The 268629-nt window shown below is 45.7% G+C and overlaps 2 protein-coding genes and 1 pseudogene across 6 annotated transcripts; 1 reads left to right on the top strand and 2 right to left on the bottom strand.

The window, feature by feature from the left end:
* Positions 1-35250: 35250 nt before the first annotated feature.
* RREB1 (ras responsive element binding protein 1) lies at positions 35251-174881 on the bottom strand. Of its 4 annotated transcripts, none has more exons than XM_079776840.1 (13): positions 174649-174881; positions 111295-111412; positions 107721-107842; positions 106898-107110; positions 101707-101796; positions 100563-100726; positions 79817-79961; positions 79235-79371; positions 61114-61303; positions 56785-59683; positions 43559-43723; positions 37749-38570; positions 35251-36464 (listed from the first exon to the last, which is right to left on the bottom strand). In XM_079776840.1, exons 4-13 carry the CDS (start codon positions 107066-107068, stop codon positions 35968-35970), a joined length of 5280 nt encoding a protein of 1759 aa, XP_079632966.1. In that variant the 5' UTR covers positions 107069-107110; positions 107721-107842; positions 111295-111412; positions 174649-174881; the 3' UTR covers positions 35251-35967. The 4 variants fall into 4 exon arrangements, with proteins under 4 accessions (XP_079632966.1, XP_079632965.1, XP_079632968.1 ...); XM_079776839.1 differs by lacking the exon at positions 174649-174881 and adding an exon at positions 173990-174353; XM_079776842.1 differs by lacking the exons at positions 43559-43723; positions 174649-174881 and adding an exon at positions 173990-174353.
* Positions 167406-177557, top strand: LOC307102747 (uncharacterized protein; the record flags this gene model as incomplete). The annotated part of the gene is made up of 5 exons (XM_079776416.1): positions 167406-167475; positions 169394-169507; positions 169617-169806; positions 173681-174049; positions 175661-177557. The coding sequence occupies 5 exons, from the start codon at positions 167406-167408 to the stop codon at positions 176241-176243; spliced, it is 1326 nt and encodes a 441-aa protein (XP_079632542.1). The 3' UTR covers positions 176244-177557.
* An 8181-nt stretch (positions 177558-185738) lies between these two features.
* Positions 185739-186541, bottom strand: LOC307102746 (small ribosomal subunit protein uS5-like; annotated as a pseudogene). The gene has a single exon. The product of its transcript is annotated as a small ribosomal subunit protein uS5-like (transcript).
* Positions 186542-268629: the final 82088 nt, after the last annotated feature.

Below are 268629 nucleotides of genomic sequence, written 5' to 3'. Positions count from 1 at the left end.
AGTCCTGGGTTCAGTTCTGTTCAAGGGCATGTACCTCGGTTGCAGGCTCCTCCCCGGCTGGGTCCTCCTTGGGGCTTGTGCACGAGGAAGCCAATTAATGTGTTTCTCTCACATTGATATTTCTCTCTGTCTTTCCCTCTCCCACTCTCTCCAAAAATCAATGGGAAAATATCCTCGGATGAGGATTAAAAAACAACAACAACAAAAATACTTCCTAATACACTTGAAATAATTAACCACAGTTTGGGAGAGCATCATTTATAGTTGTAAAATTAATAAATCTGTTCTGATTTTATTAAATAACTAGAGGCCCGGTGCACGAATTCGTGCACAGGTGGGGTCTGGCCAGCCTGTCCCGATGGGGGTCCATTGGGCTGGGCCAGTAGGGGGGAAGGGGCCTCAGGTGGTTGGCCGGCTGGCCCCGCCCCCTGATCGGGACCCAGATCAGGCTGGTTGGCTGCCGCAGTGTGCGTCATAACCACCAGTTCTGGTTGTTCCACCATTCTGGTCACTGGGCTTTTATATATAGAGATATCCTACTTTGAATTAGATCTCCAGCTTAGTGAGGAGCAAGATGCAGTGCTAAGGTATGGGTACCGTTTAGCTGCCTTTTTTAAGACAGAAAGGAGCTCATTTATTAAACATCAGCCATGCACTGTTTTCTGTTGGGACTTTCATTCATCTCATAAACCTTCACAACAATTCACTGAAGCAAGCTGATAACTGTTCTCATTTTACAGGTGGAAAAACCAAAATCTGAGTTTGAGTAGCTTGCTCGAGGTTACACATTGAATATGGATTCAGAGCTGTCTTATTCTAAAACACACGTTCTTTCCCCTGTACTGTTTCAGAAGGAAATTTTATAAAACCAAGCATTTGGGCAGCTTACAAATGCTTGGTTTTCCAGAGTCCAGCAATAAGTTCAAATAACCCCAGTGTGAAATATACTATATATACACACTTGCTATACTGTACAGTAGTGCACAAGTGCCATTCAACTCCAGAACACAAACCCCAGAGTCTTCTGAGCTGTTATCAATTGATTTGTTAATGTTTGGTATGTACATATAATTTTTTTGAATTTGATACTGCATTTTTATATGATAATTTAGTTATCCACATATGCCCTACTTAATCTCTGACAATGACATCTCTTTAAATGTCCCCTTGATTTAAAGAAATGGCCTTTAAAAACATTTTCATCAAAATAGATTTTCTAATTTGATTGTATTTTCAAGTTGTAAAGGGTTGAAAGATACATCCTCATGTTAGAGATGAGAGGGAAGTAAGTATCTATTTGTTGGGTTATACAACCAGCTAATTATAGAACTGGGATTACAGGTTCAGGTCATATATCACAACCAAAGATGATTTGACTAGGGCTTTTCTTATTCTCCTCTTCCTTATGTAGATTTCTGTGTGGTACCCATGACAACCTATCATCTTGTTGACATGTCTATCCTGCTGGGCTGTGAGCTTATATCTTGTTTGCTTTTTATTCCCAGGTTCTAGGTCATGATTTTCAGGTGGAAACCTATCATAAGGTGTTCAAAGAAATAAGAAAATGTGGGCCAAATTTTCACAAGTTATATTTCCATGGCATTGTGTAGAGGAATATTCCTGGTGATAATCCAGTCTCATTGGTAGTTCTGTGATGTTGCATAGAGAGGTGATGTGGTATGCCAGCTTGGGGATTAGGATGTAGTCAGCCCTAGCCTCTAAACACCAGTGACCTTCAGAAGGCAGCTCATCTCTAGAGTTTTGATGTGTGCTTGTAAAATTGAGAGACAAATAAAGTGTCCGTTCCAAATTTACTCTGTTACCTACAGTGTTAAGTGATTCTTCCTTAAATCTAGTTTACTCAGAAAAAAAAAAAATGAACTAAGGTATAGAATGGACTCATGTCAGTCTTCCTGGGCTCAAAGTCCCAGCTCCCTCCTCTTAGTTGGAGGCGAATAACCTCTGGGCTTCAGTTTTGGTGCTTAGCACATTGTCCATTGCAAAGGAAGCCATGTGAGTGACGGCTGCTGCTGTTATGGGCGCCGGGTTGTCACAGCATTCTGTGAAGCATGGGAAGGGAAGGAAGTGCATATGGTACTTTTTGGACTTGGATGTGGAGTGATAGTTAAATTCTATTGTGTAGAAAAATTACAGTAAACATTCTTTTTTAAACTACAGAGTAAAAGTCTTAAGATGGCCGAAACTGGTTTGGCTCAATGGATAGAGCGTCGGTCTGCGGACTGAAAGGTCCCAGGTTCGATTCCGGTCAAGGGCATGTACATTGGCTGCGGGCACATCCCTGGTAGGGGGTGTGCAGGAGGCAGCTGGTTGATGATTCTCTCTCATCGATGTTTCTAGCTCTCTCTCCCTCTCCCTTCCTCTCTGTAAAAAATCAATAAAAATATATATTAAAAAAAAAAAGTCTTAAGATGAACATGAAACGTAGGTAGTTCTGTGGATTTAATAATGAACCAGAGTAATAAGACTGCCAAGGGGAGTTCTTGTAATAAATCTGTTAGAATCCATACATCTAATTGAGAATTACCTTTTTCAGACACTTGGAGAGGCTACGTGTTTCCCAGTATTTCCATTTTTTGAACTTAGAATTTCTTTCGGATTTATACTCTAAGCCGCTTAATAAACAAAAAAGACTTACATATTGTTTTTCAGAATCTGTTTGTGTGGTCTCCCATCCTAATCACATTATCATAATAGGTGCTCCAGCTCTAAAGGCATTTTAGAAAGCAGTGTGAGAAATATTTTAAACAGGAATAGTGTTTGGATTGAGCTGATGTGTATCAGGCCTCTGCTCTACTCTTCCAAATGCATTCTCATTCAGTCCTCACAACTACCCTAGGTAACTCCTTATCCATGATGAAACAGCCTCCAGGAGACCAGAGGTACCCACACTGTAGGTTTGGTGCATTGCCTTCTCCACCTTAGTTTGAAAAAGGTATATGTACACTTCGTTTGGGAGCACATTCACATTAACGCACAAAATATACTTCCCTGTGTTCTGGTTGCATCATTTGGAATTTGCTTGATTATTTTCTCTGAGATAGACATCTATCTGGCACTGCTCAAAGTCAAGCTACATTTATAAATACTCTTCAACAGTGGCTCTCTTGAAAGGATCTGTTGCTATCACCCTCCGCACAAGATTTAAACCAGTGGTCCTCAGTGCATGTGAGACTAGGACTGCTCTGCCCTTGAACTCCCCTGGGTTTATTAGAGTCGTATGTATTATAAGGTCTTGCATTTAATATTTCATACTGTTCATAATTGTTAACTTTTCATGGCTAAAAGTACTATTTTGTATTTGTAAATTTGTCCGTAAAAGCTGATGGCACTGTCCACTAAAGGGGAAAGTAAATCTAGACCAGCTATAGACTGCTGGTCCTGAAGCTGTCTTCGAGAACAGTGGCGGCAGGATCACTCCGCGTGGTGGTATGAGATTGGTTTCACTTGTCTTTGACCTTAGTTGAACCCACCTGGATAACACTTACCTGGTTTACACCAAAGCCCCTGCCTAGAATTACTCTCATTTCAGAAACCACTACAGTGGCTTTTCACATGTGGCGACAGGGCTGGTTTTAAGGAGATACCCTGTACATGTGGGGTCTTGGTCATGTCTGCACAGTGAAGACATTGCGAACTACTGTCTACACAAGCATTCACCACTCTCACTGACTCTTACTGTCACCAGGTCCTATCTTCCAGGTTCTTAAGAGACTTGACCTTCAGTTGTGCACCTCCTTGCCTATCATCCTCTCATCTCTGGCTGCTTTCCTGCTGTGTCCACCTTTACAGAAACCTTCATGTCTTGAATCTTTTGCATGATTCTCTTGCCCCTGTTTTTCTGTTTTGTTTCCCTCTTTGTAAAAATATATCCTAAGCAATTGGTTTCCTTTTCCTCTCCAGGCTTTCAATCTTTTAAATTTCCTTCAATTTAGCTCATGTCCCCCCTCCCCCCCCCCCAAAAAAAAAAAACCAAAAACATTCTCTTGGAATCTCATGGCTCCCTACTGGCCAGTCTTCTTTAGTCTCAGTTCTCCAGCCTCAACTTGTGCACATAACCCAGGGACCACCACCCTCCAAATTCCCCTTAGCTTCTATGACCTGCTCTTACGAAACTCCTCTCTTTTCTGACTAACCCAACTCAGGCTTCCTCCCGCTCTGTACTAGCCTTGGCAGAGTTCTCATGGTGGTCATCATGTCTTCATCTGTTAACTGTGTATTTCCTCAATCCTAATGTTTGAGATCTAAAGTACTGTCTTAGTACCATTCTGTCTGCGATTCGTTTTCACTTAAATTTTCTATTGTAACCCCAAACCATCAAATCACAGATGCTTATTTCCCTCCATAAACCTCCCCAGTCTAACTTCTTGCATTCTTCAGTAACATGGCTCCTATTTATCCCATATTGAATCTTAAAGAGCCCCAAGTATGATGACTTACCTGTAAGTATTTAATAAATGTTTTCTAATTATTAGCTCTGCTATGAATTAGATTTCAGTTCTTGCCACTTCAAAATCTAACAATTTAAGAACTTAAAAACCCCCAAAATCATTCGGTATAGGCAAAATACCTCTGGTTCAAAATTTATCTTTTTACATAAAAATTTTCCCAAAATCTTGGGTTTGCTGTTTTAATTCTAAGGCTTGAACACTTGAAATGTGATTTCTAACTGTGTGTGTGTGTGTGTGTGTGTGTGGTTTCAGAGAGGGAGAGGGAGAGGAAGCGAGAGATAGAAACATCAATGATGAGAGAATCATTGATTGGCTGCCTCCTGCATGCCCCCGACTGGGGATCGAGCCCACAACCTGGCCATGTGTCCTGATCAGGAATCGAACCGTGATCTCCCGGTTCATAGGTTAATGCTCAACCACTGAGCCACGCCAGCAGGGCATGATCTCTAGCTGTGTGTTTTAATCCAGTTGCTTATGACAGAACTTGCTCCTGCAGTGTGAGGTGTAGCTGTTGACTGTCTGAGAATGTTATCTGGCTATCTTTTAGGACTTTGTGAAAGGAGGGCTGTGAGTCCATAAAAATCTTGTGCAGCTTTGAGAAGTATCCCTGCTCTAGAAGTATCTGGGAATCACAGCCTTTCCTGTTTGGTAAACTCATCACTGACCTGCCATTTAAAACTGGTCTGCTGTCCTGTCAAATGCATCTTTCTTACATATCCCTTAACGAAGGGTAGTCTTCAAAGTACTTGGGTGCAATACAAAATGTTTTCTAAGTGTCAAGACAGGTTACTGCTAGGTCTTTTTTTTTTCCCTGCTGCTTAAAGATGAGAAGCACAAAGGAAATCTAAAATATTAAGCAAAAAGTAAAACAGAAACTAAAAGATAATTTGGGTATTCAACTTCCTAATAGTAAACTAATTTTCCCATGGAATTTGTAAAAAGCTTCACATATTCTCTGCATGTAAAATTTGGTTATTAAGTAACAGTCTTGTTTTAGAATAATGATACTTTAGGATGAGTTTGCATTGTTTTTTGGCTGGCAGCTAGTGGACATCAGATGATGCTCATTAGACACCCCCCATCCCCGTACTGAGAGTTTGGGTTCCCAGTAAATGTGGAAACTGCATACTCTGACCATTTAGACATTTGTAAGTGAGTAGAGATGGGCCTTGGACTTAATTTTCTCATCTGTGTGTCAGTGAGTCAGTAGTGCCTAGACTTTCCTTCTTTTCAAGGTTTTATTGAAAGTGGTAGAACTGAACTGGAAAAGTAACTGGATTAGGGGCTGTGCCAGCTGGAGAGTTGTCTCTAACTGTGTAATGTTAGAGACCAGCATTGAAATATCTTCTCTACATGCTTAAAATGCTCAGTATTAAGTAAATTTGAGATTTGCCCAAGATCTGAAAGGACATATACAAAATGCTAAAGCAGAACCCAAGATGGCGGCATAGGTAAACACACCTAAACTGAGGCCATGCACAACAATTTCAAAACTACAACTAAAAGACAAAACGTCTATCACCCAGAGCCACGGGAGGGCTGGCTGAGTGGAAGTTCTACAACTAGACGGAAAGAGAGGGGAGCAATCTGCACAAACGCTGAGGTACAGGGGTGCACGTGCGATACGGGCTAGCGGCGGATCCTGGCTGGCGGTGGGCGTTGCTTTCTTCAACCCAAAGGGGAGACGCGCGAGACCCAAACTCCTATGGGGAGAAGCTGGACTGTCTGCCATCGGGTCGGAAAGTGAGGGTGGCTTGCTTGCAGAGCTGCGCGGAGGAATAATTGTTGGCTGCGCTGGGGCGCGATACGCGGGGACGTGGTCGGAGGCACGGGACGGCTGGCTACCAGCCATTGCTGTTTGCCACGCCCTAGCCTGGTGACGCCCTGAGACTCCGCCCCACACAACCTACAAATTCACCCAAGCTCCAAGCAGCGGCTTTTGCATATGAATGGCCTTCACTATCGCTGCTAACTTGCAAACCGGTTCAGACAGCTCCATAATCTACAAATCCCAAGCAGGGAGGAGAGGACTGTGGTTCTCGCTGTAGCTCCTGCACGGTGACCTCAGACAGTAGCTGACCTGCACCCCATTGGAGATCCAGAAGCCAGTGTACCTAGGGGTGAGACACAGATTTCAACTCCTCACATCCATAAGTGACACATTCAAGAGGCAGACTCAGTGAGCACCAAAGCCCCACTAAAACAAGTCCTGCACCATGAGCGTGTCTCCAGCGCAGCAGTTCTTCCATTATAAACACAGCGGGTCCCCACAGCCAATTGGCCTGGAGAACAATTCCTCCCAGGGTACCAACAGCAATCAAGGCTTAACTACACCAAGACTGCACAGACCGTCCACCTCGGGTGATTGGGGAGGCTGAGCTACTGGCCCCTGTGGGTCACCTACCACACAAAGCCGCTCCATCAACACAGGGAAGCAGCCAAAACGCGGAGACACAGAGGCATGTCATGAAAGGGGGCAATGGAGGAAAGCAAACTACGGGACGACATGGAGTTCAGGACCACATTTATAAGGTTAGTCAAGAATCTTCTAAAAACTGCTGAGAAACTTGATGAGAACTTCAAGGACCTTAATGAGGATGCCAAAAAAATGGAAAAGGACCAGTCAGAAATGAAGCATACACTGTCTGAAATAAAGAATATATAGAAACTCAACTGTAGATCAACGTACCCCAAGAATCAAACCAAAGATCTGAAATATGAGGAAACAAAAAAACACCCAACCAGAAAAACAAAAAGAAAAAAGGATCCAAAAATATGAAGATAATGTACGGAGCCTCTGGGACAACTTTAAGCATACCAACATCCGAATTTTTGGGGTGCCAGAAGAAGAGAAAGAGCAAAATATTGAAAACCTATTAGAAGAAATAATGACAGAAAACTTTCTCCACCTGGTGAAAGAAATAGACCTACAAGTTCAGGAAGAGCACAGAACCCCAAAAAAGAGGAATCCAAAGAGGACCACACCAAGACACATCATAATTAAAATGCCAAGAGCAAAAGACAACGAGAGAATCTTGAAAGCAGCAAGAGAAAAACAGTTAGTTAACTACAAGGGAGTACCCATACGAATGTCAGCTGATTTCTCAACAGAAACTATGTAGGCCAGAAGGGAGTGGCAAGAAATATTCAAAGTGATGAACAGCAAGAACCTACAACCAAGATTGCTCTACCCAGCAGAGTTATCATTCAGACTGGAAGGTCAGATAAAGAGCTTCACAGACAAGAAAAAGCTAAAGGAGTTCACCACCACCAAACCAGGATTACATGAAATGCTGAAGGGTATTCTTTAAGAAGAGGAAGAAGAAGAAAAAGGTAAAGATAAAAATTATGAACAACAAAAAGACATCAAATACATACCTATCAACAAATGAATCTAAAAATCAAGTGAATAAAAAGTCTGAAGAATAGAATGGACTGGTGAATATAATGGAATCAGGGACATAGAAAGGGAGTAGACTGACAATTCTCAGGGGGAAGGGAGTCTGAGGGGTGTGGGAAGAGATTAGACAAAAGTCTTACACCTATGGATGAAGATAGTAGTGGGTGGTAAGGGCACGGGGTGGGGTGGGGAATCGGGTGGAGGGGAGCTATGGGGGAAAAAAAGGAACACCTGTAATAATCTGAACAATAAAGATTTATTTTTAAAATGCTAAAGCAGTTTTTGTAGCAAGGTGGTGTATTGTTTTCCATTTCAAAATGTTTGTAATGTACGTATATTTTATAACAGAAGAAATAAATATAAATGTTAAATTTGCCTGAGCCTTTTATGGTGATAATCACAGGGCTGTGGGCAACTTTTCTGTAGCCCCAAAAGAAAATGAGCCCTTTTTAAAACTTGAGTGTATAGCCACTTTACATATTCAAAGAAAATCAAGGTAGAGTATTACTGGAAAATGCTTGAAATTATTTCTCCTTTAAAGGAGCCCAAGCTTCCCATCTGTTACTTTTTAAAATTAGTAAGCCACCTGTAGCCACTGCTGGCTGGGAACCCTCCCCGGCCTCCTGTTCACTGGGTGAACATGGACTCTGCCATCACCTGTAGGTCCTCCGAATCTGGTTCTTACCTGCCTCTGGCCCTCTGCTTCCCTCTGGCCTGGCCATGTCAGTAAGTCCCTCAGCCCCCACACCATCCCTTGCCCATTCATTAGCCTTCCCTGACCTGCTTCCCTCATTGAAGGCAAGCACCTGCATCACAACACTCTTGTCTATTGTCCTTAAACCCTTACCACTGCCTGAAACTTCCTTATCCTTTCCTTACCTGTCACACTCTGGAAATGTAAGCTTCATAACAGCAAGAATTCAGTCTTCTTTGTCACCAGATCACTAAGTCTAAAAATAATACATGGCACATTTTAGATGGCTAATCAATATGAATTATTTAATTATCACAAACATACAGTGAAGTGGATACACAGACCCATTTTGCAGATGAGGAAGTTAAATACCCACGTTAAATAACTAAAAGTCACTCTAATAAGTGGCAAATTTGAGGTTGGAACACAGGCCCATCTTTCCAGAGCCTTCATGTGATACTAATGCTGCCTCATCGTATGGAAGGCCTGGGGTGAATTGCCATCTCTGCCGTAGGCACAACCTTCTAGGCCCATGCAGGGGCTGCACCTTGGGAATGAGCGGCTGCAATGGCCCCTTGGCTATACATTGCAGCTCCACCAGGAAGTGCTTACCAGAACGAAATAGGAACCCACCTAGGAGGTGGTCTGGAGCTGCTGTGAGTGTGGTGCATGTGCATCCCTTAGGTGAGTTCTAGAAAAGGGACACAATAGGGAAATCACAGCCAGAGCTTCAAAATGAAAAGTTCCTGAAGTTGTAAGCTTAAACATTTTTCTCTTAAATTCATAATGACAAGCTTAGTGAATGATACCAAGTTGAAATAACTAAGCTCATTTTTTATAATTTTACTCCTCTAATATTACTCCTCTGCAAGAATTCTCCAAGTGATACTAAGGCATTTTAAAAGCATAACCATTACTCCCAAGCTCCCCTGATACCTGTCAGCATGGATGTGTTTTGGTGCCCCCTGCTGCTCATGAGTGGTACAGCAGTGAACAAACCATTCCCAGGGCTGCTGGTTGGCATTGCCAGAAAGGTGCCAAAGGGTTGGGAAGATAAGTCTGTTAGGAATTGTTCACTTCTAAAGCAAACGACCTACTCCAATCAGCCTATGCATGCTGTACTTCACCCAGACCCCAAAAGTACACATCAAATTAAAGTGAAAAATACTGCTTTTGCTAAGACTTCAAGAAATTATCTGGGCTTTTAAGTTATTTGAATGATCATGTCAGTAAAAAGGTGAATGCTGGAAAACGCCCCCCTGGGGTCACCTTAGAGCTGGCTGACCACACTCAGTGTGTTCTCTGGATTCATCTTGTCTCTTGGGAGAAGTGTGGTATTGGAGGACACCGAGCCACCGCCCCTCTGCTCCGCCTCCATCATGTCCATATATATACAATACATGTGTTTATTTTGGATGAACTGAGCAAATATTTTCATTGGACATCAATATAGTAAGATGGTTAACTGCAGTTGGAATTAGAACTTGTTTGAATCAAGACCTTGGGAATGAGCTGCTGCAATGGCCCCTTGGCTATACATTGCAGCTCCACCAGGAAGTGCTTACCAGAACGAAACAGGAACTTACTGGCAAGATAATCTCAGACAAGTTACTAACTGGTCTCAGCCTGTTTCTCCATCTGTAAAATGGGGACAATAGTAATTAGAGTTATTACTAATACTCAGTGAATATTTATAAAGCCCTCACTATATGTCAAGTGTTTTGTTGAATTTTTAAAACCATCACATGAAAAAACCTGAACAAAAAACAAACAAAAAAACCTGATTTTAATGCCTAGCCCAGAATAACCTAATTTTCTCTTTGAGGAATGTTTCTTTTCCTCACTACATAAACAATATTTACTTGACAGCCAACTGAAAACCATCAACCTTTTTTTTTCTAGAACTGTGAAATTATTTTTAAAAGGTGTGTTCCTCTTTCCCCCCCCCCCCCCTGTACTTAATGGAGCCTCATAGGATATTAGAGTTGGAAAGAATCTTAACAATCATCCATCCAGCTACTTGGCCAGTGCAGGGCTCCTTAGGGACACCTACACCAACTAGGTGGCCCATCCCATTATTGGATAGCTTAACTGTCAGTTCTTTCTTGAACCCAAATAAACTTCCTTGTGATAATTGGTCACATAAAACCTTACATATATTTTATTGAATTAGTAGAGGCCCGGTGCACAAATTCATGCACTTGGGGGGGGGGGAGGGTCCCTCAGCCCGGCCTGTGCCCTCTCGCAGTCTGGGAGCCCTTGGGGGATGTCTGACTGATGGCTTAGGACCGCTCCCCAGCAGTTGGACATCCTTAGCACTGCCCGTGAGCCTGGTTTCTGGCTGAGCGGTGCTCCCCCTGTGGGAGCGCACTGACCACCAGGGGGCAGCTCCTGTGTTGAGCATCTGCTCCCTTGTGGTCAGTGCGCATTATAGCGACTGGTCTTTCTGCCATTCAGTTGACTTGCATATTAGCCTTTTATTATCCTATGTAATAAAAGCCTAATATGCTAAGTGTCTGGTTGTCCATTCAACCAATCAAAGCGGAATATGCTAATGATATGCTAAGGACACTCAACCGCTTGCTATGACATGCACTGACCACTAGGGTGCAGACAGTTGACTTGTTGACCAGTCGCTATGACGTGCACTGACCACCAGGGGGCAGACGATCCGACAGGTAGGTTAGCTTGCTGCTGGGGTCTGGCTGATCGGGACAGAGCGAGACGGGCCGGACACACCCTGAAGCCCTCCCACAGTCCCTCCCCAGCTGGCCAACCTCCTGTGTCCCTCCCCAGCCCTGATTGTGCACCGGTGGGGTCCCTTGGCCTGGCCTGTGCCCTCTCACAATCTGGGACCCCTCGGGGGATGTCAGAGAGCTGGTTTCGGCGCGATGGCGGAACGACTGGTCGCTATGATGTGCACTGACCACCAGGGGGCAGACACTCAATGCAGGATCTGCCCCTTGGTGGTCAGTGTGCTCCCACAGGGGGAGCGCTGCTCAGCCAGAAGCCGGGCTCATGGCTGGCGAGCACAGCGCTGGTGGCAGGAGCCTTTCCTGCCTCCGCAGCAGTTGGACATCCCCCAAGGGCTCCCAGACTGTGAGAGGGCGCAGGCTGGGCTGAGGGACACCGTCCCCCCCCCCCCCCCCCCCCAGGGCACAGATTTCATGCTCCGGGCCTCTAATATAGGATATAAATTAAAGGGTCCGAAATGATTACTTGAGATACAGGATTAGAATAATTATCATTAGTTCTCTCCCTCCAAAATGCATTACTTCAACAATTCTTGATCTGAGGTAGCCACCCAAAAGGTGAGGGAGAGGTGTGGAGGTAAGGGGACAGGAGGATGTGTGTTTGAAGTGCAGAGTTCAGGGCACCATCCCCTGATCTGACTTTAGCCCTGAGCTGTGCCTGTGATCCACATTTTAATAAGCACCACTGGTTCTTACAAAACTCTACTGCAAAACTCCCCAGGAGCCTGAAGGCACTGCCTGGCTGCAATGTGAGCTGGTTGACCTGCCTACCCCGAAGAACCAGCTGCATGGCAGGGCCGCACGTGCACCCCGGTGGGTGCTGGTGAGCCGGGACGGGGACCGGGTAGTCTTTCCTTGTACAGGGCGGGGCTGCTTTCCTTGCCCCTTCCTGTTGTTTCCTACCCTCTTGCTGGATGCCTGAGAGGCCAACTGAAATTGTGATGCTGGTGGCGGCTGTTGATCCATTGGAGCACATGTTCTGATCTGGGACTCGTCGCATTTGTCCTCGTGCTCTGTTATTTCATTCTCAGGGCAACTAGCCCTAGTTGAGATAAGTTCTGGTGTCGCCGTGTTGGGGAACTTGAAGCACAAACAATAAACCACCTGCTTGTGCTCACCCAGCCAGTAAGAAATAGTAAGACCCCAGAATGTGGACACAGGCAGCAGCCTCCAGGGTCCCTCCCGTCCAGCGCTCGGCCACGGCTCCTGGACCTCTCCTGGGAGATCAGACGCATCCAGCCCAACACCCAGTGTCACCAAGGCCCCTCTAATACACATGGGAACTGGGCGGCTCCCTCCCCTGAATTGCTGTCTCTCAGTGTCCACTGGGTGCAGCCACTTGCAGGGGAAAAGCCTTGTTTACAGGTTCTCCTCCATCCTACCTCTCAGCAGTCTCAAGTCTCCTCTCCCGTCCCTGCTGCCGCCCTGCTGGGCCTCATCCTGAAGCCCTCGCTCAGTCCTACACGTAAAGGGAGCACTTGGCGAATGCAGCAGCCCGGGGTGGTGGAGCTGGCCCCACGTGCGTGGGAGCTGGGACCCAGGCTCCTGTGCCGGCAAGCGCTGCTGTGACCTCCTTCCCGGGGCCCTGGCCTGCTCCTGGGCTCTTTCTCCGCCTCCAGCCTTTCAGCAGTTCCACAGCCTGCAGGACGCAGACCAGACCCCTGCTGTTTGCCTCCCCGAACCTCGAACCTGACCTCACTAGGCCTGCTTCGGACCTGTGTCCCAGCTGCACGGCGTGTTCCCCGGGCGCCCCCACTGCTGCCCCTCCCGCCCTTGCACAGCCCTCCCTCCCTGCGTGGATCATGTGGACACCTGCCCCCTCCTGCTGGTCGAGCATCCCGTTTGGGGGTCACCTTTAATTTTGATACAACTTTAAACTTACTCAAAAGTTGCAAAATAGTACAAAGATATTCCCTACACCCCTCACCTTCACCCAGATCATTGTTAACATTTGCCACATATATACACACACATTTTTTCTGATCTATTTGCAAGTGAATTGCAGACAATAGGCCCTTTGCCCCTGAATATACCAGAGTTGATCTCTTAAGAACAGTCTCTGGCACAACCAAATTACAGTTATCAAGATCAGCAAATTCAGTGCAATGTTTAATCTGCAGGCCACACCCCTCACAGCTACTTTCTCCTGGTGCGGGGGCCAGGCCTGGCCCACGTGCTGTATGTAAGTGCAAACATGTCTCCTTAGCCCCTTTAATCGGAGGCGTTGCCTCAGTCGGGACACCAGCGTTTTCCAGTACAGGCTGTTGCTTTGCAGAGTGTTGCCAGCTAGAGCTTGTGTGCTGTTTCCTAGTGATTAGATTCACAGTCTGTCTCTCCGGCGGGAACGGCGTGGCAGTGATTCAAACTCTTCTCAGTGCAGCGAGTGGAGAGGCACCTGATGCTGCTGACCGTCCCTTTATCACAGTGGTTCTCCACCTTCCTAATGCCGCGGCCCTTTCATACAGCTCCTCATGCTGTGGGGACCCCCAACATAAAATTATTTTCGTTGCTACTTCATAACTGTCATTTTGCTACTGTTAATGAATCGTAATGTAAATATCTGTGCTTTCCGATGGACTTAGGCTCTACAGCAGCGGTTCTCAACCTGTGGGTCGCCCAAGGCTCTCTGAGGCCCCAAGGCTCTTTGAGGTCACGACCCACAGGTTGAGAACCGCTAGCAGGGTCGCCTAAGACCATCGGAAAACACAGATATTTACATTATGATTCATTAACAGTAGCAAAATTACAGTTATGAAGTAGCAACGAAAATAATTTTATGGTTGGGGGTCACCACAACATGAGGAACTGTATTAAAGGGTCGCGGCATTAGGAAGGTTGAGAACCACTGTTTTATTGTGATGTTGATATTGGGAAAGGAGGGGTCTTGTTGAGTTTTTCAACCTCAGTTTTCTTGTCACCTCTTTGAAGGAAGCTTTCTAAGGACCCCCAGCCCCCACCCCAGGCACCACAATTAGGAGTCTGTTCCCATAATGCCTTGGGCTTAGTAGCTGTTCACAAGGACTCGATTGAATTCTGGTGATAGGTTGTGTGTCTTCCCCACTGGGCTGCGAGTCCCATGAGAGCATGGACACACCGTGACAGCTTCATAAATATTTGTTGAATGAATGAAAGAATGAGTGAGATATTTGAGAGCTGACTCAGTTACAAAGCAAACCCTCCAAATCTGTCCAGATGAGTCTTTGTCCTTAGTGTTTCCTGCTCCGTTCACGGAGCACGGCTAAGTTTTTGGATTTCTTTATATGCCAGATTCTCCGTGAATGCACGGCAGTCTGACTAAAACCCAATAGAGAGGCGCAGTAGTTATCCTTCCTTTTGGGAACCACAGAATAGACTAAGTTAGAAACTTGAAACCCCGAATCCTGGAATTTTCATTTGTTTCTTCAGGGAAGGAAGGGGGGAGTGAGGGGGGATTCTCTGGGTCTTTCATGGTGAGAAATGCCGGGCCTCGTAGGAGCAGCATGCGGTGTTTTCCATAGTACCCAGCCGGGCGCCTCTGAATGCAGTCACTGAATGGCTGTCCAGCCACACCGCCACCCGGCAGGGGAGTGAATCAGGGTTGTCCTGAGGCTGCTGGGAGCTCACTCTCTCCCTTTGTTGTTTCAGACGCAGGAGGAGGGAGACGCACTGACGTTGACATCAGACCCTCCTGCAGCTCTGCCATCTCCTGGTCTCCAGGTGCCTGGCTGCACTCCCCCGAGGCTGCCACAGGAAAATCCCGTGATGCGTGGTTCCTGGAGACTGGCCGTCCTTCTGCGCTGATTTGCTCCTGGTGAAACAGGACAGCACCTGGGTTCTCAGCTGGCTCCTGCTGGACGTCCTCGCCGGCAGTGGCTGTGAGGCAGGGCTGTGGCTTGTGAATGACAGCTGTTGTGCACTGTTTCCGGCGGAGAGTTCTTAGTCAAGCAGGCCTCCTTGGCCAGCCAGTAGGATGGGGATGGGGATCCCCACCCAAGAGGACTGGCTGAACCCTGCGGCCCCAGCTGTAGGCACATTCAGTTGAGCTTGCTGTGACCCCATCACAGATGGTGACTGAGGTTGGGAGACAGTGACTCGGGGTGAGGTGACTCGGGAGCCCCTGTGACACGGTGGTTGCAACATATCCTTAGTAGTTTCCAGTTTCATCTTAAGGAAGTGGTCCGGCTGAGCTGTGTGGGGAGGGGCCTCAAAGAGCCTCGGGCAACTGCAGCGATCCAGGGGGCCTCTGTAGGAGGTGCTCAGTGCCAAGACGAAAGCTTCCTGTGACTACCCGCCATTACCCTGATCAGTGAGTGGGGTCCTTCCGCCCTTGGCCATCAGGCCTGGTTCCCGCAGGTGGGAGCTTGTAACGGGCTCCCAGGGCTTTTTGATTCTGACATGCATTGAGTTGCGTTGCATTGCATTACATTGAATTGGACTGAAATAAACAGAATTGAAAGGCCTACAAACAAGTCTGAATCTCTTGCGGAGTGCCTGCCCCTGAGGAATCACAGACAGGCCCTGTCTTCACTCTAGCTGGGCCTGTAACTGTAATACTGTGGAGAGAGCAGGGAGGGGCCAGGAGGACATCGGGGACCAGAAAGGAGCAGGAGCGAAGGCACGCTGTGTGAGGAGTAGAGGAGAGCCGGCCTGAGGCAGCTGGTGACCGCCCGGCTGACAGAGGATGCAGACAGACGCGCACATGTATTCCGTGGAGAGCGCATGGCTCACGAGTGGCCAGCGAACCACGTGAAGCAGAATCAACACGAGCGGAATCTTGGGGGACAGCCCCTGGAATCTGCATCTCAGAAAGCTCCACAGTGGATTTCAGGTTGGAGACTCACGGTCGGGGTGGGGACGAGCCTCTGCTGGGTGGAAGGGAGGCACTCAATGACGTTAAGGTGGGCGCACCATGGGCTCCTGTGTCAGGTGACTAGTTGTCACACTTGAGTGCACCTCAGAATCCCCCTCACACACCCTGCCGGGCCCCTCCTGAGATTCCGAGTCAGTCGGTCTGGGAGGGACCTGGGGATTTGCTTGGCTGGTAGGTGCCCAGGTGGGTGATGCTGATGCTGCCCGATGGGACGCAGTGATTCAGAGAGGACTGATCTGAGCGAGAACTCCAGGAACCCAGCCAGACTGAGGAAGCCCCACGGCTCATCTGCGGCTCTCGGAGTCAAGGCAGAGTCCTTGGAGCACTTCGGTGTGACCAGATGCATTTCCAACCTCTGACCGAGGTGTGGCCCTGGGCGTGTGACTGGCCACTGATCTGAAGGTGGGCAGGCCTGGGCCGAGCTGTCCAGAGGTTATGCTGTCTCCTGAGCAGCACCTGCAGAGGCCAATCGCTCCGAGGCCACCTGCATGCATTTCTAGGGCTCCATGCATCCCTGCCCAGAAATGGTTTTGGTTCCCCAAGGTCACACGTGAATCCCCAGATGCCTTTGGACGGCATCACCGTGGGGCCTGTAGGTCTGGAAGCATTTATTCATCAGCAGTCTACACAGAAGTGAAACCAGGCTCCACTTGAAATGACAAGCCTGTTCTTGCTGCCATCCCATTCCCACCAGCAAGGAGCTCAGCACTGCACTCAGGCCCAAACGCACAGCCGAACCAGTTCCCAAACCCCAGCCTGCGGGTCTGTCTCCGGGGACAGCTCATGGTATCAGTTCTGTATCAGTCACGGTCCTATCAAGAGAGAGGAAACCACTAATTAATTTGAACAGAGAAAGCTTGATGCAGCTATAACGGGGTTAGAATAATGAGGTATTGGCTAGAAATCGGAGACCTCCAAACAACAGGAATAACAGCTATACCAAGCCTCTCCCTAGGGCTGAGGGGCACTCAAGGAAGCCCCACCTGTGGGTGAAATCTGCTCATTGGAGAGAGCACGCTGCAGTCACTGAATGGCCGACAAGCTGCTGGTGGTGCCACGCTGGGGAGGTGTCTTCCTGGAGGGAGGACTGGATGCTGCGGACCACCACCGTGCACTGCAGGAGCCTGGTGCTGTAGGAACCTGCCTGCCCCACTCCTCCCCCCTTCTCCGCCCCTCCCCTCCTGCAAGAGCCCTCCCCTCCTGCAATGTCTCCCCACTGCCCTCTGCTGACAGAGTTTAGCATTGTGCCAGCCAGCAAAGGACAAATATTTGAAGGGCCAGGGCAGGTCCACTTTCTCAGAGCAGCCCACAACTGGAAGGGGCCTTAAGAACTTCTCTGTCAAATCCCTCACATTATGGATGCCAGATGATTCAGGCCACAGGGCCTGGGAGGGTGGGAGCGGGGGAGAGACAGCCAGCTAGCAGCCAGCTAGCTCCCCTTCTCCCTGCCCCACCCTGTCTCCACAGGGCTTTGGCCATGTAAATGGGCAAATAGACGTTAACACCCACCTTACAGCCAGGCACCCCGAGTCCAAAACCTCACCCCAAAGAGGACTCGAGTCACAGGTTGTCTAGTTATAGGCCAGGGGAACAGGCAGACTTTCAAACAAAAACTCACTTTCTCGTTTTTCTCATTATGTAAAGATATTTCTAATGAATGTGAGGAAAAGGTGGTGTGAGCATGCAGCCCTCTCTGCCTGCCGAGCTTGGCACTGCAGGCCCAGCAGGCTCGTTGGGAACTGGGACATGCGCTCCCCTCTTGTGAGTATGAGGGTAACCTTTGACAGCAAGGCCAGTAACGACCCCCAGCACCTGTCGAGTGCTTCCTGTGTCCCCGACCCTCCGCTCCGTGCCTTACCAGCCGGAGCTCCGAGGCTCCACTTTCTTCTCTAACCCTACAGTAGCCTGCTTGTCAGCTATCAAGTGCACCCTACACACCAAACCAGGGCCATCTGCTGGGGCTGCCATAACAAAGCCACCGACGAGCAGGTTGAACAGCAGGCATGTATTTCTCTCAGTTCCAGAGGCCGGAGGTCCTGGCCCAGGTGCCGGCAGGGATGGCTTCTTCGAGGCCCTCTTCTTCAGCACAGCTGCCCTCTCCCTGTCCTCACACGGCCTCCCCTCTGCAGGCACATCCTGGCGTCTGTGTGTCCACACTCCCTCTTCTTAGAAGGACACCAGTCAGGCTGGTTAGGGCCACCCTGATGGTCTCATTTCAACCAAATCACTTCTCTGAAGGCCCTGCCTCCAGTACAGCCACATTCTGATATACGAGGGGTTGGATTTTGGAGGCATTTGATGGGTCGATAGGTAGACTATGAACGCTTTTCTCTACGTCAGAAGTGAAATTAAGGCTTGTCCTGTCCCAGCAGCATCTGATGCTTAAAAGGGCTGCGCTGCCCCCAAAGGTCCCTAGATACGGAAGACTGCCATCTCCTAAGGGCTCCAGGAGGCCTGGGGATGGTCCTTTGAGGGGGCTTCTACTTATTTGAAGTCTGTATGCACCTTACATTGTGGAAATGGGCATTTTATACCCATTTTGGAGACAGATACAAGGTCCAGAGGAGCAGAATTGCACACCGAGTGTGGGGCTGGGATTTGAACCCAGGTCCTGTTTGGCTCCAAACCCCAGAAGCGTTGCACTGTGTCACCCTCCAGGATACCTGTCAGTGGGCAGGTTCCAGCCTTCTGCACAACAGACAGCCAGGGGCGGGGGGTGGGGGTGTAAAACTCTCATTGTGGTCCTAGCCGGTGGTCAGTTAGTTGGAGTGTCGTCCCAGTCAAGCCCCAGTAGAGGGCATGGAGTCAGCCAATTGATCTCTTTCTCTCTCTCTCTCTCCCCCTCCCTCCCTCCTTCCCTTTCTTCTCTCTAAAAAAATAAATAAAGCCCCACTGATGTTGCTCAATGGTTGAGTGTTGACCTGTGAACCAGGAGGTCATGGTTTGATTCCCAGTTAGTGCACATGCCCAGGTTTCAGGATCGATCCCCAGTAGGGGGTGTGCAGGAGGCAGCCAATCAACGATTCTGTCTCACCATTGATGTTTCTATCTCTCCCTTTCCCTTCCTCTCTTTGAAATAAATAAAAACATATTTTAAAGGAAAATAAAAACATATCCTTGGGTGAGGATTAAAAACAACTCTCAGCATGTAGTTGAACTTCAGAGACTCTGAAGAAATTGCCCTGAGTGGAGCCGTCAGGTGGCATCAAACAGTCCCCTGGAGAGTCTAAGAGGCAGCGAAGGCAGAGAACAGCACGGTCCATGAGCGGCACCTGGGAGGTCAAGGTGGCAGCGTGCTGGCCGTGAGTGAGTGGGAGTCACGAACTGAAAACTTGCCTATCAGCTGGGCTTGTGCATAAACACCAGTCCTGCCACTGGCCTGCGTTAGGGACGAGCGAAAACCTGGCTTCCACCCGCTGCCCAGACCATACAGCCCCTCACGGACCACAGCTCAGGGCTTTGTTTCCATCTATGAAAGTAACTACTATTGAGTAATTACATGTGCGGGCACCGGGCTACGTTTTGGAGGGGACACAGAAAAGAATGATTGTCCTCGCCTTGCCCTTCAGTCTAGCTGAGGAGGCCCACCCCAGCCAAGAGAGAGAGAGAGAGAGAGAGAGAGAGAGAGAGAGAGAGAGAGAGAGAGAGAGAGACCCCAGTGTATGGCAAGAACCAAGTGAAGATCTTTCAGAGCCAGAGTAGTCAGGGCAGGCCTCCAGGACGGGGGGCTGCAGGCACAGAATCAGATTTGGGAAAACCTGGGGGCACGGTCACCGGAGGGAGGTCCATCAGGACGGGCTTGCGCCAGGCGTGGGAAGTGGAGCGGAGAGGCCACTCTCCAAGCCCTGGCGCCATGGGAGATGTGTGTGCCAGCCTCCCTTCGTCACGTCCCACCCACAGGCCACAGCCACACGCTCGCCCACGGTGACAGGGGCGCTGGGAAGGAAAACTGTTTGCTCTCAGGAGGCAGGTGACCACGAGCCCTGTCTGAGCCCCCACGGGCCTGCCACGCGCTCTCACCACGCTGAGTGGGAAGTCCTTTACCTTAACTGCTGCTGCTGCTGCTGCTGTGCAGGCAGGAGGAGGGGTGCCCCCGGGGCCCGGCAGGGCTGCTTCCAATGCTGCCCTCTCCCTGAGGGCAGGGCTGGGGCACACAAGTCACTCTCACACCTGCCCTGGCCCCTGACCCATGTGGAGCACCTGGCCCCTGCCTCCAGCAAGGCCTGCCATTGCTGAAAACACGTGGAGCCCCTGCCATAGGCCTGCCATTGGTGAAAACACGTGGAGCCCCTGCCATTGCTGAAAACACGTGGAGCCCCTGCCATAGGCCTGCCATTGCTGAAAACACGTGGAGCCCCTGCCATTGCTGAAGACACGTGGAGCACCTGCCATTGGTGAAAAGAAGAGCTGCCCTTGGACCTTCTTCGCTCGGCTGCTTCAGCCTGGAAGCCTCCACTCCCCAGGCAGCTGGCTTGCTCACCCTGAGCCCCCCTTTCCTGGAAACATGCAAACACTGGGGGTTGGCCGTTCCTGGCACGCACCCCTGCCCCTGCCCATAGCTGATTGATCTCTGGCCCCGCCCTGACCCCAGCCAGGCCAATCAGATGCGCCTGCCTGGGCATTCAAAAGGTGGCAGGGAGACCCAGTGTCCCTGAGGTGCCCTGCAGAGCCCCTGAGGTGCCTTGCGGAGAGGAGGACCTGCACACCACCCACCGGAGCCAGCCAGAGTCTGCTGCTGCTTCCCATTCAAAGGAGCTCACCAACTCCCGGCCCTTCCCTCCCCCTTCCTGTCCTGCCAGCTCCTCTCTCCTGCCAGACCCCTCAGCCCCTCCCTGCGCTCCCAGCCCTGGCCTGTCCTGGAACGTGGGCCTTCCTGCCTCCGCCTTGCTCCTCACAGGTAATCGGGGGCTGCGGGGAAACAAGGGAGCCCTCACCTGAACCCGCCCATCTGTCAGGGGCCCGAGTGCTCTCTCCTGGGCCCCCTGACAGAGGAGTCTGGTGCCCGGTCTTTAGAGCCAGGTCATCCCCTCCTCTGCTTGCTGCCCGGGACCTTGCTCAGCTTCCACTGTTGCCTTATCAGTGATGCCCTCCCCACTGGGGAGAGGGACTTTTCCTTACTTCCTCCCCCAAACCGTGCTCTTCCTCTTGATCCTTAAGTCTCCTCAGGTCCCTGCAATCCCCTCTGGGGACAACCTTACCTCGCTCCTTCCCGTCTCTGCCAAACTCATCTTTACCTCTTCACCTCCACCCCCTCTGGGTCCCAGGGGCTCCCATCAGGCTCTGCCTCCACTCCCCTCCTTACCTGCGGGGGCACCCAGTCACCAAGCCCAAGGGCCTGTCTTCATCCTCAGGCCCTGGTGGGCGCAGGCACCCTGCCCTCCCTTTTCAGGCACTACTGTTACTCTTCTCACAGCTTCTCCGAGCTTTTCATCCTCCTCTCCTCTCACTCTCTCTTCCCCAGGGTGTTGTGTCTCTTTCTGGTCTCTCCCCACTCCCTCCCACCCCACACCCACTTCCCCATTTATGATCTCTTTCTCTCCCACAGCTTCAGCTCCCACGTGACGCAAATCCGGCCCTAGCTCCCACCCGTCTCCTCTTGGTGGCCACTCCAGATGCCCTGTTGGGGGGCTTTCCATTCAGGTAGTTCAGGGACACCTGACCCACCCACTGCCCCAGGAATGGCATGTGACCCAGAGATGGGCATTGGCTAGAGTGCATCAATCCTGGTGTTGTTAGACTCGCAGCTGGTTTGTTAAACTGTTGAATGTGAGGGTGAGCCACTGGGGCCCCTTTGCTGCCATGCCGGGGACCCTCCTTGAGGTCAAAAGCAATAGAGAGCGAGCAGGAGAGAAGGCTCAAGACGATCCCAGCACCATCCTCGAATGTCTGCACCTGCTGAGCGACGTGGGCGCCCCCAGTCCCATTTGTGCACAGCTGGCCTGGCTGCACCCCGCCACTCGCCACCAGAGGCCTCCTGCGGGCCCAACCAAGACGACCCAGAGCTCCATGACCTGGCGGCAGCTCCTCGCTGGCTTTCCTGGCTTCATTCACGGCCCAGGCACCTACCCCTCTGACCCATCACTTCTGCCTCTCCAGCCCTCTGCTCTGTAGCCCAGACTATGTTAACACTCTTCACTGGCCTTCCTGCCTCCACCCTGCCCTCCCCTGCTGCTTGGATGTTTCTAGATTGAAGCTCTGACTTGCTACCTGATATGCTCCATGACCTTCAGTGACCCCACTCGCCACCACAATCTGGCTCCCGCATTCACAGCTCTCCTGGCTCCCTGGTTCACTTGCTCGGGCATTTCCCCTGACCACATGTGGGTCAGCCAGTGTCCCCACCACCCTTCAGCATTGGCCCACCCACGGGCAGGCTCCCCCTGCATCTCCCTATCCCCCACCCGTATCCCCCCAAGCCTCCCTGGCCCTGGTGCCCCCTGCCCCCAGCCCCCTGCCCAGGCTGTGGAAACTGAGTCCCCAGCCAGGAGCGTCCTCTGGCCTCCGAGCTCCTGCACTTCGACCACCGTCGTCCAGCTGCCAGGCCCCTGCCTCATGGGTATTTGCTGGATGAACAAGGGATGGATGCACCTGATCACGCTGCCCCTGGCCCCAGCCCCCTCCTTTCCCTCCTCCTTCCAGGTGATTCCAACTTGGCAGAGAGCGCTTGCCATCCGCCGGGCCAGGGTCCCACCCGCCTTCAGAGATCATGGGAAAGCCAGTCGGCAGACACTTTTCTTGCTCCTTTCCCCCCAGTTAAACATAAAGCTTGCTCCCGTGTTCTCCCGCCTCCCTGCACACGCAGTGCTGGGACGCCGGGGCAGAGGTTTGGGGGGTGGGGGGAGGGTTAGGGCAGTGAAACCACTCGGTGTGAGCTGTCCACGCCCACAGGAGGCCACCTCCTGAGTGAGCCCCGAGGCAGCTGTGGGGTCTGGGAGACCAGGGGTCTGGGGCTTCATCCTTGTGACAAACGTCCCCTCTGGTCGGGTGTTGATAACATGGGGCCTGGCAGGTGTGGCAGGGCGGGTAGGGGGAGCTCTGTATCTTCTGCTCACTTACACTGTGAACCTAAAACTGTTCGAAAAGGTTAATCTTATAAAAAAAGAGACAATACACAACAGGAAAAATTGGCACCATGAAATTCAGTTTCAGTAAGAAATTACTGGCGAGAAACCAAGGTGGCAGCATAGGTAAACACCTGAACTGCTGCCTCGCACAACCACTTCAAAACTACAACTAAAAGACAAAACAGACATCATCCGGAACCACAGGAAGGCTGGCTGAGTGGAAATTCTACAACTAGAAGGAAGGAGAAAAGCACATGGAGACTCAGAGGAGCTGCGGAAGTAAAGTGCGGAGGTACGGAGGCGCACGTGTGTGGAGAGGGCTGGCAACTGAGTACACGGTTGTCTATTTCAATCCACAGGGAGACACAAGCTCCTGACTGCTCTGAACTCCAGTTCCAGGCGAGACTCTGGGGACCCAGACTCATACAGGGAGAAACTGGACTGTCTGGCATCAGGCAGAACTCGAGGGCGGCTTTCTCTCAGAGGTGCTTGCAGCGATTACTGCGGGACACTGAGACCCGGGGCCTCTTAGGGCAGGGCTGAGGATCAGCCATAGCTGTTTGCTTCGCCCTGTTGATTCCCTGAGAACCCACCCCACCCAAGCTGTGTGTAGCGGCCTTCACATATGAATGGCCTGACCCTTTGAAATCTAAAATTACCTAACAAACTGCAGCTGGGTCAGAGAGAACCAGAACATCCAAAAGAAGGCTCAAGGCCCACAGCAGCTTGCATTGCTTCACAGCTGGGCCTCATCTGGGCACCTCCAAACCCCAAACAAAGAAGAGGAATCTGCTGATCTCTCCATAGCTCCTGCTGGGTGGCCTCATGCAGAGGCTAAATTAGCACCTCCTTGGAGATCCAAGAGCCAGTGTACCCAGGGGTCAGAGTGGGACCATCCAGATTACAACTCCTCAGATCCATAAGGGACACACTCAGGGGGCAGACTCAGTGAGCACCAAAGCCCTAGTGAAGCAAGTCCTGTCTCATAAGGGTGTCTCCAGCACAGAAGTTTTCCCAGCGTAGACACAACTGATCCTCACAGCCAATTGGCCTGGAGGTCAATTCCTCCCAGTGATACCAACAACAATCAAGGCTTAACTACAACAAGATTGTGCACACAGCCCACAAAAGGGTGCACCAAGAGTGTCCACCTCAGGTAACTGGGGAGGCTGAGCCACTGGGCCCTATAGGACACCTAGCACACAAAGCCACTCTATCAACACAGGGAAGCAGCCAAAATGCGGAGACAAAGAAACAGGTCACAAATGACAGAAATGGAGGAAAGCAAACTACTGGATATAGAGTTCAAAACCACGGTTATAAGGTTTTTCAACAATGTTCTAGAAAAGGCCGATAAATTTAGTGAGACCCTCGAGGATATGAAAAAGGATCAACTAGGAATTAAGCATACACTGACTGAAATAAAGAATAATATACAGAGATCCAACAGTAGACTAGAGGATTGCAAGAATCAAGTCAAAGATTTGAAATACAAAGAAGCAAAAAATACCCAACCAGAAAAGCAAAAAGCAAAAAGAATCCAAAAATATGAAGATAGCGTAAGGGACCTCTGGGACAACTTCAAGTGTACCAACATCCGAATTATGGTGGTGCCAGAAGAAGAGAGAGAGCAAGATATTGAAAACCTATTTGAAGAAATAATGACAGAAAACTTCCCCCACCTGGTGAAAGAAATAGACTTACAAGTCCAGGAAGCGCACAGAACCCCAAACAAAAGGAATCCAAAGAGGACCACACCAAGACACATCATAATTAAAATTCCAAGAGCAAAAGACAAAGAGAGAATATTAAAAGCAGCAAGAGAAAAACAGTTAGTTACCTACAAGGGAATACCCATATGATTGTCAGCTGATTTCTCAACAGAAACTATGCAGGCCAGACGGGAGTGGCAAGAAATATTCAAAGTGATGAATAGCAAGAACCTACAACCAAGATTACTTTACCCAGCAAAGCTATCATTCAGAATTGAAGGTCAGATAAAGAGCTTCACAGATCAGAGAAAGCTAAAGGAGTTCATTACCACCAAACCAGTTTTATATGAAATGCTGAAAGATATTCTTTAAGAAGAGGAGGAAGAAGAAAAAGGTAAAGATAAAAATTATGAACAACAAATACATATCTATCAACAAGTGAATCTAAAAATCAAGTGAATAAAAAATCTGATGAACAAAATAAACTGGTGAATATAATAGAATCAGGGGCATAGAAAGGGAGTAGACTGACAATTCTCGGGGGAAAAGGGGTGTGGGGGGTGCGGGAAGAGACTGGACAAAAATTGTACACCTATTGATGAGGACGGTGGGGGCGGGGGTAAGGGCAGAGGGTGGGGTGGGAACCGGGTGGAGGGGAGCTATGGGGGGAAAAAAGAGAAACAACTGTAATAATCTGAACAATAAATATTTATTAAAAAATAAAAATAAAAATAAAAAGTTATCATCATAACCCCCCTCCCCCCGCAAATAAAGAAATAAATTACTAAGTGTTTTCCTCTTTTTGCTTTTACTACCCACGTCCTTGCTGGCCTTTGCAGTCACTCCCTCCCTTCACAGCAAGGGCCCCTCTGTGCCTCGCCTTCCCCTTGGGTCGCCTGCCTCCCACCCCCACATCGCAGAGCCGGCCCGCCTTCCTCTGCAGATCCAAACCCTTGAGAGCCAGGACTTACCTCCCCAGGGAGGCGGGGCAGTGCCCGGCTGTTGGGCCCTGGTGGCCTGCAGGTGCCCGGCTGGTGGAAGGGCATCATGGGGAGCAGGCGCAGGCCAGAGCGCCAGTCTGCGCCCTCACCAAGCGCTCAGGGCAGGGCTTGGCAGGGGCCCAGGGGTGAGGATGGGCAGAAGGCACACCCAACGTTACCGCCAGCGTGGCTGAGCCTCACTAGTTCTGATCATGAAACTAGGTACCATTTTCAGAAAAGCAGCAAATACCACCGTGTGCTGACTCACGGACAGCAGTAAGCTCTGGGCTTGAGGGAAGTGGGGGTACAGCAGCCCCAGATACAGCGGCCTGGCCTGAGGCGTGAGGGAATGCTGGGCACTGGGATGTCTGGCCTGAGGCATGAGGAGGTGCTGGGCATTGGGGCGCCTGGCCTGAGGCGTGAGGGGGTGCTGGGCATTGGGGCGCCAGGCCTGAGGAGTGAGGGGGTGCTGGGCACTGGGATGTCTGGCCTGAGGCGTGAGGGGGTGCTGGGCACTGGGATGTCTGGCCTGAGGCGTGAGGGGGTGCTGGGCACTGGGGCACCTGGCCTGAGGCGTGAGGGGGTGCTGGGCACTGGGATGTCTGGCCTGAAGCGTGAGGGGGTGCTGGGCACTGGGGCACCTGGCCTGAGGCGTGAGGGGGTGCTGGGCACTGGAATGTCTGGCCTGAGGCGTGAGGGGGTGCTGGGCACTGGGGCACCTGGCCTGAGGCGTGAGGGGGTGCTGGGCACTGGGATGTCTGGCCTGAAGCGTGAGGGGGTGCTGGGCACTGGGGCACCTGGCCTGAGGCGTGAGGGGGTGCTGGGCACTGGAATGTCTGGCCTGAGGCGTGAGGGGGTGCTGGGCACTGGGGCACCTGGCCTGAGGCGTGAGGGGGTGCTGGGCACTGGGATGTCTGGCCTGAGGCGTGAGGGGGTGCTGGGCATTGGGGCGCCAGGCCTGAGGAGTGAGGGGGTGCTGGGCACTGGGATGTCTGGCCTGAGGCGTGAGGGGGTGCTGGGCATTGGGGCGCCTGGCCTGAGGCATGAGGGGGTGCTGGGCACTGGGGCGCCTGGCCTGAAGCGTGAGGGGGTGCTGGGCACTGGGGCGGGGTGATGGAGACAATCCTGGGTTCTGGACCTCGGCGGTGGGGCCTCAGGAGGAGAACGGAGCCATGTCGCTCCCTGTGCCAGGTCACAGGGCCCTGTGCTGGGATCTCGTGCTCTGAGGAGCCGTCTTGGAATCCTTCATGATTTTACCTTTGAGCTGGTTTTGTGGGTGACGCTGAGCAGCGCAGTGGAGTGCGCTGGGGCTTGGAGCCTTGGCTCCACAGTGGGAGCCGTTTTTAAGGTGCAGCCTTGAGGGACGGAGGTGCTGTTGGGACCATCTGTGACCGAACCCCAAGGCCTCTCGGTAAGATTCTGGCGGGTGGGTACGGAGATCCACGCCTCCTGTGGCACCAAGACCAGCCTCAGGCGTGAGTCCCCTGCCTGTGAGGCCTGCCCTGCCCGCCTGCAGGGCCTGCCCGTCTGTGGCCGCTCCTGACCCTCTGCGAACAGGGGTGACAAGCACTCCAGCCTGGCCCTGGCCGGGGGCCCAGTTGGTTGGAGCGTCGTCCGTCCGTACACCTCAAGGTTGCGGATTCGATCCCAGTGGGGGCGCATACGCTAGGCAACCTACCGATGGTTCTCTCCAAACAAATCCTGGGGTGAGGGTTATAAAAAAATAAGAAATAAGGAACCGCACCTCGTTTTCTGTGGCGGCCCTTTCGGGGGACAACACACATCACAGATACCCCACACCCTCCACGCTTGGGTTTAGAGATTTCCAGGGGGGCAATTTCATCCTAACAAGGCCACTCATTAGCTGGCAGACCTGGGGAATCATTTCCACTCTCCTCTCTGCTACGAGGTGATAAGGATATTTTCCTTCCCAGCTTACTGGCTGTGGGTGAATCCAAAACCTACAACCACAGGAAAACACTCTGCCATGTGCAAAGTGCTGTAAAAACACGCCTGGGAATGAGGAAGGAAAGAAGCTGGGCTTGATTAACACAGTAATGTTCAATGAATAAAAATGGTGCCTGAGCCCTGGCCGGTGGCTCAGTGGTTAGAGCATTGGCCGCCCACGGAGGGGCTGCAGGTTCGATTCCTGGTCAAGGTCACATACCTGGGTTGCAGGTTCAATCAACGGTCCCAGTCAGAGGCAGGCAGGAGGCAACCAATCGACCTCCCTCCCTCCCTCCCTCCCTCCCTCCCACTCTCTGTGAAAATTAATAGAAAAATTATACTTAGGTGAGGATTAACAAAAACAAAGAGTAGCAGGAGAGGGAAAAAAAAAGATGTTATAAAAATAGTATCTGAGAAGCAAGATGATGACTTCAATATTTTTCTTTAGAGTTTCTGCAGCTCCCAAATTCTCTAAACCAAGCAGGCGTCCCTTTATGTGAACGCTGGCCCCGGCCCCGGCCCAGGCCCGGGCCCCCGGCCTGCACTGACCCTGGGCAGCCAGCCGCCAGGTGCATCGCCGCATTTGGCTGTGGCTTCCTTCCCCCAGGAGTGAGCTGGGGACGGAGTGCCCGCTGGTTTCTTATTTAGGACACGGGCTCCGGCAGCCTAGAATAGGAGGGGACTGTGTTGTTGTTGTTAAAGAGTAACCTTCAATTTTGAGTTTAAAATAAACCCTTGTCCTCCGGAGTTCCTGGGGGAGCTGAGGATGGAAAGGGAGGGGCCCAGCTGGCTGTCAGCAGCACAGTGTGTCCTCCTCACGCCCGGTCCCCTCCAGGGGCCTTCGGAGTGAGGGCGGGGCGGACACACGGAGGTTCCAGCGCCGCAGGCAGAGGCTGAAGCCGGGCTGGGGCCGTGGCCACCAGAGGGCTCAGCCCCACACGCTCCAAAGCCTCTCTGGCCGCACACTCCTCCTCCGGAGTTGGTTTCTCTCCCTTAAACGAGAACCTACAGCTGTCTCTGCCGTGGCTGCCCGGCCCTCCCCCGAGGAACCGGCTGCGGGCTCCGCATCAGACTCCTCCCCGTTCCCCGCGGGCACTGACCCCAGCGCCAGCCACCGACCCGCAGCGCGGGCTCCGCACGTCGGGGCTGAGCCCCATCCAGGCCCGCCCAGCGGACAGGCCCCGGCAGAGAGGAGCTGAGACCGGCTTCGGGGTGCTGCCTAGTGTGAGGGAGCAGAGAGGGCACGGCGCCCCACACCCCCCACACCCCCAGCCCGGGGCGGGGTGTCTGCTAAAGGCCGAGCCACGCGGAGTCCTGGGCCCTGGAGGCCGGTGGCGGGGAGCGGGCGGCGAGGGAACCAGAGGCAAAGGAGGCCGCGCTCCCCGGGGCCCTCCTCGCTTGCAGGGAGGCTTTTGTGGCGTTGGGCGAGGTTGGGACCCCCGCGTCCCCAGCCCTGGGTGGGCAGTGAGTGGGTGGGAGGCTCCAGAAGTCTCTCTTGGGCCCATTCATCTCCCTCAGCCCAACTGGCAAAGGCCGGGCGGGCCGAGGGCGAGAAGCCCGTGTGCGCTGAAGGCCCGCTGACCTGGGACCCTGGGCACTGCCCTGGTGCCGCAGCGGGTCAGGACCCAGGACCCTCCCTGCAGAACGCCCCTCCCCTGCTCCTTTCCCCCACCCCCCATCTAGGCGTCCAGGGGGGGCGGAGGGGCCCTCCTCAGGCTGCTGAGCATCTGTGGGATGATGGCCCACTGGCCTCCCCGGCAGCAGGCGCTGCGCTCTCATGAGGCCCACGGAACCCAGTCTGAGCGAGGCCGCATCTCACGTGCTCACGGGGCATCGGGTGCTGCCAGGCCCTTCCGTGTGTTCACTCTGGTCCGCAGGGCAATCCGGAGGCAGGCACTGTGGGGACCCCCTTCTTAGGGATGGGGCACGGAGGCCCCTGCTCAGGCCTAAGAGGCAGAGCTGGGGTTTGCACACAGCCAGCTTGCTCTGAGACTGCTCCTGCCCGGTCTCCTCCGGCTGATGTTGGGGACCCTCCACTGCTCCCCGGCCAAGTCCCCTTCCCAGCCCCACACATCAGGCTCTCAGTGTGGGCGTCACATTCTCTGTCTCTCGAACATTGTTGATGTTCTTTCCACTTGGGGAAGTTCCCAGAGGACTCGGATGCGTAGTGACAGAAAGCAGAAAGGCGGGGGCCGGGGGCCGGGGGCCGGGGGCCAGGGAATGGGAGGTGTTTAATGGAGACAGTTCAGTTTGATTAGATGAGAAGTTCTGTGGATGGACGCGGGTGACGGCTGTACACCAGCGTGGACTGTGCCCTTGAGAAGGCTAAGCGTACATTTTGTGTTATGTATTTTACCACACACACAACTTGTGCTGTTCTAATGAGATCAGCGGCGAGAGGTAAGTACTTACTCGACGCTACGTATTTCTGGGGGGAGAGGGGACAGTGATAAAAGGCCTGCTTGGACCTAAATCCTCAAGGCACAGAGGGACTGATGGTTGCCTCGTGGGGCAGGCGCACTGACCTGGGAGTCAAGCAAGTCAAGGTCAAGTCCAGCCCCGCGTTCTGCTGGCCTTGGCTCCTCCTGCAGGGAAATCAGAGAACCTGTGAGAGAGTGATCGCACCGCCGGGCGACGCCACGCTCGTCGCCGTCATCGTGGACTGGTCTCTGCCTGGGACACGGCGATCAGGAAGGAGGGCAGGGCCACTCAGATGAATGGCCACTCAGCCCGGCAGAGCCCGTCTTGCTCCGGCAGAGCCACCAGGCTGAGCCACGCTTAGGCTTCCCGCCCCTCAGGAAGCGGACAAGGCCACCCTCCCCCCCCCCCACTGCCTCTGGTCCCGCCCACGGGTCCCCAGGGAGTGGCCTGCCAGCGGGGGGGGGGGGGGTGGTGGGGGGGGCGCAGCCTCTGCGGGTGTGTGGCCCTCAGAGGACAGGGGCCTGTCAGGATGAGGAGCAGGTGCCTGGCCTGGGGCAGGCCCAGCGACCACACTGGGGAGGAGGTGGCTGTTCTTTGGGACCCAGCACAGAGAGATCCCCGTGGCCCTGGTCCCCGGGAGGTCAGCGGCTCCTGTGGGAGTGCGGATGGAGGGGGGATGGATGGAGGTGGGTGGACAGAAAGGTCCAAGATTTCTTTTCTTTTCCTTGGCAACATATCTGCTACCAAGGTTATTTTTCAGGAAGGAAGCCCCCGCTTCCGGTGTGGCTCAGTCGCTTCGGCGTGGTCTTGAGCACCAAAAGGTCCCCGGTTTGATTCCGGAACAGGGCACATGCCTGGGTGGCAGGCTCGAGCCTCAGTAGGGGCGTGCAGGAGGCAGCCAATTGATGTTTCTCACATCTCTCTCCCTCTCCCTTCCTCTCTCTTTAAAATCAATAAAAACATATTTTTCAAAAAGTTAATTCCAAACATCTAGAAGTCACAGCCAACCTCTGAGCCTGTGTTCTGGGTGGACTCTCAAAGCTTTGACGTCTCTGTAGCTCTGATCTGTCATACACTCCTGTTGGTGCTCCTTGAAGATATACCCTAAACTCAACTTCTTCTCAGCACTGTCACATCGCTCGGCTCCAAGCCACCGCCATCTCTTGCCTGCATGACTGTGGCTGCCTCTTGGTGGTCTCCCTGCATCCGCCCTTGTCCCCACCACCGCACTGTTAACACACAGTGTGTCCCTCTGCACCCTCATCCCTTATGGCCCCCCTGCTCACCCACTCCAGTCATGTGGCTTCTGCAGGGCTGGACATGTTCCCAGGGTCTTTCTCTCGGGGGTTCTCCCCGACATCCGGGTGGGTGATTTTTTTTATTTTATGTTTTTATTGAATTCAGAGAGAAAGGAAGAGGGAGAGAGAGAAACATCAATGATGAGAGAGAATCATTAATTGGTTGCCTTCTACATGCCCCCTACTGGGGATCAAGCCTGCAACCCAGCCATGTGTCTTGACTGGGAATCAAACTGTGACCTCCTGGTCCATAGGTCAACCCTCAACCACTGAGCCACACCGGCTGGGCAGGTGGGTGACTTTCTTATTGTTTTCACCTGGCCTCACTGGTCAACCTGTCCCATCCCTTCAGGCCCTGGCCCCTCAGGGCCTATTTCTCCCCTTGAACTTGCACTAACTCTGTACCTTCCCAGTCTAGTATGTTTACTGTCTCCCACTATTAAAACCCAACTTCCACAGGAAAGAAATGCTTTGTTCCTTGCTGTATTTTCCGTGCCTAGGGGAGCGGGGATAGAGATAGAGGAGGGGAGCGGGGAGGGAGGAGGGGAGCGGGGAGGGAGGAGGGGAGCGGGGAGGGAGGAGGGGAGCGGGGAGGGAGGAGGGGAGCGGGGAGGGAGGAGGGGAGTGGGGAGGGAGGAGCGGGGAGGGAGGAGGGGAGCTGGGAGGGAGGAGCGGGGAGGGAGGAGGGGAGCTGGGAGGGAGGAGTGGGTTTTGGAGCAGAGGGCAGCCATTCTGGAGGCCCCAGTGGGCTCACACCCAGGAGTGGGAGAGGCACCTGACCGGTATCAGATCTCTTCCTGACGGGAGACTCCTGCTAAGCCCCATCTATCACTCCTGTGTGCCTTCTCCCAGTGCGTGTTGGGTAGGTGGGTGGAGAGCGTTCCTCTCAGCTCGGCACTCTGCGTCGTTTGTCACACTCCCTCCCCTTCACTGCTCACATGGACGGGGACCGGCCAAGCTCCGTGAGGAAGATGATCCATCCACAGTGGGGCTGGAAACGGTGCCCATGGGTGGCCAGCAGCACCCACCCCAAAGGAGTGGAGAGGCAGGAGGCTGCTTCTGTTACAGCCACCCCAGACCTGGTGGTTTCACTTAGAACGAGTCGGGAGCCCTCACTGGCGTCCAGCCGTCTCCTGTGTGTGGCTGTGTGTGGCTGTGTGTGGCGGGGCAGCAGGCCCTGCAGCTCTCATCCTGCTGTGACCTGGTCCTTAGGGCCCTGGCGTGGCCAGTGCATGGAAACATCCTCTACAATTAGCTTCCCTTGAGCTCAGCTTCCTCCAGAGTTGCTGCTGGAGAACAGCTCCCGGCTGAGAACATCCAGGACTCTACCTACTTGCTGCTTTAAAGACAGACCTTCGGACCTGCTTCCTCAAGGCCTGGGATCACCGCCACCCAGCCCCTCCCTTGAATGACAGGGGCTCTCCCCCACCCGGGGCAACTCCATCTCCCCTGTAACTGGCAAGAGAAGGAAAAGGCACAGCGCACGTCTCAGGAGTTGCTGCCCAGAAAACCAAGTCCCCAGCTTTAGCTGCTGCTAAGCCCCTGGGCAGCCCCTGGCCTGTGAGGGGCCTCATGCACTGGGGATTGAGTCTCAGCCAGCGGCAGCTCCTCCAGGCCGCCCCACAACTGAGCTCAAGGGCCACCGGGTACCGGGAAGCAGGACAAACTGACAGGGTTACAGCAAATCACAGGACAACTGTGTGGCAAGCAATCTGTCATTTTTAAAATATAACATTTATTGCTTAGATGGTTTGATACAGCTTTTCTTCTCATTTTGAATTTGGAAGTATTATACAACTGAATACAAAGAGGAACAAAAGTACCAAAACTAATCTTGTGATTCTGTTCATGTGGCATAAACCAGTTTTGTACATAACATGTAGCAGCAGTTTTTAAGTTCCCTTTAGAAAAATATGAACTCTACATTTATTATTGTTTCCTGTGTAATGCATGGGCTGAAATCACTAGGATCACTTCCTTCTTGAAGAAAAGAGAGGAGAGGAAGAGGCGAACAGAGGGTGAAGGTACGACGAATCATCCGACTGCCACAGAGCTTCCCCGGCCGCTGGGAAAATCAGCCCTTTGGGGTTTTGTTGTTTTCCACAGCCAGAGTTTCATGTAGTGATTGACTCTCAGCATTGTGTCCACAAATCAAAGAGAAAAACAAGAGAAAAACTTGCACCTCAAAAAACTTTTCAGAAGATCCATATATATATATTTTTTTGTAAAAGCCCTGAGAGGAGAAAGAGAATCAAACAAAATGAATAGGAACAAATTAGCTGGACATGCAAACTAAGCTATGATTCACCCAGAGTTTCAACAAATCACAAATTTCACAGTTTAATATTGGGGGAGGGGCAGAACAACAAACAAATAATCCATTTCTCAACCTCACTAATAAAACATGGCAAGGCCATACGGACTACAGGGCGCAGAGGAGGCTAAATAAAGCTTTGCATCGATTGTGATTCCTGCGCGCTGCGGCAGGCTGTGTCACAGCCTCTCCACGTGCTGGGAGTTTTAGTGTGGAGAGTTGCAAAGGAAAAGAAAACACTAGAAACCCCAAATAATAATATCAATGAAAATAACAACAACAATCATCATAAAAAATGAAGGGATGCATGAACTGGTTTTAACTAAGCAGGTCTGCAGTGAAATGGGACCATCGGCTCTGATGGGTATTCATCTAGAGCAAATGAAACCTTGTTCTGAAACTGGTTCATACATCCCTAATACAGTTAAAAATTATATATACCTCAACTTTTTTCCTTTCACATGCAAAGATACCACTTTTTGTTATTTCAAGAACACACATCTTCCTTTGAAGTCTGGATGGTTGGGTTTTGGCCGCCAGAAACTGGTGAGGAAGGGGTCTGGGTGCGTCTGCACACTTACTGAGTGTGGAGGAGGGTCCTGGGGGGGGGGGGGCCCTCCGGGGTAAGGCGGGGATGTGAGGGTGGAGCAGCGCAGGAGGCCCAGCGCTAGGCCTCGGGTGTCCTGGGGTCCCAGTGGCAGACAGGATGCCGAGACAGGCTCAGCTACAGTAGGAAGTGTATTGCCTGCTTAGGATGCTCACCAAAAAAAAAAAAAAAAAAAGAATCCTGCCTTTTTGCACCCAGGGGTTCAGGTTATTTCAGAAACTGGAAACAAGGCTATCTTCAAGCACCAATCCCAAATCGCAGGAAGGTAAATATAAATCAATTTCTCCTCTTCGATCTTGCATGTGCAGTTTTATTACCAGTAGTAGTATTTCCTCGCCTTGCAAATGACAGTAGCACACGCGGGTAGGCCTGGGCTGGGCGTGGCAGACCGGTGAGTGGGTCCTCACCGCCTGCTTTCTCAGGAGCCGGGTGCACACACCCTCTCCCCCGAGCTGCTCCTCGGCCGGCCGCGTGCGGAGGCCCTGCGGGAGCTGCAGTCCGGAAGAAAGGCTTGTCTGAGTACAGTAGAGAGCTCCCACCCGAGGGTGGCAGGAAAGCTGCGGGCAGACGCTTACACGAGGACCTGGGGCACCCAGGTCTCCAGGACAAATATTGCCCATTTGTTTCTGCTTACTGCAGAGACCAGCAAACTGAGGAACTAAAAATAATAATAATAATAATATTAATAATATATATACCGAAAGGGGGAAATCAGATACAGGACACCTGTGTATGTTCTCCATAGATTAAGTTGACACGGTAACTCTTCTAAGAACAAATGTCTTGGAACTTGAACAGGAACTAGTATGTCTAATGCTGAAAGAGCAAAACACATATGAGGTCGAAGCTAGAATCTGTCCTGGTTTTGGCTTGAACCAAACTGGAAACCTCCATCCACCACATCCTCAATATCGAGGACCAAATTACAGCTCCACCACATAGCAGATTTAAAAAAAAAAAAAAGAAAAAGGTCTCTATGAGAAATGAGCATCTCATCCATATTTCCTCTGGTAATTTACATGAAAATTCACATCATTTTCTTCCAGTTATTGGCTACGGGTATCCAAGGGCATGTTTTTCTTCTGTTTCCAGCTCACAGAACAAATGTTACGATCAGATTCGCAAGAACAAGCTCACACACACCAACACAGAAGTGATGTTAATGCTTAAATGAAAAGGTCCTCTCCAAGAATTCATTAAAATATCTGCTTTGTTTCTAAAGTCATTTTGGGACAACACAACCCCCAGGACGACACTGGAGGACCGGTAAGTAGTAAGGCACTCGAACCGTCCGTGCTGGTCTCCCGCACGGGCGCGTGGGGAGGCTGTGGGCCCCGAGAGGCGGCCCTTCCTCCTCGCCTCTCCCCACAGCTGACAGGCACTGAGGACACCTCAGGAAACACAGACGCAGGACGCGGTCTGCGGGCCGTCGGCGGTGTGCCGGGCACAGGAGGAGCCGTCACTCCACTCCCAGCAGTGGCGAGGCAGCGTCGGCGGCCAGGACGGGGTGGGCGGGCCTCTGGCCGTTCAGCTCCAGCAGGTCTTGCACGAGGGCCACCGGGCTCTCCGGGTCAGGGTCGCCCTGAGGCGCCTGCTCCGGGGGGGCGGCCTTGGGGGCACTCCTGCCGGCCTCAGCCTGCCCGGCGCCGGCCGTCCGGCCCGCTGCCCTGTCCTCCCGGCGGCCGGCGTCCTTGGCCTGGCTCTCCTTCCGGCTCCGGGTGACGGCCACGTGGTTGCTGGCCAGCACAGCCGCGTCGGCCTCATTCTCCGAGACAGCGTTGTTGCCGCTGTGGGTGGACTCGCTCTCGCTGTCCTCCTCCCCCCGCTCGTCCTTGTCACTGTCCTTCCCGTGGTGTTTGGTGTGCCTGGCCTTCTGGTGGACACGCTGGTGGCGAACCAGGCTGTGTTTCAAGGTGAAGGTTCGCTCACAGGTCTGACATTTGTACGGCCTTTCTCCTGGAGCAATGAGGGAAAGAAACGGTCTGTTAATGGTAAGGCCACCGGGAACCACCGCTCAGCTCCACACTAAAGCAGCCCCGAGGGAAAGATGAGGGGTGGGGTGGCAGGGCCAGGACACCCTCCTTTACAGGGAAACCCTCTTATTTGTCTGAATTGGCAAAATGGGGAAGCAGGAATGCCAGGTGCCACCCTGGGATTCCTCCCCGTGTCACCTCTCAGCCCAGGTTTCCACACACTGACACTGATCCGGGAACCAGAGCCCCCTGAGGACAGCAGTGGCATCCTCCCACAGGGACAGGCACGTTTCTGAGGCTCTACCGACAGGGGCGCCTCCCAAGCCAAAGGCACAAGACACTCCACGTTCTGATACGCAGCAGCTGGGGCTTCTCTCAGGCTCACAAGCCGGCTGTGAGCAGCTGAGACCACCACCTGCCAGGAGCCCAAGAATATCTCTCTGTTGGAGGACCAGCCCGGAGCCTCCGAAGCCCCCAGGCCAGGGCAGAATGGCTGCGTGAGACGGGGCAGTGTGTGGGGAGCAGAGGTGTGCACCCCACCAGCCGGGAGGGAGGAGGAAAGCCGAAACCAAGACCAGGGCCTGGGTTGGGTGTGTTTGGGGGGAGGGGGTGGCGATATGCTTGCACTTTGGGCTGCAGGAGTGTATCCAGGTCTCCTTTCTACTAAACAACAGCCCTGCTGTGGGGTTTGCAGCCTCAACCGTGCAGCCGGTGAGTCCCAGGAGTAAGGACCTGTGCAGGGCAGACCCGGACGGCCATGCAGCAGCCAAGACAGACAGGAAAAGCCCCCACGGTGCCAACTTCCCACCTGAAGGTTAATAATGAGACAAACCCAGGTGCCTCCAAACAGAGCACCTGTCCCTACTGCCTGTCCCCAGGCCACACCCCGCAGTCCCCTTCCAGGCTCAGGACTTGATGAGACTACGGGCCCCAGAGCCCAGCACGCATATTCTCCTAGATACTTATCTGAGAGAGGACAGACATCACCCCCATTCTAGAGACAGGAAGACTGAGGCTCAGAGGGACTGATCAAGGACAGCACTGCTGAGGGACCACTCCACTGCCCCCCTGCAGGAGCCCAGGCGTTTAGGGCGCTAGAGAACAGCTTGTTAAACTCCTGGTTTACGGGCTCACAGGGCCCGAGCAGGCCTGGTTAGTCCTCTGCCTGTTTGTGCTTCGGGGGCGGGCTCCCTCCTGCCTGGGCAGCCTCCTTCGCAGGCCTGGGCCCGGGGCATCCCTGAAGAAGCCGGGCGGGGCCTGCCCTTACCCGTGTGGGACCGCATGTGCCGGGTCAGGTCCTGCAGGGACCAGAACCTCTTGTTGCACACGGTGCAGACCTTCTTCCTCTTGTCCGCCTTGCTGCACGCACTTCGGGAGGCGTCTGTCTTTGGCTTCTTGTCATCGTCACTCTTCTCTGAGGACTTCTTCTCGGCCGTGCCCTCCCCGTCGGAGGTGCCCTCGGCCTCCTCGCTCTGCTTCTCTGCCGAGCCTTCGGACACGGCCTCCCCCTCGGCCGGGGGCTCGGGCTTCTCCTCTGGCTCCAGAGCGGGGGCAGTGGGCACGGGCACGGGCCCCTCAGCAGCCCCCCTCTCGCCCTGGCCCTCCTGAGGGAGCGGGCTCTCCTCCCTGGGCACCTCGCGGCCATGCGCCTTCCTGTGGCGGCTCAGGGTCCCAAGGAACTTGAAGCTCTTGCCACAGATGTCGCAGGTGTGCTTCTGGTCCTGCTGGGCCGAGCCCCCGCTGGCCACAGCCCCAGAGTCGCCCTCGGCCAGCTTGAAGCCCATCAGCTTGCTGGCAAGGTTGAGGTCCAGGCTCTTGTTGCTGACCGTGTCTTCCTCGGGGCCATCTTCTTCATCCTCCTCCCTCTCCTTCACATCACGATTCTCCTCGGGCTCCGGGCTGTCCTCGGCTGCCTGCTCCTCCTCATCCATGGACTCGGCTGCTCCCCGAGTCGGCTCCTCCACGGGAACCTCTCCTCTGCTCTGGCTGGGCTCAGGGCCCCCCTCTGACCACGGCTGCTCTTTCTCCCGAGAGGTGAGGTCCAGCACGTCGCCTCCTGCAGCTGACGTCTCCGCGTCTGACTGGCTGTCTGTGGGAGCAAGCACAGGAGCGTGGATTGAAAGCAAACGCCACCACACCTGCCCCTGCCAAGGGCTCCTTCGTGAATCTCAGCTGGGCCCGCCCTGAATCATCACCCCCTACCTCCATCCCCGAGGGCCCAAAAGAATCTGGGGTTAATGTATAAAAGGCAGAAAGAGCCTCCACATACACACAGGCCAGGCCACAGGGCTGGCTGTGCCTCGGAAGCCCTCCCCGCTCCTGCACTCACCACAGGCAGCACCCGGTGCCCTCCCCTGCCACACACAGCGATGCTCAGGCCCCAGGAGGTGTGAGCGACGGAGGGCAGCACAGACAGAAGGAACGGAGAGGAGAGGTGTGCATTCCAGAGTCACAGCGCTAGGGAGGCTGAAGAAGCTGAGCTGTAAAAGCTACTTTTGAGCGCAGAGATCATATAAACATGCAACATACATGGGACTACCCCAAACATGGTGTCTGATGACAAAATGGCCCCAAGCACGTCCTATGCACTATGGCCCACACTGTCACCTGATGGACCAGGTGCAGTTCTAAGGCAAAGGAGACACAGGCACACCCGTGGGCCTCCCTGGCTGCTGTCAGGCCCCCATGGAGGGAGAGGAAGCACTTCCTGTCCACTGTCCACAGCAAAATCAGGTGTGGACTGTCCATCAGTTTGTAAGGCCTTCTCGAGGGATGGCACGGGTAATACTAACGACGCCACACGGGTGGTCGCCTTTATCAGAAGCACCGTCTCCCTTCGGGTTACACAAGGGCCTGATGACCTTTAACTGTGTCTATGACAGTGAAGCTGTCCGCTGAGACCTACTATTGAGTGTCACCCAATGGCCAACTTATTAGGCCAACGACACTCGCTTCAGAGCACGTACGTTAGAGGTGCCCTGCCCAGCAGAGCCGACGACGGCACGTGAGCCAGCACGCACGCCTCCCGGGCTCTCCTTGACGTGACCACACGTACAACCACGTCCACCCACACCCGGCACTCGGTCACCGGCCTCATCATCTGCCACTGAGGGGGTCCTGGGGGGGTGCAGGGCTGGCACCGCCCCTCCATGGCCACACCTGCCTGGGCTTTCAGCTGACCACCACCGTCTGCTCAACGCTCCAACTTACGCCCTTTCACTGGTTTCATTCTGCCTGTATCTTTTGGCGGCCACTGTCCGAGTATCTCCAAAGGGTTCAGAGGAACACAAATCATTATGCTGTGACTAAAATTTCTGACGATTTTTGAAAATTATTCACAAGTTTAAAGAGGAATCCTGAGCTACACACCCCAACGTTGAGGCTATTTCTAAGGATAAGACAGATGCTCATATTCTTGAGTCATTCCAATAGGGAGCATCTATTTAATCGATTTTGGTATAAACGCTACAATAAAAAAAATGCTAAGTGCTCAGTTTCATATTTGCTGGCTTACTACTGTAGTAGTTCCATTTTTAAAAAGAGGCTTAAATTCTGGCTACTTCCTACTTGCCCCAGTACATTCAAGGTTTTCTTAATTATTAATATTTTTCACCAAAGAACATGGGTTATTTTAAAATTTAACTCGAGAATATATTAAGATGAACGTGGAAAAAAATCATAATGAATTCTGAAACCAAACCCAAGTAAATATACTAAGGTCAGGTCATTCTCACCCCTGGGCCTTTCCTTAGTGTGAATAATGGAGTGTTCAGCCGTAGCCAGTTTGGCTCAGTGGATAGAGCATCGGCCTGTGGACCGAAGGGTCCCAGGTTCGATTCCAGTCAAGGGCACAATGCCTGGGTTGCAGGCTCAATCCCCAATGGGGGGGGAGGCAGCAGATCAATGATTCTCTCTCAACATTGATGTTTTTATCTCTCTCACCCTTCCTCTCTGAAACCAATAAAAACACATTAAAAAAAAAAATGGAGTGTTCACCCTAAATTCAATGAAAGGCCAACTCACTTCCTCTGGTGAACAAAGGAGGCTTGGCTGTGCTCTAGCAAACGTCCACTAGGGGGAGATTTTCGCAGAACAGCCCGGGCCCTTCAAGTTCCAAGCAACCCCAACTGATTTTTATGAGTGATTCTTGGGAACAATAGAACCTCTTCTCATCATTTCATGAATATCCGGCTCATAATAGCAGGTCCTATTTTGATCCCTGCCCTCCTCAGCCACCCACACTTCTAAATACAGGTAGCTGAAGACTTTTTTATAAGCGATGCTACCTCCCTTACAGACGTAGTTCTCTGTCCTCATCAGTCCCTCATTTGTGATGCTAAATCTAAAAAAACTGCTATGGGAAAGTGGAGATTTTTCATGCCAGCTCAACAATGAAACATCTACTGCCTCCTAGATGTTCCAAGTTACTCAGCCAAAGTGAAAAAGGACCAATCTACACACCTCATCTGAGTGGGCAGGGGCGAGGCTGTTCAAGCTGCTGCCTGTACTACGGGCTGCACCTACGAAGGCCATGCTGTGCTGTATGTCGTCCAACGGGCACCTGGGCTTCCAGCTGGGCAGGGCGGCCACCATTAAGAAAGCGTTTGAAAACTTGCACATTAAGCCGATTTGGAAAGTCGTGTGTAGGTGCCCACAAACAGAAGGCCCCTACAGGTATCGCCTGAGGAAAAAAATGTAAGTATTCCTCAAGGGCAAAGTGGGCCAGGGTACCTCTGCCCACAGAAAAAAAAATGAGTGGAGAGTTTGTTGAACTCTTGAATGAGCAATTTGCCCCTTTAAGCAGAACTGCCCCCACACAGCATTTCAGCATTCCTTTGGGGAAAACCTAGGTGTAGTTTCGTGAAAAACCTTATGTGATGGAAAAAGTCAGACCCTCATTATAAAACATGTTCAGGGATTTTAAGAAAATGCAACCCAGGCATATAAACCTAGAAAACCCCTCAAGAACTTCCCTGGCCATTTCCTGCCTTTGTTTTTTATGGTCTTCCTCTAAGGCCCTACTTGCAACTTCACGGGAGGGAGTGCCCGAAGGAAACCTTCACCCCTCCATTATGCTCACCTGGTTTTAAAAATTCTCCCTGAAGCCAGGGAACTCCACCTCCCCAACCTCTCCCCTTCCCTTCTTAAATCTCAGTCCTCTTTCTGAGCATGGGCTGGGACCACAATTAAACCAACCATATATTTTCTCTTTGCTGGTTTCACATTACAACTTGCAGTGAATTCTTTTTCCAGAGGCTTTTTCCTTTAAAGAAAACCTACAGGGCGGAGATGAGGAAGGACTTTGACAGAACTCGGTTAAACAAAACTCTTAACTGCAAATTTAAAAACTAAACCCACCACAATGTGAAACCTGGTGCTGAACGGAAGCTAAGACATACACTCCAATTAGCGCGGTGTCTGCACCTCAGACGGCAGCCGGAGTCCCAGGCTGGTTCCTCAGTGCGATCAGGAAGGGGAGCTCATGTGCAGATATCTGCCAGCCATTCTTACCCTTTATGACCTGTCTGCAAACTCTGAAACCCAGGGCACCCCTCCACCACCTCGGTTACCCACTTCTCTCCCTCCTTTGGCACCACCGTGGGCAGAAGCACAGAGCTGCTTCTAAGCCAGGCTGCCCCCAGGCCCCTCAGCACGCACTGCTAAGCAGTAAGAGTGATCCTCACAGCAAACTTGAGTTCTGACAGCGTCGCTGTGGCTTCCTGGGGGTCGCAGGTCATCCACCTCCTTTTGCCCAAGGGGATCCAAGGCATGGCAGGATTCCGTGGGAGTCCACATCGTTATTCAAAGATCTTGGCAAATTATGTGGGAATGGAAGCTGGCCGACATTTTTATACACTTTGCAGGGGCTGATTTTAAGAAGAGGGCCTGACAGTTTAAGGGCTTGTTTCACTAGGGACTGGTGGGAGGTGTGGGGAAAAGGCAGAGGGTTCCGGGTCAAATCCTCTTCCTGGATAAGCTACCCATCCAGATGCGCCCCTCCCTCAGTAACTGAGACAAGGATGAGGGGGCCTGGGATTAAAGGCGACCCCTCTAGTCAAACTGACAGGGGGGAGGGACTCCCGGACACCACAGCGCCCCATCCCACCCAAGTCTGAGAGAGAGAAGCACGGGACACAATTACAACTCTAGAAAAATAAATACATTTTGAGGGAATGTCATCTGCTTCAAGCAGTGGAGGAACCTCAAGCTTCCAAAACTTGCAGAACTGAATCCATACCTGTGAGACTGTTATCAACCAATGGCCAGCTAGCTGTGTCTCAGTGACCTGCAGCAGCCAATTTTTTTAGTTTTTGGGGATGAGGGGTGCTAAACCCCAGTATTTGGAGATGAAAAATGTACTGAATAGAGGACACGAGTAAATGCAGAAGCTGTCAAGGGGGAAAGGGTGGCAGGAGAGCACCGGGCAGTGTTAATTGCTCTGTTGGGGGCTGGAGGAAGGAAGCGCGTATCAGCACAAGAGAATCCCCGGATCCAGGTCAAGCAGAGATGTGATTAAGGAAAGGACATGCAGAGTGCTTTTTCAAACAAGACAAAGTTTTGTTTTACTGGGAAGAGAGTTAATGAAAAGAAAAACACCCCACCCTCCCTGCCAAGGGCTGGGCATCCCTAGTTTCTGCAATACCCTGACATCTGTGTAGCCCATCCCTGCTCTGGAGAATTTGGCAGCAGAGGCTGGGGCTGGAGAAGACAACACCCCAAGCCTTTAAAGTTTCACATCCCTTTTAGATGTGTTGCTACCAAGAGCTAAAACTACACATCCTTCCTCATATCCCACATCCAGCAGGGCCCACAGCCTGAACAAGGGGGTCTGCTGGGAGGGGCTGGGGGTGACAGGTCTTCCCTGCTAGCTCAGCAAGGCCTTCAGGGGCACTGCCCTTGTCTCCCAGGTCGCGACCCTGCTGCATGCTCTGCAGGGCCCGCCTTTCTGACTGGAGTCCTACAGGGAAGAGGGAAAGGCTGCCGCATGCTCCAAGGGCCGAAGTTTCTAGGAAGTTAACGGGGCTAAGCAATGGGCTCTCCTCTGTCCCTCTCCTCTCCGTCACCTGGAAGCACTACCTGTGCTATCATGGGGTCCAACATCACTCTCTTTTGCCTGGGGAATAAGCCCGTTTCTTCTCAGGGAACAGTTGGTAACTCCATGTTTGCGCAACTGGTGGCGTTCACAGTTAGATTTGGTAGAAAAGAAGGCATCGCATTTTTGACAAGGGAAGGGTTTCTGACCTGAAGCAGGAAAAAAAATAGATATTTATCTGGCTTTCTACTGCAATGAAAAAGAAAAGTTGCTTTTGATTCATTCTTCTGGGATTATTGGCATTTGTTTCCCCCTCCTCCACCCGATTCTTTAAAGAAAATAAATAAAACACATTAAAAAAATATACTGAACACAAACAAGTCAAATGATCATCTTCCCTTAGTCTGAGTGGGATGGAATGACTTCAAAATACTAAAAGTTAACAATGAGACCAAGACACATATGTTTAAAGTTAAACAACAATATTACAATTAAAATCTTAAATAATAACAACAAAAAGTGAGTGAAGGGATTTTAGAGCACAGCAAGAAAAAACTGTAGTTTGTCACAAGACACAGCTTTTAATAATTTCTAGCATTGCAAGTACTACCAATGCTGGGAAATCAGAGGGGACGCCCAGGCCCTCCTGCAGGAATCTGGAACCCCTAGTATCTTTGGAGGGGTCTCCTCTTCCTGACCCACGTGGGCCTGGCCCCCCACAGAGGAGGGAGGAGGGCGTTCTGACTTTGCAGGTCTCCTCCTGGCCGACTTGATGAGCCATCCTGCAGTGACCTCTGCCCAAGGTCACTGTGTCCCTAGTCAGAGGAGGTCTGCTCACATAAGAAAGGTTCTTTGTTCCTGCGAGTAGTAAATAAGTGACTAACGTATCCCGAGTCCGCGCTAGAAGATCATGTGCTCCACTCAACAGCCCCTTCCCACCAACTCCCCCACGGGGTCACCTGCTGAGAGGAGCATGCCCATTTTAATCCCCAGGAATCAGCTGCTATGGTTTGCCTATATTTTCTTAAATAAATAAATAAATAAATAAATAAATAAATAATATATATATATATTTTGTTTGTTTGTTTGCCGGTCCTCTCCTTTCATTTGGATCCCTTTTGTAAACATGATGCTTTAAAATGCAAGCCAGGCCCCTCTGCAACTTGTCCCTTGTTTGCATGAATGAAAGGGGAAAAACAAGAACCAGAGCAGAAAGTGTGGACAGAAAGAAGGAAGAAAGGAGGAGGGTGAGAAGGGAAAGATTAGGTGACCTCAGGAGAGAGAAGATGGAGTCAATCATTGACTGTATCACTGGATTCTTCTGTTTTCCCCAATCTCCAGATTCTAAGGTCCTAGTTTCTGAGTTTACAGGGTAAAAGGTTTGTGTACTAACAAACAGGACTTCAGAGCTACAGCTCAGTATGCCTGTCTTGTAACCTTGGGAATGACACAATCAGACACACATGCTAAGAAATGATAGCCAGTGTGGCTCAGAGGTTGAGCATCGATCTATGAACCTGGAGGTCACGGTTTGATTCCCTGTGGGGGCACATGCCTGGGTTGTGGGCTCAATCCCCAGTAGGGGCCGTGCAGGAGGCAGCTGATCAATGATTCTCTTTCATCATTGATGTCTCTCTCTCTCCCTTCCTCTCTGAAATCAAGAAAAATATATTTTAAAAATATGACAGAAAAAATAAAAGATATGGAAGCAACCTAGACATCTATCAGTAGATGAATGGATAAAGAAAATGTGGTATATATAGTGTATATATACAGTGGAATATTATTCAGCAATAGAAAAGAATGAAATCTTGGTATCTGTGACAACACAGATGGACCTAGAGGGAATTTAAAATAAAACAAATGCATAAACAAAACAGAAACAGACCCACAGAAACAGAGAAAAAGCTGATAGTTGCCAAAGGGAAGGAGGGTGAGAGGATGGGAATAAAAAATAATCATAAAATACTAAAAAAAACCCCCAAAAGGCATGATACTAAATGCAATGCATGAATCCAGACTAGATTACAGACTGGGAAAAAGTAGCTCAAAAGGACACTTTTGGGTTAACTAATGACATGTGATTATGACTGTGGATTAGGTAAAGAAACAAAAAGAAGTAGCAGGAAAGTCAACCTGCACAGTTCCATTGAAACACCAATCATGGGCCCTTCAGTCTCCACTGACACAGCTGTGCACGGAGGCCTGGATTAGTGCAGGGACCAGCCCAGGCACTCCCTGCGGTGCACACAGCACAGGCCTGCCCCCCGGGCCTTGCAGAGCAAGAAAGGACCAGCATCATCAGCTCCCATCCCACAACTCCGGGGTGCTATTCATGCAGATCTCAGATCAGGGGTGTATGACTCAGCACCATGGGAATCACTGCCCCACCAAGTTCAAGCATCAGCACTAATCAAAGAAAGGGGCACTCATTCCCTCCTGAGCTGAAAGACCCTTTCAGCAATGGTCCAAATCACCATGGAGCTTTTTAAAAATACAGATGCCTGCACAGATGATGTATTATAGAATTGTACCCCTGAAACCTATGTAATTTTATTAACCAATGACACCCCAATAAACTCAGTAAAAATAAATTAATTTTAAAAAAGGAAAAAAGAATAGAGATGCCTAGAACAACCAAAGACTAGGGAATGTGAAACCTGGGAGGTGGGATCCGAGACCCAGGAACCCGGCACACACACTCGTAGGCGCTCCACAGGGGCCCACAGCCTCAGCAGAGCCCTCCAACTACCCTACACTTTACCTTCACAGAGCCCAGTAGGTGTTTCTGCTAAAATTAGAAAAATGACCTAAAAAAAAAAAATCACACTTTTGAGTAAAGACTAGTTTTAAAAGTATTTTAATGTTAATTGCATACCCTCCCATTATTCCTGCTTTTCACTAAAAAGTGAAAACAATATTTAATAATTATTTGGATTCTGTTTTAAGTATGAAAAATATACTTTTCCTTTAACATTTTATTATCAGAAGTGAGGCCAGAAGACAGGGAGAGAACTGGGCCGAGAGCAGACAAGTCAGAGCTCTATTAACTATGTTACGATTGTTACTTTCAAATACAACAATTGGTTTCTTGCTTCTACCTAATTCCATGCTTTACTCTGTAATATTCAAGTGGGTAAGTGTCTCACTTTTAAGCTGGTTTGGACAGCCAGGCTGATGTCCCATGATGGCCCTTTATATTAATGCTAAATTCAGAGAACAAAATAATGACACCAAAGTGACTGTATCACATTATGAGGATTCCCAAAGGACACTAACGGGAGCCTTTAAAGTTCACATTTCACTGCCAGTCTTACATTTTAAATAGCAGTGTGCTTTCCGACTGCATGGACAGAGGAAAACACGAGCCCTCCAGCATTTATATTGTACAGGTTTCAAACTTGTTCACTGGTAATCTATATGGAAAGCATCAAATGGGTTTATTTACTTGGTAAATGCCACCAGTAAGTGCTTTAGGAGGGTGTTTTAAAATGCACCTGTAACCACAGGAGTTACCTATGCGCCCAAGACTTGACATGACCCTCCACCCCAACGTGATAAAAACCATCGCCAGCCAGTTTCCACTCTCACAGAACAGTCCAAACAAGAGGAGAGAAATTTTATACTAAACCATACTATCTGACAGGCACCGGAGCATAGAACAGAAGAATAAACACTGAGAATAAGGTTCATGACGCGATCTCACACCACACACTTCTCTCCACCACCTCTCCAGCCCTCAGGGAAGGCCTCTTTCTGTATTTGCAGAGGTGTGCACAGGGCTGGCTCAGTTAAATGGCCAAAGCTGCCACTTAAGGAAGTTATAAGGAACCAAACACACCTGGTGTCGGAAGTGATTTACACACCGAGGTTTGCACATCTACTGATGTTAAATGCAATGCCTGTGGCCCATGAGCATCAGGTAGGAGAGGCAAGTGGGGAGGGCCCTAGGCTGGTAAAGAAAAGGGGTAAGACCAATCAGGAGGAAGTGAGGGAGCCAGGGATCCCTGCATGCGGGAAATGGAGGGCAGCTGAAACCCTCAGGCCCCAGCCCCTCCCGCTCTGAGGAGGAAGGCGAGGACCGGGTGGGAGTGGACTGGAGGTGTTTTTCTGGCACTCGCTCCTCCACCTGTGGCCTAAAAGCACACAAAATGCTCACAAGGGGAAAAAGGAAGGAACTGTGCCCCAAAGAGGCAACACTATTCGGACAGAGAAAGGCAAGGAGCGAGGAAATGTCCCTGATCAGCAGGACCCTGTGGGCTGGGAGAGGAGCAGGAGGAGATTCAGCTGTGCGTGGAGAGCACACAGAGGACACGAAATCTGACAGCTAACACCAGCTTCCTCCTGAGACACAATTCCTAGGGGCGAAACCAGGTGCCCCTCGCCCACAGCAACAGAGAACCCCGAGCTCATCCCTGAACACCTGGTCTACTCAACGCTTGCCCGTTAGGGGGCCGGGGTGGACTGGAAACATGTCTACGAGACGACAGACAGACATGATGGTAATTCCATGCATTTGCCCAGTGGTCAGGAGAAGGCTGACTCTCCCAAGACACACAGTGGCCTAAATGCAACCTGAAATGGGATACTGCTCGAAGCTGCTGGCTGAAATGCAGCTTGATTTTAATGTTCCAATAAAAAACCCCACAAAAACCTCTTTCCGGTATGACACTTGTTCACGGGATCATCCCAGAGCCCATGTTTAATTTCTCTTATGTGTGAGCCTTAGTCTCATTTCAAAGTTTCTGAGGGAGACCTCACAGAAAGCTGGGAGCAGGGGACAGGCAGCTCGGATTCTTCAGCAGCCGGGTCGCCTTCCAGAACACTGCTGGCCCGCGGGAGGGGCGGATCTGTGCAGCTCCATCCCTCACTTGATGGGTGGGGAGTGTTCAGTACCAGGCACAGCCAAGTGCTCTATGAAAGGACTTACAAGGGGAATGCCGAGACTGTCGCTTGAAGTTGAGGCAGTGCAACAGCAAAGAAGCTAACAGCCCAATGGGCGCCGACCTCTGTGTGTGTGTGTGCGTGCGGCTAACACCATTCTGTGGTCATTAAGTGTCTGATATATACCTAATAGTATTCTGGTCCACACCTGTGTCTAACCTTTCCTCAAACATCTTCCCAATCTCCTGCACTGGGACATGTGAGGATACAGGGAGGGAGGCGGCATGACCTATACAAGTTCAGATAGAGGACCAGCGGACACACCACCCTGACCATGGGGCAGCTGCAGGGATCTGACCCTAGCCCTGAATTCTAGCTCTCTTGCTCACTGTTCATTACTCATATGACCATAAGCAAGTAACCCTTTCTAAACCTCCATTTCCTTATGGCAAAATGTGGGCAACATCACCCTCAGGGGACAGTGATGAAGACTAGCTCTCAAAGTTTGCTCGATCAGCCCTGAATGCTCCCATCAGGGGTCAAGGCCTGCGACCTGGCCCACTATAGGAACACAGTCTATAGGATGTCGGGAAAGGGGCGGAAACAAACACTGCCACAGGGCACAGGAACTGTGAAGGAAGAAGTGGCAGAACGTGCTTATATTTACACCCACCCCACACCACCCTGTCTTCAACAAGCCTCCCATTCTCTTTGCTCGGCTTCAGACGCTGCCAAATTTTAAACCAACTAGAAAATTTTGATATTCCAAAGCCAGGCAGTCGAAATGACTGGATTCACAAATGGAATGGTAACTTGTTTTTAAAAAATTCTTTATTGATTAAAATATTACATATAGTATTACATATGTCTCCCTTTCCCCCCTCATTGACATCTCCTGGCCACTCCCAACTCCCAACACAGTCCCTCACGCCCTAGTGTCTGTGTCCATTGGCTATGCTTACATGCATGCATACAAGTCCTTTGGTTGATCTTTTACATGTACCCCCTCCCCTCCCCTGCCATCCCTCTGAAGTTTGACGGTCTGTTTGATGTTTCTCTGTCTCTGGCTCTATTTTTGTTCATCAGTTTATGTTGTTCATTATATTCCACAAATGAGTGAGATCAGGGGATATTTATCTTTCTCTGACTGGCTTATTTCGCTTAGCATAATGCTCTACATGTCCATCTATACTGTTGCGAATGGTATGAGTTCTTTCTTTTTTACAGCAGCATAGTATTCCATTGTGTAGATGTACCACAGTTTTTTAATCCACTCATCTGCTGATGGGCATTTAGGCTGTTTCCAAATCTTAGCTATGGTAAATTGTGCTGCTATGAACACAGGGGTGCATATGTCCTTTCTGATTAGTGTTTCTGGTTTCTTGGGATATAGTCCTAGAAGTGGGATTACTGGGTCAAGTGGGAGTTCCATTTTTAATTTTTTGAGGAAACTCCATACTGTTTTCCATGGTGGCTGCACCAGTCTGCATTCCTTTTTCTCCACATCCTCGCCAGCACTTGTTGTTTGTCGACTTGTCGATGACAGCCATTCTGACAGGTGTGAGATGGTACCTCATTGTTGTTTTGATTTGCATCTCTCGGATGATTAGTGACTTTGAGCATGTTTTCTTAAGTCTCTTGGCCTTCTGTATGTCCACTTTCGAAAAGTGTCTAAGTCCTTTGTTCATTTTTTGATTGGATTGTTTATCTTCCTTTTGTTAAGATGTATGAGTTCCCTATAAATTTTGGAGATTAGGCCCTTATTGGATATAACATTGGCAAATATGTTCTCCCATGCAGTGGGCTTTCTTCTTGTTTTGTTGATGGTTTCTTTTGCTGTGCAGAAGCTTTTTATTTTGATATAGTCCCATTCGTTTATTTTCTCCTTAGTTTCCATTGCCCTAAGAGTTGTATTAATTGCTATGACATAAGTCTGCTATTTTGCTGTCTATGGATTCTTCTAAGATTTTTATGGTTTCCCATCTTACGTTTAAGTCCTTTACCCATTTTGAGTTTATTTTTGTATAAGATGTAAGTTGGTGGTCTAGTTCAATTTTTTTGCACGTATCTGTTAATTTTCCCAACACCATTTATTGCAGAGACTGTCTTGACTCCATTGTATGGTCTTGCCTCTTTAGTCAAATATTAATTGAGCATAATGGCTTGGGTCGATTTTTGGGTTCTCTGTTCTGTTCCATTGGTCTATATGTCTGTTCTTGTGCCAGTACCAGGCAGTTTTGAGAACAGTGGCTTTGTAATATAGCTTGGTATCTGATATTGTGATCCCTCTAACTTAGTTGTTCTTCCTCAAGATTGCTGTAGGTATTCAGGGTCTTTTTTTATTCCATATTAATTTTTGGAGAGTTTGTTCGTTTGTTCTAGGTCTGTGAAATATGCCATTGTTATTTTAATAGGGATTGCATTCAATCCATAGGTTGCTTTGGGTAGTATGGACATTTTAATGATGTTGATTCTACCAATCCATAAACACGGTATATTCTTCCATTTCGTTATGTCTTCCTCTATCTCTTTTTTCAACATCCTGTAGTTTTCCAAGTATAGGTCTTTTACCTCCTCATTTAAGTTTATTCCTAGGCATCTTAATTTTTTTGGTGCGATAGTAAAAGGCATTGGTTTTTTGTTTGTTTGTTTCTCTTTCTGTGAGCACATTGATGTGTAAAAAAGGTTAAGATTTCTGGATGTTAATTTTGTATCCTGCTACATTGCTGAATTCATTTATTAAGTCTAGTAGTTTTTTGATGGGGTCTTCAGGGTTTTCTATGTACAATATCATGTCATCTGTGAATAATGACAGTTTCATCTCTTCTTTTCCAATTTGAATGCATTTTATTTCTTCTTGTCTGATCACTATGGCTAGCAATTCTAGTACTATGTCAAACAGGAGTGGTGAGAGCAGGCATCCCTGTCTTGTTCCTGTTCTTAGGGAAAATGGTTTTAGTTTTTGCCCACTGAGTATGATGTTGGCTGTAGGTTTATCATATAAGGCTTTTATTATATTGAGATATGATCCCTCTATTCCCACTTTGCTGAGAGTTTTTATCAGGAAAGGGTGTTGGATTTTGTCAAATGCTTTTTCTACATCAATTTGTATGATTATGTGATTTTTATCTCTCAATTTGTTTATGTGATGTATCACGTTTATTAACTTGCTGATATTGTACCATCCTTGCATCCCTGGAATAAATCCCACTTGGTCATGGTGTATGATCTTTCTAATGTAATGCTAGATCTGATTTGCTAAGATTTTGTTGAGGATTTTAGCATCTATGTTCATCAGAGATATTGTCTTGTATTCTCTTTCTTTGTAGTGTCCTTATCTGGTTTTGGTATTAGGGCAGTGGTCGGCAAACCATGGCTAGCGAGCCACATGTGGCTCTTTGGCCCCTTGAGTGTTCTAACGCCACTTCTTCAAAATAGACTCGCCCAGGCCGAAAACCGACTTCTGTGCATGGGCCACGAAGTTTCAATTACACTGTACGTGCGCACCCGCATGTGGTATTTTGTGGAAGAGCCACACTCAAGGGGCCAAAGAGCTGCATGTGGCTCGTGAGCCACGGTTTGCCGACCACTGTATTAGGGTAATGCTGGCTTCATAGAGCTTGAAAGTGTTCCTTCCTCTTGAATTTTTTGGAATAGTCTGAGGAGGATAGGTTTTAGTTCTTTGAATGTTTGGTAAAACTCCCCTGTGAAGCTGTCTGGTCCAGGGCTTTTGTTTGCTGGACGTTTTTTGATTACTGCTTCAATTTCCTCCATAGTTATCAGCCGATTCAGATTTTTTGATTCATCCTAATTGAGTTTTGGAAGGTTGTATTTTTCTAGGAATATGCCCATTTCTTCTAGGTTGACCAGTTTGTTAGAGTTGCTCATAGTGTTTTTTTTTTTTTGTGTGTGTGTGTGTTTTTTTTTACAATCCTTTGTATTTCTGTGGAGTCTGTTGTTATTTCACCTCTTTCGTTTCTGATTTTTGTTTATTTGGCTCCTCTCTCTTTGCTTCTTGGTGAGCCTGGCTAGAGGTTCATTAAGCTTGTTTATCCTTTCAATGAACCAGCTCTTGGTTTCATTTATCTTTTGTATTTTTATTTTTTTGGGTCTCTATGTCATTTATTTCTGCTGTGATCTTTATTATTTCCTTCCTTCTGCTCACTCTGGGCTTTTCTTGTTGCTTTCTTTCTAATTCTTTAAGTTATAGAGTTAGATAATTTGTTACCAGTTTTTCTTGTGTGTTTTCTTGAAGTAGGCATGTAATGCTATGAACTTCCCTCTCAGGACTGCCTGCAATGTGTCCCATAGATTTGGGATTGTTGTGTTTTCATTGTCATTTGTTTCCAGAATGTTTTTTTTTAAATTTATTTTTTGACCTCTTGGTAACCCAATCATTGTTTAATAACATGCTATTTAGCCTCCAAGTGTTTGAATTTTTGTGATTGTTTTTATTGTAGTTGATTACTAATATTATGCCACTGTGATCTGAGAAGACGCTTTATATGATTTCGATCTTCTTGAATTTGAAGAGACTTTGCCTGTTTCCCAATATTTGGTCTATCTTTGAAAAAGTCCCATGTGCACTTGAGAAGAATGTATATTCTGTAGCTTTGGGGTAAATGTTCTGAAGATGTTGATTAAGTCCATCTGATCTAGTGAGTTGTTTAGTATTGCTGTTTCTTTGCTGATTTTTTGTCTAGAGGATTTATCCAGTGATGTCAATGGGGTATTAAAGTCCCCCACTATGACTGTATTGCTGTTGATCTCTTCCTTGATATCTTCCAGGATTTTTTTTTATGTATTTGGGTGCTCCTGCATTGGGTGCATATATGTTTACCAGGGTTATATCCTCTTGTTGTATTGATCCCTTTAGTATTATGAAACGGCCTTCCTTATCTCTTGTTCTGGCCTCTCTTTGAGGTTTATTTTGTCAGATATAAGTATTGCTACCCCAGCTTTATTTTTCTTCATTTTAATTTGCTTGAAAAATATTTTTCCATCCCTTCACTTTCAGTCTGTGTGAGTCCCTTGTTCTGAGGCGGGTCTCTTGGAGACAGCATATATATATATATATATGTATATATATATGTATATATATATATATATATATATATATATATATATATATATATATGTATATGTATATATATATATATATATACACACACACACACACACACACACATATATGGGTCATGTTTTCTTATCCATTCAGCCACTTGATGTCTTTTGATTGGAGCATTTAGTCCATTTTTGTTTAAGGTTATTATTGATAGGTACTTGTTTGTAGCCATTTTTATTCTTTATTTATGCCTGTGTTTCTTCTTCTCTTTCTATTTCTTCTTTTTACAACAGTCCCTTTAGCATTTCTTGCATTGCTGGCTTGGTAGTGATAAACTCCTTTAGCCTTTTTTTTCTGTCTGCGAAGTTCCTGATTTCCCCTTCAATTTTGAATGATAGCCTTGCTGGATATAGTATTCTTGGATTCAGTCCCTTGCTTTGTATCACCTGTATACTTCATTCCATTCCCTTCTGGCCTGATGTGTTTCTGTTGAGAAATCATTTGATAATCTAATGGAAGATCCTTTGTAGGTAACACTCTGTCTCTATCTCTTGCAGCTTTTAATCAGTTAACTGCTGTATGTCCAAAATGGCAACCATCCCCACACACCACGATATTTTGAATTTAGTTGAAAAAACCAATTTGCAATGAGTATTATAAAAATAAATACTCACAATTTGGGTGTTCTTGAATATGTTCAGCTGAAAATTCTCACAAAAAATTATTTTAAAGTTGGTCAGAGCTGCCACTAAGGGAAAAAAAAAATTTTTTTTAATAGATGCACATGGCATGTGGGGAAGGTCTGCCGCTTGCATCTACAGACGCTTATGGCATACAATGGGTTAAGATTCTCTGTCATTAATGTTTGCCTTTGTAATTATGATGTGGTGTGGGTCTTTTTTTTGGTTCATCTTGTTGGGGAACTCTCTGTGCTTGTGTGACTTTTTTCTTCCCCAAATCAGGCAAGTTTTCTGTCATTATTTCTTCAAATAGGTTCTCTAATCTTTTCTCTTCTTCTTGTCCTTCTGGCACCCCTATCATACGTACGTTACTTGATTTCACTTTGTCTCAGAGCTCTCTTAGGCTCTCCTCCTGCTTTCTAATTTTTTTCTCTAATTGCTGTTCAGATTATGTGTGTTTCTCTGCCCTATCTTCTAAGTCACTAATTTGGTCTTCCAATTCTTCTAGTCTACTGTTGAAACCTTCCATAGTGATTCTTATTGTAGCTATATCATTCTTGATTTCCTCTTGATTCTTACATAAGTTGTTGATTTTTCTCATTCATCCGGTTTATGAACTGTATGACCATTACGCTGAATTCTTTACCTGGCATACTGCATGCCTCCATTTCATTTAGTTACTCTTTCTGGGGGTTGATTATTCCATTTCTTTCCTTTGGAGGTTGTTACTTTGTCTTCCAATTTTTGCTATCACCAAAGTGTCCAGGTGCAGAGTTGCATGGGGGTTGTGGAGGAAGCAGAGGGCTTGGCGGGAGGGTCGTGTACCCCGAGAGTCATGGGATAGCTCAGGCACCGACATGTGGGGCCCGGAGCCAAGGTGGCGGGCCACTGGGGAGGTAAGCACACTCCAGAACTCACAGGAGCCTGTGTCCAGGGAGGCTGGAGTCCCGGTGGTAGCGGAGGCTCCCTGTCTAAGAGAGCCTGTTGGGCCAGTCCTGCAGGATCTAACTGTCCCTCACTCACACCCACAAACACCATACACATCCACACACTCCCCTTTCGCTCCCTCACTCACTGCCATCCTGATGGCCGCTATCTTGACTCCACAAATGGGAACATTTATCAGACATCTTTAAAGACATGGGCACAACTCTTGAAAGGAGTTCCCGGCCACACTAGTCCTATCGGGGAGACTGATGGCTCGCTAGGAAGAGAATGGCCAGGAAGAAAGGCCTCACCCAAGGACAATGGCATGGGCTCCATCCACTGAGCACTGGACTCCCAGCTGGAGGAAGGAGCTGAGAGGCTGACGGGAGGGCAGGGAGGCAGGGTAAGAGCCACACTGTTCCTCAGAGCCAGACCATCTGCTTTCTAAAAAGCAGGAACAGAAATTCCCCTCCAGACTCCACAGGGGACCATAAAGGGCAGCAATAGAAACAGTGTGGGGTAACCTTCTCTTTAAGATGCACCTCCTTTTCTGAACTTTCCCCTTCATCAGAACCGTTACTTTACTTTGTCAGGCTTACATGACTTCAAATGGAAAGAAAATGACGGTCTGAAATGCAGCATATACTTTACAAACCTAGAAATTCTGCTTCTGGCAATGAGTCACCCGAGGACAGGCATGCCTGACGTGCCAGCATATGATTCCACCACACCGGAGAGAGGTGCCACATCTAGGTGGTCACCAGCCTCAGAGACCCGCAGCCTGCGCTCCCCACCATCCCCTCTCACACTCTCTTTGACCTCCCCTTTGTAGAAACAGCCTTCCTCTGTGGGCTTCTGCAGAGCTTCAAGTGATGATCAGCTCTGAACGAAGTGTTTCCACCTGGCACAGAGCATGGCTCACACCTAGTCCCACCACCTCCCTCATCACACCGCCACCACCTTAAGCCTCGTAACTACCCAGGGTTGTCAGACTTAGCAACTAAAAATACAGATCACCCAGTCAAATTTGAATTTCAGATAAAAACAAAGTAAATTTTTAGTTTATGCCAAATACTTCATGAAAAACATACCAAAAAATTGTTATTTATTTAAAATTCAAATTTAACTGGTATCCTATATTTTATATGGCAATCCTATACTGTCTAATTCTTTATTCAGTTTTAGGTACTACCTATTAATATTTAGGTTATGAAAATATTATCTAAAGGTTGAGCATCTCACCCAATTTATCCTCAGTTCAATAACATAAGTCTTGTGTGAATATTTAGTAAATTATAATTAAGAAAACAGTTGCATGGTCATTAACTTAAAACAAAGCTCCATTTCTCCCTCACTGCCTCCTGTGGGTAACCAAGAGTTTAATCCTGCTACCTTATCCAGAAGGGACTGGAGGGATGGCAGTAAGTAAATGATTTATCTAGGACCATTTTTTACCTAAAAACACCTTACTTTTAACACCCTCCCTTCACCAGCAGCCCTCAGAGGGATCAGACAATAGGAAAAGGTCATTCTGGTTACCTGAGCACATGGCCTCAGTAGGCCAACCCCCTGCTTCTGAGACAGGAGGAAGGGAACCTAGGAATGGGGCCATAGGAACAGGACTCCACGCTTTCAACTCCACCCTCTTTCTCCCCCTGGCCGGTGGCCAGTCTCCCCGCTGGACGTAGTACCAGTGTGTGTGAGGCCCTCTTACCAGTGTGTGTGAGCATGTGCCTCTGGAGGGAGCTGGCCCAAGGGAAGACACGAGGGCAGTGGGGACAGTTGATCTTCTGCAGGCAGTTGGCATAAGAGTTCCGCTTTGTCCTCAGCAGCTTGTCTTCTGGGGGGCTGCCCTGCTCTTCATCACTGGGCCCGTTGTGGTCAGCAGGGGTGCCGGCCAACTCGTCCTGAGTGTCGTCCTCTGCTGTCTGCAGAAATGGACTGAACTTGTTGGTGTCCGTGGTAGCCAGCATCTTCTCAATGCTGGCAAATTCCCCGCTGGAATCCAGGTCTACCCCACCATTGCTGGCCCGGGGCCGACTCCTCAGCCCCTTTTTCCGGCCCCTCTTCTTTGAAAAGCCAGCTGGCCCCTGCCCAGTGGGTGAAGCCGCCTCTGGACTGTTGGCAGCAGGGGGTGGGTCGCTGGATTCTTTGGGGCTGGTGGTCTCAGTGGGGGCAGTGGTGCCTCCTAAGCTGTCTGAAGCTGTGGTGTTACTGCTGGTGCCTGTGGGCCCTGGGTCAGTCACCTTGGCTTTGAGCAAGGTGGGGGCTGAGGACACAGATGAGATGATCTGGGCAATGGAGGCCAGTGGGGGCAGCTCTTCTGTCATAGGGGGCTTTGGCAAGAGCAGGGGGGGCTTGGGGCGTAGAGGCCTCAACAAGGCTGGGCTGCTTATCAGGGTGGAGCTGCCCAAGAGAGGGGAGCTGTTGATGAGGGCTGATGAGTAAATGGGGACAGCGACCTGAACGGAGCCCTGCAGGGGCTGAGCATGGGCTTCCAGAGTAGTGGCTGTGGAGGCTGCTGCTGAAAGGGCCAAGGGTTTCTCCAGGATCCCACTGGACCCCAAGGTCACTGGCAGAGTAGGGCACGGTGGTGGACAGGGAGAGAGTTGCTCCCCGCTCCCTGGTTCCTGCTCAGGCATCTTGGCTTCACTGGGAGCAGCTGAATCCTTGTCTCCTCTCCTGAAGTTCTTGGGGATGGATAGGTCAATGGGCTCCATAGAGCAGTCATAGGGGGCCGAGGAAGAGGGGCTCAGGAACAAGGCTGCGTTTTCCTGCTTCACGTGGACCAGGGCCAGGCCCTTCTGGGAGAAGTCCAGAGGCTCATTGAAGTCCACTGAGAAGTTGCTGGCCGGCTCCAACTTGACAGAGATGGGAGGTGGAGGCTGGGTGGGGCCCGCGTGAAGATAGCCATTCTGGGCCTCCAGAAAGGTGGCAAGGGGTTTGCGCTCACCAAAGGCTCCGCTGCCCTCCTCCGCCCTCCCTGAGGCCTCAGCCACGGGGGCCTCCTTGGGGCCCAGGCCGTCTGCCGCCAGGACGTAGCTCTCGATATCGTGCTCCGGCACATGCAGGTGCTGCTTAAGGATGTGGTGGACGCAGTTGCGCTTGGCTGAGAAGGTGGCGCTGCACTCCTTGCACTCAAAGGGCTTGTGGCTCTTGGGGCAGCCGCCCAAGCCGCGGCCACAGTGCGTGCGCATGTGGATGCGCAGAGCGCGGTAGTGCTTCAGGTCTTCTCCGCACAGCCGGCACACTGTGTCTGGGGAGCAGAAGGCGTCCACCATCTCGGCCGCGCTGCTGGTCACATACTCGATGTTCTTCTCGATGTCCTTGCGGGTGGCCTTGAGATGCTTCTTGCGCAGGTGCCGCTCGCAGTTGGCCTTGACGGTGAAGGGGTAGTGGCAGATCTTGCAGATATAGGGCCGCTCGCCGCTGTGCGTGCGCAGGTGGCGGATGAGTGCGGCCTTGTCGGCCGCGATGTAGTCGCAGATGTTGCACTGGTATGGAGAGATACCCAGGTGGGAGCGCACGTGAGCACGCAACACCCCGGAGAAGGCGAACACCTGGTTGCAGAAGCGACAGGGATAGAGCACCTTACGCATGGCTGGAGATTTCTTGCTGCCGGGGCCCGTCATGATGGCCTTGAGGTCCCCCTCTGTTATCTCCTGCTTGATCTTGGCCTCCATGCTCAGGGGCAGCAGGGCCTCGATGATGCTGTCCTGCTCCAATTGCGTCTTCATCTCAGCCTGACCCGGCAGCTCTAGCCGTGGCTGCTGCAGGAAGAGCTGCATGGCCGCGTGTGGCTGGGCCCCGGACTTGGACTGCAGCAGGTTTGTGCTGGAGGCCACCTCCACCGAGCCTTTGAGGAGCTTCAGGGCCGGCGGGGGCAGGCTGGGACTGATGCAGCCAGGGGAGGCCTGCTGGGCATTGAGGAGAGGGGGGGGTGTTGAGGTGGCTACCACCGTCCGCGGTGTGACCAGGGGCTTTGGCTTCAGAGGGGGCATGTGTTTGAAAATCGCCTGCAGAGGGGTGACAGGGGCCTTGGAGAGAGGCGGAAGACTGATTTGAGGGGGCGCTGAGGCTGCCATCTTCAGGATCTGCTGGATGTCAGCCAGCTCAATGGCTGACTCCCCGGAGATGGGCTTGACCACAATACTACTATCAGGCTGAATGATGAAGCCCTTTTGGAAAGGCTGCAGGGACAGGTGCTTCATGCTCTCCTTGTTAGCCGGGAGGACTGTGAGAGAACCGCCCAGGGAAGAAGCTTCAAAAGGAGACAGCCTCAGCACATTGGTGCAGCCAGGTTCCTGAGGTAGCTGACACTTGAGTGCCTGGAACTGTATTGCTTGGTTGTCATCCGGCGGGGGCTCCTCAGCTGGGACAGGCTTGACGTCTTTGGTGTGCTGCAGGCCCAGCAAGGCCAGGAAGACCTTCTGGTCCATGGCGTCATCAGGTAGGGTCTTGGCTTGCAACCTTTCCCGTCCCTGGTCCACAGCGACATGGGTCTGCTTGTGCAGGGCGAGCGAGGAGAGCATGGGGAATGCCTTGTCGCAGATGTCACAGACGAAACGGTGCTGCTCGCTGATGCACCTTCGCAGGTTTGTTTCACACCAGGCCTGCAAAGCAAGGAATCAAGAGGAGGATTTAAAAATCATCACTAAACTGAGATGCAGAAAGTACCTGTTGTACAACTGCTGCAGTATCCAGCTTTCTCCATAACGTATAGGAGCTGACCTTTCCTTGCTCACTAACTGCTGGAGTGAATAAGGAAATCCACAAGCATCTTAGGTATCATGTTTCCTGGATGAATGACATCAATCCCAGGTACCTCAGCAGCAAAGCAAGTTAAGTGATAATACCACAGTGGTAGGATTTTCTTTTTAAAAAAATGGGTGTCTTGCAAAACTAACTGATGGTGGAGAACCCCTGTGTTGTCAGGAGAGAGGGAGCACCATCTGGGGTTACATGATATACACATATGGGTGTCTACATATGGAATTGAGCTTGAGGCTTATGCACTGGAAGAATTTCACTGCTGCTATCTTCTATCTCAATTTTTAAATTTGAAAAAAAGTAGTTTCAAAGTAGTTTATAAGCAGAGAACAAATATGGCTCAGGTTAATAACAACCCAAAACATCTATATAATATATAAAAGGCTAATATGCTAAGTGTCCCTCCACCCTTCCGACCGGTTGCTATGATGCACACTGACCACCAGGGGGCAGAGCTCAATGCAGGAGCTGCTGAGCTGCAGTTGACTTGGCAGTGGCGATTCTCGGGTGATGTACCCCAAAACCAGAGAGGAGGGAGCCCGATTCCTGTGGGCCTGCACGATTCCACCTTCGGCTGTGGGTTATGTTGTTGCTGGGGCACTGTCGGCCTCAAATCTGGTTTACCGCACACTTGCGTTTGCATTCCACACCCTGTACAACACCAACTTTGCAGAGTTCCCTCTTGGACTCCAGGACCCCTCGGGGGATGTCGGAGAGCCAGTTTTGGCTCGATCCCCACAGGCCAGGCTGAGGGACCCCACCTGCCGGAGGGACCCCGCTCACTCTGCAGATGCCGGGAAGGGACCGCGGGAGGTTGGTTCCAGGGCGTGTCTGGCCCTTCTCGCCCAGTTCCGTCCCGCCAGCCACCTTCTAATTAATTTCCTTTCAATGTGCATGAACCTGTGCACCGGGTCACTAGTTTTAAATAAAAAACGACAATGCTGGAAATATTTAGCTGTAAGGCTAAAACTACAATTGATGTAATTAAAAATACAAATTTAATTTTGATAGGAAGAATGGGCAAAAGCCCTGATGAGCTAGACTCAGATGTAAGTGACTATGAGAAAAAAAAAAATGAAAGGCCCCCTACATCTCTCAACACAACAACCCAAAAAAGACTAAAAAGGACAAAACAGAAGTTCAAGAGGAAAGGTGTTAAAAAAACAAAACCCAACAGACCTCATTTGAAGAAAAGGAAACCTCTGGGTGAAGAATTTAAGTCCAGCCCTGTGGACCAGGAGGAGACGGCTGCTGGTTCTGCCCATCAGCATACCTGAGAAATCCGAGGAAACTTCCTACAGGAGAAGTCGGTGAATCCCAAGTCATGGAAGCCAGCAGGAATGGAAGGGTTGTTCTGGATGAAAGGCCTTCCCGTTGCATCTCTGGGAAGCTGTTTATGGACAAGCGCATTGTGGCGTAGCAATCCTCGATGTGTCCGAAAGGTGACACAGCAAATGTCACATCTGGGAAGAAAGTGACAGAATGTAAGAAGACAGCGAAGTCAGAATTTCCACCTGTCCATTAGTGTTATTGTATTTTCTTGTCCTTTGATCTATAAGTAAATGAAAATAAAATGATAAAACAAATTATTATAATAATGAAAACAGGAATGATATAACATATAGAAGCCAGTCTGCTCACGGTTAGCAACAAAAATCCCTTCCTTAAAAAGAAACTATATCCTAACAACTTCTGCGTTTCCCATCTTTGCAGACAGCACAAGTGTGTGTGCACACTGTCGCAGGCCTATTTGTTCTGTCACACAGAGTGATCCTTTCAAAGTTTCCTCATGCCCTCTGCTCAATGTATTCTAGTCATAAAACATTTTGAAAGTCAAAAAGCACAAATTTACACAGCATCTTGGGCAATCACATCAGCATCCCTGGTATCTGATCAAGATAAAATGATAAACTCTTCAACTGAAGTAGCAGCATGTGACAGTGGTTATGAGTTATGTGTTAAATTCTGATATTATTGCCATTCATTATCTGAAGAACAACCACAGTTCCCACCTACAAGCCCACACGAAGGGCAGTGGCACGACCCTGGCAGGCGGACAGTCACCACAGACGAAAACACTAAGGCTGAGGGCACACGCCTCGTAAGAAGCAAACACAAACCGGGAGGGTCCCACCAGGAGGCTGTCCCCCTTTTCTAGGAGCCCCCACAAATGCTTCACTTTAGAGATGTCTTCCTCTTTCGCCTTAACTGTCCTGGGACGCATGGATGCACCAGAAATACCGTTTTTAAATACTTTTCTCCACTTTCACACTAGTGCTGTCCTGTAGGTCTTTGCGGAGAACCACCATCTTAAAATCTATACAATCATTAGGATGTTGTCAACATCCCCTACCCAGTGATTTTCAACCTTTTCCTCCCATGGCACACATTACTAATTACTACAATTCTGCGGCACAGCAAAAGTATATTTTCCTGATCTGACGAAAAGTAAAGGTCTGATTTTGATTCATTCACACCGGACGGCTATTGTTGTGTTGGCTGTTGTCCTTTTTTTATTTGACAATCTAAGAAAAAAGAGGTCAGTGCCCCTGACTAGTCAGTATTGTATGTTTTTTTTGTTTTTGTTTTTAATATATTTTATTGATTTTTTTACAGAGAGGAAGGGAGAGGGATAGAGAGCCAGAAACATCGATGAGAGAGAAACATCGATCAGCTGCCTCCTGCACACCCCCCACTGGGGATGTGCCCGCAACCAAGGCACACGCCCCTGACCGGAATCGAACCTGGGACCCCTCAGTCTGCAGGCCGATGCTCTATCCACTGAGCCAAACCGGTTACGGCCAGTATTGTATGTTTTAAAAATTCTTGAGGCACACAGTTTGAAAAATCCCTGGCCTAAGCCATCACTAGAGCTACACATGGTTATTTACATGTAATTAATTAAAATTTCCTCAGTCACATTTCCTGGGCACCTTCCTATGATCACAGTACCGTGTGCCAAGCATCATTCCAGTACTTACACATGTAAGCACATTTGCCCCTCACAAAACCTCTACGGCAGTGCCTATTATTGTTCCACAGAGAAATAAAGCCCTTAGACTGTAAAAAAAAAGGACAATAGCCAACACAATAGCCACCCAGTATGAAAGAATCAAAATTATACTTTATTTTTTGTCAGACTGGCAAAAATTATATTTTTTGGTGTGCCACATAATTTTAGTAATTAGTTTATGTGTGCCATGAGAGAAAAAAGGGTTGAAAATTGCTGTTTTAGATGATGATAATGTCTTGTTTATATTACCTAGAAGTCCTTTTCCTTTACAGATATATGATGAAATATTTATAAACTAGAGGCCCGGTGCATGAAATTCGTTCACGGGGGGTGGGTGGTGGGGAACATCCCTCAGCCGGGCCTGCCAACGATGCCAGCGTCCCGCACCCCGGCCTCTGGCCAGAGGCCCCCTCCCTCCCACCGTGCAGCCGGGGCGTGGGACGCTGGGCTCGCGTCGCCCCCAGAGGCCCCTCCCTCCCTCCGCGCGGCTGGGGCATGGGACACCGGGCTCGTGTCGCCGGGGCGATGCTGCCAGCATCCCGCCCCAGCCGCTATGGGCACCGCCATATTTGTGATGGAGTGATGGCTAATTTGCATATTACCCCTTTATTAGGATTATTAGATAGGATGAAATGTTTTGCCCGGGATTTGTTTTGAAATTATCTGGGGCAGGGAAGAGATGACACACAATTGCCTGTGGGTAGATCATTCCTGAAACTTGAGTGATGAGTGGGGGTCATTAGAGTAGTCTCTCTACATCTGCATGCATTTGAAATGTTCCTTAATACATCTCATTACAAATGGCTAATGAGAGTGGGCTGACTTTTTGCCTCTTTTTTCCAAGGGTCAACAATGTCCAAACCACTATTTGCAGTAGGTTGTGTGTGTGTGTGTGTGTGTGTGTGTGTGTGTGTGTGTGGCGGGGGTTCAATCTACAGAAACTCCAGAAGAAAAGCCTATGCGCTGAGTCTCATGTGGTGCGGGTAATGCAAAGGAGCCCACTTCTCCAGGAAGGCACTGGACAATCAGAGGGGCCAGGGGCACACAGCGAGGTGCAGAGCCCAGGGCTCAGGAAAGCCCTACGTTGTGGGATTTACAGGCTGGCAGAATAAACCACCCAGGATGGGCTGGGTGGTCAAGCCTATGGCCCATCTAGTTTGGTACTTTATGAACTAGAGATAGTTCACATTTTCTCTCTCCCTTCCCCTCTGTCCTATCTGGGGCATAAGCAGGTAAGGTTTGGGGAACTGTGAGAGATGGGCGCTGGTCCATGCCTTTCCTGGAAAGTGAGACTAAGAGAAGTAAGAAAGATTGGAGCAAGCTGTAGCCCAGTGGGCCCTACAGGCATCTTCCACTTGAAGTCTACACTACCTCGGAACTTCCCGAATTCTAATTAGCACTACCTACATACATTTTGGGAAGTGTTTTAAATTCATTTTTTTCTAGTACCAGGAACTGTTCTGGATGCTGGATCACTATATAGTTGAGTAAACCATAAGCCCTGAGGACTAAGAAGGTGGCTGGCTGGGGTCAAAAAAAGGAAAGAAAAAAGGAAAGAAAGAGCAGCCATTACTGCACAGGGATCTCTCCACAAACTGCACTTAGCAGAGAAAGAAAAGGGAAGTAAGAAAGGGAAGAAAGAAAGGAAGAAAGGAATGGAAGGAAGAAAGGAAGGAAGGGAGGGAGGAAGGGAGGGAGGGAGGGCTGGTAAAAATTCCTATTACTGCACAGGAATCTCTCCACAAACTGCACTTAGCAGAGAAGCCTCCTCAGTGAACTACCTGCCTCTGCACTGAACTGCCCTCTGAGCCAGCCCTTATAAGGGTTTCCTGGAATCCTATTTCAACCAATAGGACTGAAGCATTCCCCAGCCAATCAGAGCTACACAGCTCTGACCAATCAGGGACCAGAGGTGGGGACTTCTGTCTATATAAGCCAGCTCCCCTGTGGATCTGGGAGCACACTTTCCCACTTTCCACCAAAGACTGGTTTCCCCTGGCTGGAGCTGAAGCACTGTAGATTTCTCAGACCCAGCACTGACCAGTGGAAGGGGGGCAGGGCAGAGCGGACCATCACAGAGTGGACCATTACATAGCGGAGCTGCCTAGCTGAAGAGGGGCCTGGCCTCAGGGCCGCCTGGCTCCCAGGCAGCTTCACAGGGAGCTGTTCCACAACAGTGCTATTTTCATAGCCATGTTTTACTACCTTTGAGCTATTTGCACTAAATAAAGTTTCCTTCTTTACCACACCCAAAACTGGGGAATCCTGTTGGAGTTTGAATTGGCACCAATAACGATTGGTTGACAAAATACATTCAGTTGATCCTCATTATTTGTGGATTCTGTATTTGTGAATTTGCCTATTCATTAAAATTTACTTGTAAACCCCAAATTAGTACTTGCAGCACTTTCTGGGTCATTCATGGATGTGCACAGCGCTGTGAAAAACTTGAGTTGTCCTAGGCACGCATTCCCAGCTGAGGTCTAAAAAGGAGACACTCTGCCTTCTTGTTCAGCTGTCATACTGTAAACAAGTGTCTTTTTTGCAGTCTATTTAGTGCCACAATCTACCTATAGTGCTTTTTGTTGGTGGTTCTGTGTATAAAATGGCCCCCAAGCATAGTGCTGAAGTGCTGTCTAGTGTTCCTAAGTGCAAGAGACTGCGATGTGCCTTATGGAGAAAATACCCGTTTTAGATAAGCTTTCATCAGAGATGAATTGCAGTGCTGTTGGCTGTGAGTTCCATGTTAATGAGTCAATAGTATTTAATAAATAAGGTATTTAAATAGAAACACACATAAAATGAGGTTATATATTCAGTTGATGAAATGTTGCAACCATTTCATCCAGGAGCAATGTTTCAGTATTAATTCTGTGTTCATGGTGCCTTTATCTATATATATATAAGCCTAAATGACCATTACGATGGAACGACTGGTCGCTATGATGCGCACTGACCACCAGGGGGCAGACACTCAACACAGGAGCTGTGCCCAGCCTTCAGGCCCCGATCACCGATGGGGCCTGCCTGCCAACCTTCTGGTCCCTCCCCCCAGCCAGCAGGCTCCGATCCCCTGGGCTGGGATGGGGAACCAGGGTGGGTGGTGGTGGACGCAGCTCCTTTCCCAGGTGGGGCTGAGGGCCGGCTCCCTCCTCGGGGCTGGCGGCCAACCTCCTGGGTCCCTCCCCCCATTCCACAGGCCCCTATCGGCCCACTGCCCGCCCGCCATGGTGGCGGTTGGCCCTTGCCTCCGGCCAGCAGGCCCCAATCGCCTGATCGGTGTCTGCCGCCAACCTCCCTGTCCCTCCCCATGGCTGGCAGGTCCCAATTGCCCGATCGGGGCTGGACCCAAGGCTGGGGAACCGGGGGTGGGTGGCAGCGGACGTGGGCAGTGAGGGAAGGAGGAGGAGGGGAGGCAGGGAGGTGGGGAACCGTGTGGTGGTGGTGAGAGAAGGAGGAGGCAGGAAACCTGATTGGCCCTAATCGCCGGCCAGGCCTAGGGATCCCACTCATGCATGAATTGCATACACCGGGCCTCTAGTAGAAAATAACTATAGTGAAGAATAAGAACTGACTGTACACTCATTCACCCATCCTATGTGTGAGTCCGTGTTGCTGTCATTGCATAAATCATTATCATAACATCTTTGATTTCCAGTTTAGATTTTTTAAGGGAGAGCAAGAACCTACATTTTTACAAACCAAACTAAACCAGAATCCCATATTTTTATGATTATTCCTATATTTATAGGTGCCTTGCCCACCCTAAATATGACAGCAATTTTTTGCAAAACAGTCCAATATGGCCAATAACCAAGTCTGCCCAACTTAACCTTTTGCACTCGGATGTCGAGTGTGACTCGACACGGTTAGCATTAGAATAAAGGAATAGAGAAAAAAGCAAGCGAGTGCAAAGGGTTAAGACTATTCTTTTTTTTTTTTTCCCCCTCATCCTAGGAGATGTTTTTATTGATTCTAGAAAGAGAGGAAGGGAGAGAGAGAAACATCAATGTGAGAGAGAAATACCGATTGGTTGCCTCCTGTACATGCCCCAACTGGGAATCAAAACCTTTTAGTGTACAGGACTATGCTCTAACCAACTGAGCCACCCAGCCAGGGCTAGACTATTCTTTTTTAAAAAACAATATCTCACTGGTTCATATAAAATTTCATGAAATTATAGCAAATAATTACAAGTATTGCTGAAACAAACAGGTTGGGAAGAAATAATACTGACTCTTGGTAGCATACAAGTCAACTGTGAAAGGTGAGTATGTGGACCTGAGAGTTGGACTGCAAACTCTGTGAACCATACAACATCTTATAATTAAGACATTTAAAGATTATATATCTGATTTCAGAGGAAGGGAGAGGGAGAGAGATAGAAACATCAATGATGAGAGAGAATCATTGATCGGCTGCCTTCTGCACGCCCCCCACTGGGGATGGAGCCCACAACCCAGTCATGTGCCCTTGACTGGAACCGAACCTGGGACCCTTAAGTCTGCAGGCCAATGCTCTATCCACTGAGCCAAACCGGCTAGGGCTAATTAAGACATTTTTGAGCATGCATCTCATATCTACTTATTGTTTAACTGAGAAATATGTACGATGTGTATTTACATATACGTATATTTGCATGCATATGTCAGGTACATTATAAAATGTAAAAACAGAAAAATTTAAAGGGTGAGATAAAAAAGTTCTATTTTTTTTCTTGTACCTTAAGAGATCTTTCTGAACACCATCCATGTTTGAGACTACTACACCAGCGCACACCTACTGGCCATGAATATTCAATGTAAGAGGCAACATAAGCAGGTTTCATAAAAAAACCATGGAAAGCCCAGCTGGCATGGCTCAGTAGATGAGTGTTGACCTATGAACCAAGAGGTCATGATTTGATTCCAGGTTGGGGCACATACCCGGGCTGTGGGATCAATCCTCAGTGGGGAGTGTGCAGGAGGCAGCCGATCAACGACTCTCTCTCATCATTGATTTTCTATCCCTCTCTCCCTCTCCCTTCCTCTCTGAAATCAATAAAAATGTATCAAAACAGAAAAAAGCAATGGAGAATCTCTCTTAATAGGGCAATCAGAATTTGCTGCACTTCTATTATAGCAATTAATGACACTCTCTATTCTCTCATCCTATATAATGAATAATATGCAAATCGACTGAACGGCAGAACTACCAGTCGCTATGACGTGCACTGACTAGGAGCTGCCCCCTGATGGTCAGTGTGCTCCCACGGGGGAGCGCCGATCAGCCAGAAGCCGGGCTCACGGCTGGCGAGCACAGCGGCGGTGGGCGGTGGCGGGAGCCTCTTCTGCCTCCACAGCAGTGTTAAGGATGTCCGACTGCCGGCTTACGCCCGCTCCCTGCGTCAGTTGGACATCCCCGGAGGGCTCCTGGACTGCGAGAGGGTGCAGGCCGGGCTGAGGGACCCCCTCAGCCCCTCCCGCCGAGTGCACGAATTTTGTGCATCGGGCCTCTAGTTCAGTTTATAATCCCTCCTGTTTCTGACTTCTAGGACAGAGGTTCACACGTGGTAGGTGCTCAATGAACACATGGCAGAATAAGCCAGTGCCAACCACAGCTCTGTGTCCTCTGTGGAGGCAGCTGTGGAACAGTGGGGGATGGGCCTAGGGCCAGAGGCACTGGGCAGGGACGTTCAGATTGTGTGGCCTTGTAGACTTTACTTCATCTGCGTTTTAGCTGCCTATGTAAAATTTCCTAAACATGCCTGAGATACGAATCCCCTCAGGACCTTCTTAAGAATCCAAATAAGGAGAGCATAGGCCTAGGAATCTGTATGTGAACAAGCACACAAGGTGCCTCATAGTTAGACAACTTTGAAAAGCAAATTATAGTGAGAATTAAGTGAGAGGATCTTGAACCTGTAAGATCACTCTATAAGCCACAGGCCTGTGAGAGCTCTTTCCCCTTCCTTCTCGAAGCTTGTTTATTTTCTCCTGTGTATGGCGGGGATCTTGAGAGTTACGGTGAATAACAGGTAATAAAATCCTTCAAAAACCACAAGGCAGTATTACAAAATTAACCATTATTTTGTATTGCTAGGAACATAAAATATACATATCAGGAACAGCTCATTTCCTGGCAATCAGAGCAAAGAGAAAATTCAGGAAAAATGGAGTTTTTATCTCAAAAGGGTGTGTTCTCTCTTGAGAACTTCATAATATTCTCTGCTACTTCTGTTTCATTTTGAGACTCCTGGGGAGAGGCATGTGTTCTTCGTGGTCAGCCTCTGTCCTACCTACAATACCTGCTTCCTCACCACGCCCCGCCCCCAGGAGCCAAAGCTCTTGAAGAGGAGCCTGTACACACTCAGCCTTCTCACAACATCGAAGTAAGGCCCCAGATCTACAGGTTCACACCTCTGTTTCCATGGGATTTCAACCAAGGGGCTCTGGTTTCACTTCTGAAAAGATATAGAATGTCATCTCACAAACAAGCTGCTTGAAAGTGGCAGAGAAAAAAAATCTGCTTTGAAACCAGAAGTACTTCGAGAGGCTGGTTAAAGGAAGAAAAAAACAGCCACAGAGAAACACTGCCACCCCTCACACTCGGCACCTGTTGACAGACCTAAATAAAACCACTGTGGAAACCCATCACCCAGGACATTTGGATCGGCCTTTGTTAGCCAGAGACACCCATTCAACCAGCCCTCCCAGGAAGAATGCCCTGCAACTTTGTTTCTAAGCAGCTCTTCAAGGACAATGAAGGTCATTGTAAACTGGTAAGCGATGCTGATGTTGCTGGATGCAGAGCAGGCACAGGCATGATTCCTGGGATGTTTGCTAACCTCACTTGGGCTTGTCAGTCTTCATTAAGGCCACAGCCCTTGGTCAAGTGGTCCCCCCAACTCTCCCCTTACCCCTAGTTTAGGGGATCTCTCAACTGTGCCAGGGACTTGTGAACAGTGCGACTGCAAAGTATGTCCATGGAGCAGAACTGGACTTTGAGTCCTAGGAGAGGGGAGCGCTGTAGGACGACTCCATTTGCAAGTGATTTTGACGACGTGCCAGAGGGAAGCTTTACAAACCCAAGAGGCTGCTTCTGATTTTCTGGTAACAGAGATGGCCCTAGGTAGGCAACTGAGGGTAACTTTTCCACAATGGAAACTATGCTCTCAGTAGGACAAATGAATTTGGGAGAAAGTATATCTAGTTGTAGGATTTAAACAAGCTAACAGAACTCTATCAACTTTTCTAAAAACAAACCTGCTTCCTTTCTTTTTAAATCTCACACAGCAATAGGTACTCTAAGGAAAACAAAAATCCATCAGTGGAAAAACCACAAAGGACAATTTAAGTAAAGGTGAGATTGGATTCCAAGTGTCACACAGGGATGAAAGCTGACGTGGGTAGTCAGCCTGTCCTCAACTTATATTATAAAAGGAGGATCACCTGTATGTGAACACCCCTCATTCTACGCACAGAAACAGTGTTTGTGTACCCTAAGGCACCTCACCAAAGCCTTTTCACCCAGGAAACACCTGAACTCTAGCACATGTTAGCAAATGCTTCTACAAGAGAGTAAGAAACTTAATTTAGAATACTGGAGTGGATTTTAGCATCCCCCATTCCTCGAGGGGGATCCTCTGACCCGGGCAGGGATCTAGCAGCTCAGTTAGGGGTGTGTGGAAAGAAGGAGCTATAGTGTCAGGGGCATGCAGAGTTGAGCTCTCTTGAACAACAGAGGGGAAAAGCAGCTGCTTGCAACTTCTCCTCTCTCCCTTAGCACCACTTGTAATGTCAGTGAAGGGCATGGGTAGGTAGGTGTGAAGCACATATAGGAGAGGGCTGAGGTGGGGGCGGGGGGGGGGGGGTTCGCCAGGACAGGAAAGTGCCCCAGGGAAGCATGTGGGGGTGAGGGGGAAGGTGAGCCCACTTTCTACTGTGGCCCCTGGTATGGCAGGATTGGGGGCTGCCAATGCTGGCAGCTGGAGGGAGGCACCATGATCCCAGAGAGCCTTCAACTCATACTTTAGCCCTTCTTGTCCCTTCTCTTTTGGAAATCAAACAAAACAAGCAAAATCCCAAAGCACACCGGCTCTGACCTTGGCATTGGCCAGGCTAGAAAGAGCACACTGTTAACATGGTAAAGAAGTCTGACTCCCACAAGAACAGTGCACTGGCAGGGTCCTGAAGCCACGAAGACACCTGGACTGCCAGCCAGGGCCCAGGCCCCGCCCCCGGCTGCCACAGGCAGAGGACAGCACAGCAAGGGAAAGGCTGCAACAGCCAGCGCTGCAGGCCGCGGAAGCACTCGCCTCGGTTAGCTGAGCTTTGTCCTGGCCATTCTCAAAGGACTTTATGGCAAATCAATGACATTCTTGCTCATAGCCAGGTCCCCAACTAGTCTTAAAAAGAAAAAAGTTAAAATTTTAAACTCATTGAATTGAGAGCTGGCATGCACCACAGCTTGCTTAATGAGGCAGGGCACTATGGTATCTGTTCTTTTTCTTTTCTTTTCTTCTAAGAACACAGCACACAGGCAATAGGGTGAAGACCTGGAGGTGGGGAGATGGGGGGGGGGGGGCGGGAAAGGGGGGGAAATGGGAGGTTTCTGTAATACTATCAACAATAAAAATATATTTAAAAATAAGAACACTGCATAATTCTGGGCAATGGGATTTACAGAAATAAAGAATTAAGGCTATTTATTTATTTATTTATTTTTTAAATAAACCTTGTGGCTAAACAATTTTGGGATTAGCTCCTCCCTGGGGAGAAATGCAGTGTGACGGATGTGGTGTCATGGTCTGGCATTCTGTGTAAGGAGTATGGGTACAAGAAGCCCTGAGTAGAGCCAGCAGTGCTGACAGGCACTTATCAGGAAAGGTATCACCAGTAAAGGTATCAACACTGATAACCACTAATAAGCTTCTTTTTTTTGTTTGTTTATGTGGTTGTTTTTTTTTAATATGACAGGGATATTAGAAGTATGATAGCAAGGAACTATTTTTTAAAAATATGTTCTTAGTGATTTTTTTTTTAAGAGAGAGTGTAAGGGAGATAGAGAAACATCCATCAGTTGCCTCTTGTATGCACCCTGACTGGGAATCAAACCCACAAACTTTTGGTGTGCAGGGACGATGCTCCAAGCAACTGAGCCACCAGCCAGGGCCCACTAACAAGCTTCTAAACAACCTTCCCAAAACATTCAAAATGGGCAGGAAGCTTGTATACACATCAATGATTAAGAGTCAGGCCTGAAGGCAAACTTATCAGCAATGGGATTTACAGAAATGAAAAATAAGGCTAAAACAAAATAAACCTTGTAGCTAAACAATTTTAGGATTAGCTCCTCCCAGTGCTTGCTACGATAATATTTTATTCATCCAGTGACTTTAACTCTCCAGAACAAGATGAAAATCCTGGAGTTAACAAAAAAGCTTTAGAGTAGCCCAAAGCAATAAACCACGGGCACTCGACTTTCAAATCATTCTGCCATTGTGTCAGGTAAGGGACAGATGGGTGAACCCATCATCAAGAAAGAGTACAAAAATTTTTTTCCCTATACTAAACGTATTTGCAGAGAAATGCTTTGGTAAATTTCAAATATCAGGGTATTTCTTTAGCATCTCAGGTTTCTCCAGCAATCTAAGGAAAATGATGTGCGGTTCTATTATTTAAAGGTATCAAGTCCCTTCAAGCTTTTAGGCTCTCAGCACAGGTGTATTACAAAATTTCATTGGTAGGACTCAAACCCAATTTAAATAGCCACTCAATTTTCCCAATATTTACAAAAGCAAAATTAAATAAAAGAGGCTCTTCATAACAATAAATAAGGGACAACCCGCTTTCATGTTCTCTGTCAAGTAAGCAGTACCTGGGAGAAGTTCCGAAATTTCACTCCTTAATGTCATTGGAATGGGGTACCCAAAACGTGTCACAAGACCATAACTGTAAATATTGCAAGGTTTAAAATACCAGAAAGGACATATTCTAAATATAGTACTAGAGGTAAATGTTCATCCAGCATTTGTTACAATATAATGGAATGTGGATCGTCCCCTTCCCCCTCACAACAGTCCTGAAATTCATTTTGCAGATGGAAAAACTGAGTCTCAACTCGCTGGAGGCTACAGAGCTGCCGGGCAGCTAGGATGGAGCCAACGGCTTAATTCCTTCCTACCACTCCGTTACGCTGTCAGTTCCGAAGACAGTTATTTGCAGGTGCCCAGCTCCTTCTACAGCCCATGCCACTGGACAGCGGCCCCACTGGGAGCCTTTCTTAGCACTAACGCTCCCAAGCAGCCAGCAGGCCCAGGCCCTGACATCAGAACCTGTAAAATACCTAGCGAAGAAGGCTGCTGCTCACCCGGGCCAATTTCCCAAAATACTGGATTTCTTGCTCATTACAGTGTTTTAATCGAGAGACTGACATTCTTTTTTAAAGGGATTTCATGCTTCATTTTTCCTGCTCTGTCTCGGGAGGCAAGAAGGCTAAGTGCAAACAACCTCTCCTCGGAGTCCTGCCCGGCTCAGACATTCCTCTCCCCTTGGGCCCACTCCCCGCTCGTTCTGTCCCAGCTGAGAACTGACATCCAACAGCTGCACTAATCTCTCTCGGTTGCTGGGAGCAACAGTGCAGGCCCTGTGACAGGGCCCTGGCCAGCAGTGGGCGGCAGCCTGCCCTCCCTACGCCCAGGAATCCTCCAGGCTGCACACCGCGTCCCGACACCCTGCTTAGACTGTTCAACCAAACCAGTGTGGCACGAAGCCCAGGCAGATCTAGGGTGGGGTGAGCCCAGAAGCCGGTGGCTATCCCTGCCCGGCACAGCCCAAGTCATAGAGGAGATCCTTGGGCAGGGTGGAGAGGGGCAGTACTGACAAAGGTGCCTCTAGCTGCTAAGCCCGCTGGGAAGGAGGAGGGGAGAAGGGAAGTGTCCTCCCCTCCAACCTTGCCACCAGCATCATTTTAAATCTGCTTCCAACGGGCCGAGCCTCAGACCCCTGAGACTCAAATACAAAATGCTGACCAATATTTTGTTATTCCCCTTCCCTGATTTTAGAATAGCATTTAGTAAGTGTGGGACCAACGCCATTGATGCGTCTGAGGGTCTTCCTGCAGGCCATGGGTTTGTGTGTGGGGTGCAGCAAAGGGAGTCTTTGGAACACTTGAGAATCCCCAGGAAAGAAGGTTCTGGCACCTCTCCACTGCCAAGACGAGGAGGCCCCAGCCCGTCCACACCTACAGCAGCTCTCCCCTCCCCACCCACGCCCTGCCTGTTAGAGCCCCTTGGGCTCCCGTGGACTAATCCCTGACAGGGATTTGAGGGCACTGCCTTCAAGTTTGAAATCACCTCACAGACAACCAAGAACCATACCCACTCAGTGGAGGAGGGCCTCCAGCAGAGGGTCGCGGGGAGCACTACCACATCCGATGCGAAATGCCCAGGGAAGCTTTACCCAGTGGGATCGGCTCCCGCTGCTTGAACAACAGGCACCATGCTCCTCAGGCCCTCAATCTGTCCCTTTTGCTTTTTTTACTGCTCATTTACTTGCTTTCAGACTAGCCCTTGAGGGGTCCTGTCTCCAACGTCACTATTTTTTTCTCATATCTAGCCAATCACCTGACATATAATAAGCACTCGATCATTTGCTAAAATGATTGAAAAATTATTTATTACCTGATTTCTTTCAATCAAGAAGCCATTAAGCCCTAGCCGGTTTGGCTCAGTGGATAGAGTGTCAGCCTGCAGACTAAAGGGTCCCAGGTTCGATTCCAGTCAGGGGCACATGCCAGGTTGTGGGCTCGACCCCTCCCCCCCAGTAGGGGACGTGCAGGAGGCAGCTGATCAATGATTCTCTCTCATTGATGTCTCTCTCTCCCCCCCCCCACTCTTCCTCTCTGAAATCAATTAAAAAAAAAAAGAAGCCATGTAAGATTGTACAATAACTTTTGCCAGATTGTGCCCCCAGCTGCAGCCGCAACACCATGGTGACCACCCAGCTGTCACTGGTCTGGGCCCAACCCAGTCAGCCAGACATAAGTCATTCAGACACAAGACCAGGGGCCAACAAAGCAAAGCCGCTGCCGTGGTGCCATCCCTGCTATTGGTGGGCTTGTCCTACGCCTGCACCTACGAGGTGGCTGCTGAGCCCTTGAAACACGCCTGCTTAAACTGCGATGGGCTGTGATCATACCACACACCGTGGATTGCAAAGACTTGGTACATAAATAAGAAACTAAGACATATCGCTGACAATTTTTATATTGTACTTATGTTGACATTATATTTTAGACATCCTAATATATAATCCCAATATATAAAAAACCAGGGGCCGTCACAACCAAAACAACCGGATGGACGACCAAACGATTAAACAAGAGGCTGCATGGGGCAACCAGGTTGGCAGGGGGGTTAGTGAGGGACGACCAAATGACTGAACAGCAGGCTGCGTGGGGAGACCAGGCCGGCAGGGGGGTTAGTGAGGGATGACCAAACGACTGAACAGCAGGCTGCATGGGGCGACCAGGCTGGCGGGAGGGGGGGCAACTGGGGGCGACCAGGCTGGCGGGGAGGGCAGTTGGGGGTGACCAGGCCAGCAGGGGGGGGGCAGTTAGGAGTGACCAAGGCGGCAGGGGGCAGCAGTTGGGGGTGACCAGGCCAGCAGGGGGGGGCAGTTAGGAGTGACCAAGGCGGCAGGGGGCAGCAGTTGGGGGTGACCAGGCCAGCGGGGGGGGCAGTTAGGAGTGACCAAGGCGGCAGGGGGCAGCAGTTGGGGGTGACCAGGCCAGCAGGGGGGGGGCAGTTAGGAGTGACCAAGGCGGCAGGGGGCAGCAGTTGGGGGTGACCAGGCCGGCAGGGGAGCAGTAAGGGATGACCAGGCTGGCAGGGGGTGGCTGTTGGGGGTGACCAGGCCAGTAGTGGGGGGCAGTTAGGGAAGATCAGGCAGGCAGGCAGGCAGGTGAGCAGTTAGGAGCCAGTGGTCCCAGATTGTAGTTGGGATGTCTGACTGCCGATTTAGGCCCGATCGCAGGGAGGGGTCCTGAATTGGAGAGGGTGCAGGCTGAGCTGAGGGGACCCCCCCGCCCTGCGTGCATGAATTTCATGCACCGGCCTCTAGTATTGGTATTATTAACAAAGCATGATCAATTTCACCTGTTTCTTTTTATTTATTTATTTTTAAACGTGTCTACTAGAAATTTTAAAATGATATCCATGGCTCTCTTCCTACCTGTGGGCAAGGACCTGCACTTCCCTCCCAGCTAACTTTATTCATGGAAGTGTACGGCCTGTTACTCTGTTCTATTCTTATAACCAAGCAAGAAATTCAACACCCCGAAACATCCTCACACAGGGATGTCCTTTTTGCATCTACCTGCTCACTGAACACTCTTGCCCATCGCCTCTGATTCCAAATGCCAGGTCTCCATAAGCTCTGTGCTCCTCCCTGTCTGGGGAGCCCCATGGAGGGCCGGTTTACTGCTAGTCACAGGGCCCAGGCAATAACCAGCTAGAGCTAGAATCACTACAAGCAGCCTCATGTCTTCCTGTCCTTCGACACCGGCACTTCGTTAACTCGAAACACAGGGCAATGGAAGACAACGGCCTCAGCGTTTATATGAGTTTAGATTTCAACATTTTTTATTAAGAAACAACAAGCATCTTTCCAGTTTTGGGGGTGGGGGTAAGGGCAGGAGAGAGGAGAAGCCAACAGCTGTTTTGAGTTAGAAACCTTCTGTCTAAACCGGTAGCATCTACCCCACTGTGGTTCTGCTGCCTTTGGTGTTTGCAAATGGAGTTGGTGCCTATTTTAGCTCTGGGTTAACAAGCAGTTTCTCCCACCAGCTACTGTCACAGTTCACTGCCTGGCGGGGCCCTGCTGGCTCCTGCCTGCCCCCATGGTCTCCTTGATAGCAGGCTATTATGTGGAAAGGCAGAGCAGTGAGGAGAAAAGGGAAATTAACTATGTTCTGTAATCAGCTCCTTTTGGTTTCCAGACACAAACCCCACCCCAACTAGCAACAGCCACTAGACAGGGCATGGCCTGCTTGTCCCACAAATGGAAGCAAGGCGAGCCCGTCTTACGGCCACTGCTGGGCACGGTGGGTGCAGCATCCAGGGGCTCCGGTGGGAGGGAGGGCTGCCAGGAGGGGCTGAGTCCCTGCCAGACTACACAACTTCTCCAGTCAACCCCTCACCAAACAAAGGGTGTTACTCCCGAGTAGGGAATGAAAACAGGCAGGACTTGAGGTTCAACATCACAGCCCATCGGTGGCCCTGGTGGCTTTGGTGTCACAGTGAGTGAATTACCACTGAATCGTGCAGAACAGAACCACTGGGTCCAGTGCATTTCCCATCTCCAGCCTCTCTGAGCAGCAAGCCCAGCCTGCCCTGGAGAAGGTGCTTGTCTAGGAGGCTCCGTCAGGAGAACCCATACCCAGGTGCAGGCCGGCATATAAGAAGGGGACACCTGGTCGTTCTCTATCACTGCTACACACTGTGCTGTGCGGGCTCCAGCCACCCACAATCTCTACTGAGACGTTTGTTATGTTCCCCGCAGGGCAGAATTATCCAGAAGGGGGCAAGTGGGTGGTTCCTATGATATCTAAACACAGAATGAAGCATGAAGTGAAACAAAACATGTAGGAACCGGAGACTAGCAGTGTGTTTACCTTGCAGGGACAGGATTTGGGGGTCCCCCGGCTATTCCTACCCCTGCTCACGACTCGCCATGTGACTTCAGGTAACTTCACCTCTGTTTGCTCAGGTCCTCAGTCTGGAGAGCTATTTCAATAGTCACCACCCACCACAAGCCCACATCCTGGGAATGCTGTGGATGTTAATAAAACCGCGAAGTCAAGTTCCTGAATCCCTCAGAACTACAGGGCCTGTAAAAGAGTCAAATGCCGTTTCTTGGTAGACAAAGAACAACTGTTAAGAGACAGGTTTCAGCTTCACAGAACCGAGGCCTGAAAGGGCCCGCAGGGGTCGGCTGGTCTCTCCGTCAAGGTTCAGATGCAGCTGGTCAAGTCCCCTGTGAGCAGACAGGAGTGGGACCCAGGGGCTGGCCACTCCACGCATCACGCAACTTCTCGAAATGGGGGAGTTATGGAGGGACATTCTATAGCACTTCAATTGCTCAGCAGTTTAAACTTGTCATAAATCCTTTTTCCCCCTAATGAAAAAATGTCAAGCTAATGTGATTAAGGACAATGATCTCTGACACAGCTTTACGTTACCGTACAATTAATTAGACTTTTCCCTCAACACAAAGTCTGGCTTGTTCAGACCCCTCACTCCTCAGTCACAACCAAACATGTATCTCAGGAAGGCAATGTGGTCCACACACAGATGTCCAGATTTCCACAGCCCCCACTCTCCTGAAACCTGAAGCCGCAGCTCTGCATGCGGACGCCTGCCCTGGGTGACCCTGGCAGACACGCAACTTTCCAGCCGCACACGGCACCAGAGGCTCCCCATGGCACCGAGGTGACCCCAATGCTTACAAACGTTAAAAGTGGCAGCTGCGTAGGAAAAGGTTCCAAGCCTATCTGCTCACTAGGAACACAGGGCTTTCCACCGGATGGAAAGTTCTCAGGGAAGGTTGGGAAAGAAAGCTGAGTGGCCCGCCCCCCATGACCCCAAATCCTGCTGGAAGTCGTATTAGCATGTGCACTTTCTGCGAGGGAGGGTGGGGAGACCTAACCTTGAGGCTGACCAGCAGAACTATCCCCCATCACTGTTTCTCTGGGACGGGCTTCATTTAGGTCAAATGAAGTTGAACTTGGTCTCACACCACAATGCATTCTCCATGCTCTGTGCTACCAGTCAGTCCAGTCCAGCCTACCTGCACCTACGGCACCTGCTCTGCTTTCGTGTCCTCACTGCACACTCCTGCACAGCTAACATCATCTGGGTTGCAACACCTTCTGTGAGGACAGTGGGTCTGCTGCCCAAAAGCCTGTGAGGAGACGCGTGTGCACGGGCCTCCCCGGAGTGAAGGACGCAGGGAACCTCAATGAGCACGGCCTGTGGCCACGGCCCCTTCTCTCTAACACCTTCAGCCAGACTTCACACACCATCCTTTTGTAACGTATTGTTTTATTGATTTTAGAGAGGAATTGAGAGGGAGAGAAACACCAATGATGAAAGAGAATCACGTGCCTCCTGCACGTCCCCCACTGGGGATCGAGCCCGCAATCTGGGCATATGCCCTGACCAGGAATTGAACCATGACCTCCTGGTTCAGAGGTCGGTGTTCAATCACTGAGCCACACCGGCTGGGCTCACACACCATACTAGCATCCTCATACTCAGGTGAAATAATTTCAGCCCAGTATGCAGTAATAGGGATGGGAAAGAGCTCTGAGTGCAGGCATACTCCACCCTTCCTCCTACCTTAGTGGGTTATCTGAGTGGGTCTCCATGTGGCTCTCCAGTCCATACTTGCAAACAAACTCCTTGAAGCACACTGGGCAGTGGAACACTTCATCTGCCTTCTTCTCCAAGTCACCTGACTGCCCATCTTCCACCATCTGAGGGGAGAGGAAAAAGAAATCATGAAGGAGGCTGGCTTCTGAGGCACAGCCAACACTCAGTCCAGAGGCCATCGAAAAGCCAAGGGGGCCACCTCCTGGGTATTTAGGGTGCACCTGACCAGTCCTTCACTCATGCAACAAACACACACTCACCCAATATAACACCCACCCACCCACCCATCTACCCTCAACCCACTCATCCATTCGACATGTGTTTACAGAGCACCTAGCGCCTGCCAGGCACGGGGAGTAAAGGTCCCCAACACCGAGGCAGCTCCCATTGTAGCTGGGAAAACAAGCAGAGGCAGCACACACGCCCCCTTCTGTAGGCACCTCACAGTGTGGGGAGCACAGGCCAGCCCCCACTGCGAAAACACAGAACAGGTGTGTTTCTACCAGGAGTCCCATGGTTAGGCACATCAGGGCTGGGGGAAGAGAGGACCTTTTTAGCAGGCGCTGGGTCTTCTTTCTCCGACTCGGCATCATGACTCAGTTTCCTTTTGGAGGACAGCCGCCTACGCTTCAGTGGGGATGGCGGGGCTGCAGCGGCGGCACTGTTCGGGTCCTTCTCATGAATCTTCATATGTCTGCAAAGCGCGCCCACACACACACACACACAATGTGATTTAGCAAAAAAAAAAAAAAAAAAAAAAAAAAAAAAAAAAAAAAGCATTGGTTTATTTCTTTTAAATGTTTTATATTTTATATTTAGACAGTGGTAAATGTTCTTATGAGATATGACATATAATTGATAGAGTAACTTCTCTCTTTTTAAAATCTATAACCTCCTTGAACCCTCTTAAATCTCTTGCAACTGCTATCCAAAAATGTCACTTAACACCTTGCTGTCTGTTGGGAGACATTCATGAACCTCACTGGCACCAATGAGATGAAAACAAAGTATCTGATGGCCTGTTCTTATTTAGGCAAAATGGACTATTTCAGGACACATAATTCTACAGAATACAGAAATCCAAGAGCCCTGGCCCGTTTGGCTCAGTGAATAAGAATGTCGGCCTGCAAACCAAAGGGTTCTGGGTTTGAGTCCGGTCAAGGGCACGTACCTAGGTTGCAGGCTCCTCCCTGACGCAGGCTCTGGTCAGGGCATGTGCAGGAGACAACCAATTGATGTGTTTCTCTCACACTGATGTTTCTCTGTCTTTCCCTCTCTCTTCCACTCTTTAAAATTCAATGGAAAAATATCCTCAGGTGAGGATTTAAAAAAAAAGAAAAAATTCCCAGATAACACAAGTTCACAAACCAAGTAATCACTCTATATTGACCCTCAGGACCCACCCCCCATCTACCAGTACTGCATTTTCTCTCTTCTGCTTTCTGAAGGATGTTAGGGGTCAAATTTGGGAAGTGCTGATGAAACAAGTATCTGGGATGCTTATTAAAACCCAAAAGCCTTTCCATGTTGTTCATGGTATTGCATGGATTAATAGCTCATGGGACTAGTTGGGACAATAAAATGAGTAAGTTACATGTTGCAACCCTAACATCTATGAGACTAGAACTATACATATAAGTATTACATATTCATAATATATATACATATTACAATACAGAGTTTATGGGTTCCAAAAAGAGAGTTTTATGGATAGCTGATATAAAGTGACCTAACTTTATCAAGTTCTACAACAAACATCCTAAGAACAAGGTATCAAGACCAAGAGGGAAAGAATGACATTATAAAAAAAAGACAGTCACTTTCAATGTCCTTGCACTGTGACATAAAAGGCTTTGTCTTCCTAATGACAATCACCACCACCATCACCGTCTCTGATGGGTTCAACTGTGCCTGACGTCAGAATGCAGCCACAGCTTTTTATAAATAACTCCTCTATAGGATTACTGCACTGGAGACGTTCATAGGAATGGGAAGAACAGCAGAGTTTCCATAAATGATCCTATCACACTTGTGAAAAGAAGTTCAGTTCACTTTTGGGGGCGCCTTCTTCAGGGGAAACGGGCTGAGGATGCAAAGACGAAGAAGTTCTCGAACCACAAGCAGCACAACACAGGCCTCGGGCCACCGACTCAGTGACACCGCCAAGACAATCCTTTCAGCATCTGCTCTGCGACGCCCGCGAGTCCTTTCTGAGCATGTGGAGGGTAAGATGCGGACTTCCCTTGTCTGGTTCTACAGACAGCTTCTAGAAGACGGAGGGGCCCCCACGTTAGCCCCTGCCCAGAGAGCACCAGCCCAACCAGCTGCCGCAGCTTAGACGTGGCCTAACCTTCAAGGAAATGCGCCTCAAGGAAGGGGGTTCAGGCCAAGCCTCTGTCCTTAGGGGAATCGGTGTGGTGGAGCAGGAAGACTCAGCGGCAGAGAATGGAAAAGAATCCCAACCATAACGCCCACTTAGTGTATCAGGAAAGGGTGCTTGGTATTAGTCCTTGGTCACTAAGCCTTGGGAAAGTTCATGAAAACAAACAGCCTTCCTCTAGTACTCGCTCTGTTCTAGTGACTTAAGGAGACCACCACCTAGTATCAGTGTTTGGAGGGAAAAAAGAGGCCAACAAGCTTCTTTCCACATTTACTGGATGGTGCATTCCAACTTTAGAAATGTAAAAAGAATTTTTTCATAGCATCTAAGCATTGAGGAAGTATGATAACACTAAGGGAGGCGAATTAGTACCAAACCCACCCTTTTCAATAAGTAACTCGAAATTAACTTAAAAAAATGAATACCCTTTAAACAGTCAACAGGTTACCTCTGCAGATGAACATGAGGCCATAACCCATGAGAAAACGAAATCAGACTGGCAACTGTCAGCAGTTCACTGGGTGCCCCTCTCTATCAAGTGATACTAGCACGTCTAGTTCTTAGGATTTACGACAATTGTTTCCACAGAGAGAGGAAGAGGATGGATGAGAGCGAGTACTCAGTGAGGATGTGGTGGGAATGTTACACAGAATATTACTGTCATTTTGCAGATGCGTCTGTTGAGGTGTGGAGAGGCTGAAACACCCGGGGCCTCAGCGAGGACGGAACGGTCCTTGGTGTGTCGACACCACAGTCCATGCTTTTCCTTCAAGTCATCTCCAAAGGCCAGGCCTTTGGGTCTGGGTTCTGGATCACAGGCTGCAATCTTAGGGCTTGAACCTGAACCTGCGCATTTCCATTTTGAGCGACTATTGCCCAAGGCCTAGCAGCTGATAGCAAACGCTAACAAAATTACAACAGGGAGTGAATGCTCCGAGGTCAGGCAAGAACATTCCCCACCTCCAGTCCTGCCTCTGTCTTATTCTGAAAAACTAGGACTGCCCTGAACTGCATCCCTGTCAAAGGCAGGGAGAGGAGACAGTCTTGAGAGGTTGGTAGGAAGTATGAGGCTGCTGAACACACCAACCCACAACAATTTTCCCACTGTGCCCAGCTGGAGCCCTAGGTTCAAAGCTCAAGCAGTACTCCATTGTAGGGTTAAATCTCTGGGTGATGGCCAAGACACAGTGTGTCCCCAATCCGTCCTTTCAGCTACATGGTAATCAGCAGCTGCAGGTTCATTTAAGAACTTAACTCAGGCAATAGCTGAGCTGCCAGGGTTGGGAGCTCCAACCATTTCTGGAGTTGGTTGAGATCTGTGGTTAATGATATCCTTCTCTGGCCTCGGATAGCAAGAGTGGCTGCACTGGCTGTCCATTTCTTCCCGAACCCTCATCGCAAGCCCGGCGAGTCGTCATGATGAGCCAGTCATGGCTTCTTTCCCGCAGAACATGGCCAAAACAGAGAGGAGGGCTGGTGCAGACGAGATAATTCTATTTCTCTTCTTTAAAAGGTTTGGGTATATTTTTCCCTTATGTCTTATTTAGGGGGCTAATTCATCTAATTTCCATGTACCCTAAGAACCAATAAATTGCAGTGAACCTCAGAACTGGAAGGGAGCTGAGATGCTGTCCAGCTTCCCACTCAGCACACAAAGTCCTCGCTACCACTGTTCAGATATAAGCACACCATCACTCAGTTCTGTGACGACTCACAGCACAAGGACTTCTCCATTTTCAAGTGCTAATTGCTAGCCATCTTCCCCAAGCTAAGTCAAAAATTCTGTCCTTCTTTGTCTATCTGTCCTCAGGGGCAACACAGAATCAGTCTACATTCAGAATGACGACTGCCTTTCTTAAAATTAAACAACTCCAGCTCCTTCAGCCAGTTCCCCAAGCCCAGCTCTCATCTGTCGAATGATACCAATCACTACTAACCTTGGAATACTCTCCAGTTTGTGAACATCCTTCACAAAATGTTGGGTCGGAAGTGAGTACCAATGTGGATGTGGTCCAAGAGTGAAAGCCACAGGGATGGGACCACCACCTCCAGAGGCTGTGTAAATAGAGCTGGGGTTTCCTTGTGTGTGTTTAACAGCAACGCCACAACTTTAGTTCCTAAGAGCCGTCTCCTCCATTCTGCACCTGAACAGTTAACATCTTTTCACACTTTCCAGATTGGCCAGGATGAGAAATATGCAATGTTCAGGTGGTGATGTATACTTCTTCTCTGCACTAGTCCCTGGTGGCACATAGTAGGTGGTCAATAAATACCTGCCAAAATGGCTGAATGGCTGAATAAAGGAATGAATAAGTATTTGTTGAATCATTGAATGGAGGGCAGGATGAAGTAAATATACAGAAAATCTGTTACACCTGCAATATCACTACAACGTATGTCCTCAGTTTCCGAGATACCTTATAAGCTTCCTTCCTTTAACAGGATTTAATGTTCGCAAACTCGATAGGGGACTGTACAGTACACAAGAGCCTTTAATAAAAAACAGCCCATTGTGAACACTGAGGACACATGCTAATGTTTTCTCTACTAGAATTAACCTGTATTCATGCATTAAAGACTATACCTACATTTACAGTAAAGAGAAGTTAATGCAAACTCAAGGTAAGCATCTGCTTTTTGCATAAAATTCTAGAATTTTCTTTTGGAGGTATGCCACTTCAGTAGTAGAAATCCTGCCACACCTGATCTGAGGAATGAATTTTATCAGAGCTCTTTCAAGAGTCAAGTGACGTTTTCGTTTTCTCCTGTTCAAAACACCCAGGGGCTTTTGGAGTAACCACCAAACAAATGCTGCAGATGTTTCCTAAACTAGGAAAACAGTCTAAATTGGAGTCTTTTTAGCACTGATAAGAGCCTACTTTGAATTTTGATATGGATGCTGATTTTCAACTCAAAGTTTTCCTCCCATAATCATTTATTTTCTAAAATGTGAAAAGATCCATGGTAGTTAGGGTGTGCTGTCCAGAAGGGTAAGGAATATATCAGAGCTAAACCAGATACAACTAGTACAAGAGCTGAACGCCAACCCAGTAACTCAAAGGAGACAGACCCTCCTTCCTCCCGGAACTTCCTGGTTTCCAGTTCCAAATACGGGAACTTTCTGCTGACCTTTCTTAGGTATGCAAATCTGTAGATTTGGAACCAGAGGTAAACTCTTAACCTTTCAAGCACTGGCTTGCTCTGAGAAGCCAGCAGGAATTGGGATAGATGAAAAAAAGCAAATTTGAGTGGGAAGACAGTGTAGGAGGCAGAGCAACCACGTGATGGCACTGAAGTCTTAGGCAGTCTGGGAGCTGCAAGACCTGCACAGGCCGCGTCCTGGCTCTACCACCTGGAAACCATGGAGACTCCCCACGTTACTTAGGTGACCTCAGCTTCAGTTTTCACATCTGTGAAGTGTACAGGAGAATACTACCAGCCTCCTAGGGCACTAGTTTTCAAGCTGTGGTCCTCTGATCAGCAACATCAGCGTCACCCGGGAGCCTGTCACAAATGCATGTTCTCAGGCCTGGCCCCAGCACCCTGGGTGTCCACACACCCTCCAGGTGATATTCATACCAGGTCACGTGTGAGAGTCACTAGATGACAGGGAAATTCTAACCCTTCATACGGTTCGAGGATCTGGTTAACTTTTTGACTCAGATACTGACATTTTTTGGATATAAGCATTAAACCTCTCCCTGGCTCACCAGCAGTCCTTGCACAAGTTTATTGTATACAAACTGTACCCAGTACCGCTCGGGGTCGCCAAACTCCAGTCAACAGGTTTAAAACGGGTTTTTACAGCCTGATCACAGACACATCTCCACTCGACCGCGCGTGCTCGCTCTGCTTTCCCAGCAAAGCCTTGTGCCAACCAGAGAGAATGCATGAGATTCAGAAGCACCACAGCTCTACAACCTACATGTGGGCCAAAGAAAAGAAAGTCTGCAGAAAGATTAGTGTATGTTTCTATAACAAGTCTAGAGGGAGAGTTTAGGTGGGGAGCTGTGAGAGACACTTGTAATGTTCACAGAGTCCTGTGCCACCAAACGAGGGGATGGGGAGTGAAGATGGAGGTGAATGGGGTGGGAGGGGGAGGGGTAGAGGATGGCAAGGCATCAGTCAAGCCATCCCCAGTGTGGCCCCACCTGTGAGCGCAAAGGCACCTTCTAGTAATGTGGGTGTTGTTCAGGCTCAGTCATGCTTATCCGAAGGCAGGTCACACCAGCTGTACCTGGGTGCGGAGGAAGGTTGGACAATGGTGTAAGCAGCCTTGCTGACCCAGGAGACAGCACTCTCCGAAAGATCTGGAAGTCAGCCTAGCGTGAAGTGCAAACCGCAGGGAGGCGTTCCTGCTGTCTGCAGGCTGGCTGTGGAAATGCTCCCAAGGCTCTCGGGATGTGCTTCCTGAAATGCCGGATGCTGCCCTCACCCCAACGTGAGCCAGTGGACTCCACATGCTCTATCCGACACTGGCAATGCGACCGCACAGGCGAGGGCGACGGGAAGGACTGCATCTTAGCGCTAATACTCAAGTTTACTCCTGCTGCCTTTGCCTCTGCTCAGGGGCAAAGGATGAGGAAGGGAGGTGTCTAACGACCACGTCCCACTTGCTGCCTTGTTGACTGCAGCCCGACACCATGAATCGAAACTCCATAAAAAGTTAAGGAATCTTAATTCAAAATAGGGGTGCGCTGGGGGTTCAGTTTCACCATCTCCACCGCTCCTCAGCCAGAGCTCTCCAACCCCGATGCAAGACTGCATTTTTGGCTGGACCCCCAGGCCTGCTCTCTTGTCCCATCAGCTCGTCTCCTTTGTCACGATGGAGATGGTAATTCCTACTCCATCTTGGTCTCACCTAAGACCTTGGAACAAACACTTCCTTGCTGATTGAAAGAGCTGAGAGGATGATGCCTGAAGAGTATTTTTCCCTCAGTGTACCCAATCTTCCAAGCCATCCTTCAGGAAGGAGAAAGGCAACCTTTTGGCTACGGATTCCTTTCCCCAGTTCCAAGCGGACACTGGGAGCTGCTGACCACAGATCAGAACTGAGGAACAATGCCTTCCAGTTACTGTCTGCTGAGGAAACAGAGGGCCCTTCGCCGCTCATCCGGAAGCTCCGTCCCTCTCCTGACTTTCAAACACAGCGCAGGAGAGCCTGGCAGGTGGCCCGTATCAATAAATATCAACCTTTAAAAAAAATCTCAATTCTAGACCCTGTTCCTAATTATCATGCTTTAGAATCAGTACACCCTATACCCTCATGTACTATTTTTCCTAGTTTTGCTAAAATTTTCTTTTGTTATAACACGCTTCTGACACTATTTGGCTCCCTGGATACCTTTTAATAATACCCACAAAAATACACAGCATATATTGCCATATAAAACCACAAATTCTTAAAAAAACAAAAGACCTCAGAGGTAGGATGAGTTGACTGACCTCTATCACACCCAAAGAGAACCCTCCCATCCATGCAGAGATGACATGGCCTTGCCTGGCCTTCCCTGTGCTAATCCTGAGGAGTACGTAGAAAGTTGCCACTTTCCTTTAGGTATTTCTGGGCAGCTTCCCCAGACTACACTCCTTCCCCAGGCTATGCTACCTCCATTTCTTCCACCTTCCCATACAGCTGGGGTCCCAATTCCACACTCAGAGCTGGCCCTGCAGCAGGACTCGGGACCCGTGGTCTCAGTGAGAAAGCCATCATCCCTAAGGGAAGCCACCACCATCCCCACGGCTGGAGCGTGCTTCTGTGGCAAACAGCTAAGGAACGACAGTTAGGCCAACCCCCAAACCTCAGCCTCATGGCAGAATGGAAATGCTGAAGTCACTGAGACCTGTTCTCACTCCAGCCCTGAGGGACTCAGCTTTGACTTTAAGATGGCAGAAGCTAGTTCTTCACATCCTCTTTCTTCTTGCAGAGGAGGAAGAGATGATTATCGCCACAATAAGGTGGTGCCAAGTCACTGTTTGCTGCTGCTCAGCCGCTTTCAGAAGAGGAACAAGTAGTGCTTAGGATGGTCCTTCTCGATGGCCTGCCGCCGCCCGGGGAATGGGAGGTGTGGGCGCCGCAGGGAGGAGTGAGGGGAAAAGGAGTCACCACCACTATGGGGACGCCATGTCATATTATGAGGGGCCGAGAGAAAGAGCAGAGAAGGAACGGGATACCACCATCAATTCATCTCTGAGAGAGAAATCATGAAAATGAACCCAAAGAGAAATGCCACCTGTGAGCACCAGCCAGCGACAGAGCCCCTGGGTAATGGTAGCAGTGCAGTCACCTTCTACCTAATACGGGATTAAGGAGGCACACACTGGTCTCTGCTGGCCACAGGTGACACATCACCAGGTGATGTGCTGCAGGGAGAGCAGCACACAGTTCCAGCACCGGGAGCCCGGGGGAGAAGGAGCCAGAAAGAAGGGGCCAAGGTTCGCTTCCGATCTTAGCTGAACCCCGTAACATTGCAGACCTCAGTGCACCCACCTGTAACACTAGAACAATCCTTTTGAAGAATTAAGTGCTGACACCACATATCAATGAACCCCATTTAAGGAAATACAAAATCTCTCTCCACTGAAAGCCAACAAGCTCTCCATCAACCCAGCGTCTTGGAGGATGCCAGAGGCGACAGACCCATGGGTGCAATGCACATGCCCAAGAGGAGGCTGAGTAGGACCCAACATGCTGCACATGTATCCTAACATTTCTGTGCTGCTGGTTTACTTTTTAGTAGAGGGTGGGGGCAGATTTTGTTGCTAATCACCTTCCTTAACAAATCAGAAAAACGTTGACAGTGAGTGGGCACGTTTAGATGCTTGCTAGCACCAGCTTGTTCAGCCAAACAGGTTGGGCAGGTTGAATATTTAAACAAAGGCGGAAAAATGCAAGGCATAAAGCAGGACGTGCTGTGGTGGGACTGCAGCCAGCACCTGCAGGTTTAAGTCTGCGATCTGACGCAGGTGACCAGGCTCGCCCTCCTCCTCCTCCTCCTCCTCCTCCTCACTTTAATACTATTGTATTATAACACTAGACGGGACACACTCAGGATCTGTTCAAAGTTGTCAGGACAGCAGAGAGGGCATGGTGGGAGAGGAGAACAGGGCACTTCAGAGCAGCGGCCAGCTCTCCACTCCTCCTCCTATCCCCAGCAAACACATACCTTCCCTTCTGTGACCTAATTTCTAGCTCTCACAAATGCCAGGCTGTTCAAGTGTGGGCAAGCAAAGGTGCTCCAGACTGCGATGCCATTCATCGTCTTACTTGGTGCAACTGAACTTTTGAAATATTTCAACAAGATATGTCAAAACCACCATACTGCCTGCATGCAAGAGAACGTTTTTTCTGCATCTGCTTAATCTCCAAAACAAATGAACAGACAATCACCGCCTCTGCCAAACAGAAGAGAACCTAAATTATAAATGTCAGCATCCATCCAGCCGAGTGATAATCAGCTATTTAATTATGAAGCAGGTCGTAAATTCGAGAATCAGTTTTAGTATGAAAAAGGCTTCCCTGGTGTCCCGAGCTTGGGAAGTTTTATGAGAGAGCTCTCTGGCATAACTGCCCTCCAGAAAAAATGCAGAATCAAAAGTGAGCACATTTTTGAAATATCCTTTTTAAAAAATACCCAAATTGTTTTGACTGTTAAGGAATACTGAAAAAGAAAAAAAACAAAAAAAGTAGAAGGGAAATGTTTTAGAGAATGTCAGCAAATACAATAAGAGTCTGCACAGGAGACTGTCAACTGAAATGCGTCAACTGACAGCTTTGCTACTTTCTTATGCTTTTTATCTTATTTGAATAAGACAATTCTGTGGCAAATCTCTCTGACCAGTCCTTATTTTTAAGTTGATGTATAATGGACAGACATTATATTAGTTTCAGGTGTGCAAGGTCACAATTCCCTATTTCTGCTGACCTGTTCTTTTTCTCAGGGAATAGCTCACCTGTTGGCATACATGCTAATCCACATGAGAAATGTAAAAACACCTCAGAACAAGAAATCCCTCCAAAAGGCATTCGAATTGTACAGATTTGCACACTTTGGTAAAAGAAATTTAGGCATAAGGCACACAGCTACTTTACAAAACACCGACCCAGACTGTTGGGTTCTTAGAACACAGCCTACGGACCTCCAGGTTGAAGGGTACACAGAGTCTACTTTCTTGGTTTTGTAAATACATTGGCTTACCAGCATGCAGAAGGCACTGATGGGTTAAGTTTTCCTAAGGGAGACGGGAAAGGAAGGGAATTATGATTTGTTGAACATCTTATGTGAACCAGAGGCTTGGATATGTATCATAGCATTTAATTCTCACAACAACAAACTCCGTGAGCAAATGTTACCCTGCCGAAGATGAAGAAAGGAGGCTGCCTTCGCCACCCCTGGAGCATCATGATAGGCCCTCCCCCGAGAGGAAGGGAGCGCTCTGAGGACACACAGAGAGGCCACCTCTTTTTAAACCACTATTGAAGTTAAAACCAGAGCAAACAGGTTTCAATTCCAGTCAATGAGATGTAAAGAAAGGCTAACAACATTTAAAAATAATCAAACAGCCTAGAGTTATTTTTTCTAGATAAAAAGAAAAAAGTTTCAACACTTATTAAAGAAATGTTTTTTAAACTATACCTAAATGGTGTCTATTTCAGTACACAGAGCACTAAATGTACAGGAACTGCCTGGATGCCCAGCACACTACCAAGTACTTACTGAGCACCCACCTTGTGAGGGTGGGTCGTGTGTCCAGGCCAGTTGGCAGGGTTGGGCTGTGCCTGTAGCACTAACACCTCCTGTGCACAGCCCTCAACCATCTTTGCAGAGAGCTACCCATGTGGTCACAGAGCCCTGGTCACTGCCAGTGGATGACATGTGCCAAGGCCTCTGAGCAGTCTCAAAGGATATTTTCTCCCAGTTGTAGGTAACTGAAGTGTTATTATATAATCACTTTCCCTTTTTAAACAGGTATTTCAAAGGAAGCAAATGTTCATATTGTCCTGGGTTGGGTGACACACAGATTTTTATCCTGAAAACAATTCCTTCCCATGTGAACTAGCACGACACCTTCCTTCCCTCACCGGAGTTTGTCAGGGGAGCAGGCACCTGGTGACTAAGACCTGTTTCAGGATGGAACTAGCTGACTCGGAGTGGTCACCTCCACTCCTGAGAAGCAGGCGAGCACTAAAGCTAGATACAGCGTGTCTTTAGAAATTCGATATTACCACGACACAAGTTCCCAGGGCCTTCCTCCTGCTGGGCTCTGAGGGTAAAGGAGCCACTATCCCCTTCCAAGACACTGTCCTGCCTCTGCTCCCCTGTCCTTTAATGCTGGCCACCTGTTCAAATACCCAAGTTGGGCTGTGCGTGCCAAGGCTGGCTCCGCCTACGCATTGGAGAGTGGCGCTAAATCCAGAGCCTTCGTGGTCTCATTTGTCACAAGCAGGTCGCATTTCTGTGCAGCGAATGTTTCTTCCAGCACCACAGGGACACACAAGCCCCTGCTCCTAGAGACTGTCCACTACCCAGCGGCATCCTCAGGCCTGTGCTCCTGCACTCAGCAACAGACAAAGCCACGGCCGCTGCAGAGAGAGCCCGGGGCAAACAACCAGAGGAAGTTCCAGCGATTTTCCTCCCTCATCTTCACCCTCCTAGTGCCACAGCAGAAATGAGAGCACATTCCTGCTCCCCAGAGAATACATGGAGGAGTGAGTTAGGAAAGTTTGCTCCTGCCAGGGACTTTAGCGTGTTCTTACCGTAGCACATACTCCATAGCTTAAGTCTACAGTTTGTAAAACAAGGAGCAAAGTGGGAGTTAATTTCCTATTTTCCCAAGGCAATTACAGTTTGCAAAAGCAAACAAATAAAAAACACCCATTTCAGAGTAGGATTTCTTCCAAATGAGGTCTGTTTCAATCTTCTCTTTTCAAGTATCATTACTTCTTCAAAGCTCTGCAGCCCAGCACTTTCCGGAAACTTCTGCAAATCATAAAGCTCCATGCCATTTTTCCTACATCCAGCTCTCCCAAGGGCGTGCCCTGGCTCAGTTTCCCAAGTTTGTTTTGGAAGACAAGCACCACTCAATCCAAGTTTTCAACGTGGGAGCAACTGATAAAGAGTTCTGGGAAGTTAAAAGCTGGAGCTGCAGTGATGTTTCCGTGATACATATTTTGTACTTGATGGCAACCTGTTATTCTGATCAGGAACTAAGCTGTGGTTAGAAAGGTTTGGGATAAAGAATTTTCAAACCTCAAAAACACAAAAATCTGCAGACAGGGAAGTGGCAACTTGAAATACTGGACCAGATATGGTCATAAATTGAGATGGTCTCTTCCCCAACCTTCTTCAAAATGAGCTCAAATTTGCATCGACTCTAGTCTCCCTAGTTAGTAAATATACATTTACCTTTAAAATACCATTTAAATTTATTTACTACAATTAAATTTTAAGTTATGGGCTTTATCAGAGCTTACAATGCAACTGTCAACACGATTAACATAACTTAATATGCTACCTGATTCTGTGAAGTTTATTTTCTTTTACTAACAATTCTGTTGGGATGATTATGTGCTGATGGCCCTCTCATAAAACTAAGATAAAGAAAAAAAAGAAAAAAAAAACTAAGATAAAGGAAACTCTACAAAAAGATTGACTCGTGCCCTGGCCAGGTAGTTTAGTCAGAGCACCATCCTGATATGCCAAGGTTGTGGGTTTGATGCCCAGTCAGGGCACATATAAGAATCAACCAATGAATGCATAAATTTTAACAACAAGTCAACCAACCTTCCTTCCTTCCTTCCTTCCTTCCTTCCTTCCTTCCTTCCTTCCTTCCTTCCTTCCTTCCTTCCTTCCTCCCTCCCTCCCTCCCTCCCTCCCTCCCTCCCTCCCTCCCTCCCTCTTTTTTCTTTCTTTCTCTCTCTCTCTCTTCTCCCTTCCTTCCGCTCTAAAATCAATTAATTTAAGAAAAAGATAAAAAAAGACTGACCGTATAAACAAAGATAACTAACATATCCTCATAAAATGACTGGTGCTTAAAATAAATAAAGTGAGTTGTTCTATCAAGTGGGTGATTACAACGAGTACATCAATATTAGTTAAAAATAACCTGAAACTGAAAAGGATGGAGGTCTTGGGGTCCTCATTATACATGCTGTAAGATGCAGAGTGAGCTTCCCGAGTGTTGCAACAACACAGGTCTGGGTGGAGCCCAGACCTGTCTCCCACAGCAGCTGCTCACAGTAAACACCAGCAGGCAAGGCCGACCTGGAGGAATGTGCGCACGCGGAGATACGTGTCACATGTGCATGTGCAGATGACCTTCAGAATGGGGGAGGGATGAACAGGAGGCTGGGGCAGGTAAACTACATGCTCCTAAACCAGCCTTATGGAACTGAGCCTCAGAGAAATGCATCTTCAAATCCATACACAGGGAATGCTGTCAGAGCCGGGGCCCCGCACAATCCTCGGCACTCAGAGCAAGGGAAGCGCAGCTGGAGGTCCCTAGCCCCACAGACCAGCATGGGCTCCGGAGCCCCGCAGGCAGCTCTGGCTCTACTCAGTCCTGCTGTCCTCAGACCTCAGGCAGTAGAACCAACAGAAGGAACATGACAACAAGAACTCTGGTCTTCAGCACAAAACTCATAGTCCACTGACTTCCTTCCATGCTTTCAAAATCAAGCCAGGATGCAGCTAATCAGTTTGGGTTTTCACGCCTGTTTCATTCCTGCACACACGTCCCGGGACAGCTGTGGCCCCTGATTAATGTAACACAGGTATGTGCTTAGGAGAGATCTCAGCTCACCATTCGAGTTTAGGATTCTGGAACAGATCCACCGGGACAAATAAATCTAACTCTACTCTCTCTGGCACATTTTTGTAACTGTTTTCACATTTTCATAATTTTTTTTCCCCAAAAGTACAGTTTCACCAACAAATGAAAATGATAATGATTATGATTGATTACCAAAAACCAAATATTCTCTTAACCCATTATTTGCAATTTTCTGCAGAGAACATAAAATAAATGTTGTGTGATAAGCTCAAATATGCTAAATAAGTGTTGTTATTGAAATTACAGACTTCATATAGCAAGAAGCAAAACAAAGACAAACCCACCTCTGTTTATTCTCTGGCATTCCATGAATGCTTACTGGTGTATTTTCCCTCAGTGGCACAAACAACATTAGTGGCCATTTATTATAAGTACTATTTAACAAACGTCATCCTAAGTGCTCTGCATGGGTTAGTTCATGAATCCCCACAATGTTCCCAGGTTAGGACAGATATCACTGCCTTCTACAAATGAAGTAACCGAGACACAGAGAGGGTCCAACAACTCGTCCAGGGTCACACAGCTAAGAGTGGCACACCACCCACAGATTATCACAAGGTGCCTTCAATGCCAACAATACAAACTCAGAACCACCCCCCCATCGGAGACATTTCCATAGTACACTGTAGGCCTTCAGAATGCTTTCACAAACATTACGACATTTTTCAGCGCAAGTTCTAAATGAGGTTTTACTATGGCATTTTGTTAAAGTATGGAAAAATTAAGCAATTGCTACAAAGTTCTGCAGAATTAAGACTAGCACTTGGTCCCTAATAATTAGTCCTCTCCTCCAAACCAAGAAGATGCACAATAAGTAAAATCAGCACAAAACCCCAAATTACACAAACATACATCCCTAGGGCCTTCTTTAAAAAATATTTATAATCAGTTATTTACCAACAACTCCAATATATGCTATTCATAAATGAGAAATGTATATTAAGATAATATCAAGGGCTGTGCTATAAAAAATTCAAAATCATTTTTAAGTCTATCCATGTACAAGTATACCTAAACAACCCAACACACAAAAACTTATGGGATGCAACTAAAGCAATGTTTAAAGGAAAATTTATAGCTGTAAATGCCTATGTTAAAAAAAAACACCTTATCTTCTCTACCTTAAAGCACTGGGAAAAGAGCAAACTAAACCTGAAACAAGCAGAGAGAGAAAATAATGTTTACAGCAAAAAATTAATAAAATAGAACACAGAAAAGGAAGAGTAAAATCAGTGAAACCAAAAGTTATTTCTTTGAAAAGACCAATAAGATTGACAAGTGTTGAGCTAGACTAAGGAAAAAAAAAAAATAGAAAAGACTCAAATTATCCTATATGATAAAATCCTAACATGCTTAAGTGTCCAGTCATCCAGTGACCAGTCGACTGTTCAACCAATTGAAGTGTAATATACTAATGATATGCTAAGGCTGCTCAACCACTCGCTATGACGTGCACTGACCACTAGGGGGGAAGACAGTCGACTGGTCGACCAGTCGCTATGATGTGCACTGACCACTAGGGGGCAGATAGTTGACCAGTCACTATGATGTGCACTGACCACAGGGGGCAGATGCTCCTACCAGTCCGGCTGATTGGGACTGAGCGAGATGGGCCAGACATGCCCTGGAGCCCTCCCAAGGTCCCTCCCCGGCCTGATCATTCACCGGTGGAGTCCCTCGGCCTGGCCCGCACCCTCTCGCAATTTGGGACCCCTCAGGGGATGTTGGAGAGCCAGTTTTGGCCCAATCCCGCAGGCCACTCCCCTCGGGAGGGCGCCAGACTCAGGGCTCACGGTTGGTGAGTGCTGCTGCAGCAGCACAAGCCTCTCCCGATCGGGACTGACTGGGCATGAGCCCATGGCAGGCGCAGTGGGGCCAGCATGAGTGAGAGCAGCAGGTAGGAACTGACCCGATCCCCACAGGCCACCCAGAGGAGCCCCACCCATGCACAAATTCGTGCACCAGGACTCTAGTTAAAATCATAAATGAAAGAAGATACAATACCACTCATTTCACAGAATAAAAAGCATTATGGGGCCGAAACTGGTTTGGCTCAGTGGATAGAGCGTCGGCCTGCGGACGGAGGGGTCCCAGGTTCGATTCCGGTCAAGGGCATGTACCTTGGTTGCGGGCACATCCCCAGTGGGGGATGTGCAGGAGGCAGCTAATCGATGTTTCTCTCTCATCGATGTTTCTAACTCTCTATCTCTCTCCCTTCCTCTCTGTAAAAAAATTAATAAAATATATTTTTTTAAAAAAAGCATTATGGGGGGATACTATGAACAACTGTATGCCAACCAATTAGATAACTTATAGAAAAGACATAAACTACTGAAACTGACTCAAGAAAAAATAGAAAATGTGAACAGACCTATCACAAGAGATTGAATTAGTAATTTAAAAACTGCTCAGAAAGAAAAGCGCATGTGACTTCATTGGCGAATTCCACCAAGTATTTTAAAACTTAATACCAACTCTTCAGAAAGTCTTAAAAAAACCCACAACAGAATAGGAGGAAATATATCCTGACTCACTTTATGAGGCTTGTATTAATTACCCTGATACAAAAACCAGATAAGGGCATCATAAGAAAAGAATGCTATAGACCAGTATCTCTCATGAATACCGGCAAAAAGTATTAGCAAATCAAATCCATCAATATATGAAAATAATTATACATTGTGACCAAGTGGGATTTATCCCAGGAATAAAGTTAGTTTAACATCAAAACCTGACCATCTCAGTAAGATGCAGAAAATGCATTTGACAAAATCCAACACCCTTTCATGATAAAAACACTCAGCAAACCATGAAAAGAAAGGAACCTCTCACTGATTAAAGGGCATTTATGAAAAACCCACAACTACCATCATATTTAATGGGAAAAGACTGAATACTTTCTCCCTAAGATCAGCAATAAGACAATGATGTCCATTCTCTCCACCTATATTTAACCTTGTGCTGGAGGATCTAATGAGGGCTAGCAGGCAAGACAAATAAATAAAAGGCATCCAGATTAGTTTCAAAGGAAGAAGTAAAACTATCTCTATTTGCAGATGACATGAACTTGTATACAGAAAACCCAAGGAATTCACTAAGTAACTATTAGAGTGAATCAGCACAATTGTAGGAAATGAGATCAATATAAAGTTTGAACTGTATTTTTATACACTAGCAACGCACAATCAAAAAATGAAATTAGTCCAGCAGGTGGGGCTCAGTGGTTGAGTGTCGACCCATGAACCAAGAGGTCACTGGTTCAATTCCCAGTCAGGGCACAGGCCCGGATTTGCTCAATCCCCAGAGGGGTGCAAGCAGGAGGCAGCCAATTGATGTTTCCCTTGCATCGATGTTTCTAACTCTCTATCCCTTTCCCTTCCTCTCTCTAAAAAAAAAATCAATAAAAAACATATTTAAAAAATGAAATTAAAAAACAATTCCACTTACAATGCCCCCAAAAAGAATAAAGCTTAGGAATAAATTTAACAAAATATAAAAACTTGCCTCTGAAAAATAGTTGAAAGAAATCCAGTAATATCTATGTAAATGAAAGATATTCCATGATTAAAAATTTAATATGATGGCAATGCCCACAAATTGATCCACACATTTTGCAATCCCTGTAATTATTTCAGCTGCCTTTTTTGAAAACAAACACCTGACAAGCTAGTCCTAAAATTCATATAGAAATGCAAGCAACTCAGAATAGCCAAAACAATCCTGAAAAAGATCTAAGTTAGAGGATCCATACCTCTCGATTTCAAAACTTACCAAAAAGCAACAGTAATTAATATCATGTTAGCCTCAAGGAAGACATAGAGATCAAGGGAACAGAACTTCGAGTACAGAACTAAATCCTTATTATTAATCCCAAATAGATCATAGATGTAAGTGTAAGAATTAAAATTATGTAACTCACACCTATTCCATTTCACACCTATTAAGATAGCTGTAATGAAAAAGACAGAGACAGATAGTAACAAGTGTTAACAAAGATACGGAAAAATTGGAACCCTCATCTACTGCTGGTGGGAATATAAAATGATGCTACAGCTGCTTTAGGAAACAGTGGGATAGTTCCTCAAAATGTTAAACATGGAGTTACCACATGACTCAGTAATTCCACTCCTAAGTATCTACCCAGGAGAAATAAACACATGCATCCACACGAAAAACTGTTCAATAATGTTCATAGCAGCATTATTCTTAATAGCCAAAAAATGGAAATGACTCAATTGCCCACCAACTGAAGAGGTAAGTAAAATGTGGTACCCACACAATGGGCTATCATCTGACAACAAAAAAGAATGAAGTACTGACACATGCTACATACAACATACAGCAATCTTGAAAACAGTATGCTAAGTGAAAGAAGCCAGTCACAGAAGACCATAAGTATATAATTCCATTTATATAAACTGTCCAGAATATGAAAATCCAAAGACAGAAAGTAGATTAGTGTTTTCCTAGGGCTGGAGGGTGGGAAGTAATGAGAAATGATTGCTTATAGGTATGGGTTTCTTTTGGGGGTGATGAAAATATCCTAAAATTGATTATAGTGATGTCTGCATGAATTCTGTGAATATACTAAACCCATTGAATTGCATACTTTAGGTGGGTAAAATGTAATGAATAGTACAAAAATTATATATCATAAAGATGTAAACAAATAAATAGAAATTGTTTAGTCCAGTGCCAAACGCATAGTGCACTATAACTTTAGTTATAATTATTTACAAAATGCATTGTCAGAGACATCACTGCAAAAGGCAGTAAGTATGCCTTTCTATAGGTGTATTTAACATGTGTCATATTCAATCACAGTTACTGTCTCAAAATAGAAATTTTTTAAATCAGGCGTGATTGGGCCTACGACCAGAGATGGCTCATGGAGTATCATAAGCAGTAAGTAGCCAGGGCTAAAACAGCCAGGAGGACGGAATGCACCCCATTGCCCACTGCCAAATTAGAGCTGGGGAGTCCCCCTGAGCAGGAGATTCAGAAGGAGAAAGCAGGGGAACTGCCCCAGAAGGGGACAGGCAACAACACCTCTAGGCCCAGATTTTAAGGGGGCGAAGGTATGAGGGAGACCTTTTTGGGAGGTCTGAGGTAGGTAGGAGCTGCAGGCAAAACAAAACTAAATGGTAAAAAGAAGGCAAAGTCATACCAAACAGGCTGATATGGAGACAAAAAAGCAAAAAGCTAAAAGGTAATATATATTTTAAAATAGCAACAGTATTCACTTCCTTCTTTAATACCCAAAACTCCTACGAGAAGAGGAGGAGCAAAGAGAGAAAACTAAACTTTGTATAGGGGGGAAAAAAGTAAAACACTTTATAAAAATTCTTTAAAATACTGATACCTTTCAGAGAGTCATACTATATTCTAACTTGTAGTGCAGACTGAGAAATTCCTAGGCTTTAAATTATTGCAGTGTTACTTAGAAATGCAAAAACAGACATGTGCTGCACTCATTTCCTAGTCCTCATGATACTACAATGACATGGATGATGTTAAAACCCTTGTGTTAAAGAGGAGGTAACTGAGGTACATAGGTTAAGTAACTTGCTCAAGAATGGCTCAAATGGCAGAGCTGAAATTTGAAATCAGGTGCCTAATTTCAAAATCCAGAAATTTACCATTATGCTTGTATGTCCCAAGTATACCATCAGTGGTTCATGAAATGATTTTAGGTGGAATTAACAGGACCATCTCATATTAGTATTTATATATAATAAAACATCAATTTCAAAACAATTATACAAAGCTTTCTTTTGAAATAAATGTGAAAAACAAGATGTTGATCAACTTTTAAAAAGAAAGCAGTATGCCCTGGCTGGTTTGGCTCAATGTAGAGAGGGTTGGTCTTCAGACTGAAGGGTCCTGAGTTCAATTCCGGTGAAGGGCACGTACCTCAGTTGAAGGCTCCATCCCTGGCCCTGGTCGGGGCACATGTGGGAGGCAACAAAGTGATGTGTACCTCTCACCTCGATGATGTTTCTCTCTCCCCCTCTCCCTCCCACTCTCTAAAAATCAATGGAAAAAATATCCTCGGGTGAGGCTTAACCCCCCACCCCACCCCCAAAAAAGAAAGCCTAGAAGAGAATACAGAAAAATGAAAATAGCCTGATTTTCTGAGACAGTAAAATTTTGAGTCCCTTTAAAAAATCTTCCTAGAATTCTAATGTTCCTAAAACGTTTGTGCTAAAACAAAAACATTTAAAAAGTCTGTTCTGCCCTAGCTGGTGCTGCTCAGTGGTTAGAGCATGTGCCCCAGGTTCAATCTCTGGCCTCAGCCTGGGTGCTTTGGGGAGGCAACCCATCATGTGTCTCTCTCACATCAAGGTTTCTCTCTCTCCCTCTGTCTCTGTCTCTCTCCACCCCCTCCCTCTTACCTTCCTTTTCACTCTCTAAAACTCAATGGAAAAAATATTCTCGGGTGAGGATTAACAACAAGAAGTCTATTCTAATCCTTCAAAACACACGTAATAATTCTATAAAGTATATTTCCCATTGGCTCATACCACAGAATTTTAATATGCCCACCACTGAGCTCCCTCCCATTTCTGAGTGAGCCTCTCTCCCCGTCAAAAGCAAATTCCTGACATTTATCAGATTTTCTATTTCTTCTTTTATCCTCTCTTACCCTAAAGCTCCAGGACCAGGCAACTTAACTATTTATTCAAAGGTCCCAGAAATTTTTCGTAAGAAAAACACCTGCAGGGAACCTACGATGCATATGCAACTAGTTTTAAAAAGGCAAAGGTTACTGTGCTATCCCTTGAGGGTTCCTCTGTATCTGATAAGCTGCCCACCTCTGGCACCCGAACAAAGAAACTGCAACTGGCAAAGGGGAAGGACTCTGTGTTTCACCCTAAGCCCCAAAGGGCCAAAGACCTAGCCCAGGTACTTCTGTTTCCCACGATGAGACACCACTAATGCTCCGGAGATGGTGTGCACAAGCAAAAGCCATCTCTAGCTTTTCCATACAGTGAACAGGATTCAGAACTCTTAATGTTTTCAGGCAAGTCCTCTCTCTGATGATGGCCGAGAGGCCCCCAGGCCACGGCGGCCCTCACCCACCTGTGCATGTTCCCATTGGTGGTAAAAGACTGGCCACACACGGTGCACTTGTAAGGCCTCTCGCCAGAGTGCACCAGCATGTGGCGGTCCAGGGAGCTGGCCGAGCTCAGAGACTTCCCGCAGATGCTGCACGAATGGTCTGCCCCTCCGGTGTCCGTGTTGTGCTGTAGAAAGCAATCACCACAGTGGTCACTTCAGATGGGCCAAGACTCAGTAACGCAAATTCAGAGCTTTATAATAAAACCAGTAAAGCTTCTCAGCTATTTTTTTCTGTTACATTTTAAATATCTTCCTGAATGTCAAGACTGATCAGCAACACAGGCAAATAAATATTCTGTATGATCTTCTATTTCCATGTTTTGATTCTGAAAAATACTTCTGCAAGGCTCAGAGAGAGGCGGAATCTTTGAAGGTCTTTCCTGGAGACACATTGGATGAAGTGGCCACTATATTAACACGAACAGGAAGACCGTCAGCTCTACAGCAAACAGGTGAACTGTGGTCCTCACATGGTCAGTGTCCACTTTTCAAGTCTAATGGCTCAGTCTTGTGCCAGGGAAGAATTGAAATCTGCACAGCTGAGAGAGGTCTGGCCTCTGAAACGTGTTAAGAAGGAACATTTCCATCCAAACCCAAATTAGTAAATGATGTTATTATTTAGTACCACGCTCTAATTTTAATAATGTCACTAGAGTCATCAGTACTTTGTCATGACCCAGTTATAGCAGGTGAGGGAGAAGGAAAACTCTCATAATAAAGAGGAAAAACCAGATGAGACCCCAAATCAAGTCGATGCCCTGCTGCATGACATGAGGCTGGAACAATATAAAAAGCAGGGTGTACACCTACAATTTCCTGTTCTGTAAGGGGTATGGTTCATGCTGACGAGCCACATACCATGCAGTCTTCTGCTACATGTGGTCAGTGAACTCAGTATTGGCTAAATTCTGAAAAGGAATTCTGTGTTGACCTGGGACTTTGTCACAATAACAAACACAAAAATTATTTCATAACTACCTTGCAAAATAACTGAAATATTAAATCGAAATTAAACTCAGTCACAATTCATACACTGATACCAAATCACCTGGTCCTCTCTTAATCAAGAATGATTTAAAACATAAATATGAAAGCAGCAGCAAACCTGACGAATGTGCATAGTTAACTGGTGCTGTGTAGTGCAAATCTTCTCACACAGGGGGCAGTTGTAGGAAGACTTCTCTTCTTTCATTTCCTGAAAAGATATAATAAAAGGGAGAATCAATTGCACCTCACAGTAAACTGGTGCCTCTTCTGTCTGCCATGAGCACCTGTGTCTCGTGAGCCGTAGCAATGAGACAGCTAAGAGGATGGGCTCTGGAGCCTGTCTGGTATGCGCTTGGACAAGTCACCGTCCTGCTGGCCCTCAGTTTCCTCATTTGTAAAAGGGGAAAGTAACAGCATCTACCACATCACATCGCGATGAGTATTAATTCAGCTGACACACATAAAATACTGGACTAGTGCCTGGCACAGGGTAAGTGCTCAATAAATATTAGTATTCTTATTAGACATATACCATTTAATTAATCACCAGTGATGGCGAAAAATTAAGCATTAAGTCTCGGCAGAGCTAGAAAAGGAATACATTTCTCCCCAAGTCTGACCAAGGCTCCAGCCACCTTTTTCCACCTGTTCTCGGGGCTCCCAAGGACTCATGAGATGTAATGAAGTTCTCATGACAAAAACCCACCTCCTAATGGTGGAAGGCCTCCGGGCCCAGCTGTGTGCCCGACAGGCACCAACTTGGCCCTTTTACTCCCTGCTAGCACCTGCTTGACACCGCTCATAAATAGTAAATAAGAATAAGAATGCTGTGATAAGCGACTAAAAATCCAAAATGAGGACTCCCACAGAGGCGACAAAAGAACAAGCTCACTACTTGGAGAAGCGGCTCATTTATGTTCCCTCAAAACACACCAGACAGGACAAGCTTCCTTGAAGCAATATATTTTACCTTTTTAAGGAAAATGACAAGCTCCTTCACTACCTACACATCTCCTTTCAAAATAATTCCTGGTGCTTTGTCAGGGACGTGCCTATCACAACCTTCTCAACACACAATCCCTGAGCACCTCAGGTCTGTCCTCATGCCCAAAACGAACGGGATCAAGGCCTGGATGCCACTCTCAGGAATGTGGAATTGAGATGCTTAGAGACTAAGATCATGGATTTCCAAAGATCAGCAGAACCGCCTGGGAGCTTTCTGAGATTTCTAGATCAGACTCACAACAGACTGAGTCAGAATCACTGGGGTAATGGGAGCTGAACCCCAGGAATCTGTTTCACAGGCTCCCAGGAGATGTTGGTTATATGCCCAGGTGTGGGATTGACTAAGTTACTAAGTTCGGTGATCAGCAGCACTTGAATTGAAAGTGCATGTAGGTTGGGGCCAGACCCAGCAGCATGGCGAGCCCCAGCCATGACGTGCAGCTGGGAAGACGTCCGTGCGAATGGAGTGGGAGACCAAGCAGCCTGTGAAAGAGGGGAGGGCTGGACCCGCGGGCATTTTCAATAGATCTCTTTTTCCTTGTGCTCATTTGAATGAGTTTCTGTTCCTCGCAAATAACACCAATTATTGAACACTTACTATGTGCTAAACTCTGTACATATAAAAATATCAGTTTTTTTTACAACCACTAAAAAAAAATAGCCACTATTATGGACCCCATTTCTGGATGAGGAAACTGGGGTACAGAGGCAAGTAACCTGCCCCAAATCAATGAACTATTACATAGATCCAGAATTAAAACTCAGGCCAGCTGCTCGACAGCCCATGCCTTAAACCACTGCTATAGAAGTCTGACACCGCCCCCCCCCCCCCCAAAAAAAAAAGATGAGCTCCAAGGCACAGAAAAGAAACACCATTGAGGCTGGCTTATGAGAGATGATGAAAATACAAGTCACCCTAAAGACTATAAAAACAAATGCACCATAAACCAGATGGGGTGGAGTGCATGCATGATGTCTACTGCATAGCTGCCTATAGTGGTTCTCTCTCTCTCTCTTCAAAGACTAGCAGGCCTCGTTTTAAGCAACACAGTAGTCCCCCCTTATCTGCAGTTTCGCTTTTCATGGTTTTAGGTACCCATGGTCAACCACGGTCCAAAAATATTAAACGGCAAATTTCCAAAACAGACCATCCATGTGTTTAATTTCCTGCGGTTCTGAGTGGTATGATGAAATCTCATGCCACCCTGCCCTCCGCTGAGACGTGCATCATCCCTTTGTCCAGCATCCCCTTGCTGCATACACTGTCACTCACTGGCTGTCCTGGGTATCCGATTGACTGTTGAGGTATTATAGTGCTTGTGTTCAAGTAGCCCTTATTTTACTTAGTGATGGCCCCACAGTGCAAGAGTAGTGATGCTGGCAATCGAATGTGCCAAAGAGAAGCCAAAAGTGCTTCCTTACGTGAAAAGGTTTGTATGTATAGGGAAAGGCATCGTATATATGGGGTTCAGTACCATCTACAGTTTCAGGCATGCACTGGGAGTCTTGGAAAGCAGCCCCTGTGGATAAGTCACCTTTTCCTAGTCTGTGGCACTGGGTCTGAGACCTAGGTATGTTATATATTTTTCACTCTCAAATTTAAAAAAAAAAATTACAGCTATCAATTCTAAGGAAGTTGATTAACCCAGAGATAGTAAAAAGCCTGCCAGTGTCACTGAGTCCAGAGACTTGCACTCCTCACAGGAGTGTGTCTGGGGTGGGTGGGGTGTCCTACCTTCTCAGCCCAGTGCTACTGCACTCAGAATGGAGCTGGCCAAGAACCACCAAACGGAAAAAGCAAAAACAAAAGTAGCAATAACAAAATACGAGCACTCGCAATCATAATGAGAAATGCCTCACAGCAAGGCCAAAATTCAGTCTTGGGTCTTTTTGATGAATTATTAGATTAGCAATAAAATATATTAAACATTTTTTAGAGGAAGATTCATCAGTAGGATGTAAATACATGTTAAATAGCCAAGTCTCCAAGAGATCAGCTCCTTGAGGAGGAAAATTAAAAAAAAAAAAAGAAATCACCTTTCATTCACCTTGAGGGAGAAGCAGCTCATGGGCTACCTGGCACTGCTTCTGGGGCTTATCATGAACTCGGGCCCAAACGTGCTCTGAGCCTGGCAGAGGCATGCTGCAGCCTGTGGCTCCGGCCCACAAAACCCACGGTGCTCTGGGAGAAGGAAGGCTGTGAACTCGGACTTAGTTTTCAATAGAAAAGGCAGCAGCATCAGACTGGAAGAAGCCCTACCGGAGAATTCTGAACCCAGTTATTGGGGCCATGCTGGTGGGAAGAGCACACTTCCTGAGCTGACCGATAAAACCAGCAGATAATGTGGTAACTAACCATTCCGTAGCAAAACACTCGCGGGTGTCCAGCTGGGGCTAATCTGCCCTGGAACTTGGTGCTGTCGCTCATGAGACTCCTCCCAGGGCTCCCTCGCAGCCTCCCCGCCCACTCCCAGGTGAGGATGAAGCGCTCTCTCTCCGCACTGCATCCTGTTGGTTTTTCTCCCGGTGCACGGTCTTTCCCTTTTTCCCTCTGGCCCAGACCTCCCCTTCAAAAACTGAGCCAGTGCCCCAAGAACCCAAGGAACCCTGGAGGCACAGGAGGCAGATGAAAAACAGCCAGGGCACACACCTGTCCCATTTCCTGCACCACACGTACACGGTCACCCCAATTACCACCCGGGGCCCGAAGAGCGGTGTGTCCCCTCCCATGGCTCTACCCATCGTCTCTGAACCGCTGGGAACGGCTGGAGCCTGCACTTGTGCCAGCTCTGACTGTGCAGGGCAGTGCCGGGCTATTTAAAGAGGAGGTGATCCCTACCTACCGCTTTCTCCTGTAGAAGAGCGAAGGAGGAGAGGACAGTGACCTTATCTACCTCATTCGTCCGAAATGCCTGACGTCATGGTGCAGTACCTGGCTGGAATTAGGAGCTGGCATAGACCATGAAACGAGCGAAGGGGTGGAGAGACGAACGAACAGATGGATGGACAGACAGTCATGTGAGAGTGGAAATAAACCTTTTCTTCCCAGAGCTAGTACTCCTTCTTGACTCAGGCCACAGCCATGCAGGCTGAGTATTTTCTCAGGGACCCATAGGAAGAGAGGCACGCAGAGACAAGGGAAAAAAAGAGAGAAAAAGGTATCAATGCTCCAACCCTAAAACACTGTTTAATTCTGCCAAGTGTCAGCCTTGAGAAAGGTGTGGAGAAAACAGACACTCTCCCACGCTGCTGGAGGGATTTCAGGCTGGTACAACTTTTACTGGAGGGCAAATTATATCGAAAGCCTTAATTAACGTTTTACTTTTAAGAATTGATAGAAAACCATCATAGATGTACTCAGACAATTCTGTATAATAACAGTCACTGTAGGATTGTTAATGAAAAATTTTTAATTTAAAAAATCCCAGCAAGTTTACTTTCATCTCCATTTCTGGTATCTAGATAAACTTAAGACTGCCTGCTCTCTGAGGGTTTGATATAACCCCATTAAATCCGATAAACCACAAACTCAATGGGGAGGAGTTGGTTCATATGTGGATTCAGAGAAGAAATGAGAACTGTTTACTCTCTACCGCACTCCTTGAGCTTCGTTGAACCTGCTGCTAACAGGATAGCAACCACTTTGCAAGTGCCCCCTTCGTATGTCAATGAAAAGATCCATCTCATTTCCCAATGGAGGTGACTGGGCTTTGGCTACATCATTAATCCTCCCAACCCCTGCCCACTCATTTACTCTTCCCCTCTTCTCCTGATCCGAAGCCCACTACAAGTTCAAAAGGACTACATTGCCTCTTATGTGGAATTCTCTGGAGCCAAATTCTGTGCTTTGTCAAGGATGGGAAGCTGGAGAGCAGCCCCAGGACAACCAGTTCTTATTTGCTCCGTCATCTGAAGACACTTAAAAAAGTAACCAAGGAGGTGGCTTTAGAAACCAGCTGGGTAAGGAAAAGAACAACATCACAGTAGAGGACTAAGTTCAGTTCTTTACCTTGGCCAGCAAATGAAGAAAGCTGGCAATCAAATCTAATTACAGGGCAGAGAATCAGGGCGTCTTTACCAATATTGACACCACAGCATAGAAAATTTTCTCCATGAAAGGAAATGGAAATAAGCTATGAAAAGTTCGCACTTGAAAAATGATTACAACCTCTGGGTATGTCTACTTACATCTCAATACACCCACGATTTTATCTGAGCAAGCTGAGCTCAAGGGAACATCCTCCTCCCAACGTTCTCAGAGATGGAAGCCACCAGATGTCACCACCCAGCCCACAGAAGCTTACCTGGTTCCTTCGGCCAATCCGGTTTGGTCCTGGAGGCTTCGTGGGGGACTTGATGCTCTGGGGGCTCCCGCCATTCTCTGCAACCTTCCCTACACTCATTACCGCTGACATCATGGTGTTGACGGAAGACAAGTCTGAACCTTCCAAGCCAATGGGCGAACTTGACGTCATTGGGACAAGGGTTTAAGCTTCTAAGAAGCTTCTGCCATAAAACTGAAAATCGGAAATTGCTGATATGATCATTGGGAAATGGAGGCTTCTTTCAGAGCCAGGTGGCACTGGCCATGGCCACCACAACTGTAAGTCAGGCCAACATACCTAAGACCCTCTGTCTTCAGTTCAAGCTGACACACCCATAATGACGTAAGCTTTCACCTAAATGAAGTGTTGTCATATCCAAGAATAACCTTACTTTCTTTCTCAGTGTATGCCACTAACATAACTCCCAAAGCCACCTGAGGCAGGTCTCTTTGCCAATACTAATCTTTCATTAGGCAGAGTGGCAAAGGCTGAACCAACGATTAGGAAGCCCAGGGAGCTGCCATTTGACCAGCACCTTCCCAATAACCTTACTAATTTATTACAACAGGGATGTTGTAGACCTGATAATTGAGAACCATCAGGTTTCACTTAACTCCGCTGCCACAAGCCAGTGAGTTCAATGGACCCCAATTTTTTAAGACATTTGAAGTGCCAACCCTATCAAAATTATGACGAAATTTCAAATCAACATAAAAAACACTGCTCCTTAAAAAATACAAATAGGAAACATACCTATACCCCAGAAAATGGACAGAAGAAAACCCAGTCCCCTGCCAATTACCTCCATTTCTGCCCCAACCGATAAACTATGAGATTTCCCTGGCTATAGCTATCATCCACGTGGAGTAGGAAACGAGTCTGTGTTTCACTTTTTTTTTCTTCTCTCGGTATCACTCGTTGACACTGGAAGGGAAGCAAAGGCAAAAAGATTCAGTGCATATATTTTCACTTAGTGAAAGATCAAAACCATTTATTTACTGTAATCTCAGACCACGAAATTCATGAGAACACGGAGCACAAATAAGAGGCGATTTCTAAGTCTCCTTTTTATTCCAAAACCATATCGTGGTTGATATTCCCTACAGTGTTGTCACCCTCACTCCCAACAGACAGAAGGATTTTGCGGTATTTTACTTTCTGACGCCCATGCGTGTGTGTGCGTGTATGTGTAACAAATATTCTTTCGGACTCTACCCCTGGCGTCTTTCCCTAGGTCCACTGCATTGCTGCAGAGAGACAGGGGCACGCGGGACACTCAGACTCCAATTTGACTCACCTCCCACCTCTCCCTAAAACTGACCAAAGACAAGGCAGTTGAGGAATTCACTAAAGGCTCACAGTCCAGAAGGTATTATATAAGACCTAAAGAAAACCAGGTGATGTGAAAAGAATAATCACAGGGAAAACTGACCCACACCCAAAACCTACCTCTACAGGCCTTTTCTAGCTACATCCCTTGCAACTGGTAGTCGATGGCTATAGGCATGGCCAGAAGTAAATCTACAGGTAAATGATTTCCCTCATTTTATCTGGGAAGGTATTTTGTAGCTGAGGCCTGCCAGTGAGCCACACACCCTGTTCCCCCGCAGTGTGCATCAGTAAATCTGACAAGTCCACAACTGCAGTCAAACACGCTCATTATTTCACAGCAAAGTGAATGCTTAAGGAGAACACCAGAAAGAACATGGCTTCCTCCTCCAACTTTAGGCAATGTGACGGAGGATAGGACAGTGGCAACACCCAGAGCAACTACAAGTGAGCCCATGAGCTCAGAAGTCCCAAAGCCAAAATCCTACCAGAAAAGTCAGAGAGGATGTCAGGAACAGTCCTTTTCCTGTCAAGAGTCAAAATGTGCCTTCTTATTAACAGACTTTTGAAAATATGAACCTAATGGTTTCCACATGGTAGGTGAAAGGACTAACTGCAGAAACATACTCCTTAAGACAACTGATTCAGCCTCACCCCTCACATATTTCCTCATAGAGGAAAGTGATGATCAAAATTAAAGGGAAAAAAAGCTGTTGTCTTTCCATGAAGTTTCCCCATGCCAGAAGACCATTTAAACTTAATAAAGATTGTGCTTCAAACTTCCCATTTTTAACTGCCTTTAAAGTTTATTTGGCATATTTCTCTTTAAGAAAGGACATGTGAAGGAAGTACACCGATAAGTGTACAATTCTTTTTTTTTTTTTTTACCGCCTCCTACCCCAGCCCCTGTACAATTCTTTTGTAATGGATTTCTAACAACAGTATCATCAGTCCCATAGAATTGTAATCAATCAGAATGTAATTATTTGTTTGATTCAAAGAAGTGGACACCTTCAATACCAAAATCATCTTCATTCTTTTATTTTATTTTTATGGATTTTTATTTATTTCAGAGAGGAAGAGAGGGGGGGAGATAGAAGCATCAATGATGAGAGAGAATCTTTGATTGGTTGCCTCCTGCATGCCCCCTCCCACTGGGGATTGAGCTCACAACCGGGCATGTGCCCTGATGGGGAATTAAATTGTGATCTGGTTCATAGGTCGATGCTCAACCACTGAGCCATGCCGACCAGGCCATTTTCATATAAAAATATACTTCTCCCATAGTTTTATTGTACATCAAATTATAAAACAACTGGCTAGAAGTCTTCTTTACTATAATTATGCCAGTAAAAAAAATTAATTAACCTTTCTAACAATTTATAGTATGAGTTTAGAAGATCTTGATTTTGTCCTATGACTCAACTTAGAAAAGAAAATGTGGTAAAGTTCACTAAATCTGAAAATAGGTTAGAGTAAACACCTTTAGGACTAAATATAATATTTTAGGTTAAAATAAAAATTTAATTTAATTCTATCATTGTGTAGGGAAAGAAAGTGGAGAAGAGGGAAATATTCAATATGAAATGAACAAAAATATATTCACTAAGCAGAGCCAAATTGCCGGTAAGAATTTTTCTCACAGTCACTATAACATCAAAGACACATTCTTGCAAATGTCCTAAGTGTCTTAAATATAGAATACCTAGCAACAGTCAAGAGAGCTAACCAGCATAAGGAGAAAAGTCAAGCAAACTTGTTATTTCCCATTTTGTCCTGACAAGGAGACACCTGTTAAATTGATTTCTTCTGTTGGGATAAAGTGTGACATAACTCACTGATGACACCAAGATCACCTACATTTACTTACTTAACTCCCAGCTACCCCGTGTGGAGCCAGAGCACTCTGAAGAGCTGGTTCAGAGGCACCCAAACGAGCCCCCTGGAGCTACCACAAGGTCTCACTCCAGTTTGTTCTTATACTTGAACTCTCCATTGGGACAATGGTGCGAAAGAGGGAAAGAACCTCTGTTCTGTGATGGGGAAAACCTGCTTTAACACTGCGCTCACCTATGTGCTAATTTAGTCAATTCTACCTACCCCAGCCTGACCCCTCTTATAACCAATCACTTATTAGTAAGAGTAGTAACTCAAACTAACTAACCTAAACTTACTGATACTTGATCTCTGGGAATGAAAGATAAGTTTAAGAGTTTAGCCCGGCCAGTGTGGCTCAGTGGTTGAGTGTCAATCTATGAACCAGAAGGTCACGGTTCAATTCCTGGTCAGGGCATATGCCCAGATTGTGGGCTCGATTCCCAGTGTGGGGTGTGCAGGAGGCAGCTGATCAATGATTCTTCTCTCATCATTGATATTTCTATCTCTCTCTTCCTCTCCCTTCCTCTCTGAAATCAATTAAAAAGAAAAAAGTTAAAGGTCCATTTACAAAGTACATTTTTCTTTATTTATATTTATAGTATTAAAATTTTTATTCTCTCCTTTGCCCCATTTCTATTCCCTGACAGCATCCTGTACATCAGCCCCACCACTGCAAATAATAATAATAATAATAATAATAATAATAATAATAATAGAAAATTACTGGTCACATTCTAATACAATCTCCTCCAACTAGAATCGGAGAGGATTCGGAACTCAGATTAAATTCCTAATCACAGATCTGAAAAAAAGTCATCATCTTCACTGACATGGCCAAGTGGATGGGCCTGATATTCCAGTTTTTAACACAAACTGAATTGGGGGTGTGAAGGGAGAAGCGGGAAATGGGGTTTATGAAGTGTTGCTTTTCATGTGAGACAAACACTAGGCACCCTTGGGAGACTTCTCATTCTACACCTCAGGTCCAATAGGTCAAGAAGAAGTAGCAATTCAGCTACAATTTCACCGTGGCTGTGCATCACAGCCTCTGGGGGACCTGGAGAAGGGGAGGGAACTCAAAGGGAACGTGGGGAGGGAGAGGGAGAGAAAGGAAGACTCAACATTCAAAGTTATTGTGACTCAAGGAAAGTCAATAAAGTTTAACCGACCTGTTTTCTTTGTCTTATCAGGCTGGCCCTCCTTACTGAGGAGCTGGTCCTGGCCGGGCCCGGACGTGGGCAGGGTCACACCTCAAAGCCACCACCTCTGGAGCAGAGTGGGAGCAACCTACAAAATGAGAAAAGGTGACATTATAAGGGAGTCAACACCAAAAATGGTCCTATCTCTCTATTTCTCCACTTAATACCGCCAGGAGTCACAAATTAGAGACAACAAAACGTTTTCCAACCCCTGCCTGCACTTTGTAAGCAAGCTTCCAGCTCCAGGGTGGAGTCCATCCAGTCCTCCATTAGCCTCTGAGCAAGAGCCACTGGGGTCACGCGTGCCTGGGACAGACAGACTCCCAAAGCATGCCCCAGCAATGCCACAGGCCGCGTCACCGGAGAATGGCTGGGACCACTGACGCCAGGTGGAGCTTCGAGCATCTCAATGGCATGTGAATGCTGATGGGTGGCCAGTTGAAAGGGTAGAGAAGGGCGAGGCATCATTAAGTGCTATCAGAAACAGGGAGGAAAAAAGAAGAGCTGAACAAAGTGAAAAATATGGAACTAAACAGTTCCTCAGTGTAAGAGAATGGGAGTGATGGGAGAAGTGTCCATAACAGTTCAAATAGGAACAGATGCATATTTTTCTTTTCTGTAGAGTAGATGCAGAAAACTATTCAAATTACATGGGCCCTTCAGGAGCTTGAGAATGTCTGCTCTGGGGACCCAGGGCCTCCACAGTGTGGCGGGGGAGAAAGCCGTGTGGGGCCCTCCACACAGTGAGAGAAAACGGGGACGCAGCGTTTCCCAGAGCTATGGCATTTGGCCACACTCTCTAGGTCTCTGAAAAACAGCATCCCATAGCTAAACTGAAGAGTGAAAAACTGGGAAGTAAAAACTAAAGAAGTAAAATAAACTGCCATACACACAAAACTGGTCAAGAAATACTTGCTTGGTATGTTTTCTCATGTTTATTCCCTATTGGAGTCAGAAAGGCTGCCCAATCATATGAATGCCCAGGTATCATCTTGACTCTTACTTTGTCTGCATGGAGTTACTGAGCACTTGAGGTGGCAAACCTCTGCCGCCCCACAGGTCGGCGGGGTTGGAGCCTCCCAGCCCTTTCCGTTAGCAGCAGCTTCTCACGGTTTCTGAATCAGTGAACAGTTTCTCTCTTTACACCTCACTGCTTCAATTACTCATCTTTTTACTCTGGACCTTTCTCTTTTGAAAAGTTCTTTGCATTTTGAACAAGCCAGGGGAACCCTTACTCCTACCCCCGTAATTCTCAGTGTTTCTTGGAGGCAAAACCCTCCTTGAGGATCTGATGCAACTGTGGCCCCTCCCACAGAAGCATGCACATTCTTTACACACAACCTTTTTTTTTGTCAGTATCAGGAAGGCCAGGAATCTCAGATACCTATGCAGGATAAGTAAGGAGAAGAATCCTGGTTTCACTTGATATATAACCCGTCTTCCTTTAAACTATGAATCAAGTCAATTTTATTAAAATTCCCATGAGGTTTCAGAAATATAGGAACAAAACATCCTTTCATATCATCCCAACCATCTAAACTTAAAGCTGCCTAGGATGAAATTAAACACTGTAACAACAACAACAACAAAAACAAGCAAGGTTTTCTTGTTATTATTCGTTTTTAATTAATGGCACATTTTTATAAGGAAGAAAGTATAGAGAGGAATTGCTCCATATTTTTTTCTAGAAACCATCAAGATCTCCAAATAAGTAAACTATTTATAGAAACACAGAGAGACAAGTCTCTGAAATTAAAAAATTTCAAAATATAACGAAGAGTCTCAAAATTTGGACATACTCCCTTCCCCTCAATTAAAAAAGATACTTGTAACCTCTCAGCACACACAGGGAACTCAGGGGAGGAACGGGCCAACCTGACAGACTTGACCTTGCAACTTCCATCCTCTGATTCTGGATGTAAATGACTTGAATATTGCTCAGTAATAAGAGTCACTACCCTGTTTATTCTGGGTTCCACCAGGCAGGAGGGATTCACAGAACCCAGAGGGCGGAAAAGTACAGGACAGTTCTTGGAAGAAAACTCAAGATACCCCTCACCTCTATCACCACCGCCTCAAGGGGAAGAAAGAAAAAGCAAGGGAGGCGGAGCCCTAGACGATGCCTGTAGGGGAAATGCAACAAGCAGGCTGGGGAGGGCAGGCTCCTGGCTCCAAAGGGAAGACGCTGAGTGTCTGGCTTTGCATTCCCACACAGGCCTTGCCCAGGTCCAGTGGAAGCAGGATGACTTGGAGAGGGCAGAGGTCCACCTGTGAGGATGAGGGGGATAAGGCTAGCCCCCAGCCCCTCCTCCACCCCTGAGGAGATAAGGGACAATGCTATGTAAAACTAGAAAGAACCAGGTCCCAGAGAGCAAAGAGATGGAAAGATGGAAAATGCTCCAGAAACAAAGCTATCCAGCTTCTAGAAATCCTACAGATTCTTGAGGTGAAATCTAAAATCTGTCCCAAGGCCCCCAGGAAAGATGGATAAGTTTAGATGCCTGGGATGACAGAAGAGCACCACCCCCCCCCCCCCCCCCCCCCCCGCCCCATACACACATAACAGTGAGCTTTACAACACCAAACCAGGAGAGCTGCTGTGCTGAGCTTGTTTTGCTTGATCCACTGACTGGAACAGCCCAGTGAACAGCTTAGCTGGCCAGTCCCATCCAACCAGGAAAGGCTAAGAGTTTCAGAGGAGCTCAGGTAGTAAGAGGCTGAGAGCTGCTACGGAGCTTAACAAGCAGCGAGAACGTGTCCGGAAGGATGGGCTGAGGCGGAAAGGAAACATTCTTCCCCAGCCTTGGCTAGCTGGGACAGAACCAAGCCAGACTGGATGTCACAGCATGGCACTGCCTGTTCTCCCCTGCCTGCCAAGCACAGGACAAAACCATCTCCTCTAACCAGGACGGCCTCACGAGTGCTCTGAGGCCCAAGACAGCTGCAATGACGGCTCCGAGTTCCAGGAAGTGGATGTGTTTCTTGGCTTAGGGTGCACTCTATGCCTTGGATAGGGCGGCACCCATGCAAGTCACCCTCCCCCCTTGTTGACATGAGCTTTGGTCCAACAGGGCCATCGAGTGTCACACTGAGCAGGCCCTGCACAATCAGGCACTGAGAGCTGCTCAAGGGGTCCCCTAAGAAGAGGGGGATGACCTCCTGGCCTACGTTCAAGAAAGCAAAGTGCGCAGGGGTGAGGGGACTGCACCTAAAACCAGGTACCAGAGCCTCCCCGTGGGTGGTCTTCTGACCTCCGCCTCAAATAGACTTTCCAACCTGCCACTGAAAGCCCTCCATGCTCTGCCCTCAGTTTACCTTCTGGCCTTCTTGCCCACCAGTTCCCACGGTTACATCTCTGTTCAGTTTCTTCTGAACATTCTTCTCCCCACCCCATCCCTTAGGCCACTTTCTACATGCAGCCTCCCCGATTCCCACTAACCCCATTCTTAGTTCCAAACTTGAACTCTGAAGTAGTAGCAGCAGCTAATACTTTTTTTATCCTGACCCGAGGATATTTTTTTCATTGATTTTTTGAGAGAGTGAAAAGAAGGGAGAGAAAAACATCGATGTGAGAAAGATAGATTGACTGGTTGCCTCCTGCACACTCCCCGAATGGGAGCGGGATGTGATACGCAATTGAGGTACGTGCCCTTGACCAGGAATCAAACCCGAGACCCTTCGGTCTGAGGGCCAATGCTCTAATCACTGAGCCAAACCGGCCAGAGCAGCTAATACTTTTTGAATACTATGTCGCCTGCTTTAATCTCATAACAATCTATGAGGTGTACAGATGAGAAAACTAAGGTGTTGGGGTCAAGCAACTTGCTCCCAAGATCATGTGGGGGAGAGCAATGTGAATCCAGTTTCTAATTTCTGTTAAGTTTCTTTTGCACAAAATTTGCAACTCCTAGCACAGGGCTAGAGAGAACAGATGTGTTCCCCTCAGTCACATTGTCTGACTTCTCACTATCATATTGAGTCATTTCTGCCCTTCCAGGCTGCTCAGCGCCTGGCCTCCCATTTCCTCCAGTTTCTAGGCAGGAAAAAGGAGTTCTCTCCTCCCACCTTCACCTTTGCCTTCTTCTCTGTGCAGGAGGCAGGACTGGACTTCCCTCTCAGACTAAAAATTCACTGCACAGGGCAGAAGTCTGTAACAAAGGATGGGGACCTCCACATCCAACACTGCTGCATTCTAGAGGCACCCAGGCAAGGAGACCGGAAGGAAGCCGCCAGGCTCTGCTAACCCCCATACAGCTCAGTCCTGTCCAAGTGGCTGGATCCAACTGACCCACCAGTGCAAGCCCAAGCTCAGAAGCGACCTGTGTGCTCCGGGTCACCTCTGCTTCCATGAAAATGGACTGCACACCTGGAGCAAGAGGAGGCTCTGGTGGGGTGGGGAGTGAGTAGCCAGAAGTGCACAGGCCCCAAATTAAGCCAACACCACGGGAAGTAGTTCTTACAGTCCCATGTGGTCAGTGAGAAGGTACCTGCCACTGACCCTCCAGCAGAGCCACCCCTCAGGTGCAGACCTTTGTTAGAAGCACAGATTCTCAATGTGTTGAGGTCACTATGTGGTACACCTTAACCCTTTGCACTCGCTTGCTTTTTTCTCGATTCCTTTATTCTACTCGGGATTTAATTTTTAAATACCCCAGATTTTACAAAGCGCGGCAGTAGAATAAAAAACTGGAGTTTCTTTTCATACAAACTTATTTATTTGGATTTTTTTACATTTCAAATTATTGATACATTCAAAGAGTAATTTGCACTCGACATCCGAGTGCAAAAGGTTAAACGTACTCTGCTGGAAATGCAGCTTCTCGGGCCTTGGCCCGGAACTGCTGCCTCCGAAACTCGCCTGCGTCTGAGTGCTAGCTCCCAGGGGACTGTGGCCCAGCCCTGGGAACCAGCACGCTTCTTTCCACAGTTCTGGAAGAAGGGCAGCACAAAACCAAGGATCTCCCGTAAAAATGTCCTTCCGTGAGGATCTGGAAGGAGCCACTCTCAGAGTAACAACCAAGGCACTGATTCTGACTTCAGCTTTATTTACTACAATAAAATAATAATAAAGAAATAAGGGGGGAGGAGGGCGCTAGCCGGTTGCTCAGTGGTTAGAGCATTGGCCCACAAACTGAAGGGTCGCGGGTTTAATTCTGGTCAAGGGCTCATACAGGCTTGATCCCCAGCGCCAGTCAGTGAGTGAGCCACAGAGGCGGTGAGGAGGAGGGTGAGGAGGAGGAGGGTGAGAACGAGGAGTCCGGGAGGACAACCCCACTGAAAACAGGCCTCTGCATGGTTCCCCCTGGGCCTCAGAACTACCTCACCACCTACTGTGGTTTGTGTCTTAATGGGACTCACAGCTGGAGGAAGAAAAAGAAAGAGTTCATCCCAGCTGCCTAGAGCAGTGGGTGCAGGACCAGCATGAGTGGCTGACGCACCCTCTCAAAAGGCTCGGGCTCTCTGTCGTGGGTAAAGGGACACAGATATTCAGGAAAGAGGGGGAAGGAGTGGCTCTTGGGAGAGTGACAGGATCCAAATTAAAATAATTTGGACATTTTAATTGTTACAGTGCATACAATTTCAGCAGAGGCAAGGGCTGATTTGGAAGCCAGGGTTTTTGCTTACCAAATTTCTCTATGAAGTCAGATTCCATTCACTATTTAAAATATGAACTGCTGGAAAGGTGAAGAGATTTTTCTGGTACGTGCTAGATAAAACTATCCTATGACACCCCATTCTTCTCCCTGCGTCTCTAAGGGCTCCCGGCTGCCTCAGAGGGAGGAAAAGGAGCAAAGCCCTGATTGTAAGCTCTTCTGTCTGTAAATAAGACTATGAAGAAGCGGACCCCAGTCCTTGCAGCTCTCCTGGGGGCAGGTCTTACTGACAGGAACTAACTACTGACAGACTCACGAAACCAAGACACAGCTGCCACATGGCAGCCATGTGTCACCCCAGGCCCTGCTCTTCTGGGAAGGGCCATGTCCCTCTCCCCAGGTGAGCTGTCTTTTTCTAAACAGTGCTTTTCTGCCAGGCCACCAGGATCTGGTTACTTCATCACCTTCTTGCCAACGTAGCAGAAACCTGTATGGTTCTCTGTTCTGCTGAAGAAGCTGGTGAGGAAGAAGGTGGGCAGCCAAGGGAGCCTGAATGAGGAAGCACCCGTGCTGGGCAGAGGGCCTACCGCGCTCTCACGTGCCCCGAGGGCAGGGAAGGGTCTTCTAGGCTCGGCTGCAAGAAGTCTCAGGAGGAGGGTCCTGCGGGGATTAAGTTTATAAGTCCACAGCCTACCCCACCCTGGGATCTGCTCTGCGGGCTTATAGAAAAAGGGCAGGGAGAGGCCTCCACATCACTCCCTGCCTGAGGAGTTTAAAAACAGAAAAGAAGCCCTAACTGGTTTGGCTCAGTGGATAGAGCATCGGCCTTCTGACTGAAGGGTCCCAGGCTCGATTCCAGTCAAGGGCACATGCCTGGGTTACGGGCTCGATCCCCATTAGGGGGCATGCAAGGAGGCAGCCGATCAATAATTCTCTCTCATCACTGATGTTTCTATCTCTCCCTCTCCCTTCCTCTCTGAAATCAATAAAAATATATTAAAAATAAATAAATAACAGAAAAGAAGATGTTGTTATAATAGAAAACGAAATTTAAGTCAGAGTGTATCTTAAGTCTAGTGTATGCCCATTTGCATGGTTTTTTCCTAGTAACAAGGGGTCACAGACTATTTGTGACATAAACCGAGTCAGAAAATTTTGTTAGGCACTTTACATGTATCCCAAAATCTTATTCTATATAATAAAAGCCTAATATGCCAAGTGTCTGACCGTTTGACCAGTCGCTATGACACGCACTCACCACCAGGGGGCAGATGCTCTGGCTGGTAGGTTAGCTGCTGGGGTCCGGCAGATCGGAACTGGGCGAGATGGGCTGGACATGCCCTGGAGCCCTCTTAGGGTCCCTCTCCGGCCCCAATCATGCACCGGTGGTGTCCCTCGGCCTGGCCTGCACCCTTGTAATCCGAGACCCCTCAGGGGATGTCGGAGAGCCGGTTTTAGCCAGGTCCCCACAGGCCAGGCCGAGGGACCCCACCGGTGCATGAATCCGTGCACTCTGCCTCTAGTAAGGTAATGATTAGATTATTTGCTGGGTATTACATAGCTGTTAAGGGGGAGGGCTAAAATTCTTGTACTTTCTGCTGCATCACAAAGAGGGCCATTAAAAACCCATTCAGAGCCGAAACCGGTTTGGCTCAGTGGATAGAGCGTCGGCCTTCGGACTGAAAGGTCCCAGGTTCGATTCTGGTCAAGGGCATGTACCTTGGTTGCGGGCACATCCTCAGTAGGGGGTGTGCAGGAGGCAGCTGATCGATGTTTCTCTCGCATCGATGTTTCTAACTCTCTATCCCTCTCCCTTCCTCTCTGTAAAAAAATCAATTAAAAAAAAATTTAAAAAAAAAACCATTCAGAGAAGGGCGATTGGTGAACTAGAGAATTGGGAACCAAGTCAGAGAGAAAATAAGAAATGGCTGAAGGAACTAGAAATGCTCAGCCCATTGAAGATAAAGAGACCCGTAAGGCTGGCTGCAGACACCTGCAAGTCTGGGGTGTGGAATAGGGGTGCACCCTTCCCAGGTGTCCACCACAGCAGGAATGAGGTTTGGGAGATACAAAGAAGCAGGTCTGGGACTCCAAAATTCTTTGTACCATTAAAGCTGCCCACCATGGAATGAGGCCCCATAAAAAAATGAGCTTGTTGTCCCTGGCATATGAAAGCAGAGGATCCTGCAGTGGGTGGGAGACCAAATCAGATCATTCTTCTAACATCTAGATTCTGGGCTTCTAAAAGGACGGTCCCTTGTCCATAATACTCTAAGATTCCCAAGTGTGCAGCAGAGCACAGACCACGGTAGTATAACTTAAAAAGCACTTGCTGTGGTGTCTAAATCTTGGACTGGGACCTCCGCTGGCCACCAACGGAGCAACTTTAAGTCTCTGGCCTCAGTTCTCTCATCCAGAAAAATGAAGCTAATAATACCTGCCTACCATACCTTACAGTACAGAAATCAATCAAAGGAATATTTATTAAAACTCTTTACAGTGCACTCTCCCTCTGGGGAGCACGCCCACGCCTTTCCCTTCCCTGTTTTCTTCCCCTAGGTGCTTAAGTTACCTCTGCCTTTCTTCTCTCTCCTAAGCTCCAAGGGCCCCTCTATTACCTCTGTAAATTTCTAAATAAAACTTCATCTTACAATTTGAAAAACAAAACAAAGAAATGGTCCAGCACCCCGCAGGATGAGCTATTGATGTTATGCTCTTTATCTCCCTACATTTCAATTTATTTAGCCTCTGGGCCAGTTCTCCCCAACTTTTTTATTTTTAAATATTTTTATTGATTTTTTACAGAGAGGAAGAGAGAGGGATAGAGAGTTAGAAACATCGATGAGAGAGAAACATCGATCAGCTGCCTTCTGCACACCCCCCACTGGGGATGTGCCCGCAACCAAGGTACATGCCCTTGACCGGAATCGAACCTGGGACCCCTCAGTCTGCAGGCCGACGCTCTATCCACCGAGCCAAACCGGTTTCGGCTCTCCCCAACTTTTTGATTCATCCACGGGATCCCCTATCAGATTGCAATGCTCTGAGGGCAGGGGCCAGTTTAACGATATTAAAATAATTTCGGTTCCAGCCCCTAAGTTTAACAATGAAATAGAAATATAATTTAGCTTATCACAAATGCAATCCCATTGACAATAAGGAGTAGAGCATGCTGTGATGAGCAGGAAATAAAACCCCTCCTGTTTCGGTTTGCGGCTGAACAAACCCTGGTCAACTTCACATGGTCTTAGTAAGGAAGGTCCCACCGCTGGCTCTCACAGGACAAGGCTCTCCTCCCAGACACTCCCACACCTCTTCCCTCCCCGCTGTAGAACTCCATACAGCGCAGCTGACACCCAGCACCACACCCCAGACACCCAGGCAACTGGACCGCAGTGATGGGACTGTTCTGGACACTCCTCTGAAGTGGCTCTGGTGCCCTGGGTCACATTTACAGCCCAGGGGAGGAAGCTGGGGTAAAGTTCAGTAGCAGTTTGCTGACAATTTTAGGCAATATCCTGCAACTCTTTCATAGGCCCCAGGGTTGTGGCTGGCCTTTGTGACATGCTCTGGTAAAGGGTCAGCAGCTGCAGAAACAGGATTCTCTACTTTCCTCCTGAGGAGGAGCTGGAAGGCAAGCTAAGTGCCCCTAGGGCAGGTGGTCAACCTACGATTGGGCTTTAAATTCCCAGAATTCAGGGTGTGTACCACCAAAGCCCTTATAAAATCAAAATTGCTTTGTAAAAGACAGTGTTGATTGAAATGCTTCTACCCTACTAGCTCAGAGAAGGCAGTGGAAGGAGGAGATGAGTTGTTTCCTCGCCCACTGGAAAAGCGGTCAGCTGTGGTCAAAGTTTCACAGTGGGGGTAACCCGACGTTATAGACAGTCAGCTGAGAATGACTGTGCTGGGTGCATTTACCAGGCGCTGGATGGCCTGCCCTCTATGCCTTCTAATGGATGACCTTTTCCCCCCTCTAAGAAAATTATTCACCACTGTATCTATGAAGAAAAACAAATACTCCAAGATGTAAGTGGTTGATGAGTGTTTATCACAAGCCAACCAATTAAAAACACTAGCAAGCCAATGGATTTCCTTAAAGTAAACTGAGGAAAACCCAAAAGCTACTGTGGGGTGGGACGGGTGTTGGAGGGAAGGTGGTTCGAGGGCAGGTTTCTGTCCCACCCACAGCACTGGTGAGCTGACCAGCAGGGGCACCTGGAGGAAGTCCGAGGCACGAGGGCCCTCTCAGTCCTCCCCTGACCTGGTGAGAGGAGGATGACTAGTTCAGGACCACTGCACCCCCTGGGGTAGCTACTGCACTGCGGCTACACCAGCACAAAGGGCTGAGCCCCCGCCCAGCAGGGTCTGAAACAAGCATAATGTGCCCGAGGCACGTTTGTCCTCTGTTGTATTGACTGAACTCACACAGGGCGCTGACCATGCCCAGGCCTTTCAATGTGGGTTCACATTTTACAAACCCCATCCTGGGAAACAGATACCTGTCTACAAGCTCCTAAATGCTTCCCCACCCACCCCTGCAAGTTATAAAGAACAGGATGGAAAATCTAAAAGGGGAGATCAACACCAGTCGGACGGGTCCCTTCCCATAACCTCTGGTACCTGCCTGAGAGTTCATCCAAGTAACAGAAAGCTGGCCTGCGTTCCCACCAGCAAGCTGGGTCATCGCTGCTGTGCGGGGCTGTTCTGTTCATCTGCTGGGCCCATGGACAGCCTGACACTTCCACCAGGTCCCCGTGGGCCAAATACTGCACAGGGAAAATCTCTGGAGCACAAAGATTTGAAACCCAAGCTCAGGCCCATTTCTTCAGCCATATGTAATGCAAACACTCCCTGTCAAATGGACTATTTTGGGTGAAAAAGGCTGGCCCCTACCTATGTTTTCAGGGCACGAAATTGCTTTAGTGCATTTGCAATCATAAGCGGAGGACCTCTTGCTCACCCCCTTCATTTTACTTGAATGCCGGTGATAAAGGCACCCTCCTGTTGTTCAAAAAAGAACATCCCTGCTCTTTCCTTTTATCTTTCCTTAACAGTTTGCCATCCACTGATAGGAGGGGCCTTGCCTCCAACAGTCCACACTTTTATCTCCCGCTGACCACGCAGCAACACAAAGCCAAGGGCTGGATTTCCTGCAGCTTGCCTAGAGGGGCTGTTTGACTTGTTTAAAATATTACTGGCCTCCAGAACCTTGGAACCATGCCCGAGCAACACCTAGCCAGCATCCATTTCAGCTCCAACTTTGAAAGTCTCCAAGTCCAATGTACCAGCACTCCCCGTGCCTCAGTGTGGGAGAGGCTTGGCCACTTCCAAGATAGAGGACACATTTTCCGGGCTCACCTACGTTATTTACTTTCTGTCGGCAGCAAACCTAAGCGCGATCTTCATCCAAGTCCACATACCCCAGAAGTTAGTTACAGTAGCTCAAGTAAACTCTGAGTTTATACTACAGCATTAAAATAATGCAGTAGCATTTAATAACACCCTTTACCAATGGAGCGCAGAACAAACAGTACACCATGTGCTTCCTTGCATAAGCAAATGGTCTGGAATACAATGGTCCCTCGTCTGCACAGTGATGAGGACGTGATCTTTGATGTCCCTCCCAGGCCTGAGTCGGCGTATGAGATTCAACTATGCTGTAATGCTGGCATGTTTTTAGGTCCGGTGTCAAAAGCCCTTTCCACCTGCCTAACGCTATGAGCACTCCCGTGAATAACCAGGATCGAAAATAGCATCAAACTCCACTTCTTAATCAAGGCAGTTGTGGGCTGTGTGCCACCTACGGGATGTGACGGCCAGAGCGAGGTGACACATCAGAGCTGAGGACCCTGACTCCCTGCCATTCAAGGCCAGGAGTTCCATTTTCTAGGCATCACACCACATCTGTGAGGTTAACGGGTTCAGAGAATGATAAGACCAGATGTTTAAAACAGTCCCCCAGTGTTCCTTTTCTGGAGTATAAGGAATCTTTCTAAAGTCAATTCAAAAGAAAAATGTCCTTGCCTAAGTACCCTGTAACCCCTCAAACCTCAGAGGTAAGAGGGCTGGGTGGGAGAGAAGCAATGGAGTAATGACACTGGAGATGATGACAATGGAAAGGCAAGGCTATGGAGAAAATGGTGGCAAGTAAGTGACAGAAACCAGGTTACAGATTAAATCCACAACATCAGTCTCTATGCCAACACTTCAATACGGAGCCGATAAAAGAAACAAAAACCAAAAGCAGCCGATATTTTTAGGATCTCTCTTTTTTTAATGATGCTAGATAATGGAGTAACAAAGGGTGTTCAGAGACCAGAGCAGCCACTGTCTCCATGCAAAGCCTAGAACGCTGCCTTCTGTGTGGCCCCTCTCCTATAGCCACAGGACTTGGCCCTGTCACTGGCTCATCTGAGAACAGGAGCCAGCTAACCGGTTCAGCCCCACTGGCCAAACAGCAAGCACTCTTCCACATCCTCAATTTCCTCCCAGCCATGAAGTCAGGAACAACCTGTACAGACAAAGAAAGTAGAAAACTTGCGAAACAACGGCATCTACCGTGCTCACTCAATATGCCTGAGGAAACTTCCAAAGCCCTTTAAGATGCTTCATTACAACTCTGGAAAGAAAAAGCAGTCCACTACACCCAGGCACATGTTCCCACAAACCCAACTTCAGGCTCTGCCAGCCCCACAAGCAAGACGCAGAATTCAAAATACAACTCAAGAGAGTGGCCCTGGGTGCTTCACAGATTTGGAATTGTAACTGACACATCTCCATAACTCTATTAAAGGCCAGTGACATCCTGGAATGTTCCCAATCTGGAAACAGAATTTTCCTAAGGGAGAAAAAAAGATCTAACAGATTATACAACGATTTGCTACCTGGACACAGTGAAAATGCTGTTTGCAGGATGTAAGGAAAAACCCTTAGCGTATTTTTGCTCCTTGTAGTTAACCCTAATGCTGTACTCTGGCCAAGGCAGGAATCCTTGTAAGGCTTTACCCACAGAAACTACTAATTGTGATGATGGCTTTTTTTGTACCCTACTACCGAGGGTTCATTTAATGGGGTGAGAGTTTGGAAGATAGATATGGAAAGTAATTCTGGTTCTGCCTCCCCTACATAGACATTTCGAAAGAACCGTGCTGCTCATATATTCTGAACAATCCAAATTTATAGTCAAATATTATTCTCATTCACATTAGGCAGATGCCCTGTTAAATTTTTTAGCTTGTAGAAAGAGAAAACAAAGGGACACATTAATCCGTCCAAGTTGGTAGGCCTTAAAACTTGCACAGCTTTTTATACTTATCATTTCTGTGGCTTCAGATACCAAACAGGTTTCATTTCAGAAATGGGTCTCTCTAGTTTCCTGCATCTTGAGGTCCAGGGCCATCCTGCTGCTTTCAGTGTGCTCAAACAAAAGCCTAGGAGAGCGCACAGAACAATGCATACTCTCTGCGAGGGGTTAAAAATAGTTGCTTAAGATGTTCTATACCATTTTTGTACCCTTGACATAGGGCAAGTTTTGGTATGTATGTGAAGACCTGAAATAGGATGATGATCTTCCTTGGACATAGTCCACTGTCTCTGATGTTAGAACCACCAAGAGCTGAATGACAGAGCCGGTATCTCAAAGGCTGACCCTCCACTGGGGAGGCAAAGGAGACCTGACACAAAGAGCTAAACTCCAATCCAAGGGAAATGGGTTCTGAGTCAAACACTCGAAGGACTGCAAGGCTCGCCAAAGGTAAGTCATTAAACATGAGGGCAGTAGGACAGTGATTTTCAACCTTTTTCATCTCATGGTACACATAAACTACTAAAATTCTGCAGCATACCAAAAAGTATATTTTTTGCAAATTTGACCAAAAAAAAAAAAAGTCTAATTTTGGTTCATTCACACTGGACAGCTGTTGTTGTGTTGGCCGTTGTCACTTTTTTTATTTGACAATCTAAGGGAAAAGAGCTCAGTGCCCCTACGAGTCAGGTACTGCATGTTTCAAAAGTTCTTGTGGCACACCAGCTGGAAATGGCTGCAGTAGGGCAAAGGCAAACCTGAGCTTGAAGGAAAGATGCAGCTTTCAGAGGACGGGCATTCCGGTTAGAAGGAAATGCATGCCGAAGAGGTCTGGAGACTCAAGAGGTACCTCTGGATAGAGCACAGTGTCGCAAAAACATCAACTCCTAAATGTCTATTTTCACTCTTCTCAGGTGAAATGAAAAAATTCATTGAGGTTCTCACAATGCTGAATTCTTATTAATTTTTTAGGGTTAAAATGCCCTTTTAAAATGAGATGACAAAGTAGATGGTGGAGACTGTTTTAATGTGCTTATTGGGTGTGGGGGGGCGGGGGCGGGAAGAGAAGCAGCAATCCCATGTCTAACTATAAAAGTTTTGCCTTAGGTTTCTGACCCATGAAAACAAAGACTTTGGGAGACCAAACTATACCAGTCATGTGTGAAAGGAGGGAGAGTGGAATGCGGGAAATGGCAAAGATGGGCTGGTAAAATTATGCAGAGGTCAAGGTTCCATCTCACAGGATACACTTTATATCCTGTGGCCATAGAAACCCACTGAAGGGTCCCACTTATTTTTTTAAACCTTAGAGTAAAATAATCACATCCATATTTTTAAAAACTCTGGGCAGCAGTTTAGAAGATGGACGACTAGAGAGCCACATACCCCGTTAGGAGGTTACTGCAATACCATATAAGGGACAGACATAAGGAGTCCAGGGGCCCAGAAAATTTCACCACGGGACCAACCTGGCTGTGAGAAATGAGGGCCAGAGAGATGCTGGGCTTCCTGCATTGCCAACAGAAGGAGTGGCAAGGCAGTTAACAGGGATGCAGAAAAATTCCCCGCACGGGAGAGAATACAGCAGGAAGGGACAGGGTATGGAGTAGTAGGATTAAGACAGTTCTGTTGAAAAGAAAACCTAAGAATGTCCATAGACAGAAGGAGCAGATGGGAAAAGAAGGTCCTGGTAGAGATGGGAATGAAGGGCCAGGGGGCTCCCAGGCACGGGAAGACGAAACACTTGTGATTACAAAATACATAACACATGTAGCCCTATAAACATACGTACCATCGTCAAACCATGAAAATTGCTAATGAAAATTGACCATCATATGCAGCTCACATGGGGGAAAGTGCTTAAAAAGCCTAAACTTAAAGTCTACAAAAAATTTTACTAAATATAAAACAATAACAACATCTGTCCTCTAACTTTCAAAGAGCCTACTACATAAAACTAACATGTTAGACACTGAGCTGAAACATTTTGTGGAAATGATATGTTCCGGAGCAAAGCTGTCCAGTTGAAAGTTCTGTAACATGAAAACATTCTCTATACGTGCTGTCCAATATGGTAGCTGCTGGCCACACGTGACCAGTCAGCACTTAAAAATAAGGTGAATGTGACTAAGGGACTAAATTTTAAATTTTTATTTAAGTTTAACTTAAATAACTACACGTGGTCAGCAGCTGTTTTGCTGTTGTACTGGACAGCACAGCATTTATTGTAGTTTTCCTTTCTCCAGTAACCTGGATTACGAGATCGTAGTCCTTGTTGGGTTTGGTCTCTGGGACTTTTAAGCCCTAAGGCGGAAACAAAGATAGCCCAGTATGGTTTTACCTGCAGGCAGGGGAGGGGATCATAGGCTGATCCCAGGTAACTCACTTTGCTATGGTTCTTCATTCTTCCAGGTGTTTATCAGAGTTTCAATGTATAAAGGGAAACAACCCTTGAAACCAACAACAGAAGGACAGCTCCTAAACCAGACTGACTTCTCCCAGATGAGTCATCACCACCCTGCCCCATCTACCCAAAACCTGCTCAGGCCTGGTCCCACCTCAAATGTGAAGGTCAATGTATGAAAACATGAGAAAACATTTTTAAAGTAAGATCAAGTTTAAAAAGCAAGTGAGTACATTTAAGCATTCTATGTTCTGATAATAAATGGGTAAAGTCTGGAAAATGCAACCTGAAGTGAGAGATGTGTCATTGGAATATGGTGATTTTCAAAAAAATAAAAGTAACTTAATGTCACTGTACACTTGGTTTTTGTAATTTAAAATTATTTAACAAAATATACAAGAAAGAAAATAATCAAGCTGCATTCCTTCTTAAGATATCAAACTAGCTCTAGCCGGTTTGGCTCAGTGGATAGAGCTTTTTGGCCTTCCAACTGAAGGGTCCCGGGTTTGATTCCAGTCAAGGGCATATACCTCAGTTGGAGGCTCAATCCTAGAGGCTTGATCCCTGGTCCTGGTCAGGGCACGTGCGGGAGGCAACCAGTCCATGCTTCTCTCTCTGTGACTCTCCCCTTCCCTTCCACTCTCTAAAAATCAATGGTAAAATATCGTCAGGTGAGATTAACAACAACAACAAAAAGCTATGAAACTGCTCTCCTCCTTTCTCCCCCAATTTATATCTAGTTATAGACAGTGCCTGGCACTTGCTTATTAGTTCATTCCGTAAATATGAGCCTCTTGTGGGCTACCTATTAGGGGCAATATGCTCAGGTTCTGTAAACAAGTATGAGATTCATACCCTTGAAACTGTATGTAAAATTTATGTGGTATTCATTTTTTTGGGAGAAAAAGAGTCCATAAATTTGATCAGACTTTCAAACCTTCCTTTTTCTTGTTGAGATCAACCATGTAATTCACTTTAAATAGTATCTGACACATACATGTCAATAACTCAATAAAAGTTAGTGAAATCAATCCTCTAAACAATCTCCCAATTCCTGCTACAAACAGTTATAATTCTAGAATAGAACTCATCCTACAGAAAGAAAGGGGGGAAGGGAATCCTTGTGAGCCCCATCTATGCCACTGTGCTTCCGTGGTTTTGTTCTATTCCTCGTTATTCCAGGAATAACCGTTAGAAGACTAACAAGAGTTAGTTTCTTGATACTATTAGCTTAAAACTTTCTGAATGCATGTACTATCACCATCTCTAGGCCATCAAAGGCACAGAGGAGGTTTCCTGTGAATCCACCTATAGGTGTAAATGTGGCCCAAGCACTAGCAATTCCTGGGAATCTCAAAGGGGTCCCAGAATAGTGTGTGGTCTTGTGGAGGATGTTTGTTTTGCAATTAACAAAAAGTAATAGGGGCATTAGTGAGCCTTTTAAATAGAAGCCAAGAATTAAAAATGAGTCTTCTATATACCCAACAGTTCTTAAATTGCAATGCATGAATAAAACAAACTGTCTATAAAAGGGATTATATTAACTATAAAATTTAAGAATCACAATGAGGAGAGTGGGAAAAGTGACTGATTAAAAGGTGTTTGGGGGAGGGGCTGGCTCTTTCCTTGTTTTCTCATGTGTCCTTTGAAGGTGAAAACAAACCAAAAAAAAAAAAAAAAACCAACCTTTCTGAATAAAATAAACAAATGGGCCCTGAAATATCTCCCTTTTTTGGGAAAAATATGCTACGTAAGCCTCTCAAATATTTCTTGATGATAAAAATACATCTGTCAGTTATCTCAATTAGTAACTATTGATGTACTACTTACTAGACGGGGGAGAGGGGTCCAGGATCTCACCACCTAACTGAGAGAGAAAAAGAAAACGAGAATTTAAGAGAACTGTGCTATCCATCCATGCAATACTAATTGAGTCCAAAAAAAAAAAAAACACACCCCACTGGCCTGTGTAAGTTAAGAGTATCAGGTGGAAGGAGACGAAACCCAGTAAGGACCACCAGAAGCCAGGTCCTGATTACAGAGGGGGAAGGGAGGACACGGATTACGGAGAACTGGGGCAGTGGAGAGAAATGATGTCAGATTTTAAGAAAACCTGTTTGGACATGGTATGGGAGTGCAAGAGAAGGAGAACTGAATAAAATGGGAATAAAGGGAATAGATAGGGAGAGGTAAGCCTGAACATCTTTCAAAGAACTTCTCAGACCTGACAAAGCAAGAGGGACCTAAGGAGTAAGTTGCTTTAGACACAGGCTAGATTTCCTGGGACACTAGAATGGTGACTGCTAAGGAGGGTGGGTGAAATTCTTTTTTAGACACTTGGAAAGTGAAGAAAAGGAGAGGACTCAGAAGGGAAGGTCTTGGTACTATGGGATTAGTATACTGGTGAAAAATCGGAGATACTGAGTGCATGTGGGACTGACCACAGAGAGCTGAGGCTTGAGCTAGGTGAGCTGACATTCAGAGATAAGAGGGCAGGAAGGAACATGAGGAACACCCATTTTAAGCTACTGAGACAGCAAGAAGGCCTGGTAGGAATGAGGTCCCCAGGAAGGAGGAGAACGTGCAGTGTCCAAATAAATGTGAAAGCATTAGCAATGAAGGGGGCATAACCCTTCTGAGTCTGAAAACAGGAGAGTAAAGACATCTGGAGGGGTGCTCAAGGAAGCTTATGGTTAAATGGTCTTATTCTTAAGCACATAGTAGACACTCAATTATTGTATTGATTAGTAATCTCATGAAAACAGGCAGCAGGTCATATGCTGTGAGTAGGAGGAGAAAAGGGAACTGATGGAGTACGGAGCAAAGGACCACAGGGGAGCTGGCGGCAGGACAGGGCAGTCAGTGATGATAAGGCCTCCCTGGGGCCAGGGATGATGAAGGCGAACGGAGGGGGACTCTCAGTGGCTTAGGCATCACAGCCACATGGTCTCAAGGTTCTCTGAACAAAAACGAGCTCAGGGCAGCAGGGAGGCTGCCCTCTGGAACCCTCTCCTCCGACTCAGAGTGAGTCTGTTATCTGTCTCCTACTCTGGCTGGCTGGCTGGCTAAGGAGAAGGGAGGAAAACTATGTGATTTCAAATGGCTGCATCTTTTATTCCTGCTATTTGAGGCAAGCCTGTTGTTTCTTCCAACAGATGCCCAATTTACATATGTAGCTGCTCTCATAAACAGTAAACAAGTGGATTCTCTCTACAAATACCAAGGGCACCAGGTCTCAAAATGTTTTCCCAAATACCCAACCCAAAATGGCTTTCGCTTTGTTTTCAGGCTGAACTTTGTACCTCTAACCCAGATACAGCTCAGTGCAGAGTGCCACTGGGACACCACACGGGATTCACAGGAGTTAGTTCTTAAGAACGCACAGCCCTCCGACAGCCCGGGCTTCCCAGGGCATGCTGGTCTGGCAAATTTGTGCTCAGGGCTCGGTGACTCAATTAGCGTAAGTTCAGTTGCTCTTTTTTAGGTCAGTTCTTTCTTCTTTTGTTTAGATCTGACTCAAGATTTACTTCAATTATCTACACCTCTATTAAAGTACCTAAGTACATTAAACCATTGTATGAGATGATGGGAAAGGAAGTGATGAGGGAAAGGAAAGGAAGAAACTGGATCTTCAAAACAACACAGACAAATAATCTTCACCTTCCTCTTCTACCATCTCTGTGCTCGTAAATTACTAAACTCCTAGACAAGCAACTGTTTCTCAAAGGCAAATTCTAGACTCCAAGTCTAAAACCCCATGGTTAAGCACTGGCTTGCAGAAAACTAAAAATTTCAGCAATTCTGGAATGAAATGTTATGTTCATAACTATACAAAGCATAGCAGCTGTTCCCAGCCAACATGAAAACCGAAAGGGGTGTTGCTATCTTTATCCTTTACCTCGAGTCAAAGCTGGTACCGTCTTGGGCAGAGCTGCCAAGAAGCTGTCTCAGTTCTAGTCTGCTGAGCACAAGAGACAAAGAAGGCAAGGGAATGAATACATGGGCCAGCAAAGTACACCTAAACAACAACACATAACAGACCCGCCTGTGAGAAAGAAAATGCAGTTAATAATTAAAATTTTTTAAAGGATGCAAGGAAAAACAACTGCTTGAAAAGTAGTTCTCAATGTCATTTGGAAGATACTTTTCAATTCGATTAGTTCAAAATTCAAAAGATTAGATCACATCTAACTCTACCTGACTTTCCCAAATGGAAGAGGAAGAACCCTTTTATCAATTTTCTTGGAAGTAAAAACACATTTCTCTATTAAACTCAAGTCCTGCTCATAAAAACTTAACAAAAACCTTCTTCAGACCACCTCATGGAATCAGGCCTCAGATGAGCATCTCAGAGAGGACAGATGATGATGGAAAATGAAAGATCTGAGAAGAATAAAAAGAGAAGCTTATGAGAACAGGTTTCTCTCATAAGCCTGAAGCTCACACACAGGCTAAATGAAGAAAATGTTTTTCTGATGTGACTGAACTACCTCACTCTGAGAAAAACACTTCCCACTAGCAACTCCGTCCTACCCTAACAACCCCATTCTATTTACTGTTCAGTTTTAAATGACTGGGCAACTGTTGCCTCACCATGCATCCTCAGGATTGGCCAACATTGTCCCCCCCCCCCGCCCCCACCCACATAAACCACCAACGAATGAAGCTGGTGGTGGGGGGAATGAACTTGTAATGTGAACTGCCACCGACACAACACACTTCCTGCTAATTCTGAAATGGTCTCCATTCAAGAAAAAGTGAAAAACCACTGCAAGGCCTGGTAGGTTTCCACCCTAAGCTCAGCAAGCGGACTAGGACAGCAGTTAAGTGGATTTGAGGGCCAGTTTCCCAAGTTCAAATCTTGCCTCTTCCACTTGCCAGCTATGGTAAGTAGCCTGACCTTGTGGCACCACTCATAGACAATTATCGAACCGCTTTCTGCCTCAATTTCCTCATCTGTAAAATGGAGACAATGATAATACCTACAACATATGGTTGCTGTGAGAAACAAGTTAAATCTGCAAAATGCTTAAATACAGTCTGGGACATATAGTACAAACCCCCAAAGTGCTTACTATTATTGCATATGTGCTCATACCTGAACTTATGTTTATTACACAAATACACTAGCAAGTGCAGGGTTGATTCCCTAATTTTATCAGTTCAACAGGTGATAAAGACATTCCATTCATCTAGGGCAGTGCTTTTCAACCGGTGTGCCGAGGCACATGAGTGCTGCAAGAATTTTTAAAACATGCAATACCGGACTATTTAGTCAGGGGCACTGACTTCTTTTCTCTTTGATTGCCAAATTAAAAACAAACAAACAAAAAAAAAAAGACAGCCAACCAACAATAAGCATCCAGTGTGCATGAATCAAAATTATACCTATTTTTTGTCAGATGGGCAAAAAATATAATTTTTAGTGTGCCATGGAATTTTAGTAAATTTTAGTTTATGTGTGCCATGAGAGGAAGGTCGGAGGTAGGGCTTATGAATCTGTATCACAAGTTCCCAGGGGATGCTGGTCTAGAGATCAAACTTTGAGAACCACTGCTCTATGGAAGAGTTAACTCCTTATGTTCTATGTTTCAGGCCTAAGCCTTACCTAGTTTATCTATGTGCACAGTGAGCCTTAAGGAGATAAAGAGAGTGGCAAATATGCCTGAAAGAGGTTAACCACTCAGAGAATATCCATGTGTTCCTCCATAATGCCTAGCACCCCTACACCTCTGCATGTGGCAGACCACATGACAAGTTCTGGCCAATCAGCTGTGAGCAAAGAAAGATGTATATCACTCCCAGTTGAAGCTTTTAAAAGCTTACCATGTGACCCGCTAGCCTTTCCTTACTGTGGTGACCTGAAAGCCAGATGACAGCAGCTGGATCCTTGGGCCACAGCTTGGAAGGGAGCTACACTAGAGAGCTGCTGAACCCGTAGCGAATTGCATATAAACAAGCAATGGCATTTTATGAGTTGAGTCACTGAGATTTTTAAGTTGGTTTGATGCTCCACATAGCGCTTAACCCAACTAAAACAATTCCTATCATAAAGAACCTCCACATCAGTCTTATTAGGTCCCACCTATCAAACATATATGTGAGGTTAAAATCAGTTAGCTAGGATTTCTACCCTAGTCTCATTCACTTCAAACCATCAAAATAGATTAGGTATTTTTTAAAAATTATCTTTATTGTTGAAAGTGCTACAGATGTCTCCACTTTATTTCACTCCCCTTCTCCTCACTCCTGGCCCCTCCTATTTGGGGTCTTTTTCCGACCAAATATAAAAATCCTTTACTGCAACATGATTATGTAACAGTCGCCAGTGATTTAGAAAGCTAAATACGCTAAGAAGTATTGAAAATGTGAAAAGTAAATACACTGAAGGATCCAGATCAAGAGCGCCATGAAACAAAGCATATGGGCAGGCACATGCACCCCTGGACTCCCTGACTCTCAGGCAGCCCAGAGGAAAAAGGGTTGCACTTGATTCATTAAATCATGTCAAACTGATAACGTATTTTGCCCAAATGGGAGGTGGTCTCTATAAGGTAAAAACATCACCATTTAACCACAAAACTGCTCTTTAAAACATATAATAATTTCTAGGCAACCTAGGAAAAGTTTGCCATTTACCTTCCTGGCCATTTGTATAATCATAAAAAAAGATTTTCTCCTCACAAAAATTACCCCCACTACACACACAGAGCCAAAACAAAATATAATCTAAAACACCTCAACAACTTAAAACTAGGAAATTTATGAAATACAAAATTAAAAGAATTAAGGAGAGAATTTAAAAATATATACTGGGATCACATAGGGTCCTTCCTGGTCTACAGAGCAAAACAGCCTTTCTCTGCAGGGCCCTCAATGAGGAGGACTTTAGCTGAGTGGGATCTACAGCTAATCTCACAGGTGAGGAATTCTCCCTAACTCTTCCTACGAAGGGCAGGAGAACACCATGTGTAACTGAGTGCATGCACACACTTTCAAACTCATCTTCGAAGGAGCTCATGGCTCTCTGCTCCCCAATTAGCACTGGCAAAGCTCAGTGTTGATATGAGGGATCCCGCTGCTTCTGGCCTTCTCAAGTTCTTAGGCCCCTAGAGTGTCTCATTCTCTGGGTGTGTCACATTCCACCTCTTTAGGTACTTCCATTGTGGCCAAAAAGAAAAAAGGTAAATACTCATGTAATGCATTTGGTCACACACTACAACTCAGCTGTAGTCAGAGTCGAAAATAATAAAAATGCCCCAACGCTAAAAGCTGAATTTCTCTAATATTCAGCAACTGTTGGGTTTCTTTGGTGAGGGGATTTTTAAAAAAATTTTTTTTTCACTTCTTTTAGGAGACTTAAATAATGTCATTTTAAAAAATGAAAACCTGAAACATTGAACATCTCTATTTAAAAAAAAAAGTCATGACACACTACCTTTAGGACATCAAGGAGACCAACAATCTCCACGTGTGTCTTAAAACAGAGTTACCTCTTTACATTTCATTAAGGAGCTACCAGAGATAACAGGAATAATGTGCAATTATATCACAGGTGGATGTATTAGTAATCACAGAGCTAAAAAAACAAACAAAAACAATTCAGCATCACATCTTGCTAGTACTCTCCAGTAAAACCCCTGAAAACTTCCTATTATCTAGCAAGTTGATTTTACAACGCTCATGATGTATCCTCAAATCAGCATCTTCAAGAAGCATAACAGGAACATCCACACTTAGAAAATGAAAGCCAGCCCTGGCTGGTTTGGCTCAGTGGATAGAGTGTCGGCCTGAGGACTGAAGGGTCTCAGGTTCGATTCCGGCCAAGGGCACATGCCCAGGTTTCGGGCTCCATCCCCAGTGGGAGGCGTGCAGGAGGCAGCTGATCAATGATTCTCTCTCATCATTAATGTTTCTATCTCTCCCTCTCCCTTCCTCTCTGAAATAAATAGAAAATATTTAAAATATTTTTAAAAAAGAAAGAAAATGAAAGCCATACAAAAGCGATCTTATATGATTTTTGCAGTCTAACTTCTTCAGTTTAATTCTTCCACAGTCATGTTCATAATGAATCAAGCTATAAGTAAATTCCTGGGAGTTCATAAACATTATGCTTTATTTAGCCAAAATACTCTTTCATTTATTTATTTATTGCCCTAAGAGGTTTGTGGTTGCAGACTTCTACATATTGTCCACATGCTGGGAATTACTTTGGGAGCTTATCAAGATGGTTTTCTCTATCCCCGGGCCAGCCCCGCGGGGCCTGCCACCCCCTCCCAGGCTCGCAGGGAGCTGCAGTGGCCCATCAGCAGAGCTGCTCCCACTGCTCTCACTACCACTGCCTCCTCCAACTTGCACCCAAATCAATCGTAGGCCATACAGATATGTCCCTGTGATGCGCAACTTTCATGCAGACCTAAGACCATGAGGAAAACAAACTCTTGACTAAGTGACTCCCAAACCAGCACATCCCATGAATTCTGACGTTCCTCCTCTCCACAGACTCCTCAGCAGAGACCGCTCCAGGGGGCTGGCGTGCAGATCCTATGACTACCGAAATCCCTTGAATAAAAGCAAACATTGTCTACTTTTCCTTAACATATCGAAATCCTGGGTAAGATCAACAATCAAGTAACATTTCAATCCTCCAACAGCCTTAAATCAATTGATCAAGCTCTTCTCTTTGGTTCTCAATCCTGCACCCCAATAAATAACAGGAAGTCCAGTAAAAGCCATTTTAGTCAGCTTTTGAAGCAGACTGTCAGCATTTACTTTCAATAAAAGATTAGGATTATGTGAAGGGGAAAGCTTTTTTTTTTTTTTTTAATATGTTTTATTGCTTTTTTACAGAGAGGAAGGGAGAGGGACAGAGAGTTAGAAACATCGATGAGAGAGAAACATCAATCAGCTGCCTCCTGCACACCCCCTACTGGGGATGTGCCCGCAACCAAGGTACATGCCCTTGACCGGAATCAAACCCGGGACCCTTCAGTCCGCAGGCCGACACTCTATCCACTGAGCCAAACCGGTTTCGGCCAAGGGGAAAGCTTTTAACTAAAACAAACAATGCACGTTATGAACTGAGATACTAACAACAACTGCCCAACACATTTCTGTCATGCCTTTCAAGTGCTCCTGGGGCATCAGAGTATTCACTGAAAACATGCTCCCTTCCTTCTTCATGCTCGGCCTCCAGTCACAGATGAGTACTCTGTGCCTGTGATTCATGGAGGCTGATCTCCAGGCAGCCAGCAGCTGTTCAAATCCTTGCCTGGATGGATGTCGTCCCCCCTCCTCCCCCCTTCCTCGCACCTCCAGTTGTCCTTGAGGCCCGCCTACCCAGTGGATGCTGGAAGCACATCATCTCAAACTGAACCAGTGCGAGGAGTTGCAGGTGGCTTCACAAGTTACCTATAGAACGAGACACAAGCTCTTTCACCTCTACCCCATTCCTCCTGCAAGCCCTCTGCCCTGTCCCCACCCAAAAAGTCATGGCAAAGATCTGCTCCTCACTTCCTAGGAAGTAATGGTTTTTATGACTTTTCCATCTGCTGTGAGCGTCTAACACCCAGATAACGAATGCCTGTTTCTTACATGCAATTCACATACATTTCCCTTCCCTGACAGAGGCACAAATGTCTAACCATAAGAAAATGCTTTCCCTCTTCGGCATGGCAATCAGGAGGTACAGTTTCCGTGGACAGTCAGGAGACCAAATTTCAAAACCAATTTACATTTTCAACGGGAACCATTTCTCTTAGTTAAAAAAAAAAAAAAGGTATTTGATTCAGGAGCAGAAAAGTTTATACCAGCCTTATTCATATGTTAACTACGAATTACAGCAAATCTAAGAGCACAAAAGACTTAAATTTAATACTATTATAAGCTAATATGTAAATAAAATGCATGTATAGGTATGATTAAAATAGGGCCAGCAATGTTCCATACTGAAGCAGATTAAAAACAAAATGCTTAAAAATATTAGCTACCCTGGGGAGTTTTCAACCATATGAAAATGTCCAAAATACTTAATAATATGGAGAAAGATTTTGGTGTCCTACCATGAAGTGCTGTAGTTAGCTCCAAGGAGCTACTGAGAATAAAATGAACAAATAATCGACAAATATAATAAACTCTGCCAAGCGAACATATAAAAAGCCGCGTGGACACAATTCCAGGTGACATGTTTGATTCTGAGCACAGATATGAATTATGGGAAAGTATTGAGTAAAATGAGGGCAAATTCATAAAAACAGACCAATAGACTACTAAGTCCCTCCCAGCTCTAAATTCTCTGATTCTTAGAATAAGCTTATAGTAGGGATGAGGGAAACAACACCATTCCTTCCTTCTGTTGGTCATGATGGCTTAACGTTAACTTGTTTAGATAGTTAAGTTCTCTGAGGCTTCCTCTAAGCTCAGAACTCCTTTTCTACAGAGACTGCGTTTCCCAGGGTACCCAAGACTTCTCTGGTTCCCAGCAGACCGAGGAGAGGGTCTTCTCTATCACCTGCTATTTAAAACTCATGACACTTTGTGGATTATTTTAGCTTAAAATATGAAAATATTCACATTAGGAATACAGATAAACAACCTAATAATAATTGGGACATCATTTGAATCTGTTAATGAATCACTTCCTTTTCCTGCAAATCTGGGTTTTTAAAATACATTTTAGTGTCTACCTGAACACACTGGAAGGTTCATCCTAACCCTTCATGTTAATTCATAGAGCAGCTGCACATCACTGAGGGGCATTGTGGAGTAAAGTATTCAGAACTTAATTTCCCATATAAAACTCCTGGGTGTAAATCATTCTAAAGTATCTTTCAAACTTCCTCCTCTCCTTAAGCAGAGCATGGTGAATCAACGTATGATTAATCTAACCTTTTTGGGCAGTGACTCAGGATCATGGCAATGAACAACTGTTACACAAGGTGCCTTTGGAAACTAGGGTACATATCCCTCCTGCTTCAGTTCTGCCTCTACCCCAGTGGTCGGCAAACCGCGGCTCATGAGCCACATGCGACTCTTTGGCACCTTGAGCGTGGCTCTTCCACAAAATACCATGTGCGGGCGCGCACGTACAGTGCGATTGAAACTTCGTGGCCCATGCGCAGAAGTCGGTTTTCGGCCTGGGCGAGTCTATTTTGAAGAAGTGGTGTTAAAACACTCAAGGGGCCAAAGAGCCACATGTGGCTCACGAGCCGCGGTTTGCCGACCACTGCTCTATCCCATAGGCCTCAGAGGACCATGCTTTTTTTGTTGTTGTTAATCCTCACCCAAGGATATTTTGTCCACTGACTTTTTTTTTTTTTTGAGAGAGTGGAAGGGAGGGGGAGAAAGAGAGAGAGGCATCATGTGAGAGAGACACATCGATTGGTTGCCTCCTGCATGGGCCCCTGACCAGGGCTGGGGATGGAGCCTGCAACCGCAGAGGTACGTGCCCTGACCAGAATTGAACCTGAGACCCTTCAATTCCACGAGGTGATGCTCTATCCGCTGTGCCAAACCGGTTAGGGCCGTGGTCGGCAAACTGCAGCTCATGAGCCACATGCGGCTCTTTGGCCCCTTGAGTGTGGCTCTTCCACAAAATACCACGGCCTGGGCAAGTCTATTTTGAAGAAGTGGCGTTAGAAGAAGTTTAAGTTTAAAAAATTTGGCTCTCAAAAGAAATTTCAATCGTTGTACTGTTGATATTTGGCTCTGTGGACTAATGAGTTTGCCGACCACTGGGTTAGGGCTAACTGAAACTTTTATTGAGGACACAGGCAGTTGTAAGAAATAACAGAGAGGGCTCCTCTGTTCACTTGACCCAGTTTTCCCCAATGGTAACCAGCCATACAGCTGGCATTCTTCTGCCTCATCCCCTGAAGCCCTTTCTTGTTGCTATCAGCATATCTCCTTCTGATGGCTTTTATCCACCTCTAACCACCAACTTTGGACTCTAACTTACTGTTGCTGAACATGGGAGAAACCAGGTGGTCATGGCCATGGCCATATCTAAAGTAAGAATAAATAGTGCTAGAGTGTGGACCTAAAAGATCATCATGAATCAAGGCTTCTGAAAGCTTTATTTTGCATAAACCCACATCTCCTGCTGGTTCTCTCTGACTCATATGATGAATATTCTGGACCCAAGAATGTCAGATAAGTGACCTCCACGTAAGTGTTGTATTACTTTGGTGTCCATCAAATACCAATTAGTTGCTGTTTCCATACTAGTAATAGTGTTTTACTCTTTTTTGTTTGTTTGCTTGCTTGCTTTATTTTTTATTAATTCTCACCTGAGGATATTTTTTCCATTGATTTATTGATTTTTAGAAAGAGTGGGAGGGGAGAGGGAAGGGAGGAGGAGGGGAAGAGAGGGACAGGGAGACAGAAACATCATGTGAGACACACACATTGATTGGTTGCACAGCTGGCGGGGGGAGGGAAGTGGGTGGGATCGAACCTACAACCCAGATACATGCCTTTGATCAGGAATTGAACCCTCAACCCTTCAGTGCATTGGCTGATGCTCTAACGACTTAGCCATACGGGCCACGGCCCCAGTGTCATACTCTTAAATTTTCCACCAGGCCTCATTAATACTTTGAAATAAATACACATAACCTTAAAAAAAATCAATTTTTTTTCTGGAATCAATGATGTTTTTGAGGAAGTTTTAACTCATCAGTCACTTGTACTACTTGGAACAACTCAATTATATGAGTTGAAGGAATAAAGTTCTAAAAAAGAGACGATAAAGAGCATAATAAATGTGCTTTAGAGACTTCAGCAAGTAAGAAAACTGTCACTTTGTTCTACTGCATTAGGAACTTCTCAAACAAAGAGGCCTGATGGAGGCAGACAGAAGGGGCTTAACAGCTTAAGAAACGGGAAGGATGGTACAATTAACTGTCACACAGTCAGATATAATTCACTCTGATGAGGCCAAAGAAAGAAAACAAGGCAAAGAAAGTGCCTATCTTGTCTCTATATAATATCCAGATATCCCAGCACTGCAGATCACCTTTTCGTCAAAGGTTATCATAATATACATTTGGCCTGAGAAGAAAGGCAGAGCCTTTGGAGGGAGGGGGGAAGGAAGGGAAAGAGAAGAGGAGGAAGAGGAAGAAGTCTTATCTGAACCACAAGGCTCACTCCAACAAGCCGAGTGCTTATCCTTAGTATTCCAAGGAAAAAACAACTGCATGTCTTATTCCTACGTCCTCCCCGCTCCACAGACCCAGCCCGGCCAAGTGGAAAACGGCCACCGTCAGTCCTGCGGAGAGCTGCACACTTTGCCCTGGCAATCCCAGGGTGCAGTGCTGTACACGCAGGACAGTCCATGGAGATCTGGGGGGAAACAGTGGTGGGGAGGGCGACACTAAAGCAACTTCTCTACCGGTGCCAATAACGAATGTTACAGGGAGAGCTCACCCGCACAGTGTTAAAAGATGCTCCAAAAACAAAACAAAACAAAACAAAAAACCAGCTTAAGACTAGGGACCATAAAACAGAAAACGTGTGTGGTGTTAAAATACTAAGAAAAACAAGGTTTTTATTCTAAAACAGATGTACAAGGAGAATTTAGTTTCTCCTCACGTGACAATACAGTTTCATTAGTTTTCAGAGTGCCAGACACACTAGGATCAGACACTGTGAAGATGGCAAGAAAAGAACCCCTTCCGCCTCCTTCCAGGAAAGAAAAGGAAGCCACAACAGAAATAGCTGGGGCCTGCTGCTGAGTACCGGGCAGTCTGTGCATTGGGAGAGGTTCCCCTGCGACGTGTGCTATAGTGAGCTGAAGCATGCCTATATATGGGCTGTTTATGCAGGGATTAGATACAAACACCATGCAGAACTTACATGAGACCAGACCTGGCTTGTAAAGAGCTCGGTTTCTCCGCATTTATGGCCACAAAACATCCCCTAAGTCCAAGCTAACTTCAGATGCTTCAAAAATCAACGTCTCATGACTTCCTGACACTTGGAGCGCAGGGACCGCCCCCCCCCCCCCGCCCCCGCCCCCCCGCCCTCCACTCTCCATCCAACCTCCCACTCCCCTCACAGGGCATCCACCCCATGGTCCCAACCGCGCACTGAAGAATGCCTGCTGAATGGGGCCTATGTTACATGATGAAGGGCACGGACTAGCACGCCATCGATTGCTGCAGAAACAGCTGGCAAGGCTGAGGCCTCTCACATAGGCTCCTCGTCAGCACAAAGCATTTTCATCACATCAATGTTCTGCTCTGGAGAAGGAAAGCCAGACACTGAGGCGGGTGGTGGTGATGTGTGGGGGGGAGGCGGGGGGGGGGGGGGCGGAGGGCGGGCAGTAAGGGTATAATCTGAAGATGCTTTAAAGTCCTGGAGAGGAAAGGGGGAACAGAGGAGGAAGGAGAAGGAGAGGGAGAGAGGAAGGCAGAGAGAGAGGAGAGAGACAGAGACAGACAGGGGGGGGGGGCGGGGGGCAGGCTTCATCACTGGCTTAAACAGTCTTGCCCAACCTGTTCTGTGGTATGTTCTGTTAACTCCTTTCTGGCAAATGGATGCAAACAGCAACTCCTTTCTTTCCTCTTCTTTTCCCACAGCCATACTGCAATGTGAGGCAGACTTGTAGCGAAAGGTCCCAAAGAAAAAGGCTAAACACATTACTGACTAGTCTCAAACCCATACTTTTTATCATACAGTGTGAGACCTTCACCACAAGCTTTTAGTGCTATCATCTTGCTGGATAATATCAACTTCCCAGCCCTCTCCAACTCCTAACTCTCCGCCTCCCCTTGAATATACATAAAGTGAGGTTAGGTCCTCAAACATCGTAAGTGGAAGATAGGCTGAGCCAGGCCCAGTTTTCATGCATTTGAGCAAACCACTATGTAAGAAGGAAGCATAAGGTCAATGATTTTCCTTCTTTGTTATTTTCTTTTTTTTTCCTGCCTGACATTAGGCATTTATAGGGTTAATAGACAGCTTGCAGACCAGAAATCTACCTGCTTAGCAACAGAAGCATCAACTAAGCCACACTGGTTGTTTTGACACAGGAAAAGCAGTTTCTACCTGGTGAAAATACCTGGTGATGTTTCAGTTGCCATTTTAAGCAATACACATATTAATCACAGGAAAAGAGCAGTCAAGGAACAACATAAAGGGAGGAATGTCCAATGAGAGTTTACCCAGCTTATGGTACAGATCAAACCAAGCATGAAAAGGCAGGGCCGCATACGGGAAAGGCCCTCTCCAAGTTAAGAGCAGCCTCAGGATTGAGAACACTGCTCTGGAATCAGTAAAACCTGGCTCCCTTCCTCCTGAACCTGTGTGTGACTGCTTAGGCCTTCCATGGACCGTAAGGACTTCTCAGGCAGTGGGAGACTTAATCCTTACAGAAAGGCAGATTCCCTCCTCTAAACAGTGAGGTGAAAAGGAAAGCATGACCCTCACAGAAGGTTGCCCTTTTTTCCTTAAACATGTTAGTATGTCTCAATGTTAACAACATTTAAATGCAATCCAAGGCGCCTCCATAATCTATGAAAGACAACAAATATTCTTTGAAACCTAAATATCTACCTTAAAATTCAACTATTGAAAGTTTCTTCATTTTCAGCAAATGATTGTTTCCTTTTTGGAAGCCCCAGGCCCCTGAGGTTGCAGCGTTGGTTGCTGTAGGATGTTTACTGCTGTTTTAACACAAATTTGTCTCCCTAGCCAGGACAAAGAAGCCCTAAAAGCAGTTAGAATCAACCATTTGGCCCAGTTGTTGAATATGTAAAACACAGCAGAAAACTATGTTAATGCACCCTTTTAACTAAAATACAATTAGAAGGAATACTGTCAAGGTATGTATATGTAACATAGACAGGGTGTCCCCCAAAAATGTATACACACTTTGAATGATTATAAAGTCAGTGTTTATTTTCAAAATTTAAAAGAGTCTACAGAAATGAGTACTTTTTTTTGTCAATGCCTGTTTTCAAACTGATGACTGCTCTGGTCCAGGCACTGCTAACACGAAGCAATGAAATCGCAAACATCAATAATCATTTTGTTATGTATTTGTATGCCCTCAATTCATCGACTGTTGCCAGTTTTGTGCCATAAACCTTATCTTTATACATCCCCCCCAAAAAAAAGTCGAGTGGCACTTTAGGATAAATATTCTTTGTTCAAAGCTTAGTCTGGCTACACCCATTATTTCAAATCAGTTAAACCTAAAAAGAAGTGAAAATTAAATGAGTTAACAGCTGTTAAAGTGTGTATATATTTTTGGGGGACACCGTATATAATTACAGAGCCCAAAAATGTATATGTGAGAGAAACAAAATAGAAGTAAAAATTTTAACATTAATGGTATCATTTTTAGAAACGATGATACCCAAATACTCTAGAAAACCACCTTGGGAGTTTGATTATGATAGCTTCTCCTTTAAATTCCAAACTGAGGACAATACTTGAAGACAAAGAGATTGTGTGTAAAGTTTAAAAAGAAGGAAATATAATGACCCAGGAAAAACAAAACTTTCTAACTTCAATACAATTTAAAAACACAATTTCAAAGTCACATGGTTGAGATTATTTTAAAAAGCATATATGCAAAACCAAAACACAAAAATAATCCTCTCTTTTAATGCTTTAATAAAGTAAAATACTTGCACTTATTCAGAACCCCTATAGTAATAATTTGAGCAAATAAAACCTTATTTCTGAAACTTATATTTCAAAAATGTAAGCTGGGTCAAAGAAACTGTAGTGGACAAAATGGTGGTATTTAAAGCAAAAATCTGGCCTATGCAGGGAAAAAAGAAAGAAAGAAAAGGGGGAAAAGGCTGCAGTGATGCACTCCGCTTGCAGGCAGAGTGGGCTGCAAGGCCAGTTGTATCCAACAGTTGTGCTTGAAACAACAAATGGTGCATTCATAAACTGCAAAAGCCATGCTGTTGGAGGCTGTAAAGTCTGCACACGAAATGATGAGCAGCCGACTTGCTGTTGTTCCACAGCAAAGGAGTGAAACAAGGAATGGATTTAGTTAGAGGCACAGGCTGTCTCTTCAGCTGTGGCAAAATGGTGAGCAAGAGGGCCTAGATAAAGAGGCCCCAAGTACCACATACCCTCTTCTAACAAGAACTGGGCCTCATGATAATTGAGTAAACATCTCTACATAAGATAATACTGGGAGAACCCTGCAAGGGAAAGAGGCTGAGGAGAAACCAGAGAGTACATCCTCCTCCTACCCCTTTTAAAAGAAAATATTCAGCATCCCAAAATCCACAGCTTCAGATCAAGGGCTTAAACGCTGGTAGCCTTATTACCTGTGACATTACCTCTCCATGGCCTTAACAAAAGAAACATCTGGTATCAGCTACTCAGCATCCCTGATAATTCTGTCAGAGTGCCAACTTCTTAAAAAATTAATTAGTGGCATTTACACTCGCCAATGCAGACAGCCTATTCTAGCAGAGGTACCACAATACCTTGCTTCAATAGGAAACACGGGGTTGCAATGAGCAAGCATCAGATGAGAGAATTTCAAGGTTTCTGTCATCTCCTAAATCTTTTTTTTTTTAAATTCCGTGGCTCAAATGTATTCATCTGTCTCATCTGCTATAAATGTAAAAGTAACTTGTTTGAATCACCCAGAAAGCATTTTTGAATGGACAAGCCTCAGCCTTAACATCTAAATCTCCCGGAGAGGGCCCTGGCAGGTGTGTTAGGGAAAAGTTTCCCCCCAGCTTAAGAATCACTGGTTTGGATGCTGTGGCCCAGTGAAAAGTGATCACCAAAAAAAGCACATAAAAAAAGAGAAGCGTCACAAAGTGAAGAGGCTGTGGAAAGGAAGATTGAAATCGTTCTATGTTGTTCCCGGAGTAGGAGGAAGTCTCCCTGGGGCCGACGGCAGTGTCCCTGGCTCAGCCAGCCAGCCACCTCAGGCCCTGCCCCAGCCACATGACCCAACAGAGAAGCGGGCAGGAGCCTGTGCACTGTCCACTGTGCCAACTCACACAGCAGGGCCTGCCCGGGGAAGATAGGGCACACTCAGCAGGGTGCCTCCGAGGCAGCTGGCCTCCAGCCATCAGAAATAGGGCTGCCGGTTACCAAACGACCTGTTGTTCTCGCTGGTAAGGTACCTGAAGTACAGAACATCAAGAAACTGCATCCCAGCTGATGGGATAATATTAAAATTCTGATTCTGAAGGCAGAATGGGGTGCCCCACTTTCAGGAGAGGTGCAAGGCTGGGAGGAGGTTGAGATTTAAAACCTGAAGCTAAGGTCGCTTGTTTGGTTCTACTTTGCCCCTTGGCCTCAGTTCTCAGAAGGCGGGTCGAATTAGAAAGGAGAAAACGGTTGCCCAATATTCTGCGTAAAAGGACAGAAAGGACCACATGCTGCCCGGCTTCCAAGCTCTAAACCCCCCCCCCCCCCCCCTCGCAGACATTCTCCCATCCCATTATACAGAAGCTGCTCCCCTCTCCTTCCTTTTAACGTCCAGTTCCAAGGTTTGGTGCCGCACCGCTCCTCCTTGTAATAAAGGGCTCTGCGGGTATAATTTTTTTTTTTTAAAAAAATCTACCTGCTGTTTTCATTTTTAACACAGCAATCAAGTAAACAAATGTCTTAAGCAGACTTCTTCTGGGAAATAAATACAAAATGCGAGTGGGCTAGCTCACGCCCATGCAAACTTGTGAACATTTAAAAAGTGGTCACAGGCTGAATAGTCTCAAATTAGCAAAAAAGAGAGAAAGAGAGAAAGGACTTCACTCCGAGCGCACACATTTTCTGATCTCTCCCTAAGAAGAATTCACTTTTTAAAAACCAAGCTCAATTACTGAAAGGGCTCTTTGAAGATCGGTGGTGGTTCCCTAAATCGCTGCTGGGGCCTACGCGGGCTGAGCGCGTCAAGGTCTTCTTGGAAGAGGAGCCGGCGCTGCCCACCGGGAAGAACAGCCCGGGCCCCGCCCCCGCCGGCCTGCTGACCAATAGGCGCCCGCCGCCCTGACTGACGGCCCCGCTGCCCGCTCAGGGGGCCGCCCATCGCGGCCCCGGGTGGGACGAACGGCCGAGAGGGCCCGGGCTGGACCAGCGCCCCTGCCATCCCCCTCCGGCCAGGCCGTCGTCGGCCCGCCTCCCGCTCGCCGCCCTCGTCGGAACTGCACGGGCGAGTCCCCGGGGACCACGGCTGCCGCGCTTTCAGCTGTGCGAACACATCTGCCTAGACAGCATCCCCCGTGTACGAAGGCTCCTCGGCCCGAGGGCAGGGCCGGCGGCCCAGGCCTGGTGCTCCCCGGCCCGCCAGCCGCCCCCCTGCTCTGCCGGCCGCACGCCTTCCCGACCGGGAGTCCGGGACCCAAATCCAGCCTGACAGCCTCAATCCAGTGCCTCCAGGGAAGAGACACGACCCTGCGCAGCAACTGGTTTCTCTTCCCAGCTTTAGCCTTCAGAGTTGTCTGAGAGAGTCGCCACGGCGGATGCACAAACGACCATACAGCCAGGGAGCAAAAAAGGGTGCCCAGTGGCAAACTTTATTTGGATTCTTCCATACACGCTGCACTGAAGGCAGGAAGAGGGTAATATCGACTGTCAGTAATTAAAAACAAAACGAAACTTGCATGCCCTTTTAATTAAAGTGCATAAATTACATTCCTATTATGGAAAAGGATACAGAGAGGCAAGAATTTTAGAATATTACATGATTTCTGAAACAGGCATGTTTATTCTATATTTAATAATATTTCATTCTAGCACTTGTATTATGACTTACTGTGCTAACTCCGGAAATGAAATTAGTTATCAGAGGGCAATCCCAAATAATCTTTGAGAAGAAAAAAAAAGGGAAAGCCCTATCAAATTGAAAGAGATCTTCTGAATCACTTTGTTACAGTTCTTTGTTGAGACCTTGAGAACCTTTCATCCTAGAAGACAGCCCTGAATAAAACTTAAGTTTTTAAAATGTATTTTTATTGATTTCAGAGACAAAGGGAGGAGAGAGAAATAGAAACATCAATGATGAGAGAGAATCATAGATCGTCTGCCTCCTGCACACCCCACACTGGGGATCCAGCCCACAACCTGGGCATGTGCCCTCACCAGGAATCAAAAGGTGACCTCCTGGTTCTTAGGTGGATGCTCAACCACTGAGCCACGCCAGCTTGGCACTGAGATTATTTGTTTAAACAAAAGAAAAAAGTTTTAAAATCACTTGCCTTGCCATTCAGAGAGGGAACATCTGAAGAAATTTGCTTTAACCCCAGTACACAGAAATGCTAGGCAAAGTAGCCTTGATAGGCCCACAAAACTAAAGAGAAGAAACTTCGTGTGAAACAATGTCTTTCCCCTAAGTTCTAAGTAATTTTTAAATATTCAACATCCATGTGACCTTGGACTCTCATTTTCATCTGTCTCTTGCAGTCCACTCTCTTTGCTAACCATTCAGCACACTGCAAGCCCTGATAAAAGTAGTTAATGTTTACTGAAACCTGCGCATGAACTGTACTAAACCTGATAGCAGTGAAAAGGCAAAGTTCTGTTAACAGCATCCATGTACAATAAAAGGAAAAAAAGAGGGGGTGGGGGAGCAAGGAGAATCATTTTTTTCTGTCCGGTTTGAACTTAAAATTTCTCACTGATGAAATGTTGGCATACATCCCCAACAGTGCCTTTAATCTATTTTGTTCTCTTGGGGAAAGTTGCAATACAAATATACTTCAACTATTTAACATTTTTCTATTTTATTTTTTTTTTACAGAATTAAAAACTGAAACCCATCTCTTTATATCTCATGTTCTCTCTCTTTTTTTGAAGGCTACCTGATCAATAGTTTAAATTATAATCTTAAACATTTATTCATTTGAATAGCTGCTTACAGGTTACAGCTAAAAAAACTATTTCATGCACACATTTAATATTTCAATGGTTATCATCTAAAATGTTTTTCTACCCTTATGCCTTTAGTTTTTCAAATGTGGAAACAGTTCATTTTAGTCTAATCAGATCTTTAATTCCAACACTCAATATTACATTCACTCTAAGCATATTGAATTAAATATCAGAACTTACAGATACTTTAAACTTAGTGATATGTTTTTCTCCATTTCCACAGTCCCCTTTTCTCCCATTATTTCAGTTAAAATAATATTTCAACTTACACACATACACACACAGAGACTGTATATATCCAGAACAGGATGCTCTCAGGTGTTTAAAGGCAACTTTCTCCCCATCCCCCCTCTCGCTTAAAGGGCAGCAATAGAACCAGTCACCTTGGAAACAAACATCACCCAGTGTTTGCAGAACAAACAATGGTACCTTTTCAGCCAGTACCAGGCAGGCAGGCCAAGGGGCAGCCGAGCAATTCTGGGCCTTACAGGAGTGTTAACATATTGCATTCATTCAGTGCACGAAAAAGTAGCTCAGTACTAAAAATGAAGTGTTCTCAAACCTGTGAACCTTTGGCTAGAAACCATAGATAAAGCAAGTAAGGTTTAAAGTCAAATGAGGCTATCCCTAGTCAGAAAAAAATGTATCTTTATTGTTTTTAAAATTGCTTTATGTGCCTTATAAATACAATAAACTACACTTTTTGTCACTGAAAATTACATTCTCCAGCAACTGGGAAGAAGTTGCTAAAAATATTTTTTTTTTCAAAAGAGCATGTTTCACTTAATTACTCCTACAAAACCATCATGGCATTTTTCTAATATGCCCCCATTTAAAAACATGTATATTGCTGAGCACCTTAACCTAACCCCACTTGTGAATTTTTGGTGGTGATAAATCTGACTGTAAGCTAGAAAATTAAATTCAATTTTTAAAAATAGCACCAAATAGCTACATAAATTTATAAGGGCCCTGAATAACAATAACCACTTTTGACCTTGGATAACAATAATTAAGCTTCCATTTAGAAGACTCACAAAAGCTAATCATTTTGGGTAGCTCAAGTTTTAGGGGAGATTCCTGCTATGGTTTTTAAAAAGCTCAACTGAATAGTTAATAAAAAAAATATGCAAGTGTTCTTCAGATCCTTTAGAATGAAATTTTTCTATGTTAAAAGTAAGTAAGTTTACTCCTTATTCTGGGTGTGTGCTGAAGTTTTCCTTTTCACTAAGTAAGAGAGAAGGCTGGGTCCAACTGAATTATTTGGATGGGAGTTTAAAGTCAGTTAAATACCACAGTAACTGGCATTTTCTATCACCTCCAGACTAAGAGACAAATGCCTAATTAACATGGACCAACATGCAGCTAAAACTGGAAAAGTGCCTGTCCTTTTTCTTTATTTTCTTTTTTCTTAAAGATGTAGGTCTTTAACATCCTTAAGTTAAAGTACACAAAGGGTGTAGGGCCATCTGACTGAGGTGTAGCAGCCTAATTAATGCTTTTTTTGCAGCGACAGTAAGTTAACTTTATTAATCTTTCTGCCTGGGCATAAGTGAGTCAGGAGGACTACTGAAAGAGAGCAAAAGGGTCATACTGGGTGCCCTTGAAAACGAAAAGGAACTCTGCAAGTGATGACTGATAATCCTGGAAACTACTGAGAGATACTTAAAGCACAGCCGCTGGGCGTAGCACCAGGCCCGATAGCTGAAAACTGAAGCTGTGGCTCCAGGGCAGGGAGAGGAAGAGGAGGAGTCAGGCAGCAGAGAAGTGACTCTGATCTCCCATCCTTTCCTTCAGCATCAGAGAGAGAAAGAAGAGAGAACAGAGTGGGCACCCAACTAAAGCAGAACTGGAGCCTTCCAGTCCTTTATCTGATATTACACCTTTCCAAGTAAATTTTTTAGTAGACCAGATAAAAATTCCTACCTGGAGTAGTTCGGGCAAATGACTATCAGTTTCGCCAGATAGGCTAGTTTCAATTAATCAGTAAAACAACTGTTTTAACATTTGGCTTCTTTTTTATTGCCTATTCTGTACCCCCAAAAATGTACATGCATGTCACACTCATACTAGCAAACCATAAAGTTATGGAATGTATTCACTGATTCTGCAGACAAAATGCCAATAGCCAGACAACTTCTGAACCACAGCTTGGTCAGTACTGAAACAATGGCAACAACTGCAGGCAGTTTCTCCACCCTCAGCTCCGGATTCCAACTCCTTGTACCCCTCCCAGCACCCATTCCAGAAGGCAGCTCCTTCCCTGGTGGCCCAGGAGGCCTTTGGGGAGGCGAGGCCTGAGGAAGGCACTTTCTCAGTCCCTCCTTGCTCCTGCCTCCTCCTCCCAGGCCTTCCTGGAAAACCTGAGGACAGGACTGAAAGTGGAGTCAGTTGCTGGGCTTTGGAGAAGGAACTTCCCTTGCTGAGCCACTCCCTTCCCCAGATCCAGAGCAGTGCAAGATCCAGGGTGCTGACCCCAACTGCAAGCAGCTTCCTCCATCTTCTAAAAGAACCTCTCAAAGGGGCAGAGTTGGAAAAGGAAGTGAAAGAAGGAGGCCCAGGTGCCACGGTGGCTTTCATTTTTCCCCTCTCAGTATTTCTATCCAGTTTTTGTTTCACTGCCCCCCTCCCATAATGGGTATATGAACTGATATTGCATAACCTTTAAATGAAATTCTGCAGGAAACACAACAGGTTTGATTAACGACAAGCTTTTACAAACCACCCGATAATACAGCACTCTTAGAAGTGTCAGGGTACAGAACTCAATCCATTTTGAAGAAAGATATTTATCCTCTGTTGATTTAAATTTAAATGTCTTTAGAGATTGGTATACATTACTTTGTGCACTGTTACACCTAAAAGTCATCTTTTCTCCTGTTCAAAAAACAAGAGAAAACTCTCCTTAGGTATTCCTAAGTATATTATGTATTCATAAACCCCTCCTCAAATAACATCTCTTACAAAAAGCTTAGTTATTTGCTATTATTGCCTAATCACTGGGGCCTGAAGCAAGCTACTAAAGGGGGAAGAACCCCAGTTGATTAAACAATTCTTCAAAATAAATTAAAATTCTTAAAATATTATTTATAATTTATTTCTATTTTTTAAATGATAATAACAGCTATAAAACCAAGGCAAGAGAAGGCATTGATGGAGTCCCCTTTCAAACCAAACTTTTTAGAATCAGAATTGTAAAACTGGAATTCTTGAAATGATGTTTAGAGGGTTTTTTTCCTTGGAAACCTTTGTGATGTCAAAAATAACCATCACCTTCCATGTGTGCATAGGAGCTTCATGATGGCTAAGTGCACCAGTCATGGGAGGTACTGGCCCCATTGTACAGATGGCCACCACCCTGTAACTAAGATCAGCTGATGAAAAAGAAAGAAAATGCTGCCTGGGGCATTAGTATGTCACCTCCTAAGAATGTGATAAAGGAAAAAGATTCTGTCCATTTCACAGAGAGAAAAAAATGAGGTACAAGATATAATATCCTTTATCTTTTTCTTTTTGTTAGTCATCCAAGGTTATTTTTCCATTGACTTTTAGAGAGAGTGGAAGGGAGGGGGAGAGACAGACAGAAACATCAATGTAAGAGAGACACATCAATTGGTTGTGTTCTGCACACACCATGACCAGGGCCAAGAATAGAGCCCGCAACTGAGCTATGTGCCCTTGACCGGGTAGGACTATATTTTTTCATTAAGTATTAAGGTTGGGCTTGGGTTTGGGACCTTCATCTCCTAGCTAACAAATCCAGCCCTCTCTAACCCTATATAATAAAACTCTAGTATGCAAATTGACCAACCAGTGGAACAACCTGCAGAATGACCGGTCACTATGATGCGCACTGACCACCAGGGGGCAGACGCTCAACGCAGGAGCTGGTCAGTGTGATCCCACAGGGGGAGAGCCACTCAGCCAGAAGCTGGGCACATGGCTAGTGGGCGGTAAGGAGCAAGGGGTCCCAGACTGTGAGAGCCCGGGACTGCGAGAGGGCGCAGGCTGGGCTGAGGATTGCCCCCACCCCCACCCCCCGCCCAAGTGCACAAATTTGGTGCACTGGGCCTCTAGTAGATCATATGAAATTAATTAAAAATGCCAAGGAAGATATGTCATGAAGTACGTTGAAATGTTTCTGATTCAAATCACTTCTCCAACAACATTCCTTCCTTTGAAATGATGAGGAAAAATAGGTGAAGTGGGCAGCTCTGGAAACTTCAGTAGTGAGCAGGTGGGAACAAAATGCATCTTTGCAACTTGTCATATAATGGCCTCAGATCCCCCACCTGTTAGAGAATGTCACTAGTCCTTCAGAACTGATCTAATTGTTATTTTCCTAACATTAAACCTTAGAGTTATTCATATGCAGAATCTATCTTCCTCTAGGGCAGGAGCCTCTAGGGAGCTATTTCAAGGGGTCCACTTATTCATATGCTCATCAAACCAAACATCTTCAAACCAAGTAAACTATACACATATATGTACCATTATTTGGCAAGTATATGAAGTAATTAATAGAGATAAGTTCCATTAAAAGTTTTACTTTAAAGAACTTTCTGTAAGAGCTGCCTAACAAATTCTAAAAGTTTAACTATAAAATTGTTTGCCTTGGAAAAATTTTTACATTAAAAGAGGTCCTTATATTGGAAAAGATTAGGAATAATTTCTCTTAAATGTCCAAATAACATGACATTGATTAAAGCAAAAATACCCCATTAAAATGACACCACAGGTAATTAACACATCACATCACCCATAACATGCACAACACAGTATCCTACAAGACAGAAAGCAGCTTCCTCCCAAGAGAATATGACCCTTTAGAAGGACCTTTTAAACTGCTCAATTTGTTTTTCATAGGTAAACTCTAATTTGTCTGGAGTAATAAGATGATAGAATATACACTAATCACGAAACAACTACATTTTGTTGGCACAGTCTTTTCCTCTTTAGAATAAATCAATTTATGATTGGCTATGTATTCATGTATTTACAGTAAAAGTTTTAATCCTAGATTGGCTTCATTAACCTACACTTCATCAAAATACACTTCCTCACCTTACGCAGTGAATATTCAGGGAATGCAAAATAATCCTATTAATAGGCTAATATGCAAATCGACCAAATGGTGGAATGACCAGTCGCTATGACACGCACTGACCACCAGGGGTCAGATGCTCAACACAGGAGCTGCCCCCGGTGGTCAGTGCACTCCCACAGGGGAAGTGCCGCTCAGCCAGAAGCCCTGAGTCAGGCTCACAACTGGCGAGCGCAGTGGGGGTGGCGGGAGCCTCTCCCGCCTCTGAGGCAGCGCTAAGGATGTCCGACTGACGGCTTAGGCCCACTCCCCACCGTCAGTCAGACATCCCCTGTGGGCTCCGGTACTGCAAGAGGGTGCAGGCTGGGCTGAGGGACCCCCCTAAGTGCATGAATGTCGTGCACCGGGCCTCTAATTAAAACAGTAATAGCCCATGACCCCCCCCCCCCCCAAAGAAATTATGTCTTATCAAAATAATGTGATTTTCATGTCTAAGAACACTTGAATGCATAATACTTATCACAGATTTTTAACAGATATAGTATAATTTAAAGGCATATACAAACAGGAGCTTTTTATTGTCCACACATGTAATAAATCTCATTTCTATAATATGAGTAATATATCCATACAAAACATCTTGAGATATTATTATATAATAAAATAATCTCTACTAATGAGAGTAAATAATTTTACCTTTTCTTTTGTGCTTTATAAGATTTTTCTTCCTTTTTGTTCATTTAAAAATTTTTTATGGTCAATATGAGTTATATGTGCAATGAAATAAAAACCCAAGGGGAAAAACAATTTTTATACTTAGGAACACCTCTCCTGGCCTCGTGTTCCTCACCTGTCAGTTAAAGGGTGTAAGGAGAATAACTGGACAGTGATCCCTGAGGCTGCTTCTTATTGTAAACAGAGAAGATGCAAATATAGTTTAATCAAATCTTGCCAATCAACCACTTGGCCAGGGTGGATTTAAACAGATTTTATTAATTTTACTACTTGTATTGCTTGATAGATAGTATACCAAAAACAGGAACATTAGATTGGTAAAGAATGTTTTTAAAAGTTTCAGTCCCTAGCAAATGTTCAGCTTGCTAATTTGTACAGCAACCCTGCCCAAAATGAAGGCATAGGCAGACAAGAGGCCTGAAACGCAACAAACGCAAATCCACTCACAGAATGTTTACACTGTGCCAGGTACGAGTAAGTATTTATAGTGCTTTACATCATGCTCTATGATCCCATGACATAGATCTGATTACTCTCTAAATTTTACATGTGTAAAAAAAGATCTTTTTTTTTTTAAAAAAAAGCTAACAATTTCAACTGTGATGTATGCCTATGGGCAAATTACACAACAACTCTGTCTCAAAGTCTCCACCTATCAAACAGGTATATTAATCCCTACCTCATTCATTCTCTCAACAAATACTGGCTGCACATGCAGGATATGCCAGCACTGAGGCATGTGCTCAGGATCACGGGTGAACAAAAGAGATAAAAAGGGACAAAAAACCTCTCATGGAGCTTACATTCTAATGCAAGGAAAACAGGTGCCTAAAACACAGTGGGTGCTTAATGACTGTTAGATCTCTTTCTTCCCTCTTCAGAAATGGAAAAGGCATTAGAAAACAAATCCAATAGAAGCCAATGAGCTTTAAGTTGGTGCCAAATTAGAAAATTTTGTTTAATAAATACAGAAGAGCAAAGATTAAGAGCATGTGTACTGGAGCATGTGTACTGGGCTCAAATTCTGAATCTGTTCATTTATGGCTGGAGTGACCTTGGTCAAGTTCTTTAAACTCTCAAAGCCTCAGCTTCCCTGTCTGTAAAATGGAGATATCAACAACCTTATAAGATAGATGCAACAATTAAATGAGACAAAGTACAAAAAGAAGGGGGTACAGTGGCTCCTATATATTAAGGACACCTGGTATGATCAAACCCCATTTTCCATATCTGCAAAATGTGGACAATGACCAGCTTGGGAGGGGTGCTGTGAAGACTACGGAGATCATGCACAAAAAGCATTTCACACAATAGGCATATAGGTGGTACATATGTGCTTCTTAAAAATGACTATGAAGCCCTGGCCAGGTGGCTCAGTTGATTGGAGCGCTGTCCCCTACACCAAAGGTTGTGGGTTTGATTACTGGTCAGGGCACATACATAGGTTACAGGTTCGATCCCTAGTCCAGGCGCATACAGGAGGCAGCCAATGGATGTTTCTCACATCAGCATTTCTCTCTCTCTCTCTCTCTCTCTCTCTCTCTCTTCCTCTTGCTCTAAAAATCAACAATAATAAAAAACACATGTCCTCGGGTGAAGATTTAAAAAACAATATAAATAAATAAATAAAATGACTATTAACACACAGTAATGGGGAAAGGGCAGGATGGCACCCCCACAGACAGAGCTCCAAAGAGCAGGAGCTGAGAGCCACACCCGGGGTTAGGAGCCGGGGAAGGGCACCAAGCTCTTAGCATCGGTGTCCAGTATGTCTGGAGGGGGACAGATGCAGGTGGCTGTGAAATGACAAACCAACCAAATCTGAGTCACCGGGTGGCATCCAGAATGTGTGGATCGTGTGGGCCGTGGCTCTGGTCAATTCTGCTTTAGGCACTTTCCGCTTTCCCAGAAGCTGAAGGAGCAAAGGGAAGAAGTGGGAAGGGATATCTACTTTGCAGGTTTCTAGAAGAAGGCAAGTTGGTTATGGAAGGCAAAAACGATCTGGGGAATTATCAGTAAAATTCAGACATCCAGACCTCCTGTTGCCCTCACTTTAGGGCAGGAGAGGGCACCCCTTCGCTCCTTTTGGGATGCAGCAGACAACACCAGCTTATTTGTCACCACCAGGAATGCCAAACACCAAAGACTTGAAAACTAGGTGTGTGTGTGTGTGGGGGGGGGGGGGGGGGGGGGCCTGCATGGAGGGGAGGGCAGGCTGGGCTCAAGTCCCACCTAGGGCTGCAGCACTCGGGCAGGTGTTGTTAGTACTGCAGACCAGGTCTCCACATACCGCAATGCAGAACACACATGAGCCAGGAGAGCTACACTAGTGCTATTAACACAGCAACCAATACGTCAACATTATAAACATGAGGCAGTATTTAAGTAAACAAGTCCCCAAAGAGAGATACCAGACCAAAGGGATCTGAACCCAACCCTTCTGTGTCAGGGCCCAAACTGGAAACAGGTCTCCCGTTGCCCTACGCACCCTACCTACCCCACGTCACCCTCCCGAGAGTGGCTCACCAGGAGCTGGTAGCTAAGAAGTCAAATACTGAGCCAGAGTATGTGATTCAGCTTTTAAACAAGTCTATGGCTGTAAAGAAATAAAGCCTGCCTGTGTGTATGCATTATTCCAGTGGCTTTAGGCAACTCGGAGATCCTGAGTGCTGCTTGGTTCATCCTGTACCAGCTGCCGAGATGCGCTCTGAGCCTCGGGCCAGAAATAAACAGCCAAGTGAGCCACAGCAGCCACGCAGGCACAGGCACAGCCATGCTCCCCCTCCAAGGATGTCTGCAAAGCCTCCTCAGGCCATCCTGCTCAAAACCTAGACTCCCGCTTACAGGAAGAAAGCTCCAATTCTGCCCCAGCCCACCCTGCCCCTTCCCGCTTGGACCTCACCCGTGCTTTTTCCATAAGTTTAAGCCTTCCCAGGGGTGCATGGCTCAGAGTTCAGTCTGCACTCCCACAGACAAGAACCACCATGCTTAAAACTAGCATCTGCAGGAGTTGCTCAATCAGAGATAGTTCAGACAAATTTTGAGGCATTCAAATAATGTGTTATGCTCAAATCCAAGCAAACTGTTAAAAAAATCAAGACAAACGAACCAAGTCAATGTTCTGAATTGTTGGGCTAGGAACTCTGCAAGTACCCAGGTCTAATGAGATTTTGTATAACAAAATAAATTCCCAAAAGCCAACGGAGATGGGCCATATAACTTCCTGGTAGCCTAACTAGCTGCAAGATCTCAGAAATGTGGACATCTCTAAGCCTGTTTCCTGTCTTTAAAAAAGGAGAATAATGCACCTCAACCATGGAATAACAGAGGCAATCCTAGCACACCCCTGGGCATATGGCACCTTCTTCCCTCACCAGTATGCCCTGGCTGGTCACACAGGCAAAGGGAACCACTCAGCAGCATTTTCAGATGCTTCTCCACCCCAATTTCCCTCCTGGGCCCCCAAAGCCCCACAACAGCTTACCAGCATTCCACTTCCTCCTGCATAATTCTAACTCAAATGAGAGAACAAAACTGAACAAAAAAAAGGTTGCCATCAGTTTGTTAAATCATAACATATAAATCAATTTTAGGTGATGAAAATTACCAAACTACTGAATCTACAGGGGCCTACCCAATTTGTCACAACCCTCTTCCAGGCCCCCTAGTCTGTGGGTATAGGCTTTGAAGTGCATAAAGTCATGCATACAAAAAGGTGAACACATCCTCCCCCGAGGACAGAGGAGTCTGAAAACCTAAGAGTAAAGGCAATATTGGGTCTCTACAATAATTAATAAATCACTAACTATCTTTGAGGCCTGCTATCTGACTCCCTTCCATCTCCTGCCCCAGATTTTTTAAGCCTTGGGTGGCTCACGGCACCCCCTTTCCTGGCTGAGCTTCAGGGGGGGAGCTGGAATCCCAGCAGAGGCCTAGGAACACACGAAGTGCAGAGCAGTTACCTGGGTAAACGCAAATGCTACGCCGGTGAGCATGGCCTGAACAGATTCTATTTCCACCACTGGCTTTCAGCCCCTAAAGCCTCCATCCACAGCATCATCAAGACCACAAAAAGTCCTGGCTGGTGGCTGGCTCAGTTGGTTGGAGTGTCGTCCTACACACCAAAAGGTGGCGGATTCGATTCCTGGTCAGGGCACATACCTACGTGGGGGTTTGATCCCTGGAGTGTGTAGGAGTGGCAACTGATCCGTGTGTGTGTGTGTGTGTGTGTGTGTGTGTGTGTGTGTGTGTGTCTTTCTCTTCCTCCCTCCCTCTCTTAAATCAATAAAGCATATCCCCAGGTAATGATTTTAAAAAACAAAAAAACTCACAAATAGCCCTCTGCCTGCTCCCTCTCCAAGCCCACATTCACTCCTGACAAAATTGTGCTTAAAATGAATAAACAGTCCCCTTCTGACAACAGTGTCCACCCTCAACACAGGGCAGGGCAAAAATAGGGTTGCCATTGTTTGTATGGAAAATACTACAGTAATTAATAAACAATAATACAAGAATAAACTCCGTACTTTATGTACTCACAACTGTAAACCTACTTTAGCCCTACCCTGTATTTTTGAGGGGGGAAAATCGAGTCTCTTTTCTCTAATTCCTACCCTCAATGTTAAATAAGTACTAATGAGTATAACACAACTAAGGAAGCTTGTACATCGTTAAACTGAATTCCATTCGCTGAAAATAAAGGTCCCACTTTTCTAATCATTTAACAACCCTTCAGATGGCTGCCCACAGGTCCTGGGCTGAAAAATCTGGAAAATAATGGGGAGGGGGAGAAATTATTCTGCTAAATATGGCACCAAATTCCAAGTTTATTCTGCACTTTGCTTAATAAGTCTCCTCTACTGCCTAATTTTTCTAAAGGGTTAGCAGTGTTCTCTCTCTGAAACAGAGCAGCTCACATCACACTCTACTTCAAAGCATTTGATGGCCTACCCGACAGAGCTGTCTGTTTTTTAGTCACCTCTTAACACCCTTCTCATCCTAACTCAACACAGCACCCTCACTCCTAGTCATACTCCTGCCCTATCTTGTCCCCAAATAGGCCTCATGTTTTGTACTCCAGGGCCTGTATTTACAGTTCTTTTGCCTGGAAGTTCATTTTCCCTTCCCCACATGCTTCTCCACATGGTCAGCCCTTCACCTCTGAAGACATCATTTCCTCTTTCCCTGACCACTTCCCACTTCCAGGTCCTCTGCCTGTCCCGGCGTCTCTGCTGGTGTGATGCCTAGTGGATTTTAGGGCAGGGACCATGCTGTACTCATCCCTGCGCCCCCAGACCCTGGTACCTGGGGTAGGTGTCAAGAAGTGGTTTCCAGTACAAGGAAGCTGATGGCAGTACTCACACACAAGAAAGCACACAATGCTGGTCTCCCAATCCAGACCTCTTTTCTCTCGTCTTCTGCTGAAACTAGCCAATTGTCGTGAGCAAAACGACACTGATAGTAGCAGTAGCAGTAAAGAGAAGATTGCTCAGTTATGATTGAGCTGGTGGCACACAAGGCTGAAATTTCCTGTTTGTTAATTAATTTCAAAACAATCCTTCTCCACAGACCCACCAGAAACAGAAAATAGACCATTAAGTACTCATCCTAATTCAAAACCTGCCAGTTCTGTAACTTGCTCAGGCACCCCCACCAAAGGGGAGGAACAACGCACACCGGTAAGCAGGCCCATCCCCAAAGCGTCCTAGGACTGGAGATCCTCCAGTGCACATGGCTCCTACTGCTTAAAGAGCAAAACAACAAACAAACAAAAATAGCTACCACAGGCTGTCTCCTTTAAATATGGACACCTTTTCAGATCAGGTCAATAATTAGATCAATCCCATTGCTGCACCTACTTCACTAGCACCACAGATCGCTGGGCCTCTTCCACCGCCAGTCCTGGCAACCCAATACCAATTTCAAGGCAAAATCTTAAATGTATGTATGAAATAAAATGGCAATAACCCATTATAACATAAAACGACAATGGACCTGTTTTCAAGGCACAGAAACCCAAAGCAATACTCATCCCCCAAACGCCTACAGAACTGAGTTTCCAGGCTCCTCAAAAGTGGCCAACACACTATTCCTACTTTGAAACAGAGCTCAAGCATTCTCAGGGAGGCTGAAAGTGAGTGTCCACAGAAAGCACCTGAGGCATCACCCACTGCCTCCCACACAGAGGACCAGCAGAAGCCCCCGAGTCCAAGCCCACTTTCTCCCACGTGTGAAAGACAATCTCCCTTCCACGGGAAGCCCTTGAATGGGAACCGGACCCTCCAGCAGGATGTGTGCAGGGCCTCACCCTACCTCTGCACAGGGTCCCTCCTACAGTGCTGGCCCGGCCACTCTGGGGCAGCACTTCCGGGTGGCTCCCTGGGAACCAGCACCACCTCTGCAAGCCCCCCTGCTGATCTCCACAGAAGCGCTGCTCCAACTCACTTTGTCAACAGAGAGAATGACCTATTTCATAGCTAAGTTTTAACCGACTATTTCCAGAAGCCAGCAACCCCATCACGCACTTGTTCTTGCCCATCTTTCCCCAGATGTGTACCATGGGGCTCTGCACACAGCAATTTTTCAGGGGATACTTACTTAGTGAACATATCATGCCATGGGAGGTAGTCTGGCAGGGGCTCCAAGCTCAGGCTCTGGGGTCAGGCTGCACTGTATGACTCCTACTAGCTGCCGCTCTGGGTCTCAATTTCTTCATCTGAATAATGAGGATAATAACTGTACCTACATCACAGGGTCAAAGGGTTGTTCTGAGGAATGAATGATGACCCATGTAAAGGATGTGGGACCATGGTAACTAGTACTTGCTCAATAAACACTGTTCCCACTACTCTCATGCTAAGAGTTTTTCCACATGAAAAGCCTAACAGCCAAAAAGGGGTGAAAATTAAAGTGAAATAATTTAAAATGTTTGACTTATCAGACTGGAGTCCGATGGATTAAGTCCAGCAAGAGCCGCAGAGAAACTGAAAGACTTAACTTCTGATTTATCTGATTTAAAGCAAAGACAAACGGGCTTTGACTAATGATGCTTTTCACCAAAGGTGGTTTGTAACTCAAATGCACTCTGCTGAACATATTTAAATGCACACTGGGTAGATGCCTTTACAATATGAATCACCACATTGTGTCTGTGGTTTATAGCTGGATTTCCGTCTCCGTTTTCTGTGGAGATAGGGAGGCAGCACTAGCTACCATCAGCCTTCGTAGAGACAAGCAAGCCAGAGGTGCCCTCCAAGTTCCACTTACCACAAAGAGCACAGTGAAATAAAGCTGGGGGCCATGTGATCACGTTCTCTAAATATAATCATGTGGCCAGTGCTATCCGCACTACCTCCCCAACACACACACACACACACACACACACACACACACACACACAAACATACACACTTTTTTCTTGACTATACCACAACGGCGACACATGACCACACACCATCTCCTCTCCAGTGGATTGATAAAAACTCAAAGCAAGCTTCACAAGACACATGCCACGATTATTCACTCACATCAACGTCAAGGATTGCTCAAAAAGAGCCAAAAACAACAAAAATGAGAAGAGGGGTGCGAGAAGAGGGGTACCCCCGCCCTGCCCATTCTCAACACGTGAAAGCCACAACAGGACCCCCCCTGCACCGCACTCACCTTTCTAAGGCAGAGCAGCCACTGCCTGAGGAAAAAGCACCAGTGATCTTTACAGCGTGTATCCCCATGCCACACTCTTAGCAAGACCTCAGTGGCTTTGGGTTCACAATGAAGGGACATATCACAGACACCCTTACGAAGCATCGCATGGCCTGGCTTGACTTACCACTTTGAACTTCTTGGGGAAAGCTCACTAAAAACAAAGCATGTATTTCTTTTTTTTTCTAAATATATTTTTATTAATTTCAGAGAGAAAGGGAGAGGGAGAGAGTGATGGAAACACCAATGATGAGAGAGAATCATTGATCAGCTGCCTCCTGCAAGTCCCCCACTGGGGATCGAGCCCATAACCCGGGCATGTGCCCTTGAATGGAACTGAAATTGGGACCTTTCAGTTTGCAGGCCGACGCTCTATCCACTGAGCCAAACTGGCTAGGGTGCATGTATTTCTTTATTAACTTGGTTCATTAAGCTCTTCAAGAGCTTTACATAAAATATAGTCCATTTTTGCCCTGGCAGGTGTGGCTCAGTTAATTGAGCATCATCCCCTGCACGGAAAGGTCACTGGTTCAATCCCTGGTCAGGGTGTATACAGGAGGCAACCAGTAGGTGTTTCTTTCTCTCTCTCTCTTTCTCTCTCTCTCTCTCTCTCTCTCTCTCTCTCTCTCTCTCTCTCTCTCTCTTCCCCCCTTACCCTTCCTCTCTCTCTAAAAAAAAAAAAAAAAAAAAATCAATAAAAAAAAAAATATATACTAGTGTATATATTCAAGTTTCATTCAGTTGATCTTAACACAGTAGATGGTCTAACATATCCAGAAGGCAGCCACATAAAAGACATTCCAACACCCCAAAGGCTAGGGAACTTAACACCACGAACCCTTCAGAAAGCAACACCAAGGACACAAGTGCACAACTATTTAGAAAGCGTGCATGGTCACCGTTCTCAAGCCGTTAGGATGGGTTTTCCAAAAGTGGTCACTGACACCCATTTTGGATGTTCATTACAAGGCCATTATCTAGTAAGCTATATTTGCAACCAACTTCTCATTAGGCCTACAAATCCACATTTCTGCTTGGGTCACAGAAAGGGGAAAGACTGGATTGTTTACACGATACCTTAAGATTAAAATTTTCAAAAAGCACGTTTAAATCCAGTTTTAAAAACTTTTCTTCCAGCACCTCCTTACCAAGCTATTTCAATTAGAAGGAAAAAAAAAAAAAAAACAACGTGGGAGGGGCAAGGTCTTTTCCCCTTATCAGTTAGTCTTATCAAATGCAGGGCTAGAATAAAGTGTGACCTGCTCTAAGGGGATTTATGGTGGCAGTGATGCAGGAACACCTAAGTTCCTAAGCAAGAGATGGAAAATCTCATTCTCCCCAATGTGAGCCAACGACCAAGGCTCACTCGGACCCAGTGAGACCTCCCGGTGACATCAGTCAGTGCTGACGCAGTCAAGGAGAAGCGTCACTTGGATGACATCAAAGAAAAGCGTTGGCCAAATCTGGGAGGGCTGCTAAGACCTTCTTCTGAGACAAATTGAAGGACGGTGCCCCAGCTCACCTACAAAGGGATGGCTATGCAGGCAAGTGAGGCAGTAGTTGGGTGCAGGAGGGAGGAAATGAGCGAGGGTGGCCCTCACCGAGTCTCGCAGAGCACTCACAAACGGAGCTCTCGGAGGGTCAGATTGCACAAGGCAGCGTGCCTGCACTCCGGCTTCTGGTTTTTACCAACTCAGCGGAAAACACACCACTTTCTATCTCTTTCCACAAAGATTTTGTTTGCCTTGGAAAAAAAGAGTTAATTAAGGCAGTAAAAACCCAAGGACTGCCTGGGGTCGCAAGTCTGCCATCACCGGAGGTGTTCAAATACAGGCTACACAATCGCTCAGTGGGGACAACCTCCATTCCTTGTGAAAGGGATTAAATCTTTTTCTTTGGCACCCACAGATCTAGTGTAAAGCCTGGCACACAGTAGATACACAAGTTTTGTTTACGAATGAACTTTGTTTTCACACAGATTACTGGTCAAGCAAAATGCTGCTGTCGGTCTGAGACATTCGGAGCGTCAGGTGACCCCTGAGCAACTAAGAAATAAACTGGAAAATCAGGTCATGAAAGGAGTCCTAACACTAAGGAAAAGAGGCTTGAGCAATTCTGAGAGTCCTAAGTTGCTCTTACCCAGAGCCTCTTCCCCTCAGCCCTATGCTTCAGTCACAGATAAAGCATCACTGAAACAAACAGCAGCCTAAATGCCCTTCAGATTCAGCTGCATATCTCACTGAAAATCATGCAGAAGCTCAGGCTATCTACACGAAACCATCCCTGTCCTTTTGGCATCAGGAAATTCAAAGGAAGAAGGAAAAGGAGAGGGGAGGCAAGGAGGAAGCCATCTGTTTGTTTCCATACGGAAGACCATAACTTCCCTTTTTCACTTTTATAAATACTTTTTGTGCTTCATCCATGCCAGGTATATAATTTTTAACCAATAGAAAATAATACAAATAGAGAAAATGCTGGGGAAAAAATTGAAAACATAAATATTTAACTATTTAAAGGTACCTTGTTCATAAACCTTGCTTAATCCTGCTTTCTGATCTCAAAGGCGTATCACCATCCACCCGTTACAGAAGCCAGAAACCTGAAAGTCCTCTCCTTCCCCACCCTACCCACCCCACTCCACCCAGCTGCAAGTCCTTCCTTACCTCTTAAATCTCTGTCAAACCCATAGAGGCCCTAGCCGGTTTGGCTCAGTGGATAGAGCATCTGCCTGGGGACTGAAGGATCCCAGGTTTGATTCTGGTCAAGGGCACATACGCGGGTTGTGGGCTCGATCTCCAGTAGGGGAGTGCAGGAGGCAGCCGGTCAATGATTCTCGCCATCATTGATGTTTCTATCTCTCCCTTCCTCTCTCTGAAATCAACAAAAATATATTTTAAAAAAACCACTGCCACCATCCTCCAAGCCACCACTGGTTTTCAAAGTTTTGAAAAACTAGCCTTCTCACTAATCTTGAAATGGAAGGCAAAAGAGTTGCCTCCTTCTCCACTCTGGGCAGGAGTAATCTTTCCAAATGCAAACCTCATTAATGCCATTCCTAGGCCTAATACCCTCTATGGCTTCCCAGAGTTAAGAAAAAAAAATTCCAAATGAAGGTGAGCCACAAGCAGCATGCTCTAGCCCCTATCTACCTCACCATGCACGTCACTTACTTCTTCTGTCTTTTCCCCCTACACACACCCACACTTCTCGCCTCAGTGGCCACACCGTCCTCTCCAAGCTCAGGGGCCTTTTGTATTAGCTGTCTGTCCTCAAACACACCCTCCTTCCCTTCACCATCCCCTTCAGATATTAGCCCAAATGCTAATTTTGAGGAATGCCTTCCTTGACCTGCCTCCCAGCATCCTCTGCTCCTCCCACAGACTCAGAGGACAAATTTCACTTCACATGTTCTTGTCATATTTAACTTTTAGCACGTAGCACAGAAAGTCTATGAAGCAGCTAGCAACTGTTTCTCCTACTAGTACCCTTGGTGCTTAAAAACATAGTAGGTATTCAAATATTTATTGAATAAATAAAAATCAATAACTAAAGACCTATAAATGTTTTATTTAAAAAAGCCACTATGAGGTTGGCAAATTTTGGGTTGGGAAAAAAAAAGTCTGTTTTCCAAAAGGATATTGAATCTGATACTGAATCCAACTTGATATAATATTTAGAAATAGGGGGTTAGGAAGCTTTACCATTTAAGCCACAAATGGTTCTCAGAAATCTTATTTTCACGATTAAAACATAAATTGAATTCAGAGATACAAGAGGTAAGCCTTCTTTAAATTACACTTGGTTTAAAATTTTAAGTAGGACAGTTTAATCCAGTGATGGCGAACCTATGACACGCGTGTCAGCACTGACACACGTAGCCATTTCTGATGACACGCGGCCGCATGCAGAGAATGAAACATATGCTGCTCCTGAGGATGAAACATTTGCAAAATAATGTTTTTTCCTCAAAGTGACACATTACCCGAGTTATGCTCAGTTTTTTGGCAAAGTTTGACACATCAAGCTCAAAAGGTTGCCCATCACTGGTTTAATCTAATGTAGGTTTAACTAACCAAGTTGTGGGAAACCTATTTGAGATGTTCACTAAACAGTTTTATGCATTTATCCCTCAAAACAATTAAATGCCCTAAAGTGAAAGAGAAATGGCTTTTAAAATGTTTTTAATTCCTTGCTTGAAAAGGTAACTCATTCACATAGCTCAAAATGTAAAGGTACAAGAGTGTCCATAGGCAAAACGTCTCTCCCTTCATCTTCTTGGTACCTCCCCTATTTCTGGAGATATTTGTACCACTTTTAATAGAAAGTTAAGAAAAGATTTTGATTTGATTTTGTATATTCAGAAGTAGGTTTGGCTTTTTCTAACAATAAAGTCTCAGCATAAACGAAGCTCCCCTAAAACAGTGAAAATTATTCTTTGAATAAATATTATGTATCACTGACCTCTATCAAGTATGTATATTGTACATGCACACACACCCAAAGAAAGCAAGACCCATATCCTGTAGGTTTCTGGCTTGGTATTTTGTTTTAAATCCAAGGACTACAGGAAAAAAAGAAAAGTTAAATTATACACAGACCACCACTCCTATTAACTCATACCACTAATGAAACAAAAATCTAACTAAGCAGAGAAAATGGGCCCACACACTGGAGCTCTGAAATGATTTTGTTCTTTGATCTGTGTGCCCATCACTCCCATTTAATATAAACTTCAAACCAATAGCCAATCAAAAGTGGTTATAATTAGTAAGGGCCGGAGTGTGACAGCTTTTAGTGCAATCAGGCATTAACAACGATCTTTTTCTCTTAAATTTCAAGTAAATTAAGCTGAGCAAACTTTTATTTTAAAATGTCTGTAATTCAAATTCTTTACCACCAGTGTGAACTTAGCACCAAATCTCTGCCTGATTTGTGTGAAGACGTTAGTTTATGTCTATCTCTTCCTCTTATTTTGTACTGATATTTAGGACCTAGCTTCCAAATTACCTGTGCTCAAAAAATAACATGCACCTCTTCAAAAACTCTAATTTTTGTATTAGAAAATGATTCAAATCAACACTTATCAAATATGCACCAACTTGAGCTAGGTACAGAAGATGGAAAAATAGGAGTAAAAGTCGCTCCCTAATTTTTTTTTTTTAAAGATTTTTAGAGACTGAGGGAGGGAGAGGGAGAGGGAGAGGGAGGGGGAGGGGGAGGGGGAGGGGGAGGGGGAGGAGGAGGGGGAGGGGGAGGGGGAGGGGGAGGGGGAGGGGGAGAGGGAGAGGGAGAGGGAGAGGGAGAGGGAGAGGGAGAGGGAGAGGGAGAGGGAGAGGGAGAGGGAGAGGGAGAGGGAGAGGGAGAGGGAGAGGGAGAGGGAGAGGAACATCAATGTGAGAGAGAAACATCTATCGGTTGCCTTCTGCACAAGCCCTGACTGGGGATTGAACCCAGAACCTGGGTATGCACCCTGACCAGGAGTTTGAACAGCGACACTTTGGTGCACAGGATGATGCTCACTAACTGAGCCACACTGGCCAGGGCCCTCCCTATTCTTGAGGGGGGTGGGCGGGTGTTGGGGCTGGGGGAGAACATGTGAACAGGTAAAATACAACTGACAGACTAGACAGACGGGGGTATGAGTTAATCTGGGTGGGGGATATAATTCTCCCTGCAAGAAGTGGTATTTGAGATTTGTCTTGGAAGATTTAAGAAATGTTGTTTACTAGAAGTGGATGGGGATAATACAGAATGACCAATCCATGCAAAAGCAGAAGGAGTGAGAAAGTATTCAGTGTAGCCATGGTGTGTAAGAGAGAGTGGCAAGAGCTAAAACTAGAAAGACAATTTGGAAGCAGATGATGAAGGTCCGTGTGTGCCAAACTGAGGAGTTTGGATTTCTTCCTGTGGACAAAAAGGAGCCAAGCGATGTTTTTCAGCAGGCATACACCATGTGCAGCTTTAGCTTTCGAGCAGAGCAGAGAATGAACTGGAGTTCGGACCCACTGGTGATAGGAAATTAACTGAGGAGGCGTTTGCAGCATGATGAGGGCCTTAGGTCAGGAGCAGTGGGACACTGGGTTCCAGCGTTAGACTGGAGAGAAGTTTCAGGGAGGTCTGCTAATTGAACGTGGGGGCTGAGGGCTGAGAGAGCCTGGAGGTAAGGACTGAAATGCACTTTCGGGCCTGGAAGACTGGGTGGATGGTGACTTCCAGATCAGATTCTAGAAGGGAAGGAATGACTTTTGTAAGTTACCTCTGAGGTGCCTGCAGGTGATCAGGGCGACAAAAGGTCCCAGCGTGGGGAAAGCTGTAAATGAGATAGAGAACAGGAGAGGCAGAAGAGCTTCAGAATCCATGGCTCTTATTACTGTACTGGAGGGCGCAGCTGGCTTTAGAACCAGCCCCTGAGCCCCTTCAGCACCAACAGATGCGAACTGGATGCTGACAGTCTGTCCACTGATTCAGGATGTGCAAAAAGCTACCTTCGAGAGTTACGTATTTCTAGAAGGTAAGTGGGAACCCAGGACAAGTGGCACCTGTGGTTAAAAGATCACTCCTGTCCCTAACGGAGACATTTCTGGTCTGAAGAATTCAGTTTTATATTTGTATACCATTCCCCCCCACCACCACCACCCTTTAAATCAACCACCTTTGGTGTGTATTTGAGGTCCTGGAATCCCAAGAACATAAAAATAACCACAGTCTCTTCCCCATGTTCTCTCCCTAGCCCTTTCAGCCCTGGCAGCAGGTCTGCCATCCACCCTCTCAAAGAGAAGACAGAGGGACAGAGGACCAGACTCCAAAACACGGCCTGGTAAAAAGGGCGAATAGTTATGTAAGAATTTTGAGAAAAAAAAGGGGGGGGGGGGGACTAGGAGTGCAGAAGCATTAACTGTCTAAAGAGTAAGGGCTAGTTCAAACACTTTAAAAAAGGGGGGGGGGGAGGTATACTCCACATAAGTTACAACGTGAGGGAGGCCTGGCAGATGACAGCCCCAGAGCAAGTTTCCTAAATGACTGAAGAAGCGACTTGGAAAGCTGAGCCACCTACCAGAATAGCTTCCTGGTGCCAATGAATCTGGTTTGTTTTAGAAGCAGATGAGTTCTAGAACTTTTATTTACTAAGAGGTTTTAAAATATATTTGATGCCACTTAATGTTTCCCCCAACCCCAAATTTTCTGTGAAACCTTGAACTTGCCAACCACGGCACCTTACAGGCATATAGTAAGAGCTTACTTGCTTTATAAAATTTCAGATGTTCAAATGTACCACATGCAACACTGTGAGTACACCCAGGCTACCTGCACATAAGACACAGGCCACAACTATAGTACTTTAAAGCACACTTTCTCATCCTCCACTGACATTTGGGATTGGGTAATCCTCTGTTGTGGGGCCACCTATGGCTTCTACCCACTAAAGGCCAGCAGCACCCTCCCCAGCAAAGCAATCAAAAATGTCTCCAGACCCTGGAGGCAAAACCGCTCAGTTGAGCTTACAACTCCTCTTTTCCTTATCCAGTCCTTATTGAACTATTCTTATTCCCTAAGAATAACTTGCTAGTTCTATTTGTCTCTGGGCACTCAAAGCAAAAAAGAAAGTGCTGCCTTCCCTGATTTGGACATAAAATCCTAGGCAAAGTCTGCCTAAAGGAATGGCATTATGCACAATTCTGGAAAGGAAATCCAGATGGGCACCCACAAAGTTTCCTGAGCTCAAAATATAATACTTTCTTCCATAAATAGAATTTTACTTTCTGGGACATTTATTTCATCCTTACAACAACTCCACAATATAGAAAACCTGCTGGGGAAAACGTGTATAATCGTATTCATCAACAGAAATGCTGCCAAAGGCTAAATAGTTTCTTTTTTAATTGCTTTACATCTTCAGATTCAACCACAGAATTATTTTTTAAATGATCTGGTCCCTTTTTAAACACACACACACACACACACACACACACACACAAATAGAGAGGTACTATATATTTACTGCTCAGTCTTCTGAGGCCAAGTGGACTTTTAAAAGCAGGTGTTGTACAGAGCTAGGCTGGGGTTAGGGTCCTACCTAGGCTTGATTTATGACCAGCCACTGGGTGGAAATCGGTACAGTTTTAAAATGGGTTAATATAACCACCCAATCCTCACTGTGTTGCTCTGAGGATAAAATTGGAATCTTATTAAATGCCTTCTTCACAAAAGCAGGGTGACGTTAACTTTGTCCAAGGTACACCCTATTGAGAAAGGAAATTTTCAAAGTAATTAAACCACTAAAAGTCTCAAACATTTGTATAACAATCCTACCCCACAGTTTCTGAAAAAGGGGGGAAACTGGATGAGATACCAAGCAGGCCAGGGGAAAAACAAATAGAGCCATTTAAAAGCTTTATCTAATTACCCCCACTGAGACTTTTTCTCTGCAGTCTGGCTGGCTGACAAAGAATGTGGGGGTTTTCATTGGGCTTTCTCCACCCTATCAGGACCACCCGCCCTCATGGAGTCTGAAAGGCCTCAGGTGAATCCTGCAGCAGCAGTCAGTACCCGGTGCTGGGGATTTTACAGAGGCTTTCAAATTCTCTTAGCATTACTTGCTTGAATCACACTGAACAAACAGTCTCCACCCTCTCCCACTTCTTTTGTCTGAAGCACCTATTCACAGGCAGCCACCTCTACTGATGGCTGACTGGCTCACCTGTATCCTGAAGTACCATCAGAAACAAGATGCACCAGTAGCTGGAGGAAACAGCTCCCCGTGCCCTCCTCGAGGGCCTCCCTGCCTCTCCACCCCACCCCATCTCCACCAACTGACGACACCAGCAGTCAATACCCAGGGAAGGTGAGAAGAGAAACTGAGACCAGCACAGTGGATGACACTGTCCACAGGACAGCTAACATGACAGGGAAAAGTCCGTCCCCTCCCTCCCATCTTCCTCATTCTTCTATCCCAGCAGTAATGCAAACATTTCAACTGGTTTTCCTCTCTGTATTCTGCCTCCTATTAGAGTTGGGGAAATTAAAAATAAGTGATGCATTTCAGAAAGCACATCCTATGCCTCCCTCTGTGTTTCATACGGTACACCTTCTACCTCTGATTTATGGGGAGGCCCCCTAAGGCATGGAAACCACAATCTGACCCCTATGTTTTGAAGAGGGCCGGGGCTATTTCTACTCAAAATCATTTCCTAAGTCAGACAGAGGAAAAAAAAAATCATATACCCTGCCCCCTCAAAGGAACCCATCCAATTTCTTAATTATATTTGGATATAAAAATATTACTCAACTTTGCCTGTTCAGTAGGTCATATGTACACAAGTAACCTTGAGGCAGGGAAACTTGACTTACAGAGGACTTGCCTTTCAACCAGCCATGGCTTCAGTTAGATTTCAACCATTTTATCTCACTGAAAACGCCAAGATCCTCGAACACAGTTATGGCAGAAATGTAATGTATATCACATCCCTCCTCTCCCCCCCACCCCCCGCCCTAACATTTGGTCAGTCCTTCCGAAGATATTCTAAACCCAATTATTTTTAAAAGGTATTTAGAACTCTGTTGAGTAAACGGAGATGAAGAAGTGGAGTAAAAAGGAGGAGCTCTATCAAAACCTAAAGGAATGATAATCTCAGTAAAGGGGTAAGGAAATGATGTCCTGTTATTAGGAGAGACTATATTGCATACTTCCTACTGATACTATCCTGCATTTCTATCTTTTAAATGCTAATCTGTTTAATAAGGAGTGAACTAAGATATTGCTTCATGTATTAGGTAGATTTTCCAACACAAACTAAAATTTCTGCTATTAATAAATGAAATACAAGTGATGTTACTCACACATATCCTCCAGGTTCATATACAAGAAGCCCCCCAGACAAACTGCCATCTGACACCAGAATTGGTCAGAGAGCAGGAACTTCAATTAAAAGATACTTACAAAAGAAAGAGTGCCTATTTAAATATGATAACAAAAACAGAACAAACTTAACATCCTACCTTCCTGGGTCAAAGGACATGGAGAACTCAGAAATCACTTAAAGCTAGTAAATAATGTAAACCAGGGAAGGACTCCTTTTCAAAAATGCTTTGGTTAATTTTAGCATCCTTCTGTTTAGCTGCTTAGCAACCCTTATCCTATGACCTTTTGAGCATCACCTACTTTTCAGAAGGATAATGAATAGAAACATCAAAAGGGATTCACTTCTGACTCTTTCTAGTGAACACATTTAACCAATTTTTGGAGGAGTTGAATTTATTATATTAGTTATGCCATAAACGTTAAGAGAATTTTTTAAATTTTATTAATCAGGAAATAGCCTTTGCTGAAGGTAGTAAATGATGTTGACAACTGAGCATAAGGTAGCAAGCAAAGATTTCCAAACGGACCTAGAAAGTGGACCAACACAACAATTCAAAATTGAACATAAAAAATGAAAGCTACATAATAGCAATCAGCTACTACCTGACATACAGCAAGTAACTAATAAACATCTGTACATCAGGTGCAGGATTAACAAGATTAGGTTTATTTCCCTCCTTCAATATCTGTACCTGTCTTGGATGCAAATAAGACCTCTGGAATCGGCCTGAAGAAATCTAAAATCGAAGACCCTTGAGTCAAAAGGTCATTTGTTGGATGATGTAAACAGTTAGGAATGGATGCACCACCTCCGCCGGCTGAGTCAGACCCATCTTCCCCATCACATAACAAACACGACGGCTTAGATTCTTGATTTCCTAATGAAAAACTGGTATCTAAAAAACTCAGCATCATATGCTATGTAACTGTAAGCAGCAGCAGCACTTGAGTATCACAGTCAGCAAGCCCTCCTTAAAAACAAAATATCCTAAAATGCAATCAGCTTAGCAGTATTTTTAAGAATGATAAAACAGTGCAAGTTCATTAACAATCTAAAATGGAGCACAAGCTAAACAAATAACCAAATCAAAGGGCTCTCCCTTTCTTTTGTAAAAAGGGGGTAGGACAGAAGGTATTTTTTCACACATTTAAAACTTGATAAAAGCCATTCAAATGTTTAATTCATCAGTGTAACCAAAGCTCAAAACACATCAAAGCAGGATCCATCAGCCGGTACCCAGAAGGCTCCCTCCAAAAGCAGCAATAAAAAAAATAAAATAAAATAAAAATAAAAATAACCCTAAAATTAGTGGCTCACCTTTGCATAAATTTGAAGAATAATTTTGAACCTATTCCCTCAAAAGTTCTTTGTGACTCTTGAAGGAACCATAGAACTAAAAGTTTGCAAAAATGAAGAAGTTTCAGCCAAGACTTCAGCCTCTTAGACTTCCGGGTTACATTAGGTCTTAGAACTCGAAAAAGCACCAGATCTGGGGGATGCATTTTAAGGATTGTGAAGGTGGTGGTGGTGGTTGGGGGCACCCCCCCCCCAAACACAAAACAAAAACCATTCCTTTCGTTGCAGTTCCTTTTTCTCCACCTTCCACCTCAATTAAACTTATTTCAGAATACACTCACGTGCATGCACAGACCACTGAGTATTTAAAGAAAATACCTCAAAATTATGGGATGCCCATTAGCAACGCAACCTTCGCAGAAATCATCTCAAGTCTCTTCAAGACAGAAATACCTCCCTATCTCCAGCATCCCTATCCAACAAGCAACCTTTCCATCCATTGGTTTTCAAAAGGCTAAGCTTAAATCTAAACTCTAAAACAAGCAAGAGGGTTAATTCTGCTACGGATGAAAACCTTCGGGCAGGTTTTTTCAGCACACCCAAAACTCGCCAAGTCCTAATTTTTTTAATTCACCCTTCTACCCATCCCCACCGCCATCACCACCACCACCCCAAAAGAGAAAAAAACTCCAAAGAGCCCCGAATGTGTGCTGCTGCTGGCTCTGAAGCCGTGTAGAATTTCGTAATGGAATGTGAACTGCTCGTCCGGATCTGGGCTCACGTTCTATCTTCTAACCAGTAAGGAGCGAGGGAGGGCAAATGTGCTGAGCAAGGAGAAACACTTTCCTCCTCTTTTATAACCAACCCATCACCGAGGCACCGCGGCCGCTGGACGCGAGCTGCACGCGGCGCCTGTCAACCGGCCCGCCCGCCGGCGGGTCCCCGAGACCCCGGGGTCCGCGCCCCCGCTGCGCCCTCCTCTCCCCCCCCCCCCCCGCCCCCAGCCCCGCCGTTAAAGTAAAGTAACTCGGCCGGGAAGTGGGCTCGGCCGCCTCGCCCCGCACTCACGCGCCTCGCCCGGCCCCGTGAGCCGCAGGGGAGCCAGTCACCACATCCTCGACGCGACCCTCGTCCGGGCTCAGAAAACACGCCGCGTCCCGGGGAGGGGGCCGGCGACGGGAAGGACCTCCCCGCTCCTTAGCAACCATTAAGGTCGCAGTTTCCTAAGAGACCGCGAACGGGGAGGGGGGCGCGGGGGGCTGAGCCTGAGGCTGCGGGTGGGGGGGGCGCACTGGGCCCCCCCAACCTCTCGACGCCACCCCCCTCCCCACCCCCGCCGGGCGTTGCGGGCCCGGATGAGAGGAGGCAGGGAAGCCCCAGAACTCGCAAAAAAAAAAAAAATTGGTCCAGCGGGCAGCGGACAAAAGTTTCCGAGCGCGCTCCACAGCTGGGCGGCGAAGCGGCCCCGGCAGCCGGCCCCGCCTCGGATGCTCCGGCCTCCTTCCTGTGCTCGTGACGGCGCCGGGCGCCGAGCCCCCCCCCCCCCCCACCGCGATGCAGGCTCCGCTCCACACCGAGGGCTCCCACGAAAACACGTACACCGCCAACGGAAGGGCAAGGGAACAATGCGCGCACAGAGCTCGGGCCCCCACCTCCTCTGGTCCCCCCCCCGGGCGGTGGTCGGCGGGACCCCCCAGCCGCGAGCCCGGAACGGGCGAGGGCGCAGGGCTGCCCGCGGCCGCCTCCCGGCCGGCGCCGTCGGCCAGGGAGGATCAAAGTCCGCCAAGCAGGGCGCGGCAGATGCTCCCACTGCGCGGCCCCGAGCGGGCACCCCCGAGCCAGCACCCTAAGCGGGTACCCCCCGGATACCTTGCGGCGGCGGGCAGGCGCCGTCATCTCCGCGCAGCTCGGCCCGGGAGGGACTCGAAAGTATGTAGGAGAAAAGTTTCCCCTCCCACATGGGGGGGAGGATGTCGGGGGAGCGAGGGCGGAAGATGGAGAGCCGCGCTGGGAAGATGTTTCTGGCCGGCGGGGCGAGCACCATCCGAGTCCCCGCGGGGCCGGTTAAAAATAAATGGGGCGGTGGGTGCGGCGCGGGTCGAGCCGAATTCCAGCGCTCGGGCGGCTAATATGGATGCGCATCAGGTCCCGGCGGCGGGGCGCTGCGGCGGCCGCGGCGGCTCGCGCTGGGAGCTGGTTGGCAGAGCCGGCGGCTCGGGAAGGGGAAAGGAGCGGAGGAAGGGGAGGAGGAGGGGGAGGAGGAGGAGGAGCGGCCCGGCGCGCAGCCCGAGGGGAGAGGGCTGCCCAGCTCATCCCGGGCCGGCCCCACCGCCCCGAGCGCACGTAGCGCTGCGCGGGGCGCCCGGCTCCTCGGCTCCGGGGAACGGCGAGTTAGAAAACTACCACCCGCTCCGCAGACTTCACCCTCCCCATCCCCAAAAGTTCTTCAGAAGGTCGCTCCCCACTCGGTCCCAGACATCTCGCTGCCACCCGGGTCCCGAGAGCCGGAACCCCGGGCGCGTACTTACGGCAGGGCAGGGCGCTGGGCTCCCGGGCATGATGCCGTGGGGACCGGTGGGCTTTGGGGAGAGAGCGAGGAGAGATGCAAACTTGTTCCGGAAAAGGAATCAAAATGGCGTTTCTGGATGTGCAAAGTTCATCAACTCCGTAGTCACTTCCCCTCCTCCTCTTCTCCCACAGGGAGGGAGGTGGGCGAGGAGCTGGCGACCCCGGCACCCCCGCCGCCGTCCCGGCCCCCGCCTCGGCCCCCCGCCCCGCTTGCTCGCCCGCACGCTCGGAGCCTCGCTCTCCCCCTCTCACCCTGATAAGTAGACACATCACGTGTTGCTCCTGCCAGTCTCTCGGGGACGTGTTACTGAACAGCCGCGGCGGCGGCTCCGGCTCGGGGGTGGGAGGGACCGCGGTACCCGCCTGTCCCCTCCGCCCCGATTTCGGCGGGGTGAGCGCCGTTTCCATCCCGGGAGGGATGGAGGTGAAGTCTACCCTACCCCCACCGCAGCCCCAGGTTCGCCCCACGCCCTCCCGAGGCGCCCCGGGCCAGGGGATGGGTCGGGCAGCCCCAGGGACGAGGTCTCCGCGGCCGCCGAACGGGAGCCTGATCCCGACCATCTCGGCGCTCGCGGGCCAGCCACCTTCTGGGACCACCTCGCCCCCTCCCCGCCAGCCCCTCACCGCAGGCGACTCTCCGCCTCCAGTTTTCCATCACTTCACTCCGTGTGTTGTTTTGTTTTGTTTTTCTTTTTTCACGATTTTAACAGAGGAGGGGGAAAGGCAGCAATGCCCAAGAGGCCAGAGCAGGTCGCCTCGGAGGCCGCAGGGGGTGGCGTGGGGGTCGAGGTGCCCGACCCGGCGCTGCCCCTCTGGGTCTTGGAGGTAAAGGAGAGGGCGAGTCCCACCCGCGCGGTTCTCTCTCCACGGGATCCTCGCTCCGCATCCAGGTGGGGCGAGTAGATGATTAGGCAGGAGATTGAGGAACCGTGGCTGCACCGGGCCCCTGACCGAATGCTGTTTCTCTCCCAGGGTGCGGTCCTCCGAGCTCTGGTGCTGCCACCCGGGAGCGTGCTCTCCGTCCAACAAACCGAACGCTGCCTGGGCCTTGGTCACCTTCTCTTCACCACACTCCGCAACTGATGCTTCACTATGGCTGTGGCCCCCAAGGGGCCGACGAGGGCAGAGGCTTCGGGCGGCCGCAGTGTCCCCACCCCCCAAGGAAGGGCTGATGCTGTGTCATCCACTTAGCCCTCCGAGGCATCAGGGAAGCCACATGCAATATCTCTTTCTCTCAGAGGGCTCCTGTTTCAACGCTGAAAAGCCGGGGCCTCCTCTGAGCCACTCTCCATCTCCACAATTCCCACCGCCGAGCTTCGCCCCGGCGGCTGCAGCCCAAGTTATCACGGAGCCTAGGGAAACCAGGCCTGGGCTGTGCTTCCCCCATGAAGCAGCTGACATGTTCCCAACGGTTAATACTTTTCCTCCCGAGCTTCCGAAAGGGCCTGTTCTCAGCCTTTGGAAACAACTTCGGACAGATAACCGGGTAACTGGTGGTGGAAAACAAACACCACCACAACCCCAAATCCCAAAGACAAATACGCCTCTTAACTAGTTGAAGACAATACTACTGTAGAATTACTTGAGACTAGTCAGGCAAGATGATGTTATACATACAGAAAGCTTGCTACTCTACTTCCTACTGACTCCACCACAGCAGTTTCTCTGAGGACACCTGCACACCATACAAAGTGTTAAGCCCAATCAGGAGCCTTTAATTTGCAGGGTTAAGTGGAACTCTAGTTTTCAGGACTACAGGCAGAAGTGTCTGTCGAGGCCTGGGCTAAATAGATGGGTTTTGGCCAAGATAGAACTCTCTAGAACCAAGCAAAAGTAGTTGGACCATTACCTCTGACGTGAGATAAGAAGGCTAAGCCACTGCCCAAGAGGGAACTGATTCAGCTGGCTGTTTCTCTAACGTCCAGATTCATCAAAATTAAGTTTTCAGAACCTGTTACGTTTCCCATGGTCTACTGTTTACTGAGGAAAACTCTACCCAACGAAGTTTTAGCACTTGCATTTTTCTAAGTCTCTCCCTACCCCCAGCCCATGTACCCAAGTGTACTACCAAATGCTTTTTTGAAGACAGGCCTGCCTAGGAGGAGGCAAGTCTCTAAACAAGAGTAATAGTTCACACAGTCACCACAGAATTGGTGTATGGAGCTTCCAAGTTGTAATGTGTTCCAATGAGAAGGCGAAGGAAAGGCCGTGTGGGAAATGCTATTTTATTCATTTGCCCTGTCTTGGATTCAGGAATTAGCCTTTCCTAGTTTCCCCATTCATTGGTGGTGTTTGAGTAGGAACAATATCAAAAGTTGGAATTCTGGTTGTAATTTAGCTTATTTTGTAAAATACATTCAAACCCGCAAAGCTACATGAATTTTCATGACAAATCACCACCTTTATAATGTCACATAGATAACACTAGCAACTAAAAAAGAGAGAAAACAGTATAAAAATAACTTACAAATTGAATTATAATCATCCTGGGCCCTGTGTTAAATCTTTTCTAGCTAGTTAATAAACTTGCAAGTCAAATGACCTGTTGAAAGGTCTGTTTGTTCATGTTATACATAAATATCATTTATCTGACAAATATTTATCAAACATCTAATATTTATCAAAACCACAGTGAAATGCTACTTCACATCCACTAGATGGCTACAAAAAAAAGAGATAATAACAAGTGTTGGCGATGGTGTGGAGAAACTGGAACCCTCACGCATTGTTGGTGGGAATGTGAAATGGTGCAGCCACCTTTAGAAACAGCTTGGCAGTTCTCAAAATGTTAAACATTGAGTTAACTCATGACCCAGCTATTCCACTCTTAGGTAGATACACAAGAAATGAAAACATATGTCCACATGAGAACTTGTACTTGAATATTCATAGCAGCATTCATAATAGCTGAAAGTGGAAACCCAAATGCTCATCAACTGATGCATGGATAAACAAAATGTGGTCTACTCATGCATGGAATAATATTCAGCCATGAAAAGGAATAAAGTACCAATATATGCTGCAGCATGGATCAACTTAGAAAATATGCTAAATGAAATAAGCCAGACCCAAAGGACAAATGTTATGTTTCTGTTGCTATGAAATATCCAGAATAGGTAAATCTACAGGAACAGAAATTAGATTGACGTTTGCCTAGGGCTGAGAGTTTGGGGGGAAATGGGGATTGACTGCTTATGTGTACGAGGTTTCTTGTTTGGGCTGATAAAAGTGCTCTAACACCCTTGCCGGTTTCTCAGTGGTTAGATCATCAGCCCTGTGACGGAAGGGCACATACCTGGGTTGCAAATTCAATCTCCACCCTGGTCGAGGCTCAAGCTGGAGGCAATCAATCAGTGTGTCTCTGTCATGTCCATGTTTCTCTCCTCTGTGTCGCTCCCCCTCCCTTCCACTCTCTCTAAAAATCAATGGGAAAATATCCTCAGGTGAGGATTAACAACAACAGCAAAAAGTGCTCTAAAATTGATTGTGGTGAAGGCTGCACAACTCTTAATATATTAAAACCACTGAATTGTATACTTTAAATGGGTGAATATGTAATTTACCTATAATAATAAAAACATAATATGCTACTAATTAGACCGGACAGCCGAACAACCTTCCAGATGAAGCCGGGGCTGCGAGGGCTGAGCCCCTTGCACGAATTTCGTTCATCAGGCCTCTAGTATCTCAATAAAGCTATATATATATATATACATACACATACATACATACATATGTGAAGTTGTGTTAAGTTCTATAGTGGAGAAGTGATACAAAAATGGATAATTTATAACCCATGCCTTAAAAGAGTTCATAATCTATGTACATGAAGTAATCATGAAATGCAAACCAACAACATATGTAAGAACCATTAAGTAGGTACAAAATTCAGAGGTTCAGAGAATAGAGGTCACTTCTAATAATTGGGGAAAGCTTCATGAAAGAGAAAGCGATGGAGTTGATCCATACAGAAGGACTAGTAATTTTGTAGGTGGAGAATGGGATTAGAAACAGCAGGTGCAAAAGCATGATTGTAGCAAGTCATGAGTCCCATTCAGAGATCATTAAGGATCCCAGTGTGACTGGATTATGATATACACAGAAATATACCGATGATGAGACTGAGAGGTAAACAAGCTGAGGCTATCCCACAAACAATTTTGAATACCATTCATGGAAAACCTTAGGTATGAGGGCCTGAACTAGGGTGGAGGTAGAGGGAATAGAGAATAGATGATCAAGAACCACCTCAGAGAAAGAAGTGACAGAAAAACAACTGGTGGGCTGGGAATGTGGGTGTGAACAAATGAGGACCAAGATAACGCCTGGGTCTTAGCCAGGTGACGAGAATGAATGACAAAATGAGAAAGTCAGAAGTTGGAGCCCATTGAGGTGGAAGGTGACAGACTAGGCGATCCTGAACTATATGGAAAACATAGAGTTCTGCCATGGAAGAGAATTAAGAAGAAAAAAAAAAAAAACGTGGACATTGGAAAAGGCCACTTGGATGAAGTGCCACATGTGCTGAATCTCATGAGATGTGTAAGCATCCCAGAGGCAGAGAGGAGGGTGCAGGGCCCTCCAGGCAGACCGAGCAGTGAATAGTAAACTCAAGGGCATGAGATGTAAAACAAGGTCAGTTCCCTGAACTGCAAATACCTCTGTGGCTGGAACAGAGGGAGGAGGGGACGCAGCAAGGGATGAAGCTGGAAAAATAGCCAGTGGGCCAGACCACCTAGCTCTGTGCACCTCGCAGCTGCCATGGATTTTATCCAACAGTGAGGCCCTGAAAAGGCTTACGAAGGTAGACAGAGCCTCCCTCATGGTACTGTGGAGAAGGGTCTGAAGGATGTGAGACAGTAAGGCTAGTTAGGAATTAAGAGAAGAATCCATCTAAGAAGCAATAAGGATCTAGTAAGCCACTGGGTTGTAGAGATAGAGAGGAATGGATTGATTTGAGACATAATTAGGGCATAGATTAAAAATTTGGCCAATTTGATATGAGAGAAAGGAAAAAAAGCCCTCTGGAGCACTGATCAAGAGGTGAATCACCAAAAGAAGGTAAACCACTGCAGCAGTGGTGAAGTGATCAATAACAGTGCGGGGATTAAAGTGAAAACTGGGATAGGCCGAGGGACTAAAGGTAGGAGATGTTAGAGATGGAATCAACTGGGCTTGGACCCAATTGGTTGTGGAGAACGAGGAAGAATGAAGGAAGACTGCTTCTCTGGCCCCAGGTTTGGGTATCTGGATGGGTGGTGGGTCCATTTACCACTGGCATGAGTGGTGTGAAGAGGCGGGTGGATGTGTTGAAGATGAGAGGAGATTGGACCCAGGAAAAGGCCTGGAGGACGCCTGAGAGACAGAGAGGATAGATAGTGAAGAGCTAGAGGTTGAACCCAGGGAAATGCCTGCAATTAGGTGGCAGGAGAAGGAGTGTCAAGTGCTCTCTCGTGTTCCTCTAGAGAAGCAGAACAGTCCAGGAAGTAGGGGCTGCCAAGGGGAAAGGTGTTTAACAGTGTTCAAATACAGATAAATCAAGGCACGTAGCTGAAAATAAGGTCAGATCCAAGAAAGTAAGATGATTTGAGAGTTGAAGGCAGGGGCCACAAAACAAGGGGTGACTGGAAGAAGAGGAAGTGAAGGCCATACATACTTGGTGAGAAGTTAGGTGACAAAAGAGACAGAAAGGAAAGTACCAAGAACATGGGTAATAGCAGCTAACATTTATTGAACACCCACTATGTGCCAGGCACTGTTCTGAGAGCCTCATGTGTATTATCTTGCTTACTCCACTCCACCTCCAATCTGGCAGGTGCTATTGTCTTCCCCATTCTACACCTGATGAAACTGAAACAGAGTCCCAACATCATACAGCTGGTACACAGAGCTGAGCACACCAGGCAGTCTGACCCCAAAAGTTGTTAGTTGAGAATTAGTTTGCCAATAACGATGCCTACTTGACTGTCTTGACTGATACCAATAAAATGCTCTGGGTTGGAGTTCTGCAGAAGGGCCACTGTTGCCTAGGCAGTTGTTTAACAAGGATTTAATTTCAAAGGTACATGAATGTAGAGCGATAAATATTGCTAGTTTGCTTTCTATCCATCTCTCCTTCTCATCAACCTAAGATACGTGCCATATGTGCAGACTATATTCTAAAGTTGTAGCCAGATATTCTCTGTATCCAGCACAGTAAGCTAGAGATGATCTACCAGAGCCCCCTTAACGTCTACACCAGTGGTTCTCAACATCCCGGGGAGATGTTCAGCAATGTCTAGAGATTTTTTAATTTTTTTTTGGTTGTCACAGGTTGGGGAAATGGTACCACTGGTATCTCTATGGGTTGAGGCCAGAGATACTGCTTAATATCCTGCAATGCACAGGACAGCACCCACAACAAAGAATTTTCTGGCTCCTTGCTCAACAGTGCCTTGAAACTTATCTATGAAACAGTGCCTATGAATATCAGAGTCTGGAAAGGGGTTTTAGAATGGGTAAACCACCCAGACCATTTATGTCAACAGGAAAGGAATGCAGATCCAGAGGGGAGAGAATATAAATATGTGAGACAGAAACAGCTTTTGAAGGAAGGTGTGTGTGTGTGTGTGTGTGTGTGTGTGTGTGTGTGTGTGTGTCTATGGCAGAGAAGAAATGGTAGAGAGATCATCCTTGGGGAAAAGAAAGATAATCCATATTCCATGACAGGAAGGAAGGGGAAAAGAATAGTAGGAACATACTGAGAAATACTCATGGGTAAAAGGCGCGTTGTGGGAGTTCCCATCTGATGGCCCTGAATGGGGAGAAGCAGCAGTGCTGAGAGCCAGGGAGCAGCATGGGGCTGAGGCTCAAAGAGAGGAGAACCCAGGAATCGGTGGCAGAAAAGTTCAGCTGTTTTAGCTTCAATACCATGAAGACACAGAGGAAAGAAAACGTATGGTAGGGATTACTGAGGGTTGCAAATTGAAATGAGTAAAATGCATCACAAGCAGGATGGCACCAGAAGTGGGCGGGGACTCAGAGACCTGGGTGTGGTCTAGGACCGGAAGAAGAGCAGGTTCAGTGGCTGGTAGGCTGAGGCAGGGTGTGAGGGAGAGAAGGGGGGCTAAGAGTGGGGAAACAGGGACAGAGACCTCAGGAGAAAAAGAACCAAATGACTCTTGTGAAATGGAGCACAAATCCTACTCATGGGGTTGAGGAAATGGAGAAAACTATGAAAAAGGACAGGGCATCGGCAGATAGTAAGCATGAGCACCACATCTCCTTTTGCTGCCCAGAAGCCAAAAGTTGCTTATTTCCAGATTGATACGGACGGTCCTGTCTCTGAAAATGAAGAAGGGGACGGGCTTGAAAGGAACAATGTGAAGTTGGTGTCAGTGGATGGCTCGATACAGATGACAGGAAGCAGTCATAAACAGATGTCACCAACATCAGAGGTGGTATTATGGACTAAATTGTGTTCCCCCGAATTCATATATTGAAGTCCTGGCCCCCAATATCTCAGAAGGAGATAGGGTCTTCATAGAGGTAATTAAGATGGGCCCTAATCCCACCTTAATTACCTCAGTGAAGGCCCTATATCATTAGGTTGGGCCCCAATCCCACAAGACTGGTGTCCTTATAAGAAGAGATTAGGACCCAGACACAAACAAAGAAAAGACCAAGTGAGGACAGAGAGAAGGGAGCACCTACAAGCCAAGGAGACGACTCATTCATTAGACGCCACCTCTGCCAACATCCTCATCTCAGACTTGCAGCCTCTGGAATGTTGAGGAAATAAATTTCTGTTGGTTGAGCCCCCGGCCTGTGGGACTAGTTAAGGCAGCCCAAGCTGGCTGAGGCAGGAAGGAGGGACTGGAAGAAGATGGCGAGCCTGGTGTGGAAAGGACAGTCCGTGTACTCCATGGGCTCACCAGTGAGCGAACTGGGGGAACTAGTCTTCCTGCAGAAAGGCTTTTGGAGGAAGTGGTGTCTCTAAGAAGAAACCCAGTTCCCATGGGGGAGTGGAGGTAGGGGACGTGCAGTGGAGAAGCCCGATAACTAAGAGTTTCTTAGAACAAGGGGTTCCACAGCCTAAATGGAGGGGACATCTCTTGAAAGTAGGAACACGTTCTGGCTAATTATTTCTCTGTCCCAGAAGCTCAGGACTGGCACACTGCAGGTTCTTAAGGAATATATTTTGCAAAGTGTGCAGAGGTGGAGTAGGCATATAGGAGGGGTGGGAATGATCTGAAAAGGGTTGGGGGCCTCGGGGAGTTGCTGGGGGGAGGGGTTTGCCTGGGAGTGGCAAGGAAAAAGAAGGCTGGGAGGCAGGGGATGAGGTGTCATTTAGAATTTCCAAATCGCTGCAGTTTAGTTAAGCTCTCCCTCTCCAACAAGCAGTGCAGTTATAGGAATGGGCTACTGAGAACACCTTTGTACAGCTCTTATCCTAAATACATCATTGCTTTACCAGATAATCTGAGGAATGCATTATTTCTGATGGCTGATGGTTTTCCCTTTAAATGTTAACTATTTGGAGTAGTAATTTTTTCTAAAATATATTATGCACTGCCTCATTTTTTCTCCCTTTTCTAAAAAATCAGAAAAACAATATTATCATAAACTTCAATATTACTTTGGATTGTCATACAAAGGTTACTTTTTATAAACAAGATTTATATTAGGCCACAATATGATCACATCCATAAGAAACTAGACATACTTGAGGTAGCTATTTGCTAGCATACCCTAGGACTCCACAGTAAATTCCAATTTGAAGTTTTGTTTGGTTTTGTTATTTTTCCTCCCTATCTGGACTATGGCTGGTCACTTCTTCCTGAACTCAGTGTGCCTGCCAATAGCAACCTCCTCTTCCCTTTCTAATTGATCGTTTCTGATCTACAAAGGTTAGCCCAACCAGATAACCAAGGTGGTTAGGAACGTGCGGATAGTAAGCATGAGCACCACATCTCCTTTTGCTGCCCAGAAGCCAAAAGTTGCTTATTTCCAGATTGATGAGTTGTTTGTTATACTTCTAAACTATCAACCTCATTTTAGATTTATTAGACTATTAGGGAAGGTTAAATAACTCTTCTAAGCCAGCCTTTCCTCCATGACATAAGTTCATTGCTTACTAGAATTTTTTAATGAGTTAACTTCAGGGGACATGGAAAGGGCCATCTGTCCCTTCCTTCTGACTTCAGACAAGATCACAGAGACTGGGGAAAAACTGCTCTATTCTCATTGGATGAAGATTCTTTCTTTGCCTAAAATACTAGTACTTATAATTCAATATTTGTTTCTTTGTAAGATAGAGCTCTTCATTCACAAACCGGAGTATAAATAAGTGCTTTAATATTCTGACAGTGCTTTAATATTCCCAATGACTCTGTCCACTCTGTCCACTGGTCATCTTGCTCACAGAATAGGTCCCTATGTTCCCAGGTCCAAGGATCAGACCAGAGTTTTCAACTGTAAAAAGTGCTGAAGACGTTGCTGTAACTCACACAACTAAATAGCCGTGAAAGCCTGATCATATGTCAACACTGAAGAGAACATGTGTATATCCTAGTGGACAGAGAACTCTCTCTCTTTCCCTCAAAAGAACGTCATATCTAGTGCTTGTGTGTCACTTCATGGTGAGCAGGGTATTGGGGCGATTTTACCCACTGCCTCCGACTTCAATATGGCAATGGACTTGGCAATTTCAGACACTACATCATATGCACACCTCAGGTAAGTAACAGAATAGATGCTCAAAAAATAAGTCTACGTTACTTCATGCTACTAAAGAAACTTGACATTCCTTTACTCATTCATTCAACCAGCAATTGGTAGATACTGATAATGTTCCAGGCTATACATACAATAGTAAACAATCCCTGCCCTGATGAGTCTTACAGGCTAAGGATTTGATATGTGTTAAACAATAAAATGTCATGAAAACTTAAAAAGCCTCACTACAAATTGCCTCCTTGGTGGGACCTTTCACCATAAAGCTAGTGTATACCTCTGTTGTGAGCTGCACTGTGTCCCTGCCAAATTAATATGTTGAAGTCCCAGCCCCCAGGACCTCAGAATGTGACTGTATTTGGACATAGGTCCTTTACAAAGTACTTAAGGTAAAATGGTCTTTAGGGTGGAACCTAATCCTTATAAGAATATATTAACACACACACACACACACACACACACACACACACACACACACACGACCATGTGAAGACAGAGGCAGAAGAAGAGCATCAAGAAGAGTAACAAGCCAAGGAGAGAGGTCTCAGAAGAATCCAACCTTGCTGACACCTTCATCTTGAACTTCTTGTCTCCAGAAGTATGAGGAAATAAATGTCTATTGCTTAAACCACCCTATCTATATGACTTCGTTATGGCAGCTCTAGCAGACTAATACAGCCTCGAAAGCCTAAGCCTTATCTGCCCAAATGTAGGGAATATTTGTAGGCTAGAACAATTTCATCAGAATTATAAGCTAGGATGTTGGGATGTAATCACCTATGTGTAGACACAGTGGGATGAAAAGAGCCTAAAAGAATAAGACAGTATTAGATAATATTATGGTAAGACAAATTTGTGATGATTCTACAAGTAAAGGCAACTGGAAGCAACCTGTTTAAAAATCTGAAATTAACTACTAAAACTACCATACATCCATGAAATGAATATTTTACGCCTATTAAAATGACCCTGGACAGAAACCAATGAGGGGAGAGGGGGAGGGAATAAGTGAAAAGGTAAGGTAATATAATCAATAATACTGTGATAAATTAGTGCGGTGATAGATGATTACGAGAATTCGTGGGGTGATTGCATTGTAAGGTATAAAAATGTTGAATCACTATGTTATACAACTGAAATTAGTATAATATTGTATATCAACTATACTTAATTAAATTAAAAGATGAACTTGGAGAATAATTTCATTTTAGAAGTTCATTATATATATATTTAAACGGGCTTAATTCACTCTATTTTTCTCATATAAAATTATGTGGTGGCCACAGCTGGAGCCTGGGTACTCCGCACAGAAACCCTGGTGTGGGTCTTTATTTATTTATTTGGTGTGGATCTTTACAAGATGGTCAGTGAGTTCCTGATAGGGAGACTTAGTGAACATGGTCTCTTTCCAGAGGTCGGGGATGAGATAGCTGTAGGTCTTGGAGATGGCTTCAAAGGCGGCCTTGGCGAAGTTGCCCAGGGAGACGGTGCAGTGCCTGGCCGAGGTGTAGCAGTTGTGGATACCGGCCAGTAGCGGCAGCTTTTCAGGCACAGGGGCTGAGTCAATGCCAGTGGCCCTGGGGGTAGGGATGAGGCCACCAGCACAGAACCACAGTGGCCAGTCACCTTGCAAGGGACCGTGTGAGACTTGTTCCCCTGGTCGCCTCCCTGCACAGGGACAACAGAGAGCTTGGCCAGGATGATGACCCCACAGACAGCAGTGGCCACTTCTTTGGAGCACTTAACACCCAGACTGACATGTCCATTTGTAGTCCCCAAAGACGAAAAATGCCTTGAACCAGGTCCTCTGGCCAGTGGGTCTACTCCTGCATGTACCTAATCTTTAAAGCCTCGACCTTGAGCAACGCCTCCAAGAAAAAGTCAATGATCTGATTCCTTGATGAGCAGGGAGAAGAGATAGATCTCCTCCAGCGACTTGATCATGTCATTGACCAGGCGGCCTGGCTTGGTGATAGGGGTGCAATCCTTGACCTCTGCTTGCCTCCTCAACTCCCTGGCCTCAGTTGACCCCGTGACCTTGGCCCAATACACTGCCAAATCACCAGGGCCTCCCATTCCAGTGCCCCCTCCCACAGCACCCATGTCATCATTTGGTATTTCCTCGGAAAAGATGCTCATGCTATATATATTTTTTTCTTTGATTTCAGAAAGAGAAAGGGGGAAGTGGAGGAAAGGGAGGAAGGGAGGGAAAGAGGGAGGGAGGGAGAGAGAGAGAGAGAGAGAGAGAGAGAGAGAGAGAGAGAGACATTGATGGCCTCCCTCTGGCATGCACCTGACCAGGGATCAAAACCACAACCTGGGTATGTGCCCTGACCGAAAATTGAACCTGCAACCTTTTGGAGCATAGAAGGATGCTCCAAACAACTGAGCCACACCAGCCAGAGCTCATGAAATATTTTTTGATGAAAAAAAAAAAAGGTTTTCTACAAATAGATAATTCCATTTTTGTAAATTATACTCACATATAAATTTTAAAATATATATATTTTATTGATTTCAGAGAGAAAGGGAGAGGGAGAGAAATAGAAACATCAATGATGAGAGAGAATTACTGACCAGCTGCCTCCTGCTGGGAATCGAGCCCCCAACTCAGACATGTGCTCCTGACCAGAATGGAACCCGGGACCCTCCAGTCCACAGGCCGATGCTCTATCCACTGAGCCAAACCAGCTAGGGCCTCACATATAAATTTAAAGAGCCAGAGGGTGGCCCGGTTGGCATGGCTCAGTGGTTGAGCGTTGACCTATGAAGCAGGAGGTCACGGCTGGCTTCCTGGTCAGGGCACATGCCCAGGGTTACAGGCTCAATCCCCAGTGTGGGGCATGCATGAGGCAGCTGACAGATGATTCTCTCTCATCACTGATGTTTATATTTCTCTCTTCCTCTCAATTTCCCTCTCCCTTCCTCTCTAAACTTAATTAAAGATAAATACATAAATAAATAAAAGACAGAGGGTGGAAACCAAAAAATTAAACTGGTTATTTCCAGGAAGTAGGATTATGAAGGATTTTCTCTTTCACCATTCTGCTTATCTCTATCTTCTTATTTCTTTACAATAGAATGCAATGATGTCCTGACTGGTTTGGCTCAGTGGATAGAGCATTGGCCTTCGGACTGAAAGGTCCCAGGTTCGATTCTGGTCAAGGGCATGTACCCTGGTTGTGGGCACATCCCCAGTAGGAGGTGTGCAGGAGGCAGCTGATCGATGTTTCACTCTCATCGATGTTTCTAGCTCTCTAGCCCTCTCCCTTCCTCTCTGTAAAAAATCAATAAAATATATTTTTTTAAAAAGAATGCAATGATTTTGTTATAAGGAAAAAATTAAACAGTTTCATTAAATCTATTACATGAAGTGATTATCTTTAATGTCATAAACATCTGCATCAAAGTCAAGGATCTGAAGCAATTATCTATAGAATATGACAGGTAATACAGATAATTCAAATTTTAAAACACACAGCCCTCTCCACATCAAATCCATTCCTCTTCCCCACAATTTATCTTTACACTATAATTGCATCAGTTCTTCATATATCCTACGGATTACAGCCATAACATTGTGTATCAGATCATGTTTTATTCCTGAATTGAAATCCAAGTTCAGGCTTCAGCTAAAAGAAGGGTTTTTCTTTCTTCTCCAGCCTCTTAGATGTTGGATTTTATAAAGCAAAACAAGGACTGCAAATATACTTGGATGTGGCAGATTACACGGAAAGAGCGTTGACTGGGACCTGAGACAGCTCTGGGTTCCATCCTGGCTCTATCAGTTACTGGCTGTCACTAATACAGGTGTCCAATCTGGCCAACTTCAGTTCCTTCAACTACAAAACAGATGCAATTACCACCTGGGCACTGTCATGAGGATTAAAAGAGATGACATGCATAAGGCATTCAAAAAAGGCATCTGGCCCATGGTAGGTGTTCAGTCAATTGTAACTGTTATACATTTACAAAATTGATGCTTGCCTTACTCAGTGGCTCAGTGGTTGAGCGTTGACCTATGAACCAGGAGGTCATGGTTCGATTCCAGGTCAAAGCACATATCTGGGTTTCAGTAGGGGGAATGCAGAAGGCAGCCAATCAATGACTCTCTCTCATCATTGATGTTTCTCTCTCTCCCTCTCCCTTCCTCTCTCTGAAATCAATAAAAACATATTTTAAAAATTGATGCTTAACATTTACATTTTACAGCCAAGCACATATATATTTCTTTACAATACAAGTGTTAAGGTTACATCAAATTTCCTATGTAATCTTTGTTTCTCACTCACATTGATGTTTCTCCCTCTCCCTCTCCCTTCCTCTCTCGCTGGAAATCAATAAAAATATTTTAATATATAAATAAAACAGAAAAGTGCCACAGTAAAATCATTATTTCTTAACTACTACATGATCATCATTCATTTATGAGTATGATTGTACAGCTGGATTTCTATATGTGTACATGTATAAGCATATAAGGTGCTTAAAAAGTTAAGTTGCTCAAAACATCTTAATGTTATTTAAATTATATTATGGCGACAATGGACAAGATTAAACAGTTATAATCAAAATACTGACTTAGAGCCCTAGCTGGTTTGGCTCAGTGGATAGAGCATCAGCCTAGGACTGAAGGGTCCCAGGTTTGATTCTGGTCAAGGTCACGTGCCTGGGTTGCAGGCTTGATCCCCAGTTGGGTGTATGCAGGAGGCAGCCAATCAATGATTCTCTCTCATCATTGATGTTTCTATTTCTCTCTCTTCCTCTCCCTTCCCCTCTGAAACCAATAAAAATATATTTAAAAACAACAACAATAACAACAACAAAAAAACCCCCACCAAAATACTGACGTAGAAATTTTCTGCGGGATTAAAACAATGGCTTATTTTATAGAATGGGATAGACCTGAGTGAGGCAACTGGTCAAACTGGTCCTGTTGCTTCAGATGAATGTGGAATAAGTGCTGATTTTCAGACACACGGATAGTGAATAATATGCCCAACTTAAACAAGTAGGAAGTGGTGGAGCCAGGTGTGGAATCCAAGTCCTAGGATTGTAGAGCCCAAGTTCTTTCTACTGCACTGAATAGAATGACAGAAAAATTTAAATCTTGAGTAGGCTGTAAGTCTGTAGTTACACACAGAAACAAACTTGCAATTAAAAAAGAAATAGACTAGAGAGAGAGGGGACAAGTACATCCAGATATTAAACATGTACAGCCCAAGCGGCGTGATTCAGTGGTTGAGCGTTGAACTATGAACCAGGAGGTTATGGTTCGATTCCCGGTCAGAACATGTGCCCAGTTTGCGGGCTCAATCCCCAGTTGTGGGGTGTACAGGAGGCAGCACATCAATGATTCTCTGTCATCATTGATGTTTCTATCTCTCTCTCCCTCACCCTTCCTCTCTGAAATCAATAAAAAAATATATATTTTTTTAAATTGTAGAAACTTTCCCAAAGAGATACAGACAAAGATATTTGTATAAGGATGGTTGTCATTAAATTATTTGCCATTATGAAAAACTCAAAACAAGCTAAATACTGGTATATATTATAGGGCTTTAATGAATAAATGGTAAAATATTTCAATGATGGAATAACATGTTAACCATTTGCAATCATGAAGTATAAAGCTACTTAAAATTGGAATTATTCAAAATACAGTAAATGAAAAAAAATCTAACAAAACTCTATGTACCATTTTTAATTTTTGTTTTTATGTTTGCCCGTATTTTTCAAATTTCTATAATGAATATAATTACTTTTACACCAGAAAAACAATTGTTATTTTAAAATACCAATAAACTTTAACCAGAAGAATAGCTAGTTTAAGATTATAGAATTTAAATATAGTTTCTACTTAAAACTTAAATGTTTCAAGTTTTTGTACACATAGGAATTCAAAGTAAGAATCAAAGATAAAATGTTCCTGTGGGCCCCAAATCAGATATAAAATCAAGGTACAGATTTCTATATAAAGAAACTAGTGGTTAGGCCATTAAAAGGAAGATTCCCAGCCCACCACAACAGACTCACCCCCCAGGAGATTAATTGATTTTCAGTATTCAAATTCATAAGAGGACTCATAAAGACCTCATAGAGAGACAGGTATTTTTAGGAGAAATAACTGTATATTCAAGATAAGATTGATCCTTAATTCCTATCTTTCCTCTTAGTTAATGTTAATATTGCAATCTATAAATAAAGTTGTTCAAATTGTATGAACCTTCCAAGATAACTGATTTCTAATTTAAAAACATTTAAAAGGTAAGAAATGAAATCTATTTCTCCAACATATAAACAATATCCATTTCAAACCACACCCAGCCTTATACTTCATAGTGAAAATCTAGAGGAATTCCTTTAAAAATAAGAATAAAAATTTCCCCTAAAAATTTTTATTTAGTATTGTTTTGCAAGCTTTTCTGGTCAATGCAGCAAGACATGAAACAGATAAAGAAATTTAAATATTGGAAAGAAAAAGTTTACATTATCATTAATTATAGATGATATCGTTGCCTAACTAGAAACCCCAAAGAAATGAATGGAAAACTATATTCAAGAGAAATCTAATAGCTATAGCCATCATTTATTAAAATCCTTTATGTCCAACACTATAGCACTGTATTCTCAGAGTCAGGCATCTGCTAAGTAGTAGAGCTGGGATTCAAACCCAAGTCTGACCAATCCAAAGACTGCACAGACTGCTCTTTTCAATACTTTGCTCTGTAAAGTGGATAGTTATAATGCGCATGTACACACGTTTCCTATGTGAAAGCAATAACCATCACAAAAATCCAATTTAAAAACCCCATTCACAAAGCAACAAATTCAACAAGGTTTGTGTGCAACCAATAAGAGGAAAAATAACCCAATTAGACATAAACTAAATATATATAGAAATAACAAGAAATAGAGATGGGGCAAGATTTAGATAGGAAGAATAAATATTTATATTTAAAATGTATATTACAATTTAATTTATATTTTAAATGCAATTCTGATCAAAACCCCAACTGAATAAACTATACTATAAAGAGAATAAACAAAATTACCACATATGTCTAAAAGAAACAAACAGGTGATAATAGCAAAGAAAATTTTGCTAAAGAATTATAGGCAAAAGAGATAGCATATATTAAAATTATTATAAGTCCATAATTAAAAGAGCCTGGGACTATGCAAGAAAAAAAAACAAATAACTAATAGAACATAATAGATAAAATAGAAGTAGATCTGTCTAATATACTTATTAGAAGTCAGTTTATGATAAAGAAAGTACCAATAATCATCAGAGATGGAAGGAATTAGTAACTGTTAGAATAACTGGCCACCAATTTAAGGGAAAACATCAAGGTAAATTCTTACCTCACACATACACAAAATGAATTCCTTAGGATTAACTAGTTAGAAATGTATTTTTAAAACAGAAAAATAAGACAAAAAGCTCAGTGGTTGAGCATCGACCTGTTAAACCAGGAGGTCACAGTTCGAGGCAGCTGATCAGTGATTCTCTCACATCATTGATGTTTCTATCTCCCTCTCCTTCTCCCTTCCTCTCTGAAATCAATAAAAAAAATTATTTTTTAAAAAACAAAATTTGTCATACTGCTATAGAGAAAGCAATGTATCATACCACTGGAGAAGAAAAAAATTTTAAAACTTGAATGCAAATAAAGAATCTATAATAATCTATAATAATAAAAGCATAATATGCTAATTAGACCAGCCATCCTTCCAGACGAAGCCGGGGCTGTGAGGGAAGTCGGGTCCCGGGTGCCAGAGGGAAGCCGGTGCCAGCAGCTGGGGGAAGGAAGGCCTACTCTTTTTTTTTTTTTTTTTTTTTTAATATATTTTATTGATTTTTACAGAGAGGAAGGGAGAGGGACAGAGAGCTAGAAACATCGATGAGAGAGAAACATCGATCAGCTGCCTCCTGCACACCCGCCACTGGGGATGTGCCCGCAACCAAGGTACATGCCCTCGACCGGAATCGAACCCGGGACCCCTGAGTCCGCAGGCCGCTGCTCTATCCACTGAGCCAAACCGGTTTCGGCAGGAAGGCCTACTCTTGCAAGAATTTCGTGCATCGGACCTCTAGTAAACTATATAAAATTAGAAATTAAAGAAACATCAAAAAAATAAAATTCATAAACCAAAGAACTTTTTTTGCATATATAGCATAACAAATGAACACAGGCAACAGTGCAGTGAAGGCCGGGGGGGGGGGGGGGGGGAGTGAGGGTTGGAGGCGGTCAATGTGGGGGAAAAAGGGGACATCTGTAATACTTTCAACAATACAGATACATTAAAAAAAATAAATGATGGGGGAAAAAAAACAAAACCATAAATAGCTTAACCCAGTGATTTTCAACTGGTGTGCTGCAAGAATTTTTAAAACGTGCAATACCTACCCTAGCCGATTTGGCTCAGTGGATAGAGCATCAAAGGGTCCTGGGTTCGATTCTGGTCAAAGGCATGTACCTTGGTTCCAGGCTCCTCCCTGGCCCAGGTCCTGGTCAAGGCACGTGCAGGAGGCAACCAGTCAATGTGTTTCTTTCACATCGATGTTTCTCTCTCTCTCTTCCCTTCTCTCTTCCACTCTTTCTAAAATCAATGGAAAAATATCCTTGGGTGAGGAATAAATAAATAAATAAATAAATAAATAAATAAATAAATAAATACACAGCCTTCTTAAAAAAACAAAACAAAACCTTGCAATGCCTGACTATTTAGTCAGGGACAGTGACCTCTTTTCCCTTAGATTGTCAAATTAAAAAAATGACAACAGCCAACACAACAATAGCTGTCTGGTGTGAATGAATCAAAATTATTCCAAATTTTTTGTCAGATCAGGAAACAATATATTTTTAGGTGTGCCGCAGAATGTAATAATTAGTTTATGTGTGCCATAAGATGAAAAGGTTGAAAATCACTGGCTTACCCACATAGAAATATGAACCATCTCAGTGGCTCTCTATGGAGCACGCCTGCACCTTTCCCCACCCTTTTCCCCAGGTGTGTTTTCCTTGCCTTTCTCCTAAATTCCAAAGGCCCTTCAAAAACAAAACAACAACAAAAAGAAATATGAACTATCTCTATGTCAAAAATAAAAAAGCAGCCCCAGCCGGGTTGGCTCAGCCTATAGCGCGTTGGACTGCAGACCAAAGGGTCCCAGGTTCGATTCTGGTCAAGGGCATGTACCTTAGTTGCAGGATCCTCCCTCACTCGGGCCCTGGTTGGGGCTCCTGCAGGAAGCAACCAATAGAACTCACATCGATGTTTCTATATGTCTTTCCTCTCTCTTCCACTCTCCCTAAAAAAAAAAAAAAAAAGGAAAAAATATTTTGTAACAAAAATTACAAAAGAAATATATATTAAGCAGAGTAGTTTTTAATTTTTCTCTTTAAATTAGAAAAAAAATGCCCAAAGTCCACCAAGATCTAATGAAATGAGCAAATACATTCATATGCTGTATTGTTAATGGCATTGTAAATGGGCATATAACTCTTTTGGAAAGCTTTATTTACACTATATATACATATTATTACAGCTTTGTATTTTTTTAAAAAGTTAAAAAGGAATGGAAAGAAATGTACCAGAAAGAAGTGTCAATAATGGGAATTAGTTATATATTTTTTATTTCCCAAATTTTATGTAATTGCTTTACTTTATTTTACTAATTTAAGTGGATTATCTTACACATACTGTTATCTCCTTGTGTTACAGAGTATGAGATTGGAGACACAATTTTCAAAATCATCTAAAAAGCAATCATTCCACTTAAAACACAAACCTGAGATAAATAGGCCTTGCAATTTTCCATTTACCCTAGAAAACGAATGCTTTTGTAATAGGTGTCTTTTTTAAAAGCAGTGGACGGAGCAGAAGGTCTTTGTAAAAACTAAAGAATGTGTCCGTGGTGAGTTAGCCTGCGATGAAAGCACACCCCTCTGCAGACCAGCCAAATTTGAGTGCCGTGGCTCCTGCCCACATGCTTGGAAGAAAGATCTTCAAGGAACCCTAGCCCACCGCAAGTTACTACAACCTCCTTTCTAAGAGCTAGTCCTGATCTCATGTCTCTTATCTGCAGTTGCCCAAAGGAGCCTCAGAGATTAGCTAGAGCAGGCAGAGCACATGGTTACAGCTACAGACTCCAGGAAACAAAAAGGGCCAGGAGCCCCTCTTCATGCCTTGTCCCATCCCACAGAAACACAGAGGGGGGCTCAGCTGTGCATACCACCAAACGCCAACGTAAAGCAACCATTGTCCAAAACCACCATGAGATGCCACCTTATGGGTGCCCTGTGTCAAAAAACCAGGAAACAACTGGTGGCAAGGACGTGGAGAAAACGGAATCCTTGTGTCCTGCTGGTGGGAATGTAAAATAGCACAGCCTCTATGAAAAACAGTATGGCAGTTCCTTAAAAAATTAAAAATGGTTACCCCATGATCCAGTGATCCCCCTTCTGCATGTCTAACCAAAAGAATCTAAAGTCCATTATTCACAACAGCAAAAAAGTGGAAGCAACTTAGAGGTTTTTAGATGATGGATAAACAAATTGTGGTGTATATGTACAATGAAATATTATTCAGTCTTAAAAAGGAATGAAGTGCTAACACATGCTACAACATGGATGAACCTCGAAGAAAGTATGCTAAGATAAGCAGACACAAAAGAACAAATATTGTATGATCCCTTACGTGAGGTACCTAGAGTACTCAAATTCATAGACAGAAAGTAGAATGACGGGTGCCAGTGGCTAGGGGGGGAGGGGATGGGGAGTTGGCTATCTATCTATCATCTATCTATCTATCTATCTATCTATCTATCTATCTATCTATCTATCTATCTATCTTTACAACCATAGCCAGTTCTAGGTAACTGAGAGCAGGGTGATGCTTGCTTCTTGGGCTTTTCATAACTTAAAGAACATGGGACACGACAGGACACTGAATGCTGGAACCATAAAACAGTGCTGAGCAATTTCCTTATCACCAGCTCCTCAACTTAGAATTTTTTACAAAAGTAATTTACAAAGGGCAAAGTTCTCAGCCATGGGACTCCTGGGGTTTGGCTCTTGTGGTGCTGACAGAGTTCTTTCATGTTCCACAGAGAACACCCCAGAGGCTCTTTCTGTGGCGATGCAGAGGATGACACCATGTTATGAGATGAGGCTAAAATGAGGCTGGCTGAGAGGTCTGGTCTGAGTACTTGCTTCAACTGTCTGAGCTCCAGTTCCAGGGATTATTTTGAGAACTTAATTGAGCTATAGTCAAACAGGTCAATTTGTAATTCGCCTAAATATCTCACCTGTCCCCAAGCTGGGGTCCTAAAGCACCATTCAACTCCTCTAGCATTGTTTGCTGGTCAAGATACAAGCCCGCTTTTCTTTTTGAAACCTGGTCCAATGGCTCTCTGAAGCTGCCTTTAGTCTCATAAAGACTCTTTGGCCACCTACTGGATTTTTTCAGTGCCAGAACCAGGCAGAAAAAGAGCAACTTACTGCCCTTGTTCAAAGGAAAGCGAGAAGAGTTGCAGACTAGAAGCTAGACAGACTTTATTATTCAGTACTCACTGGGATTTGCAAGAGAATAGCTCAGACACAGTCTGTTACTACCCTCCTCTCAAGGAAAAAGCCAATTATGTCTCCTACCTAAAGAGTTTAGCAGGAGTGTGGGACACAAAAGCTTCTATGACATCTTTATCCTGGGCACAAGCAGGGAAAAATAAAAGGCGACATATTTCAAGTAACTTTGCTATTTTTTTCTAAGTTACCAGGAGGAAAAAGGTTTAAATGACTTGCCAGTTTCTTCACATATAAAAAAGAATTATCAGCTACTTTCACTTTCTAAGGAACAGCTCTAGTCTTCAAAATGAGTTCTGTCTGGGTAAGGCATTTCATTTAAACCGAAGTCTTTCTGATTAACAGAGAAAGAGATATTGAAACACACACACACACACACACACACACACACACACACACGCACACACACGCACACACGCACACCCTTTTTGTTTTTAACACGAGCATTCTGTTGGATGTGACTCTTGAGATTAGAGAGCAAAATCAGAAAAAAATGGAAGTTACAAGTCCCTCCGGAAGAGCACACCCAGAGGGAAAGATTCATTGACGAGTTGGAAATTTTGGGCTGTGTGGCAGCTGAGCAGCAGGCACAGGGTGGAAGCTGAGAAAGGCTGGACTGAGGGGAGGCAGCAGGGCCGCTGGGCTGCAGGGGGTGCTGGGAGCTGGCGAGGTCATTGTTGCAGCAACCTTGGTCACAGTTGTGTATAGGAGTCCAAAAGCTAATTTTTCAAAAACGGATCAGGGTGTGAGAGGTGCTGGTAGTGAGAAACTGCTCTTCAGGTGCTAATCCTGCCGGGCGGTGCTGCCTCTAAGGAGGCCCAGAGAGAGGGTTTCGGGTGCACACCGGCCAGCGCGGGGAGGGTCTCAGGCCTACCGAGTGCAACACACACATTCGTAATACATAGATCCGGGGCTCAGAGAGCTGACGGGACTTGCTACAGGACCAAAGCTGCACAAAGGTGGGATTTGGATTCAGGCCTCCTGACTCCCAGAGCCGAGTCTTCTTCTGACTCCCTGGGAACACAGCGGCTGGTGCTAGCGCGCCAGCATCGGTCAGAGCGCGGCCTGACAAGGCCACGTCGCCGGGTGCAGGCACCGCCAGTGTGGCCTCTGCCGTCGGGAGGCGTGGCATTGGTACAGATTCCCGGAACCCTGCCAAGCGCTCCAGTTGTCTGGTGGCAGCCTGTTCAGTAAAAGAAGTCAGGGAAAGAGGGGAAAGCACCTCAGTGGCAGCAGGCTGGGCCCAGACACATGCCGATGGCTCCCCAGCTTGCATCTGTCAGTGCTTTCATCTGCCTCGTCCTTCTCTCCAGCAGTTCTCCCAGAGCCTCGGGTTGCTTGAAGCATGGCTTTTACTTGACACTGTTCTCTTCCCCTTCCATCTCTCCAAGCAGCTAAGGACACCCTCGTGGACACAATGGCCTTATTAACGCTCATTGTTGGGGGGGGGGGGGGGGGGGGGCGTGTCAGATCAACAACTGGCACTGTTAACAGGTTAAGATCATGAAGCTGGATACAAATAAAAGTGCGCATAAATCAAGAGGCCTGACTCGACCTTGACCCAGAGGTTTGCCTACAGGATCCATTTAACCCTTGCTACTGCCGTTGGAGGCAGGTATATGCCCCCGGTGTGTAGAAAGACGGGTGTAGAGAGGTTAAACTGCCAAAGGTCAGAATGAGCCTGGCTCACTCCAAAGTCCCCACTTTGCCACCACTGTGCCGAAAAATCACACCAGTGAGGGTCCCTCCGACTGGGTTGTCCCCTGCTTGAAATAAGGATCCTGACTCTCCTCAAAGGGCCTGTGGTTAAACTAGACCAACTCTAACGTACTTTGTTCAGACAACTCGAAAGGCACCCGTCTGCTGAACAGCACCCTCAGGGACAACATGCCTCCCCCTGAGGCTGGGACGTGAGAGGGCTGTAAAATGCCAGGTGAAGCACAAGCTGACAACCCATTTCTGAGAAAGGGGAGGAAATTCGCGATTACTCCTGGCCAGCGGAAAACACACTTAGCTATAAATTCCCTACCGGAACTGCTTTCCCCCATTTCCCCAAATGCAAGGCAGGCTCTGGATTTGAGAAAGCTGGGGAAGGTTCCTTATTTAGAGCATGGTCCAAAGAGTTACAAGTGGTAAGGAGGACGGGGCGATGGGGGCGAGGGGGTTGGCTGTTGCGAGCACAGAGGCATTGTTTTCCTGCCTGCCCTGTGAATGTACCGAAAGTTCACCAAGCTAACAGTACAAAGGTTAGGGAGCGATTGATAAGTTGGGCAAGAGGTCTGCAGCTGGGACTGCTGCAGTGTTTAAACGCTATGATGAGCAACCACAGGAAAGGAGAGGAGAGTGAGGACAGGGAACATGGCATCACAGGTGAGAGGGCTTTGTTGGGAAGCTAACTATAGCATGTAATCTTTCCACGGAAGACACCATCCAGAGGAAACCTGGCGTTTCAAACTCAGTTATATAATAAACGATGTTCCTCTCTGCACAATCCACCATTACCAGCTACCTCTCCACGCTTCATCAGCTACACTGACCACGAGTGTTTCAAACTGCAGAACGACATGCACTGGAGTTAGGATGGAATTCAAAAATCTGGCAAGTAGAGGCCCTGATTCCACCCTGAAGTGAAGATTATTTGTGGGTATGCATGCATGTGCACTCTTCATTTAGAGGACTTATTTCCAGTGCCTGAGATTTCTAAGATTCCAAAACTGGGCACAGACCTTGGGCTGTTTTCGGGAGGGGTGACACACAAAGCAGAACTACCCTGGGCTCTGGCCATGGGCAACAACATCCTCTGGCTGTTCATGGAGGACGTTCTGGGAGGGTGGAAGCTCTGGGCAGGGGAGCTGGTGCATCAGAAAGCTCAGAGGAGGCTCCTCCACGACCAGACGTGCCTACCGTGGCACCTGCCAGCAAAACTCAAGTGGATGAAACTTACTGGCTTTGAAGCCAAAGGTGCTCCTAGATTGGCACACCACACCTATCAGGGTCCAAATTAAACCATCTACAGGTCCAGAGTGGTCACCTCTAGGAGAGACTTAACAGTATTCTTCTCTGGCAGAGAGAGAAGAGATTTCAATCTTCACTGGCTACGGCAGAAGGTGGTGAGGGAGAGCAGGCCTTGCGGTGGTTATTGCATTGGCTGCTTTGGTGCTGGAAGATTCCCAATCTGGATGTGAAGGTTTCTATACCATTGCTCCCTGCAGCTGTACGAGAACATGGCCCATAGACACACTGCCTTAGTATGGCAAGGCCAGTCCCTCCTCAAACATGGATGTGGGGATTCTTAAAGGGGAAGTCTATTGTTTCCTTAAAATAGAAAGACTACCTAAATCAAAGATGCCATAATCCCTAGCCAGTCTGGTTCAGTGGATAGAGCATGGCCTGCAGACTGAAGGGTCCTGGGTTCAATTCCGGTCAAGAGTACATCCCCAGGTTGCTGGACCAATCCCCAGTAAGGGGCCTGCAGGAGGCAGCCGATCAATGATTCTCTCTCATCATTGATGTTTCTCTCTCTCTCTCTCTCTCTCTCTCTCTCTCTCTCTCTCTCTCTCTCCCGCCCCTTCCTCTCTGAGATGAATAAAAATATATATTTTTAAAAAGATGCTATAAAAATGCACAAATCCTGATTTGATCTCTTATTAGCTGACAACTTAGACACATTACCTTACCCTCTGAGTTTCAATTTCTTCACCTCCAAAGGCACAGGATGCTCTACACTATACAGGACTGCTATGAAGTTAACCCACACAGTACTCAGCACAGGGCCTGGCCCACAGTGAAGAGAGGCATTCATTCAATCAGAGGTCCACTCTGTACCAATTCCAGAGTCACAACTGGATACCAAGTGTATATATTTATCTGTTATATACAGTATTGTAAATGCTTGACAATTCTTTCTCAACACACATTTATTAGACATAAGTTCCATGAAGGCTGAGATCTTTTCTGTTTTATTAATTGTCATAACCCGAATGTTAACTAAATATCTGTTATATGAACACACTGATAAACAAAGTGGAGATGCGACACTATTTGGAACAATTGTATATATTTACTTGTAGGTTTGTGCCCAGGAAGTGATGTAAAGGAGCATTTCTCGGAAGTTAGGGGCCACACTGCTTTGTGTGCCATTATTAATGCCTGGTGCCAACACAGTCTCTGGTACACAGACTCCTAACCCAGGGGAACTCACACGTCTTGGTCTCAGGACTAATTTGATGACCCCAAAGAGTTTTCGTTTATGTCAGTTATATATATACTAGAGGCCCAGTGCACGAATTTGTGCACCAGTGGGGTCCCTCGGCCTGGCCTGCGGGATGGGGCCGAAACTGGCTCTCCGACATCCCCCGAGGGGTCCCGGATTGTGAGAGGGTGCAGGCCAGGCTGAGGGACCCACTGGTGCACAATCGGGGCCAGGGAGGGATGTGGGAGGTTGGTGCAACAGGGGAGGGACTGTGGGAGGGCTTGCTCAGTCCCGATTGGCCAGACCCCAGCAGCAAACTAACCTACCGGTCGGAGCGTCTGCCCCCTGGTGGTCAGTGCATGTCATAGCAAGTGATTGAGCAGCCTTAGCATATCATTAGCATATTGCGCTTTGAATGGTTGAACAGACGACTGGACAACTGGACACTTAGCATATTAGGCTTTTATTATATAGGATTGGTATTTCCCATGTTAGAAATGAATCTAAATCTAATTTATCTAAAATAACAATGATAAACCTATCACATGTTTGCATAAATAGCATATTTTTATGCAAAATAACTATTTTCCAAAACAAAACTTTATTAGAAGTGTGCGTTTTACATTTAAAAAAAATCAATTTGAATGCCAGGCTCTAACAGATAACTGGATACTACACATCATGTATCCTCTGAGTTAGTCCAGAGAGTAAAAAAGTAAAAAAAGCCAATCTTACTGTTATAAAAACAGTCTGACCTCCCTCATGCACCCACTGAAAAGATATCAGGGATCCCTGGGAGTCCCCAAACTAGACTATGAGACCCACTATTTGACTAGTGATAATAAAAAAAAAAATTGTATTTGTTTCTACTATTAAGGATAGTTTATTTTACAAACACCTAAATTTCAAATTTCAAAACTGAACCCTATTTTCAATCATTTGCTTCAATGACTATACCTTCATTCAGCTGGAATCTGCTGTAATGTAAAAACCACTCAGTGGTGTAAATGATCTGAATTTCATGCATTTTGTGTAACAACCTTACCACAAGCTTTAACTTACATTTCTAATTTAGCCTCCATTCACCTATTTATTTGTTTTAAATACTGTTGTATTATATATATTTCTATAGTTCCTTTTTGGGGTGAAGCAGGATATATAGGAATAAATACATAGTGTGTATCTTTACCTGAAACCTAGTTTCTCAAATAAACCCTTGAATAGAATGGGCCAAAATCAGTTGCAGCAAAGTAGGAGTAGTTAACATTTAGCCATTTGTTTTCTATAGTTCATGTTATTAACTACACTTCCTGATTCATATGAGCTGTTATTTAACATTTAAAAATTTCAGCTACCACACATCTAATCCACGTAGAGGGTGTTTTGCAGAAGATCTCTTAGGACTGTGGAAAGGAAGAAGAATGCCAGGTAAATCACATGTATTATCATTTACTCCCCACAAATATCTATGAAATGCTATTATTTCTTTCCCATTTGATAGGTGAGAAAACTGAAGCTCAAAAAGGTTCAATAACTTGCCTAAGGTTACACAGATGGTAAGTGAAGCCACACTGTGAAACCAGGTCAGGGGTGTGCAAACGCTGCTGTGGTGTGTTCATTGTGTGGAATTCAGGGAGCTGTATATTTATGATATGTGCAGTTTTCTGTGTGAGTATTACACTTCAGTAAAACGTTGGAAAAAACAAACAAAACAGAAAAAGACCATGGGCCTTTTCTACTCTATCTGAGTGGGAAGTCAATGGGACAAAATTAGTATGAAGTAGAGCAGAAGGGCCAAGTAATGAGTTAGGGGCAGGGGCCCTGATGTTACTGCCTTAACTCTTCAACACTGATGGGATTATATTTAATGAATGAAATACTGAATTTAATGAATGGATTCTTTATTAGGTCTCTTCCACTCTTAACGCTCATCCTCCAAGGACACAGGCTCAGAGGGATGGTGTAAATTACAACCCACGCCTGTGTGCCTGAGCCCTCCACAATAAGGCAGGAAGCCTAGAGTAGATTAAAAACTAGTAACGATGATACTAATACGTACCTCTTCATTTTATTATTATTTTTGTTAGGTTCCTCTTCACCATTAAAAATATGTATAAGCAAGTGGAATATCCATAAGTAGGTTTTCTACTTTGCTGGGTATTAAATTCCCTGCAGGCCTGATATTTTAGGAGAGCTTCTCCCAGAATCTGCCACTGTATATTTAGAAATCTTAAACAACTTTATCACTAGCCTTTAAAAGAAAGCCCTACTATATGAATCATTTTGAAGTTAAAATTCTTATGGCATATTCATGATATGATTCAGCTTAAGGCAGTGCCAGTATAAAACCAGATTAAAGGGATGGAATAAAGATACTGTGCTGGCTGTCAGGAACTAGTCTTGCCAATAACTAGTTACCTTGTACAAGTAACTTAATATGTAGGTATTCCCTTCTCTTTTCAGTAAGGTGGAGAAATTGAGCTAGGTGATTTTTAAATTGAATTTATTGGAGTGATACTAGTTAATAAAATTATATAGGTTTCAGGTGTACAATTCTATAACACATTATCTATATTGTGATGTTCGCCACTCAAAGTCAAGTCTCCTCACCATTTATCTCCCCTTTACTCTCTCCTACCTCCCCCTAACCCCCTTTCCCTTTGGCAATCACCATATATTGTCTGTGTCTAGGAGTTGTTTTTTGTTTTGTTTAATCACGTTACCTTTTTCTTCCAGCCCCCTCCCCTGTGACAGCTTTCAGTCTGTCTTGTATCTATGAGTCTGTTTCTATTTTGTTAGTTTATTTTGTTCATTAGATTCACATATAAGTGAAATTATATGGTATTTGTCTTTCTCCAACTGGCTTATTTCACTTAGCATAGTATTCTCCAGGTCCATCCATGCTGTTGCAAAAGGTAAGATTTCCCTTTTTTATGGCTGAGTAGTATTCCATTTTGTAAATGTACCACAGCTCTTTTATCCACTCATCTACTGATGGGCACTGGACTGCTTCAAAATCTTGGCTGTTTTTTAAAACATTTTTTAAATTGATTTTAGAGAGGAAAGGAGGAGATAGAAATATCAATGATAGAGAAACATCAACATCTATCTGTTGCCTCCTGCATGCTGCCCATATGGGATTGAGCCCACAACCTGGGCATGTGCCCCGATCAGGAATCAAACCAGTGACCCCCTGGTACATGGGTGGACGCTCAACCACTGATCCACACCAGCTGAGCAAAATCTTGGCTATTAAAAAAATAATGCTGCAATGAACAAAGAGGTGTGTATATTCTTTCAAGTTAGTGTTTCAGGTTTCTTTGGGTATATTCCCAGAAGAGGACCATTGGGTCAAATGGCAGTTCCATTTTTAATTTTTTGAGGAAACTCCATACTGCTTTCCACAGTGGCTTCACCAATCTGCATTCCCACCAGCAATGTATTAGGGTTTCTTTTCTCCACATCCTTGCCAGCATTTGCTGTTTGTTGATTTGTTGATGACTAGAGAGGCCCAGTGCATGAAATTCATGCACGGGGGCGGGGGAGTACCCTCAGCCCAGCCTTCACCCTCTCCAATCTGGGACTCCTCAGGGGATGTCCGACTGCCAGTTTAGGCCCAATCCCTGTTAGGCCTGATCCCAGGGATTGGGCCTAAACTGGCAGTCGGACATCCCTCTCACAATCTGGGACCGCTGACTCCTAACTGCTCACCTGCCTACCTGCCTGATTGCCCCTAACTGCCCCCCCTGCCAGCCTGATCATCCCTAACCGCCTCTGCCTGCCGGCTTGATCGCCCCTAACTGCCCCCTCCTACCAGCCTGGTCACCCCCAACTGCCCCCGCCACCAGCCTGGTTGCCCCCGACTGCCCCCCTCTGCTGTCCTGGTTGCCCCCAACTGCCCCCCAACCCTGGCCTAGTCACCCCCAACGGCCTCCCTTGCCATCCTTGTCAGCCCACGCAGCCTGTGTTTGGTTATCCATCAGGTTGTTTCGGTCGTGATGGCCCCTGGCTTTTTATATATTAGGATAGCCATTCTGACAGATGTGATGATATCTAATTGTGGTTTTAATTTGCATTTCTCTAATGATTAGTAACATTGAGCATCTTTTCATATGTCTATTGGCCAGCTATATGTTCTCTTTGGAGAAGTATCTATTCAGGTCCTTTGCCAATTTTTAAAATTGTATTGTTTGGGGTTTTGTGTGTGTGTGTGTGTGTGTGTGTGTGTGTGTGTGTGTGCGTGTGTGTGTGTTGAGTTGTATAAGTTCTTCATAAATTTTGGATATTATCACCTTATCAGATGTGTCTTTGGCAAATATGTTCTCCCATTCAGTGGGTTGTCTTTTCATTTTGTTGGTTTCCTTTGCTGTGCAAGCTGGATGTTTTTAAGGTTTTTTCATGACCAAACACTCTACAATTCTGAGGTGCCTCAAAAATAATTTTATTAAATTCCCACCTACATGTGGCTCAATACTAGACATTGAAATCCTCTCATGAAAATTAAGGAGCCCAATTAGGGCACAGAACATGACCATCTTTGGTACAGTGGTAAGCAAATTGAGTACTTATGGGCAAAGTTATGATGTTCCTTCAAAAACATTTGGGTCTCCTCCAGTTTCTAGACATCTGTCAATCTTGTTAGAGGCCATGATTCTGGCCATGATAATATTAGCTCTGATGGATTCTTACCTGGCCAAGTGGTTAGGCAAAGACAACAGAACCAGGGGACAAAACAGGGAAGCCAAGCAAACGATGTAGGACATTATAAGCCATTGAAAAGGTCTCTTTAAAGCACAGAGTGCTTTACCATGGCTCTTTCATCTGTTCATCTACTGGGATGTCTGGGTTACTATGACATAGATAGCAATTCTCTAGAAAACAGAAAATCCTATTTGATTATTAAGTCAAAAGCAGAAAATACAGTGAAACAAGGCTAATCTCTGGAGAGAGAGGCATTATCTTCATATTACAACCACGATGTAGAAGTTGTATGACCATGAATGAGTTTCTTCACATCCCTAAGCCCTAGCTACCTGTTCAATTGATTATTAACAGAAGTTAATGAAGAGAGTTCTTATGAGGAAGAAATGGGAAAATACATGCAAAACACTTATCACAGAGCCTGGTAGAGGGTAATATTTCTATTCTATCCCAAAGTCTTTTCATTTCTGTATGGGCATCTGCTAAGAAGTTACCTGTTTGTCTAAGAAACTATGATTGCCTGTATATGCCTTCCTTTTGTGGAATTCCTACCCCAGGCCATGGGGTCTCTGAATGCTCAGTAAGGACTTCCTAAAGGAATAATTTATAAGTCACATAACACAATACCAAGGCACAGTTTTGATCCAAGTAGACCTTTTGGGCCCATTTCTGCTGTATGCCAGTTTTCTGTTTGTTTGTTTGTTTTGTAATTAACAAAAGGAAGGATTTTGCTCTGAGGATCAACAAAGACAATGACAATTCTGCATCAACTTTTTGACTCTGGGCAAGTTATTTTTAACCTCTCTGTGCCTCAGTTTCCTCTTCTATAAAATGGTGCTAATCACAATACCTAGTTTTAAATGTGAAGTGCCTGACACACGGCACTTAATTGGTGTTGGCTATATTATTTTAAACCTCTTGTGAAATTTTCCATTAATATGTGATCAATGAAAACCTGAGCCTACCATAACTTCAGCATTGTTACCAGGTCCTACTGACTGTCAAAGTATCTTAAAATATTTAAATCCCTGCCTCACTGTCTTATTCCCTTGGCCTAGGTCGGTCATGGAATCTGCATTTTCAGTGAACCCCTTGAGTGAGTCCCAGCCCAGGCTCACTGAACTGGCAAATACTACCCTGGAACATGCTAAAGAAACCGGATCAAATGCTGGGTGATTCCCCTCTCCCTCCCAGAGACAGATTTATGGTTTAGGTAAAAACCATTAAGAACACATTGGTTTTTTTCATTGGTTTCACTTTGAGTTTCTGCCTCCTGCAACACAAAGTGAAATCACACAGAGCCTGTCAGTTTGGGTCTTCACCTCCCACGTGAGGTGAAGTACCATGTGACCAGAAAGCTTAGACCTGAAACCAGAGGAAGACACAAGTCAAGGGGAAATCTCTCTACTGTTTTCTTTTCCTTTTTTCCTTCTTATTAAAAGAAAGAATTACTACAACCCCACAGAGATGTGTGTGACAAATAGAAAAGGAACAACATGAGTTTCCTCCAGGGAAAGCTTACTTACCAGATGTGAGTCAATGTACAAAGTCAGGGCTCCAACCTCAAAGGGTGTGGCCTCCTCAGTACAGAATTTAGGAAAAAATAGGACCTGAAGCACACTGGGGATGGTCCATAAGCAAATACTGATGTGTAATGATCTCATACATTGAAAAAGAGATAATGAACAGAAAGTAGCCTGCTGTACAAGATAAAATGAACTAGACCACCAAAACGCTCAGACAGGCTTTAACAACAGAAGTCAATGAGATACAATGGTTTAAAATTATGCAAAATTCATAATACGTTCAATCCCATGAAACCAAAGCAGCAATTGTGATGGAAAATCACCCAGATGGAAGTGTCCATATTTCTTACCTACTCCTAGCAGCATCTTATGCAACACAAGCACTTAATAATGATTAATCAAACATTACTATCATCAACTCATAAAACATACTAATAAAAACACAGGAATATTGTAACCCCCCCCCAAAAAAAAACTTTTAAAATACCATTTACAATAGCATTAAAATTTGTAAGGTTCCTAGGAATATATATAATACACTAGAGGCCCTGGCGCACGAAATTCATGCGCGGGTACAGTCCCTAGGCCTGGCCTGCAATCAGGGCCATCTTCCCCAGCTCCACAGCCATCCCCCCGCCCCCGCCACCACCGACCCCCAGATCCCCATTTGCCATCAAGTGATCAGTGCCTGACAGCTGGGGAAAGGTGATCAGTGCACCTCATAGTGACTGGTCCAGCGGTCATTCTATGGTCAGTTTGTATATTACCCTTTTATTATATAGGATATTTTTATGTTATATGTATATATAGAAATATATTTTACATATATCATATATAGTTTTAAAGAAAATTTAAAAACTTTCTTGGGACATTGTAAAGGTTATAAATAAATAAAGAAATCAACGTTCATGCACTTATTATGTGCTAGACACTATTTTAAGTTCTTTACACATATTATATGTAACCATTTAATCATTTAATCCTCTCAATTACCTTATAAGGTAGGTACTGTTATGATCCCTATTTTACAAGTAAGGAAATTGAGGCACATTAAGGTTAAATAAATTCTCCAGGGTCATGCGACCAATGAGGAGTGGAGCCAGGATCTGAACCCAGGAAGCTGGACATGATCCTTCTAAAGATTCTGGCCTAGCTGGCCTGGCTCAGTGGGTGAGTGTCAACCTATGAGGCAGGAGGTCACTTCAATTCCTGGTCAGGGCACATGCCTGGGTTGTGGGCTCTATCCTCAGTGTGGGGCATGCAGGAGGCAGCCAATCAATGATTCTCCCTCATCAATGATGTTTCTATCTCTCCCTCTCCCTTCCTCTCTGAAATCAATAAAAATATATTTAAAGAAAACAGGGTAACCAAATGACCAAAAGCCTTACATTAATCAGAGAAAAGCAAAATAAAACCACAATGAGACTGGCTGGTTTGGTTCAGTGGTCAAGAGTGTTGGCTCACGGACCAAAAGGCCACTGGTTCGATTCCTGGTCAAGGGCTCATACCTCAGTTGCACGTTCAATCCCCGGCCCTGGTGGGGGTATATGGAGGAAGTTTCTCTCTCTCTCTCTCTCTCTCTCTCTCTCTCTCTCTCTCTCTCTCTCTCTCCTCTCCCTCCCTTCCATTCTCTCTCAAAGATCAATGGAAAAAATATCCTCAGGTAAAGATTAAAAAACACACAAAACATAATGAGACACCGTATCACATTCACCAGATAGACAACGATTAGAAAGCCTAACAATATCAAACTGTGGTGAAGATGTGGAGCAATAAAGCTCTCAGAAATGCAAACTCGAACACTTTGGAAAACAGTTTGAAATTATAGCATCAAGTTAAACACTCAAATACCCTATGGCCCTACAATCCATCTTCCACATATACCTTCAAAATCTATTGCACATCTATATAGGAAATTATATGTGTGTGTGTGTGTGTGTGTGTACCAGCCTTTTTCATAAAAGTCAAAAGCTGGAAACAGTTCAAATACCCATCAACAGTAAAATAGATTAATGCACCGTCACAGTACAGAGGAATACTAAACAGTGAAAACCCATAACCACAGCTATAGGCATCAACGTGGTTAATTAAGTCTTGCAATCATATTGTTGATAAAAACAAGTAAGTAAAAAGTGTTACATACTGAACACTTGCAAAACTAAGTGATGTAATTTAAGTATATCCATATAACTGTAGGCTTCCTATGGAGAGAACAGAAAGGTGGTTTTGAAAGTAGAGAAGGTTCTAAGGCAATGTTTTATTTCTCAATCTGGCTGGGGTTTATATGAGAGTCCACTTGCCAATATTCATTCAACCACAGATATCCATCTATTTTCTACATTCTTCTGCATGTATGCTGTGGTTCTGAATTTCTGATTATCCTCTTAAGAGAGTGCAAGTCATCTTCCCCAATAGAAGAGAAATGTCTTTTAAAATGAAAGGTGCCCACAAACTTCCAAATTTAAAAATTCAAAAGTATATTTCAGAAGATAATCCATTAAAGACAGCTAGAATGTTCAATTATAAGGAATCCCAAATAAAAGCAACAACTCACCAAAATCTGATTTTACTACCATTTCTATAAAAGTTAAAAGATGGAGCCTGATCATTAACATTGATGTTGGTTGGTAGCAGATGCAGTACCATTGAAATGATTACAGAAGCAGTAAGAAATGCAGGGCAGAGCCAATACTGATGGTGTTTTAGTCATGTTTTAAAGACAAGTTATAATATTTAAGTAAAGCAATATAACAATACTTTTTATTTAATAATTCTAAATTTTTTCATCTTCATCTTCTTCATTAAAAAAAAATAATAATTAAGAGCCCTTGCCCAACCCTAAGACTTTCCACTCTGACTGCAACTAAGTATAAAACTATAGAGAAGTACAATTATTTCCCCAAATGTCTAAACTGACACTAAGAGGGCCAATAGATTTCTACTCAGCGGAGTTTTCTGAAATCGGTTCTGCATTTGTTTTTACTAGGAAGCCACTTAAATTTTACCCACTTGTTTAACTTCAGAGGGTTGAAACAAAATGTTTGCTGGCCAAACAAAAACAGTGGTTTTAAAATTCTCCACTTGGGCTGCTGGATAAAACACTTGTTTACTGAATCAAATGTTTTATTTAGAAAACGCCTGCCAGAGTGGACACTGTCCAAGGAATACACCAGGATGTGCTAGGATGGTAATGTCACACCCTTGATGGAAGCCGGCATTTCAGGGCAACTTCACGAAGTTTACTTTCAAAGAATAGAACAATAAAAAAACCTATCTGTTAAAAAAAAAAATCAACCCAAGGTCTAAAATGCTCTTACTAGATCATTAAATTAGGGCAGTTCAATCCCTCAAAAGCTAATCTCTTTATGTAATCAAGCAAATCTTATAAATAGCATTCAAATAATTATTATTACTTCTATTTTAGAGCCAACCCTCTCCCGTTAGCTTTATTCTGTACTTTCTGGTTCTCCTATGTGACATGGCATGGAAGACCATTTCTATCTCTTAATAAGATATACTAGAACCCTGAAATGCCATTATTGGCCACAAAATAGAACTGAACATAAGACAAGTCCAACTTGAAAGCCATCCAAGAAGATTTCCTTTCTTAAGTACCAAATGGAAACACCCTAAAAGATAGCCTTGGGACCCTGTGGTTAGTTTCATATGGAGACTGCAGTAAATGAATTATATTTGACCAAATCAGATTCGCTTAACAATTTTCATTAATAGTTTCCTGCTAATGTTAGGCAAATAAATAAAATGGATCATGATTATAGTCTATAATCATTGTTTCCAAACTTTTAAAAGTATATCCCTCATGTTAAAAAAACATTATGCATATATCCAATCACATGTGTATTTTTATTTATTAACTATATACTGCTATTAGACATAATAAAACATATATTAGACCCTGGTCAGGTAGCTCAGTTGGTTAGATATAGTGCCAATGTGCCATGGTTGTGGGTTCGATCCCCGTCAGGCACATACAAGAAACAACCAATGAATGCATAAATAAGTGGAACAACAAGTCGGTGTTTCTCTCTTCCTCCCTTAAGTAAGTACGTAAATAAATAAAAATATATATAATGGACAATCAAAGGACTTAATGAACAGTTCTCTTAAGATGACGTACAGCCGAAACCGGTTTGGCTCAATGGATAGAGCGTCGGCCTGCGGACTGAAGGGTCCCAGGTTCGATTCCGGTCAAGGGCATGTACATTGGCTGCGGGCACATCCCTGGTAGGGGGTGTGCAGGAGGCAGCTGGTCGATGATTCTCTCTCATCGATGTTTCTAGCTCTCTATCCCTCTCCCTTCCTCTCTGTAAAAAATCAATAAAATATATTAAAAAAAAAAAAGATGACGTACAATTGACCAGTAAGCACATGAAAAGATGCTCCACATCATTAGTCATCAGGGGAATGAAAATCAAAGCCACAAGAAACCACTTCATATCCACTAGGATGGCTATGATTAAAAAAAGAAGAAGAAGAAGAAAATAACAGGGGCTGGCAGAGATGGGGAGAAATTGTAACCCTTGTACATTGTTAGTGGGAATGGAAAACAGTGTGGCAATTCAGAATGTTAAACATGGAGTTACCACACAACCCAGCAATTCTACTCCTAGGTATATACCCCCAAAAAACAGAAACAGGGATTTGAACAGGTACTTGTACAGCCATGCTATATAAATTCACAGCAGCATTATTCAAAATAGCCAAAGTATAAAAACAACCCAAATGTCCATCAACACAGGAATGGATAAACAAAATGCGGTTATATAGACAATGGATTATTACTCACCCACAAAAAGAAATTAGGTACTCACACATGCTACAACATGAATAAACTTTGAACACATTATGCTAAGTGAAATAAGTCAGATCCAAAAGGACATATATTGTATGATTCCACTTACATGAAATATCTAGAATGAGCAAAAAAAAGACAGAAAGGAGATTAGAGGGTAAAGGTAAGCATGGGAAGTTATGGCTTAATCGGTATAAGGTTTCCGGTGGGGTCATAAAAATTTTGGAAATAGATAATAGTGATGGTTGTTCAAAATACTGAATGTAATCAATGCTACTGAATTACATTCTTAAAATGATTATAACACCAAATTTTATGTTATCTCTATTTTATCACAATTTTAACAAAGTAAAAAAAAAGAATAAGCTAGAAATACAATAGAGGTCCAAATACTTTCTTTTCTCATTCTAGTGGGTCACCTTGCATGCTACAGGACTAGGGTGGGGGGAGGGAAGAGCTTCCAAAGCCAAGCCAAGAATTAGTGAATGGGATATAGGGTAAGGGGAATTTGGAGGAGACGACAGGGTCTGAGTTTTGGTAATGCCTACAACTCAAAAAGAATTTCATTTTTAATCCCAAAGGAAAGAGCACTCCTTTCTGAAACCTTCCCATAGAACTAAGTCCAGACCATCTGTGCGTTCTCACCGTACCTCACGCGGCTGACGTGGAGATCAGAATTACTGCAAAAATACCAGGAAAGGCCTCTTCCATTCTACTACAAAGTGTTCAAGCACCACCTTACAAAACAGACTGCGTGCTTGCTCAATCGTTTTACGGACTCAGGTAAGACCCAAGTCCAACTTAAAATACTCCTTTTCAAAGTCATTTTCACCACTTTTCCCCCTTCAGGCTCAAGAACATCAATCATGGCGAAAGTGACAGGAAATAATAAAAAGATTAACAGCTCAACATCAAGAAGCACCTATGTACTGCCTATGCGGAAAGTGTCGAATGTGAGGCTGGCTGAGGACCAAGGTAATCAAAAGCAAAATACACATGAGTCTGAGGGCTGACATTTCAGCAGGCAGAAGGCCCTGCTAAACACAGAAATGACAAAGCAAAAGGGAATGGCTATAGAACCATCTATGTCTGTACTAACATGCAGCACAGAAATGTCCTACGTTTATCATAGTTGCATCACAAAATAGGCCCATGTAGATTGCGGGATGGTTTGATTTTAAAAGTAGGAGTTTTTTTTCTAGTAAAATGTAAAAACTCAGTTTAAAAAAAAAATAAAAATTGAGATATGCTAGACTTCCAGGATCATCTGAACTTGCATGTTTTATAGATTTGTGATGCAGGAATATGAATTAATGACCACTTTCTTTTGGGAAATCAGTTGAAGCTCATGGCTACACTGCATTGGGAAGGACAAACCCCTTCTAAAACTACCCTATAAAATAGTTAATTCATACCCTTCAAATAGTTCACATGATTGACTCCCAAATTAATCCTCTAGAGAGGGCTCTCATTTGAAATGCTGTATTTCTATACCAGTAGAGTAGAAAGTATTCAAAGTCTGCTTCTAAACAACTCAGTCAATTGTCTAATCACTATGATGCACAGCTGGAATCAATACAAAATCTTCTTCAAAGTAATTGTTATTGTAAAATAAAATATTTTAAAAACGCCCCAAAAAAGAACCCATTCAGAATGCCAAAAAGTCAAATATATCAACTTACCTTGTGCTATCAATATATTTTGATTTGTGTACAATACACAAAATTGCTCTAAAAAAAACCCCCAGAATTAGTCAATTACATTGGGAGTGTATGTGTGCAGGACTGTGAATATGCCGGTATTCATACAAAAGAAACTGTCTTCCGAGTTCATGGTGAAACTCTCAATGGCCCACGCCTGGTATTACTTCCATTGCCAATGATGTGGCTACAAAAGATCGAAATCTTGGCTTTTAAAAGATGAGTGCTCTAAACACAGAGAAACATATATCATGAATATCCTCGCTTAAAAAAAAATTATTCAGTTTTAGTTCCAACACTGAGAGTGTTTCAAAACTCTTTTCACAAGGCCCTCTAGCATGCTATATTAAAAAAAAAAAAAAAAAGTTGCCAAACTGGTTTTAACACATCTTCTCAGGACCGATAAGCAAAAGTTTACTAAACCAGCTTTGCATAAGGTAAACTCAGAAGGATTCTATGCGTTCTTTTCAAAGTTGACAGCACTTTTTAAACGGAGGGTTGTTACATAAGCTACAAACTCCAAAACCAGGAGGGATGAATGAAGGCATGTCTCCTTTAGTAAAACATGAACCCACAACTTCTTTGGAACTGCGGTTGACATCCTGTTGGACCGACTAGCTTCAAACCTGTTTTGTGGGTATTATGAGTGACTGAGTGCAAACAGTAAGGGGTTGTGAAAATAAATTTTCTAATGTAAAAAAAAAAAAAAGAGTGAGCTATAGATTGGGTCTACTATGAACTCTGATGAACACCAAAAATGTTTCCAATTTTTCTTGTTAATCTTAACTACTTAAACTTTAAAAAGGTTTTGTTTAATGATGTGATCATTTATATCACAATAAATTTAGAGGTTCTTGCTCATTTAGAATCTTTATTGTTTATATCCATATTTTCATAAAAATATGTACTTCACTAGAAAAACTAGGATAACATCAGCAAATATTATCTGCCCCTCAGTGTATGTCAGGAAAATATTTCCACAGCATATACAACAACAAACTCTGGAAAGTCTAGGAAATTGTGTAAATTAAATTCTGTAAATTCACATTTGACTGAGCACCTTCTCTCATTCTGCACTCACGGCTTCAAGAAAACTTTAAAATCTGTATCAAGAGACTAGCACTACTTCTGGCTTCTTAAAGAAATCTCAAGCACAAAATTGTCTTCTCTGCACAATTAGCTGCTGTGGATGGGTGCACCTGGGCAAGCCCATCGTGCAAGAGCCATCTACCTGCCTTCTCTCAGGAGAGAATATGAACGCGCTGTTTGCACTTAATACTATTCTCTCTCATTCACAGTTTTTTGTGTAACCTGGGTTTCTGATGTTTTCAGAATACCCCCTAATATTCTAAACGAATTAAAAAACTTGGATTCTATTACACAACAAAGTGATTGTCTTAACTGTACTGAACTGCACACTTAAAAATGGTGAAGACAGTAAATTTTATGATATGTATTTTACCACAGTGAACTAAAAAACAATTTAGATTCTATCATCTTCTACAAAAACACCCTCGTTGGCTACAACAGTTAGAGACTTAGAAAAATGGAGAGTTTAAATTCTGTATGTGGGGGGAGGAGGGGTTGATGCCCCCACACCCTCGACCATCAATTTTAATCATTAGTTTCTGCCTGCTGGTCTGCCAGACATGTAGTAATATGGACATGTGAATTTGTCTCTTCACAGGTTCTAAACAAGAAAGGAAAAGAGCAAATGATCTTTTGTAGCCAGATCACTGGCATCAGGCTAACTGAATTTGGCCGTGACAAAATGTTCACTGCTGCTCAGTAGGAGAGACTTTTGTTTTTCTGACAATAAAGAAATATATAGATACACAGACAGACAGGTATTCCTTGAGAGAGGTGAATAGTCATCACCCTTCAGAAATCCAACCCCTCTCTCCTGACTATTCATTTCTCTCTAAACTAGAACACCTGTGGGGTTTAAAGCCCAGAGCGTGCCTTCCCTTACCTCTGACTACTCAGCGCCCTTGGAGAGGATCAGCCAGTCTCCTCCTGAGAATACTGCCAAACGCCACACCCTGGGTCTGCGTAGCCAAAGGTACAGGAAGTGGTCTGCCCAGGGCCTGGGATATTGCATCATCCTCAACATGCTTCGATGGACACTGTGTGAGTCACTCAGCACACACATAGCACTTCAACCCAATCCTTCCCACCTAGCAGGACAGAGGACTTTTGACACATCCATCCAGGCTTCCAAACTAGTGCTAAATTTGGAAAGCAGCAGGTCATCTGGATATAAACAACTTCAAGCACTGCCTATCAATGACTGTCCATCAGATACAAAGCAGGCTGAAACCAAGTCAGGAAAAGTAAGAACTCTTGCTCTCTCAAGGGGAGACAGAGGTTCAGGGGGAGGTCTCAGACGGTGGAACAAACTGGCTAAGGCACTGGGTCCCCCAGAGGACTCCACACCAGACTGACTTGTAAAGCTTATTAAAAATACAGCCGGCATAGCTCAGTGGATTGACCATTGTCCCATGCACCACGGAGATCGCTGGTTCTATTCCGGGTCAAGGGCATCTGCCTGGGGTTGCAGGCTCGATCCCCAATAGGGGGCATGCAGGAAGCAGCTGATCTATGTTTCTCATGGATGTTTCTAACTTCTGTTCCTCTCCCATCCTCTCTCTCTTAAAAAAATCAAAAAAACATATTTTTAAAACATTTTTTAAAAATGCAGACTGCCAAAAAAAAAAAAAAACACACCCAAAAAAACACAAACAAACAAACAAACAAAACAGACTGCCAGCCAAGGATATTGTGATTCAGTGCCTGTGGGTGGGACCCATTAATCTGATGCACCAGGTTAGGGAGCTGCTGGGTTAAAGCACTTGGGTGAAACAGTGCTGATTCAGTAGATCATCTCAAACCAAAGCCCCAGGAATGACTACCTCCTTGTACTTTTATGAGGAAAGAGGAGAATTTTGAAAAATTATATATATTCTAATGTTACCTAAAACTGGTCCTTTGCCATCAAGTTCAACTTCAGTTCATTCTGTACCACTGACCAACAATCACCTACTTCTAGGTAGATGACTCATATCTCTACTTTCAGCCAGGACTCATCCATTTTTCCTAAACCCAGCTGCCAGTCACAGCTTCGAATTCCATTCTCAAATCAGCTCTTCAGTTCATCTTGAACAGTGGCTTCCTGTTCCATTTTCTGTTGATAGTACCACCGCTCAAGGCATCTAGGTTAAATCCTTGGTCACCTTGAACTCCAAGTCCATTGCCCTCTACATCTCAACAATATAAAATACTGTCCATTTTCCTTTTATTTTTTTATTTTTTATTTTTATTAAAAATATATTTTATTGATTTTTTACAGAGAGGAAGAGAGAGGGATAGAGAGCTAGAAACATCGATGAGAGAGAAACATCGATCAGCTGCCTCCTGCACACCCCCCACTGGGGATGTGCCCACAACCAAGGCACATGCCCTTGACCGGAATCGAACCCAGGACCCTTCAGACTGCAGGCCAACGCTCCATCCACCGAGCCAAACCGGCTTCGGGGTCCATTTTCCTTTTAGAACAACTCACAAAGCATTGCCTTCCAACCAGTTCTTATTGATAGTACCCTTTTCCAGGCCCCCTTAGATCTCTACAACAGCCATTTGTGGCCCCTAAACTCCCACTCCATTCTAACTCACAAAATTAACTTTCCCCAAATCTAAATTTGTGTATTTCCCCTGCTCAAAATGCTGTCACAATTCCCCATTATCTGCAGATCCCTCATTGGTCTGTCCCTAATCTACATTTAAATGACATAATTACACATTTGATCCATCTCCTGCAACTTCCTGCCTCTGGGTTTATCTCACTGCTACCACTGGGAACGCCTTTCTCTCTCTAGCTTTAAAAATTGGGTGCATCCTTTAAGACCTAAGTTCAAGTTCTACCAACTCACTCTGGAGCACTTCCTGATGGCTGCCACCTGACAGCTACCCTCCAGAACATGAAGAGCACTCTGCAACCTCAGAGCCTTTCTAAAGAAAGGGTGTGTTCTCTCTCTCACCCTCTGCTCCACACCCCTCCCACCTCCCAGGAAGTTCCTGGGCACTTTATGACTGAACTCCCATTGACAGTCAACCATACAATGACTGCCTGGCAACATCTTCCTAAAATAAGCAAACTTTTATTCTTCCACAGAAGCAATACAGTTTATTGTTAACATTTTAGAGAATAGAAGAAAAATAATTTTTTAACTTCTCATCATTTCACTTTGCAACTCATAAATTTCACCTATGAATTCGTCATCTCTTCTTATGCATATATTGGTGTTTTTATTTAACTTCTGAACAGTTAAACTTCTTATATTTGTCATCTAGTTGTCACCCCCAACTAAACCATATTACACTTGACTCTTTTAGAAACATGAATATGCTTCTCTGTAATCTCCTGACCCAAATGCTTAACACAATTCTATATACACAGTAGGTGGCTGTTTAAAGCATATGTTCATTCAAAAAAGTGTCTTGAGGGTGACAGTAAATGCTTACCAATGCACTGTCCAAAATAATCCATGTGAAAACCTGCCTACACATACACCATTTCTTGAAAAGTGCCCCAAAATTTATGTAACAAAGAAGGAAATCATGCTCCTTAACAGAGCGACAAAATCTAAGATCATGAACAGGTTCATTTTTTCCAAGTTTCCAGAAGACTCATGTAGAACTCTGCCATTTTCATTCAGAATAAAGGACTATTCAATATATGAAATTTGTCAGTTTCCAACCATTGTTGTTCTATTTTCACTTACAAACAACGTAAGTGAAAATAAGTAAATAGAAGATCCTCTATCTAGAAAGTAATGTAAAAAATCCAGTCTACCACTCCAAAGGCCAACTGTTATTATTATTATTTCACTAATGAGCAACTTAGTGAATTTTTTAAAAAGAGGAAAATTGGGAATGGTTAGACGTTTTCACGACAAAAATGACCTCTTTCACATATTTATAATGTGATTCAATTTATAAAAGTTCAACTTGCTAGTTTTTGCTTCTCATGAAAATAAACTCTTTAATTCAAAATAATCTCAATGTTGCCCTGGCCAGGTGGCACGGTTGGTTAGAATGTCCTCCTATTCACCAAAAGGTTGTGGGTTCAATCCCTGGTCAAAGCAGGTACAGGAGGCAACAGATGGATGTTTCTCTCTCCCTCCCTCTCTCTCTAAAATCAATTAAAAAAAAAAATCCTCAGGTGAGGATTAAAGAAAAAACAAACAAAAATACATCTCAATTTAGATTTCTTTAACTAGGGTCGCCTTGGAAACAGAAATTCACATTAATTCCCAAATCAGCTTTTCCCATAACTCTTAAGATCTTTTTACAGGCTAACACACCCTTTTAACTTCTGAATAAAACTCCAGCAGCTACACATTTCTTCCGAGTTTTCGGCCTCATGGCCATCTGGGCCTTGCTTCCGCAGCCCTGTCCCGCACGGGACGACACCAGCAGAGGGGCAACAGGACCAAACTTGGGAAAGGTGCTCAGCAAGAGTTGGCTGTCAACTCAGCATGGCTAAGCTTTGTCTTTGCAGTCTCATCTTTTAATATTATTTCTTCCTGGATTCTGCCTGTCACCAGCATTCAAACCCAAAGCCCATCACTTTTAAATCTGGATCTCTCCTAATCACGTTTGGGAGGGAACTAAGCTGGCTGCTCTCCTCCTGCTTTGAGGAGGGCTGAGGTTTTAGGGTTTGTTTTTTTTTCTTCTTCTTTTAATAAAACTTTCCACGTTTGTTTCTCAGACCTTCCCCAAATACCAAACTGTCACTGTCCCCTGTTCTTTTCAATGCTAGGGTACAACTTCAAACCGTTGTATCAACTAAGTCAGCGTTTGTTAGAACTTGGGTAAATTTATGGCAGCCTGTGCCTGCATTTATGAGACACAAACTCCAATGCAAAAACTTTTATGCTCTCTGAAACAGTAAAAAAAACAAACATGAAACAGGGCAAAACCCCACCTCCTTGCCAGCTTTCCTTTCACGTTTTGGTTCAGTACTAAGTTAATCCACCCCCTCGTGCAACTGCAGCCTCCTCTCCTCTGGGCCAGGCTCACCTAGAACATTCACTGCATCACTGCATCCCAGCCAAACTCGGTTACTGAGGCAACTAAGTTTTTCTTCCCGGAGGGTCACAGGAAACACATCCCTCCGGGTCCCCTGGTAACCGTCCACCGACAATGCTGGGGAACGACAACAGCAAAGACTCGCTTTCCGAGGCTGGCGTCGGCCGCCCCTGCCCGCAACGGAGGCGGGGAGGGGGGTGCGTAGTGGGTGCGCAGCGTCCAGTTACATTCCTGACCCACTTTCGCACCCCCTTTCTCCCCCTCGGCTTCCTCCCCCGCCCAGGCAGGCCCCGAGGGCACCGGCGCTCGGAAGAGCCACCCGCCAGCAACCCCCAGCCGCAGCGCGCCGGCTGCACCCGCCGTCGGGCTCCACGGGGCACCGGGAGGGAGCCGGCCCCCGCTCCCACCCCACCCCCGGCTTCCCCTGCGCGGCCCCGCCCTGGTCACGTGGGCTCGCGAGCACCTGTCCGCGACTTCAGCCCCCGGCGGAGCCCCTCCCGCCGCCCCCGGCGAAGCCCGCTGCCGGAGGGCTGCAAGCACCGCCCGCTCCCCTTTCCGTTCCGCACCCTCCTCCGCTCCGGGAGGGCGGGGTGTGTGTGGGGGGGTGCCTGGCGGGTGAAGCCAAGTACAAAAGCCCCACGGCATCCTTCCCCCGCCCCTCCCCCGCCATCACCTCATCCCCACCCCTCGGCGGCGCGGGGAGGCGGCGTGCGCCCGCCCCCAGCCCGCCTCCTCTGGAAACCTGGGCTCCTCGCGGGCGCCGGGAGGGATGCTGCCGAGTCTGGGCGGGGGCCACGGGGGCGAGGGCAGGTGGCGGCTAGCGGCGGGCGTGTGTGTGTGCGTTCCGAGCCGCCGAGTCCAGGAAGGGGGAGGAAGCTGCCGTCTCAGCTGCAACTTCTGAGCGAGCAAAGCAACTCAGCAACTTTGCCTGCGCCGCGCCCCTCCCCCGCGCGCCCGGCGGGGACCGGGGCTGCGCAGCGCCCGGGGGCCCCGGCGCCGGGCCCGGTGGGGGCCAGACCTGGGTGCGGGCGAGTGGGAGGGAGCCTGGCTGGAGATGCAGGGATGGCACCGCTCCCGTGGGGTGGGACGGGGGGTGCGCCTCCACGCGACCCAGTCTTGGGAACGACGCGTGGTCCCCGCGCCGCGCCGCGCACGCCCCCAGCGGCCCCCACCGGCCGGCCGGGCGCGAGGCCGGGGGCGGAGGATGGCGGCGGAGCCTAGGAGACTGTGCCTCGTGGAGAAATTAGGAGAGGGCCGTAAGAGGCCTTCCCCTAGTTTCCAGCATCTCCGCGGCGGATGCAGAGTCCAGGGAAGTGCGGCGGGGCTCGCACAAGTTTTTCCTGTCCTCCCCCCAACCCCCGCTCCCCACCACCTCCACCTCCACCACCTCCACCACCACCACCTCCACCGTGGGTACCGCTGGAAGGCAGGCCCCGGCCGGTGGAAAGCTGGAAGGGGAAACCGGTCGCGGGGCAGGGGAGAAGGCAGCGAGGTGCGGGGCCCAGGCGAGTGCGAAGGTGACCTGGACATCAGGGGGTCATGGGCTGTTTGTTCTGGGCCCCGAAGGACGGCGCGAAGGCCTGGCGGGCCCCGCCAGCCCGGAGAGCTTGGGGGAACCGCTAGATCCCCGTCAGGAAAGGTGGATACATTCAGTTCGACTTCCAGAGGGACTAAACTTGGACGTGCGGGGGGACCTGGGCCAGCCTAGGGTGGTACACGCTGTCCCTGAAGTCATGCCCACCCCCCCACCCCCCCACCCCCGCCAGGAGTCGGATTGGCAAGATGGAGAGGCATGTAAGTGGGTAGACTTGGATCAGGCTGTGCGCTCGTGCACTGGGAGCCTGAAGAGCTAGGCCATCCACCGCACCCTTTCCCTGTAAACGGATTTATTTATATCCTCCCAACTACCCCCAACACTCACACCCTTCATCTGACTCACCCTTCGAGTTACTGATGCTTTGCACCCAAGCCTATTACCTGTAAAATGCTAGAGATTTTAATGACGATATTAGGAAGTTGAGTCACTTCGGGATGTGGGGCTTTTCAGAGGCAAAGGGGTTCATTACTTCAAGTGAAAGTGAACTACCTGTGTGGAGAAGCCTGTCAGCTGGCTGAATGATTTAATTACATTTTAATTTAAAGAGATTTACATGCTCGCTGAGGACAGCTGGACAGTTACATTCTGATGTGGACCGGGAAATAACTTTTTTAAAAAACACATTTTTATTGATTTCAAAGAGGAAGGGAGAGGGAGAGATAGAAACATCAATGAGAGAATCATTGATCCGCTACCTCTTGCACGCCCCACACTGAGGATCTAACCATAACCTCCTGGTTCATAGGTCGATGCTCAACCAGCGAGCCACACTGGCTGGGCTGGAAGTTACTTTTTAACTGAACCAGGTCTATTTCACACCAAAAAACGGATGACCAGTATTTCTTTTTTAACTTTGAAATTTTTATTTCTTTTACTCCTTACTAAGAAGAAATAGCCTTTACTCTATTTCTCTGAAATAATTCTGAAAGCTCTAGACTAGAGTGTAGATTTCTAGCGTGTTGTTCCAGCCAGAGAACGCTAGATTCTCATTATGTCTGGGAGGTGGGGGCCGGGGTCTGTGGCCATATAACACATTTCATCTATTCCAAGATACACATACATACATACATATTTGATGGCATCTTAGCATTAAGTCCTAGTTTTATTGGCAGTTTTTCTTTCTTAGCGGTACATAAAATAAGGAAGTTTGAGAAATGCTGAGTTAAATAAGTTTATATGTTACACAATAAAAATGCAATATATAGCTTTATAGCAAGGCCTTTGAGAATCTTCTGTATGCTAAAGGTGTTCTTGAATCACCAAAAAGAGGTTGTGATATACAAACTTTCCTAAATGTATCTGTCCAGTCACCGGTTTTTGTGAGCATAAGCTTAGGACTAGTATTCCTTTTAGGAAATGCTACCCTGGGGATTGTGCTAGATTTGAACACAGTAAAGGGAAATGGTCATCTTTCAAAAATCATACCCAAGTGCAATCAGGAATCATTAAATGATACACTAAATTTAGTGTCATTACAAAAAGGAAAGACCATTTAAGGAAATACTCAACAGCAGAGCTGTTCACATTCAGCTGCAGTAGAAACTGAATTAGGATCATCTTTAGGAAACTAATTCCAGTGAACTTTAGGTCATAAAAAAATTTATGTGGCCCTAGCCAGCTTGGCTCAGTGGATAGAGCATCAGCCTGCGGACTGAACAGTCTAGGGTTCGATTCCAGTCAAGGGCACATGCCCGGGTTGCTGGCTTGTGGGCTCGATCCCCAGTAGGGGCCATGCAGGAGGCAGCTGATCAGTGATTCTCTCTCATCATTGATGCTTCTATCTCTCTCTCCCTCTCCCTCTCCCTTCCTCTCTGAAATAAATAAAAATACATTAAAAAAATTTTATGTGTCTGATGTATGCAGTCACCATTACACTACCTCCTGCATTATTTGGATTTGTAGAAATTAATGCCTTACTTAAATGAGACTGGCACTAAGCTACCAACCAATTATTTTTTTAGAAAATTCTTCTAAAAGATTATGAAAAAAAATGGTGAGTACATAGGAGTATATTTTTAATTTTAAAAAAGGAAGAAAGAAGCAGGGTTGGAAATAAAAATTTCCAAACAGAGATAAAATATAGCATAGGAAAGAAAAAAGTGCCTATCATTCATCCCTTACCAAAGGTTGGAGGCAAGGTTGGATATGTATAAGTGAACTAGAGGCCCGGTGCATGAAATTCACACACTTGGTGGGGGGGGGGGAGGTCCCTCAGCCTGGCCTGCACCCTCCTGCAATCCAGGAGCCCTGGGGGCATGTCCCACTGACGGCTTAGGCCCACTAAGCTGTCAGTTGGACATCCTTAGCATTATTGCCATGGAGGCAGGAGAGGCTCCTACCACTGCTGCTGTGCTCGCCAGCCGTGAACCTGGCTTCTGGCTGAGCGGCTCTCCCCCTGTGGGAACACACTGACCACTAGGGGGAAGCTCCTGCATTGAGTCTGCCCCCTGGTGGTCAGTGTGCATCATAGTGACCGGTCATTCCACCATTCGGTCATTTGCATATTAGCCTTTTATTATATAGGATAAACTATTCTACTTGGAATGTTTTAAATACAAATAATAAAATTCATACTATAAAAGGTGCATTTTCATATATAAGATCATTTCACCATACAATAATCTTGTAGACAGAGCAGTTATTCTTACCCTCAGATTGCTTATCCATCCATTCGTTTATACAATAAGTATGTATCAAGTACCTACCAGATTCCAGAGATGAACATGAGAAAATATCACTCTAGAAGTTCATCTGGTAGGAGAGATGAATACATAAGATAAATAACTGTAATATAGTATGACAATGAGGCTTAGAAAGGCTAATGACTTACCCAAGGTAACTAGAGTTCAGATTTAACTGGTCTTATGATTTCAGATACTCTGCTGTCTTCTATAATAGACATGCTCTCATCTTTGCGAATATCATCATGTAGGTATAGTATTTGAAATTAAACAGGTACTCGAACATGTTGAACCTAAGAACCAGAAAGAAATTTAGAGATTAGATAGTGTAACCCACTCATTTTATAGGACTGGAAACTAAGAAACAGAGAAGAAAATGGATTTGCTCAAAGTTATATAATGGCTGATTTAAGATTAGAATCAAGGCTTCCTGACTGCTTTTGGTACCATAAGGAGCTGCCCTACAGTAAGAAATAGCCATAGTGAGGTCTGTTTCTCCAGTTGTACAACATGTGGGCCCATCTCAGTAAAGGCCTAGAGTGATTGTTAAATTTATGATAAAATGCCCCATGACTAAGCACTTACTTAAAGAAATATTTCTAAGAGGAACTGCAAGGGAATTTCAGCTATGTGAGTGAGTTCCTTAAAAACAGCCACTATTTTTAAAAGTTGAAGATATAGCTGATAAAAAATAAATATGGGACATTTGGGGAAATTTGAACACCAATTGTCTACATATTAGAGATCATTAAGGAATTATTGTTGCTGGTTTAAGTATGAGTGGATTTGTGATTATGTTATTTTAAAAAAGGAGTTCCATGTCTTAGACATATCTAGTGAAATATTTGCACTGAATTTATATGATGTCTGGTATTAAAATAATCCAGGTTTTTTGTTGGGGGGTGGGGGAGAGGGAAGAAATGAAGATTATAAATGACATACCACTCCATAGGCTGAAACTAGAAGGTAGGTATGTGAGAGTTCATTATACTATTATCTTTACTTTTGTGTATCTTCAAAATTTCCAAAATAAGACTTCTTTTGTCTATATAAAATAAAAACTTATCACTTCTCTTCCCGCCCACCTTCCTCCACCCCAGGATAAAAGCTCTTCACAATGTTGGAATACTTTTTGTTGGAAGTTTCAGAAAGTTATTTTTCCTAAGGTTGAGTCAAGGTTAAGAAGAAGCATAATCAGTCATTTTAATTGCTGACATTTGCATAGGCTAGCACCTTATAATTTACAAACTCGATTCACATCAACACAGACCTTTCTTCACTCTCCTGATTTGTTTAGGCTTGAAGTTGAAGGCAAAATATCTCAATTGTGTTCTGTACAGAACAATACCTGCAGCCCTTTCTGAAAATTAAATTTTCTTAACACTTTTAAATGATAGTAAAAATCCAAAAGATTTCCAGGAACACTGAGGCCAGGCACATGCTGAGCTGCTTCTGCCTTGCAAAAAGATATCTTTCCCCTTTACTTTAGGTACGCGGAAGGGATGTGCTAGGACCTATTTCAACCAGCTAGCATTCTTACGGAATATTAAGTCACACTCAAAGCCACATCATCATGGAATCTATAGTATTATTAAGGGCCTCTTTGCGGCTAAAAAGAGTTGGTGTGTTACTGTTTTTATTATAAGATTTATAGAGCTGGTTTATAATACTGTATTCTTAATTGTATGGGCAATATATTTAAAACACATGTGGCAGCTACAGTTCTGGTTCTATTTTGAGTTATTTTGGGTTTCCCCCCTTTCTATTCATATACGATATACCTGCATCTGGAAACTATTAAAATATCACAAAGACAACACAATGAATGTGGTTAATTAAAGGGATAGATGCCACAGAGGTTATAAGCAAGATCATTATCATTCAATAAATATTTTATTGGCAATACTTCTTGTTTTGTAAAGAACTGGGAAATTGTAACATGGGTGGCATTTCCGAGCACGTAGAAATGAAACTAATTTCAAGATGAGACTAACTTCATGGGCTCAGATGGTTATGGGGAAGTAGTTTTATCTCACCTTGCTTACATAGAGGAAACACTTAACGGATGTATTGGGCATCCCTTCCTATTTTCACATCACATTTCAGCTCTAAGCCAGTGGTTCCCAGTTGGTGGCTGGATAGCACCTCAGGGACACCAAGTTATCCCAAGGGGTCAGAGGCATTTTATGTGCTCCAAACACTGAATAATAAAATGACTGGCATAGAGGTGTACTCTGTCCAAATGTATGTGTTGTCAATTGATAAACTAAAAAGTCACTTAAAAGTCTTTCTACATGTATGCTATCACGTTGTTCTTATGTAGCTTTTAAATCAATGAGTACTGAAAGCACAACTGCAGTTGAACCCTGAAAAACATGGGTTTGAACGATGTGGGTCCACTTAAACGTGGATTTTTTTCAATTAATACAGTACAATCCTGGAAATGTATTTTTTCTTCCTTATGATTTTCTTTTATTAAAATATATTTTTATTGATTTCAGAGAGGAAAGGAGAGGGAGAGAGAAATAGAAACATCAAAGATGAGAGAGAATCATTGATCAGCTGCTTCCTGCACGTCCCCTACTGGGAATCAAGCCCGAAACGTGGGCATGTGCCCTGACCAGGAATAGAATGTGACCTCCTGATTCATGGGTCGACCCTCAATCACTGCACCACACCGGCGGGGCCGGGCACCACATTTTAAATACTTACCTAATATACTAATTTTAGTGATAAAAGCCTAGATGTTTTCACAATGTATGTATACTGTCAGACCTGAAATGCCCATGATACAGATCTCTGCAGGAACTTTTTACAGTAATGAAAACTTAAAATTAGGTGATACTTGTCAGAAATGCAAATGTTGTTCAGAGGGCTCAGAAGGCTGTTAACACAATAAATTTGTATCCTCTAAATTTTTCTACTTGCTCTTTATGTACTGTCCCTCCAGCTGGTATCCTGTTGTTGTTGTAGGGGACGCTAGTCTTAAATTATTACAGCAAGCAAGCAGATGGCATCATTGCTGAGCAGGCCCAGCATGAAGGATGTTACACTGAGCTCCCAATCATAATTGGAGGTGGGATTAGTTGGGAGAGTCTTATTTATTAACAAATCCTCTTCACTCGATTTATTTTCCAATAATTATTTGCAATTTACTAAGCCCTTACTCTGCATCTGGCACATTATGCTAATCATTACAACAACCCTAAAAGGTGAGTACTATTATTCTTCCATTTGCAAATGAGAAATTTGACACATGAAGAGGTTAAGTAATTTATCTAAGGCCTTGCAGCCAGTGACAGGAGTAGAACTTGAACCTAGGTCTATGAGTCCAATTCCTTAACCAGTACAGAACATTCACTCCTCCTCCGAGAGGAGTTAAAATTCTTGTGGGGCCTCCTCTCCAGCGCTTGGGTTTAATGCCTTAAGCACCTGCCTATTCTTATCTTTAGAAAGGCAAGAATTGCTGTAAACTGAACCAAAATAATGGCAGCTGTTTCCTTAGACCATCCATCATTAGTCACTTTTTCCTTCACCACTTCCCAGTAGGTTAGCAAGTGTTTTAACTATTACCAAGATCATCCACACATTTTATGCACAGATGGCACTGGGCTAGTTATGACTTAACCTAATTACTCGGGCCTTTCTAACATTTCACTTCTAGTTATAGTCATCAAAAAAGGGGAGATTTTGAAAGACTTACTTAGCTATCTTAAAGAAGAGGGACATTTTTTGAGGCAAATGAGTCCTAGCTTTTACAAAGGGGGATTATTTATTATTTGTCTAAGCAGAAGTTAATTAAGAGGATATTGCACACAATAGCTATTAAGTCAGTAAGGACCTGTGAAAGCTGAAAGATCCCACTCACCAATCAACACATGGTGGCTAAAACAATGGGACATCTTTCTTTTTTGTTTTGTTTTTAATACTTCTTTATTGTTGGAAGTATTACATATGTCCCCCTTTTTTCCCCATTGTCCACCCCCCCCCCCAGCCTGCCCCCCGCCCCCGGCCCCAGGCCTTCACCATGGGACATCTTCTTGGTATGACTTCGCCTCTAGCCTCCGAGTGCTCTGACATGGAGCTTTCTCTCTCACCTCCTGGACTCATTTCAAGACCCTAAGCCATTTTGCCATCATCAGCTGAGGACTTTATCTGGTCATTTTCCTCAGTGTACCCCTCATTTTGAGATGGAGGAAGATGAAGCCTTTCTAACCACCCCTACGTTAAGTCCAATAGGCCTGTCTGCCAGATAGAAACTCTTGCCCCTCTCCTATTAGGAAGACCAAAACCAAATGTAGGCAGTAGTACAGGCTGGCATCTTATAACATCTCCCACCCATGGCATAGATCGTCACCTCTCCTTTGGCACAGAAGTAGGAGGAAGTCACTTACGTTTGGGAGTTGGGAAGAAGGGGAGTGTCTCAGCAAGGCCAGACACTGTGGTTTCTGGATCCGAGGAAGCAGTGAGACAGCACAGCTGAAAGCATGTGCTAACTGTCAGGTAGCCGCTGGCCCTGGGCCCGTGGTGGTGGTGGTGGTGGTGGTGGTGGTGGTGGTGGTGGTGGGGAGAGGAGGAGGACAGGGCAGCGGGAAGACCAGCACTGCCTCCTAAAGCAGCCAACTCCCCTCAGAGAGACTGAGAGGCTGTGTGCTTTGTGGAAATAGCTGAAAATATAGCGGGAGGTTAGGCCCTGAGTACTGGCCACCTGCCAGTGGTGAGAAGAGAGCCAGGGTCTCCCATACTTAGGGCCAGACAGCGTCCCCTGTGCGCCCGGGGCCCGACAAGCCTGTCTGCCTGGGATTTCGGCTCTCAGTCCCGCCTGGTGGAAAGAGCTCAACTTTTTAATACTATTTGTCCTCTTGCCTGGATAACCAAGAAGTTGAAATAAAAAGGCGTGTCTGTGTCTTTTCCCCCTAGTTGGTTGATTTGGGTTACAGTTGCAGTTTACACTGTGCCTCTAAATTTCATGTTTAAGAGAATGCGGTATTTCAAACCACAAATTCGGCTGTGGAAACACATTTGCTCTGGCTGCTGCTCTTGACCAGATGAGGCAGGTTAGACCCTTGTCAGCCGTCCATTGATTTGTTAACATTATCCATGTCCCAGGTAGTAGGCTTAGATGGGTCTCAAAATAGAGCAGGCACACATGGCTGATAAGATGCCAGTGGGCAGAAGGTAATGTTACACCATCTATGACATAACTTCTAGAATAATCGCTGTTGCCCTTTGCTCCAGAATCCAGCTCCAGTGCATTAAAGAGTGGAAAGTCTTCGAGCAGTTGGGGGTTTAGTATGTGTGTAGTTTCTCTGAAGTTGGTTAAGCCTCCACTGAGCTTTGGAAGCTTATAATAAGCAGTGCACAGCCTTTTCTTTTCTTTTTTTTTTTGGCTTTAGAGGGACAGATGGACAAACAAACTCTCTGGTGGCCATTAAGAAGGACAAAATACTTTGCCGAAGCACGTGCCAGCGTTTTACAATCACAGCGCACACTGGGGCACAAGCGAGACCTGGAGCTGGAGGCCAAGCAGCGCTGTGATTTGTGTAGCCGCCTGCCTCTTTAGAATGTGAGCGGAGGACCACTTAGGAGCCGGAAGTCAGGGTCTCGGGGAAATTGATTTTCCAGGCTCAGGAACGTTGGTGAAGGAAGGGAAAAGCAGTTCAGGATCTGCTGACCTGTGTGCCTGATGTCAGGTAGCCTGCCCCTCCCCAGAATGACCTGAATCTCCTCTTCCCTCCTGGAAAGCTGCCTCTCTGAAGGGAGCGTACTCTAATGTTTATAGAGGAAACCGGGAAGTGACAGTCTCAGCCCCGCTTCCTGGTCAGGCCGCTGACTCACACTGTCATCCTTTAGGCCATTTCCTTCATTTCTCTGTACCTCAGTTTCTCAGTTAAATGAAGGATGAGAATGGAATTCCCCTAGAGGCACTGCGAGCACCTAATTAATGTTTATGTTTCTTTTTGATAACTGGGATTAAGAAGTCCTATTACTGCAAAGCATCATTACACGGAAGATTACATCTTTATTGTCAACTCCAGGCATACTAGTACTCTGATGGCTGCAGTCTTTAAGGCCATCTTTCTGATTATCCACTCGTGACATTCCCCCTCTCCTTCTACCCTTCCCGGTGTAGACTTCATGTTGTTTTTTGCATGAAATTTTGTTTCTAAACAGGAGACTTTAATTTCTCTTTGGTCATTCCAAAATCTAGATGAGAAGAGAGAGAGAGAGAGAGAGAGAGAGAGAGAGAGAGAGAGAGAGAGAGAGGTTTTTGAGGAAAGGGATGGATGTTAACTGCAGACACAGCCTTCCATGTCCTTTAAGGAGTTCTGCTATCCCTTATTACTTGATTTTCTTTTCTCCTTTCAAAATGTTGGCTTCATTGTTTGTCTGGGGTGACTGTATCACTTCCTCTTGTGTGTGTGTGTGTTGGGGGGAGGGTCTGTGTTCTGTCTCCTGCTGGGACTGAAATGTCATGTAATTTGTTGCGTTTTGCTGGGTTATGTTGGGGGTTCATTTGTTTTTTGTTATCCCCAGATCATCACTGGTCACAGAGCCCTCACCACCCTGCCCCCCGGTCCTCAGCGCCGACCCAGAGATCTGTGTTTGTGTGTAACTGCTCTCCTGGTTCTGTTGCCTATAAAGGGAGTTCCCCTGCAAGGGCAAAACCCGACAAACCCACACTGCTGCTATCTCTCCTTCCTGCTGCGCGGCAGGCCGCTCTGTCGCTTTGCTCATTATCTGAGCTTCACTGAGGAGTGGATCTCCACGCCTCTCCTCCAGGACGTGGTGCTGGCCTCAGATCTCCTCCTCTTCAGGCCTACCAGCCCTTCCGTGGCTCCTCACAGGCGACTTCGCCGTCCCTGGCAGCAGCGTTTCTCTGCTCTCATCAACATTTTGGTAGATACACTTGGAATTTATTAACTCAGTCCACAAGCATGACTGACTGACTGCATGAGCCCAGGCCCACTGGACACTGGGTGTGTGATGGGAATTGTGAGGCCTGAGTGTCTGCTCTCTGAGGTCAGGATGGTGGGCAGGGCAGGGGGTGGAGGGTTGAGAACGACAAACAGACTCATAAGTTATAGTGCAAAGAGAAAGATTTCTGAAGGTACCTGGGACCTAGTACTAATAATATTCCCAGTATTCATAGCATGATACTATTATCCTATATAATCCTATATAATAAAAGGCTAATATGCAAATTGACCGAACAGTGGAACGATGGTCACTATGATGCACACTGACCACCAGGGGGTAGACACTCAACACAGAAGCTGTCCCCTGGTGGTCAGTGCGTCCCACAGGGGGAGCACCAGAAGCCGGGCTCACAGCTGGCGAGCCTCTGCTGCCTCTGAGGCAGCGCTAAGGACCCCTCATGGGATGTCTGTCCCTGAGGGGTCCCAGACTGTGAGAGGGCACAGGCTGGGCTGAGGGGCACAAATGTCGTGCACTGGGCCTCTAGTTTATTATAATAAAGATATTTCCCGAGCTCTCTCGATGTGTTAAGCATTGTGCTAATTAATCTTACTTAATCCTCACCCTCTGTGCTGAGTGCTGTTTCATCTTTATTTTCCTCATGTGGGAGTAGAGACTTGGGGAGGCTAACTAATGAGTGTAAGGTTATTAGCTAATTTCAAACTTAGGCAGCAAGGCTCTGCTGTCCAGGGAAAGAAAAGCTGGCCAGGGCCCTTTGGGACCGCGTCCTAACTGTACCTATGACAGCACTGGAAATGAAGTCTTCCCCCCGTTTCCCTGAAAAGAAAGGATGTGTTCCTGTGTTCTAGGAGGACGCTGGGTGGGGTTGCCGTGTTCTGAAGCACATCGAAGCCTTGGGTACTAGACTCCTCTGATCTAGTCCTTCCTCAGGCTTGTCTTAGTGAGCTCTCTGTAGGGCTTAGGGGAAACTTTGGGCCATTCTGCCAATCCAATGAGGGGATTTTTGGGGGTGAATCCAGTGGCAAAGTAGCTCTCCCTTACTTCTTCAGAAAGAAAAAAAAATTCTTACTAATGTATTTTAAACTATTAAGATTGTGTTGTAGACCTCAGATGAGCATCCCTGAAGCCGATGTGCGTATCAGGGTCATCAACAAAGACCTTGTTGTTATGTTCAAGGGACATATCACAGTTCTTACTATTTGGCTTTTAGTATAATTTGCTGCTGACTGCAATTTTTGAATGAACCTATTCTCTTGATTTCCTTCCTGTCTCTCTGGAAATGCTTTATTTGTCTCTTCAGTGTGGTGCTTCATATTTGCTCTTGTTCCGGGGCACCCTCGTTTTCAGAGATTTCATTCATCATCAGGGCATCAGTTATCATCAGCCTGATGGGAAGGTTTCCCGAGCTCTGTGTCCAGGCTGCCTCTTCTAAGGTGGGGGACATATGCCCAACTAGTTTGTGTGGCTCACAGTCACCTCAAAATCAAAAGGTCCAGCACTGAGCTTGTTCTCTTTACCCCAAACCCTCTTCTCACATTCTCTCTGTGAAAGGTGCCACTTGCCTAAGCCAGGGGCCTCTCAATTCTTCCCTTTCCATCTCCCCACTACATCTATTCCTTCAACAAGTTCTGTTGTTTCTTATTCTGTAACTAGGGGCCCAGTGCACGGATTCATGCACCTTGAAGGGAACTGTGGGGATTGAGGCTGCAGTGGGCACAGGGGTGGGTCTCGGCCCATCCTCCGTGTCCCCACCTGACCCCTACGGCCATGACTCCTGGTCCCCTCTCTGCCAGCAGCCCTGCTCCCGCTGCCACCACTTCCATGCACAGCCCCACTCACACCCGCTGGTGGTGCCAGAGCTGCCGCTCACACCCACTGCTGGCACTGGCCCCGCTTGCACCCGCAGCTGGCGCTGGAGCCACTGCTCGCACCCGCTGCCAGCACCCGGTGCCGGTCCCGATCACCCCTCAGGAGCAGGTGGAGGTGGAGAGGCCCTCAGGGGCGATCAGGGCTGGCAGCTGCTGCTCGCACCTGTTGATGGCGCCGAGCAATTGGGACTGGCACCGGGCGCTGGCAGCGGGTGCAAGCGGGGCCAGTGCCAGCAGCAGGTGTGAGTGCTGGGCAGGACCACAGTGTGCGGGAACAAAGAATTTTCAGTAACCACCAGAGGCTCGCCCCAATGACAGCAACCGGTGCCCTGCCTTGGTCTGGTGCCCCCGCTCACCTGCTCCACCATCCCACCGTGGCTGACGTCCACCATGTTCTGCGCATGCCCCCTGGTGGTCAGCGCACATCATAGCAACCGGTTGTTCTATTGTTCCGCCATTTGGTCTATTTGCATATTAGCCTTTTATTATATAGGATTACTTGAATCTTTTACTTCTTGCATTTAATTGCTACCATCTCAATTCATGTTACCATCATCTGTTGCTGGCTTCTTGCAGTAACCTATTACCAGTCTTCCCTGTGTGAATTCTTGCTCCTGCCATTCCAGGTAGCTAGAGAGAATTTTCCAAAATGCAAATTTGATTATGTGACTTCCCTACTTAAAACTTTCCAATGGTTGCTACTGCTCTTGGGATAAAATTTCAATGCTTTAACACGGCTTATAAGACCCTATGTGATCTGGCCCCTGTTTATGCTATACTCCCTTACTTCACAATCATAGTTCTCCAATTTAACATGCCACAGCTTGCCCGTGTAGTCTTTAGTACATGCTAATCTGTCTGCCTGGTCTAGTCTCTCCTTTCCTGATATGCTTTCACCTGGTCTGTCCCCACCCCTACTTCCCCATTTATATGTTGAAGTCCTAACCTCCAGTACCTCAGAGGGTACCTTATTTGTAGATAGGGTCTTTACAGAGGTCATCAGAATGGGCCCTGATCCAATGTGATTAGTATCCTTATAAAAAGGGGAAATTTGGACATAGATCGGCATAGAGAGAAGACAGGGCAAAGCCACACAGAGAAGATGGCCATCTATAAGCCAAAGAAAGAGGCCTACAAAAGACCCTTCCTTCACAGCCTCACCTTGACCTTAGACTCCAGCCTCCAGAACTGTGAATGAATAAATGCCTGTTGTTGAAGCCTCCCAATCTGTGGGACTTTGCTACGGCAGCCCTAGCAGACTAAGACTCCTGGATAACCTGCTTATCCTTTAAATCTAAAACTTAGTTATCACTTAGCTATGACCTCTTAGACTGGGCTAGATGGCCCTCTTCTATGCTCCTCTGAAAACCCCACTCATTGCTAGCTCATTCTTTCTGTTAGAGCACATGTCACTCTACATTCATTGTTTTTTGTCTGTGCTGCCTCAAAGGCTGAGCTCTGTGAGGGCAGGGACGGAACCATCTCACATACCATTGTATCCCCAGAGCCTTGCACATAGAAGGGTAGAGGCCTCTATGAGGTGTTTATTGCTGCTTAACAAAAGACCCACAACTTAATGGCTTAAGACAACAGATATTGACTATCTTCTAGCTTTTGTGGGTCAGGGTTGGGGAGCAGCTTAGCTGGGTGGTTCTCTCTCTCATGAGGTTGCAGTCAGTGTCACCCATCATCATAGGCTTGACTGGGGCTACAGGCTCTCATTCCAAACTGGCTCCCTCATATGGCTGTTGGCAGGAGGCTTAGCTAGTCACCCATGTGAGCTTCTCCAAACGCCCTTTTGAGAGCTCTCATGACATGGCAGCTGATTTTTCCCAGAGAAGGTGATTCAAGAGAGAGAGAGAGAGAGAGAGCATGGAAATTGCTACGTCTTGTATGTCCTAATCTTAGGTGGACCATTATTTCAGCCGTATTGGCTACATTATATTAATTAGAAGTGATTAAATACAGTCACACTGCATTTAGCATACTTTGATAGGCAGGAGTATAAGAATTTGTAGATATATTTAGAAACCACCACAGGACTTGTTGAATAAATGAAACATTTTGCATAAATGAACCGATATAAGGCCCCCCATTCATTGATTCAGCCAGTATTTACTGAGTACCTTCTACTGCAAAACTTCCTCTGGGTAGAAGAAGGCTGAAAATTCCCTGGGAGAGTGGAATACATAAAAATAGAGATGGTACTGGTGCCTCATCTCTCAAATATGTGTGTGACAAAGATCAAAGGGCCTCTCTACCCCAGAAGCCCTGTCATTGCTGCCCCCAACTATCCCAATTCCTGGTCTACTTGCACTCATCTCCACTCCTTATTTCTCATTACCCCTGAGCTTTTCAAAATAGCTCTTTCTTGTTTTTATTTTTTAATGTATATTTTGGAACCATTTTCATATTATTTGTCCCCTATCTCCTCCGACCATAAGCTCTTCAAAGACAAAGCAGAGGTGTGTCATATTTAGTACAGGGCTTCGCACACATTGGTTGCTGAATAAGTGTTAACAGACTGTGTAGGTACAATCCATCCTGCACGCGTGTGTGCACGTAATAGTAGCTTCGGTTTATACAGCACAGGGGCTGCTGCTGCTGTCATTGATTGGAGAGTTGGGGAACCACCCGGGCCCTTTTCCCACCTCCACTCCTGCCCCCTCAGGCCCCATGTAGAGAGTCAGAACCTTGACTTCACTTTTTGATAGGTTGCCAACCTCTGCCACAGCCCTTTCTACTTTTTAACACTCTTTTGCAAAGATTGCCTCATTTCCTTCCCTAGCAATCCCTAATACTCAGGGAAGTCAAACTTGTGGTTTCTGGAAAACCCGAATGGAAGAAAATAGCAGTAGAGCATAGTTTGTCCAAACATTTTTAGATCCTTCTCCATGTTACTCAATGTCTTGAGCTGGTGTAAGTATCAGAAGTCAGACTTGAGCCAGTCAGTCTCCTGACTCCTATCCTGTGCTCTGTCACCACTATTCAACAAGGAAGCAGTAGTTAAGAATATGGGCTTCATAGGAAGACTGGGTGAATAGCTTGGTGTTGTCACTTGCTAGATGCTTTAAGCCTAGGTTGATCATCTGTAAAATGGGAATATTAATGGTACCTACCTCATAGAATTATTGCGAGGCCTAAGTGAGATAATCCATGCAAATCTTGGCATATAAGAGCTCAGTAAATATTAGCAATTATTATACCATCCCTGCTTATATTTTATTTGGGGGTAGGCGAATACAAAAGATTTCATATTACCCATGTCAGTTAAGAATCTACATTTCCTCATTTTTGTATCCTAAATAAGAAACTCCAAATCATTCTTTTAAAAATTTTACTCATTTTTAGAGGGAGGAAGGGAAAGAGAGAGAGAAACATTGATATGAGCAAGAAACATCAATAGGTTGCCTCTCCTCGCATGCACCTAGCCCGGGAATCAAACCCACTACCTGGGTATGTGCCCTGACCGGGAACTGAACCCACCACCTTTGTAGTACAGGATGACACTCCAACCAAGTCACACCGGCCAGGGATCAGTTATTTTTTTATACACTATATTTTTTGTTCCCCTGAAGTAGAAAGCTTGCCTGACAGTTTAAGATTAAGGTGCTGGTGGTGGTGTGCACACTATTTATGTGATAAGTTGCATAAAGTTTCTTACTGTCAGCATGCCAGCTTTTGGTTATGACTGTGTTGGTTGGGCTAGTCTACTAATATCAACTGATTGGAGACTCCTATTTCATACCTATACAGGAGAGAGAGAGAGAGAGAGAGAGAGAGAGAGAGAGAGAGAGAGAGAGAGAAAAGAAGAAGAAGGAGGAGGAGGAGGAGGAGGAGGAGGAAGAAGAAGATGAAGAAGAAGAAGGAGAAGGAGAAGGAGAAGGAGGAGGAGGAGGAGGAGGAGGAGGAGGAGGAGGAGGAGGAAGAAGAAGATGAAGAAGAAGAAGGAGAAGGAGAAGGAGAAGGAGGAGGAGGAGGAGGAGGAGGAGGAGGAGGAGGAGGAGGAGGAGGAGGAGGAGAAGGAGAAGGAGAAGGAGAAGGAGAAGGAGAAGGAGAAGGAGAAGGAGAAGGAGAAGGAGAAGGAGAAGGAGAAGGAGAAGGAGAAGGAGAAGGAGAAGGAGAAGGAGAAGGAGAAGGAGAAGGAGAAGGAGAAGGAGAAGGAGAAGGAGAAGAAGAAGAAGAAGAAGAAGAAGAAGAAGAAGAAGAAGAAGAAGAAGAAGAAGAAGAAGATCCTTTTAAATTTTGCCTGACATTGGCAAAAACTTAGACTGGGATAGAGACTGGTTGTTTGTTGCACAGGTCAAGGAGACTGAAAGGTGAAGGGATGGGGCACATCCTCCTTAACTACTTGGATAAGGAGAGAAAGGGAAAGGGAATTTTTTTAAAGGTGGGTGTCAGCATCTGAGGAAGGAACCATAAAATAAGCCATTAATTCCCAAATATTTTAAAGTTCCTTTGTCATGTTGCTTTCGGTTTGATTAGTGATTTTCCCTCCGCCAATATTTTTTTTAAATAAAGCAAATTGAGAGTAATTTTATTTGAGGACAAACCTGTATCACAATTCCCGTAGGCAACGATTAAATAATGAGATATATTCAAATGAAGCCAGGAATGCCTGGGCAACTTCCTCTGCCAGGTGTTGTTGCCTTGGTGACTGAAGTGGGCTCCCATGCCCACTCTTGATGCCCTTTCTTGAGCTTCATTAGTTCCCAAAACATTGGTACTCCCCCCCCCCTTTAATTCTTTCAAAGGGAAGTTAACCCTTAGAAGATTTCCGGTAGCTACTTTATTTTGCAGAAACAGAGTCCAACTGTCTACATAACCCCAGTAGCTTAAGCAGGCAGTTTAACTTTCTTTTGATTCTCTTATCCCCAGACTGATAACTTAAGACAGAAGCTTCAGATAAGGTCCTAAGCAGCAAATGGATTATTTGCGACGTAGACCTAATAGGAGGAGGAACTTGGATGGCTTTATTTAACTCCCATTCCAACTTGATTTTACTAAGGACTTCTAGAGATGGAGCGAGGAGGGTGGGGACAGCGGTTTGTTTTTCTGCTTTTAAAGTGCTGAAATGCTCTTTCCCCCTCTCCTTCCCCTTTATCCCTTGGCAGTGATTCTTTTTCTCAGTCCAGAATAGCTTTGCTGCTCACAGCGCCTCCTGTACCCTGCACACCCCTGTTAGAGGCAGTAAAAGCAAGGGCTGTCTTCTCGGAAACCCAAATGCATTCGTTAGAAAGGAGTTTTTATTTTGGAAGTTCCTGTGAGTAACTTTAGTTGTGGTTTCCCAGTTTTGCCTTCCTTTTATTTGATAAATTCTGGGTCTGGATTCTGGAAGTCAGAGTTATCTGAGTGAGTGCGAGTAGAGAGGAATGGATTTTAAACCGAGGAGCAGAGTGATCCAGCGCCTAGAACTTGGGCAGGGGGACCTCGCACTTGGTGCCCAATAAATGTGTGAAGTGACTTGGGTCTGACGGTTTTCTCAGACTCGGAGACTTGCCTTTCTTACTGGAGGACACCAGTCTCAACAGTTGGCAAATCACGTTTTTATTTTACACCCTTTATGATGTTCATTTCTTGATTTTTCTTGGTCATTTTGCACTTGGGTCATTTTCCTTTTGCTTTCTGCCCACATCACTGCTCAGCACTTCATTTTCCAGACTCAAGCAAGAGAGCACAGAGCCAGGAGCAATAGGGGAAACTGCTCGGAAGATATTGGCCTAAAGGGTCTAGAATTCAGGGTCAAGGCTCCCCTTCTTGTCCTTCACTGACAGGCGATACCAAGCATGAGGGAGCTGCTTGCTGGGCACGGGGTGAGGGGAGGTATTTTTCAACATTACTACTTGCAAAAATGTGGGCTGCCTCAGAAACAAGACCGCTTGTCGTGCAAACTCATCAATATTGTTTAACTGCACCTCAATCTGCATAGCGTATCAGACTATGTTCTTGAAAAGTGCTTCCTTCCCAGAAATGCACAACAAGCTTGCAGTCCCCAAGTACCAGATATTGACAAGGAGAATCACGTAAATTTGGAACACACGGGACAAATAGACAGCAATGACACCCTGACACAGGCACATGAGTTGGGCACACTTCATACCAGAGTGGAATATTTTTACAAAAGCAAAGAAACTATGCTATCACAATCGTTAAGGAGACAACATTGTTACTTTTCAATGATTTTTCTTCTTTGTAAGCACTGTGTTTGTGTGTTTTCCCCATCTTCTTTAAGGTGTGTTCATTCACTAGGCAAGCATGGAATGCTTCAGAAGGAAATCTCCTTAGTGGCGAGGTTGAAGATTATCAGCCTGAGAACCATGTAGACTTGAATTAGAATTCTGCTGTTTATACCATGTGATCTTCAATGTATTTCTTGACATCTGGGAGACTCAGTTCCCTATTTTAAAAAATATATATTTTTATTGATTTCAGAGAGGAAGGGAGAGGGAGAGAGAGATAGAAACATCAATGTTCCATTGCCTCCTGCACATTTCCTACTGGGGATCCAGCCTGCAACCTGGGCATGTGCCCTGACCTGGAATCAAACCTTGACCTCCTGGTTCATAGGCTGATGCTCAACCACTAAGCCACATCAGCCAGGCAGTTCACTATTTTTTTAAGGGAATATGTATTTTATTACATATAAGGTTAATCTATAAGGCACACTTTCTAATTTTGAAATGGGACCAAGAATATTCTCCTTTTGAGATTGTCATTGTGAGTCAATGAAACAGTGAATAAAGTACAGTGAGTGGCATCAATAGATTCTTAGCCATCTCAGTCCCCTATTGCACCTGGCCTGCAGGTGTGCCCCACTGTACACAATAAAAGGCTGTGTACACACCAATTTTTATTTAAGGGCTTTAGAGTAACTCTCTAAGACACTACTGGTGAATTAAATTTATAAAACCAACAACTTCTTTGGTTCCTATTTATTTTATCTACTACCTGGCAAGACTTGTGAAGAAACAGATGAAACCAACAGAGGCGCTGCCATCAAAAGCTCTTGGTCTATTAAATTGAGCCATATGAAATTGTTATTTCTTTAAAAACATATTTTTATTGATTTCAGAGAGGAAGGGAGAGGGAGAGAGAGATAGAAACATCAATGATGTGAGAAACTCATTGATCAGCTGCCTCCTGCATGCCCCACACTGGGGGTCGAGCTCGCAACCCAGGCATGTGCCCTTGACCAGAATCGAGCCCAGGACCCTTCAGTCCATAGGCCGATGCTCTATCCACTGAGCCAAACCGGCTAGGGCCGAAATGGCTATTTTTGTGGGACAAACACAGTGGACTGTTGGCAGTCTTATATGGCTCGACCTGGTGATAGGAGAGAGGGAGGGGGATGTTTGTAGCTTCTGATCTGGGAAAGCTTAACTGAAGGGGGGCTGCCCAACGTGGCAGACAGCCCTTAAACAGCCACCCCTCTGCATAACAGGCACCAGGGGGTAGGGGCACCATTGCTATGCTCACGGGCTTCCTTCCGAGCTGCTTGCTCACAGATTGCTTGCTCTGCCCTTTTCTGCTCTGGAGTCTCAGCATTACAGCCTAGTCCTTGGGACAGGACACAGCCTGTGGCCACTGACCTTGGTCTCCTCTCCAGCTGGCTCGGCTCCTCCTCCCTCTGGACTGTATTAGGAAAACAAGCTTCTGGTTGAACTTGGCCTTAGAGCCCCATCCTCAAGGTCATTCATTTAGGTGTACGTGGTGCCATTTTAGGTGTAAAGGACAATATTCTCAAAAGTGAGGGGCATTAGGAGATGGCCTATGGTCCAGCTGGGCAGCAGTGCTGAGCCCCGTCCTGGGACAGGCCTTATGGGATCCCTCTACGGTCTCTTACTCAGAATGGGGTCCCCTCTCAGGCCCCTCAGGCCCAGTGAGACACCTTGCCCCTTGCTTTGGGCTTCCTGGATGCTGACTACACTTCCATCGCCTGTTGTCACACTTGCCACTGACCATCTTCTTCCTGAGAGGGCCTCCCTCCCTCCCAGCCACCGCAACGGGTCTGCCTCTCCCAAAGCCTGCTCCACCCTCCTGCTGCAAGAAGGCCAGCCTGCTGCTGCCATCCTCACAGGCCCCCAGGACCGCCCCCCAAAAGGGGTGTATTGGAGACAAGGGAGAGGCAGATTTGGTGTCTATTTGTTCACTCGTCCCTCAGGCACTGAGTTCTTCTCTGGGCTGGTTGTGATGGGAGGAGCTCACAGTCTGGCGGGGTAGCTCAGTCTGTGAGCACCTGATCCCTTGTAGAATGCTAAGTGCTAGGAGTCAGGCACACACCAACGAGGGGATGTCTGAGAGACAACACAAAAAAAGCGCAGCTTCCCGAGAAGGGGAATCTGGAGGACGGAGAAGGGAGTTCATTTGTTGTCTCATGAGGCAAATATTGACTGGCCCTATTTTGTGGGGTACTGGGGGGTGCAATAGCAAAATCAGAAAAGGTTCTGGCCTCATGGAGTTTAGTTCTGTTGGGGGATTATCAATGAAATGAGCACAAAAATAAATGAATACTTAAAAGTTGTAGGAAGGATGAGGGAGCATGGTGAGAGCTGGTGGAAGAGGACCTGGCTGGTCTGGGGGATGGAGGAAGGATTGGGATCTGAAGAACGGATCGGAGTTAGCCAGGCATAAAGGAGGTGACTACGAGTGTTTGAGAGAGGGGGCTGGGGCTGGTGAGGGCTCGTGGTTGGAGGAACACCGTACATGCAGGGAGCCGTGGTGGAGCACAGCAGCAGGGGAGAGGGAAGGTCAGGATACGGATTTGTTTAGGCTTTCTCCTAAGACTGATGGGAACCCAAGGTTAAGTTTTAAGCCGGGGGACAGGGTGCACACAGGGCTGGTGACAGGTCAGATTTGAATTTTGCAAAGGCTTCTGGCAGCAGAATAGAGGATTACAGAGTAGATGAGCAGAGGCAGGAAGCCAGTATTTATATATATATATATATATATATATATATATATATATATATATATATATGGATTCTATTGTATGTATTGTTTTGTAACTTGTTTTTTTTTAAAAAAACTTACTATGTTATATTGTCTCATTCAGCTTAATGATGCTTCCCAATATCCCGTAGTATAGCTGTATATAGTCTATGCAACCATGTGTAGTTTATTTAATGATTTCTAAGTTGCTCCTAATTTTTCTTTTCTTTTCTTTCTGTTTTTGATAAACATAACACTTTAATAGATGAAATAAATACTCCAGTACATGCAAGGTACAAACTTGACATTGGAGGCGGCGGGGGGAGGGGGGAAAGTCACTCTAGTGTAAATCAGAAAATAAAACACACACTCACAGTAGCTCCCCCCTCCCCCCACCCCAACTTGCAAATCACAAGGCAAGGTCAGACTCTTTCCACAGCAAGTATACGCCTAATCCAACTGAAAAAATTAACAACATACAAAAAAGGTAGCTGCATCCATGTCTAAGGAGTGAAAACTGAGGTAACCTTTCTTTTAATCAGGAAAAAAAAAAAAAAGGAACAAAAAAGAAATGAACCCATGACCTCCTTCCTGCCCAATTAATTAATAAGGTTTGGGTGAGGGATTCCTGAAGAGGAGCTGGGGTGCGGCGGGGGAATCCTGCCGCAGCAGTTAGCATCCTCCATCTCCAGGTCCCTACAGTGTGGGCTGCTGGGCTCCGGGCCCCGGGGTTCCTGTGAAAATCGGATGCATGGCCCTGCCTTCTGGAAGATTCCTCTGGAGCATCTAACGTGGGGGGTGGGGCAAACTCTGCTGGCAGAAACATCCTTGAGCATGGGTGTGGCAGGCGGACGTCAGAGATAGCCCTAGGATTCCCGCTGCTGTGGCACTCACCTTGGGTAATCCCCTCCGCTGGCTTGTGGGTAGGACCTTTGAAGAGGGTGGGATGTAACTCCTGTGACTGGATTCATGAAGCTGTATTATTCTGGGTGGGCCTGGTTTAAACTGCGGATCCCTGAAAAGCAATCTCTGAAGGGAAAGATTTGAAGTGTGAGGGGGGAGGAAGGAGGTCACATGGCAAGGGCCTGAAAGTGGACTCTAGTTGCTGAGAGTGATCTGTCTGCCGGCTAACAAGCACACAGGACCTCCCTACGCAACTGCAAGGGCATGAATGCTGCCAGCAACCTGAGGGAGCTTGGAAGCAGCTCTTTCTCCCATTCAGCCTCCAGATTATAACACACCGGGCCCACCCCTTGACTTCAGTCTTATGAGAGCCTGAGCAGAGGACCCAGTTAGAACGTGCCTGACTGAGATAACAATTTTGTGTTGTTTTAAGCTGCAGAATTAGTGGTAATTTGTTATGCAGTAATAGCAAATGAATACCATGACCATTTGAATACATTTTCTAGTATTTCTCTAGGATAGATATACAGCAGTGACTTCCTGGAGTTTGAAGGTATGTACACTTACATTTTTTAAAAATATATATTTTTATTGATTTCAGAGAGGAAGGGAGAGGGAGAGAGAGAGAGAGAAACATCAATGATGAGAGAGAATCATTGATCGGCTGCCTCCTGCACGCCCTGCACTGGGGATCGACCCACAACCTGGGCATGTGCCCTGACAGGGAATCGAACTGTGACCTCCTGGTTCATAGGTCAAGGCTCAACCACTGAGCTACACCAGCCAGGCCACCTTTACATTTTTAATAAGTATCTTCAAATTGTCCTCCAACTTACATTCTCACCAGTGGAGACTAAACATATCTATTTTGCTACACTCTCACTGATTATTATCAGTTGTTAATGTTGTCAATCTGGTGGATAAAAATGGTACCCCATCTTTGTTTTTTATGAAAATATTCTTTGTTTTTTTATTCTATAAAGTTGTTCATTTTTTTCTTCTATGCCCCAAAAAAGGTATAGAAAGATCCTGCTGCCCTGGCTGGTTTGGCTCAGTGGATAGAGCGTCGGCCTGTGGACTCAGGGGTCCCAGATTCGATTCTGGTCAAGGGCATGTACCTTGGTTGCGGGCACATCCCCAGTAGGGAGTGTGCAGGAGGCAGCTGATCGATGTTTCTCTCTCATCGATGTTTCTAACTCTCTATCCCTCTCCCTTCCTCTCTGTAAAAAAAAATCAATAAAATATGTATTAAAAAAAAGAAAGAAAGATCCCGCTATATGCTAAGGGCTTGCTAAATGTTAGTGATCATCACCCCCATTATCATCATCATTATTGATTCACAAGAATTAAAAATATAAATATCCTATTACTCTCTTATTATAATTGTTGCGTATGTTTTATTTCAGTGCGATTTTTATTAAAAAATTCCATTTTTAAAATGTTGGCAATGAATTCAGCAATTAAAGTTAATAGATAGATGAACTATATTTCAATTAAAAAATTGACAGAACCAATTTTGTGGGTCAAACAAAACCACTAATGTACTTCCCCTCCTTCCTTCCTTTCCATTTTGATGTCCTGACTCATTTTTTAGTACAATAATATTTATTCCTATTAAATGAGTGGGGATGCCTTGGGTAATTTCCCATGTCTGGAAATAGTTTATAAATAAGAGTTATCTGTTTTTTGAAAGATTGGAAGAACTCACCTATAAACATATCTGCATTTGATGTTCATTTTTTGGAGGGAGTGAGGTATATTTTTGTCTATCTTTTAAATTTCTTGTCTGTTCATTAGCCTGGACTGTTTTTCTATCTTTACTTTGAGTCAATTTTTAACATATATATTTTCATAAAAATTACCCTTTTCATCTAGTTTTGCATACGTATTGGTACCAACATTTAAATGAGGTTCTCTGAATACTTTTTGAATTTTTATCAAATCTATAGTTATGACCCTTTTGCCACTGCTAATGTAACTTCTTTTTATTTATTTATTTATTTGTAGATTTATATATATATATATATATATATATATATATATATATATATATTTATTTATTATCCCACTTATTGATGTATTCATTGGTTGATTCTTTTTTAAAAAAATCCTCACCTGAGGATATGTTTATTGATTTTTAGAAAGAGGAAGGGAGAGGGAGAAAGAAATACTGAGTGGTTGCCTCCCATAAATCCCAACTGGGCATCGAACCCACAATCTAGGTGTGTGCCCTGACCGAGAAGTGAACCCACAATCTTGGTGAATTGAAACAACCCTCTAACCAACTGAGCCACCTGGCCAGGGCGCTAATGTAATTTCTTGTAAAATATTATTTTACTTATTTGTGAATAGGTTATTCTACATGTGATACAAAATGCGATTCAATATGTACACAGGATATACAGTAAAAAATATGTGTCCTGGGACACCCCTGTCCCCTAGCTGACAAGTTCCCTTTCCAGAAGCAACAACTGTAATCTGTTTCTTGTGTAACCTCCACCACAATCAATTTTAGAACATTTTCATCTCTCAAAAAGAAACCTTGTATCCATTAGCTGTCACTCCCCATTTCCCCCCAACCTCCTCTCACCCTCCAGCCCTACCCAACCACAAATCTACTTTCTGCTTCCAGATTTTCCATTCTGGAAATTTCACATAAAAGATATCATAAATACGTAGTCTTTTGTGACTGGTTTCTTTCACCACTTGGCACAATATTTTCAAGGTTCATATTCCATTGCATGGATATAGCACACTTTGTTTATCCATTCATCGATTGATGCATATTTGGTTGTTTCTACCTTTTGGCTATTACAAATAATGCTGCTGTGAACATTCTTATACAACTCTGTGTGTGAATATATTTTCATTTTTCTAGGAGTGATATTTCTGGGTCATGTGGTAACTTCTTATTTAACATTTTGTGGAACCACCAAACCGTTTACCACAGTGACTGCACCGTTGTTTATTTCTACCACCAATGTATAAGAGTTCCAATTTCTTCACATCCTCCCAACACTTGTTTTTCCATTTTTTTTTCCAATATGGCCATCCTAGTGAGTGTGAAGTGGTGTATATATTGTGACTTCAATTTGCACTTAATGAGTAATGATATTGAACATTGGCCTTTTGTATATTTTTTGGTAGAAATATATGTTCACATCCTTTGCCTATTTTTCCATTGGGCTATTTGTCTTTTCATTGTACTCTAAGGAACAATTTCTGAACAATTGCATTAAGCAACACAGCCATCCTATCCCCAATTATTTATGCTGTCCAATTGAAATACAATGCTAGCCACAAATGCAAGCTGCATATGTAATTAAAATATTGTAGTAGCTACAGCCATGGCCACGTTAAAAATAAACAAGAAGATGCATGGCCAATGTGGCTCAGTGGTTGAGCATCGACCTATGAACCAGGAGGTCACTGTTTGATTCCCGGTCAAGGCACATGCCCGGCTTGTAGGCTTGGTTCCCAGGAGAGAGCATGCAGGAGATAGCTGATCAATGATTCTCTTTCATCATCGATGTTTCTATCTCTCTCTCCCTCTCCCTTCTTCTCTGAAATCAATAAAAATATATAAAAAATAAGAACTTTAAAAAGTAAACAAGAAGAAACAAATAAAATTAATTTTAATAGTATATATATATTTAAAAGTCCATTTTAAAGATACATTTTTATTGATTTTTTTAGAGAGAGAGGAAGGGAGAGAGACACACAGAGAGAAACATCAATGTGAGAGAGCAACATCTATCAATTGACTCCCATAACCCACCCTGACCAGGACCGAACCTACAACCTGAGCATGTGCCCTGAACAGGAGTCAAACCTGCAACCTTTTGGTCATGGGATGATGCTCAACCAACTGAGCAACACTGGCCAGGGCTTTAATGGTATATTTTAACAGTATTTATTACTTAACCCAATATATGTAGAATAGTATTCTTTTTTCTTGTATAAAGTCTTTTAAGAACATACTTTATATCTACAGCATATCTCAATTCAGACTTGTCACATTACAAGTACTCAATAGTCTCAGGTAGCTATTGTCTACCATGTTGGACAGATGTGCTTAGATTTTACCGTAAGTTTACAATTGTAAAACTATTGTTTTACTTGCTGCTGTTTCTTGTATTCCACATTTTCATCTATGTTGGCTTCATATTTTGGGATGGGAAGTGAGAAAATTCAAACCTAGTGGCCTCTTTTTACTCTGAGTGGCGTGAGGCCAGTTTGGAAACGGTGTTGGGACTTGAGGGGAGCACCTAGAGACAATGGAAGAAGTACTGTAGACTAGGAAACCGAGAGTGAGGCACGTGTAACAGTGTAGAACGATAGCTGGAATTGGGATGGTGGCTGTGGAAAAAGAAAGGAGGGGACATATGCCAAAGACATTGAGGAGAAACCATAGAAGGGACTTAATTGATCAGTTGGGTGTGGAGAACCAGGGAGAGGGAAGAGTCGGGAATGATTGGGGACTCTTGTCTGGGTGAGTGGGGACACACACTCAAAGAGGACTTCAGAAGAAGGCAATGGTTTGGGGAAGATGCTAAGCAGTTTGACTCCACAGAATCCGAGAGGCCGCTGTGCCATCTAATGGAGCTGCAACATGGGAAACCTGGGTGTGGCACTTGGTGAGGAGGGGGTTGGGGGAACCACAGAGGAGGGCGTGGAACTCATCCACAGAGAAATAATAGCTTGGGACAGCCATAGGGGTGAGGCTGCCCAGGAGGGATGGAGGCCAGCGCTTTGAGGAGCTCCTCAGGAGTGAGAGGATGAAGAGGAAGCAGGAAAACAATCTGAAAAAGAGCAGCCAGGAAGAAAAAGTAAAGCCAGAATGGAAGTAAGTGATTGGTGTGAGATGTAGTAGGAAATTAAGTAACAATAATAACAAAATACTGATATGAATCACCCTGGGGGTTATTACTCTCTACTTTATGCACTGAACTCTGGAGAATGAGACAACCGTGGCTTTTCATGTGTAAGAATGCGCTGACTACTAATACATTTTGGTAACTCTTAAAGATAGTCTACATTTTGGGCCTTTGTTTTTTTCACCCTCACCCGAGGATATGTTCATTGATTTGAGAGAGGGAGGGAGAGAGAGCATCAATGTGACAGAGAAACATTGTTCAGCTTCCTTCCGCATGTGCCCCAACAGGGGATTGGACCCGAAATCCTTCCACGCATGGGACGACGCTCCAACCAACTGAGCCTTGTTGTTTGGGGAATCCGTGACCTTTACACCACCCACCAATCCACAAGCCATTGGGTGAGCTTAGTACATCCTGATTATGTCAGCCCTGCTTCAAGGCTCCAGAGCCTGCCTAGAGCCTGCAGGGTGAAGCCACTGTGTCCAGCATGAGAACCTGGGTGATCTGGTGCTGGCCTGCGTCTCCAGCTTCTCCTCTCTCCAGCCCACCTGGCTTTCTGCCCCTGGCCTCACACACATCCCTTGGAATGGGCTACCTCTCCCAGGGCCTTTGCACATGCTCCTCTTTCATCACTCTCTCTCTTCCCCACTCCCTCGCCTGACCAAGCAGCTGGGGTGATCACTTTAAAACACAAATCTAATCATGTCACTTTCTGGCTTAAAAACTTTTAACAATTACCCATGATGTATACAATAAAATCCAAACTTGTAACCCTAATCCATAAAGCCTCGTGTGATCTGGTCTTTGCTTATCTCACTGACCTCAGGCAGCCCCTTTGCAATGCTCCTTGCACTGAATCCTAGCCACACGGGTCCCTTTTCCTCCCTGCTCCAATGGCACAGCAAGCCTGTCCTTGCAGCCATTTCCTCTGCTGGAACATCCCCTCACTCCATCTAATCGCTGAAGTGTCACCTCAGCACCACCTCCCTGCCTCCTTGGCCATGTGGTCGCTCCGTCACATTCTTCTGTGCATGAGGGGGTCTCTGCCTCCTGGAATGTAAGATTCCAGAGAGGAGGACCTTGTGTGTCCGTCCACTGCTCCACCTCAGCACGCAGAGCGGCTCAGAGCACACGATAGGCACTCCACATCAGCAGAATAGATGTAGACACTAGGGTCACCTCCATTCCAGACCGCTTTAGGCTCTGCTTGCATGGAATCTTCTTCTCTTGGGTCCAGCACCTTCGGTATTAGGTTGTAACCGCCTTCCCGTCTGACTGTCCCATTGCCCAGTGAGCCTGGAGGCCCAGGATAACTCATCTTGCTCTTCCCAGTGTGTGGTAGAGCTCCTTGGCCAGCACAGACCTGTAACCAGTGTCCATTAGATGAACAAGGCAGGGGTAAGAGCGACTCAGAGAGGACTCCCTCTTCCTGTGACTCTCAGAAAACATGTGTATTCCTGTCCGCCTCCTCCCTTCCCCCCCTTTCCTGGCTGAGGCAGGAGGCAGCCATTCTTCCAAAGTGAAGGCCCTGACACCAGTGGCTCGGGACATGGGCAGAGGCGGAGGCATGCGGAGAGCTTTCTGGCTGCAGGATATGCAGGCCCAGCACCACGGGGCGGGCTAACGGGGGAGGGAAGGGCAGCCTGTGAGACGGGGTGATGGTGGAAACCAGCCCGGGACTGGGAGAGGCGCCAGAGTAGAGTAGCCCGCTGGGGACAGAGACGGACACTCCGCTGCAGGGGCAGGAGGGGCCACAAGTCGTCGATTGAGCATACCCTGAAACAAAAAGCTGGAAACAGGAGCATCCATGGAAGAAAAGCCGAGGAAGGAGGTTTGGCTTCAAACCAAAAGGCCATGTGTCTCATGAATGATTTTTGCTTTCCCCTCCGCATTGCATGAAATTGCTGTAGATGATCATGGATCTGAGCTAGGGTAAAGAGGTCTGGATTCTCTGCTCATCAAGTTACTCAGTTATTCTCAGAACCCCAGGTACTTTAGTCATCCCCAGTCTTGAAAAAAATTTTGCAATACTATTTAATGTGTAGTTTTACATTTCAGTTTTTGTATTTGGACAAAATTCAAATGTTTAAGGTTGTTCTATAAAAGCTCAAAAGTAAAAAGCAAACAAACAAACAAAAAAACCACCAACAACAAAATAAAGTGAAGGCCCTGCCTGCACCTCTGGGTATGTTCCAGACACATCTTCCGAGGAGAGCCCGGTCGTCGGGGCGCTCCTGGGGGTGTGGGCCGAACGCTGCAGATGGCCTGGGAAGCTTGTCCCGCCAGGGAGAGGGTAAGGTCCAGAAACTGGCCCGAGTGATTCTTATCAATCTGCCTTTTAGTCCATTTGTATGTGAAATGTAACAAAACAGTTACTTCACAATCACTGTCTGCAAAACCATGTCAGACAAAAACAGTTTTACTCAACCTGATTTTGGTGAAGTAATCATAAAACTTTAAAAATCAAATAGCTGGATCTAAGTGGCAAACATGATTTAAGAATTAATATTACTAAAACTTAGCTTTCTAATGTGTGTTTTTTAAAATATCACCCTGAGGCATTAACCACATTTCCTTTTCATAGGCGAGGTGCTACGGTTGAGGTGCTGAAATTAAAGAGTGTGTGGTGGGAGATGCTGGGCTCTTCTTGATAAGGGGACATGCAGTAAAGCAGAACACAGGAAAGTCAGAAAGTAAGGAAAGGAAACCCAATGAGATGAACGTCCTCTTGGCTTTCTCATTCCCCTTCTCCTTTCCTCCACCAATTCTTACCCCAACTCCTCAAAAAAAGTTTTCCAACTCACACTTCCTTGTTCAAAATTAGAGCCACAAGCACTGCCTGGAATTCAGGCCATGAATCTCCCTGTGACAAAAACAAGGGAAAAAATGTCTGTGGCAGATCAGATTGGAGACTTGAGAGAGAAAACAATGAGCTAACTATTACTCACTAGAATTACATACAGGTATACTACGGCCCAGCGACAAACTGGCTACCACATGGCAAGGCCCTCCCACCCCGGCATCTCCATCAGTGGCCAGTGGGACAGGTGTCCCAGAACTCTGGTCCACAGGAGGCCCGTCTGTCTTTGGTCGACTCCTTCAATGCATCCCCCAGAGTGTAGGCAGCAAAGTCGCTTTATTATGATTATTATTTTTACATTGCAAACACTTCCAACATTGCCCCTCCCCCTCCCATATGTTCACTTGTCTGTTTTTGAGAAACTTGTTGTACTGTTGTTTTTTGGACAGATTTTGCGGGGCGGGGGTGGGGGTGGGGTGGGGGTGGGTGTGGATGAAGGTTCCCAGAGGCCCTAATTCTTACCCCTGACAGTCTGCTTTTTTTCTGGACAACTTTTTTTTTTTACTTCATCTTGGCTCCTGACTTTCACCATTCCAGGCCTTGGCTAAAGTAGATGTCCTTGCTGCCTTTTGCCACTAAATCAGCCTGGCTGGTCAGATGAGCCACCTGGTGGACCTTGAGCCCAGATCCCTCCAGGAACACCTGTGGAATCTTCTAGGTTTGGATCTGCACCATGCCACTCAAGATCCCAATTTAATCTATCTACTTTATATTTGCTCCCGTGCCAAAAAGGAGTTGCAGTATTTCCAAATGTTCTCATGCAGCTTCGAATCTTGCTAAACTACGGGGATTTTGTCTCCCATTTCTTTTCTCCCCGAGGCACAGCCTCCAATTATATTTTCGTAAGGCTTTCCATGAAGATGACCTGGAATTTCCCATTTCTGTGTCTTCTGTATAGCCTTTCCCCATATTTCCTTTTTTTTTTTTTTTTAAATCCTCACTCGAGGGTATTTTTCCATTGATTTTTAGAGAGAGTGGAAGGGAGGGGAAGAGCTGAAGAGAAACACTGATGTGGGAGACACACATTGATTGGTTGCCTCCCATACATGCTCTGACCAGGGCCGGGGATTGAGCCTGCAACCGAGGTACATGCCCTTGATTGGAATCAAAACTGGGAACCTTCAGTCTGCGGGCAGACATTCTATCCACTGAGCCAAACCGGCTAGGGCCCCCGTCTTTCCTTTTGTCCCCCCTTCCATCCTGCAGTTTGGCTTTTACCAGGACATGATGGGCAGATTGTACCCCCTGTTCATTGCTAGATTCTTCTCCCAGAAGCCTGCATCTCGCCTTTTCTGAGAGAGTGGCCTTGGAAAATTTGGGTTGGCTTCAGAGCCTCTATTGTTCTGACCACAGCTGCAGATACCACGCTAAGTTAGGTGTGAAAGATGGGGATTTTTCAAACCTGAAATTTCCTTGGAATTCTCTATGAAGTATTACAGGGTGAGAAGGGCAGATGGGCCTTTCTTAGGGAGCCCAGAGCCCAGTAGGGAATAAGAGAAGTTAAGCAAGGATGACAACCCACATAATGGTGGGCTGCGGGCTCTTTAGGGAGATATAAGTAACCTACTTTCTCACGTAGACACCCCTTTCCTTCATGGGCTCACTATAGTAAACAATGTCAGGGAGAGAAAAGGAACCAGAGGGAAAGTGTACTATTATCTTCTCCATCCAACGTGTTTGTCTCATCCATGCATCCAAAGCTGCCCAGGCCCTGACGTCCCCATTTCTGTGCCTGCATCACCTTCTCCCCGAGTGGAACTCTTCGCTGCTCTCACTTGCCCAGAGCCTGCTGGGGCAAGCCCAGTAGATGATCTCTCACAGCTGTCTTCTTTCCCCAGCTTCCTGTGGTCTGTACTCTGGTCTGTTCCATCCTGGACTCTAAACCTGGCTGACCAGCCCACACATTGTACCTTTGCTCGCATGATTGTACTCCTCCTCTCCTTTTGCTCTGGGCCCTTGGCTCTGTACTCCATCTTGGTCTAGCTATCCCTCTCTGGCCTTCCTAGGAATGGCCCTTTTTCTGGCTTGCTACCTTTGTTTGGATCTCTAGTCTCCAGCCTGCTTTCTGGTCTGGCCAGAGCCAGTCCCTTCTGGCACAGCATTATATAGAGACAGGCAGTTCCTTTGCTTTTATGTGACTTTTATTCAAGTGAGAGGGGCTAGATTGAGAGAACAGAATCAAGGGACAAGTTCTGAGGGGGCACTGTAGAGGCCAACCCCTCTTCTCACATTTCTGCTAAAAAGCCTACAGAAGACCTAAGATCTGAGCCATATTTGTTGAACAAAACACACTACTGTAGTTGTAGAACACAGGACATGTAGACATGCTTAGAAAAAATGCTAGAAGAATATAGTACACTAAACTGATGGGAGGAATATTCTATGCTTCCTCCTATAATCTTTCATGTAAGAATGTACTAACAGCCTTGGCCGGTGTGGCTCAGTTGGTTAGAGTGTCGGCCAGTGTACTGAAGGCTCTTGGGTTCCATTCCCAGTTAAGGGCACATACCTGGGTTGCAGGTTCGATCCCCAGCCCCAGTCAGGGCATTTGTCAGAGGTAACCAATTGATGTGTCTCTCATATCAATGTTTCTCTCTCTTTCTCTCTCATCCTTCCTTTCCTTCTACTCTCTTATAAAGAAAAAAATCAATGGAAAATATATCCTCCAGTGAGGATTTAAAAAAAAAAAAAAGAATGTACTGATATAATGTGTTTTGTATGTATAATTTTTTTTAATGGTAAAGTAAAACCCAGTCTACCAGTACTGGAGAGAACAACCTATATTAGCATTTCTGACCATCTTAACCTGGCTCTTGGTGGTGGTCAACACCAGGACAGGATCCACAGGGAGGATTGTCTCTGGGCTCGGTCCGTGAGGGGTTAGCTGAAAGCAGCCCATTGTGCCTCTTAGGCTGCATGAGACAGAGGATAAGAAGACCTCTGGGAAGGATTTTAATAGGTAATGTGAGCCTGGCCTCCTGGGAACTGTGAGAGGACAAAACAGATGTTGACTCAATTGACTTGTCAATGAAGCAAACCAAACATCACCACAGTGGGAATTGGATTAATGTTGCTATTTTATTTTTATTGCTTAAGTTAATTTAGTGTGAACATATTTGGTTAGTGTGGACTTTACTTATCAGATACTATCACATCCTAATGGCTGAACTCTGGAAATACTGCGTCCTGGATTTTCACGAAAGCATGATTAATTCCTAGTTTCATAAACTGTATAGGTAATGTATAAGCTTCCCCAATTACTAATATCTGGCTCTGGTTTAATTACTCAATTTCAGTATCCTCTTGACTGCTCGGCAGATATAAGAATAAATTTTATGTCCTACTGCCTTGTTATTTTAACAAGTAAAGGATTTCTGGTGTTGCTGGCCTTGATTTTTAGGTATGTGTATGCTTTTCTTGGGCTACCATAATACTCTTCAAACTTCTTACACAGGCATAGTGGAAACACTACACAATGTTGGATGGATGTAGAAATAACACTTCCCTTATGAGTCAACCTTGTTATTATGGAGCCAATATACTTACTGTGCTTATGGTGAGTACTTTCTGACCTGAGGACTGTTCAGATGCTTGGGTTAATGAGCTGTGTTATAATGAAGTTCTCCTGGTCTTTGAACACTACCTTTTACAGACAGAGCTACCTCAACTCCATCATGAAACACATTTGGCAGCTAGAGAGATTAAAATCTGTTGAAGTTGCCCTGGCTGGTGTGGCTCAGTTGGTTGAGCATTGTCCCATGCACTGAGAGGTCACCAGTTCAATTCCAGTCAGGGCACAAGCCTGGGTTGCAGGCTCAATCCCAGTAGGCAGCGTGCAGGAGGCAGCTGATCCATGTTTCTCTCTCTCATTGATGTTTCTCTCTGTCTCTCAAATGAATAAAAGATGTAAGAAAAAAACAAAAAAAACGTTGAAGCAAAACGACTCCTCAGTAATACATTTAGGCATTTTTCCTTTTTGCTAAAAGGAAACAAAAAAGTCATTCCTTTTATGGCCGAAGAAACCTAGCAAAATTTTTCATTAACATTTAGAATTGACTAATGGCCCAAAGTCATTTATAGAAAACCCAAACTTTGGCATGGAGCACAATATACAGTAATGAGCAAGCCAGAGAGAAATGGTGATGTTGCCTGAGTTGGTCTTTAGCCGTTTCTAACTGCACTTTTCTGGGTCTTAAGACTCTCAGCAGTGGTGTGGACTACCCAGGATGCTCAAGCTCCTCAGGGGATGACCGTCAACATGTGAGCCCACCTCCTGTCCTCTCAAGGAGCTCTCCTGTGCAGTCTCCGTTTCCTAAGAACCCCACTCTAAGCGTGTTGTTCTGTGGAAAACCAGTCTTTCAGGACAAGGTGTGGGGGTCAACAATGACTTTCCCTCAGAGCTATTTTTATTTTACTAGGAGATTCCTGTTAAAAGTACCAGTGCCTTCATCTAAGTAAATAAACCCTTGGTGTTGGGAATTTGAGGTATGTGGCATGACAAGTTGGGTAGATATTTTTGCTTGGGAGAGGGGTTCTCTGACTAAACATGTGTAGGAACTAAACATTTTACAAACCATCACCACTAAGTCACTTCTTTTCATTTCCTCAACTGTTAATACAGATGATGCTTTTGTAATAGTTTCCTGCTCTAACATTTTCTGATTCCATGAAATGAGTGATTTCTTGGTACTAGCGAGATAAAGGTCACCTACTTAATTTTCCTGGATATAAGTGGCTCACCAATTCTTAAAAATGTGTGTTGACTATTTGTACAACTAGTTCATAGCAGCATTATTCACAATAGCCAAGAGGGGGAAGCAATCCAAGAATCAATCAACAAATAAATGTATAAATAAAAAGTGATATACGCAAACAATGGAATATGATTCAGCCTTAAAAAGGAAGGAGATTCAGACACAGGCTACAACATGGATGAACCTTGAGGACAGCATGCTAAGTGCCATAATCCAGACACAAAGGACAAATACTGTGTGATTCTACTTATATGAGGTTCCTAGTGTAGTCAAATTCATAGAGATAGGAAGTAGAATGGTGCTTGCAGGGGCCTACATAAGGATGTTAGTATTTTATTGGGTACAGAGTTTCAGTTTGGGAAGATGAAAAAGTTCTGGAGATGGATGGTGATGATGGATGCAGAGCAATGCAAATATACTCAATGCCAGTGAATTATATGCTAAAAAATGGTTACAATGTTATGTGTATTTTGTCACAATAAAAAATTTGCATTGAACCTAGAGTGAGTACTTGATAATTGATCAATACATGAACACAGTGCAGCACATTTCAATTTATAGTCATTTTATTTTACCATATTGGTTTGTACCTGCTAAAAGTAGTTGAACCATGTTACCACAACTCTTCTATTGGTTTTATTTATTTATTTTAATTAATTAATTAATTAATTAGTTTGTTTGTTTAGTTAATATGCTTTCATTGATTTTTCAGAGAGAGAGGAAGGGAGAGGGATAGAGAGATAGAAATATCCATGAGAGAGAAACATCGATCAGCTGCCTTCTCCATGCCCCCTACTGGGGATGGAGCCCGAAACCTGTGCATGTGCCCTGACTGGGAATTGAACCAGTGACCTCTTGGTTCATGGGTCAATGTTCAACCACTGAGCCACACCAGCTGGATTTATTTATTTATTTTTAAATATTATTTTAAAAAATATATTTTATTGATTTTTTACAGAGAGGAAGGGAAAGGGATAGAGAGTTAGGAATATCGATGAGAGAGAAACATCGATCAGCTGCCTCCTGCACACCCCTCACTGGGGATGTGCCCACAACCAAGGTACATGCCCTTGACCGAAATCAAACCCTTCAGTCCGCTGGCTGACGCTCTATCCACTGAGCCAAACCAGTCCGGGCTAAATATTATTTTATGGAATGTATTGGGGTGACATTGGTTTCCACTGGTTTTTAAAGAGCAGCTCCTCTGATGTGGTTCCGTGGTCAGTTTGGAAGGCAGGGTCTGAACAGTCGTGACTCGGCCACATCTTGGCTTTGCAGATCGTCGAACAGGAAGGGAGAGCACGTGTTATCACTGGTCTAAATGGAACAAATGTGACGTAATGTAGGAAATTCACAGGTAATCTGACACTATCCTCAATTTCTCTTTCTTGTGAGTATTTAAAACATTTTTACAAAAGGCAAGTAAGTCTTTTACCTCAAAGCACTGAGTTCAAATTTGTAATTTCCTTTCTCTTCCTTCCCCCTCTCTCTCCCCCTCTTTCTTCTTCAGGGGAAAAGGGGGGAGGTTAATATCTATAATAACAAAAGCATAATATGCTAATTAGACCGGACGTCCTTCTGGACGACCTTCCAGACAAAGCCAGGCTGCAGCCTCCAGATTGAGGCAGCCGCCGCGGCTGCGAGGGAGGGATCCAGGCAGCCGCCGCGGCTGCGAAGGCCTCCTCTTGCACAAATTTCATGCGTCGGGCCTCTAGTTTAGTATAAAACTTAAAGCAGCTTATTAAAAGGAAATAATTAGGCTTAATTCTTTCAGTTTAAATAACAGCCTCCCCGTGCATCTGGGTTTGAGTCTGAAGATCCCTTGTAGTTCCACCTTGGGCACCCGCCCTCTTGATGCTGAAGCTGAATGGCGAGCCTGGTGTTAAGCAGGGGAGGTTGCAGCTGGAAGGGAGACCAGCTAGTCAAAATGAGCATTTTCATACAATTTTTTCTTAATTTTATTTCCCCCCGCGTGTCAGGGTAAAACGCATACTTATTATAACTATTCTTCTTTAACATTTCCTATTTTGGTAAAATACACATAACATAAATTTACAATTGTAACCATTTTAAGTGTACAGTTTAGTAGCATTAAGTACATTCACACTGTTGTGCAATCATCATCACTGTCCATCCCCAGAACTTTTTCATCTTCCCAAACCGAAACTCTTCACCCATTAAACACTAACTCCCCATCCTGCCTGTCCCCAGCCCCTGGCAACCACTCTTCTATTTCCTGTCTCAGAATTCGACTACTTTGGGAACCTTATTTAAGTAGACTGGCTTAGTTCACTTGGCATAGTGTCCTTGAGGTTCAATCACGTTGCAGCCTATGTCAGAATCCCCTTCCTTCTCAAGGCTGAATCATACTCCATTGTATGTAAGTATCACATTTTGTATATCCAGTCCTCATGGATATTTGAGTTGTTTCTCACCAAAGATAATTCTGGAAAATACAGAGGCACATACAGAAAAAGAAAAGGAAATAAAGTTCTATCACACTCCCACTGCCGAGAGGCAATCATTGCACACATTTGGGCATGTTTTCTTTCAGTAGTGAATACTGACATTTATGGCTAACTCCTCCTTATCGCAAGGGAAGACAGCTTCTCCAATGTTTCTTTGTCTGAATTTCTGATAATGTTTCTTAGAAAGGAAGTCAGTCACGGGGCCAGTGGGTGTCAACATTTTTAAAGCACTGGATGGATAATGCCAAAACGCCTTCCAGAAATAACTGCAGTTTTAACAGTAGAAACCTGAGTAGCAGAGAGCTGCCTTTGTGTCTCTCTTTACGGTGAAAAAATATTTTGATAAAAACCCAATTTCCACATTCAACTGAGTAATTTCACAAGTGCACACTATCGGTACCACACAAATCAAATATCCGGATCCTTGACTGATTTCGTTCCCCAGGATCTATCAGAGACTTGGTACTTGAACATGTCTCTCCATGCAGGGATAGAAGGACTGGTTCTATGTGCGGGCCTGGTTGGGATCTGGCATGAGGGACTGAAAAGGGGTCAGGGATTTGTACTCATTTATAGGAGGTGATGATAGCCAGAGGGAGGCTGTGCGATCTGGGGCGTCACGTGGGTTGTGTGTAGCTTCACTTCCTGCTGCCCTGAGAGTGACGATTGAATGCTTGTGTGAGGTCCTGTCCTTGCTGTGGGGGAGAGCTGGGCACTCAACCCCATCCTCTAGGCCAGTGGTCGGCAAACTCATTAGTCAACAGAGCCAAATATCAACAGTACAACGATTGAAATTTCTTTTGAGAGCCAAAATTTGTTTTAACCTCCTTTTATTTACTTCCAGAGTAATTTCTAGGCCACCTTTAGAGAGTTTCTTTTAAAAACCTTTCTTTTTCTTTCTTTTTTTTTACAACAAGCAGCCTACGTGGCTGTTTTTCCGAGAGCCAAATTTTTTAAACTTAGACTTCTAACGCCACTTCTTCAAAATAGACTCGCCCAGGCCGTGGTATTTTGTGGAAGAGCCACACTCAAGGGGCCAAAGAGCCGCATGTGGCTCGCGAGCCGCAGTTTGCTGACCACTGCTCTAGGCCTCTCCATGCAGCATTACAAAGAAGCCCAGCCGCAGCCTGGTCCTGATGAAGTTTTAGGGCACCGCTTTGAGAGTCTGGTCTGCCCAAACTAGCCCGTTTCTTTGCAGAGGCCACGTGGTTCTGTGGACAGCACCTCAGGCAGCTTTGGAAGGTTAGCCTTTCATTAACGTGGTGACCTTGGGGACACTGCTCGCTTCTTTGAATTTTGGTTTTTCCCTTGGTTTCCTCAGTGAGAATCAACTCAGACTCCTCTTTTAAAGGGACTTGGAAACCAGAAAGAGTCTAAATAAATACCTTGTGTTGTTATGAGTCCAGGGGCAATTATTTGGTGCTGCAAAGATGGTGGTGGTTTTGATCAAGTTTGGAAACAACTCTCTCTCTCAGATTTTATTTTCATCATAACAGTATCACTTTAAAAAATACAACATTACTTACATTATTGCTTGATGCATTTCATTTGCTATCATTTATACTTGCACAGTTGTTACATTTAATCCCTCCAGCAACATGAAGTGGCTACTGACACTTCTAATACAGAGGAGCATGCTGTCCCATGAGGTTTGTGATTTTTTTCCCAGGTCATGCAGGAGCAGAGCTGGGGGGAAGCTCCTGCATTCAGGGCCATTGCATTTCTACCGAATCCCCAGCATCTGAATGTCCCTCGATGGGAAGATTCTATGGGTATTTCCGGCTTTTCTTGTGTGAATTTGGGCAAGTTACTGCAAATTGAGGACGAGGCAGCTTGGAGTTCAAGGGATAAGAAGATTCTTTCCAGATCTAGATTCCAAAGTTCAGGCAGTGTTTACTCTGCAGGCTCTGCTCTTGCTGTGACTTTAAGTGGCCCTGCCTCCCTGGTATGGGGAGTAATGTGAGGACAAGAACTGAGGCCTGAACACCCCCTGTTACAGCCCCACCCCTCCCAATGAAAGCCACTTCTTACCGTAGTGCCAAAATAATATGCTTCTTCGCTGTTGTTAATTTTGAAGGCAAGATGCTTATTATTTATTAGTCATTCCGAGACAGTCTATTTAGAGCAGTTATTGCCTATTTTGCAAACACACTTTAGTGATATGTACATATTGTGGTGTTTGACCCTGTAAACAAGAGTTTATTATTATCCTCAAATGCTCACACTGCCATATAAAAAAGGGACATTAATATCTTACATTTTCCCCTCACTGCGGTTAATGCTAACTAGCAATCTGTGCTAACCATTTTCAGGCTGTTCTCATGGGGAGGAAGAGAAAGGACTTCTTATGCTGTTTGTGAGTGGAAAATGGCAGACAGTGGGAGGGAAGGTAAATGGTTGAGGTTTTGGTGCTTTTGCCGTTTTCAGCTGCGTGGAACCCCTGCGGAGATCCTTGCTGGGCACAGGAGTGGGAGGGACCGAGCTGTGGTGTGCTGGATCTGATTTTATGCAAACCTGTAATGCTGCCCAAACTTGGTTTCCGCATGAGTCCAGACAGCCTTCTGAGGGCTGTGGCTGAGGAAAACTGTCTGCTGAGATGAGCAAATCCAGAATCTACTGAATGCCAGTGATTGTCCTGCCGAGACCAGTTCTGTGCTCTGTGCGGATGGGTGATGCAAGTCAAGGAAATTATAGGCTGCCCAGCCACCAGGCCTTCTGACAAGATTACGGGGTGACTTACTGATCTTTAGGTGGCCAGGAGTTTGGGGGAAAGGTTAGGTTGAAAGCATGTAGTTAGAGTTGAAAAGACTGGGCCTGGAATCTCAGCGAGATGGAGATAGACTGGAGAAGGCTTCAGGCAAAAAGAGATCTGGGCTCTAGTCCTGTTTCTGACCAAGCCGGCGGGTGGCCCCTCTCGGAGCCCCCGGGCAGCTGCCGCGCATCCTTCCACGGTGCCCAAACATCTCCAGCTGCTTGGAGTCGGAACAAGGACTATACTCACACGCTTCACCGTCCAGGCAGGATGCTTTCTGTTCCTCACCATGCTTTAATTCCAGTGATTCTGCCTCAGATTTTCTCCCCTGGTGCTTCCGTTAGTCCACTGTTCATCTTTTCATAGTTAGTGAAAGAAGTGTAACTAGAAGCAGCCGTCAAGAGCGTGAGTCTGAGAGAATGAGTGTGGGAGGTTTCAGTGTAAGCACTGTCCTCTGCCCCTGGTTATGGGCTGAACGGTGTCCCCTCAGATTCATAGGTTGGAGTCTTAGTCCCCAGCCTCAGGACGGGACCCTCTTTGGTACTGGGTCTTGCAGATGTAATCAGTTCAGGTGAGGTCATCCTGGAGCAGGCTGGCCTTAATCCCATCGGACTGGTGTCCTTACAAAAGAGGAATTTGGGCACAGACACCCCCAGGGAGATGCTCCTCTGACGATGAAGGCAGAGATCAGGGTGCTATTCCACACGCTGAAGCTATTTCACTGCGGCACACCACCTGGGAGCGGGGAGAGGCGCTGGGCCTAACCGCCCTCCCGTCCTCAGGAGGAAACAGTCCTGCCACCACCTCAGGCTCGGACATCTGGCTGTGAAACAAGACACCTTCGTGGTGTAAGCCGCCCCATTTGGGGTCCTCTGTTGTGCAGCCCCAGCAAGCGAACACGCACCCCGACTCAGTGCTCTGGGGGGATGAGCACCTCTCTGCTGCCTGCATGTGATCTCTGTCAGCTTTTCTCTCACCCACAGATTTCATGCTCCCGAAAATGTTTTCTTAGTACTGAAAAAAGCGTGGTAACAGGGCAAAAAAATTAAGGAAATGGGAAGCACCCCATTTAATTTTAAGACTTAGTTTTAGTTAGGATTTTTTCCCCCCCTCACAAAGTGAAAAAACACGTTCTAAAGCAACTTATTTGACAACTTTTCTTAGGGACCATGCTGGCATTTTGACCCAGGTCATTTATCTCTCAATCCAGCCCCAGAGTTTATATTGCCTGCGAGATTTGTGTCAGACTTGACCTAAGAGAGAATGTGCTCCTTTTCTTTGGCCTCCACATCGCCCATACTTGCTGGCCATGTCAGAAGGGCTACCAGGGTGCCAGGCTCACTAGTCCCACTTCACACTGTGGGTCCCTCTTAGGTCCACTCTCTGAGCATGTGTCTGGCCCACGCTGACCACTCAGAAGCCCTGTCACAGACAGAGTTGAGCTGCCTCCTCCACACCCAGGTCCTCAGAGCTGTGGACTTGCGTGTGACCATCACACCCTTAAGGGCTGTCCTCAGCTTCAGAGAGCCCGGAACTTAATTTTGTCCACTCACCCAGACTGTTCCGTGACAATTAAACTTGTAAGGGAACGATATGTAAGCCTGCCTGTCAGGAGCTGTGTATCTTCCTGGGAATTGGGGTACCCAGGCTCCTAGTCCAATGATGCTTAGTGAGGAGGGGGTCAGAACACACAGAGCTGGTACTCATACCCCGCACAGACCACCCTACACCTGTTACCAAACTTCTCCAGACAGGTTCAAAGCTAAGCCATTAGGTTAGCACTTTCCTTTAGAATCCGATGGTCTTAGGCGACCCTGCTAGCGGTTCTCAACCTGTGGGTCGCGACCTACAGGTTGAGAACCGCTGCTGTAGAGCCTAAGACCATCGGAAAACACAGATATTTACATTGCGATTCATTAACAGTAGCAAAATTACAGTTATGAAGTAGCAACGAAAATAATTTTATGGTTGGGGTCACCACAACATGAGGAACTGTATTAAAGGGTCGTGGCATTAGAAAGGTTGAGAACCACTGCTTTAGATTAATCATAGAGATAGCTGTATGAAATCTGCTGTTTTTGTGTGTCAAAAAATCCCAGTATTGACAAGTTCATATAGTTCAATCTAATAGGTTTTTGAACTTTTTATTTTAATTTCATTATAGATGAGCAAGAAGTTTGGAAAACAGAAGTTCCATGTACCCATCGCCCAGCTTCCTTCCCCTAATGGTGGCAGCCTTCATAATATGGTTCACTCTCAAAACCAGGAAATTGATACTGGCACCACGTAATTGACCGGTTTACAGTTTTCTGTGCCACATTTTCATTGATCAGCATTTCACTGAGTGAAAGACGGTTCTGAGAGTGATTGCCTTGCCGGCTGTAGTTCTCTCCCCCTTCATCTCTCTCCCATGCAGCCTCCTGTTTCGGGGGAGGCTGTCTTCTTTGCCTTCTGGTCATTCCATTTTTCCAAAATAATTCGGTCTTCCACCCCCAGGGTCTAAATTTTTGGTGTGAATTCCTGGGCCTCCAGTGGGCCGGCTTCTCTGCTTTCCCTCTCCACCCTGCTCACCCTCCCTGGAACAGCCAGCCATGTGCACTCCTGACCTGTGACCCCTTCTCCACCCGCCACGCTTGTCACATAGCATTTCCCATTTGCAGGCCCGTGTCTCTCCCAGTATTACTAATCTGAGCACACGTATTCATTCTTTATGGATTCTGTTTCCTCATCAGTAAATGGATTGGGCTGGATCAGCTATAGGTGGCATGGTCCAGAGCAGGGTGGGCAAGCTTTTTCTGTAAAGCGCCGGGTAGTAAATATTTTAGACTTTGGAGGCCAAACGGCTTGTTACAACCACTCAGCTTCCCCTGTAGCACAAAAGTAGCCATAGACAATATGTAAATAAATACAAGTGGTTACGTTCCAGTAAAACACTGAATTTTGAGTTTCACATGTCACAAAGTATTATTTTTTTTATAAAAAAACACTTTAAAAATGTAAAAACTAGGATTGAATCATAGGTAGTATAAAACAAAGGTGGTGGGCTGGATTTGTAGTTTGCCAACCCCTGATCTGTAGTTTGCCAACTCCTGGTGTAGTGGGAAGAGACTGAATTTGGGGGCCAGACAGATAAGGGTTTGAGTTGCTTTTGTTGCTTGCTGGTCATCCCAGGTCACACTTGCGCTGTAGGCCTTGCAGAGTTGCTGTGAAAGTTAGCGATGCCTTATGTAAAGTGTTCGCCATGCAGAGGGCACCCCGTATATATACAACAGTTCCCTTTTCTTTCCCATGATCTTTCTAAAACTGGAATTGAGGAACCAGAGCACAAAGTCCATTTATGTCACGACGCCTCCAGGCTGGCTTCAGGGCTTTCTCCACCCTGATTAAAAATGTACATATGTGCCCCGAGAGCTTTTATGTTTACATCTGGGCTCCATCCCTCTCCATGGCAACAGGGAGAAATTACCTCTCATACATCCACCTCTAAGAGGTCCCGAGTTTTAGATTGTATGCGAAATGCCCCAGTTTTGCAATTCCTTAATCTTTAGGAATTTTATAGCTCATTGTGGTGGTGTTTTTTTAAATCAGGAAGTTTTAATAAAAAGAAAATCAATGTGTATTACATACTCTGTGAAAGAGACATTTCAGGGACTCAAAAATCCTATTACCTCCAGGTGCCCTGCCACAAAAGTTCAGGGGTCACGGGCCCCGAGTGAGGAATCTCCAGGCCTCTCCTGGGCTCGCTCCCTGCCCTGCCCAGCCAGGTTCCATGCTTGGCTATTTTAACCCATTATAGACCTGAAAGTGATTTACCTGCATTATTTCACTTGACACCCAGGACCAGTTGTATCAGTCTCTTTCCTCATGAGGAAACAGGCCCAGAGAGGTTAAGATAATGGCGCACACCACACAGTGGTGGGAGGACTAGAATGCAGGCCCTAGGACCCCGGGGCTGGCGTTCTGTCTGCTGCACAGCCTGCTTTAAGCCTTGTGTTTGCTTCGTTCTGCTCCTGCATCACACAGTTTTGGAAGGTGCAGTCTACATCTTTTTTTTGTGTGTGTGTTCTGTGAGACATCCTAAGTACCTTTATACAGTGCAGTTTCTCAATCGGCGTTTAATAACTATTTGTTTGTGTATTCAGACATTCGGAAACTGTCATTTAGTGGTTTCCCTTCAGTCAGTTGGCTGCAAGCATTTGCTGAGAGCTTTTGGGAGCCCAGGGATGATACCATAAATGCCAGGGAGGCTGCACAGAGATGGCTGTGTCTGTCAGGAGTTTTCGATTTGGTAGTAGTTTTAAGTAAGAGCAGGAAGGAGCTCTGGTGTTAAACTGACGCAGATCTACTTCTCAACGCTGGTTCAAGCCAGATGTTGGGTTCCATACCTCCACAGGTCTTGATTCTCATCTGTAGAGTGGAGAATGAATATCTACCTCATAATGATGTAAGAATTAAATGTGTGGTTTCTAAACAGTGCTTTAAAATTGTAGCTATTCTCAGTAATAAGCAATTAATACTGTCAGGCGTCACAAGCGAGACTACACTGTGGCAGAAGAGGCTCCGGATCTCAATCTTACCACTGTGTTTCCACGTGTTTGTGCTCTGGGTCCATCGTGGGTGAGCTATCTTCTGCTACAGAGCATCATTCCCTGGGCCGCAGGCTGGCTGAGAATCGTCCATCTGGAACACCAGGGCAGAGGAAAAAGAGAGCTTGGCAAAGCCCAAACGGGCGCTGAGGGCTGGAAGTGACATACATTACTTCTCACCTTCTATCAGCCAAATCAAGCTCCATAGCCAAGTCGGCTATGATCGGGAAGAGAAAATACAATTCTCCCTCAGGTAGGGGCAGAGAGCATTTTTGAGCACGGTCACAGTTTACCACAATGCACAATAACCTGTAGGAAGGACGAGGAAGTGTACTACAGAAAAGACATGTAAATGCTGAATAAACACTAACACTGAGCGTGCTTTCAGGCTTAATTGCTTCCAGAATAAACGATTCTTGAAGAATTTTCTGAGAAAGGCTTGTCATTGTAACTCTTGTCAGGTTTATATAAAACAAAAGATTATTGTACATACACTCCCAACAATTGTCAAATACAGAGTTCTATGAAAACCAAGCTTCTGTTTATCTTCTTGAAGGCTTTCAGAGGCAAACACTGATCAAAGCAAATAGTTCTTTTTTGTCAGCCAATCTAGGCTTTTAAAGTGAATTTGGAGAAATTAATGGCATTTGGAGACTCATTAACTTAAACACACACACACACACACACACACACACACACACACACACACACACACAGAGAGAGAGAGAGTTGTGAACCCTTTGGACCCTGTAGTATCAGTCAGGGTCTGCTAGTTACAAACAACAGAATCCATTCTAGGGGGGATAAATCTAGAAATAGCAATTAGGCATTTCAGAAAGTTTCCAGGAGAGTTTGCACTTAGAAACAATGGTTGAATTACACTGATTACATTGCCGGCTGTTGCAGTGGAGATGTGACTGCTGCCAACATTGGGCATGAGGCGCTGTTACTAGAACCTCTGCCAAGCTGCCCCTGAAAGCTCGATGCCTCCCTTCCCAGGGCTCTGCCACTATGCCCCAATGGATTCTGGGTGACTTCCTCATTTTTTTTTTTAATTTTAATTTTTTAAAACAATCTTTTCACCTTAACTAAATGATCAAATTTTGCATTCTTAATCATGAGAAAATCTGACATAGCATGTCTCCTATGTCAGTGGTAGGCAAACTCATTAGTCAACAGAGCCAAATATCAACAGTACAACGATTGAAAATTCTTTTGAGAGCCAAATTTTTTAAACTTAAACTTCTTCTAACGCCACTTCTTCAAAATAGACTCGCCCAGGCCATGGTATTTTGTGGAAGAGCCACACTCAAGGGGCCAAAGAGCCGCATGTGGCTCGCGAGTCGCAGTTTGCCGACCACGGTCCTATGTGATGCATTATGATCTATGACAATATCACCTATGAAATGTTCTTTTATCAAGATGCATATGATGTTTGGTTATCTTTATTTTTGTGATGGTAGCATCTATTGGTAATTGTTGCCTAGATCCATTAATTCATTGGGGGTTATTCTATTTGGTGATATTCTAATTTTACTATTTTAAAATAATTTTTAGTTAAAATAATTTAATAAAGATACTCTTCCCCTTATCTACTTTTTGGTTACCCAGTTGTTCAGATCACAATGGAACTGCAGGATAATATTTAATTTTTGATTCCCTTTATTTATTAGTTTTCAAGATTATGAATTGGTTCCCTAGCACCCTATAATTCTCTAAAGATGACCAATTAGTTTTTAAAAAAATATATATTATCATGACTTCTTGAATAAAAGCATACTTGATGAATTTCAATCAAATTGAAGTTATCACTTTTGAAGCTCAATTGGTCTATCTCTAGCTAGTGGGAGCCTATTTAATTTGATGCCTGCGGTCTTTTGATGTGACCCTTGTGGCCTTTTTTTTTTTAATTTAAATTCTTTATTGTTTAAAGTATTATATATATGTCTCCTTTTTCCCCCATTGACCTCTCCCTGGCCACTCCCACCCCCCCAGCACATGCCCTCGCCCCCTTGTTGTCTGTGTCCATTGGTTATGCTTATAAGCATGCATATAAGTCCTTTGGTTGATCTCTTACCCTCCCTTCCCATCCTCCCCTGCCTTCCCTCTGATGTTTGACAGTCTGTTTGATGCTTCTGTGTCTCTGGATCTATTTTTGTTCATTATACTCCACAAATGAGTGAGATCATATGATATTTATCTTTCTCCGACTGGCTTATTTCACTTAGCAAAATCCCTTGTGGTCTTTTATAGTTTCCTCACTATCTGGCATGACAAAAAGTTTCAGGCTTATTTTGTACATTTTGTGCCTTGAAAGAAAACCAGTCATTTCTTCAAGAAGCCCTGGTTTCTTTTAGTGAGAATTAGTATTTCAAGACCATGATCTGGTCACTAATGTTTGTTGCTGCTGGGTAGGTCATTGTTTCTGGGTATCTTCAGTGGGCAGAGCTAGAAGATCTATACATGTAATATTACACATAAATAATATTACATATATTTTAAAGATAAAATAAAAGGTATTAAGATAAAGCATTTCGTGGGTTTATAACTGGTACTTCCAATTCAAATTAATGACTGTTATTTAACTTAACCATTTCTAAGTTAAATCTATATATCCTTTCTTTCATACTAAAAACCCTGATTCGCAAAAATATAGGGGATGATATAATTAGAATATCCAATAATTATTCATTTATTTTTTCTCATATTGACCACATAATAGTCTTAAACTACTCCTCCTACTCCTACACTACTACTACTACTACTACTACTACTACTACTACTACCACCACCACAAATGGAATTTTGTATTTTCTTTCTTTCAATTTTTAAATAGTTGATCTATTTAATTTACCTGAGCACTTGGGCAATACATACTGTACTCTTTCCCCTTTAAACCTCATTTAGTCTTAGTTCTACAAATAACTATATGTTTAAAGCTCATCACCAGTCTCTATGGCTATTTTGGTTGTCTAAACCTTGTTCTCTAGTATGTTCTTTGGAAAGAGCTATGACTGGCAATAATATTCCCTGATTTTTTGCATGTTAACTGTTTGTACCCTTTATACTTTATGGTCAGTTTTTGAGGATATAAAATCCTTAAATCACATTTTCTCTCCCTAAGAATGTTTATACATTATTTTATTTTTGTCTAGCATACAGTCATGCTGCCAAAATGTTTTATGAAAATTTAATTTTCTTATCTTAAATATCACTACCTGTTTTGCCAAGATGCCCCAAAAGACTTTTTTTTTTTAAAGCTTTTACTTATTTCCATTTAAAAATATATTTGTATTGATTTCAGAGAGGAAGGGAGAAGGAGAGAGAGATAGAAACATCAATGATGAGAGAGCATCATTGATTGGCTGCCTCCTGCATGCCCCACACTGGGGATTGAGCCTGCAACCTGGGCATGTGCCCTGACCGGAATTGAACATGACCTCCTGGTTCATAGGTTGACGCTCAACCACTGAGCCACACCGGCTGGGCCCAAAAGGTCTTTAACATCCAGTAATTTTTTTTCTAGAATATATTTTGATATTGGTCATTATGACTTGGTATTTTTAGATACCCCATGTGCTCTTTCAATATAGTTTCAATTCGTTTTTTCTTTTTCTTGGATATTTTTGAAATAAACTTTTTAGTATTTGTTCTGTTCCCTTTCTTTGGTTTTCTTCTTTAGTGTCTCCTATTATCCTATGTAGGCTTCTTTGACTATTGTTAATATTTATTACTTTCTGCCACATCCCTTTTATTTTTGTTCATTTCTTGTTTATTTGTAAATTTTATTTAAAAATTTTCTAGTTCTCTTAAGGCATTATGTATTATATTTATTCATGATAATTTTCTCTTTATTTTTGAAATGATTTTTTAATATACAATTATTTCCTGAGTTCTGTCATCTCATTTCTGAGTTTTCTTTAAAAAAATTTTTTTTATTGATTTCAGAGAGGAAGGGAGAGAAGGGATAGAGATATAAACATCAATGATGAGAATTATCGATCGGCTGCCTCCTGCACGCCTCCTACTGAGGATTGAGCCTGAAACCCGGGCATGTGCCCTTCACAGAAATTGAACCCAGGACCCTTCAATCTGTAGGCTGACACTTTATCCACTGAGCCAAACCAGCTAGGGCCTGAGTCTTTCTAACTTCTAATTTATGTTGTCCCTTTATGACTTGTATCCTTTAAATTTATATTTTAGTTTTGCTATTTTTAAATAGAAAGTACACAGTATAAAGATTGCCAGAGGGAGCGGGGCAGGAGCTGTGGGGGTTGGTAAATGGGGGGTAAAAGCAGACATCTTTAATAGTGTCAACAATAAATAAATAAAAAATAGAAAGCTACACTTCTGATCTGGTTCGTTTTTTTTGTGTTTTTTTTTATAGACAAGCCGGTTTTTGTG

Source organism: Cnephaeus nilssonii, assembly GCF_951640355.1.
Source record: "Cnephaeus nilssonii genome assembly, chromosome: 7".
Lineage (NCBI taxonomy): Eukaryota > Metazoa > Chordata > Mammalia > Chiroptera > Vespertilionidae > Cnephaeus > Cnephaeus nilssonii.
This window is presented reverse-complemented; position numbering and strand designations above follow the sequence as displayed.

What these genes read in the sequence shown, in the direction of transcription:
- RREB1 (XM_079776840.1), bottom strand. Translation starts at nt 107,068, where the DNA reads ATGACGTCAAGTTCGCCCATTGGCTTGGAAGGTTCAGACTTGTCTTCC. An exon ending in CACTCAGATAACCCACTAAG is followed by an intron (nt 61,304 to 79,234) that starts GTAGGAGGAAGG and finishes CTTTCTTCCCAG; the next exon opens with ATGTGACATTTGCTGTGTCA. An exon ending in GCACATGCTCACACACACTG is followed by an intron (nt 43,724 to 56,784) that starts GTAAGAGGGCCT and finishes TTCCTGCTTCAG; the next exon opens with GTCAGAAACCCTTCCCTTGT.